The sequence below is a fragment of the Patella vulgata genome, chromosome 4, assembly GCF_932274485.2.
Source record: "Patella vulgata chromosome 4, xgPatVulg1.2, whole genome shotgun sequence".
In the NCBI taxonomy this organism is placed as follows: domain Eukaryota; kingdom Metazoa; phylum Mollusca; class Gastropoda; family Patellidae; genus Patella; species Patella vulgata.
In genome coordinates, this window is record NC_065882.2 from 51,343,821 (window position 1) to 51,570,844 (window position 227,024).

General features: G+C 34.2%; 9 protein-coding genes across 18 annotated transcripts in view; 4 read left to right on the forward strand and 5 right to left on the reverse strand.

The window, feature by feature from the left end:
• The window catches only part of LOC130012395 (sacsin-like), a 6,984-nt gene extending 3,792 nt beyond the window's left edge, over positions 1 to 3,192 (reverse strand). Inside the window, exon 1 of the mRNA XM_056100232.1 lies at positions 673 to 3,192. Within this exon, the coding sequence (XP_055956207.1) occupies positions 673 to 2,981 (2,309 nt within the window). The 5' untranslated portion in view covers positions 2,982 to 3,192. The remainder of the gene's footprint in view (positions 1 to 672) is intronic.
• A 19,744-nt stretch (positions 3,193 to 22,936) lies between these two features.
• On the forward strand, positions 22,937 to 29,271 carry LOC126818414 (cilia- and flagella-associated protein 95). Its single transcript, XM_050545828.2, has 5 exons — positions 22,937 to 23,186; positions 26,428 to 26,533; positions 26,874 to 27,001; positions 27,578 to 27,707; positions 28,553 to 29,271. The coding sequence occupies exons 1-5, from the start codon at positions 23,077 to 23,079 to the stop codon at positions 28,739 to 28,741; spliced, it is 663 nt and encodes a 220-aa protein (XP_050401785.1). The 5' UTR covers positions 22,937 to 23,076; the 3' UTR covers positions 28,742 to 29,271.
• A 3,930-nt stretch (positions 29,272 to 33,201) lies between these two features.
• Positions 33,202 to 102,861, reverse strand: LOC126819409 (laminin subunit alpha). Its single transcript, XM_050547417.2, has 74 exons — positions 102,478 to 102,861; positions 90,302 to 90,538; positions 89,367 to 89,537; positions 88,546 to 88,759; positions 88,115 to 88,233; positions 87,394 to 87,484; positions 87,018 to 87,114; positions 86,384 to 86,562; positions 86,009 to 86,146; positions 85,522 to 85,659; positions 85,063 to 85,197; positions 84,526 to 84,663; positions 84,022 to 84,198; positions 82,938 to 83,096; positions 81,963 to 82,062; positions 80,401 to 80,557; positions 79,952 to 80,221; positions 79,409 to 79,503; positions 78,943 to 79,108; positions 78,294 to 78,454; positions 76,406 to 76,520; positions 76,201 to 76,283; positions 75,846 to 75,990; positions 75,216 to 75,345; positions 74,435 to 74,580; positions 74,151 to 74,266; positions 73,173 to 73,378; positions 72,631 to 72,761; positions 72,248 to 72,318; positions 71,918 to 72,062; positions 71,255 to 71,395; positions 70,460 to 70,612; positions 69,744 to 69,848; positions 69,426 to 69,509; positions 69,022 to 69,143; positions 67,887 to 67,995; positions 67,577 to 67,690; positions 67,241 to 67,359; positions 65,165 to 65,251; positions 64,735 to 64,946; positions 64,057 to 64,157; positions 62,469 to 62,649; positions 62,076 to 62,213; positions 61,481 to 61,632; positions 61,109 to 61,213; positions 60,282 to 60,393; positions 59,728 to 59,898; positions 59,348 to 59,544; positions 58,767 to 58,883; positions 58,104 to 58,261; positions 56,023 to 56,161; positions 55,424 to 55,517; positions 54,548 to 54,664; positions 53,641 to 53,823; positions 52,992 to 53,146; positions 51,801 to 51,971; positions 51,357 to 51,487; positions 50,796 to 50,943; positions 50,115 to 50,239; positions 48,584 to 48,924; positions 47,854 to 47,947; positions 46,294 to 46,411; positions 45,455 to 45,601; positions 44,363 to 44,508; positions 43,676 to 43,861; positions 43,139 to 43,269; positions 42,328 to 42,490; positions 41,470 to 41,659; positions 40,644 to 40,811; positions 39,970 to 40,120; positions 39,078 to 39,208; positions 38,076 to 38,175; positions 35,861 to 35,986; positions 33,202 to 35,574 (listed from the first exon to the last, which is right to left on the reverse strand). The coding sequence occupies exons 1-74, from the start codon at positions 102,859 to 102,861 to the stop codon at positions 35,435 to 35,437; spliced, it is 10,887 nt and encodes a 3,628-aa protein (XP_050403374.1). The 3' UTR covers positions 33,202 to 35,434.
• Positions 102,862 to 104,482: 1,621 nt separating this feature from the next.
• Positions 104,483 to 121,329, reverse strand: LOC126819411 (polyadenylate-binding protein-interacting protein 1). Of its 3 annotated transcripts, XM_050547419.2 has the most exons (10): positions 121,047 to 121,329; positions 120,148 to 120,227; positions 117,921 to 118,019; positions 115,593 to 115,784; positions 114,981 to 115,093; positions 113,711 to 113,819; positions 112,800 to 112,922; positions 112,059 to 112,150; positions 110,753 to 110,888; positions 104,483 to 110,212 (listed from the first exon to the last, which is right to left on the reverse strand). In XM_050547419.2, exons 1-10 carry the CDS (start codon positions 121,201 to 121,203, stop codon positions 109,910 to 109,912), a joined length of 1,404 nt encoding a protein of 467 aa, XP_050403376.1. In that variant the 5' UTR covers positions 121,204 to 121,329; the 3' UTR covers positions 104,483 to 109,909. The 3 variants fall into 3 exon arrangements, with proteins under 3 accessions (XP_050403376.1, XP_050403377.1, XP_050403378.1); XM_050547420.2 differs by lacking the exon at positions 117,921 to 118,019; XM_050547421.1 differs by lacking the exons at positions 117,921 to 118,019; positions 120,148 to 120,227; positions 121,047 to 121,329 and adding an exon at positions 117,686 to 117,783.
• On the forward strand, positions 121,140 to 128,312 carry LOC126819412 (ribosome biogenesis protein BRX1 homolog). The gene is made up of 10 exons (XM_050547422.2): positions 121,140 to 121,239; positions 121,648 to 121,813; positions 123,863 to 124,018; positions 124,277 to 124,347; positions 124,886 to 124,935; positions 125,093 to 125,166; positions 125,428 to 125,478; positions 125,673 to 125,808; positions 126,607 to 126,701; positions 127,736 to 128,312. Exons 2-10 carry the CDS (start codon positions 121,703 to 121,705, stop codon positions 127,886 to 127,888), a joined length of 897 nt encoding a protein of 298 aa, XP_050403379.1. The 5' UTR covers positions 121,140 to 121,239; positions 121,648 to 121,702; the 3' UTR covers positions 127,889 to 128,312.
• Positions 128,313 to 132,913: 4,601 nt separating this feature from the next.
• On the reverse strand, positions 132,914 to 157,477 carry LOC126818384 (probable global transcription activator SNF2L2). Of its 2 annotated transcripts, XM_050545779.2 has the most exons (34): positions 157,362 to 157,477; positions 155,904 to 156,002; positions 154,399 to 154,834; positions 153,734 to 154,201; positions 153,356 to 153,520; positions 151,463 to 151,775; positions 151,026 to 151,152; positions 150,595 to 150,768; positions 150,134 to 150,307; positions 149,723 to 149,905; positions 149,240 to 149,272; positions 147,829 to 147,965; positions 146,519 to 146,579; positions 146,238 to 146,278; positions 144,680 to 144,812; positions 144,305 to 144,468; positions 143,874 to 144,051; positions 143,229 to 143,357; positions 142,918 to 143,031; positions 142,651 to 142,764; positions 142,005 to 142,112; positions 141,519 to 141,652; positions 139,658 to 139,800; positions 138,853 to 139,040; positions 138,334 to 138,564; positions 137,955 to 138,032; positions 137,593 to 137,700; positions 137,179 to 137,289; positions 136,613 to 136,824; positions 135,620 to 135,725; positions 135,337 to 135,438; positions 134,755 to 134,946; positions 134,222 to 134,302; positions 132,914 to 133,384 (listed from the first exon to the last, which is right to left on the reverse strand). In XM_050545779.2, the coding sequence occupies exons 2-34, from the start codon at positions 155,958 to 155,960 to the stop codon at positions 133,379 to 133,381; spliced, it is 5,001 nt and encodes a 1,666-aa protein (XP_050401736.1). In that variant the 5' UTR covers positions 155,961 to 156,002; positions 157,362 to 157,477; the 3' UTR covers positions 132,914 to 133,378. The 2 variants fall into 2 exon arrangements, with proteins under 2 accessions (XP_050401736.1, XP_050401737.1); XM_050545780.2 differs by lacking the exon at positions 149,240 to 149,272.
• Positions 157,478 to 157,753: 276 nt separating this feature from the next.
• Positions 157,754 to 174,603, forward strand: LOC126818390 (spindle and centriole-associated protein 1). Of its 6 annotated transcripts, none has more exons than XM_050545786.2 (18): positions 157,754 to 157,808; positions 159,335 to 159,430; positions 159,913 to 159,960; positions 160,415 to 160,481; positions 160,651 to 160,763; positions 161,964 to 162,035; positions 163,730 to 163,794; positions 164,946 to 165,055; positions 165,407 to 165,580; positions 166,303 to 166,481; positions 166,825 to 166,974; positions 167,193 to 167,285; positions 167,408 to 167,500; positions 168,022 to 168,115; positions 169,764 to 170,033; positions 170,474 to 171,216; positions 171,677 to 171,769; positions 173,056 to 174,603. In XM_050545786.2, exons 2-18 carry the CDS (start codon positions 159,350 to 159,352, stop codon positions 173,137 to 173,139), a joined length of 2,529 nt encoding a protein of 842 aa, XP_050401743.1. In that variant the 5' UTR covers positions 157,754 to 157,808; positions 159,335 to 159,349; the 3' UTR covers positions 173,140 to 174,603. The 6 variants fall into 6 exon arrangements, with proteins under 6 accessions (XP_050401743.1, XP_050401745.1, XP_050401746.1 ...); XM_050545788.2 differs by having other exon boundaries at positions 157,768 to 157,804; XM_050545789.2 differs by lacking the exon at positions 157,754 to 157,808 and adding an exon at positions 157,814 to 157,845.
• A 12-nt stretch (positions 174,604 to 174,615) lies between these two features.
• On the reverse strand, positions 174,616 to 203,313 carry LOC126818385 (uncharacterized). Its single transcript, XM_050545781.2, has 3 exons — positions 203,188 to 203,313; positions 179,071 to 183,400; positions 174,616 to 176,584 (listed from the first exon to the last, which is right to left on the reverse strand). The coding sequence occupies exons 2-3, from the start codon at positions 183,397 to 183,399 to the stop codon at positions 176,579 to 176,581; spliced, it is 4,335 nt and encodes a 1,444-aa protein (XP_050401738.1). The 5' UTR covers position 183,400; positions 203,188 to 203,313; the 3' UTR covers positions 174,616 to 176,578.
• Positions 203,314 to 207,776: 4,463 nt separating this feature from the next.
• Positions 207,777 to 223,224, forward strand: LOC126818394 (snurportin-1). 2 transcript variants are annotated; one of them, XM_050545801.2, is made up of 9 exons: positions 207,777 to 207,917; positions 210,482 to 210,658; positions 210,866 to 211,019; positions 211,590 to 211,694; positions 212,240 to 212,336; positions 212,726 to 212,823; positions 214,404 to 214,481; positions 218,485 to 218,562; positions 220,787 to 223,224. In XM_050545801.2, the coding sequence occupies exons 2-9, from the start codon at positions 210,501 to 210,503 to the stop codon at positions 221,210 to 221,212; spliced, it is 1,194 nt and encodes a 397-aa protein (XP_050401758.1). In that variant the 5' UTR covers positions 207,777 to 207,917; positions 210,482 to 210,500; the 3' UTR covers positions 221,213 to 223,224. The 2 variants fall into 2 exon arrangements, with proteins under 2 accessions (XP_050401758.1, XP_055956046.1); XM_056100071.1 differs by lacking the exon at positions 207,777 to 207,917 and adding an exon at positions 209,352 to 209,492.
• Positions 223,225 to 227,024: the final 3,800 nt, after the last annotated feature.

Sequence of the window (227,024 nt, forward strand, 5' to 3'; positions counted from 1 at the left end):
TTTGATTTGACACCCATGAGCTCTGCTACACTTCGAGAAAATTTTTTATGAAGATGCGTTTGGGTCAGGTCATTTGGTAACCACGGACTGTCATCAAAATAAAGGTCTTTTGTAAATGTAAGCACGCTGTTTTCATCAGGCAGTTTGATGGATCCAAACTCAGGCGTATCTACATTTTGTTGATCACATAATCGTTCAAATTCGTTACACAGTCTATTTACACAGTCAAGTTCATCTGATGAAAGTTTAGCACTTCCTTTTTCTTTGGAAAAAAGCAACAAGGCCCCAGTAAGCATAGACAAAGTTAATTCTATCCGAACACCAAAAATCACAAACAAATCTTTATACCGTTTGTATCTTGGATCTACCTCGAACAAATAGGGTGATAGATTATTCCTCAATTCCATCACCATTTTATCTGCGGTTTTTAATGTCCTTTCATGCAAAACAACTGCCTTATATTCTAATGACTGTTTAATATAATGGATATCTTCTTCATTGTTATCTTCAACCACTTTACACAAATAGTCATAGATATCTCGGAAAACAGTATCTAGAATAATATACCCATTATTCTTCAACCCAGATTCCATGGTATGGTTTGAAATTTTTAACAAGTTTTCTATCACTAGCTTTAGATCAATTTCAGACCCTAAATGTCGCACTCCTAACCATTTCAGTACATCGGTAAATTTACTGTTATATGTATATTTATTTACATCAACGACTGGTTTTATGCATCCTACCAGATGTCGACATTCCGGAAAATATCCGTTTATAGGGGATGTGAATGGCCGTTCTTTATTGTCACCACCGTACCACGGAAGTGTCCAATTATATGGTGGTCTTTGTAATGTCAGGAATTCTAAATTAGAAAGTTCTTTGCGAATTTCATCTGGGCATTTTTGATATCTCTGTTCTGCGTCACGCGTAGACGTCATATATCTTAAGAACTTTTCGGTGCGATTGATCAGCAATTCCGAACGCCCGGAGTGCAAAACAGATCGTATCCTTTTTGGCAAATGCTCCCATTCCAGTTCATCTGTTTTCATTCCTAGGTTCTGTAAAACTTTTAATGTATTATACTTTGTAAATTTATTCTCTTCGGGAAAACATTCTTCTTCCACAGAAAAAAGGTTAGCGAGTTCTCTGTTAGGATGTATTAGTTCAGCAGGTAACTTTCGTTCCCCATTTGGTTTTGTTGGGATGCATTTGTGTAGTGCAATAGCATGGAGTATAACTTTATTACCGCTTAAAATTCCATTCAGAATTATCTCGTCAAGTTCTTCTTTTTGCCAAAAAGCATTCTTTAGATTAGGAAAGACGATCTCCTTGTAAAAATCATCTACGGATACTATTCGTTCATTTATTTGATTTTCACACCCAGAAAGTTTGAAGTTGTTCAACAAGGCTGTCGGCAAATCCACTATTGTAACATCAGCATCAAAATTTGATAACTTTTGTTTTTCTTCAATAACAAAATATCGTAGTGCTCTTAAGGCTATATTTCCAGCATCTTTAATTGTTGTTAATTCTGGACAAAGGATAACAGATTGCTTCAAGGACACAATCCCGTTGTTAGAGGGGAAAACTGCACAGTCACCTTTACAAATAGTAATATAAACTTCCCTGGTTAATATCTTATCATGTTTGGGTTGTGAAAATATAAAAGGCCATAACCTATAATATTCCTCTGGTGACAGACGAGCAGCCATTGTAGTTAACATCCGTATATATGCTTGACTTCCAGCATCTTCTAGTAAAACTGTATTCCATCTATCTTCAACACATTCTGATTCCTTGTCATCTTCATTCCTCCACATCAAATTACGTCTACTGGATTGTACAGCAAACGAAGCATTAATATGGACAGGTAACTTGGACTTAATCGGAAGGGGAAGAAAACAGAATAAATGTGACTCCTTGTAGAAACCTGGAATATTCTGTACCGGTACTTCAGTAAGAGCAGTGGCGGCTACAGGTAGAAGACCCTTGAATTCATTTCTTTCAGCTTCGTGTATTGAAGACCCCTGACCAAAACTCCAGTTGATTATACATGGAACAGTAACGTCTAATTTATCTAGACCGCAAACGCTCTTAGAGCAGTGTGTTATTGACAGGGTGATCTTTATATCCTCGGTACAGTAGGCATCAGGATTTCTTGCTTCAGTTAAAGTCTGAAGAACAGACTGTCCCGAATGGTTTGACGATTTTGATACTTCCATTAATAATTCAGGTTTCCCAGATGAAGAATCCTTTTCTAGGTGATAAAGTTCAATCTTACTCACATGCTGTGTAAAAAGAAGTAAGTTACCAGCTCCGTCTTCTATCTTCTTAATAAACTCTTTCATTTCAGATTTTGAGTAGCTTATATCCTTTATTTCGCTTTTAGAAGCTTCGTCCGAATTTCTGAGTGGTAAGCGAAACAGCGTGCCTTTAAAATGGACTCGGTCTTTGTTCACGATACTACATCCAAAAACGCCTTCAAATGGATAAAACTGACCCTTCATTTTATTCCGCATTAATTGGTTTCCAGGAAAATTCAGATTAATCTTTAATCCACTTTTTCCAAGATGAGATTCGTGTGGGTCGAACACAACGTAGGTTTCACCAGATAGAAAGCTTGGAACATCTGTCAAATTATACACGGAGTTAAACCCTAAACCAAATCTTCCTATCTTCATACTATCGTCTTTCTTCGTAGCTCCTGCTAGTTTGGTAATGTTTCTAAAATCATCTTCAGTAAAGATGGCATCATTATATGCCCAGAAGGCTGGGCCTTGACATGGAATCATGCCTTCATTAAAGAGACACGTTTGAGCTTCTTTTACTATTCTTTCATCATACAATAGTTTAACAGTTGTAGCTCCAGCATCATCCGCATTTTGAATAATCTCTTTCGGTATTGTGAACCCGTCAGTGTAGTCTTTAAGGAGATTATGTAGTCGGGTAGTTAGAGGCTCGGTTTGGCCATAATTCATGTCAAATTGTTCAGCGTTACATAGAACACGATCTGTCAGGACAGGGACTTTAAATATTTCAGCTGTGTCTCTGGAAATTCTTTTATGGATGAAATAAATTGGGTCAATCTCTGCTTGCGTTGATGTTGAAACTAAATCACTCAACCAATCCTCGTTACATACAGTACATTCTTGTGCTGGTTTAAGTTGTAGGACATCATCTGATTTAGTAAATATTGGCAATAGTATTACTTGACTTACATCTTCTTTTGAACTGACCAGAGTATTTACAATCTGGATAACAAGTGACAAATCTTTTGTAACCACTTCTTGAGGTTGATGTTCGTTTACCTTGTCATGCTTGTCTTTAATTTGATGCAATGTTTTTAACAATACCTCATTTGATTGCTCTGATTCACAACCTATCCCCAGAAACCAGTCCTTAAAATCATAAAATGTATCTGGCAAGGAAAACATATACGGCTCAAGGGGAATATCCGATTGTTTTTTATTCAACCAAACATCTTCTGGACACTGAAATTTGCCTTCTGAACCAGTCCAGATCACCCGTTTCTGTGACAATCCTGTAAATATCTTATGTTTGGTGAGAAATCCATAGATGTGTTCTAAAACTGTCATAAATTTTGATTGTTCAGTAACAGATCTTTCAGAATAGTCTTTGGATACAAACAAGAGTTGATCAATAACCGAATCTGCCATCGTCGATATGTTCATAAGGAATTTAGTTAAGCATGCAGGCAAGTCATTTCTGGCAATAAATTGTTTTCCACCAACTAGGTAAACATAATCGTAGTGGATGAGCTCGCATGGTTTTTTCAGTAAATTGTTATGACCTTCGGCTGCAAATTCTAACTTTTCAGGATAACTGTTTGGGCGATTGTCCATAACTGGACACCAGGTAAGAGTACTCAAAAGCTGGGTTGTGTCAACATTCAATCTGTTTTCATCTGTATTTAGATACTCCAACAGAGCTATAGATATATTAGATAAATCTGATTGTCCATTATTCAGATATTGTTCATTGATGAAATTGGCTGTATTCAAGATTTCGTTATCTTTAATATCACATACTCTTCTTAACCCAAGTTTTTTTAGATTTTTTAGATTATCAACATATCTAGTGGAGGGGAATACTGACTTTTTATAATGGAACAAATCTTGAAGAAGCTTGGGTTTTGGATCAAACAACTCCGATGGACGGCAATACTGGCCTGTTAGGTTTTCTATAAATTGAATACTTCTTGCTAACTTCATCTTTAGCTCATCATTTTCAAACGTTTTTATATTTTCAACAAAGAACTCCATAAATTGTAATTTTTCATTCACGGAATAAAATGATCCACTGCTGAGATCCTGAAGAATCTTAGAAATTATTTCTGAAAATGATTTTTGTTTTGCTTCTAACTTTAATGCTACATGCAATGACTCCACCAATTTATCAGAGCACTGGATCATCTTTTCGCGAGGCTTAATTGGAATATGTAGTTCTTTGCTTCCATCAAATATTTCATTCACATCATCCAAGCAAACATCCATTTCCACTCCAGGTGTCAATGAAAATAAATGCAGTCTTCTGAGAAGTTTCTTCGTGTTTGAAATATTTACAATTGTATTTAACTTTACAAGAAGCGCCTTCTTTTCTGAAACGGAGCATCTAGAATTAAAATCCTTAACACTCCTCTTCATAACTTGATCATCTTCTGTTATTCTTCTTAAACAATTCGCCAGCCCCGCTGGTGTTGGATATTCCACAAATGTACCAGCTACAACAGTAGATATATATTCTGGTAATGATTTATATACCTTTATATTCAACTTTTCTAAAGCTCCAATAAGAGGTTCGCGCAGGGAATCATTACCTGTATATGATTCCAATATTGCTATCTCCGATGTTTTTGTGAGTCGCTCTTCAAATGTTTCTGGGTCTTTATATGGTAATAACTCCAAACTTTTAATTTTCTCGATAATTAATTTTTTGTACTTGCCAATGTATGTCCATACCAAATCCAACCATTCTTCTAAAGATTTCGTCAACTTTATTCCTTGCCATTGGTTTTGCTTTATACACAGGTCTATGAGTTGTGAAAAATCATTAGGATCGAATATCTTTATCTGAAATTTACCTGAAAAGGTCAGTAAATTCAATTTTTATAGTAAAAGATTCTCAATTATCCTATATCTTTAGGAGCATTTTTAACAAGATCGTGTTATTCTAAATATAGAATACTGTTCAAAATTAACACTTTAATTTATATTTTATCATGCAAGCTTTCGAAATGTTTTCTTACAAGAATAGAACAATTACCAATGGTTTTGGTATGATCCCCAATACCTACCTATTTCACGAGAACATTGGTTCTGAATCTTTAGATATAAATCGGGTTCCAACTCTAACTTGACGAAATGGGATTCTAGTCCAGGAAACATCTTAATGTCATCAACATGCTCCAAAATATACACCGTTTCAGTATTCCCAGTTGTAAACGTACAGAAATTGCCATCTGCTAATGGTAAAAGCTCTAAATCTTGCAAGCAATTAACATTATTGTCCAAAATATAATGAAGCAGATTTAATTTGACCTTCAAGTTGAGTTGGCTACAAACTTCGGGATGTTGTAAAAGTTGTTCTCTTAAATGTTCAGCAGAAATAAATGTTATTGACCCATGTTTTCGGAATGCATCTAAAATACAAATGGGAGCCCTTGAGAAATTTCTACCACAAAGAAGATACGCATGCTCAACTGAATCTACCATATTTTCGTCTTGAAGTTTCGTAAAGACTGTATTTTGTGGTTCTGCCCATATTCCCCCTTCCCGTTTAGTGAACATGCATGCTGTAGAATACAACTGTTGGAAAATCGGATCAATTATATTTTTCCAATTATCAGTAACATTTCCATTGTTTGGTAAAGTTCTATAAACTACATCTGCTCTCTTGCTTCTTTCTGAACAGGTTAATGGCTGTGATCTGTGATCATCTATAAGCTGTAATATCAGGTTGGTGTAGACTTGTGGTAGAATTTCTTTTACCAGATATTGATTCCAAAGAATCGATTTTTCTGTGTTGCTATTGTTTCTATCTTGTTCAGAAGAGTTCCATCTTACATGGTGGCGGTCTTGGCTCAAAGCAAAGAATCCATTAACATGAACTGGTAAACCTGTTAAACTTTGACCTTCCAATGGTAAAGGTAAGAAACAGAATACGTGTCCTTTTGTGATTGGTTTAGATAAGCATGCTGCGATACTTACATAAGGACTATAAGGCCAATCATCATCTTCAACGAGTTTCCTTAATTCAGCACTGACATGACCACCATGATAATGATTGATAACTAACCACTCATTTTCTGAGGTTTCCATTTTCAGCCAATCAAATCCTTCACATCTCACTTTAGGTCTCAAAATATTTTCAATTGGTTGAGAAGAAAACTGTCCACTGAAGTGTTCTATTTCCTGTACAAAGCGTTTCCTATCTTGTCTTAACATTAATAAATCATCATCATCAAGACAAACTTTAAACAGTTTCCTGGTCTCTGGATGTCTCTCGTAAATTTCTATAATTTCGATCTTCTTTAAGAAAAGAAGAATTGATGGTGCAAGTGATGTGAAACCATGAAAAATGTTACGAATTTTGTCCTCATCATAAATAGTTTTACACAAACTTGACTCAACAGTCCTCAGTGGAAACCAAAATATTGTGCCATTGAAACCATCTTGAAAGACTTCTGGTGAAAATCCAAATATTCCAGACATCAAATCGAGCATTTCCTTCTGACTTTTTTCATCTATTATTTTAAGTTTTTTAGTGACGACAACATCATGTACATTAGCTGCTGGGTTTATTATCATCAGTTTACTTCCACTTAGAATGAGAGGAGTATCTGTGAATATAAAGACACAATTACTACAGTTAAGTATACTGATATCTGTGGACTTTATCCTAACATAGATGTTTAAATATTTATAAAAACGCATACCTGTAATATGAAAGACTGATTTAAATCCAAGTCCAAATCGTCCAACTTTAAGGGGTTCATTTTCTTTCTCGCTACACTGTATAGCAGCTATACCTTTCCAGTCTGTTTTAGTAAATATTCCATCGTTATATACACACAGTGCTGGTCCCTATATCAAAAACACATTTAGATTTATATATTGCTAAATATTCACACTGTTAAACAAAATCGCCGGCGCAGTACATACAAGTTGTCGTATGTGTATACACTTTAAAATTTTCATACTGTTTTTTTGATAAGAATATTTTTGCTGCTAGAGCATTTACTGGATTTTACAATATGAGTAAAGGTAATAACTCTACAAAGGTTTCTTCGTCTCGCTAATCTGAACAAAGCATATAAATTTCCAGCAGATCTGATTCTAGAAATTCGACTGATTTCTTCATCTTAATAATGTATATAAAATTCAAGAGAATCGTGTGATGGTCATTTTTGTGACATGGCGTTCACAATAATAATCCCTCCACCTAAACAATACATACACTTTTCACACTTATCGACTGATAACTTTTGACACTACATGAGTACATCGTTCACAAGATTCTATTACAATATCTCTGGGAGTTTTCAACAAATCATCGAAACAGTATTTCCCGTGGTGTTATAATGTAAACCACGCATATTAATTTATAAAAGATCAGATGATTAATACAGAATGTTCACGAGATATTGTTGCAAAGACAGTCGGGCGGATGTGGGCGTGTGAAAAACTGATCTTACAGAACTTTATATAATTAGCAGCAAAGTATCCCCCACACCTCGCACACCATTCTTTTTCTTTTGGTCTTCTGGAAAGTGGATTTCAAATAATCATCTTTAAAAAGGCTGTAAATTTATACGCCAATATTTTAATTGATTAAATCCATCTTATGATTTTGGGTGATTTCCGAAATTACTCCAGGCATATGTGTTACTCCCATTCATTTGGATTACAAAACATTGCTAACACTCTGTAGCAGGGCCGGATTAAAGGTGGGGGACTGACTGGGCTGCAGCCTGGGCCCCAATATTCAAGGGACCCCACAATTATTTCTAAAACAAATTTTGTACCATAGATAAATATCATGTGTTTCGCCTGAGTTTAACAAGGGAGACATACAAATAAAGTTCAAATTGCTTTTTTGTGAGTGTGACGGACAATGACCAGAATATTCACCCTTTTCACTGTTGATGCAAGGGCACCGGTGACATTTTCAGCCAGGGGACCCATGTGAGCTTCATCAGGCCATGTTCCTAAAGCAACAATTGCTGGATTCACAACATCTGGACGTTGCTTGTATTCTTTACAATTCCCGAACTTAAAATTACGTTATCTGCAAACATGTGAACAGTAACGTCCAATTAGAGTTTGTGACATAGTGACCTCCATGGAAACCTTGACATTGAACGAACTTAGCGACTCGGTTATCACAGGTAGATATTTTAGCTTGAAAGCGCGAGACTTGGTATTCGCGATGATCGAGAAATCTGATAGGCTCCCAAGCTCTGGGAATACCCACTTGAAATAAGTGCCGAAATGACGGCCTTGATAAGATGTACGTAGTTAAAGCGAGACCAAGCCTTCTATTGAATATGCATCAGGCCATGCTCTGCAGGTCAATATTATCATCAAATTATTTTTAGATGGGCCTAAGCTCATTAAAAAAAAAGTGGGCCTAAGCCTATAAAGAAAAAAGAAAAAAGAAAAGATAGGTTGTCAGGCAACGAAACATACGCCCACAGCAGCTATATAGTCCGGGCAGTCAAATCTGATTAAGAGTAACAACTCATTAAGTAATTATCAGAAAACCATTAGAATTTGTTTGGTTTTTATAAAGTTCTGCCCCATGCTAACGTTTAGTATACGAAACTTTTAACATCATGGATTTAGCTGTTCAAGTCATAAAGATTCATTGAAAATCAATATACTTGTTCGTCTCAAGACCTTAAACACTGTGTATCAATCTGAAGTCAATCGGATCATAACTTTAGCCTCTAGAGCGTCGCAAGATTTTTCAAAGTGACGGACGGACGGACGGAAGGGGGCGACAACAATATACGACCACATTTCAATGTGGGCGTATAAAAAGGAAAAAAAGAGAAAGAAAAAAGAGAAAGAAAGTAGTGGGGGGGGGGAAAGAAAGATGATATTCGTTTACTTCTGTGAGTTCGAAGATTCTCGCTATATTCTGTGATGTGCGTCAACAGAACTGGTATGCGTTTATACTGCATAATACAGTATTATGAAATAACATCGCCGTAAAAATGTTTAAAAGCCGTTAATGGGTTTGGAGAAAATATTACAACAGGGGTTATACCGTAGTTTCAATCCCTATTGTCGTGGGTTGTGGATTGATGTTTAAAAGTCTCAATTCATTATTACTTATAAGACATTTTGACATATACATCCCCAACGTTTTCTAAAACCCATACTGATGCGAAACCAAAACATAACAAGACTCATAATTCGGAAACGCAAGAACTTGTAAACATTATACACAACTGTTTCAGATATCTGGCTTCTTGTGATCTTACAATTCCTATTCAGATTTAGCAAGAACCGTGCTTAGTCAAATCGGTAAAAACTCCATATTTGGAATGTTTTCAGAAACAGGATCAATATATCTGCGTAAAATCGATACTCTATTCTCACTAACTGAACAATTACAACCAGTTTGAAAAGAAGCGTTTACAAGAATTGTGAACAGGTTGGCAGGCACACTGACGGGTAGGGATGACGATAAAACATCCTCACGCATAAAATATGAGAACACATAAATAAGTTTAAAGGTCTCCCGTCATTCCGATTCCAACTAAAATGTACCTGTGCTATGAGGCTAAGCAAATTAAATAAATACATTATAGGTCACACACAGTCAATATTACAACATATTCAATAATTAAATATGTGCATAAATAATTTTACCTTCATAGCAAATTGTATTGGATTTTCTTTCCACATTTTTAAAGGTGTTGATGGCTGGTGGTTTTTATTTACAAACATAACTTTGATTCTAGTAGCTCCACCATCTTCGGCGTTTTGTATTAACTCCTGCAATAAATATCCCCTTTTAAAATGTCTTCTGACATAGATGCTCAAACAAACCATATTTTGAAATTATTCTATCAATCAAAGCATTTTCACTATATTCCGGAATCGGAGCAGGGGCTGCTTTCTGAAAATGACATGGGGGCGATGGGGAAGGGGTGGCTATCAATTTCAAGTAGGTAGAATGGTCACTTTTGTTGCTATAATGTTCCCATAATTCTACAAATAAGCTAACAGTGAGGCTGATGTCCCCAGCCAGAATCCAAAAATGCACACTTATCTTTTGAAAAAATATCGAGCAATCAAACTGATTAAAGTAGCCAAGTCTCTAACTCAATATCATCCGAAGTCTTCGACATTGAAACACAAATTATTTTTTAATTAAATCAACATTGATGTTGTGATCTTGCCGGGAAAAGATGGGCTTCTGATATCCAATATTTAAGACAAAATAAACATTTTACCATTGGTACACGAATCGTGTATCATAATGCATTTCAGCGTCATGTGTACACTGTTAGAAATTTATGTAAAATTACAGTAGTACAAGTAGTTTTTGTACCTTAATTATCGGTATATTCTCCACAATATAGTAGTTTTACCAAGTCTGGCGTATTTTTACGGAGTTTCGTGTATGTTTACAGAGTTTCGTGTCTTTTTTTACAATAGACGGTGATGAAATCGAAGACACATTCAAAATCAGTAAAAATACATTCTAACATATGTAATATTTCCAAACTGAACCGAAAATAAACAAGCAAGCATGTAATTTTACAGATCTTACGTTTATTCACAATATTTTGTAAATTTACTTTTAGGTTCGAAATATAAATAAAATTACAGCAGTTCTCACTATAATAGTTAAAAACTAGATAATGTGAAGGAAATATGCTGAAAATTTCTGTCAAATTGCTCCACTCTGAACCGAGATATTAGAGACTGAATGATATAGGCCTATAGCCTCGATCATCATTACTAAACTCAGTACGATAAAAAAAAAAACATACTCTTGATTATCCATTCTTGAATTTAATCATTAATGAGCGTTGAGCCCCAGATCGGACTCAAATCCAGTGAAAATCCAACACATAAGATGGCATCGAGAGTTGATTATGGTCTTTTCATGTTATAAATGTCTATAATAATTTAGATAACATTTCAGGCCTAAAGAAAGACCTGCAATAGGCAGATTTAGCTATTGCATTATGTATGTTTAACTTATTGGTAGTTATCGTATTCGGTAAATTTATTGTCAGACTCTCTTAGCACGCAATTTTAGAGATTTTACGTTTACTCACATTATTTTGTATACTTTCAGGTTAGAAATATAAGTAAATTTACAGCAATTAAATTATTTGTTTTTACCATAAAATGTTCGGAATGCTTACCAAAATGATGTATATTTACCAAGTTTCTTTCTTTTTTACAATAAACTTTGACGAAACCAAAGGCACTTTAAACCCCGGTAAAAATACATGCGTAATATTTCAATATTGAACTGAAAATAGCAAAGCCAGCAGGTAATTTTACAGATTTACGTTTCTCCACATTATTTTGTAAATTTACTTATTGGTAAATTTACTGTCTCCTATTTTATTTTAGTATTCCATAGCAACGAACCATTCCTAATAATTATCTTCTTTAGTATTCATCCTAATTTATTAACCATAATATGGACAGTCACATTTTGTGAAATTTGGTATATTGCATGTTATATATATCTAATTTCCTTTTTTTATACGATCTACAACATGTATTATTATTCATCGTACGTTAATCAGATTGTAAGTATGTTCATAAACGTATAAAAAAATGTTTTGACTTCCTGGCCACAGGTTGTATTATTTCGTAATCAAGTTCACTTGAAGACGGTTAATTAAACCGATAGGCCAGTGTTTCATTGCCTACAGTAGACAGTACCGCAAGCTTACACCTGAAAGCCTGGAACCGCCGCAATCATTCAGCGGCGGTTTCGACTTGTGTTACCTATTGGCTTACAGGATCAGTCTTATGTTTTATTCAATTGAGATTGTATTTATCTTACGGTGAAATTGTTGTATAACTTAAAAAGGGGGGGGGGGGTAAACTGAAGTTAAAATCATAGTGGGTTTTTTTAACATTTGTCTGTAATTTTCCATTTACTGCTTTTAGGTAAATTTACATTTGGAAGTTAAAAAACAAACTTACTGTAACCGTTCATTTACTGTGTTGCGGTGAATTTACAGTCCAAAGTTAAAAAACAAACTCATGTTATTTTCCATTTACTGTTTTTAGATAAATTTACTCACAAAGTCAAATTACAGAAACTCTGTAATATTACAGCTGAAGGTTTATTTACAGTAAATTTACTGGCAACTTTTGCTGCCAGTAATTTTCATGTAAATTTACCAGGTCCCTCATAAACCTATCCGTTACTCGAAATTTTCCTAGAAACTGGGTGATCCAGACTGCACCTGCCTGCGGCCTCGCTTCGTAGGCTCGATCATTTACCGAGGTTTATAAGGGACTGGGTGATACAGACTGCTACAAACAAATCTTATTTCCGGGCTGATGAAGACGAATATCGGCAAGTGACAGCGCTTCAAGTTTGATTTGTAATTAATAACGCTGTTAAATGGCCAATTTAATTACATCGGAAGCTGAATAATGATCAAATAAGGCCTCGTTGGCAATAAAAACGACGGGTAGTGTTAGAACTAGTGAGTATTGTGAGATGTTAGCAGACGAAATGCCTTGAAGACGTGAAAACAAAGATGGCGGCTGAAATACCTTCTTATATACTATAATATATAGCCAAGCAGTAGTAAGAAGTTTTATTTTAATCCCTTCAAGTGCCTGTGATATATTCCACAAGTGATGTCAAACGGTGACGCGACATTCTTGTCTGGAGAACATGCGCAATAAATACTATCAGTGTAGATTGGAATAACAAGACGCTAGAGATTGCCATTCGATTGAGACTTCCGGCGTATTTCGCCGAATATAACTGATTAGAAATTACAGTAAAAAAAGAAACGATTGAATGTAAATCATTTTATATATACATTCATATTACATTATTATATATGTTGCGACCTATTTGTGTCAATTTCTAGATCCCAAATATTTGCGACTAAGCTCCTTTAACTATAAATAGTCTAAGCAGAAAATGTTGACGATCTAATTCAGTCAAGGTTTAGAAGTACCTGGTAGTGGAACTATACGCAAAGTTTCATCACTCTCTATCAGTTATAATCAAAGTTATCTTGTCCCAAAGCATTGAAAATGGAATTGCTTAGCTCTGCTTAGCTTTAGCAGAAATGTTAATCATTGAATTCAGTCAAGACATTCACCTAATGAACATCTATCTATATCAAGTTTAAACATTCTACCTCAATTAAAAGCAGATTTGTTATATTTAAAAGAATTAACCAATGAAATTCCTTATCTCTGTTTAGTCTTAGCGGAAAATGTGTATCACCTGATAGACACCCATACTAAACTTACGCTGTCTGTCTTGTTAGCCCTGCTTGAGAACAGACACAAGCTAGTTGGCCGACATTTTAAGTCCTAAATCGACGATTTTAGTCGAAAACACTAAGTATACTTCGAGAACTGTATTAAGTATTTATTCTGCTTCCATTTAATAAAATTGAAAAAGTTTATTTAGTCTTTGTGTGTATATGACAGATATGAAACGGAGTAGAACCGCATTACAAAACAGTATACTAATTTTTGGATATGGCGGCCATTTAAGGCAGAGATCTAATCTCGAAATATGAAGTAGATGGGTCTCTGTGTGCAGAATGATAGACACCTACACCAAGTTTGAACAATCTACCTCAGTTAGAAGGGGGGTTATTGAGTTCCAAAGTCTCGACCAATCAGACTGAAGTCTGTACTTAGCCTAAGCAGAAGATACAGGTCACAATTCTATGGAATACAATTACTGCTTTTTACTGAGCGACGTTTCGACTAGGCTTCTCTAGTCATTATCAAGCTATGATAAAAAATGAAAATATGACAGGACAATATATACATGTACACCACAATGCTAAGTTAATGATGACAAACCAGGGATGTAACTTAATTACGTGTACCTAATGGTAATCTGATTTAATTTACGCTAATAAGTAATAATACCAATTAACCTAAAAAATTGACTAATTGATTAATGGATAAGTTGTTGTGGAGTATACACAATGATTAGTGGGTTTTAATAATACAAACGTTGCAAGAAAATGAAAATTGATGAAATGTTATCAACGACCCCTTTCACTGAAATAAATACAAATGGTAAAAGAATAGATTGTTGTGGAGTATTTACAACGATTTGATGAGGTTTTGATAATGACAACATCCCACGAAGATGAGATTTGATTTGTGTTGTGACCAAAATAATTGATATGTGGGTGTTGATGCGAGTGATTACACTGATATACGAAAAACCCTTAGAACAATGACTGCACAAATGATCAATAGTCCCCTGAAGGCTGACAATTTAAAATATTGAGTGGTACTTCACTGGATGTTATGGTGATGTAGAAAAGCAGGGTTAGAAACCAGTCAGAATCTTCCTTCCTTTCAACGGCAAAGTCTCCTACCAAATCAAACGGCTACTAATGCAACAACCAGAAATAGATGTAACTTTCACAAAAAGCTACAGCACTAAAGATATATTAAGAGCCAATGGTAAACAAAATCCTACACAACCACCACAACCAAAGGGATGTGTTTATCAAATAGTATGCAATTGTGGGATTGCATACATCGGGGAGACAAAGCGACCATTAAATAAAAGGATAGATGACCACAAGTCGAAAGCAGCAACCAACAACTCAGCTGTAGCTGAACATTTGAACTCCAACCCTCGCCACAGAGTCCAATGGTCCAACGTAAAACCACTATGCAAGAATATAAGCAACAAGAGAGCGCGCCGATTACATGAAGCCATTCATATACGACGACACAAACCAACGATGAACAGAGATCAAGGATTGTTCCTTCCCAGGGCGTATGATATTCTTATCACATAATCAAGGCTAAGCATAATTCTACTTTTTTCTTTTTTATCATATTTAATACTTATCAATATTCCAGTAATAACTTTAAGTTTGTAATAACCATCATAATATGCAAAAATGACAACTAATAATTCCCAACTATTTTTTGCTTTTCAGGCATTTCTGCTTTTCAGGCCTGCGGTTATTGTAATTTAATGCACTCAATATTTCTAACCCTGCTTTTCTACATCACCATAACATCCAGTGAAGTACCACTCAATATTTTAAATTGTCAGCCTTCAGGGGACTATTGATCATTTGTGCAGTCATTGTTCTAAGGGTTTTTCGTATATCAGTGTAATCACTCGCATCAACACCCACATATCAATTATTTTGGTCACAACACAAATCAAATCTCATCTTCGTGGGATGTTGTCATTATCAAAACCTCATCAAATCGTTGTAAATACTCCACAACAATCTATTCTTTTACCATTTGTATTTATTTCAGTGAAAGGGGTCGTTGATAAGATTTCATCAATTTTCATTTTCTTGCAACGTTTGTATTATTAAAACCCACTAATCATTGTGTATACTCCACAACAACTTATCCATTAATCAATTAGTCAATTTTTTAGGTTAATTGGTATTATTACTTATTAGCGTAAATTAAATCAGATTACCATTAGGTACACGTAATTAAGTTACATCCCTGGTTTGTCATCATTAACTTAGCATTGTGGTGTACATGTATATATTGTCCTGTCATATTTTCATTTTTTATCATAGCTTGATAATGACTAGAGAAGCCTAGTCGAAACGTCGCTCAGTAAAAAGCAGTAATTGTATTCCATAGAATTGTGACCTGTATACTCTAGTTCAATTACTAAATGCCATTGAAACAGTTTAAGCAGAAGATGTTTAGTAAAATAAGGAAGCTCAATAAAGAAGTATAAAAGAGAACTTTGATGAAAGAATAAAATGGTTACCTTGAGTATTTGTCCATCTGAATATTGTTCCAGTAATCTCTTCAGCTGATCTATCAGACTTGGTAATCTCATAGCAGAAAATTCTTCATCTGAACTTTCATCCTCTAATGGAAGAAATGGGTGTAATAACATTTAATGTTGGTCAGCACAAGAGTGTAAAGAGTTTCAACTAAATTGTTTGGAGAATAGACAAATTATCTTTTACAATATAAAAGTAAGGTGTTAATCAATGCTGTGTAATGCACTGACTTGTTCTATTTTTCTCGCCTTCTATTTTCATGAGAAATTGGTCTCGAACTAATATCCTCTCATAGTCTCATATAAATAACTCTTAGTTTACGGATCAACCGTAGCAAAGATTTCTGTGTTGAAATAAATTTGGAATGTTTTAGCCCGTTCTATCAGCAATATTGGTTGATATCAACATTATCCTTGAACAGAGACAAATTTCAACTTGGCTTCCGCGTATACTGCTTCGATAAGTTGATGATTTATTTCAAAAGAAGGGGTGCCTTGAAATTTCAAATTTGTATAAAATAAAAAAATAATGTTATGAGGTGAGAGAGAGAGAGAGAGAGAGAGAGAGAGAGGGGGGGGGGGTTATAACGTCCACTCGACGCATTTCTGGATAAACATATGATAACATTTTATTTCAATTCGCTTGCGTGTAAATATCTTTAAAGAAACCGTATTGGACCCAGAGAAAGCGCACGAGGTTAGAAAGCGGTCCTATTCCCTGTCACGTACAGATGTGTGGCATAACAACCACGCCACTTGACGTCACCCGTTATGATTTTTAATCTCTCTCTCTCTCTCTCTCTCTCTCTCTCTCTCTCAAAATAATAATGATATATCAACCCATGATTTCTGTTATACTGCTCAAAACCAATGGTGCTTTTGTTCTTTAATCTGAAAAAAATTAGCACTGTAAATAAAGAGACTGGAGTGTATAATGGCGGTTACGTATCGGCATATTTTGACGCACACGAAAACCATCCATATTTCTGTGCTGTACGTATAAATCTATATTTTACCCACCTCGGTGTCTTTAAAGTACGGAAGGTTGCAGAACGCTGAATATCAATAGGATTTGTCCTCTTATGACACCAGTGCTTCAAACCAATTCAAAAATAGCCTCTATCGTGTTAACAAGATTTTCGGCAAAAGGGGGATAACCCGGGAACGGAAGGTACCAGGATACTTCGCGGAAAATCGAAAGGATTTGTTCTCTCATAACCACAATGCTTTAACACCCCCCCCCCCAAAAAAAAAGAAAATCCCGTTTAAAATACATCCTCTTTAAATTCGGCAAAGGGGGTATAACTCTGGTACAGAAGGTTCCGGAACACTGAATATCGATTGGGTTCGTCCTCTCATGACCCCAATGCTTCATACCTCTCATGACCCCTATGCTTCATACCAAATTTGAAAAGAATCCGTAAAACACGTAAGCCTCTATTGCGCTCACATGGTTTTCGAAACGGGGTATAACTCTAGTACGGAAAGTCACATTTCGGTGAACATCGGTAGAATTGGTCCTGTCATGACCACAATGCTTCACACCTAATTTGCAAAAGATCCGTCAAAATCTGTAGCCTATATCGCGTTCACAAGCCAATTCACATTGCTAAAGGAAGGACAGACGGACGAACGGACTATCGGACAGGATGACCGCCATATACGTCAAAAATACACGTGGGCGTATAAAAAAAGATCAACTAATCAAATCGCATAATAGCCTAACGTAAGGACACAGAAATGGATAACAAAATGAAAAAGATTGATTAATTATAGTGTGCAACAAAGAAATATGGATATTAATGGTCTAGAGGTAACTCCCATTACATGTCCTTTGGAATGACCTTAAATTATGATAGCGATGTTTTATATATAGATAATAACCTAATATTACATTTATTGGTATACACTGTATGTTTAATCTAACCGACATCTTTTGAATGACGTTACAATGCGATGTTTAAATATTATATAAAAAATCTTAAAATTACTTTTCTTAAAACATGCAGTTAACTTTATTTATTTTTTTCTATTTATTTATATGTCGTTTGTGTTATTGCAATACTGAATCAATATCAATAAAAATGATGTGATGTAGATTTAGAGGACAGATACACTTAAAATGATAAACATAAATATAAGATAATAGACAAAGAATCATACACCTTCAAAAGAACTTTGCCATACGCACAACAATTGTCACAATTTTATTGCTTTTTGTCCAACATTTCTATTAATATTTATGAAAATGGATAGTTGAACATATTTTAAAAATTCATAAGGCTACAATTTGAAATCGTAATCAAGTGACCTTAATCTGGGAGGCCATGGCTGGAAATTATAACTGGTAAGTTTCTATTTTTTTACCAAAAGGCTAGGCTGGAAATTATAATTTTTAACCAAATGTTTAGCACTCACGTAGATTAAAATCTACCAAGTGGCTTTAGAGTGAAGTAAAACTTTTCAATTTTCCCTTTCATAAAGGATGGAATAAAACTAAAGAAATCCACACAAGCCACATGCCTGGTTTAAATTTATTCAGTAGTTTAGGTCAAAAATGGGTGACTTTGAATTTGACTGGAGAAAAACTCGGCTAACCCAATGGGAGCCCTTTCCATTGGACGCAATACGAAGCCAGCGACCAACGTGTCTATATCTGTATGGGCGCTACATAAAGCCGAGTGACATTGGTTAGGCGCCCATGACGAGATTGGCGAGGCACCCAACCAATGTCACTTGGTTTTATGGGCGCCTCGCCAATCATGTCGTTATATATGAGGCACCCCCGAAATGGTAAGGTGTCTCATAACGAATCACACGATTAACACCACTACTTGATTGTGATTGATGGGGTGCCCAAAACGGCTTGATCTGTGGGGTGCCTTATCCCGGAGGGGCACCTATAATGATTGGATTGGTGGGGCGCCTTATAACAACAATATGATTGTCGGCCGCACATGATGCATAATGCCGATTAAGATTGGTTAGGCACCCACGACTTGATCAGTTGGGCGCCCAAAACAGCATGATTGGTGGGGTGCCTCATCCCGGAGAGGCGCCCGTAATGCCGAGATTGGAGGGTCGCCCACGACGACATCATGGGCGCCCATAATATAATTGGCGGGGCGCCCATAATGCAGAGTGTGATAGGTTAGGCGTCCACGAATGAATTGGGCGCCCAAAATGGCGTGATAATCTTCAAAATTCAAACAAGTCGCACTCTAACCCGATTGCGAACATTTCGTTTTTCTCATAAATCATTATAGGTACGTTCAAGTCGTATCCCTTCCTTCAAATTTTTATAATGTTCATATCCATTGGACGCAATACAAAGCCAAGGACCAACGTGCCCATATCGTGGGCGCCCAACCAATGTCACTCGGCTTTATGTGGCGCCCACGACGAGATTGGCGGGGCGCCCAACCAATGTCACTTGGTTTCATGGGCGCCTCGCCAATCATGTCGTTATATATGAGGCGCCCCCGAAAGGGTGGGGCGCCTCATAATCACTCACACGATTAACACCACAACGTGATTGATGGGGCGATCAAAACGGCTTGATCTGTGGGATGCCGTATCCCGGAGGGGTGCCTATAATGACATGATTAATGGGGCGCCTGGTGTCTTTAACTTTCGAGAGCTTGCCACGATTTAAAGATAGGTTGCCAGGCAACGAAACATACGCCCACAGCAGCTAAATCGTCCGGGCGGTCGACAAGGGTTGTCGCATATTTATTCCTTTGTAGGTAGTGTGGGGGGGGGGGGGCTTTACAAGACAGTTCCATACAGATCAGATTATAATTTTTTGACGTTTGAGCGTTCACAAGGTTCTACAAACTGAAACAAGGGCCTCAACTCTGGAAGTAGCCTACATAAATTGTTGAAATTTTACAGGCTTTATAGGTTTACTAATCTAAATAATGCATATAAATTTCATACAGTTCGGATTTGTCATCCAAACGTTCACAAGGATCACAAAGTAAAACAAGGGCCATAACTCTAGAAATTATTGACGGAAATTGCTGAAATTTAGTAGACCTCTGTTTCACATATTTAAATGATGCATATAAATTTCAAACATATCGGATGATAACTTTCATCAATCGAGCATTAACAAGGTTGAACAAAGTGAAGTAATTATTGTAAATTGCTGAAATTCAATAGGCTTCGTGGTTTCGCTAATTTAAATAATGCATATAAATTTCACAAAGATCGGATGATAAATTTCGGCGTTAGAGCGTTCACAAGGTTCAATAAAGTGAAACGAGCCATAATTCTAGACGTAATAAATGGAAATTGCTGAAATCCAATAGGATTGTTCTCTTTACTAACTTAAATGGCACATATAAATATCACAAAGTGCAACAAAGCGAAACAAGGGTCATAACTCTAAAAGTAATAAACGGAAATTGCTGAAATGCAATAGAATTCTTCTCTTTACTAATTTAAATGCCGCATGTAAATTTCATACAGATCGGTAGATAAATTTTGGTTTTAGAGCGTTTCCAAGGTGCAACAAAGTGAAACAAGGGCCATAACTCTAGAACTAATTGACAGAAATTCAATAGGCTTCTTCGTTTCACTAATTTAAACAATGCATATAAATTTCAGAAAGATCGGATGAAAACTTTTGGCGTTCGAGCGTTCACAAGGTTCAATAAAGTGAAACAAGGGCCATAACTCTAGAAGTAATAAACGGAAATTACTGAAATTCAACAGGCTTCTTCGTTTCACTAATCTAAATAATGCATATAAATTTCACAAAGACCGGATGATCAATTTTGGCGTAATAGCGTTCACTAGGTTCAACAAAGTGAAACAAGGGCCATAACTCTAGACGTAATGAACAGAAATTATTAAAATTAAATAGACTTCTTCATCTCACTAATGTAAACCACATATATCAATTTTAAAATAATCGGATAATAACTTTTGGGGGTAGAGCGTTCACAAGAAATTGTGGACGTCGGACGCACGGACAGGGGCGACGGCAATATACGTCCACAGTTCCACATGGGCGTATAAAAATGGTTCGTTCAGACATCATAGGACTTATAAAGACGATGGGAGCTAGGAACTAATTAAAATTTTAACTTATCAAGTACTGCCCTGAATGCAGGAAAGGAATAGTGTTTCATCAGGTCAAATTTTGGATATGTTCTGGTACATGCATGTTTGTTAGACTAAAACGTACAATTTATTCATTCGTATTACTTTCTATTAAATATATGTCGTTTCCTGGTAGGCCCTACACGCCATTGAATTCAACCGACACCGCAGGTGACTTGCTAAAGGTAAAGGGTCTGGATTGTCGAGACTACGCAGTAAATAGTTACGGCGTTGCTACATCACAACGAAAATAGCCCTAGTTTTATTATGAAATCTAGTATTTTCCAATAACTGAATCTCCAGTCAATAATGTAGGCCCTGGCTTACACTAATTATCTCATTAAAATAATGTGGTAAAAAAGATATTAAATAATTTTTACAATCATTTACAGATACAAAATATACTTGGCGACAATTGGCAAACCTCGGCAGATACTGTTTGTAGGGTACCGGTACTGGAATCTGCTGAGGTTTGCCAAGAGACTTGGCGACAGAGATGAGATGACATTTCCCAGTATAACATTATACTTTGCAGATATTTCCCAGTATAACATTATATCAGTTAATAATCAATTCATTTTACCTGGGCAAAGATCTCGATATTGGTGTCATCTATCAGTACTGCTGGATTACACTATAATTGTCTTTTCCCGGTATAGTAGCTTGATTTCATTGTAATTTACAAAGTGAAAGTTAACACAGCGCATGTTATTATAGTGAAAGAGTAGTAAGAAGTTTTATTTTAATCCCTTCCAGTGCCTGTGGTTATTACTGCAGCCCAACCACCCAACGATTAGGCATACCATACATTATATCAGTTAATAATCAATTCATTTTACCTGGGCAAAGATCTCGATATTGGTGTCATCTATCAGTAGTGCTCATTCTATTGTCTTGTTCCCAGTATAGTAGCTTGATTTCAATGTAATTTACAAAGTGAAAGTTAACACAGCGCATGTTATTACTACAGCCCAACCCACCCAACGATTAGGTACAACCCCTGACACGACCTTCGAGTACAACTTGTCAGATCTTCATGTAGTGTTGGCCATCGAAAGTACAAAAAAAAAAAAAAAAAAAAATTATAAATCTGTATTTTATTAAAATTGTCTCAATTCTATGTTAAAATCAAGCGTGTTATATCTAACCGCGTAATTACTTGCGTGCAATAACCTGGCCGGGAAAGTTCATTGGGACTTTGACCACGGCGTGGTTTCTCCTTGTCAGTGGTTTGAAAATATAATCATAAAGGTTGAAGATTTTATGTTTGTGCAAATGTAATTTAGTCCCTATTTTGATAATATCTTGTATTTTGAGAACAGTCGGCGGTGAAAAGACACACCTATAATTGCCTTAATCAAAAGAAAAATAAGGAGACAAAATCAGCAACAACAAAGACATCAGAAATCCTTACATTGATCTATTATTTTAAAAAGCATGAATTTAATTAATCCGGCTTCTGTATTCCACGTTGACAGTGACTATCTGCTGGGCGAGAGGGGCTAATGTGCTAAGCGCGAGTGATTCACTTTTCAACAAATGGCTTGCTGACCGCTTAATTGTGGGTTATTCGTGTGAATAGTTGCCATGTAAGCGTATCAATTTATTATCTTTATAACGAAGCATATATTTCAGTTCATTATCAAACTGGTTTAAATTATCAATCTACTCCGTAATAGTTAAATGCAAAATGTAGTTACATTTTAAGAAAACATAGCAAACAAGCTTATGAAATATATAAATTAAGTACTATTTTATCCTGCGGTAGAATTTTTTGTAGGGGTTATTTGGTCACTTCCGCTGTCAATGTAAACAATCAATGACGTATGTTGATAACACGAACGATTAATTTCCATTTTAATACTCGCGTTATTTATGTAGATTTTGAGCTTCATTCTTGGCATAAATGATTTTAATATTTGTTTAACAAGACTGCTGATACATAACTACAAAATGACGAGCACCTGGAGTACAACGGTGCCAGATTTCGTTGAAAGAAAAGGGTCGATGTTTTTGCGTTCAAATCACATGAATTATGCAAGGGCAACCCTCACCTCAAACTGGTAAGTTCACGGTTTAGTCTTATGGCATGGAAATTATTTCAGTGCTTGATATATGTCAAATATTATGAAAAACTATAGTGCTGGCTGAAAAGTTCTAAGTCTGTCTGTGAAAGACCTGTAAAAAGTCGATAGTTTCCATTCATCATTCTACTTTTGCCAACAACACAAGGCCTTAATAAATAATGCCTTTCAGGAAGATATTTTCTTCAGCCACTCTAATGAAAAAAAAAAAGTGGTTCACAGCTGCAATAGGATTTCAAAATTTTTCTTGACGGACATTTTACCGAAAATAAAGGGGCATAACTCTCATCGTTATTTAATCAAACGAATTCATACCACGGCACAATTAAAAATCACATGTCAACAAAGTATTTAAATCCCGTACAAAATAAAAAATAGGTGTACCTCGCTATTTTTCATACTTAATTTCCGTACAATATTAAAATTTATGTCCGTAAAATTCCTACAAAATAAAGCAATTTCGTAAAACATTGAATGAAAACTTGCCGATCCTGCTTCGGCATCAAATTCACAACCGTAATATTCCTTCAAAATTATGTGTCTTCGTTTATACAGCAGCGAATGAATGCATAACTTCCGAAATAAGAATAGTTTGTGATGTCAGAACATCGTTTTCTTCTGTCAACAAAATATTCAAATCCGTGCGTAATAAAAATAGGAACACCTCGCTATTTTTCATATTTAATTCCCTTTATGGTATTCAAATTTATGTCAGTAATATTCCTATAAAATTATGTGTTTTCGTAATACGATAGAATGAGAGCTTGCCGATCCGTACCTGCTTCAAACCCATGCCAGTATTATTCCTCCAAAATTACATGTCTTGGTTTATACGACAGCAAATGAAAGAAAGGCGTTTGAAATAATAATAATAATACTTGTGGTGATGTCAAACACCATTTTCTTCTTCATAAATCAGTATGTTAAAATTACATTGATAGTAAAATCACCCGTAAAAAGGCATAAAGCTAACTTCAGCATATGGCGTACGTGACCCATAGCACATAGCTTCATAGTTATCACTGCCTCCTATGTTAAGCAATTTTAATGCACCAATCGAGATCGTGGGAAAGTGCCACTGTGGATGAGAATTTCTATATGGAGTCTTAAAGGACGTAAAAGATATCGCAGACAAAATGACTGTCCATTGATTTGGGGTGTTACATACTCTTACGATTTGAAATCTATGACTAGTTTATAAATGCTTTTGGTTGATGCTTGCTGTGATTAAAAAATGTCCGACAATGGAAAAACCACGAGGTAAACACATAGATTAAACTTATAACCACTCTTATTGGATTGATGAATAGTCTGACAAAGGGGAAGTAGTGACTTGTGTTAAAAGATTAGATTGATGAATTGTCCGATAAAGGATTAAGTAGTTAATCAAGGTAGATGTATAGACGGTATACACGATAAATACATTGATAATCCAGCCTATTATCATCGATAATCGGGTTGAGTGGTAGTTATACACTCAGTAGACTATATTAATTTTGGAATTTGGAATATTATTCAACATATCTTGATGTTCGATTGGACATATTCCTGGTCGGACAATTTCGGATGTTTGGAAAATAGCGTTGGACATGTCTAGAATATATGAACAAAATCCCATTACTGCAGCTTACGTCATCATTACAAGGTAAATGACGACTGGTTAGTACCTTTTTCATTTTTGGAAACTGGTCTAATCCAAGGTTACAAATCTGGCCAAAAAAATTATCAGGATCTGTTCAAAACGGTGCAGATTGTCACAGGACATCAGGCATCTGACACATTTCTGATCCGCAGTAAAGAGCCTTGGCACCTATCTCACAGAAACTTTTGTCATTTCTAACTCGTTGGCGATAATGTGCTCAACCCTCTCATGACAGATGCCGACGGCACCGGCAATATGTAGAGTGGTCAATTGTCAATTAGCGATCACCATGTCATGCACCCGGGTCATGTTTTCTTGAATGGTTGCTGTTGATGGCCTTCCAGGATTCCACAGCCCACTTCTTTACCATGGAAATGGAAGGGGCATCAACCTCTAAAGTGGAGACCACATCGGCATGTATCTGAGTTGGGGTTAGTCCTTTCTGTTGCAGGTACTTGATGACTGCCCTAAGTCAGTTTTGTCCATTTCTGGTGATTTCAATTAGTAAGTTCACATGATTGTCTGATATGAAGACAATAAAACTACAGTTGCACTTCTATGATTCATTCAATAATTGTACTTGTTGGTGACAAAAGTTTGTTTAAACCCAATTGATTTATCTTTTTCAGGCTTATTTTAGAGCTTTTCAGACTCATGTAAAACTGTAAAGTTATATATATGACTCTAGCATTAATATTATGGCCTTTTGAATCATGGTACCCATTCGCCAGATTTGAAACTACTATCCTATGACATCGATTTTGGTACCCATTTGCCAGAATTGAAACTACTATCTTATGACATCGATTTTGGTGTATCTGTACTGGTTTAATATCTTCTATTTAGACAATATTTTCAAATTTGGGGATTTGGAAGAAATTGTTTTGTAGATTAATAATCCTCCATCAGATTTTCCGAACATGTACTGTCGACTATGTATGGCATGCATTAAGTGCCAAAAGTCATTACTTGTGATAAAAAAATAAATAAAAATATTTCAAATCAATGTAGGAATTTTACTATTAAAGGTCGTTCTTGTCACATGTATAGTGTATTGATATGTGTTACTAGAAAAGACATATTTGAAGCCAAATCTTTGTCGCTTTCATGGAAAATTAGCTTTGAAAATCAGCTCACATCACATACTAAATATTATTAAATATTAGCTAAATTCCCTGTATTTCAAATGGTACCCATGCATATGACTAGGAGCCTTCCATCAGAAATAATTAAAACATATAGGGGCTACCTGTAATAGATGATAATTTTATCATCCACAATTAGCCTTTGACATCTGTCTCCAGTCACTTTGAAAAAACCCCAATAAATCAGTCAGTATGTACTCAAATCTGTTTAGTGATATTATGACTTGGCCTATCCGATGACTTTGGCTTCTGATCTCCATAAACAAACAATTGCTCACTTTGGCTATGTAAGAAGGGGTATGCATTAAGCGGGGTAAGCTTCTTGTACACCTGACACTTGATGGATTCACGTGGCTAATACATGTTTGGTTTACATATATATTTTACAGCACTTAGGTATTAAATTTAATACATATTTTAATTCTGTCTGCAGGCATCAAGCCAGAGAAGCTGAACCTAAAGATTATGATATAAGTCGTGATGCTGTGAGAGATCTTTGTAAGGCAACTTATGGTCGGATTGGTAATATAACAAATGGTGTAAGTATTACCAATGGTGGTAACCACACTGACTTGAGTGGTGTCTGCAAGCTCTGTTGTGGTGCATATATGCTCAGTGGCTTGGGGGAGATATTACTGAAGCAATTGTAATGAACGTTATCTACTTATTAACCATTGCTACAATTTATAGTAGTTATTGGCAAATGTTTTTTTCTGTGGTTTATGCTAATCAACAGCTGGTACAATATCTGGTATTTTTACTTCGTTCTTTTATTAAACCTTTAAATTAAACATTTATCTGAAAGTATGGATATTTCTAAAGTTTTGCCTTTTATTTCTTTTTTGTTATGTTTTAATGAATATGATCTTATTATTCCAGTCATTACCAAAAACAACATATCAAGATCATTCGGAGGAAATCTTTTTACGAAAGAGAGAGTTTGAAGAAAAAGAAACAAGAAAACCTATGATCACCATAGAGAATTTTGCTAATGCAAATATTGATAGGTATTAATAATATTAAAGACTGTAAATTGACATTCTAAAATATTAAATTAAATCGTGTGGTTGCTATCCCAAGCTTGTATATGAAAAGTAGGGTTCCCTTCACACAACCTTGTGAGTTTCATTGGGGCCTGATCCTCTGGTTTCCGCCCCGTACGTGCAAGTTAATTATTGAAATAAATTATAACATCTTAGTCCCATGTTTGTGTCAAGCGAATGTTAAACCCCATTTATCCCTCACTCTCTTTTATCAAGAAATCATGAACCGTTAAACTTAAGAAATTCAAAATTGGCTGATGTAAGAACATCCCACACAACCTTTTCAGAGTGTTAAAAGCTATGTAATGTACACATTGTGTCACATATTTCTTTAGATATTTTGGAAATTAGATAATACAGACACATCATTAATAAAATCAGGATTTAGTCTATTTCAATTGTAACTAATCTCAAGGTGATTCCTACTGTGAGTCCGAAAAAATGGCATCAATTTTACTATTTCAAGTAGGTATTCCGGTTATTCTACTGATGTTTGGTGGAAGATAGATTGTTGGCATTGATCACATTTCTTTTTTTCAGAGAATTAGGATCACCACAAAGTGGATATGGTTCAGTCTTACCACGACACCATCCAGATCATCATAAATATTATTTAGAGAGTACACATGCAGCAGATTATAAACCCCCATATCCTTATATTCCTTCAGATGTAAGTTTATTAAATATTAACCATGTAAACTTTAAAGAGAACTGCATCCATTGCAGATGGTGGAGCCACGGTGGCTTACTGGTTGGACGCTAGCTCGATAACCAGGGAAAATACCTCAGGATTTTCCAACATAGTGTCTGTCCCCTTTTCAGTGGTGAAGGACGGGGTTTAGCAAGGAAGAGAATGGGTGGGATGAAAGACCGAGGTCCAGTTTACACATTGACGTGCCTGTAAAAAGAATAGGTTGTAGCCCTGGTGTCCTGCAAAATTTTCTTCATATCAATTCCTATTTTATTCTTTTAAGTCCCAATATTCAGAGTTTAAAACTAAGCACAATCAAAAATACTTTCATTAAAAACATTTTGGTCCAAAAATTATTCATATCAATACATTCTATAGTCATTTAAAGTTTACGTTGGTTTCTGTAGATTTAATACTGCCATCTTGATTTCTCAATAGACAAAGTCATAATGATTGTACAAGTCGGCCCATTCTTCATGTGTTTCCATGTATAGTCAGAAGTTCTTATTTACATGATAATATGATAGTCTTTACATTAAATTGGCATATGACATTAACATGTTTGTGCCTTTTAGTCAATAAATAAACCAGAATCTCTATCTATTAGGTGAAATATCAATTTTGCATCATTTTTTCTGACAAGCATGGAAAAGAACTTTTTAGATCCTGGTAGGTTAATTACAGGACAGGGAGGTTGTTACCTGTTGTGTTCTAGAAGTGTAATTATACTTCAATCAGGTAATTATTACCTGTTAGCAGTAATATGTTGGTAATATTTTATTTTCAATATTATTTGTCTTGCTAATTGAAATATTTAATTTCAGTCTAAAAAAGAGGAGCAGCCTGATTTGTCAATAGCTTTCAAGAAGTGTCATTCTCAGTTCACAGATACAGGAGATTATCGTAGATGCGGTCGTAATACTTGGCAAGATGAAAGTGGTATTTACAACAATACGCATTTTAAGAGACAAATATTTAAAGTGGCTGACCCTATTCCTGTTCAATTAGAGTAGCTGTTTTTGTTTTGAGAATATTATGAGAAAATATGTCAATTAAACTGTTTTTTGCAACATAATGAAGAATATTTATCATATTTACAGAAAGCAGACGAGCACCATGCATCGTTTTATAAAAGTAATTTATTAGTGTTAAAGGAGCGCAAGCCATCCCAGATATTTGTTAATAAATAAAAAAAGTTAAAAGACTCTTAATATCCCAGTTCCATGTTACTATCTTAAGCTCTGTGACAATTATTTGAAGAAAAACAATTACCAGTTTTCATGTAATTGACCACAAGTTTCCAATAGATTTATATTAGAACAATAATACATAATTTTACACAAGGGACTGGTCCTTTAATATTAAACAGATATTAACAAAGGGATATTTTTAAATTAACATGATTCTCATATCAGAAAATATTTGATTAATTTTATATTAGCATCTTTACTTTTTTATATAAGATTTATGTGATTAATATTTATACATGTATTTAATATATCTCTGGGTTTTATTAAATCATTTGTTAATAATCTGTAATTGTTTTCTTTTGAACCTGATGACAGTCTTTTGTCTGTGGACCATTACGTCTATCCATTAGTATCAGCTATTTCATCTTTAAAATGGTTTCAACAATGCAAAATATTATCACAGCCATTAGTATTAATCAGACTAGTTGAAATTTTATCCTTGTGTCCTCCGTCTCCAAGTATTCTCAGCCTACGCTACATGAAAATATATTTACTTATGTAAGGAGTATATTAATTATATCCCCAAGTTTTATTGTATATGAAAAGCTTAATAGATAAAACATTTAGTATTTGCTATTTATATCATTATACTATTATAGAGAAAATTCCATGTTAATAATAGCAAATTAAATTGCTAATAATTTGACCACAGTGTACAAGAGAATATAATACATATATTTATATAATTAGTGGTTTATCACTTTCAACTAGACAAGTTAATCTATATAGCATAAAGAGAGAAATAAAGATGAGGCTTAAATCTACTACACAGAAACAAGGTAAAAAATGACGATTGAATAAAATTCCTCTATTTTGGATTTCATTTTGCTGGCCATTTTGAATTTCTGCCATCATGGATTCTCGAAATTCATTTTTGAGATCAGAATTGAACCCAGCAACCCCAAAACACATATATAAGACATATTTACAAGCACTGTAACTTTGATATCGTTGACTAAGCAACAAATAACTGTTATAAATGAAAATATACGACACTAATAGATCAAAGTCATCAGTTTATATACATAATGTGTATTAGTTAAAATTGTTAGTAATCAGGCAGTAATCATTAAGTAGGTGTTTTGTCACAAAGGTGTTAAAACTGTGACTATTGAATGATATACACCACTTGGTTAGGTTTGTGTATTCAATAGTGATGGATGTTATAAATAGTCACATTTTTTACAGCTAGTTACACACTTGCTAATTATTGACAACTGTATAATTTCTAACCACCTTCTATACATTCTAAACATTAGTTTAGAATACTGACCACGTGAAGCCATATCCAACTGAAGAAAATAAGAATTAATTAAAATTCTGTATTGTGCTATCTGGGAGATTTAACTGTTCAATTTATCAAAATTCATTGAAAATCAATATACTTGTTCGTCTCAAGACCTTAAACTCTGTTTATCAATCTAAAGTCAATCGGATGATAACTTTGGTCTCTAGATCATCCACATGATTTTTCAAAGTGATCAAGGGCCATAACTCTGGTAGTAATTATCGGAAATCATTAAAGATAGGTTGCCAGGCAACGAATCATACGCCCACAGCAGCTATATCGTCCAGGCAGTCAACAAGAGTTGTCGCATATTTTTACTTTTTTCTGTAATGAAACATTTATAATACATTAAAATCTGATTAAGAGTAACAACTCATTAAGTAATTATCAGAAAACTATTAGAATTTCTTCAGTTTTTATAAAGTTCTGCCCCATGCTAACGTTTAGTATACGAAACTTTTAACATCATGGATTTAGCTGTTCAAGTCATAAAGATTCACTGAAAATCAATATACTTGTTCGTCTCATGACCTTAAACATGGTGTATAAATTTAAAGTCAATCGGATATTAACTTTAGCCTCTAGAGCATCCACAAAAGTTTTCAAAGTGATCAAGGGCCATAACTCTAGTAGTAATTATTGGAAATCACTGAAAATCAATAGGTTTCTTTGTCTTATGACCTTAAACACTGTGTATTAATTTAAAGTTAATTGGATATTAACTTTAGCCTCTAGAGCGTCCACAATTGTCGGACGGGGGCGACGACAATATACAAACACATTTCAATGTAGGCGTGTAAACAGTTAACTGGTTTAGGGACGCTTATGGACCCCTGAAACTACCATACTACTTTCCAGGAATTGATACTGTAAACATGGTATCACATAACCATTTCTGAACCAATATTAGGATGCATTTTCTTAACAACTGTATATATCAACACCACTTAACCCCAGTGAAGATCGATAGCACGTTTTCACCAAAATCCATCATTATTTCAACTCATATAATAATAATTAATATCTATATTTGATAATATTCTGTTCTTTTTGCCAAATTGTCATTTTCATTTAAAATCGTAATTCCCAAGCATGCGATTTCATGCAAATACATGAGTTATGTCCCTTGGTTACAACTTCCAAACTTGCCTGGAAATCGCATTTTGAGGGGGAATTTTGACTCAAAAACGTTGCAATTTTAAATTAAAAATGACAATTTAGCATAATGAACGGTATATTATCAAATATCAATATAAATTATTGTGACACGAGTTAAAATAATGGTGAATTTGGTTACAATTTCCAAACTTTTGAGGGTCATTTTGACACAAAAACGTTACAATTGTAAATTAAAAAATGACAATTTGGCATAAAGAAGGTTATATTATCAAATATCGATACAAATTATTGTGACAAGTTAAAATAATGGTGGATTTGGTTACAACTTCCAAACTTTTGAGGAGCATTTTGACACAAAAACGTTACGATTGTAAATTAAGACAGGTTGCCAGGCAACAAAACATACACCCACAGCAGCTAAATTGTCTGAGTGGTTGACAAGGGTTGTCACATATTTATTCTTTTGTAGGTAATAAGGGGCATTTAATAGTCAATTTCATACAGATGACATTATAATTTTCGTCGTTTGAGGGTTCACAAGGTTCTAAAAACTAAAACAAGGGCCTCAACTACAGAGTAATCTACAGAAATTGTTGAAATTCAACAGGCTTTTTTGTTTTACTAATTCAAATAATGCATATAAATTTCATACAGATCGGAATATAACTTTTGTCATTCGAACGTTCACAAGGTTCAACAAAGTAAAACAAGGGCCATAACTCTAGAAGTAATTGACGGAAATTGCTGACGTTCAATAGGCTTCTTCATTCCACTAATTTAAATAATGCATATGAATTTCATGTAGATTGGGTGATAACTTTTGTCGTTCAAGCGTTCACAAGATTCAACAAAGTGAAACAAGGGCCATAATTCTAGATGTAATTAACGGAAATTTGCTGAAATTCAACAGGCTTTTTCGTTTGACTAATTCAAATAATGCATATAAATTTCATACAGATCGGATGATAACTTTTGTCATTCGAACGTTCACAAGGTCCAACAAAGTAAAACAAGGACCATAACTTTAGAAGTAATTGACGGAAATTGCTGACATTCAAGAGGCTTCTTCATTTCACTAATTTAAATGATGCATATGAAATTCATACAGATTGTTTGATAACTTTTGTCGTGACGGCAATACACGACCACATTTCCATGTGGGCGTATAAAAATGACAATTTGGCATAAAGAACGTTATATCAAATATCGATACAAATTATTGTCTTATAAGTTGAAATAATGGTAGAGAGGAATGGGGTTTAACGTCCACTCGACACAAACTAGGTCGACCTTTAGAGAGGTGGATACGGCTATGTGAGAATTATAACACTTACACACAAAATCTTGAACAGTTGGTAAGTGGTTGCCATAATCCTTGACAAAAAGAAACAGGTCACAGAATACTGAAAGGGTTCATCCTCACATGACCCCAATGTTTCACATGGAACAGAAGGTTGTAGAACACTGAATGATGATAGGGTTTGTCTTCTCATGAAACCCAATACTTCACACCAAATTTGAAAAATACCTGTTTTTAGTGTGGCCTCTATTGCACATTTTTGTACAATCAAGGGCAATAATCCAGGAATTTGCAGTCCGATATGCACCAAAATTGAACCCTTTTCCATGTAGGCATATAATAAAAACTGGATAAATATTCTGACCTAGAAACAAATTTAAACGAAAGTAAGAACAAATAGGGGCGACAGGCTAATATGCCCATCTTTGAATGTGGCTGTATAAATCTTTTTAGGGAGGTATAATAATGGTGTCAGAGAATCACATTTCTTCATTGAATTTCAACAACCAAGGCATATTTATCAGATATATTTGACTAGTGTATGAAAATTAGGACTAATTTATTCTGTTCTGACATTAAAGTACATTTAGTTAAATTAAAAAATTGTACATGACAAGTAGAAAAAATCACAGTTATCAAATAATATTAATATACACTATATATAATTAATGTACTGGTATTATTGCAATTTAAATGATCAATTTTGTAGCACCATGATACATTGATTTTGTATATTTTTTTAATATAAAATGCTGATAAAAAGTATATTATTATAAAAACAAAACATGAACAAATAAATCTTTTAATACAAAATGCTGAAAAAAAGTTTTAAAAACGTAACATGAAACTTATAATGTACCTCAACATGAAAACAGAGTAGGTCTACATCAGCTATTTTACCAGAAATTTCATTAATTTACTTATTACATGTAGAGAAAGGAGACACATGACTACAAGTCTACAACCAAACATGGGCCTATACATTTTGACTGTTTGTTCGCTGGGATTCTGTGAAATATTATCAAAATGTTATTTGATGTAGAAAATAATCATGCATCTTGTCTCTCTAAACTGAACCAAACCTGCAAAATTTAGTGGTCAAAATTTCTGATAAAATGTTAATCAGCAAAAAAGTAGATGAATTTAAGACAAAGAAGTACTCTGGTCCAAAATTTAAGATTTTACATCAAATAAAAAATTTATTAATTAGATTTAAGGGCATATTAAAAGATGGCATATCAAGGGCATATTAAAAGATGGCATGGTAAATAAATAGAGACTGTAATCACTGCATAATAAAACTTTTTTTGTTATTTTGTTTGAAGATATTCATCCAGAGTACCCCTCTAATAGTAACCAGCAGTTTTTCCAAAATTTATTTATACATTTACAAAGAAATATTTAAGTAATAGAATAATATTTTTAATATCTTTATCAATCACTGCGAAATCCAAATCTTGCATATTTATATGATGGATTTTATATTATAATTGTTCTGTTGAATTAGAGATTCATATATGACGCAATGTTTTAGCACAGGACTGGATATTTTGAGTCATTAAGTAGAAATAAATGCACAGAATGTTTTTAACATAGACACATTAACTGTACATGGAAATTAACTGATCGAAATATGAATTTTAATATAATATAATAATTAATGAATTAGAACCACTAAAATTCTGTATTAATATTGAAAATCATTAAATTTTAACCTCCAATTTGTTTCTCTGATAAGTAGTTCAAATCTATTATTATGAGAATCCTGAGACAACTAGATAGGTAGAGGGACTAGAAGTTGTGGTATATAAAATGATAAAATGCAGTACTGAGTATTAAAAGTATTCTAATATAGAAAACACTGAATCTTTAAAACAGCTACATGTACAAATCATTTTCCAAAACATTATTAAAACATGTCTTTCCAAAATATTTTTAAAAACATGAATTTCCAATATAAAATTGAGCAAAATATGTCTTTTGGTATTAAAATAACTGCTTAGAATAAGTTACTGTTACTTTATTTATATTACTGTTATTTTATTTATATTTAGTTTGAAATCTAAGTTGTTCGGTTTCATTATGATTTGTTTGCATTCACTAAAAATCTTAATCGGCCTGAAGCCATCAATCAATACTTGAAACTTGAGCCAATTTAATATATAAGAAAACAGACAGGTTTAAAGGTAAGACAGAAACTGTTAAGACTTCTTCTTGTTACATATTTTGTTATAGTTTGTTAGGTTTCAATCATTTATATAAGTCTTTTTGTCATAAAGTTAACATTTTCTGTCAAACCTTCTTTATCTCTGCAAGTAATACAAGCGAATGTCTAATGATCTGTTGGAAAAATTTCGCACAACATATTTATTTTTATATTCAGCTATATTATAATTCAAAAATATAAACTATATTATACAATATTAAAATCCATAAAAACCTAAAACAGAAAATAAAAAAGTTTAAAAACTTCAAAATATTTTTTGGTATTACCATTTGTTTCTTTTCATAATCATTCACAATTTAACATCAACCATTAGTGTGTCAGTGTCACAATTTCAGAATTGCAAGGTGGTCACATGTTGGCATTTAAGCTTTTGACATAAAACGTGTGACCACTTAAAACCAAATATCCATTTTTAGCCTGACCAGTTAAGGGTTAAAAGTGTCAAAGACATCCTAGTACAACATTTCCTTGTATTTAAAATTGAGAGTCAACATTTCAAGTAAAGATCGAAGAGATTCAGATTTATGATAGGGGACAGGATAGTATCTGGACACTACCCATATTCTTTCCAGATCCGATAAATTCTATCTTTCCATCTATCATCAGATTGCGGATACATCCAACATAGGTATCTTCTGTTTGAATTCCCTTACGTAAACCGCCTGTAAAAAATTTAAGAACAGTTGTAAACAAAAAATACACAAGATTAAGTCATGATTATGAAGATGGGTTCAAACTCACTAAAATATTCACTGAAGTCATTCTTTCTACATTATAAGCCCAGTATAAGGTCTTAATTCTATAGTTCTTTTACTTGAATTCTTACTTTAAATTTTCCCAGAATAACTTCAGGCCTGGGTTTATCCCATAATTTAATTGGAGGATCAACATTAATTTTATGTATATGATTACCACAAGTAATTGCATTCATATATATTTGATACCAACCTTCTGGCAAACCACCAATATAGAATGGATCATTTGTATTGGCTTCTGATGTTCCAGCTTTACCTATAGCAGGTGGCATAGCAATTCCATCCACTTCAAGAGTAGCTACATTCTTAGCTTTAATGGCTGAAAATAAAGAGACAAACAATTAATATAAAACAATCAAGTCATATTTAAAGATACATTATGGGAGATTCGATAACGAGTTGGCAGTTCTCACTATAATAGTTAAAAACATGATAATGTAAAGTCAATTTGCTGAAAATTTCATTCAAATTGATCCACTATGAACCGAGAACTAAGCGATTGAAATTTCTGCCAAGCCTTGATCATCATTACTAAAGTCAGTGCGATAAACAGCATAGTCTCGATTATCCACTTAATCGTTAAATCGTGAAGGAAAGTTATGCAGTAAATCAGCCCATAATCCACTAAAGATCGCAGGCTAGCGATCCTATCTAGAGTTGATTATGGTCTGGATAAGTTAATTAATGTCTAATTAATAATTTAGATAACATTTCAGGCCTAAAGAAAGACCTGCAATAGACAGATTTAGCTCTTGCATAATGTATGTTTAATAATCTAATAGATTCTTTAACAATGTTTGTATATGGCATCTACAAGAAGATTGTGTGCTTCAAGATTATGGTAATTATATATACATAAGCATTCAAGCTGGGGGGGAGGGGGCGGCTGCCCCACTAACTTTTGGGGAATCTGACTTTTCGGGAACATGGGTAAAGTGAAAACAAAAATTATTATTTCACCTAGTTAGCAAAATAAAGTGCCCAAAATCTAATAAACACTAATTTTACTCTCTTTTTAACTGAATACCACGAATTTGTACCGAATTTTTTGGGAAGGGCAAGGTACCGATACCCCACGACGATTGATTGGGATTCAAGTCGGCACCTAAAGTAGCCTATATTGGACCACATTGAAGTTGCTCTATTCACGCACTGGAATAGCAGGAAAACGCATTTGTGGCAGTTATTTTTTCAAAAACTCATTAAGCCTGTACGCCTATGTGTATATATACATCGCTGAAAAGAACTACAGTGCACTCTGTCACATCCAACATCGTACGGGATCGTTACAATATGTCGGATTACGCAGAGTGTCGGAATACCCAGTTTTCTCAAAACCGGAAATATTGTAACTTCGAAAACCGGAAGTATTATTATAATGTAGCTTCGAACATAGAACTTCGAATCACCAGAATGTTATTCCCTTTAAAAATGATAAACCTTTCTGTACATTCAAAATTTTATTACATTAATTTTTATTTCAGTTAACATGCGTAGGCATTTTGAATAGGTCAAGTCTGTCGTTAATTTATCTTCTTCGCCGTCTTCAGTTGATCGCACTCTTGTCTTTGCTAACACGTGTTCATTGATAATGGGCGTACTCGATTGAACATTCCGGAATTGAATTCTCTCAATCCCAAAAATAATGACAATCGAGTGAAAATGGGTACTTCGGGCCACAACGCATGCGTCAACTGGATATATAAATACGCCACCTCCGTCGTCGGGATTGACAGAACTGTGACAGGACTGAATTCCGCGTCACTCGATTGCAATTCTGTCAATTCGGGACGTTCCGGACTGTGACTCGAGCATCCCCAGGTCGTCATCACACGGTTCGAAGAGATCCGTAGGGTGACCAAACTTATAGGTTATTCAGGTTCAATCGGCATGCGCAACGAAAGTTTCCAACAGGTGCTAGCTATATTTTTATGACTGTGAATTGGGGGGAAAATTCGTGGATATTCTTGAATATTTGTCACAACTGTCGTACAAGAGATTAAAATTATCAAAGTAATCAACAAAGACCCACGGTAGCGAGTTTTAATCTCACAGACAATTGATTGGTGATTGCTTGTTAATCTTTTGTGGCTTCACACCTATCCAGTTTTTATCTCACGGATAAGTGTTTGCTTCACACCCACCGATTGAAGACCGGATTATACGGTGTCGATTCAATGGAAATCGTATGACGGGACGGCTGATTCATGTCGTAATCCGGAACGTACAGAGGTCGAATTACTCAGAGATTTTTTTGCTGAAGTAATAAGGAAATAAATCGGGACATGAAAATGGTGTCGGATTTAACAGAGTGCCGGAGTGATCAGAGGTCGGATGTGACAGAGTGCACTGTAGGTAGATCATTGTCATTAATTACAAATAAAAATATATATTAATCATGTCTTTACCTTTAATTGTATGCCAGTTGCCATCACAAAGAGAATTTTCAGCAGGTGGAATAAATTCTGTTGATATGATACCAGCTCCATTATCAGTACTCAGCACAACCTAGAATAATAAATTATATAATCATGAAGACTGTGATTAAAGTAAAATTTCAGTTGTTCATAGTTAAATACCTGTTACCACTGTTCATCATGTATTTTGTACATGGTGAACAGTCCATTTGCTGCTTACACTATTTTGCCTATATCAAATTTTTTTAGGTCTTCAAATTTTGTCTAATGGTTTAGATTGTTTGTACTTGGTTTTATTTTATTTCATTGATCCCTATACCTTAAAGGATTGAATAGTCCCACAAAAATTAAGGTCTTATTCTGTGAAAACAAGCTACCAGAGATAAGGAAACAGAAGACACAACCTAACTACAATTAATACAAATTAAAAAATTGTGTCCTGTATCGCGTCAAGAATTCTTAAATTTGAACATTAAAGTGGAGATAACTTCCTTATGATCCATAGAACAATTCACTGCAAATTTGCCAAATATTTTGTTAAAAACTCAGACCTGTAGAGCATTCACATGAATTGTGGATAAAACAGTGGTAATGACAATATGTCAACAATAAATGTGGGCATGTAAAGATCTTTGAAAATTCATATAACATCGGTGAAGTGTCAAAAGGGTGTATCTAAGAATTTCTAAAGATTAAGAAATAGAACTTTTTGCATTTCAAAATTTCCACAAATCAAGATACATTTGGACACACGATACCCAGAACAGTTCTAATTGGCGTAGAGATACACAGCTTAGATCGAAATGTGCATATTAATTGGGAGAGTTTAAAAATGCAAAAAAGTGTATTTGACTAATTTCCCCGAGATATACCCTTTTGACACTTCACCAACGATAAGGTTTCTTTATCTTAAACATTGTATTAATTTTAAGTTCATGAGATGATAACATTAGCTGTTAGAATATGCTTATAAAATGAATATATTTAATTTACCTTTCCTTCAACAAGTTCTATGGTAAAGAAATCACCACCTTTATTATGTACCGCTACAATAACACCGGACGTTACTCGTGGTTTTATATCCAATGTTATTTCTTTATCTAAACCAACTTTAAAATTATCATCTGAAAATAAATGTCAAACATCAAAATAATTCAGATTAAATGTAGAGAAACTTTTTCTAATTACCTATAATACCTCTTTAAATATATCTAAAATAAACACCTATGTTTGTATCATTTTATCTATATTGAGACGTCTTACAAGATTTGGGAGCTGCAGGTGCTCAGTGAGTAAGACGTTCAGTGTTGGTCGAGATAGTTTACTGCAATTAAATTAAGTTTACTGTAATTAAATTAAGTTTACTGTAATTAAATTAAGTTTACTGTAATTAAATTAAGTTTACTGTAATTAAGTTTACTGTAATTAAATTAAGTTTACTGTAATTAAATTAAGTTTACTGTAATTAAATTAAGTTTACTGTAATTAAATTAGGTTGTGACATATTTTTCAATTTGTCGGTAATGAAAACATTTACAACATACTAAAACTTGATTTAAGGGTAATAACCCATTAAGTAATTATCAGAAATCATGAGAATTTGTTTTCCCCCGTTGACAGACGGATGGGAGCAACGACAATATACGACCACATTTAAATGTGGGCGTATAAAGAGAAGCCAATGATAAATATTTAGGAATAAAAGATAAAGCCTGAAAATAATGACTGAGGACCGACCATTACAAAGATTATCAATATGAACATAGGGATTATCTGATCATCATAATCTAAATTTCAATCACATTTGCTTAATTCAGTTTTGGTGGAGCAAATGCAACTATTCAAATACAGATCCTCTAACTGAATGATATTGGTTTATACTTACATAATTGCACATATGAACTTTCTGGGAAGAATGTTCCAGATTCCATAGTATCTGAACATGGTGATGTGTTAAACTGTTGAGTTGGTGGACCAAAATCTTTTTTATTTAATTGAATATTTCTGATACAACCTATAAAACTTGTGCTTGCCTCCTGCAATCAAAATAAACAAAGACATGACACATGGGCTAACTTTAAAAATATTGTGATCTATATGAGATAAACTAAATATGATCAAAGTAAATTTATATAAATAAATAAAACAACATATCAAAGAATAATTAATAAATCTAAAAATATGTTGTCAGGAATTCCCAGCAGTCCATGAGGCTTGTCACATATTTAGTGTTTAGTAGGTAATGGGAGTATTTAAAAGACAGCTAAAACTGACTAAGTGTAACAGACCATTAAAGATTTATTATGTAAGATTTAGATAAAGAGTTAACAGTTCTTGCTGTAATAATTCAACCAGTAACGTCTTATGTAAACAAAGCACACACCATTCAGCCAATGATTGACGGCGCATGCTGTGACGGCACGTGTTGAAATAACTCTGGAAATTATTTTTAGATATGAGCTCACCAATGTATTACATAAATATACAATTCTAAAAAGATCAGATAAATGTAGTTTGTGTTTCCCAGAGAATAAGAATAACATGCAGAATAAAACTCACCTTAAGATTGCGTAGTGATAATTTTCTTTTGTCATCAGGTATTCCGCCAATGTAAAATGGAGATCTATTAACATTAATAGATCTAGTACCTCCTACTGATTCACCAGAAACAACTTCATCTCCATCGATTGTCAAAGTACCACTTTTCATTCGACGCTCAAACAATACCTATACACAATAATAATATCATTTTAAAAAAGTCTTAATCAATCAATATGCCTAATTTTAATTAACTTTTACCTTTTTTTTCAGTTGTCATGCTGTTAACAAAAAACAAGAGTAGTTTAGACCAACAAGATAGCTGAATTGGAACAAAATAAAGAGAAGGGTATTAAAAATCAAAACGTCCAGGGGAGGTGAATATAAAATGAGAGAAGAAGTAACAAAGTACTTTCAAATTAGATGTGAAACATTGGGGTCATGATCGTGAGAATGAAGCCTATTGATCGGCAGCCCTCAACGACTGTCAGTTCCTGAGTTACCTCTTCTTTTCGGAAGACCTTGTTAATTTGATAGTGTTTATAAAATTTGGTCAACATCAAGTTCCCTTTCAAATAAGTTGCTGTTGAGACATAGCTGCAGTGATTATGTAACTAGGAAACATATAGCACATCTATGAAGTTTGAAACCAAAATTTAAAAGCCCAAGTTTTTGAGGTGTACATTTTCTTGTGCCTTACATTACAACAAAATCGGTTAAAAACTGTAGCCTCTAATGCGTTAAGGAGCCAATTGTTGACAAACAGACTGGTGAACGGACATGGGTGACAGCATAATACTTTCAAACATAAATGTGGATGTATAAATATTATTGAATTTCTACACACCTGATGCCATTGGCCGTCATTATATTTTTTGGCACTTCTGATAACTGCTGATCCAGAACCACAGTTAAAAGTGTACACTACTATTCCATTAAGCATAGAAAGAGATATATGATCTAACTGTTTTTTATCGGCTACATAAAATAGGACACCATTTTGAGCATCAGTCTTGAATTCTAAATAGAACTTGGACCTAAATATTAAAAGAAAAAGAACAACTATTTTGAATCATGGATGTGACTTTAACACAGAGAGAGAGAGAGAGAGAGAGAGAGAGGTTTACTGTCTACTTCTCTGGACTAACATATGGTTCAATTTTATTTCAATACTTTGCTTGCACTTTGGGGTCTATAGCTGTGGGAGGAAACTGAAGAAAACCCGGGAGGTTCGACTGGCGACCACTACTTATCACGTACAAGCAAGGAATAGAAACCACACCACTTGACTCGATATAACCTATGATATAACGTGCACACGTTAAACCATTCCTAAATGGACATTAATCATAATTATATGTTAATAAATATCTCTCATAGAAAAAACAAGCGGTTGCCATGCAAGATATACCCACATTTTGCAAGAGATAGGCATAGAACAAGCTAAAACAGCCATGTTTCGTACAAACAGGGGCCATAATCCAGGATGTTACGGTCCGTCATGTGTCAATATCAAAAGAAAACCAAGGTCTTTGTGCATATAAAAAAACAAATGTAAGTATCTGATTTGTTAACTAGTGTGTCACACTTTTTTAACATTAGAAACAAGCATACGGTGGGCTGTATTAATTTCAATACACATTAATTGTATGTTTAGGGGTAATGAAAAGACCTGACTGAAAAGATTGAAGTATAAGTAGCGTACCTGATTCTAAATCGTAATCGAATATCATATTCAACTCGACTGTCAATTTGAGCCCCAAATCGGATTCCACTGACATTTTCTGCCAGATTTTCTTCTGGTACTAGAGGTAAAGCACACTGAGGAGCTGGTGTTGTTGTTATCATTCTTTCTGTTTCTGGTGTAACTATAATACATAAAGCAAAATATCATTAAGAAACTAATTTATATTAAACATTTTCTATCAATCCATTATATTCGATAGAATCTTTGATTAGCGGTACAGCATAATCATTAGGTCCTGAAATAAAAATATTCTGGCTCTTAGATACTCCTGCATCAGTTAATAGGGCCGCATGAGATGTATTTATTTAAAAAAAATAAAAACAGTCTCATTAACGGCCACATGTTCATATATTTCCCCTGATTACAGAAGTACTGTAACTCCATAAAAAAATTTTGAATGAAACTGGAAGTGTACCGTAAGCTCAGTTATCTAGTATGCAACTCTTGACAGTCATAATAAATTATACTGGATAATCATACATTACTATAAGATTGTTGAAAGTTGTTAAATTGTGTATAAATTTCATGCAAATTGGATGATAACTTTCGCCACTAGGACATCCACAAGATTTTCCAAAGTGATCTATGGCCCTAACACTTTATGTAGTTAAAAATTGTTTGAAAGTCAATTGAAAGTAAAATTCTTCATCTGATCAACATAAATGCTGTGTATTAATTGCATGTAAGTCAGATGATAACTTCAGTAACAGCGGATGACAGACAAACACAGACAAACAAGGGGAATGACAAAATATGACTACAAACCTACCAGTGGATTCAACAGGTGTCTCTTTAGATGGTTCAATCAGATCTACACGTTTTTCATATTCTGTAAGTGGACAGCTACCTATTGTAGCCCCAACCCGGTCATTTTCAACAATACTTGCAAAATTAACAGAACTGAAGAAAAAAATGTTATTAAAATATAGAATTTGTACATTGGGCTAATGGGGATGCTCGATTGTGAGTCCGGAATTGACAGAACTGAAGTCAAGTGACAAAGATTTCTGTCCTGCCACCGTTTCTGTCCATCCCATCAATTGAGGTGGTTTGAGTAGAACAGTGATGCGTAGCATTAGGGATTGAGAGAATTCAATTTTAGAACATTCAATCAAGTATCTCAATCATTCCTCTAACTTTACATACTAGGTGGCTTTCTAGTTGGAAATTACAATAAATCTTCAGGCACAATTATTTCAATTCATGCTGTTTTATTTAAAGGTTTGCACATGAAAAAAATGCAACTTTGGGAATATCAAATGTATATTTTAGTTATATAAATTTATCTTTTGTCCAAATAACTTACTCCATATTTACAGTGACATCACCAATACAGCCCACAGTTCTTACTAGAGTTGGCGCCATATCATCTTCAATCAAGTAATCTGTAGGTACCCCACCAAAATATAATGGTGTTTCTGTTAATAAATCACTTCTGGGACCATCTGCTGTTGTCTCCAATATCTCATAATCATCAATATTCATAGTTAATCTGAAATCAAACCAAAATCGAACTATGTAAATCGATGTGCAATTGTTCGATCAAACTTGAATTAACAGAGACTTAGGCGATTTTTTTATCAATAAAAACAACAAAAGAAGCACTTATTTAATTCTTATATTAGGATCAGACAATTGTTTGGCCTCTGGAGAGTATAGTATATCTACCATTTCATAAACACACTTGCATGATGTCTTAACACTCGACACAAACACGGTCATTTCGGGACTAACATGGTTTAATTTTATTTCAATAAATCGCTTGCGCATAGGGGTCTTTAGCAGTGGGAGGAAACCGGAGGACCCGGAGAAAACCCATGAGGTTGGACAGGTGACCCTACTCCTTGTCACGTACAACTGGGGATTCGAAACCATGCCAGTTGACTCAATGACAGACTTTATGATACAGCGCGCAGGTGCTTACCATTCAGCCATACAACCCCACCCCCATTTTTATTGAAAATCCATTATTTTAATAGATGTATAAACTCACTTTAAACCATCCTTCATGATAGATATATAATGCCAGTTACCATCAGCATATTTATCATATTTACTCTCTAGTCGTGTTGGTTGGTTACCAGGGTTACTGAATACAACAATTTTACCTTTAACTATAGCTACAGAAAAAGCACTGGACTGAAAACATTAAAATATATATTTATTAAACTTGTATTCTACATATAGATGAGGGGGGGGGGGGAGAATGAAATGGGGTTTAACGTCCTACTGTTCAGCACATACTGGGCTAATGAAGACGGGCATACGCCATGCAGTGTGCTATAAGGGAAATTTTGCCTGGACAGCAGTGCTATGACCTACTCTTTATTCCAACTGTCAAGGAGTTCTTTTACTACACGCCAATGTGTACATAGGACCTTGGTTTTCCGTCAGAACGAATAAATTGTTCCTTGCCAGACCCTCCGTATTTCACCACTGACCAGGGGGAACCATGCCGGAAAATCTTATGAACTTTTTCGGTCAACGCAGGGATTGAACACAGAAACTACAGGTTAGCGAGCCAACGACTTACTGACTGAGCCACTGAAGCATCACACTACATTGTAAATATCTTGTGTCTATAACCAAAGTGATTATATTTTTGTATGTATTAAAGCCTTCAAGATAAGGATTGTCTTCTCAAATAGAAGTTTTCGTTTTCCAAAACATTGACAAATCAAATCGCTCATCTCTGCTTAGCTCAAAGCAATAGAGAGAGAAAAATGGGATTTAACGTCCACCCGACACAAACTAGGTCATTTCGGGACTAACATATGGTTTAATTTTATTTCAATAATTCGCTTGCGCGTTGGGGTCTTTAGCAGTGGAAGGAAATCGGAGGACCCGGAGAAAACCCACGAGGTTGGACAGGCGACCCTAATCCTTGTCACATACAACCGAGGATTCGAAACCATGCCAGTTGACTCAATGACAGGCCTTATGATACAGCACACACCTGCTAACCATTCGGCCATCCAACCCCCCTCAAAGCGATAGAGATAGAGAAATCAATTCAAATGGTCTCTTACTTTATTCAAAATTTAGTAGGATAAATAATATAAATAAAGTATAGAGAGTTTATTACCTGAGTATTATCAGCTGTATAAAGTAATAAACTGTCATTCTGGAAAGTTTTCATTTTAAAAGTGAGATCAAACATTTGTCCAACACTTTCAGCAGATACAGCCACAATACCTGGTCTATTAGCACTAAATGACACCACTCTAGCAATCTATATATTGATAAATAATTTTAACACAAATTTGTATAAAATAGCAAGGAAGATATTTTGGACCTTACAATCCTTTATTAAGTCTTGTAACTCAAATATTTTGGAAAACATAATTATCATGCTACAATATGCAGTGTACAGTATACTCAATCCTCAATAACACAAACCTAATAAATGTTACTCATAATAAATGACACTGGACAATTGGAATGTGACTCATCATGAAATGGTGATCATCCAAATTCTTAATTTTTGTGGATGTTAATTATACTCAAACTGCATGTAGTATGAGAAAGAAATGACTTAAATTCTAATCCATGGGGAGGCGAAATGAAAGGAGCAGCTTTCACATTAAAACTATAAAGTCAGTGCTTATAATGATAACAAGTAAGTGATGTAAGAAAAAGTCGTAATGAATTCCGATACACAGATGAGATAAATGTAGAGCCTTGAAATGTGACATTTGTAAGAAATCGTTGAGTCCTATGATATTTTGACAAAATAAAACGAAAGAAAAATCTCATTTGTGCATCAGATATTTGGGAAGGATTTTCTGGAAACCAGAAAAATTTCCTTTGCATGGCCATGGTATCAGTATTGGCACTGTCAGGTACTGGACAGACAATACCTTAGAGATAGATCTGTTTTGATTGTGATATATTAAGAGAGAGTCAATCTATATCATAAATTACCTGTTCAGGACAACCAACAACAACACCTTTAGCACCACGATTATTATTGAGATCCCATAAAGTTGATTTAAATTGTAAATCTTTAATACATCCTTCAAAACCTTCACTTGTAACATCTCTGATAAAATAAACAATACAAATATAAACAATACAGAAAAAACAAACCAGACGTCTTAGTAATTCATAGAGTACTTCAATCTTCTAGCTAACAATTAGCAATTAGTGTACTATGGACCAGTAAGCGAGTATGACGTTTTCGTAGCCATCATGTAATTGCGACTTGATATCAAAATCGAAGTATGTCAATCGATGTGCAATTGTCCAAGGACAAGCTTGCCAAGTTTAATGGCAGAACTTAGGCTTTTTTCGAAGAGCATTGTCCCCATGAAGAAGAACAACGAGAACAACAAGATAAGTAGTGCACATGTTCCAGTTCCTGATAAAAAGAAAAAAAAAAACAAACATTGGTTTATTGATTTGCTTATAATTAGAATATACAGTAAATGATTGAACTTTGACCAGCTAACTTATAAATCAATATCAATAAATATGTGTTAAGTTGGTTGATCACATATACAGTGGACTCTGTAACATCCGATGTCTGATCACTTCGGGTTGCTGTGACATCCGACATGATTTTCATGTCCCGATTTATTTTCTTATTACTTCAGCCAAAAAATCGCTGGTAAATTCGGATTCTGTATGTTCCGGATTACGACATCAATCAGCCGTCCCGTCACATAATTTACATTGAATCGACACCGTATAATCCGTACTTCAAACGGTGGGTGTGAAGCATCCAATTATCGGTGAGATTAAAACTCAATGGGTGTGAAGCCAGAAAAGATTAACAAGCAATCACCAATCAATTATCGGTGAGATTAAAACTCGCAAGCGCCGGTCTGTGTTGATTACTTTGATAATGTTATAAATTCTTTGTTGATTATTTTACAATTTATAATCTCTTGTAAGAGTGGGCTTGGTATTTGATTTTAGTTACTCATGTCAAATACCACGACATTATATAAAAATTGCCGCGATTGAAGAATCATTATACATTATTGTATTCAAAATGTCTGAACGTCCTGCAAAGCGTGCCCGAACAGATTTGACATAAGATGTAAAGCGGCAACTTATAGCAGATTTCGAGAAAGTTCCACGACCTGCGCAGAAGGAATTAGCCGTTAAGTATTCAATTGGCTGAGCTAGTGTCAGACATATTAAAGCATAAAGATGAATTTAAACAGAAGTTTGCCGATAATTTAAACTGCAGTAAGAAACGATTTTACACCAACTCAAAATTTGAAGACGTCAACACAATGACACATGAGTGGTTTGAAAGTACAGAAAGGTTTATCATTTTTAAAGGGAATAGCATTCTGGTGATTCGAAGCTACAATATAAAAAAACTTCCAGTTTTCGAAGTTACAGTATTTCCGGTTTTGGAGAAAGCTTGGTATTCCGACACGCTGTGTGATCCAAAATATTGTAACGATCCCGTACGATGTCGGATGTGACAGAGTCCACTGTATATAGAAATATTAAGCTTGGAAAACTTACTTGGTAGAAAGTTCAGGTTGATTATAACCTCCTATAAATATTTCATCATTAATAGCTAACTCCTTTAATGTTCCTTTACTCTCACCCCGAGCAACTAAAATACACAAAAGTAACAATCACTTGATGATCTTGTATCCCAGGCCCAAGTCCAACCTCTCCCCTGCACGCGCTGGATATATTTTTTTCCCCAAATTCATCAAAATGAGCTTCATCAAACAAACATTGCAATGTTTTGACTTCACTCCACTCTTATCTTATACATGTATGCATCTAAATCAGCAAAAATCTTGTCTCGGGTTTCTAATCTTATAATATTCTCTGATAATCCTGCAGAACTCATGCAAAACTGGTTACAAGCTCCAGTTTAGGTCCCCGCTACTGAAATTCTTGACAACGTCCCTGCATCCACATTAACTGAGGGAGAGATAAGGCGTTTAACATCTACCCAAGCCAACTAGGTTAACAGACTTGGCTATATAATAAGTCAGCAAACGCCTGTTACAACATTTACAAGATTTTATAAATTGATCAAAGGTCATAAACCTAACAGTAATTATTGGAAATCGTTGAAACTCGACAGGATTCTTCTTCCCATGAACATAAACAAAGTGAATAAATTTGATGAATGAGTGCTGGTTACGACAATATACGCTTAAATTTCTATGTGAGCATATAAACACAACAAAATTCATGTTCACAAATTATTACAAAACAATATTTATTTATTTACCTTCAGACCCGTCCACTAAAAGTAAGCCATCTTTCTCCACTCGGCTTGCTTGAATACTGTGCCAGGCACCATCATTATAACGATCAGGCGACTTCAAGGTAGCACGTCCAAAACCAAGGTCATACTGGAATATTAATTGACCTTCACGTATCTCAACAGAAAGGAAGTCACGTTTAGCATCAGTCATGTAAACAAGAAGACCATTCTCAGCATATGTTTTGAATTTCAGTAAAACATCGACAGATTTAGCTGGTCTGAATCCTAAATCTTTTTGGCTCAATATTACATAGCCTCTTCCATTAAACCTCAATCCATTTGATGTAATAGCCTTGAAAACATCTCTGAAAAAATAGAAAATATTTAAAGATTTCTAGATTTGGAAATGACCAGATACTTAACCAGCGGCTGCCAGGCAGGATACGCCCACATTTTCGAGAGATGGATAGAGAACAAGCTAAAAAGAAAGTGATTTTTCCTACAATCAAGGGCCATAATATAGGAAATTACAATTCGATATGCGCATATATCGAAAGGAACCAAGATCTTTGTGTTATAAACATAAATTTCAAGTTTCAACAAAATCGGATTAAAATTGTGACCTCTATAGGGTCCACAGACTTGATATACCATATTTTTACGCTATTTGAGAACGAAGGGCGGCCATTTTGTCTGTCAGTTTTGGGCCGATTTTCACGAAATTCGAACTCAGCCATCCTTAGGGTGTAACGGTGATATAATAATACGTTTTTTTAAATCGGATAAAAATTATGACCTCTATAAGATCCACAAGCTAAAAACGCGATTTTTCGTACAATCAGGGGCCATAATTCAGAAAGTTACGGTTCGATATGCGCGAATATCGAAAGGATTTAGGCTATTTGAGAACAAACGGTGGCCATTTTGTCTGTCAGTTTTGGGCCGATTTTCACGAAATTCGAACTCAGCCGTCTTTTGGGGTGTATCGGTGATACAATAATACGTTTTTTTAAATCAGATAAAAATTATGACCTCTATAGGGTCCAACAAGCTAAAAACGTGATGTTTTGTACAATCAGGGGCTATAATTCAGGTAGTTACGGTCCGATATCTCGAATATCGAAAGGAGCCGAGATCTTTGGGTTATAAACGTACATTTCAAGTTTCAACAAAATCGGATAAAAATTGTGACCTCTATAGGGTCCACAAGCTAAAAACGTGATTTTTCGTACAATCAGGGGCCATAATCCATGAAGTTTCGATCCGATACATGCCAACATCGAAAGCAGCCGAGATCTTTTGGGGATAAACCTATATTTCAAGTTTCGTCAAAATCGGATAAGAATTGTGACCTGTAGAGAGTCCGGACAGACAGGGCGACAGCATAATACGTCCACATGAAAATGTGGGCGTATAAAAACTATTAATAGGCCGACTTTCTGCAACATTCATATTTGTAAATAAATAATAATTTGGAACTTTTTTCTAAAATTATGAGTTCACATTGAAATTATTTGAGGTTGTATTATCTAATCATTCTAAATTTTTCACTTGCCTTTCAAGGGCTCCCATATAATTATTTTCTCCATTACGGAAATTCCACAAACCAATGGGCTGTTCATCAAATACAACATCTTCTATTACACCATCATAGGGTATACGTAACAAGTTTTCAGGCAGCTATGTAAACAAAAGAAATCATGAAATTAAACCACAAACCAGTCTCATTCAGGCATGTTTCACACACAATTTAGTGATTGATGAAATAGGTTGCCAAGCAACAAAACATACACCCACAGCAGCTAAATCGTCCGAGCAATTGACAAGGGTTGTTACATATTTATATTTTTATAGGTAATGGGTGCATTTACAAGACATTGATATCATTTTTATACAGATCTGATGATAATTTTTGCGGAGCGCTTATAAGGTTCAACCAACTGAACAAGTAAATGGAAATTGTCGAAAATTTGACAGACGGCCGGCCTGGGGGGACAGTTATAAAAAAAACACATTTCAATGTTGGCGTTTACAAATGAGTAATTTTCATGGAGCCATGTGAATTCTTGAGGACAAAGTTGTAAGTAGGCATGAGCTTGGATTTTAGATAATGGGGTAATTTTGTTACTCATTTTAAAATATGTTAATGGATAAAACTAACCACAAAATTTTGTTGACTGTGATAAATCCACTTTAGATAAGAAATTTTTCTTTTTTTAAACTTAAAGAGACTTACTGAAACATCGTCTGGAGCACCACCGACATACATTACAGTAGTCAGGGGATTTAACTCTAATACAGTAAATGTTCCTTCAGACTGCCCGCTAACTTTAGTATCATCTTGTTTATCAGTTCTAATCGTCAAATATCCAGCTTTCCCAATTCTGAAAGTAGGAAATATAAAATTTACGGATCATCATCAGGTAGATTAAGATTTAACCCTCTGAATAATAGATTTATCATTCTAATAATCTATATTTAAACAACAAAATTAAACAATCAAAAGTATCTTTATTAAAAAAATTTGAGAACAAACAGATCAGTTGTTACTTAAGTTTAGGTAATTTGAAGTTACAATGGTTTCCACTGATTTCACAATGAATCAGTTGTTAGTTAAGTTATGATAATTTAAAGTTACCATGGTTTCCATTGATTTCACGCCATCATTATAATAATATTTCTTTCACATAGAAATATTTGGGGTTTTTTAAAATAAAGGTGAATGATCTGGCTTTTTGTTTGATTTCTACAAATTATTGGTTTAAGAATGGTATGAATAAAAGTAAAATACACATACCTCTCAGCTATTACCTGATGCCACATACCATCATCAACTCTCTGTGGACTAACTATTCTAGCAGCACCTGATCCCAGATTATATTTGAACACTATCTGACCATTCAATAATTCTAGAGCAATATAATCATCCTGAAATATATATATTGGTGGGCTTAGAGTTTCAAGATTTTGAGATTCACATGATAATTTTCAATGATTATGTGAGTGAGCAGCTTTGTCTGTATAGGAAATTTTTTTATCCTAATCTTCATTTATTAAGCATATTATCAATTTGTATGTAGGCCATCAGTTTTGTGCCCTGAATGATTTTTCTTAAATTGAATTCAATGTTCTTATTACCTTAGCACTAATTTAAATAATAAAAAATTTCATATTTTATTACATTTCTGTTAATCCTGCTAAGTTTGTTAAGATGAGGAACTGAAAATTAGTTTATACTTACAGGTTCTGGTCTTCTCGATTTCTGATCACCGCCCAAATAAAGCAAAAGACCGTTCAGATTATCTGTACGAAAATAGAAGGAGACCTTACTATAGGAACCAGCTTGTTCAATGCTAGCTGGATTACGTACAGTTAGAGTTGTATTGGACAGGAAACGCAAACCAACTCGAATCTAGAAATAAAATAAAATGGTTACAGAAAATATTCCATTAGAAAAGCAAAAGTTCCACACCTAAACTATCTCTTACAAACAATGAAAGCGGTATTGTGTATCTGATATCATAAAGAATAATGGTATACTTTTTTTATAATTGTAATAACTGTGTATATGTCACTGGACGACCTGTAAGTAATATATGATTCACTAAAGATAGTTGTCGGCACATGATTTAAACTCGTAGCAGAAAATTAAATGAAATGAAATGGGGTTTAACGTCCTACTGTTCTGCTCCTATGCTGGGCTAATGAAAACGGGCATACGCCATACAGTGTGCTATGAGGGAAATTTTGCCCGGGCAGCAGCACTATCGCCTAATCTTATATCGAATTCCAACTGCCAAGGGATCTTTTACGTGCATTCTAATGTATACACGGGACCTCGGTTTTTCATCTCATCCGAAGTCCTAGACAGCTGTCCTTGTCAGGCCCTCCGTCCTGCATCACTGACAAGGAGGAACCACGCCGGAAATCTGGATGAACTTTCTCGGCCAATGCAGGGATCGAACACCCGACCTCCATGTTAGCGAGCCAGCATCTTACCCACTTAGCCACGTGATCCCCTTGTAGCAGAAAAGGATAATCGATATAGTATAGTTGACGATTACACCTATAGGGAATGTTGAACCAAAATCTCCAGCAAATTCTTCAGTACTGAGTGTAAATATCAGACACATCAGAAGTTAATTGTGTAGCGACTCTGTCTACTATTCTCACCTAACCAGATTTAGCTGTGAGTCTGGTTGAGCCAGATTATGTTTTTCATATATAGACAAGTTCTTGCGTAGTGAACACTAACAATAGGTTCATACTGCATTTCTTTCTGCAGTTTAATCTTTTAGCATTTCCGTATAACACCAGTAATTAATTAAATATTACCGACTGGACATTTCAATCTAATACGAATGTAACCCCAGATGGACTTTTACAGTAAACATATAGAAAGGCCTATAATAAGTCAGGTACTACTACTTACCCTATTAGCTTCATCTCTAGCTAGAGCAATTTTCTCCTTAAGTTGTGTTACATTAGCTGAAATAGTTCGTCCAATATCGGTTAATCTACCAGATCGCTCTCCTAAAGATTTGATCAAATTATTCATATCTGGTGACAGATTTCTGATGGTGTTTACTGAAATAAATAGATGAAATTATTCATATTAAAATCTATGTGCATTTCGATTAAACACGAGTTTAGCCGGTTAGGAGAGTAGGGTAATTCCCCTATATCTCAGATTATTTCTAGAACTGTCATCCAACCTATGACATGTTCGTCAAAGCCTAGGCTTGTAATTTAAGTTCAATTTAAAGATGTGCATATCTCTGAAATGGTAACCAGGCCTTGCAAGACTTGTGAGTCCAGATCTCAGGACATTAGGAGAAGCACACAAGATCTCGAGAGATTAAGAGGAGTGTATTAGATCTTATGAGCTTTAGGAGATACACACTGTATTTCAAGAGCTTCGGACGCATACAAATTGAAGTTAATCATAATACTGTTCTGCTCCAACTGGGCTAATGAAGACGTACGGTCGAACCACAATATTTTTTTACAGCACTGGGTGCAAACTGATATAAGATATAGACTGTAGGCCTAAGTGAAACCATACCCAGGTAAAAACTCACATTGATTTCTTGTTTTCAACATATCTCTATCAGCTTTTATAATATCTGTTGGAATTTTTTTGATTTTTCTTTCATCTTCAGGTAGTTGATTAATGATACTAACAATCTGATTCTCAGCATTCTTGCCTTTATTCAACGATTCATCTGCCTGATTAATAGCAACACTTGATCTTCCTAAATCTCCTGAAATCAACATATTATATAAATTTATAGAGTTCATACTAACTCAAGTCTTTAGAGCGGATACCTTAGAGAAGGTTTGAAGGTTTACGACACAGTAACTGTATAAAAGATATCGGCGTGTAATACATCCAAATTTTTCACTTTGTAGTGCCAAAGATCTTGGTTGCAGGTTGATCTTCAATCATTCAATGCCCAAGGACACCTCCTGAGTGTCACGTGCTGACATCAACCATTTGTATTTTATCATACATGATACGGTAATCAAGACAATTAGTCCTTATAAACTAAAAATCAGATCATATTTTTATTGCAAATAGATATTCTCTTCCCATACAAATGCATTAATTCAATTCAAATCGTGTTTATCTTCTAGGAAACTTTCATTTTAGTGTCAAATTGTCAATTACATACTGGGTTTGTTCTACTCTTTGTAGCATTTTTTGCTAAAAGACGTTTTTCTATTGGTACAGTATTGGCAAGTGATTTTTTCTATTTATTTTGAATAAGAAATCATGTAAATGCTTTCTGAAGACTAAATCCAATTAGGTCTTACTGTCATTTATTTTAATGTTATTCACACTACAGTCACTTTGGCGTGGTCCAAAATAACACTTGATAAAGTAGTAGTTAGATCTTCATGCAGCTCAGGGAAGCCCAGGAAATTATTGCTGAGTAAACCTGTTGGATTATAACATATATTTTCATCATTATTTATTGATCTTACCAGATGGTAAATTATCAATAATCTCTTGAACATCTTCTAGATCTTTTTCTACTTTAGTATTCAAGTTCATCAATTCCATTGTTTGATCTTTAGCATCTTGTAAACGAGCAGCCAGTTCTTAAAGGCAATAGTCAAGTTACAAATTAAGAAAATTATTCCATTCCATAAACAATGACAAAGTCAAGTGGACATAAATAAAAAATACAATAAAACTCAATGTGGTGGGTGCACAATCATCGTGAGCACAAACTCCAAAACAAGGTGCTGCCATAGTTTTATCAATTCCAAGCATCAGTGAGTTGTGAGAATCGTCATGCTGGCCAAGTGTGTGCTGTGACCAATGTTTAATGTAGAGCTGATCAGGTGAGTACTCCATTAGCACATGCTTTGTTGCCCAGTGATCCCCTTTGTATGATTGACACTTAGCCCGTCGATTTACGAGAATAGAATTCCAGAATTTTCAAAATAAAATGAAATGGGGTTTAACGTCCTACTCTGACTGGGCTAATGAAGACAGGCATACGCCGTAAAGTGTGCTATGAGGGAAATTTTGTCGGGGCAGCGGTACTATGGCCTACTCTTATATTGAATTCCAACTGACAAGAGATCTTTTACGTACATGCTAATGTATACACGGGACCTCGGTTTCATAACATCCAAATGACCAGACAGCTGTGCTTGTCAGGCCCTCCATCCTGCCCCATTGACAAGGGGAAACCACTCCAGAAAATCTGGATGAACTTTCTTGGCCAATGCAGGGATCAAACATACGACATCCAGGCTAGCGAGCCAGCGTCTTACCCACTTAGCCACCTCTGTGGGCTGTGGCTCCCCTCCAAAATTTTCAAACCAAAAATCAAAGTGTTTCAAACATACCCTTTTCTGTTTTAATGTATTCCTTATTAGCAGACGCCAATAGAGTATCACTGCTTTCTCTAGATTTAGCTGTAGCATCTCCCACACCACTAGACTGAAAGTACAAGTCAAATCACAACCTAGGTGCTTTTCAATACATCCACCAGCAGTAAAGTCTTCTATGCTAACTCTAAAATCATGCAGAGCTTTTATTAAAACTTCGGAACGAGTTCATTATAGTTTCTTTTAAGAGACAAACAGATCGTCATTTTTATTTCTGAGATTACATTATGAACTTTGAGAACTTCGACCCGACGCATTTCTTTTATGCTCATAAAAATGTGTATACTAGTGACCATCTGTTTTTTTTCCATCCCAAATGCACCCAAAATATGATAGAAAAATTCTAAATTTTAATACCATTCTGCCTTGAAAATTTGAAGACAAAAAATCAGAGAATAATGTGAAGTGTGGAGCAATGCTGGATAGAATGAACACAGTGACAATAATATATATATCCACGGCCGTATAATTAATCAAGTGATTTTCAGGTTTCATATTTTTTTTTTTAATTCAGTAAGTAAACGAAACTGAAATCTTAGACTGAAGACTGTTTCTACCTTATCTAATGCTTGTTCAGCTTCATCTACAGCCATAACAGAACCATTCTCAGCATTATTAATAGCATCAACTATATCTGTGTAAGCTTTAGCTGCTTGTAGAGCATTTGCTGCTGTATCTCTAGTATTGGTGTACAAACTGAAATCACATATTATATACTTTCAGGTAAATTGATTGTGTGGGGGAAAGGGCCACCATTACACATCACAGTATATTGGGAGGGTGTATATTTTATACAGTCTGCCTCCATAATTAATTGATATCGTAGATGAGGCAGATCCTTGCTTTAGGCACCCCCATGACTATAATCTTCCTTTAATGACTCCAAGAAAAGAGAACAATTTTAAAAAAGGTATATGGATTTTAATTAAATTTTGTTCTCTTTTTATACGTCTACATTTAAATTTGGTCGTATATTGTGGTCCGTCCGGCGTCCACAATTGCTTTTGGACGCTCTAGAGGCTAAAGTTAATATCCGATTGACTTTAAATTTATACACAGAGTTTAAGGTCATGAGACGAAGAATCCTATTGTTTTTCAGCGATTTCCGATTATTACTGCCAGAGTTATGGCCCTTGATCACTTCACAAAATCTTGTGGACGCTCTAGAGGCCAAAGTTAATATCCGATTGATCTTAAATTTTTACACAGTGTTTAAGGTCATGAGATGAAGAATCCTCTTGTTTTTCAGCGATTTCCGATAATTACTGCCAGAGTTATGGCCCTTGATCACTTCAAAAAATTTTGTGGACGCTCTAGAGGTCAAAGTTAATATCCGATTGACTTTAAATTCATACACAGTGTTTAAGGTCATGCGACAAAGAAGCCTATTGATTTCAGCGATTTCCGATAATTACTGCCAGAGTTATGGCCCTTGATCACTTCAAAAAATCTTGTGGACGCTCTAGAGGTCAAAGTTAATATCCGATTGACTTTAAATTCATACACAGTGTTTAAGGTCATGCGACAAAGAAGCCTATTGATTTTAGCAATTTCCGATAATTACTGCCAGAGTTATGGCCCTTGATCACTTTGAAAATCTTGTGGACGCTATAGAAGCCAAAGTTAATATCCGATTGACTTTAAATTTATACACAGTGTTTAAGGTCATGAGACGGAGAAGCCTATTGATTTTCAGCCATTTCCGATAATTACTGCCAGAGTTATGGCCCTTGATCACTTCAAAAAATCTTGTGGACGCTCTACGGTGCAGGCCAAAGTTAATATCCGATTGGCTTTAAATTCATGAACAGTGTTTAAGGTCATGAGACGAAGAAGCCTATTGATTGTTACTGCCAGTTATGGCCCTTGATCACTTTGAAAAATCTTGTGGACACTATAGAGGCTGAAGTTAATATCCGATTGACTTTAAATTTATACACAGTGTTTAAGGTCATGAGACGAAGAAGCCTATTGATTTTCAGAGTTACGGCCCTTGATCACTTTGAAAAATCTTGTGGACGCTCTAGAGGCCAAAGTTAATATCCGATTGACTTTAAATTTATTCACAGTGTTTAAGGTCATGAGACGAAGAAGCCTATTCATTTTCAGAGTTATGGCCCTTGATCACTTTGAAAAATCTTGTGGACACTATAGAGGTCAAAGTTAATATCCGATTGACTTTAAATTTATACACAGTGTTTACGGTCATGAGACAAAGAAGCCTTTTTATTTTCAGCGATTTGCAATAATTACTGCCAGAGTTATGGCCCCTGATCACTTTGAAAAATCTTGTGGACACTCTAGAGTTCAAAGTTAATATCCGATTGACTTTAAATTTATACACAATGTTTACGGTCATGAGACGAAGAAGCCTTTTGATTTTCAGCGATTTGCAATAATTACTGCCAGAGTTATGGCCCTTGGTCACTTTGAAAAATCTTGTGGACGCTCTAGAGGCCAAAGTTAATATCCGATTGACTTTAAATTTATAATCAGATTTTAGTGTATTATAAATGTTTCATTACCGAAAATTAAAAATATGCGACAACTCTTGTTGACTGCCCGGACGATTTAGCTGCTGTGGGCGTATGTTTCGTTGCCTGGCAACCTATCTTTATAATAAGAATATATATGCTACCTGTCTAGTTGTGCCGATTGGTTAGCTAAATTTTCAGCATGCTGTGTGACATTCCCTAACAATGGCTCTACCATAGAAAGCCCTTGTTCCAAATCTTCAACAAATATACTCAATGCCTCTACTCCAGACTCTAGTCTGGATGATTCTCTATCAATTTCCTGTAAGTAAAATAAAAGATGACAGCTTTATAAACACATCTATGTCAGTGTATTTTATACAAATTAATGACATAAAACTAGAAGTATAGCAGAAGGCTGAAAATAGACAGGGCACGAAAATCATCAAGATAGATTGGACTATGCATCATCGTCCTTTTATACACAGTCTACCAATTTAATAGGGATATCTTCATTAATATACACTGATCGTGGGACCACACTAAACCATATTTTGGTATAGACAATTGTCTTTGCAATATTTAATATAGCGTGGCAACAGAGGCAACTAGAAAATTTAAAGTAGTTGATTGTTATCTATCTATTGTCAGAATATAGAAATATGCTGATCATTTCCTTTCAAGACATTTTTAGACTGTACAGATGTAAATACAAAACACAAATGAAGGAATAGTTCAATTTTAATTAGACAGTTATCAATAATGAATCCTAAGAATAAATATTAAAATAATTCATCTGTGTTTTACAAAACAATAATAATAATTACCAGGAAGATCTCTTGACAGCTGTCCATGGCAACTCTAGCTTGATCCAACAGTTTACGAGACATATCTACTAAATTATTAGAATCATCTCTAGCTGTTAAAATACCTTCTATAGATTTCTGAAAGTATATTGGACAATCTAAACTAAAATCATATGTTCCAGCATTAGCAAGGGTTGTTGTAAATAAAATAACCTTATAAATTAACCAACAAGGTTATTTTATGATTATCCAGTATTTTATCATTAAAAAAGCAATTGAAAAACATGCATTGTACATATTTTAAAGCCATATTGAGTAACTGAAATAAAGCAGTATTTAATATTAGAGTGAAATCTTTATTTTAGTACTTTGTTTATATGAGGTTAGGCTTGTAACTTTCTCTTATTAACGTAAAATCAACGGCACAATTCTTTAGACAACATAGGATGACCTAAAATTACATACACAAAAGTTCAACAGAGTCGTATATTATGTGTAATCCTATCCTATCCTAAAATACTATTACCAAAAGAATGCAGCATAAATTTCCGAGTTTATCAACATGGAGAATAACCCATATTTTTCTACAATAACTAATTTACCTCCAATTTATCAAGGTTGATGTTTCGTAATGTCCTCAATAACTCCATTGATTCACTCGATTCAAATTGAGAGAAACGACTGCTGTTTTGTAAATCATCCAATCTAACATTGACATCATAAACAGCCTCAGCAACCATATTACTTTCATTTAGTTGTTTAATTACCGTTGTCTGTAGATCACGAGCCATCTTTTGCACTAAAAAAAAACAAAACAGTTTTCATTTTAGCATAAATAAAATATTGCAAGTAATTCAGTTCACAAGAAAGCTATGTTAAGATTTATAAACAAACATTAGATTTCATGTGTTAATTTCTTTCGTGAATAACTGACAGATCTAAATCCAATTCATCTGATCAACAATAAAGATAATTTTGTTACCTCGTTCAGCTTCTGCTATTTCAACTTGACAGCTCTGATTCTGTGCATCAAACCCTCTAGCCTCAATTCTAGATAGCGTGGACTCGGCTTCATTTATATAAACATCTACATAAGATACTTGAATACGATCTAACATTCGTCTTAATACTTCATTGATTTCTCCAATAGCCTCTGTTTAAAAAGAATTAAAATAATATAATTCTTCTGCCAAAAAAGATGGATATCAAGAGGGGCTGAGTGGTCTATGGTTTGTCATCCATATTGTTAATTTTAAGAATTTTCTCCAACATCCCCTTAATGCTAATATGCTGACATGCAATGGATGTATTCAAAGAATTACAGTATGTAAGTCAGAAAATGGCCTAATTGTGTTGAAAGTTTTGAAATGACTAGATTTCTTTGATTTGGGCAAAAAACATCAAGTGGCAATTCAATTAATGTCTTCCAATGTGGTTGTCTGTCTCAAATTAAAATTGTAGTTTTGCAGATAAGCCATGATTCAGTGCACAATTTTCAAAAAATAAATCATAATTGTAAACTTTTTTTTTACATACCATCAGCCTCAGCTGAGTTTTTTCTTGTTAACATTTCTAATTCAACAGCTTCATCACGCAAAGATTTGGCATCAGCGTCCACAGCATTGGCTTCTCCTTTCAGTCGTTCAGACTAGATGGAAATAATAGATATATCGATCAATTAGATGGCAACTGTCAGGTAGCTAATGAACGGTTGTAAAGATTTATTTACGAGTTTTGAGGCCAAGATCATGCAGTATTTGAGTGCCTCTAATGGAAAAGTTAAGCAGTATCTAATCAAGGATAACTGCTTTATTTCTCTTAGACAAACATAATAATAACAGAACAGAAAAGCTATAAAAGAGGCCATAATCCAGGATCTTACGGTCCGACATGCATCAATAAAAACAAGGAACCATGACCATTAGGATATAAACCTATATTCCAAGTTTCGTAAATATCGGACAAAAATTGTGACCTTTAGAGTATCCACAAACAAAATGTGAACTGCTACCTGGCGGAGAGGGAGACAACATCATACATCCACATGGAAATGTGGGTGTATAAAAATTCTATATTTTTCGTACAAGTACACCCATGATTCATGAAGATATTTTTTCTTAAACTTATCTGCTTAATTACAGTTTTTTGTCTATTAAGGATGCCCAACTGATATAGCTGGGTAGAACAGGTGAATCAAATTATGTCACAGTTTTGCCAGTTCTGATAAGAGATGTGCACAACAGTGATGATGATATTAATTAATGCTTGATTTGTTTCTCTGTTTTACTCAATTGTCATTGTTTGTTGGATGGAGAGAACTCAATTCCATAATGTTCAATGACAATGCCCTTGGTTCTACTTACCCTATCAAAGGCGTCCATTACTGATTCAGATACTTTTTGTAAACCATCTCTAAGTGGTGGTAGTGCTTCGTCATCAGTTCTTGAGTACAGACTTTTAACTTGTGGCTGAATAATAATAAATAATAAACAATAATAAATAATCATCATAATAAATTAATCTAAAACTCATCTGCGGTAACAATCATAGTTCCAACTATCCTCCTTAAAATCGCAAATTTTGATGAAATACCAGATTGTCCCAAAATCTTCAATATGTTCAATGAGCAGTCCTATTATTTCCAAACATGTCCAATTTGTTAGAATACATAAATCAAACAACAAAATCGCCTAAAAGCCTCTTCTCCAAAACTTAATTCAAAACTTTACAATTACCCTCAACATATGTACTGTATCATTGATTTGATTAATCTTCATGAAGGCACCCACTCCTACTGATACCGAGGCCAATTGTCGTTTAACAATAGTAACATTACGATCAAATACATCCAAATCATCAATCAAAATATGAACACAGTTATCACATTCTAAAAATAGAAAAATAAATAAATGAATATGTAGCAATAATTTCTTGAACAAAGTAGCTCTTCTCCAAATTTTTTTTTTTTCTAAATATTTAACTTTTATCAATTCATCTAAAAAGTTATATACTATCTCAGATTTGTATTGAAAAAGATTTCATTTATAAATATTTCAAAAGAACTAATTAAGTATCTCACATCTTTGATTCAAAAGAATTTGAGTAAGCTGAGTTAGAATCAATGAGTTTGCAGTATGCTAATTAAATATGTACAGATGAGATTGATGTTCATACTTAGGTGTGTGACTGGGAAAATAAAAATATATTCCAAGTTTTATTAAAATGCATTCAAGTTATTGGATTTAACAGAATGTGTTGGAAGAATACAATTTAACAAACTCCTGCTTGTGCTAAAGGTGGGCAGCAATAAATGATTAATGTGTTTCTTACCTTGACAGCCAATTTCTGGTATCAATACCCATCTATCTAAACATCTATCACATAGACTACCTGTTACACCTGGTAAACACTGACATATACCAGATACAGCATCACATGATATAGCTCCACCGTTCATACACGCACATTCTACACAAAAAAAATAGAGTAAAATAAACAGAACATTAAATGGGTCATGTAAGGTAAACTGTGTTGCACTGCCTAATATACAAAGGTCAGACAGATTATAAGAAAAAATTAAATAAACAGAATATAATTTTCATCATCTGAACCAGAATTAAACAAAACAGTCAATTCATCATGTACTCAAGACTTTAAATATATGATATTGATGCAAGCACTACTAAATAATTAGTGAAAATAAGTAGAGGTGTAAACACTTACTCTCACATCCATTGCTTCCATAATTCCAGTAACCATGTTGACATTGATCACATTTTCTACCCAGTACATTAGGTTTACATGTACACTGTCCAGTTAAAATATCACACTGTGGAGTTTCAGATGCTTGACCACATTCACATTGACTACATCCAGCACATTCTTCAAATCCATAGGAATAGGGCTAGAAAAAGAAAGTCATTTCCCCCTTTATGCTCAGCTTTTGGATACTAGATGTTTGACTGGAAATAACTTATATAATAGATAATTAATTGTTTTCAGAGGATTGAAACAATTGAAGTCTCTTATGGATAAGAATAAAATTGGGTTTAATGATACATTTCACATTTTAAAAAAAATATAATATTTGACACAAACATCAGTCTTCACTTTAATCACCATCTTTTATTATAACACACACACACTGAACCATAAACTGTCTTGTTTTGTCACTGTGAGTGTCAAAGGAAATAACTCTAAACTCTACCTCCTAGTAGCTCCAAACAAAAAAGATAGGTTGCCAGGCAACAAAACATACGCACACAGCAGCTACATCGTCCGGGCAGTCAACAAGAGTTGTCGCATATTTTTACTTTTTTCGGTAATGAAACATTTATAATACATTAAAATCTGATTAAGAGTAACAACAACTCATTAAGTAATTATCAGAAAACCATTAGAATTTGTTTGGTTTTTATAAAGTTCTGCCCTATGCTAACGTTTAGTATACGAAACTTTTAACATCATGGATTTAGCTGTTCAAGTCATAAAGATTCATTGAAAATCAATATAATTGTTTGTCTCAAGACCTTAAACACTGTGTATAAATTTAAAGTCAATCGAATATTAACTTTAGCCTCTAGAGCGTCCACAATTGTCGGACGGGGGCGACGACAATATACAAACACATTTCAATGTAGTCAATCGGATATTAACTTTGACCTCTAGAGCGTCCACAAGATTTTTCAAAGTGATCAAGGGCCTTAACTCTGGCAGTAATTATCAGAAATTGCTGATAATCAAGAGGCTTCTTCGTCTCATGACTTTAAACACTGTGTATAGATTTGAAAGTCAATCGAATATTAACTTTGACCTCTAGACCGTCCACAAGATTTTTTGAAGTGATCAAGGGCCATAACTCTGGCAATAATTATCGAAAATCGTTGATAATCAATAGGCTTTTTCGTCTCATGACCTTAAACACTGTGTATAAACTTTGACCTCAAGAGCGTCCACAAGATATTTTGAAGTGATCAAGGGCCATAATTCCGGCAGTAATTATCAAAAATCACTAATAAATCAATAGGCTTCTTCGTCTTATGACCTTAAACACTGTGTATAAATTTAAAGTCAATTGGATATTAACTTTAGCCTATAGAGCGTCCACAAGCAATTGTGGACGCCGGACGGACGGACGGACCGAGAGACGGACGGACCGAGAGACGGACGGACGGACAGGGGTAACAACAATATACGACCACATTTCAATGTGGCCGTATAAAAATGAAAAGATATTCTAATTCCAGTTGGTTTACTTTCCCAAAACATAATTCTCACCAACCACAAGAGTAATAGATAGTTAAATACTTACAGCACATTGGTTACAATCAACACCAACAACATTGGGTTTACAGGAACAAACACCATTTGAATTATCACAATTGTCAGATCCACAATAATCACATGTACAACCTGTAATATAATATCACAACTACTATAATCACATGTGAAACCTGTAATATAATATCACAACTACTATAATCACATGTGAAACCTGTAATATAATATCACAACTACTATAATCACATGTGAAACCTGTAATATAATATCACAACTACTATAATCACATGTGCAATCTGTAATATAAGATCACAACTACCATAATCACATGTACAATCTGTATATAAGATCACAACTACTATAATTACATGTACAACCTGTAATATAATATCACAACTACAATAAACACATGTACAACCTGTGTAATATTATATCACAACTACAATAAATACATGTACAACCTGTCATAAATCATAGATGCAAATTAAGTTTACTCTTTCTAGAACCAAATATGCCACTTTTTTATTTGATGAGAATTCATATAGCTTACAAACATTTTCAAACTTTTATATCTGTATCATAATATCAGTATTAGATAATCAAGTAAAATTTTCTGAATTCAAGAATTATATTTCTTTTCTTTCTATTTCAGAAATAAAGAATTTAGCACGTCATTGCAGCTATATGAGATTGACATAGAATTACTTACGATCACAATCTTTGTTATATACTGCATCACCATAGTACCAATCTCGACATATTTCACATTTCTCTCCCATGGTGTTATTAACACACTGGAGACATTGACCTGTAGTTTGATCACATGCACCCCAGTTAGTTAATTCTATATTACCACTACAATCACATGGCTGACAATAACCACCTTCTGTACGGGGATCACCATAGTAACCTGGAGCACATCTAAAATACATGTGTTAAAGTGAATAATTATCAGTTCAGAATGAATTCATAATGTAAATGTTATCAAGAATAAATTTGTTACAGAGCAAATAATTCTGTTTTACTTTCACAAATGTCAGCCCAATGTTTATCTTTTAGCTGTGAATTTCTAGTTAATTGTTTTGTGTGGTGGGGTCCTCCTGAACATGCACAAATTTAATATTGATATAATTTCTTACCTCTCACAATTATCCCCATAGTAACCATCCCGACATTGACAATTAGATGTTCTACCATCATCAGATATATAACAAGTTGTAGCAAAACTGTAATATATAATTAAAATATGTTAAGTAATAGAGAGAAATGGCTTTTAACATCCACTCAACACAAACTGGTTCATTTCGGGACTAACATATGGTTCAATTTTATTTCAATAATTCACTTGTGCGTAGGGGTCTTTAGCAGTGGGGGAAAACCGGAGGACATGGAGAAAACCCAGTAGGTTAGACAAGCAACCCTGGCCTACTCCTTGTCATGCACAAGCGTGGAACGAAACCATGCCACTTGACTCAATGACAGACCTTATGATCAAACGTGTACGTGTTAACCATTTGGCACTCAACCACCCTGTTAAGTGATAAATCGCATGCTGATCAGATGATTTTGACTAGAATCCACTGGGATTTTTCTTAAAGAAATCTACAAAAGAATTAAAATCTAAAACAGTTTTTATATCCAAAAGGACTATTTAAAGACTAATTCATTGTTCTTAAACAACTCAAGTTATTAACAAACATTAATATATTCAATTTTGTTGGTTTTTGGAAAATAGGTTAATACCAGGGATCTTAATCGGCTGTTTTTTGTCGGCTTTAACCGATTGATCTTTAATCTAGCCGATTGGTAAAACAATGAACCGGCCACTAAGGTATCACAAATCAATCTACTTTCGGCCGATTTACAAAGAATTAATTATCAGGCCGATTGTTAAAACAATGAACCGCCCACTATGGTATCATAAATCAATCTACTTTCGGCCGATTACAAAGAGTTAATTATTACTCAGCGATTAAGAAACCCATCAAAGAGTTAATACCTTCGGCTAATTTCATAAATAAACAACTTAATTGAGGTAATCATGCCAAGTACTTGAACACCTCGCAGAATGACACCAGGAAACGTAAACGAGGTTTAACTGAAGATAGTGATGGCGACGTTGACCTTGAACTTCAAGCATGCAAGTCGTCAATGGAAGTTCAAAAAGCCGGAGATCCTCCCACGTCCAATATAGGTCAACCAAATTATCGTCAAATGAAAGACTGTATTAATCTGACGATCATACCTGCGCAGCAAAGAAAGACGATGACAGAACGAAGAGTTTAATTCCCAAATCTATAGAAATTGTTTCAAACTGGGCGTTAATCCGAAATGCATATTTCATAGCAAAAAGAAACATTGCCATAGAACAATAATTGAACGATTTGACAGAACAGCAGGGACATGAAATGACAAAAAAATTATATCGTGATTTTAATTCTTGTGGTGAATTTATTTCTTTAATATCCAGTGAAATTGAGGAAGAGATCCTCTCAGATATCCGAACTAGTCCTGCTGCATTAAATCCCGACAATTGTATACAGGTAACGCTAAAAATAAACTAATCGGAATCACGACAATTGGCCACGTGACATTTCGCCCGTACAGCATATTTCCGAGTTCCGACTATACACGGAAACCGATTTGTGCTACTTTGTTATTTATATACTTATATACTTTGTTATTTTTATATATATTAACATGTGCTTACGAATAAAATAATTTAAAAAAACATTTGTATGTACTTGTAGTTTTTACTAATTTATTACTTCCATTTAGTTGGATGAAACCAAAAGTAGGAATATGCAATGCAAGTTGCTGAAATAATAATATGACTATAAATGTCGATATTATAGCGATGTATGAATACAAGTATGCAATTACAAAGGTCTTGTTTATACAGAGTTTCAGCTATTATTATCCCAAATACATTATGCAATTAGTGGATTATGCAATTACTGTCGTGAATAGAGTATGCATAAACTAACATGTTTGTTGTTGAAAAGACGACTATCCGTTAGGCCTAACCGTGGCCGGTTCATTTCAAAATGGATTAAGACCCCTGGTTAATACTTTGCAAATAATTCAGATGTTACAAAGGTCTGCTAAATTCTTTGTGGGACTATATTCTGTGATTCCTGTGAATTTCTAGACTAGCTTCATTCTTGCACCACTTTTTTGTTGGAAAACTCATCAAAACAAATTCTGACACTTACTTGTTTGATTGTACAGCTAAAGGACAGGCACACATTTGACACGGACCTGAAGCAGGATCACCATAGTGACCTGCCCAACACATTTCACAATTGGTTCCATAGGTATTGTCTTGACAGTTCTAAATCAAAAGAAACAAAAACATTATCATTCAATCAATTTTCTAGATATTTCCTCCACAGAATGTTAAGACATGCACTTTAATTCTAAATTACTTATTGAATAAACCTTTATAGCAAGTCTAACTAATTTGTTTCCGATCAATGTGATTTTATATTTTTAAAGTTAAATGAAACCTTTATTGGAAATTGATTTATCATGTAACTTTCTATACTTACAAAACATTCTCCTGTGTATGGATCGCATGATTCAGCATGTCCATTACAGTCACATGGTACACAAATACCCAAATATGGTGTACTCAAAGATCGGAAATGACCTGGTGCACACTCCTGTAATAAAATATACAGATTCTAGTCCATCTGGCTTCAATGAATTCGTATCGTGAATCTAGTTCATTAACAAATTTAAGATTTTACATGAAAAAAAAAGATCGGTCATAGCTGGAAAACAGTTTTTGAAATAGTGAAAAAATGTCCTTGAAAATTGTAAATCTGAAAGAAAATAAGTAAAATTGTTGTTACTAACCTCACAAGATGTTCCCTGGTAATTTGGAGGACATTGACATTGTTCAACGTTATTAGCTCGATCACCAGTTCCATCAGCTGCTGCTACTTCTAAAATCACATCTGTTAATCTACAAATATAACATCACATCTGTTAAATATAACATCACATCTGTTAAATATAACATTACAGACAATCTACACTACATATGATATATAATTATCTTCTATCATTATCACCCAAGTAAATCACTTTTATGGGTGACGCTTTATATAAAGAGCGTCATGTAATCATGAGAAGGCAAGAGAGAATTTTTATGCATGACATGCCATTGTAGACAAAACATTTGTGAAAAGAATTCCTTGACAAGAAATAAATGATGGGAAATCTGAATGGGGTTCAATGTCCTACTGTTCTGCTCCGACTGGGTTAATGAAGATGGGCATATGCCATACAGTATGCTATGAGGGAAATTTTGCCAGGGGATCTTTTATGTGCACGCCAATGTATACACAGGTCCTTGTTTTTCTGTCCCATCCGAACAACTAGACAGCTGTCCTTGTCAGGCCCTACGTCCTGCACCACTGACAAGGTAAACCACGGCAGAAAATCTTGATGGATTTTCTCGAATAACACAGGGATCAAAAATGTGACATTCAGGCTAGCGAGCCAGCGTCTTCCTCACTTAGCCATCGTGGCTCACAAATCTGAATGCTGTACGCAGAATTTTTAGGTCAACAATGGCATAAAAAATAAATTAAGCCAGCATGAGAAATGTGTAGAAAGATCTGTTATAAAACCAGAAAGAAAGAAACTGATGTAACAGAGCTGCTATTCAGATGGATCAGAGGTGTACATATCAATTTTGTTTTTGTGGTGGGGGTGGGGGGGTGTTTAGCAAAAATGAGACCAACTGATGCATAGGCCCCTAATATGAGGGGCATCACCCAAAGCCGTGCACCACAGGTGAAAGATTTCTAGGGGGTCCTGAGGTAGGGATATTCAGAAACTCAAATGAAACCATACAAGGGAACAGGGTTGTATTTGGTCGAGATATTGGCATTGTCACCAGTCAATAATTTCTCCTATAACTGATAATTTAGGAGGGTAGTATTCCATATTGTAGTAATAATACAATGATTATAATATATCATACCTTCCTTCATCAATAATTGTATAGTAAGAAGCACGGATATGTATAGCTTGAATATTAACTAATATCAACATAAACTGGGCTTGTGTTACTTCATCTCCACTTGATGAAACAACAAAATTTTGCTAAAAAAAACCCAAGACATGAATTCTAAAAATATAACAAAGCTGTTAGCCACTTCATGAATCAACAAAATGGTGTTGAAAAAAAGACCAAAACACAATTTCTAAAAATAGCCACGAGAATACAAATCCTGCAAAAGGTACTTGTATTGGTCTGAAATATTGCTCCTTTGTGAGCGTTTTAGAACCTGTACAAAAAATTTTCTGGAACTTTATCTGTAATACATAAAATAACTCAACTAAAGAGATTTCAGGCAGGCAGTTACGAAAATACAGTAAACTTACACGAAGTAAAGTGAGTTCCATATCAGTCTGTACATTAGCAGTAGGTTGTATATCTTGATAACTTTCTATAGACATGTTATTACCCTTCAAATATAAATAAAACATCAGAATTAAAACATATATTTGTGCAAACATTTCTGTTCAGTATTTACAAAGATATGATGAATTGAAAATTTGGCACCATTCGGCATATGGTGCATACGATATAAACAAGCCTATGCACATCCAAGTGTTGAATGAAATCTATTGATGTGGCTCTTTTAATCCAATTAAAACTTCAATAATTTATTGTGAATAAATATAAATGTTTGTACTTACGATGATAATGACATCTGGTTTAATAAGACCCAATGACTCTTCTGGGTTTTCACGTGGCAGAGTGAATAATACTGTGTACTTTAATTTACCTCCATGAGATGTTAACTAATAAAATAAATAACATTATATTATGGAAATCTTTTCAAATATTCCATGTAATTATTTTTATGTATAGCTCATGTTAACATTCCCATGTATATCTTATGTTAATTAAAATGTCCAATTATATTTCCATCTATAATCCATGTTATTTCTCCAATGTATATTTTATGTTATAATTCCTATCTATATATCATGTTAATACTCCCATTTCCAATGTATATCTTGTGTTAAAATTCCCACAAATATATTATGTTATTACTCCCATTTATATCTTACGTTATTACTCCCATGTATGTCATGTTATTACTCCCATGTATATGTCATGTTATTACTCCCATGTATGTCTCATGTTATTACTCCCAGGTATGTCTCATGTTATTACTCCCAGGTATGTCTCATGTTATTACTCCCAAGTAAATTTCATGTTATTCCCATGTATATTCCCTTGTATGTTGAAATTCCCATGTTTATTTCAAGTCAATATGTTTACATTTGTATTTGACTTGTAGCTCGATATTTAGAGGTAGAGGATCTTTGCTCCTTCCAGTACATCCAATGCTATTTGTCACTAAAGAGAAGTTGTATGCCATGATAATTTTGTAAATATAACTTACTCTGTTTCCAAGATAAGATGTTGGTGTTACCCAGTATAAGGCTTGGGTAGTATCAGCTATATTATTCTTGGCATTAACAGCTATGGTCTTGCCAGCTTCAATAATTGAACCATTTAAAGTATTAGTAACAGACCAACCTATCATATCCCTGAACTAAAAAAAATAAATTTAGCTTTGTTACAAAAGCATCTCAAGTATTTTCAAATGAGACATGTGAACAATTTCATTCTAAGATCAAAGCAATTGAATTTATAGTACTTTGGGGTCTAGATAAATAAATAAATAGCTATTTGACTTTCATGAAAAATGTTTTGTTTAAAATCTTAATAGGTGATGCCGAAGTACAAAAATTCAAACTGGTGTCATCTAATTCTAAAATAAATTTCTTTCCAGGATATTTCTCAATTTCTACTGATCTACATTTTCTTATTGTTTCTAACTTGTATAGGGGGATGGTCGAGTGGTTAGCACGTACGCGCTGTATCATAAGACCTGTCATTGAGTCAACTGGCGTGGTTTCGAATCCCCGGTTGTACATGACAAGGAGTAGGGTCGCCTGTCTAACCTCGTCGGTTTTCTCCGGGTCCTCCGGTTTCCTCCCACTGCTAAAGACTCTAACGCGCAAGCGAATTGTTGAAATAAAATTAAAGCATATGTTAGTCCCGAAATGACCTAGTTTCTGCGGGGTGGACGTTAAACCCCATTTCTCTCTCTCTAACTCCTATAGTCAATTTCGCTTTCTTAGCATTGTATGCGGAATAAACTGAAAGTCAGATTTAAAATAAATGAACATACATTCTGCCAGAAGAGGCCTGAGCTATCACATCTAGTGGTGGTACCAAAACAGAAACATTTAGTACAGCCAACAGGGTTTCTCTCATCCAGGAAATACGTGTCATCTGCACAAACATCACATCTATCTCCTGCTGCATTTTCCTAAAAGAGAAGAAAGAAAATCAATGTACTTTGTAGGAGGATTGAAATTACTTTAACTGTTTCATGGTTGACGGAATCAAGACAAAGTAAAGGATGGAGTTTCAATACATACTTTGGTGATTCTCAGACTAACACAGTCATTTTAAATATTTCAGTGATAGAATATGCAAACACAGGAGAATTTTGCATACTTTTCCTTGAATCCCCAGTTTTAATACAGAATCTCAGGTTGTTCATCCATCCATATGACTGTTTCCCTAACAAGTGAGATATAGGTATGAAAAATCCTTAAGGTTTCAGTGTCCCCAGTCTGGAATCAAAACCTTGCTTTAAACCTTAATACCAGTGTCCTAACCACTGGTTAAATTCAAAGTTATCACTGAATATTCTGGTAATTAACTTCAAATCAATCTTTTATTTACAGAATTGTGTTATTCTACCTGCAGAACATAATATATATCACTTTATCATAACTAAATCAAATTGTTATTTCTGTTCAGGTGAAAAGCCACTTTATCTTACCTTACAGAAACATTGAGATGTTCTCTGATCACAGATATCGCTAGTAGTACCACGTCTATCACAGTCACACTCACGACACAGTGGAAATATATAGTAGCCAGCAAAACATGTATCACACTTTCTACCTCCAATATTCGCTTGACATCTGAAAAACAGTTTCCTCATTTAGATTTTCTAGTATGTAGAAGATATTAAGAAGCTGTGACAAAATAATTAAAGTTTCAGTATCATTATGATCACCATTTTAACTAGTACTCATTCAATCGAACCCACTGTTGAAGTAAATGATTACAATGCAAATACAGATTAAACAATTATATTCATCTATACCTGCATTGACCTGTATTATCATCACAATTTAGATCTTCAGCAATCACGCCCTGTTGATTACATTCACATTCCTACAATAAAATATTATAGACATTCTTAAACATAAATAAGCCAGAGCCACCTACAGTGTTGGGTAAAATTTTGATAGGTATTTTTTAATCTGACTAAATCCAAGCTGTGAGATTTTCTGTCCTTAATATTTTATTTATTAAACATTATTAATTGTTAGACTACATTTTAATATGGATTAAACAGTGAAAACTTAGATATTCATTTGAAACTTTAAACCCAGCTTGAAACTGAATGTGTAATACAGAAACAGACATTATATCAGTATATATTGTCTGTAGACTACTGAGTGAATTGAAATATTCAGAACTTACTTGACAACCAATGAGAGCATCATAACCGTATGTTTCATCTCTACATCTATCACATCTCTCACCAGTAACTCGAGGTGGACACGTACATTGACCAGTTAAAGGATGACATAAACCAAACGGACAATTACATTCTATAATAAATACATTGCCATAAGACAGTTTGTTCATTGACTCAAAGAAATAAACAGACAGTGGACATAAGATAAATATATGGTTAAAACAAAACAGTGCTGAAAAGGTCTGAGAATGTTCTAAATGCTAAATGTGGGTATGAGACCTTGCAACAAAGATGACAAGAAAATTCAATTAACCGCCGATTCGACATCATTTTGCAGAGAAATTTTTTTAGAAATAAAAGTTTTATCCATGAAACTACCCTATTTAAATAATAAAAGAAACATTTTAATTTGTTTGCCCCTGTAGGTGGATGGCATAATATATTATTTATGCAACAGATGGGCAACTATCGTGTTTTTCAATATCATCCTAGCTCTGAAAATCTAAGATCCTTACTTACTAAATTTACAGAATTACTGACTGACCTTGACATCTAGGGAAACCATGGTAACCAGGCTGACAAGCTGTACACTTTCTGCCAATAACATTAGGTCGACACTGACATTGACCACCAAAAGAATCACAATTAAAACTCAATGAACCATCAAGATTACAATCACATGATAGAGCACCATTATTAAATTCTGTTGTTAAAGTGAAGGCTCCCTCACGACATTCCTTATCTTCAAACCTATAAAATTACTACAACTTTAATAATGCATTTACACCTTTGAGAGTATGGATTGTAATTACACTTCCATCTACAATGAATACAAGATAAGTTTTATTGTCAAGTTGTCTTTTTTTGTTTTCTTTATGCAGTCTCTGATCTCAACCACAACAGTCAAATGGCTCACATTTTACTGATTTACACACAAAATACAGTTAACTGATTTATTACCATCTGAATAAAATCTATTCATGGTGGTTATAAACTTTACAGTCATTGCAGGGAGGAAGAATGGGGGTTATGGGGGCAGGGGCCTAAATTGTGTGACCTAATTAACACTCTGATGACAATTACAGAAACATGCGAGTCATTTTGATCTTAAAGTGACCATGAAACAGAGAGAGAGAGAAATGGAGTTTAACGTCCACTCGACACAAAGTAGGTCATTTCGGGACTAACATATGGTTTAATTTTATTTCAATAATTTGCTTATGCGTAGGGGTTTTTAGCAGTGGGAGGAAACCGAAGGACCCGGAGAAAACCCACGAGGTTGGACAGGCGACCCTACTCCTTGTCACATACAACCGGGGATTCAAAACCACACCAGTTGACTCAATGACAGACTTTATGATACAGTGTGCACATGCTAACAATTCAGCCATCCAACCCCCCGACCATGACAGAAACTAGCAAGATATTTTTTCTTTTGTCATAATGACAATGACAGAAATTTGTGATAATCTACAAGTAAAAGATACAAATTTGATAATTTCATAGGACATTTTTCTTTTACCTCAATTCAAATCCTTCATTAACACATCTTTGGAGGAAGTTAGCAGACTTATCAATAGGATTAAGATCTAAATCAGTTAATCTATAGTTACCAGCTGGTACAAGTAGAACATAATCCTACAAAAAATATAAAAATATTTTAATAAATCAACAAGTTCAGTAAATGTACTGAATATTCACATTTCATCACCATTCCTTTACATCACCAATATTGAAATTGGGAATTAAATTTAAAATCAGAATTCCAGTTTATGTTTTGTTTATTTATCTGTAGACTGTACTTACCAACCAAAGATCAGTATCCTCTGTATTATTAACCACAAGTCTTACATTAGTATCTTTTAATGATAAAATCTCACTAGATACTTCATCAAATCTCACTGTTCCTCGACACCCAGTGACACTCGGACAATACGTAGAGTGGAAAATACCTGAAGTACAAATCATAAACCATTACGAATGGAAAACTTCACAATCGGAACATATGAGAACTGAACAACTGCATTGAATCATTCGTCAATTAATTCCATGTAGATCTGACAATGGGTGACACAATTAAATAGAGTCAAATTAAAATTATATCAACATTTCATTTTTTCTTTTCTTATCTCCAATTCAATTTGACTTAAAGTAATTTTTTTTGACAGAAGACATTCTGTACAATGTATAATATTTCAATAATTCCCTGGCGCGTAGGGGTCTTTAGCAGTGGGAGGAAACCGGAGGACCCAGAGAAAACCCACGAGGTTGGGCAGGCAACCCTACTCCTTGTCACGTACAACCGGGGATTCGAAACCACGTCAGTTGACTCAATGATAGGCCTTATGATACAGCACGCACGTGCTAACCATTCGGCCATCCAACACCCTGGTCAACTCCAGATCAACCTACCAATCAATAATTACATTTGATCAGTTGACTGATCAAGGTTAAAAACATCTTGTTATTATTAAATCTGATTTTAATTAGACCCAATTTTACATAGAACAGTAACAAAAATAAAGTAATTCATTATAGAATAGGAATGAACCAAATTCATTTAGCAGCAATAGTTTTCTATTCTAACCTTTTATTGGCTGTCCACCGACATATACTGTAACTGGTACATCTATTCCTACACTATTAGGTTGATAATATTGTATTAAAAATACATGTTGACTGGGTGTTCGTACAACACCTTCTACTTCTATACTAGGCTGAAATATAAAAACAATCACAATATAAACATACACAATATAGATTAATGTTACAGAGGGAAATGAGCACAATGGTTAGAGAGCTTCATTAGTAACCACATGTTTGCATGATGGAACTTAACTATCAATGAATCATATTACATTCATTAATTAACTGTTAGTGCAGGGTAAATCTAATGCATTGCTGAAATTGTTTATAACGAATCTATATGTCTAGAGACAATGGTAATGAATTGTATGTCATCGAGCGACTCCCAGTGTAGGACGCAAGACGTTAAAATCGTATTACTTTACTTTTAAAACACACTTCATGAAATATTATACAAGGATTGAGAAAATTCTTTTATCATTTTTAATCTTTGTAAATCTTATGTTTCTGTCTGATCACTTTATTTTTTTGCATTTTCATCAAAAAATAATTGATGCTGTTCCTAAAATACCACGAATTAACTATTTAGTTTACATTGTAAGATTTTATTTTCAGTGATAGATATACTTACATCACTCAAGTTGAGTTTAACAAGACCAACATTGTTATCTAACATTCCTGGTGGGAAATCTGTAGCTAGACGATGTTCATTTGGTGCCTGTTCAAACTCTATTCTAACAGCTCCACCGGGATTGGTGTATGTAGATGGTGCACAACTATAAAAGAAATAAAACATTTACTCACAAACTATTTAGTAGCAATGATAAATGATGTTAATGATACTTCGAGCATACTATGGACCAGGAACAAAACATGACATCGAGTCTGAAGTCTGTTAATCCATGTGCAAATGTCACAGGAACAAACAGCAACTAAAAGACAAGCATTTGTCAAGATATAATTAACAGGTTTAGCAAATTACTTACTAGCCATTGACTCGTATACAAATAATTCTTGGTTGAATGAAGCCAGGATTCCAGTCTTCAATAGGAATGGCAGAAACAGACTCCTAAAAAACAATGATAATCCATATTTTATCAGAACAAGCCTTATATATAAAACCAACATTGGATTTTTAAGAAAGCAGAGTTGAAAAGTTAATTGTCAGAAAATGAAACTGTGAATACTTACAACACCAATATTGATATTTTCGTCACCACGTAAAGTTAGAGAAACTCTTCCTGAACTGATATTAAATACACCAACCATACCATCTTCAGTTTTAAATACTTGACGACATAACGTACTGAAAATAAGGAATCCAAAAATATACACATGTGGATGCATAAATCTGTGATTTTTGCAAATTTGGAGTGAAGCAAATTAAGCACGCCCTACTTCCAACAGTAAAGATGGGGTAATTTTCAGTTATTTACAAATTACACAGCATTAAAGTAAAGTCAGACATTTCCTTTGTTTATCTTCCAAGAAATCTTTAAATTTAAACCATGCCAATACAGATACTTGCAAATTACAATATTCTAAAGAACATGTGGGTCTATCAGTCTTCTTCGGTAATTCAATTTAAGATAACTCATAATTTTTTAATTATAATAATAATGACTTAATTTAAGAAGGGTTGAAGATTAGACTCTAATAGCCTTCCTTACATCCTGCCTTTCATAGAAAATATAATACAAAAGATATAGCATGATAAATTAATTAACATACCACAATAATTTACAATAGAGAAGGAAAAAAATATACAAAAGCAGTTAAAAAATTAAATACAGTATATATGCAGGTCATAAGTTTGAATACATAGATATAACATGTATTAACATATATATAAGAGATATATAGAAGAAATGTTATAGAAAAAGAAAAAGAAAAATCAAATAGTTTAAGATATGATATATTTAAAGTAGATTTAAGGTAAAGAAGAAGTTTTTTCCTGGAAAGATTCAAGTTAAAGCTTTAAAAGAGGGTTGCAACGAATTACAGAGTTTGAGTCCTTTATAGTCTATATATTTGGCCTGAGAGTATGGTAATAAGTTATTGTTTATAAGAAGTTTGATAATAAGGTGAGAGGTCAAATCAGTAATCAGGGCTTTAGCAGAATTTTTTAGATAAAAATTCATTGATTAGACTATTAGAGATATTTCAATTTGTCTACTCCAGTGTATACTTTGGCAGTGTGCTTTACATCTAGAATTAATTTTAAAGCCATATTGGATAACAATAATCTGTATGTGGTTGAAAATAGGCATTGTAGAAAGGGATCTGGAATAGAGCTGGAAGATATTTTTTTAATTTGACGTAGTTGATATAGTTTGTGGCTTAATTTTTTAGAAATATACTATATATGATCTTTCCAAGTTAGATTATGATTGAGAAAAAGAAAAACACCCAAAAGTTTCACTGAGGAGACGAATTCTAATTATTCATTACGTAATATAATATTTCAAGTAGCAGAGAGAAAATTTATTTTTTGTTGCGTGATGATCAGCATAATTTTTCCCCATACATTATATTGGCATCTTTGACAGTAGACACAGAAGTGTAGACTGTTATTTCATCAGAGGTCAGTTTTAGAGGATAGGTACGGTATAAAGTTAAATCATTTATAAATATATTAAATAATATGGGTCCCAATATTGATCCTTGGGGTACACCGTGATAAAAAGGTTTATTATTGGATAATTTGCCATTAACAAACATGTACTGACTTCTGTTTTTTAAGTCCGATTCTAAAAAGAGAATTGATTTTCTAGAAAATTTTAAATGTTTACATTTGTCAATAAGAACTAAGTTGAACACTTTTTTTTTTAAAGTCAAAAACTATTGCTCCACAAAGGAGATTATTGTCAATAGAATCATGCATGTTTTCAGTAAAATATGTTAAGGTTGTTTGACAAAGAGCTAGATCACTTATGCAATGTGATCAAGATATAAATATTAAATGAATAAGAATTAAAAAGTGATAAAAAGTGATTCTGTATCAAGGATGGATCTAGAAATTTCTCCCTTAGTAAATCAAAGGCAGTTTTAGAGATAAAATTGAAGCAATATAATTTACCTGAATTGACATTTAAACAAGTTAACTATAGCATTAGTTCTACCATCAATAGACGCTATATCTACTGTTAAATCATGTTGTTGATCATCAGGATTATAATAATTCAATACAAGCACATAATCACCAGGAAATGGTACGCTTAAATCCAGGTAGAAAAATGTCTGAAAATTAAACAAGAATAAAATGAAATGGGGATAACATCCTAGTTTTCTGCTCCATCTAGCGGTGTTATAGCCTACTTCTATTTCAATTTCCAACTGTCAAGGGTTCTTTTATATGCATGCTATAGTACACAGAACGGACCTTAGTTTTTATTCCATCTGAAGGCCTAGATGCTGTTCCTTACCAAGCCCTCTTTCCTGTAGCATTGACTAGGAGAAACCACACCAGAGATACTTTCTCAGTTAAAAGTTAAATCAACCTATGATCTCTAGGGTAACGAGCCAGCCCCTTAAATTACCCAAGTCACCACTTCTTCAAACAAGAATTAAAATGGAATTAAACTTCAGAGGAGATTGACACAGAGGATTGTTAATGGTCAACTCACACAGTTGCATGTTCTAGATGGTGTTGGATCCCCCTGTTCTTTTCTCTACGCATCTTAAATCAGAAAGGTGAGATATTTGGATCAAGATTAATTGTTTTTTACCTGATTAGGTCTGAGATGGCCGAGGTCTGACACACCTAGTTCATTTAGCACTTGTTCATCAGGATAACCTTCAATACTTTCTCTCTGTTGATCAACGACAACATAACCTGCATCTCCACGTATTGTTGGATAACCTTTTAAATCTGGGTAACCATAGTGTAAACATCTATAAATAAACAAAAATACTGCTAAATAACTCTTTATAACATGTCCTATTCAACATTCAAACAAATACTTGTTGAAAACGTTGAGAGACTACTCTTAAAAACGTACCAAATTAAATTAAGTAATTGTTTTCCCATAAGTATTTGTTATAATTTATTACTCTATTTAGTTACTAAATGCCTCTAAAGGATTCTGATTCTGTATTGATTCTACTAATATTATGCAAGCTTCTCTTTATACAATAATGTTCAAAACGGTTACTACCAAATACAGTTAGCTATGAATTATGTCAAAAACTTACGCTTCACCATTAGCAGGAATAGCACATGGTCTAATAACTTTATCTTGTATAACAGTAGCTTCATAGTAAGCTTGTGGTATCAATACAAAGTAATCCTAAAATTCAAGATAGATATATAAATTTCTACAAATTACATATTAATGCATTCATCACTAGCTCAACTATGCAGATATATTTTAAAATTATTATGATTCTAGGATTATAACAACTTGAAATCTATTCATTTATGATTAAAATTATAACCTAAGCATTTATGATTACAAATTACTATAATTTACACATTTATGATTATAAATTACTATAATTTACACATTTATGATTATAAATTACTATAATTTACACATTTATGATTACAAATTATAGTCCATATATTATGAATGCAAATCATAATCATTGTTGTCTTCGTATATATCATTAATATTTTTATAGTCTATAGGCATTCACTGTTTAATGAATCTAATTCTTAAGCGAAAATTTGTGTTTCAATGTATAATTGATTCATTTGGATCACCTTATCAAAATAATATCAATTTTATTACTTACCAAAAACAGAATATCAGGAGATGAAGTCGAAATTGTCCAGCGACCAGGATTCAGTACAAATGTAGCTTCAGATCCAACTGGTCCAACATTGACAAATTCAGGAGTTTGAGTAGAAGCGAAATGAACCTCACTAGTTTGAACTGATTCTCTTGTAGATTCTGGTGTCAGAGTTATTGTTCCTTTGACAGAATTGGCGTTACGATTAACATATCTGTAGATCATTCTAAACAAACTAGGCTTGGTGATTTCAACATCTAGTCGAACTACAGGCTACAAATTAAAGAGTAAAAAATATAGAAAAAAAAAAATTCAAAATATAATTACCTGTAAGAAAAATATCTACACAAAATAATTTTTAGATTGAAATTTACATTGAATATGGTTTATATTTCAAAAATAAACTATATTAGTCATAATTTCTTAACAACTAATTTAATGACATTATTTACCTGTAACTGCGTGAGAATGGCGTAACCTCTCCAAGAATATCGAGGAAATATTCTCTCATCATAACCATATCGTATAGTATTACCCTCTGGTGTAATGCCATCTTCTATTTCATATTTATACTGATGTAGATCAGGGAAGAAATGAGTCTTGATAGGTCTGTAAATAAAATTTATACATTACAAATATAGTAACCACTAGATGGTCTTTGTTTTTAATGGGGCTTTAAATTGAATTACTTTCTAGTTGTCTCAAAATCATATGAGGGATTGAGGAATCCCATTGCATTGTGAAAGTCAAATCTTTAAAAGCAATATCAATCCAAAAATGGTTCAATTCCATTAAGTTCCTACAATGATATGATGAATAGAAAATTTGTTAAAACATTTGGCATCTTTTGCAGTCAAAATAAACGGGATATGGTAAAAAAAAAAACCCAAAAAAACAACAAAAACACCTAAAATCCTTTGATTGTCCTCTTTTTAATCCGATTGAATCCAAGCCAGGTGATTTGCTGCTGCTGCTATTTTGATTTTGTTTTCTTAATCAATCTGAGTACATTTTAGATTGAATTAAGTTGTTGAAAGATAGGTTTCCAAGCAACGAAACATATGCCCACTGCAGCTAAGTCATCCAGCCAGTCAACAAGGGTTGTCGCACATTTTTCCTTTTGTTAGTAAAATTTGATTACGAGTAACGACCCATTAAGTAATTATCAGAAATCATTAGAATTTGTTTCGATTGTCTCATGACCGTAAACACTGTGTATACATTTATATTAACATTAGCCTCTAGTGCGTCCACAAGATATCTCAAGTGATCAAGGGCTGTAACTTTTGCTGAAATTATCGGAACTCATTGAAAATCAATAGGCTTGTTTATCTCTTAACCATAAACACTGTGTATAAATTTAAAGTCAATCTGATATTAACTCTAGCCTCTAGAGCAGCATCCACAAGACTTTTCAAAGTGATCAAGGGCTACAACTTTGGCAGTAATTATCAGAAATTGTTGAAAATCAATAGGCTTCTTCGTCTCATGACCATAAACACTGTGTATAAATTTAATCGGATATTAACTTTAGCCTCTAGAGTGCCCACAAGGTTTTTCAAAGTGATCAAGGTCCATAACTCAGAGAGAGAGAGAGAGAGAGAGAGAGAGAGAGAGGGAGAGGGTTTAACGTCCACTCGACACAAACTAGGTCATTTTGGGACTAACACATGGTTTAATTTTATTTCAATGATTCACTTGAGCGTAGGGGTCTTTAGCAGTGGAAGGAAGCCAGAGGACCCAGAGAAAACCCATGAGGTTGGACAGGCGACCCTACTCCTTGTCACGTACAACCGGAGAATCGAGAAAATCAATAGTGTTTTTCGTCTTATGACCTTAAACACTGTGTATAAATGTGCAGTCAATCGGATATCAACTTTAACCTCTAGAGCCACACCGACGGACGGGGGTGACGGCAATTGATATTGTGGACTAAGCTGTGCAAAAATTTGATGTTTTCAAAAAAATACACAAATGACGCACAGAGGCTTAAATAAAGCAAGTCAATACTTACTGTTCACATTTCATGCCTGTTACTCTTGGTTTACAGATACAATGTCCTGTTACCTTGTTACAAGTTAAACTTAGAGAACCTCCCATATCACATCGACAATCTGGTCAGAAGAATAATTTAATATTAAAACTACATGTAATGGGTATGTATATTTTGGAAGGTGTGTTATTTCTCAACTTCTTTCCCTAAACTTCATTAATAAAATCTGAGCATGAACAATAAGCAGGAATGACACTTATTTGTCTTTGTGAAAACATATTCCTTAACATGCTTGTCATTTTTCGGCAAAATACCAATATTTAACAAAGATGTTTATTTATTTTTTTTTCATCATTTAATATGTACAGTTCATTGTTATTATCAATCATCTTGAATTCATTTATTATCTAAATTTCTATTTCCATTTCAACAATTATTTGACAATCCCTGTTAAAGCATACAGCTTGATCCAGGTTGACATTGGAAAATGGCAAAATCTCAAGCACTGTAATTTTCTTAGACTAAATCACAATCCCAGCTACATCAACAACTAACTCTATCCGATTCCGAGTGATTATCAGCAAATATTTCACTCAAAACATTTGTTGACTGACAAATATTTCTCTTTATGTAAACAATGATATCTTGATAATAAATTTAGAAAATCTGTGCACAAAAATATTAACTGGCACTCTATATCTTTAGTAACTAACAGGGGCATACCCCCTATACTCCCTATTTACGCAACAAAACATCTGTATATTGAGACGTCACAAAACGGAGATCTACGTATTTAGAAGTGAAAGTGTTAAAGATATGTCTTCTATTTCATACCTTTAGATTTGGAAAAGTCTATAATACAAAACTGTAAATGAAAATTGTTATATATCTGTTAACTTTTCAAATAAAAGAAATGTAATCGGGTGTTCTAGAAAAAATTGTTGACCCTGTCCCCTCACACAACACAATAAATATCTAAATATTGCAGCAAATTACCTTGGCAACCAAATGGATTAATAGCCTGTAAGTTGTAGGTACCATCTGCACATTCCTGACAATTCTGTCCAGTAACGTCAGTTTTACAGACACACTGACCAGTGTTGACATCACATATATTATCACCAGATACAGTACCAGGTTTATGACAACGACATTCTAAAATATAAACATAGCATGAAAATATATGACACAGTCAAAAAATCAAAACATAGCTAATTAAACTAGGCATATTCTACATGTAAGTGCAGTGTTATAACCACATCGCCATCACTACCAGTCATTTATGAAAATAATTTGAGTTGTCACAGGTCAAAGTTCAACAGCTAATCCCTATCTCACTGCATCATAACTGTCCATGATTATATACAAGAGCCCCAGGGAAGAAAGATCTAAGTCACTTTTTCAACGAACCCCAGTTAATGGCGCCATCTGGTAGCAAATTGTATAAGCTTTCTGTGGAACAATCAATTTCAGGTAAAAACAATCGAAGTCACATCAAACCAAGGCCCTTCTGAAATGGCCTCCCAGTCAAATACAAGTCCATAGTATTTATTTGACCTTAATTTGGCTGAAAAGTGGAAGTCAGTTGTTGTACTGGTAATTATGATTCGTATTAAACATCAGTTTGAAGTTGTAACTAAACCCACTCGTTGTTCTGTTCGCGTCAAGCATTCTCATCTAATATCTGTTTTGCCTTTTATGCGAAAAGACAAAAATGTGACTTAGATCGTTCTTCCCCTGGACTCTTCATATTGTGTAACTTGTGATATATTGACATTAAAGTATAATTTTACCTTCACATCCTAGAGGATTATTACGATTAAGACTGTAATAACCAGGTTTACATGTATCACAGATACGACCCTGTACACGCTCTTTACATTCACATAGTTGACCTTTAATAACCTCTCCACAACCTCCCAGAGGATAGCCAGGAACCTCCTGTTCGCGTCAAGCATTCTCATCTAATATCTGTTTTGCCTTTTATGCGAAAAGACAAAAATGTGACTTAGATCGTTCTTCCCCTGGACTCTTCATATTGTGTAACTTGTGATATATTGACATTAAAGTATAATTTTACCTTCACATCCTAGAGGATTATTACGATTAAGACTGTAATAACCAGGTTTACATGTATCACAGATACGACCCTGTACACGCTCTTTACATTCACATAGTTGACCTTTAATAACCTCTCCACAACCTCCCAGAGGATAGCCAGGAACCTCCTTGGCACCATCAGGATTACAATTACATTCTAAAATTCAAACATCATTTATAATTACAGGAGTTTCACCTCATGAATTTCTATCAATATATGTATTTCTTATCATGATAATCTCAATTCATTCTCATCATATCAGGACTATACAAGTAAACTTTAGCAGTGGTCTATCAGTTTAGGACATTGTTTTGCTAAGACCTATAATAATATTGTAAAGCAGAATTTAAATTTATGGTATGGTTCACAATATCTATCAAAATATCTACTCTTGCTCTAGACTCTGGTTACATTTTGTTGGGTCTGTTGTACCATGAAACTAAACCTAAAGTGGTTTGATGTTTTCTAATAAATATACTATACCTTCACAGACAGGATAGTTGAAAAATCCTTCCATACATTTTCCACATGTTAAACCTTCAAAATTTTGTCTACATGTACATTGTCCTACTGTCTGATTACATGCTACACCATATGCTCCATAATAATCACAGTTACAGGCTGTAATTCATAAATCCATCAGTTAAGGCATGGCTAATACACAATTAAAATTGAATTTTAAAATATACATTATAAATAAGAACCAACATGTATGGGCAATATTTTGGAATCACTATTACTTTTATGAACTCCGGCGCATTAAGATGCAAACTTTTAAATTATAGGAAAATTTCAAATGTAAACCTACATTTGGTCTATGGAATCAAGTGCAATGCAATATCAGAGAATTTTAACCAAATCATTTTTGAGCTAGCACTTCTGATTGAGTATATTATACCTGGAGTCTTACACACCTCTAATCAAATTTTTGTTGCATTTTCATAGCTAAATAATTCCCATTAAATTTTCTTTCACATAGTTACGATAATACAGGATCAATTTAAAATAAGATAAACTTACGGACACATTCTGGATATCTGTAGAAACCTGGAGAACATCTGTCACAGTTCTGACCACCATAATTCCTATTACATGAACACTGGCCATCTACCTGACATATTGGACTACGTGAACCAGATTCAGCACACTGACATTCTGAAATAAAATCATTTCTCTTTCAAATATTAATGAAAATCTTAAGATTAGCTAAATTTGCTTTGAAATTTGTTAAATTATCGGTCACTCCAAAACAAAAAAGAATCTTATTTCAGTTTGAAAAATTAATTTAAATAAATCATGACTGAAAATAGCCAAGGTACTAACTATAGCCAACTATAAGAAGATAGCAATCTCCGTTTGGCCAACTAAAGATTGCAACTCTGTCAATTTTCAAGAGCCTTACATCACACTTGTAGGCCTATGTCTTTCCAGCAGATCTTTGTACCGCAAAATAATCTCATTTATGTGAAATTAACATACCAACGCAATTGGGGAAACCATAGTAACCAGGAGTACATCTATCACATCTTGATCCAGCATAATTAGCTTTACATAAACATGAACCAGTTGTTTTATCACATACACCTTCTTCTGTACCTGCTACATCACAATCACAATCTATCGAAAAAAATATTCAAAATAGACTACAACATATTGATACAACCAAATACCAACACACTCTCTATCTCTTCTATGATTTTATACACATGGATATACTCTAATAATCGTTGTACAACCTCAATTGGAACTAGTTATTTCAGGGTTTGTGCCACTTCCTGCCATTGATATTCACATTACATAGTTCACTTACCGTCACTGAATCAAAATTGTTTGCGGCAGTTAGAAATATTACATTATGTCATGGATATAAATAACCTAGTATGACCAAGGCTTAACTTTATTCCAAAACAAAGCGAAATATTTCATTTATCGCTTAATTCCCCAAATTGTACTTATGTTTACTTACACTGACAGTTAGGGTAACCATAGAAACCATCAGCACATTGATCACAATCTCGACCACCATAGTTTGTTGAACACCGACATTGTCCAGTCTCTACGTTACATGTTGTGCTAGGAGAACCAACACTATTACATTCACAAGCTGAAAGAAGGTAAACAGGAATAATGTCATTAAATCAATATGATTTTGACCTAAAACATTTGTCTTTACACGATACAGCTGTCAAAAAAATTAAAAAAATAGTTATTAATCTATATTCTTTGACATTACTGAGTCCAAAGTGATCTCAGTCCCAAAATGTCATCTTATGAGCACCAAGTCGAAGATTTCAGCTATAAAGTTAATTGAGGAATTATAGAACAGGTTTTGACTACTTACGCTGGCATTCTGGGAAATTCCAAGAACCAAATGCACACATATCACATTTTTTACCAACATAATTTGGTTTACAAGGACACTGGCCAGCACCTTCAACTGTGCAGATGTCACCATCAGTACCATTAATATTACAATCACATGGTTTACAGGTAGGGTATGCATAGTAACCAACATTACACCTATAATATAAATATTTAATTATACAACACCAGACTTAAATTAATTATGTGTTTGTTTGATGTCACATTTTCAAAACTTGTTACAACTTTAAATTACGGCAGTAACAATTTCTATTTCTGAACTCAAAGGTAAATGTAACCCTCAAGAAGGCGAGATTACCCAGCTTGCAAACAAGTTCTTTTCCAAGAGAAATGACAGGTGAAAAACTTGCATGTCAATCAAGCATTACATATCTTAAAGGGTGTTTTAAACAGCAAATATAGAAATAAAAAAATAGCTATCACAAGGTGTTTTAAAGAATATCTATCACACACTGTTTTAAACAGTAAATATAGAAATAATACCTATCATAAGGTGTTGTAAACAATAAATATAGAAATAAAAATACAGCAAATATAGAAATAAGAATAACTATCACAAGGCATTGTAAACATTAATATAGAAATAAGAATACCTATCACAATTATCTCCAGCAAACTCAATTCTACATAAACATCTACCACTACCTTCTTCACATTCACCAGTTGATATACGTAAATCACACTGACATTCTATAATATACAAATATACATAATCAATATCTACAATAATACTAACACCTATATTTATATATTATCAAAAATTACTTACAAATATATCTATATTACATCAATTATAATATCAACCATACCTATTTAATATTTAGTAGCATATAATAGAAAAGGAGCAAATATTTAATATCATATGTATCTAGTGGTATAAAACATCATGCATTATATCTAAAAAGAAAATAAAAGAAAAGTGGTGATGTATCTAGCATTATCTATAGTATTAAAACAGTTATATCTTACTCTGACAGGCATCTGTAGCATTACGTTCTACATAATATGGTCTATAGTAGGTTGGTACACAGGTTTCACAGTTTATACCCATGGTATTATCCTGTTGAATAAAATAATATTGTTATATTATTAAAGTTGACCATATTCAAATGAATAGCATAGAATCAAAATTATTTCTCAATAATTTTAAGTTGTAATCTCACAATGGTCATCAATCAAACAAAATGTTTTATAATCAAATATGAGTTCAATGTACCTGGCCATGAATAAGATGTTGATGTTTTAGTCATAAAATACAATTTTTACTGGTTTTACAGTAATACTCAAGCAAATCAGTGCAATCTTGTGCAACGTGCAAACTATGTTGTTCTTAGCAGATAAACAAAATATCAGAGTTGGGATGAGAGGGAAAGAGAAAGGAACAGAATGAAGTTGAATGTCTTGTCAACAATTGTCATTTTGAGACTAACATATGGTCATTTTCAATGCTAAAGGAGGACAATTTTCCCTTGACCCTGGCATTTCTGCCTATTTTTTTATGTTCATTCCAATATCCATGAATGTTTGCCTCGGCCAAACAACTAGGTAAAGCTGCCTGTAATGACCTATGACAAGTGGGAAAGAGGCTTGAAAAATCGTGAAACTCCTCTATACCCATGCTGGGTTTGTCCAGCGGTAAAAGCACTGGATTCACAAAAAGAAGGGGGGGTTTGATTTTAACAATACATACCTGACAATTCTGACATACACCACCACCTTCGTAGGTACCATATATGTCTATACTACGTCTCTGTTGAGCTACCTCTTCATCATAGATACATTCTGATGTATGACCATAACACTGACACGCTAAAATAATCAGTTACATACATACAATACGATAACATTCTACATGTCCCATGTTCTGCTAATGATTGACCGGAAACATCAACAGTCGATCTAATGTTGTAATAACTAACTTTTACTGAACATAATTTCAACAGAAACAATAATGGTTTTGGAAAAACAAACAGTAATCAGTTATCTGGAATTATATTTATTGGGACTTGAGCGTTATAAACAGCAGATCTAATGTTACGTAACTGTTAACTAAATTTAAAAAGAAACTAACTGTTCTGGCAAAATAATTGTTTTGATCAGTATTTTATGAGCCAAACTTACGTTCACAAGCAAATGGTTGTTCAGCTAAAGCTCTCCGCCAAGCCTTCTGTACGAAACCGGGACAACACTGTTCACACTGATCACCACATGTATTCTGTTGACATGTACATAATAATTTAGTTGGATCAGTTTTGTCTGGTGTATCACATGTTTCAGCATGACCATTACATACACAACGTCCACCAATAGATATATCCTTAATACTGTAGTAATACTGAAAAAAAATACCACATATGAATAAATGAAATGAAATTAGGACGGATAAGAATAAAGATATCAATTAACTAACAAGTAAAACAAGCCAATTCTAGGTTAGACTGTGTACATAAATCAGCTAATCCACTGCCAAAGTATAAAGGTTTTAACTTCAAATTTACAAATCATTCAGACTTTACTATGACTTACTATGACATAGATTACGACTCACTAGAATGATACATTTGGGAAATAAGTCACCTTTTTTCATGGATTGTTTTTCCTTTATTGTTACTTTGTTTTCATTCATTTTGAGTGAAGCCGGTCACATAACAGGCCCAGGACTGGCCCCTGGATTCATTCACTTGATCTGATATGTGTGTTGTTTACTGTTTGCAATGTCTGTGTATATTGCATGTATTGTCTGCGTTTTGTTTTATGGGTTTATGTTTATGTTTGGTGCAGTCCTCCTGCACTTAATATTACACTGTAATATTGATAATTAGGCAATTGTAGGATTATTTTGAATATTATCGAAATTATTAATAAATGTTATAATCATATTCATACTCCATTTGGGTAAATATAAATATTTATAATTGTGATAAACCATCAATAATACTTACACGTCTGGTAACAGAAGGATCTTCTCTTGCTACAGCCATTAAATGACCTAGTAGAGTTTTTGTTCTGATAAACTGCAATCTAATATTTGTGGCTTTTGTCCAATTTTGTAAATTGTCAGCATAAGAGAAGTTTTTGGCATTAGGTCTTTCATTCACCAATGAGATGACAATCTGAAAATGAAGTTCAATTTTTTAATTTATTGACCAATTTCTAGAGACAGCAAATTAAGTTGGACGAGTAATAAGAAGGGATATTGCCAAATATTACAGCATTTTGCCATGGTTTGAGATCCCATTGCTAAAATTAAATGTATTTGGTATTTGAATTTTTTTATCTTTATTGAAAATGAAATCCATGTTTGTCAGACACAGTGATGGGTTCATGGAGGTAACATGCATATATATATATACAGTATATGAAATAAATAACAGATTCTACTCTCAGGTAAAACCATATAGAAATATGAGTTTTTAGAAAGAAAAAACTAATTTCATTATTAAATGCCTGATGATCCCCCTAGTTGGTGAAAGCGTTAGCTAAGATGAAATTAGTTTTTTCTTTCTAAAAACCTTATACTTATATACACATGTACAGCTTAGCTTATCCAGTCTATACCTATTTTTAAACAATTTTGGCAGAATTAGTGTCAAATTTATACTAATTATTTTTTTTGTCAACGAGGAGTTAGACTTTTTAACCAAATTTACACATTCGTGAGAAATATATCTATTATTTTTAATGTACTTTGGAGTCTGAAATATCTCAAGGACACCAAATTGATTAATGAGCCTTTAGACTTCTTTTCAAATAGTATTATTGTGAGTATGACTTAAAGAATTTACCAGATAAACAAGGTTATATTCAAAATAACTAACATGTCCACTTGCTAATCACAAAACAAAAACTATCTTGTCCCAAACAAAGAAAGACAAACCTCTCCATTTTCTAAAGGTACAACTTTTGAGAATTCTGTAGTACATAAAACTTGATCATCAAACACTATCCGTCTGTTTGCAGGAGTATTGAAGAATTCCAAGCAATCGCTTGGTGTATCAGCAAAATACTGCCATGGTTTATAGGTTTCTCCAAAATCTGTTGATCGAAGTAGTGCCCAAACACCTGGTCTTGGAGAGTTAGCCATTTTGATAAAGACATAAGCCACATGGAATTCCTGAAAGACAATAAATTAAAATCAGGATATATAGTGTACATAGAGCATTTTATTCAATAATTTCAAGCATATCATATAATGTATTTGCATTGTACCAGTTGATCCAAGCATTCTGTTTCAATTAAATTGAATGTTTTACTTTACTAGTATAAAAATCTATTGAACATGTGTGTACCTAATTAATAATTATTCATCTACGTTCACTGTGAAATAGGGCCCTGTTGATGAAGAAATTTCCGGTTTAGATTAATTATAACATTTGCTATACAACTTGATTCATCCTATGCGTACATAGCTTCACATGTAGGTACGCTGTGTGAAATAGACCCCTGTTCATAATCACAGCAATGCTAACCTTGGTCCCTTTCCATACAACTGGGCAATTCTTTGAATACCAATATTTGATACAGTTGGAAAAAATACAATTTACCACCTTTAACCTTTTTTTCAATTTATGAAAAAAGCATGACAGACTTGAGCTGCCTGTTACAAAAGATCCCTGTCTATAATTGTAAGAAATTATTTTTTGTGATGATAAATTTAACTTCTGTTAATTCCACAGACCACAGCTTACTTGCATACCCCTTTTAGCTGTCATTCCATAGCTTATCTGCCATACCTGATAGCCATATGTGAATTACTGATTTTGTCCAGGAGCAAGTAACCCCCAACCCCTGCACCCAATATGCCCCTGCCCTCTCAAAAATTGATTGCTTTATATGAAACAAACAAATTAGCAGAGTGTGTACTTATAAACTTATATAACATTATCCATGTTGATGTTAAATTATGCAACTATGAGCTAACTCATTTACATGTTGCTCACCTGATAAAAATTACAATTTCCAAATAATGTTTGAATTTAATAGTCTTATCTTGATTAAGTTTCTATCATTAGCTTATCTGTAGATATCTAAATGAAAAGCTAAGTGTTGATTTACTTAGAGCTTTAAACATACATTATGCAAGAGCTAAATCTGCCTATTGCCGGTCTTTCTTTGGCCTGAAATGTTATATAAACTATTAATTAGACATTAATCGACTTATCCAAACCATAATCAACTCTTGATGTCATCTTATGTGTCTGATTTTCACTGGATTTGAATATGATCTGCTGCTCAAAGCTCATTGATGATTAAATCCAAAAATGGAGTTTAAAATCCTACTGTTTTGCTCTGAACTGGGCTAATGAAGATGGGCATACGCCATACAGTGTACTGTGAGGGAAATTTTGCCCGGACAGTGGCACTACCGCCTACTCTTATATCGAATTCCAACTGTCAAGGGATCTTTTACGTGCACGCCAATGTGTACACAGGACCTCAGGTTTTCGTCCCATCCAAACGACTAGACAGTTGTCCTTGTCAGCCCCTCCATCCTGCATCACTGACAAGGGGCAACCACGCTGGAAAATCTGGATGCACTTTCTCTGCCAATGCAGGGATCAAACACCCGGCCTCCAGGCTAGCGATACAGCGTCCTACCCACTTAGCCACCGTGACCCCCCCATCTAAATATAGGTTGGCAACAAAACATACGCCCACAGCAGCTATATCGTCCGAGCGGTCGACAAGGGTTGTCACATATTTATTCTTTTGTTGGTAATTAGGGGAATTTAATAGACAATTTCATACAGATGACATTATAATTTTCGTCGTTTGAGGGTTCACAAGGTTCTAAAAACTAAAACAAGGGCCGTAACTCTGGAAGTAATCTACAGAAATTGTTGAAATTCGACAGGCTTTTTCGTTTAACTAATTCAAATAATGCATATAAATTTCATACAGATCGGATGATAACTTTTGTCGCTCTAACGTTCACAAGGTTCATCAAAGTAAAACAAGGGCCATAACTCTAGAAGTAATTGAAGGATATTGCTGACATTCAATAGGCTTCTTTATTTCACTAATTTAAATGATGCAGATGAATTTGATACAGATTAGGTGATAACTTTTGCCGTTCAAGTGTTGACAAGATTTAACAAAGTGAAACAAGGGCCATAACTCTAGATGTAATTAACAGAAATTTGCTGAAACTCAACAGGCTTGTTTGTTTTACTAATCTAAATGATACATATAAATTTCATACAGATCTGATAATAACTTAGAGCATTCACAAGATACAACAAAGTGAAACAAGGGCTATAACTCAGGGCATAATTAACGGAAATTGCTGAAATTCAATAGAATTCTTCGTTGAACTAATTTTAAATAATGCATATCAATTTCAAACAGATCGGATGATAACTGTTGTCATTAGAGCGTTCACAAGATTCAACAAAGTGAAACAAGGGCCATAACTCTACATGTAATAAATGGAAATTGCTGAAATTCAATAGACTTCTTTGTTTTACTAATTTAAATGATGCATATAAATTTCATACAGATCAGGTAATAACTTTTGTGGTTAGAGCATTCACAAGGTACAAAAAAGTGAAACAAGGGATATAACTCACGGCGTAATTAACAGAAACTGCTGAAATTCAATAGGCTTCTTTGTTTCACTAATCGAAATGATGCATATCAATTTCAAACAGATCGGATGATAACTGTTGTCATTAGAGCGTTCACAAGATTCAACAAAGTGAAACACAGGCCATAACTCTAGATGTAATTCAATAGGCTTCTTTGTTTTACTAATTCAAATGATGCATATAAATTTCATATAGATCGGTTGATAACTTTTGTCGTTAGAGCGTTCACAAGGTGCAAAAAAAGTGAAACAAGGGCCATAACTCCAGAAGAAATTAACGGAAGTTCGTGAAATTAAATAGGCTTCTTCATCTCACTAATGCAAACAACATATATCAATTTCAAAACAATCAGATGATAAATGTAGTCTGTAGAGTGTTCACAAGAAATTGTGGACGACGGATGGACGGACGGATGGGGGTGACAGCAATATACGACCACATTTCCATGTGGGCGTATAAAAATGGATAATCAAGACTATGTTTTTTATCGTACCCACTTTAGTAATGATGATCGAGGCTGGGCTTAAAATTCAAAAGCTAATATCTTGGTTCACAATGGAGCAATTTGACAGAAATTTTCAATATATTCTATTTACCTTATTTTATTTTTAACTATTATAGCGAGAACGGACAACTCTTTATCGAATCTCCCAGAATGCCTCTTTAATGTATATTCTAGTTTTTTATGATACTGGTAAATATTTTCTTTAACTTTAAGCTTAGATAAAACTTTATATGCATTAAGTCATACAGCTGCCTATAACATTGTACACAGGCCTAATTTTTAAAAAATCATTTAATATAAAAGTCTGAACATTCCATTCTTCAAATCACAGAAGACTAATCATGCATTGATATTTATTATTGTGCTTTTTTTTACTGCTTTAGTGAAAATTATATCATTTATAAAAAGTTTATATATTTAATTTGTTCAATGTATATAAGTACAGTAGTATTATATAAACTGAGGTCAAAAATCAGACAGTAGCAATTTCCACTGATTGTGTAGGTAAAATATGTAGAAAGTTTAAACAGGAAATAACAAGCCTGTGTTACATTACACTGATTTACAGTAGATTTCCTGACACAAACAACTCAACACTCTGTAAAAATGTGTTCCATAAAGAACAATTAGGTCAGATATTAACCTCAATGAAATTATTTAATGATATTTCTAATGACCAGAAAATTGCCCTATAAGACCACAATATATCCAATAACTTAATTACCGATTGTTATCTGAGTGTACACAGCACTAGTATTGATATTCTACTTAACATGAAATTCATGCATTATGCAGTAATATTTTTGAATATTTGTGTGTGGTGATATTTATAAATTGAATGAATTTTTTAAAGTAATAGATTTAAGGTGTGGTGAAATGGATGCCCCCACCTGCCTCAATTAAATGAAATGAAATGAAATGCAGTTTAACGTCCTACTGTTTTGCTCTGATATGGGCTAATGAAGACGGGCATACGCCATACGGTTTGCTATGAGGGAAATTTTGCCCGGATAGCGGCACTACGGCCTACTCTTATATCGCATTCCAACTGTCAAGGGATCTTTTATGTGCACGGGACCTCAGTTTTGTGTCTCATCCGATTGACTAGACAGCTGTCCTTGTCAGGCCCTCCATCCTGCATCATTGACAAGGGGGAACCACGATGGAAAATCTGGATGAACTTTTTCGGCCAATGCAGGCATCGAACTCCCGACGTCCAGGCTAGCGAGCGCCTCAATTAAATATCAGAGCTTCAGGGGGTTGCTCACATGACTCATTGCTTAGATGACTCTCAAAGACTACTTTGCTACCTTTCAAAATGGTTAAAATATATATCACATAGAAATCAAATTTAAGATCTCTTGATCACACATGATAGAAATAATGAGAAAGAGCCTGTAAAATGAGATGAGTGTTGAAATACTCTTAATGTGCGGTTCATAAGCTCAATGTAGTTAAAGACTACAAGTAGTACCCATGCAATGAATCTTACACCCATAGAAACTTTGGACGAGCAGTTTATATAGGTTGTCACAATTTTATTATTTTACAAGTAGTGGAAGCAGTTACAAGACACCAAAAGCAGATCAAGAGTAACGACACATGAAGTGCATGTAATTATCACAAATAATTCATTATAGAGCCATTGTTGAGATAACTTTCAATTTGTACACACTTTTAAATTTTATGGAATATTCTGAATATAGTATTATTCAAAATTAATTACATTAATTCTCTTGGTAAATATATTTTTTCTTTAAATGATATAAAAATTCACACTCGTAATTGATATATGCATAAAGTAACATGAATGGATTAACAGAGGCCATCTTAGATGAATCTCTGTCATGGTTGTACCTCCAAATCATACATACAATACGAAAACAATCCTTCCAAAGAAGATAAAAGTTTTATTCCATTTCATTTTTGGGATAATATCCAAAAGAGTTTATATGGTTTCAAAATCTTCACTTAAACCATTTTCAGTCACATTACCAGTAGCTTAAATGAATTAGTACTGTCTCCTCTATAGCACTGTAAACATGATGTGTGTCATTTTACAGTAGCTGTTATTTAATACTACTGTTATCACAGCTTTAAACATGTGTAATGTGTACATTAACTGATTAAATATTCTATCAATGCATGGTATTATATACCACTTAAAACACAATAAACACTGATATCCTATAACCCTGTAATAAACATACATGTCAATCATTTCTACCTTCGAACAAGTTACAAAGTCAGCTGATTGTCAACGGAAATTGACAGGTCTGCTCTGCAGGTCCAGCATAAAACTTTATACAGTGCTCACTGTATTAAATGACAATCTGATCATAATACAGATCTATATTTCGTTTCGTTTTTTTATACTTTCGATGACCTACACTACATGAAGATTTGACCAGTTGTACTGGGAGGTCGCATCAGAGGTCATACGAGCGGCTTTTGCTTTTGACCCTATCGCGTCAAACATTTGATTAACCAATCAGCATTAATGTTTCTAGTGGATTACCCACAGTTTCATTGGCTAATCCCTCACACCATCCAGAACACGTCAATGATAACAACTTTTCCAGATCCTAGTGTAGTAAAGACAAGTAAAACGAAATTTTGAACTGTAAAAAACGAAACGAAATAGGATCTGTGTTTTAATCAGATTGTACTAAATGAATAATTTTGATGTAACTTTGTTGTAATCTATTCATCATGTTTTCAGTAAAATAGCAAATACCTTAGAAGAAGCCCCCCCAAAGGCATGGTTGGCCTTGCCATTCTATTAATACGTTATTGAAGACATCATCAACATTAGAAAAGCTGGTGTCTTCATTTGCTTCCATTTTGCTTATTCACAAAGTCACATGTCACAAGACTATTATGTGATGTTATTTCCATGGAAACAAGTTGACACCAGTTGTAAGACCACTCATGTCTACGGCAGCTAGTTGCCGACTTGCCGCTAGTTGAAGCAAGTTGCAGAAAGTTAAACATTGGCCACTAGCTTCAGCTTGGAGTTGTAAGAGGTGCTCAGGTCAACCTTTTTCAATTGCAATCAGTTAATGCCAGATGCTCCCAGAACTTTGGAAGGTCGATATAAGCCCCCCTGAAAGCTACTGGGTAAAACTTAAAAACACTAATAAAGAGGTGCCATCCACTGGTGTAATAATTCTCAAACAAGTGTATTTAACAAATATCCCTTTAATTTCATTATAGAAACAATAAAATTATTAAGTTTCTATTTTTACTTTTTCTAGATAAGTGCTAATATTTTTCATTACAATTATTATCAAATCCAATATCTCTTTACTTAAACATAATGGGACCTGGGGTCTGTTTCACGAAATCTTAACTAAAGATAAAATCAAAATTTTAGCAGATACTTCAATTTTGATTGGCTAAGCACTAAAATCAATCTAATATTATCCAATCAAATTACTAAAATTTGGATTTTATCTTAGTTAAAATTTTGTGAAACAGGCCCCTGTATAATACTGTCTTTGAGTCAGCATCAATGTGCTAAAACCATTAACAGACAAATATAAGACTTTTAACATAAAAAAGAGATTATATAACATGAACCAGCAACTCCAACAATTTCAAATAATATACTGTATCTTTTGTGGTATTTATATACACATCTTTTGAGGATTGCTAACATGAAAATTGTGTTTTAAAACTATTTGGTTCATATATTTCACTGGCAGGACATTAAAGAGAAAAACTTACATGTATATCGCCTATTGCTTTTGTGATGTAGTTTCAGATAATTTTAAATGTTACATGCATCAATATTGCTTTTTTTGTCAAATAATTGTATCTATCTTTAAAATAATTAAGACCAAACACATGCATCATGCAAGTTGAAATATTGAACCTTTTCTAGGGATCCTAACAAAACATTTTGGCTAAATCCCAGAATATGTGTATTTGTGCGGGTTAGTTGTTAGAAAAATGTAGCAGATAGATATTGAAATTACTACAAAGTTTCTATTATTTTTTTCCAATATTTTGCTTGACACTTTATACACAGTTTTATTCAATAAAATACAACCCCAAATAAACAAAACAGTTATCTTTCGACAGCCATTACTTCCTCTCACGAAAAAACCCCCCAAACCCAGTGCTTTCTCTAACATATATCTGTGGTAGGTATTTCAACTATAAACAGCAACATTGACATAAAGCTCAACTCCCTTCATCATCCATACTGACCATAGACTACAGACTTAAAGTTAATCCATATAACAAAAGAGTTGACCAGACTCCTAGGTACACACTGCTAATTTAACTACCCATTAAATGTACAACAAATCTATTTTATTACAATGAAGATCATTTTAGACCAAGACCAAAGATCAACATTAAAAGTTCAATGACAATTCACGCAGAGATAGGTCTATTTTAGACATTCATCAGCAAATATCCAATTTATATTGATAGAAGAGCAGTAATTGAATCCGCTTTTACAAATTTTTATCAAAACTACAATTTATAGCTCTGATGAGGAGAAGATGTCTGCTTTATGTCTACACATGTGTCCTTTTACAGAAGAAGCAAAGATTTTTTCTGAGAATAAAATTAACTAATTCTATGTGGAAAGATCTTAGAACCCTTTATTCTAGTCCCAAGCAATTATGTACTGATCTGTAATATGTACAGAGCCGAATGCTCTTGAACTATTCAAATGTCTTTTAGTTTAGACTAGAAGAACCACAACCAATTTAAATGTACAAACGTCTTTCTCCCTCTATCCCTCCCTATTCAGAGCTGCTAGATCTGCTACTGTCTCTGACATATATACAGAGAATGAAACTCTATAACAATTTGGTATTATCATTTAACTTTCTAAGTTTGCAAATTAATCAGTTTTTAGACTTTTCATGAAGCAGTATAATATTTTAAAATTTGTTTTAATATTTTTTCAAAAACTGTGGTAAAAGCAGACACAATAGTTCAATGTGATGAGTGTATAAAAAGGAAATGAAGTAAGAATAAAATGTAGTTATGGATGATATTTCCTGTGTGTATATATGATATAATAGTTTACAGCTGTTGTATAGCATTTTCCTTCTATTACTTTAACAGTAGTACATGTAGAATACTTGAAAGACCTTGTTGGTACAGCCAAGTATTGAGTTACTTCAAGTGCTTGTCTCTATATTAACACAACAGATTCAGGGGTGAACTACCAATACTAATGGACAACATACAAACTTTACAACAGAAAAGAACCATTGTCCATTTTAATCTCAAGAACATCTGACCACTAAACTAGTCAACAACAGAAATATTTTAAAAGTTTACATTAAAGTGACAAATTTCTCAAAATCCAAATATACTGTACAGTTTTTATTCATCCACATTTCATGTGCAAGTATACTGTCCTCACCCCTCCATCCATCAACTTATCAAAGTTACAGCTGAGTTTCTGAGATTTTTTCCTTAATGAAATTCAAATTCACACATTTAATTTATTTTTCACAGAAAAATTTGAAAGCCATCCTTAAAAAATGCTAGTGGGCATCTATATTCATCGCCTGGCAATGTTACATTTTCAGTTATTTTTTTGAGTTTTTCCCCAAGGACTATATCTTGAAAGAAATACAAACAATTATAGAGATATTATATTTCTTTAAAATGAAATATAACTTTTACTGTTTGACCTGGGAATTAACCCTGCCTCCATCAAGTCGCTAACCTAACAGAATATCCTTATGTCTGACATGATTGTTTGATGATTGCATAAATTAGCAAAGAAAATATTAAGGTTTGGTGTAACATGATACAGTATTTTATTTGTATTATGGGCTATTAACATTATATATGCAAGTATGAAGAATTTTAATTGCCTTATTAAATACTTAGGTCGTCCTCGACACACACAAGCATAAATTCAAAGAATTATGTCTTTAATAACATTAAGATGGACTTAATGGAATACAATAGATAAGAAAGATTTCAATAAAGACCATTATTAACATTTCATACATTATCTCAAACATTTTTTTTTTTACATTAGTTATGATATGGAATGTACATTTATGAATACTCAGCCAACTCGGGTCATTTTGAAACTAATAATGTCATATCAGGGATGGACTGAGAAGGAGTCTGAGAGTATGGTAGGCTCAGAAGCCCCAAAAGAGCCCTTTTTAGTCATGAAATTACATTGTTTTTGATTAATTGGAAATGAAATGAAATCAGTTGACATTATTTATTATTTGCTGGGGAGGTGGATTACTGAAGGTTTTGCCTAATCAAAAGGACACTCATTAATTGATGCTTAAAATTCTAGGTTTTAATGAATCTATATTAACTGGGCCACCTGGGAATCATTATAAATAACATACTGGCACTGTGGTACATTTTTCAGTTTAGCAAGATCATATTATCAGCATAGAATTTCTTGACCATTTCTCTTAGGTCAACATTCTGAAATCAAAATCTTCCTGTTCTCTTTACTTTTGATGTCAGTCAGTTCACATGTGGTATTTATTATCATTGTGGTCAATGGGTGGGCTAATGGTCAAAACTGACCATTACAACATCTGTTGGTCAAACAAGTTCCTTTTCACTCAGTCGGATGTCCTACTTTTGAAACTATTTAAAGTAAGGAAGTAAGACTGTTGGTTTGAAGAACTGCCTTCCTGATGTATTACCATGGCAACCATGTAATCTGATCTGGCTGTAGATATAAAGTTGACAAGATAAGCTCAAAACTCTACAAAATTGTGCCAACTTATTGTAACCTAGTTATGAAAGCCGGTAGCCAAAACTCAGATATAATTTTAAAGTGAAGTCTAAATTTCAGGAAGATCTCATACAAAATGCAATGGTAACTTATACATGCGTGTTTACATGTGCTAATTTGATAGTTTCTCACACAAATCTTAAAGTCAAACTAGAAATTAAAATTTTACTATAGGAAATGGTTCCTGAATTCTGAAGCAGATCCAAATGATACTTTGAACAGGATTGATAGGGGCTGAAAAGTAGAATCAGTAACTATATACTTGATTTCTCATGGCTTAATCAACGCTTATACATGCACTAAGATTATTTAACATTTAATTATGAAAAGAAAATTAAAATACCAACGCTAGATAATTTCCTGGACTGGATTCAATCAGATTTAAAACAGGCCCATCAATATGGTTCTTGGTAAATAAAGATGACAGCCATCTTGTTACATAGGGAGCAGCATAGATCATTGTAATTTTCATTTTATCAAATGCTGAAGAGAATTGAACCATTTTTCGACTGATATTTCTATTAGAGATTCAACTTTCACAATATTGTAGTTTGCAAGGCATTCTATAGCACTAAAAATTTGAAATAACTAGCAATAAACAGATGATGGTGCAAAAATATACTGTATATTTATATATTTTTATTCTCAAATTTGTCTCAACTCTTATTGTGTCTGAAATCAGCTAATCATGTAAATACATGTAATGTAGCCAGAAACAAACACACTGGACATGTGAACATTATACTTTCAACAGACTAGACTTTCTATTTACACAGCCAATAATGTCAATACACAAGAATCACCTTTCATATTTTCGCATTTTGAAGTGACCTATGTCTTTACATCTACAAGCCACAAACTAACACCTTCAATCTGTAAATGTCAAATATGTTTCTACTACTTATTGAATAATCAAATTTCATGTTCTTGTTACAACAAACTATAATTATTTAAAGGAAAACATTTCAATTGGTAAAAGCAAACCAATAGAAAATACATGTATTAAAGTGTAAGAGAAGGCAAGCGACAGAGAGACAGACAGAGAAACCTGGTTTAATGTCCACTTGACAGAAACTAGGTCTTTTCGGGACTAAGGCGGCAAGATAAAACATTATGAATGAACAGGGGCACCAAGAAGGATATACTGGTAGTAAAAAAATGTATCACATCATTTAAAGTGTGATTTATATCTATAATCCTGGTGAGTTATTGAAAAATCTACTTGTAATACACAATATAAATAGTGTTACAGAGTGGAAATAAATAAATCACATCAGAATACTTAACATATTTTGATCATTGAATTAATAGAACCATTATAAGATGCCAAGATAACTAATGTCCTATTTATGTGAAAGTGAAATTGTCTGAGAATGGGAAGGCCGGGGTTTAATCTCATTTTTCATTTATAATTTTTAGTGACACCTGTAAGATGATCATCAATTCCAGTACATTTAATCCATCCATCACTGTGTACTTGGACTGCTTATCTTGAATCATCTAATAAATACTGATAATACAATTTCAATAAACTAGCTACTTATACTGGCCATTACTTATCTTATACATATACTGTAATAACATTATTGTTATTTATAAGTACATTAACCTACCATACCCAATAACGTATCAATCTTTATGTTTGAAATATAACATCATCAGAAAAGATAGAAATAATTTCTTGATATGAAAAATTCCTGAATCAGCAGATTTCAAGAATATACCTTTCAACAATTGTCTGGAAATTGGATGTTCATGTAAATTCATGAATGTCCTTGGTATTGGTTAATAAATTCCTTTTACTTTTGCTTTATTAGATATTATGGTATTAAATACTGTAAATAAATGGAGACTACAGTAAAGTTTTCTATCTTTTCTAGGAAATATACCATACAATATTTACATCTGTTTTCATATGTACATGTACAAATATGCATGCCAGAATACTGGCAGTCACACACCCCCCCCCCCCACCCCCTTCTAAAATAAACGTGTATGTTTGATATTCTTTTCTATTAATCATATCTTTCATCATGTGATTTACACGTTTTTAAAGGAAAGTTTTCAACAATTATTTCTAGGTTGCCGAGTTTGTGTGTTCAACAAATAGTGTATAAAAGGATTCCAAGATAATGCATTGCATAAAGCGGAACAAAATATTCTCAAACAAAAAACTTTCTGAAAGTGTAATAAACTTTTTATATTACCTGTCCCAAGTTGACAGTAAGATTAACTTTATTATATTGGGTTCCTCTTGACAAGGGGGGACTCTGCCACCATCTCTGTGTACCATCAGTAGCATATTCAACTTTATGTGTTAATTCGGGGATTTGGTTATTACAATGATCACACAACTGACCACGGATCAATTCCCGATCGCCTTCATCACGTCGTAAATGGTCACTTGTTGCACCGGTCAATCTACAAAAAAGTTCGGGTCCGGCTACATCTTCCCCACACGTAGCCGATGCAGTAATATTTCTTGTTTGAGCTAAATTAAAATAAGGCGGCGTTAAAACTTGAGCTTTTGTACATAAAATTAAAATAAAACACAAAAGGGCAAAGCCGGGTAGTGAATCCCAACTCGCCATGATTAAAACCTAAAAACTAGAAGTTGACACGGAGCAAGTCGACTTTAAAGACTTGGGTTATACTCATTTCTCGTCTGGGGGTAATGCAGGGTAGAATTTCCATTGCGTAATCAGTGTACAATAGGACGTAATGTTTCAATTTTTGTTTACTTTGTAAAATCAACACAGTTTCTAGTGATTGTTAAAGCCGATTTGAGATAAAACTTTTGATAGCTGGTTCCGTAAACAACATTATTCTTAGTCCACATTTATATATTAGACTTTCCAAATAGGCCAACAGCACGCGCAATCACGTTGATGAAGATAATTCTTGTTTCAAAATTTCAATTTTTACCAAGTTAATATACACTGTTAAAGAACTTTTCTTCCTTGTGGTAAACTGATTCTTAAACTGATATAGCACCTACTGAACTGACAAGAAAAGAAAGTGTTGCCAAGTTTTTCAGATGGTACAAAAAATGGATGTCCACCTGTGTACTACACTGGAGTGCACGTAATTGAATCATTGGCATTTGGAATTAGGTAGAGACTCAATGACTAGGTAGAAATGCTGCCCACTAGGCTAAATACTCCTCCCTGATATTGCACAGGTCCAAAGAACAGAAAACACAATACATTTTAGTCTCAAGTATTCTGCTATCCTATTATTTGGGGTAAACAGTTTAACCCTGAAGGATTAAAGGACAATATTGGTGTCAGTCATTTTCACATAATTATGTGATAGAACTGGTTAAACATGTTCCAAATATAATTTTAACACAGAGATCATTGCTTCGATAGATGCGTTATGAAGCCTCACATAACAACTTTTGGTCTTGGAAGGAATTATTAGTGAGCAGAAATTCGCCTGTGTATGTTATCACTCGTCACATCAGTCAGTTATATAGAAGGATAACTCATTTTTTCCTTTTGCGTTCATCATTTTCCTTTCTTGAAAGCTTCCCAACGCATCTATCTAGCAATGATCTTTGTGTTAAAATTATATTTGGAACATGTTTAGCCAGTTCAGCCCAGTTCTATCACATATGTTATAATGCCCGACAACAATATTGTCCTTTAAAAAAACACTTATATGATCCAACATTCAAATGAAATAAAATTGTGTGTTTAACTTACTGCTGTTCTGCACCAACTGGGTTAATGAAGACAGACATACATCATGCAGTGGTCTATGAGGGAAATTTTGCCAGAACAATGGCACAACAGCCTACTCTTATTTCAAATTCCAGCTGGGTTCTTTTATGTTTATGCCAATGTGTACACATTACACAAACTGTTGTTTTTGATCCCAACCGAACAACTAGACACTGTTTCATGCTAGACTCTCTGTCTTGCACCACTGACACAAGAAAACGCTGGAAAATTTTGTGAAACTTTCTCGACCAATACCGGGATCAAATCATGAACGTCCTTGTTAGTGAGGCAGCGCCTTACTCACTGAGCCACCATGGCTCCCAAACCAACATTCAGGATTCATTGATTCTGTATGAAAGAATTTTTGCTAAAATCTGCTTGGTAAGAATAGGCACTTGGGTAAAATAAACCTTTTCCCAAGCAGTTGGCTGGTGTCAGTTAAAAAAGAAAGTAGCCTACACTATTTTACACAATCAACAAACATCAGTTTCCATGTTTTTGGTATTTTATTATTTATAATACAATTAACAGCAGTATCCAAAATACAGAGGAAAATGTTTTTTTTTATTACATTAATCTTTAATATTGTATATTGATTTTTTTTATTTATTAATTACATAATAACATAAAGGATATTCTTTATGATAATAAGGAACAGTAATTCTTTTTTTATCCATCCATTGTGGTAAATTTTCTTCAGTTTAACCCTTCACCCATTATATTTTCAGCTGGAACAAATAAATCACAACCCAACTTGGACAGCTCATATTGTTTGAAAATCTGCATCAGACAACATGTTGCCAGAGTATTAATTAAATGAATTACACTGGTTGCCTGTTACTTATTGTATAGAGTTAAAAACATTGTGCCAAACCTAGTTATATGATCCTGTCTGGTCAAGCTACTTGTCCATCTTATAACAATATATACCTAATCTTCAATCTGGGTTGAATCACCAGTATGTATCTCCAAAATGTACATCAGTATTAGAAGAAAGGTCGTTTGCATCTGTAGCACCATTTTTATGGAACATCATATCAAAAAGATAGGTTGCCAGGCAACGAAACATACACCCACAGCAGCTAAGGGTTGTCACATATTTTTTTTCTTTTGTCAGAAATGAAAACATTTACAACACACTAAAATATGATTATGAGTAACAACCCATTTAGCTTCTAGTTCTGCTCTATTCTAACATTTAGCATACAAAACATTTAATATCAATTTCCATAATCATTGGAAATCATTGAAATTTGACAGGCTTCTTCATCTTCAAAGTGATCAAGGGCCATAACTTTGGCAGTAATTATCGGAAATCGTTGAAAACTAATAGTTTTCTTCGTCTTGTGACCTTAAACACTGTGCATAAATTTAAAGTCAATCAGATATTAACTTTAGACTCTAGAGCTTCTACATGTAAGATTGTTCAAAGAGGTCAAGGGCCATAATCCTCGCAGTAATTATCGGAAATAGTTGAAAATCAATAGACTTCTTTGTTTCATGACCTTAAACATTGTGTATAAATTTTGCGTCTAGAGCGTCAACAAGATATTTCAAAGTGATCAAGAGCCATAACTCTGACAGTAATTATCGGAAATCAGTGAATCGGATATTAACTATAGCCTTTAGAGTGTCCACAAGATTTTTCAAAGTGATCAAGTCCATAAATCTGGCAGTAATTATCAGCAATCAGTGGAAATCGATAGGCTTCTTCGTCTCATGATCTTAAACACTGTGTATATATTTATAGTCAATCGAATATTAACTTTAACCTTTATAGAGTCCACAAGATTTTTCAGAGTGGTCAAGAGCCATAACTCTGGCAGTAATTATCGGGAATCAGTGAAAATTGATAGGCTTCTTCGTCTAGTTACCTTAAACACTGTGTATAAATTTATAGTGAAATCAGATATTAACTTTAGTCTTAACGGCTTCCGCAAGATTTTTCCAAGTGATCAAGGGCCATAATTCTGCCAGTAATTATCGGAAATTGGTCAAGATTGATAGGCTTCTTCATCTCATGACCTTAAACACTGTGTATAAATTGGATATTAACTTTAGCCTCTAGAGCGTCCACAAGATTTTTCAAAGTGATCAAGGGCCATAACTCTGGCAGTAATTATCGGAAATCGTTGGAAATCAATAGGCTTCTTCGCCTCATGACTGTGTATAAATTTAAAGTCAATCAGATATTAACTTTAGCCTCTAGAGCATACACAAGCAAATGTGGACGCGGAACCAATTGACGGACCAGGCCGACGACAATATACAACCACATTTCAATGTGGGCGTAGAAAAAGAAAAAAACTAGCGAAACTTTTTAAGAACAATCTTAAAACAGATTTTTATAGATTTTAATCATCAAAATTTACTTTATTATTCATTTTAAAGAAGGCATATTAATTCTTGATGTTTTAATTAAGCTTACAATCTTCTGGTTAAAAAACCAAATGGTGCCAGTGAAACCCATCATAGCTGTGTCACAGCCACAGGTCTAGCTATTACTATGATTATTATTATACAAATGAGATCCAATTTTTAGCAAGTATCAAGAAATTTAACATAGTTTGAATTTATTAAAAATTTCGAAAATTAATGACACACATGAAAGAATGAATTGTTTAAAATTGCAACCACCACCAAAAAGATATTTCATATTCTATTTGGAAGAATGTCAAACTAATGGCAAAATAACCTTTTTCTATTGTTTTTTTTTATTTTGACATGTACTCTGAGGTTAAAGTTAATTAAACTAACATTTGGTGTGGCCTGGGAGTTTAAAAAGAATTTGTTTTAATTAACGTTTTACAATATCCCATTCCCCGCAACATACAACAATGGCGAAAAGTGGAAATAATCATCCAACTAATTTATCAAATAAAATATCTTATCAGTTTTTTGCCGATGTTAAAGGAGATGAGCCATCTGTAACAAATGATACCCCTAATTAAAGAATGCATTAGTGATGTCATCAATAATAATAGATCAATCAATATAGCACCCCCAAGATTAAAACTGTCTATTCAGGTTTGCTGGTTATTTTGTGTGTTGAAATAATCTGTAAATCATGTTTCTACCCTTCCCAAATGACAATTGCTAGTTCTGATTCCACAGTCATGTGACATCACAAGTGCAATCTTTAATTTAGTGTAGGCTACCATTCGACTAAAGACATCTGGAAGTTGTTTTTTTTTTAAGTTGATTTTAGTACCGGTAGCTACATAATTATCTTATATAACCGTTTTCTACAATCCAGAAAAAAAGAAAGCCTAACAATAAATAAGACCTTGTGACTTGTATCATTTTTCTTTGAATAACTCAAAGTTTGTGACATCCTTTTGAGCACTTTGTAACAACTACTCATAAGAAATGTTTATTATTACTTCAATTTAAACGATAAGTTTTAGGAACAAGTTGACTTAACAAATCTGAGAAAAATGATACATATATTGTGATTGTAACAAATGAAAGATATGTTTATTAAAAGATGTATTCCTTAAATGAAAATTAGATCATTTATTTCATCCTGAAAACTTAGTTTCATCTGAAAATATACATGTTTCTCATGAAGAACAAACTTTAATTACAGACTTAATAAGCCTTCAATAACATAAAGATGTCTTTCCCTCCCGCCAACCACTATATTTGCATGCACTTTCAAAAACCCCACAAAAATATATTATTTTAGCATCAAATATAGTATCTCAACAATTTAGATTTATTGTCCAATTAACATAATAAATACCTTTGAAGAATATAACTGTATAGAGCACTATTTGTATGTACAACAATATCATTCATAATTTACATTAAATATTATTATACATCAACATTGATTTTATTCTTACTGTTTAAACCTAGCTAAATGTTCATTATCAGTGGCATAAACAGAGGGGCAGACAGCAGAGCTCCCTGCTTCTTGCCATTTTTAGCAGAGATGAAAAGGTATAATCTGCTTTTCCAATTGTAAGTTCAACATATTTCTATTACAAAAGCACTAAGACTAACTAATACATTTCAATCTATTTTTAACTTTGGTAAAATTAGTGGCCAATGTCTACTATTAGTTCACATACAATAAAAAAAATTTTAAAAAAAAGTTTGACATTACCAATATGTTTTTTTTATACTATGGAAGTCGACAGGGATCATTGAGGCTTAGAACTTCATCATTTATACAAGTATTTTCCATACTGCAATTTTCATCATTAAACCATGTTAATAAAAAGAAATGCATGAATGACATAATAAAATCTTACTACATGTATGCTCTGATACAATCAAACAATTTATGTTTTTGAAACATTCTCAAAACAATTTTCCATGAAAAATCACTAGCATGATCAAACACAAGAATAATAAATAATATAATAATCATGTTTAGCACTTTTATATTCAATGAAAATATGAAACAAATGAATTCTTAACTTTTAGAGGAATGAGTTCACTAGTCCACAGGTTCATTCATCCATAAGCCCGCTGTACTACATACTATAAATAGTGGTATCATATGAACCAGCAGAATCTACTGAAGGCCAAGAGACCATTCAACCACCACAATAACATTAACCCTACCCTATGGACTAGTGAGCATTCCCCTGGACATAAATCATATGGTTCTTACAGAACTTGATTTGTTTCCAGATATACAAAACACAGAACAATTTTTTTTGCCAACATATATACATAAAAATACATGTACTCCACCATCATTAGAAATACTTCAGCAGTCTCTCTTACAATTCAGAAAGATATATTCCCTAGCGGTTAATTCTCTTCACCTCTTAAAACATACATATATTTCTGATGAACTGGAAAAATAAAATGTGTGCATTTAGGGGCTGAGGCATGATGATCTCAGCCAGTAATTAGGATGTGCTGAGATAATTCAATATTCTATCAGACACTTTTAGACAGATTACTCATAACAGCTAACAGAAGAATTTTTTTTTCTCTTTTTTTTAACAAAACCTTGGATTACAGTGACACCATTAGGACCTGCCAAGTTAAAGGAATATATCTTTAATATTATTTGAGATAAATAATCTTAAGGCATTGTAATTTAAACACAAAATTAATATCATAAAACATTCACATCAATAATTAATTAATACTTGTAACTTTTTGAAGACGGATTTGATGTTTTATCATGATGACTTTAGGATGATGAAATGACTGCTAAAATATAAATGAATACAGACTATTTGGCAAACAGTTGTATCAAATTGTTTAAAGGAGATTCTATATCCTAACAAAAGATAGATAATGATGACAGCTATTCTAAGCGCCCCTTAAATAAAGAATGCATTAGTGACATCATCAATACCGCCAGTCAATACAGCATTCCCAGACCTACCTTTTCCAATTGACAAATGCTAGGCAGTTCTGGTTCTGCCATTTACATAATGAATGTGTGTGGAAAGTTTTTAAACAAAATTTATTTAAATGCTGTCATTAACTTTCATAATGCCACTAGTTCAATAGACTAAAAAGAGTATCAATGTCGATATGATCAGCAAGTTATACAGCCACCATTAGATTATGTTAAGTTGAGACTAAAAACAGTCCAAATGAGCAAGACTTTCTTACGTCCTTTGTAAGCCCTTTTTTTCTATTATCATTAGTCAAGTAAATTTTGCTACAAAAGTGTAAAGAGATGGATGTCAGTATTTGAAATAATGAAAATTAAATTAGCACTAACATGAAATGAATGAATATAAAATCCTGCATGATTAGCCATTTGTTTACCTGTAAAATGTAAAATGACATTTTTTTGTGATGAAATGAAAAATCTTAACCATTTCCAAAACAATGGCTAGAAGTAGAAATTTTTCATGAGTAATTTAGGTTTTTTTTAAAAAGAATTTTCTGATCTCTCACAGCCATATTTCAATTACACCATGGTTTAAACATATTAACTTGGATTATTTTTAAGATATTGTTCATAAGCCTCCATGACTTCAGGTGTGCATTCTGGGTCATTGTCACCATACTCCTCTGGCAAGTTATATCCATCTCCTGCTAAATTATACCCATCATAAGACCACTCTGGATACTGACCACCATCTCCCATACCATTTTCCTGTGCCCATTGTAAATAATCTAATTCTTCTTCTTCATTTAACATATAGTCTGATTCTTCATCTGCTTCATCTTGATAACCAGCTTCAGCACGAGTAATACGTTGACCTTTTGCATCGAAAAACACCGGTTCACACTAATAAAACAAAAAGAGAAACGTTCATTAAAAAATCAACATAATATTTGTATTCATTCAATATGAAAGGGTCCACACTACCTATTTATTAATATATGCCTGGTCTCCCCAACAACTAAATTGTTTGAGCAGTCCACGGAGGTTGAGGCACTTGGATGATTACTGTAGCCTTTAGAGTGTCAACAAGAATTTTTAGCTTGAAGTGCAATAACAAACAATGAAAGTAATTATGTTAGTCAATAGACGTTGTCTCATGAACATACACATTTTGCCATATAAAAAAATATATTTTGGTTCTCAGATACGCTGTATCACTCGATGAGGACCGCATGACCTGTTCATATTTTCTGGGTCAATGGGAAGTAACAAGACATACTACTTTTAGTTAACAATTAATGTTTTACTTTCGTATTAAGAACCACAATGTATTTGACTGAATAACTTTAACAAATCATCTTTAATTTTTCTGTAGTTTATTTTTTGGATATCTCAAATACAAGATTTAGCACATAATTTAATTTACTTAAACTGAATTTTTACCTCTAAAACATTGTTAGCTAAGTTAAGATCTCCCATACTAGCATCAAGACCGTCTGTTGATGAAGAAGTGGACTCTCCTCTTCCCCAATTATTACTGCGAAGATCAATCACAGACTTTATCATAAACTTAGCATTCCTACAAATATAACATTACATTTTCAAAACTGCAGTTGGGTGGACGGAACAATGCATCTTGACTGACTCTATTTGAGGGTGGTCTCAATCCGCTGTAACTATCATAATATTAATATTGTCACTGGCCACCAGTCTAGGAAAATACTAGTTATCTAATGATGTTGTAGTAATTTTTTCTGTAGAGCAGATATTTAATCTTCTGCAAAATTTCCCAGAATGAATGACATCTCAAACACAACAATTATATTCAGAAAAAAAGAGACAAATTTTGGTCAGTTCATTTGGTTGGAAACACAATATCAACAGTTCTTTCCGAAATATGATAAAAGTGAGAACATAAAAACAGTGAGGCTGATGTCAATCGATGAAATCCCAAAATAAATAGATGACACATATTAATTAATCGCACATTTATTTTTTTCAAAAGTATCAAAAAATCAAACTGAACATTCTAACTCAATTAGAAGGAGAGTTATTGTGTTCCAAAGTATCAACCAATCAAATTGCTTATCTCTGCTTACCCTAGGCAGAAAATTCTCATCTTCGAACTCCATCAAGGCATTCACCTAATAAACACTTACACCAAGTCTGAACTTTCTAGCTCAATTAGAAGGAGAGTTATTGTGTTCAAAAGTCTCGGCCAATCAAGATGCTTATCACTCTGCTTACCATGAGCAGAAAATGCTCATTATCAAACCTAGTCAAGGTATTGATGTAATGAAACTATACACCAAGTTTCATCACTCTCACTTAATGAGAACTAAAGTTATTGTGTGTCCCAAAGCATCAACCAATTAAATTGCCTATCTATGCTTACCCTAAGCAGAAAATGCTCATCATCTTCGAACTCCATCAAGGCATTGACCTAAGTTTGAACTTTCTAGCTCAATTAGAAGGAGAGTTATTGTGTCCCAAAAAGTGTGACAGACAGACGGACGAACCCATTTTAATAGTTTTCTGCTTTCTTCAAAAGGCGGGGGACAATAATATTTGTAAAGTCAGTATAATGTATGCATAAGCTTTCTTGGTCATTAAACTGTGCCATAATTGTTACATAATAGACCAAATATAAAACATAATACAGACTACTCTATTTCAGAAAACTTTCATATTTCCCTCAGAATGTTTGATAAAATCAAACAATTCTCCCTACAAATTCAACATAACTTACTCATGAACATCTGAAACTTGTAACTGTGATAATCTATCAAAAACAGATTGAATTTGTGAATCAGGTATATCTTCTATAGCAGCACCAGCAAGCTGAATAAAAAATAAAAAATACATGAAAGTAGTAGAAGTGCCACTACTGAAAGTTCTGTGGGAAAGAGATTAAAGAGAACAAACTTTGATACGAGTCATACGACTTTCTAAAGCTATCTTCACAAATATAGTTTTCCTGTAAATTAAGTTAATTATGCAATTAGGTCAATTTGGGCATGAAAACTTCAGGCTTGTCACAGGCGTGAATAACAAACATCAAGACCTGGTAATAAGTTGAATTCTGGCATGCCTTTTGACAAGTTATTAATAATGCTTAGACATCATGAATTATGACCGTGAAGCCGGTACACGTGAACTGAAAATGGAATATATTGAGGTGTATCTAGAAATGTTGGGGATTAAATAATAAAAAACATGAGAGGTATCCATGACATTGTCATAGGAACATACATAATCTGGTTTACGGTTAACTCAACGGTGTGGCTTTCTGCACATAAGAAAACTATTTTCCAGAACCTTAATCAGTAATTAAGCTAGAAACGTTAGGGAATAAATAATAAAAAACATGACAAGTATCCATGATATTGACATAGGAACATAATCTAATCACCTGACCGTATTTTTTTTGGGGGGGGGGGGGAAAATCATGTAATATAATATAACAGTCATACACACTGTATACTAGTACCTTGAGCAACTGCACAGCACACTTGATGTTATCTTTGGTGGGATAGGCTAGTAAACTCAACGTAATATCAATCAAACCAGTTCCTAAAACATTAAATTTTTCTACTCTACCTGCTTGTACATTCTGAAAAAAAAAAAATGCTATTCAAGAAAACATATACCGTATCTATCAACTTTTTCAAACATGCTTTTTATCAAATTGATCAGCAGAGCATTTTCACTTGGCCACTACTATCACCAGAAGCAGATTTAAACCGAGTAAGCAGCTTCGTGAGACAAAGTGCCCTCAGATTCAGTCCCAAATTACCTGAATTTATTTTGCGCCTATGGGAAAAAAAGTCGTCAGTTACAGACCTCCACTTCAGGTTGCTCAGTGCTATATAGTCACTTCTCTAAAGTTGACAAAAATCAATAACAATCATAATATGACATTAACTTTATGTCAACTTGAATAAAACTGCTTTTTGTTGAGGTAACGATTGGCAAACAACTATATAGGCAAAACATTCTATGTTCGAGCCAGTATTTCACTGACATTCACTGTGGGGTGGGATTGTGGATGGCGCCCTAGATTTGGAACGGTTTCGTCCCATCCGAAAGGGCTCTTTAGCAGTGGGAGGAAACCAGAGAAAACCCACGAGGTTGAACATATGACCCTACTCCTTCCAGACCTTATGATACACCGCACACGCGCTAACCATTCGACTATCCCACCATCCTTATTATTGACAAGATTTGAGATGACATAAAATATCGACAAAAAGCTTGGGGCGGTCCAAACTGACACAATCTACTTCAAATATTTAAAAATCCACTCAGACTTGTTCAGTCATTTTTTGGTCAACTAACATCCATATTTAGATGACCAAGAACTTAGGCACTGATTTTAACAAAGTAAAGGCCTTCACTCACTTCAACATTAAGAAATAATTCTGACATGAACATTGCTAAACCATACACTCGAGAAGATGTTTGTTGATCTAGTAATAGGGATTCTCGTTTGTCATAATCTACCTTGCATCTGGAAAAGAAACATGTCTAACATTCAAATTGTAAACTTTTATAAACAAAATCGTATATTTTGATACATGTATTCTGTAACTAGGTATGCAGATATCCATCTTTACCAACAATCTATTGTCTTCCATAAAAAATTGACCAGATTTATAACAAGAAATGAATGTGATGAATATCAACATCAAATAAAGTATGGATAAAACAGTGGTATTGTCAAATTTAACACCCCTACAAACAATAAAATAATCAATGGTGATCATTTAGACTACAGTTGTTGATAATATAACAATGGTGTTATCATTAAAGGGTGATTTACTTACATTATTACAATTATTACAATAAATGAAATAAATGAAGTGGAATGGAGTTTCGTCCTACTATTCTGCTCCGACTGAGCTATTAAAGACAGGCATATGCTATGAGGGAAGTTTTACACGCACAGCAGCACTACAGCTTGCTCTTGTATTGAATTAAAACTGCCAAGGACCTCAGTAGGTTGTACATTGCCAGGCACTCCATCTTGCACCACAAAAATCCCAATGAACTTTTTGGGTCAACACAGGTTAAGATTATGAAGCCTCTGTGGCTCAAAGATTACAATATGCCCCTCATTTTAGACAAGAGTAGAGTAATGCATAAATTTCAATAAACAATCATTTTGTGGCTCCTTATTTATTGCCTTAAATTAATCAAATCATGACACCCAAATAAAAAAGAGTTCATATCATTTTAATTGGCATTATGTAAGAGCTAAATCACATGACAAGCCCTTTAATGAACTCTCTAGAACATCAGATGTCTGTGATGTTCAGTTGATTAGACAATGCCCTCCATATCTTTGTTAAATAATATGACTGCCACTCACAAAGACTGCCGATAGAAGAATTGAAAATTGTGACTTTGTTGACTATTGTGACAATGGTACTTGACAATCCTGAATATGACCTGTCATGCGACCAATTTAGGCTGAAATTTTCAATATATTCATTTTTCATTACAGTACCGGTACCTATTGTATTACTATTACATTATATGAAGCTGTTAATTCTCTCTCTCTTAAATCTTATATTCTGCAAGCTTCCCAACCCACACAAATTATTTTAAATGGTTGCTACAAGGCTTGTTCTGTTTTAATCTGTGGCATAGAAATTGCATGACGTCCTACCTTTTTAGAAGTGAAGTTCTAAAATCCTTGAAAACTGGATGATTGTTTAAATGTTTACAGATATGTTGACAGATTCTAGCACCAGTATATCGAAAATTTGGTTCAGCTATACACTGAAATAAAAAAATTGTTATCTGTATTAGAAGATCCATATAGATTTTATGATATAAATGCACAAAGTCTTGCTTTCAGTGCCTAATCACAGGACTCCTGCATAATTTACGATCCAATATTCGATAGAGTTATTCCTTATACAATAATGAACAATCCCACCTAGTTTTAAAATTTTCAATTTAGAACTTTGTCCTGTATCACGTTCATGAGATTTCATATAAGTCCGAAGGTAAATGGAAAGACAATTCTGAAACTCTGATATTTGAATTTCGATAGGATTTTTCATTACACGGTATTAAATAAACAATCCCTGCAAGTTTCAAGAAAAGAACCACAACAAGAACTATGGTTCCGAGTTGGAACCAATGGTAGAGTGTATTAAACATCATTTACAAGTCGTCCAGTGACTAATACAATCACATTCTTGAAGGAAGGCACCATCAGTCTCAGTATACAGTACACAAATCAAGAGAAAATCTATTTGAAGTTTTAATATACCTGATCGTAAAGGGAATTAATGATATTATCTAATATATCTTTACTCTTTACAGGTTGTAAGTATTCATACAAACGATTCATATATTCCTCTACATTTCCTGGTTGTGATGTTAAAATGGTAATGGTCTTATAAAATTCTTCCATTACAGGATTGTAGATATGAGAATCATTTGTGGTAGTTGTATTGTAATTCTGCAACAAAATCAAAGTAAAATTAAAATTACACATTTAAACATTGACAGTATCAATGATGACAGACCTGTGAGTACACGTAATTCCAACTTTAAATAATTGTAAAGGCAATACAATTGTTAATTGTTATAGTTTGTCCTGCCTAAGTATTTTTGAGTCATATCAAGTTGTTATATTTATCAACTCTTATTGATTATATACAAGCGGTTGGCATGCAAGATACACCCACATTTTGCAAGAGATGGACAGACAACAAGCTCAAAAAAAGAAGTGTTTCTTCGTACAATCAAGGGCCATAATTCAGGAAGTTACGATCCGATATGCATGAATATTGAAAGGAACCAAGATCAAAATCGGATCAAAATTGTGTCCTCTCTCTTGAGGGACCAAAACCTTGATATACCATATATTTACAATATTTGCGTACGAGGGGCAGCCATTTATCTGTCAGCTTTGGTCCGATTTTCACTAAATTCGAACTCAGCCATCCTTAGGGTGTAACGGTGATATACTAAAACGTTTTTTTTAAATCGGATAAAAATTATGACCCCTATAGGGTCCACAAGCTAAAAACATGATTTTTTGTACAATCAGGGGCCATAATTCAGGAAGATACGGTCCGATATACGCGAATATCAAAAGGAAATGAGATCTTTGGGTTATAAACTTACATTTCAAGTTTCAACAAAATCGGATAAAAATTTTGACCTCTATAGGGTCCACAACCTTGATATACGCTATTTGAGAACGATGGGCGGTCATTTTGTCAGTCAGTTTTGGTCCGATTTTCACAAAATTCGAACTCAGCCATCCTAAGGGGTGATATACTGAAACGTTTTTTTAAATTGGATAAAAATTATGACCTCTATAGGGCCCACAACTCAGCCAACCTTAGGGTGTAACGGTGATATACTGAAATGTTTTTTTTAAATCGGATAAAAATTATTACCTCTATAGGGTCCAAAAGCTAAAAACGAGATTTTTCGTACAATCAGGGCCCATAATTCAGGAAGTTATGGTCCGATATGCGCGAATATCGAAAGGAACTGAGATCTTTGGGTTATAATTTAAACCAAATCGGATAAAAATTGCGACCTCTACAGTGTTCACAGCTAAAAACATGATTTTTCATACAATCAAGGGCCATAATCCATGAAGTTACAGTCAGATACATGCCAATATCGAAAGGAACCGAGATCTTAGAGTGATAAACCTATATTTCAAGTTTCGTTGAAATCGGATAAAAATTGTGACCTCTAGAGTGTTCACAAACAATTGTGGACGGACGGGGGCGACAACAATATACGTCCACATGAAAATGTGGGTGTATAAAAAGTAGCTAAATTGCCAATATTTGGGACCTAGAAATTGACACAAATGGGCCACAACACATATAATAATGTAATATGAATGTATATAAACTGATTTACATTCAATCATTTTTGTTTGTACTCTTATTTTAATTTCCTATCAGTTCTGTTCGGCGAAATAAGCCAGAAGTCTCAATCGAATGGTAATCTCTAGTGTCTGGTTATTCCAGTCTACACCGATAGTATTTATTGCACATCATGCTCTCCAGATAAGAATATGGCGTGGCCAATTAACATGACTTGTGAAATACATGTATGTCTAGCCTCGTTCTTGGAGTCTCTTTTTTACAAATGACGCTGAAACTCATTCTGGTATACGATTTGTGTACCCATGGTGAAATGTTTATTTTGTCTTAAATATTGGCTATCCGAGGCCATCTTTTCACTGTAAGATCTAAACTTCAATGTTGATTTAAATTGACAAATAATTTGTGTTTTCAATGTCGAAGACTTTGGATAATACTGAGTTAGAGACTTAGCTACTTTAAATATTAATAAATCTATAAAAGCTAATGAAAAGAAAAATTATACCAGATATATTTTGAAACATATCATCAGCAAAGTCGTCCAGTCTATCTTGTCATGAGTTTACAAAATTTCATAACACAGGACGGAAACAGGAAGATAACTCTGAAATTTGAGATCAAATTTTTTTCAATCCCTGTAAATTTTTAAAAAATGTAGTTACAGCATCTACAGAAATGTTGGACAGACTGACGGACAATGTGGCAGAAAATGATCGTAGAAATGAAACAATTTCTACTACCTGATAACCTTGATTGTATGCCGACTGTCTGGGGACGAAAATTGGGGCACTTGCAGAAAGAGATTTATTTGCTTCATTAACTTGTGATAAGCTTGATGTCTAAGATACAATGAAAAAAAAAGCGTAAGTAAAAAAAAATTTACCACATACATTTCTGAAATAAGGATATATATTATATTATATTATATTATATTATATACAGTCTACATGCATTATTTTGCATAACATTAACAACAGAATAATTAATATTTTACTGGGAAGTTTGAGTTATTGTAAATAAAAAGAAATGATTCTTAAATATTCAAAGCAAGCACTAATTTAGGATTCATTAGGGCACATTTTTTTAGCACCAAAGAGAGTAGCCATGGCCTTTTAAACAATCCAAAATTTAAAGGAAAAGGGACATATTTTACACTTTAATATGTAACCACAACTTAAATGACAGTCAGTACCAGTGGCTATAAAGCAGCGTTTAATTGATGCAATCAATCCATACAACCGTCGGATGCAGCATACTGGACGACTGTTTACACGATACAATGGTTCTATTCGTTGTATGGCGATTTTTCATACAATCAGGGGTCATAATCCAGAAAGTTATGGTCTGAAATGCACAAATATCAAAAGGAACCACGATCTTTAGATTATAAACATACTGTAGATTTCAAGTTTCATGAAATTCGAACTCAACCCACATTAGGGTGTAACGGCGATATATTCAAACGTTTTTTTAAATCGGATAATAATTGTGATCTCTAGAGGACCACAAGCTAAAAACATGATTTTTCGTACAATCAGGGGCCATAATTCAGGAAGTTACGATCCAATATGTGCGAATATCGATAGGAATCAAGATCTTTGGGTTACAAACATGCATTTCAAGTTTCATCAAAATCGGATGTAAATTGTGACCTCTAGAATGTCCACAAGCAAAAAATGTTATTTTTCGTACAATCAGGGGCCATTATCAATGAAGTTATGGTCCGATACATGCCAATATTGAAAGGAACCAAGATCTTTGGGGGATAGACCTATTTTTCAAGTTTTGTCAAAATTAGATAAAAATTGTGACCTGTAGAGTGACCACAAGCAAAAAACCGGATTTTTCGTACAATCAGGGGCCATTATACATGAAGTTATGGTCCGATACATGCCAGTATCGAAAGGAACCGAGATCTTTGGGGATAGACGTATTTTCAAGTTTCACCAAAATCAGATAAAAATTGTGACCTGTAGAGTGTTCACAAGCAAATTGTGTATAAACAGACGGACTGGGACGACGGCATAATACGTCGACATGAAAATGTGGGCGTATAATAAAATGGCAGTAAGACAACACTTCCCATCCCCGTCTTCGTGTAGTGGTGATGCCGCGGGTTCCACAAAGACCATGCTTCCTATACAGAGTTATTAGATATTCTAATTCAGTCCAGGATAGGTTTAGATCCATTTAGAGGACATAAAAGTACTTGAAGTGACAGAAGAAGATATCTTTAATCAGGAAGTCTTGTTGCCAAGTCAGATATGACGTCATACCCTATATGATGGTGTCTAATATAACACAATTTGATTGGCTATTGCATCAGACTGTCAGATGAGAATAAAACTGGTCCTATCAATACAACAAGCTGTCCATCCGACGATTTGTCTGAACAGTTGGTCGGATGTGACGGTTGCATCCAACAGTTGTATGGATTGGTTGTATCGTGTGAATGCTGCTTTACAAAATGAACAAATGCATTAAAGAGTCAAGACTGACGCAGCTAACTAAATAAATCTTCAGCTACTAATAGTTATACATTTAGTATCGTTTTATTGTAAGCTTACACATACATTTTTTCTACATTAACATAGAATCCATATATAAATTTTTTCAATAATATATATTTAAATAAACAATGTTTGAAAAGATCAACAGAACAACCAATTAAACAGCACGGACAAACATATAAAAAATACTAAAACCAGAACACATTCAATTCTCCTAGTGACCATCCATACCATATACCACAAGCTTCTCCAACCTCCCTCACTGATAGATCAAGGTGGTACAATAAATCAAAGACAGAACAAACAATAAACAATGAACGTTACAGCACAGACTACTAATTTTAAAGTGAGAGAAAAAAAATGGTGGACAAAGACAGTGCTCAGTCTAAAATTCAAAATGTTATAATTAAAACTGTTAGCTTCAGAATCTTCTTTTGAATAATAGAAATATGCTTACATTTCCAGCTGCATAGCTTTTGGGAATAAATTCCTGTGCTTTAACTGATAATTTTGATGAAATGTTGCTATTGTTGGTATCTGAAATCATAAATGTATTTGTCATCATCATCTGCAAGAGGGCCAAACCAAAATCAACATATGTGCCCAAAAATCAACACTTTTTTGCGAAAGTTTAACATTTGCTGTCTAAATATTTTGTGTAAATTCTACCATTGTTAAACATACATTATACAAGAGCTAAATCTGCCTATTGCAGGTCTTTCTTTAGGCCTGAAATGTTATCTAAATTATTAATTAGACATTAATTAACTTATCCAGACCATAATCAACCCTTGGTGTCATCGCTAGCCTGCGATGCTTATTGTATTAGGTTCAGATTTGATTTAATCATGAAATGGATAATCAAGACTACATGTATGTTTTTTATCGTACTGACTTTAGTAATGATGATTGAGGTTAGGCAGAAAATTCAATAGCTAAAATCTTGGTTTAGAGTGGATCAATTTGTTATCTTTTTTTTAGTGGTCTAAAGAATCGCAGATCAATTAAATAAAACAAAACAACTATCGGACTCAAATAAAAAAACAGCTGTTACAAATATATCACACAAATGTTCAACAGTCTTTTAATTATTCATCCAAGTCCGAAATGTCGCCAGACCGAGTCTGAAAAGTCGTCAAGTAAAGCCCGCCCGATCCGTCGTCAAACTGAGTTTGAAAGATCGTCTGTGTCGGAACCGAAATGACGTGCTACGTACTACTAATAGTATATTAATATGGTTGACACAGAAAATACATGCCCATCATTAATTGTAACACCAAAAGCATAATATGGCATTATTAATAATTCTAACTCATGTTTTTGTCATGATTGGTGATGAAATTAATTAAAATATACCTGATGAAGAACCAACAACACCATTATTTACTACAGTTTGTTGTAATTGTATCACTGTGGATTCTTTTGGTGCTCTGAGTGGAGGTCTTGCAATAGGTGAGACAGTGGCTACGCTGTCGCCCTGGATACTCCCTGTAGCTGAATTTACAGGGTTCATTGCAGGGTTATACAATATGCAGACAACCTATTCAGTGTAAAATATTCTTTTAGACAGTAATTTTAACGATATATATCACAAATTAACAATATTTTTTTCCTTTCCTAAAATAATTACTGCGGTACAGTTGCTTCCCTGATGGGCTGGATGAATAGATAAAAAACAAATAACTGATGATTATATGAGGAACTGAATTATTTGTTCAACATGTTTCTTATGTAAATTAATATATAGTTCAAATCATGATTTTTGTTAGTCAAAATATCACATTATAATCATTAATAATAAACACACTAAACAATAGGCAGTGCATCACGATGCATTTTTTTTTTTAAACATAGGCTTAAAAGTAATTAAATATATAAATGAAACTAGACTGTATTTTTTTTTTGGAGATGACGATATATATTTAATTTTAAAAGGTTTATTTTATTTTTACATTAGTATTATTACATTATGAACGGAAGTATAGTTTAGTTCGGCACAGAAAAATATCAAAATGGCAAAACGTAAACACGAAAATAAAGATCAAGACGAAAGCGCAAAGAAACCAAAGGAAGATATAGTTTTGCCACCCGTCATTAATTCTAATGAACCAGTCCAAAGACAGGTATCTATTATTAACAAAATCCGTTCATGTTTTTCACCAATAAAAGTTTTTGAAGTTTCGATTAGATCCACGCGTGTTGTGAACACGTGGGTTTATTTTGTGATTACCTCCCTTTGTTTATATATTTGATTTTGATTGTTTTAAATGTTAATAGTCACTGTAATACCCTGATGGGGGCCTTAAGCATGGTTACTATATCATATTCAGGAAGGCAGATCTTATTTGATTTCCATTACAATCAAATCATGACTGTTGTGATGGGATGACAATCTGATTAAAACACAGATCTAAGTTATGACTTCTGTCGTTTCATTTTTTTATAATTCAAAATTTCGTTTTACTTGTCTTTACTACGATCTGGAAGATTTGTTATATAACCCACATTCTGATTGATGTGAGGGATTAGCCAAGGAAATGATCTGTTACGGCGAGTTCTTGGCATGCATAGCACGGAACTGTGGGTATCCCAGTAGAAACATTCATTAACACTGATTGGTTGATCAAAAGTCTAATGTCATAGGGTCAAAAGCTGCTCGTACATGTATGACCCCTGATGCAACCTCCCACCTACAACTGGTCAGATCTTGATGTAGTAAAGGCCATAGAAAGTATAAAAATCAAACAAAATATAGATCTGTATTTTAATCAGATTGATGGGATGTCTGTTGTGATGGGATAGAGTATTAGACTTAAAGGACTAACCCTACTGTGTGAACCCTCATATATTCGTTTCAAAGCCGAAAAAATGCTTCTTCAGAGTCCACGGATTCTCCCACAAGCACCGAAGATGCAAAGTGCTTATTCAGGAGGCACATGGGAGGCCTCTCCATGAAAAGTTTGAAAATTATACTGCTTCAATGCTTTTTAAGAAAAATATATTGGACACTTAAGCTTGCTGACTAGAAGTGAGAAAGGTATATATTATGTAGAATCTTTTTCATTGATTTGACCATAAAATAATAGTATTCTACACGAAAACCAAGGTGAAGAAACTCAATCAACTTCTTTTGGAAGACAGACCCGTCATATCTTTGTCGCCTTTAACTAGATTAATAATTATGATTGAAATGTAGTTATTTCCCTTTGAAACGGATTCTGCATCCATTTTATTTCTCATGGTGATTTCTCATGTTCACAGAACACATTGTATTGTGGCTTAATTCATGTTTTTTTACTCTTGGTCAAATATGAGATAATTCTACAATGTATGACGTAATTATGTGGTTGAATTATGGTTACCGATCAGGGCCCAAGCACAGGTTGTAGAGAATACTGTGATAATATCGTCTTGTGGATTTCTTCTCACACGTAACTACCTATAATTACGCGATTATCAATGTTTTAAATCTATCAATTATCTATCCCTAAAAACGTTTTGCCAGCAATATCTATATTTTCTACCAGCCCTAGCTGCCACCCCCTTGTATGAAATGATCTATCCTGATGAGTGACGTAATTAGATTCCATTTTGGTATTTCTCGATATCAAAATTGTGAGGTGTTTAATTTTTAAAGGGATAACATTTTTATGTTTGGCAGGGTACTATATAGTTCCATCTGGCAGCTTGCCCTTGTGAATAATAATGCTTACAGAATGCACAAACAAGAATTTTGATTAAACATTTGTATAGATATATTACATTTGTAATTGCATGTCTAAGTACCGTAAATAGATTGTATTTATTTTTGTGTCATCAGTTTGTACATGAATAATACTTATAATTAGAAAAACAGGTTAAAAAAGAAAGTTCCTCTAAATCACATGGTCTTATATTATGAATGAAACAATTGACAACCTAAGTTTGTAGGCTTTTGCATCATACCAAAATAAAATTTTGTAAATGAAAAAAATATGTTGTCCTGATGATTCTAGGAAAGCATTAGTACCAATTTACTTAAGCCGTAACAAGTATTCATATCCCAGGGGTCAAGTAAATCTATACCACCACCCTATCAGATTCAATACATTATACCCTTTGTAGACCTACATTGCATTGAAAATATGAATTGCAAAAATAACTAATGTGATGTACATTTTGTTTACTTTCAGAAAAAATGGATCAACAAACAGAGAGTGCTTGTTCTTTCTTCAAGAGGAATTGGTTACAGATCACGTCACTTGATGTTAGATCTTAGATCCTTGTTACCTCATTCTAAACCAGAATCAAAGATGGACAATAAAGATAAATTATTTGTTATTAATGAGGTAAATAAATAATAATATACCAGTAACCTTATATTTAAATGTTTTTGTACCCACATTTGCTTTGAATACTATGGCTTTCCTATTCATGAGATTGGTTTGAATTTCTTATGTTATTCCAGCTGTGCTCTCTCTTTATGAAGCCTAGTCTGTAATTGTGTGGTTTGTTGTTCTAAATGTTCCTCATATTGAAAATTCAGTCTTTAAATTATTACATGTTTGTTTTACTGTTATTTGTAAATTTGTAATTTTTCTTTTTAGATGTGTGAAATGAAGAATTGTAATAAATGTATTTATTTTGAAGGTAAAAAGAAAATGGATCTTTATATGTGGTAAGTAACATTATTTTTATATAATATTTACAAGATAGTCTGCATTATATCGTGAATAGCACTTTTAGCATGAACATAAACTTTTTCATTTATTTGTTAAATAGTACCTGGGACTGCATGATTCAACAATAGCATCTTAATGAACTTGACACAGTGTGGTTAGGAAACTATACGAGATAGAAATTAATAATCCATAGGATTCTTTGTGTGAATGAGATAGATAATGCTTATCAATTTCAAAAAGATATATTGGTTTTTGTAACCACTAGTATGCTAACAAGAAATGTGAAAAACATACCAACAAATGGAAACTTCAAAGTAAAGGGACATAACTATTGAAAATCAATAGGCGTTTTTCTTTAATGAGTTAAAGGGCATATGAAATTGATATATTATGTTCCACTTGGTTTCATTGCAGTAAATGCACTTGTAGTCTTGTACAGTTCCTGAATAGATCAAGTAATGAAAAATATTTAATAGACTTTAAATAGAAATATATTTCTTATTGCACTACATAAGATTATGTATTTTTTTACAGGCTTTCTAATGTTCCACGAGGACCATCTGCTAAATTTCTGGTTGAAAATGGTAAGCTCTTTTTGGAATAAATATAAACCAGACTTGGTGGCATTTAAAAATACATGATACAAATTGTTTTAAAAGGTTAGACCTTGTTTCTGATTTATGCTTATTTATGTTTTGGGATTTATGCTAACTTATGTTCATGGATTGTTTTGTTTTTCAGTACACACTATGTCAGAACTAAAGATGACAGGAAATTGTTTGAAGGCTTCTAGACCACTTTTATCTTTTAGTAAGGTAAATATGAAGAGTTCTTTACCATTATATTTCTACACTAGCAAATTTCCATCCTAGCAAAGTGTCTATCTTCATTAGTATAGAAAGAAAGTAGGGCGAAAAACCTGATTTCATTTTTAAGAAGCAGTTGCATATGTCCACCCTCAGTATGTACCACTGAGCTGAAAAGTGAGATGAAGAAATGTTTTCATTATAAATAAGTAATAACATTTGTTAGTTTACTGTTGTAATTTTGAGTTAAACTATATCTGTATTTTATAGGAATTTGAACAGGAAGAACACTGGCAACTGTTAAAGGAATTATTTACGCAGGTCTGTGTTAAAATTTGTCTATATTTTATTTTTGCAGCTTTTTAACCATCTATATAGTAATGAAAGGTCAAAGACAGACAGTTTTGTCATGCATGAGGCAGGGTGTGATCAATATAATAGTATTTCTAAGCTAGAACATGTAACATTAATATTTGTTATTACCTTGATACAAAACTGATTTTTTTTATTATCAGATATTTAGTGTCCCAAATCATCATCCCAAAAGTCAACCATTTTTCGATCATGTGTTCAATTTCTCAATAGTAGACAACAGAATTTGGTTTCGTAATTATCAGATATTAGAAGAAGATGCATCGTTAGCTGAAATAGGTATGTTTTCATTTCTAAAAAAATGTGTTTGTATATTGTTGTCACTGCTATCCGATTGACTTTAAATTTATACACAGTGTTTAAGGTCATGAGAAAAAGAAACCTATTGATTTTCCATTAATTACTGCCAGAGTTATGGCAGATTTGAATGTGTTGTAAATGGTTTCATTACCGACAAAAAAAAAGATAGGTTGTCAGGCAATGAAACTATGCTCAAAGCAGCTAAATTGTCCAAGCAGTTGATAACTTTTGTTGTGAGAGCATTCACAAGGTCCGTTACTGTAGAAGTTATAAATAGAAATTGCTGAAATTCAAAAGGCTTTTTTGTTTTACTAAAATAAATAATGCATGTAAATTTAATACAGATCGGATGATAACTTTAGTCATTCAGAAGGTTCTACAAAGGACCATAACTCTTGAAGGAATTAAGGGAAATTGTTGAAATTAAATAGGATTCTTCATCTCACAAATGTATCAATTTCAAATGATTAGATAAAAAATGTGTTCGCAAGAAAATGTGCACGACAGAAGACGGAAATATACAAGCACATTTCCATGTGGGCATATAACAATATGCAACAACTTTTGTCGACTGTCTGGGGGAATATGTTTTGTTGCCTGGTAACCTATCTTTTTGTTCTGATCTTAGAATTTGACTACTATGTTTGATCATATTTGTATGATCTAAAAAAAAAAAAAATAAATGTTTTTTGCAGCATCTTAACCATCGATTTTTACCAAAAAAAATTAATGCAGGTCTTTTGATAATTTTGTGAATTCCTTTTTATTCCATTCCAGGTCCAAGATTTGTATTAAATCCTATTAGAATATTTGAAGGGAGTTTTGGAGGACCAACATTGTATATTAATCCTTCTTACACTTCACCAAATGAGGTGAGAATCAACCTTAGTTTACAAAAATTAAAATCTTGTTATTAAGATCATCATGTCTTTTATTATACGCCCACATTTCCATGTGGATGTATATTGTCATCGCCCATGTCATCTGTCCGTCCACAATTTTTTGTGGAAACTCTACAGGTCACAAGTTTTATCCGATTTTGATAAAACATAGGGTCATTTCCAAAAGATCTTGGTTACTTTTGAGATTGGCATGTGTCGGACCGTAACTTCATGGATTATGGCCCCTGATTGTATAAAAATTCACGTTTTTAGGTTATGGACACTCTAGAGGTCATAATTTTATTCGATTTTGATGAAACTTGAAATGTATGTTTGTAACCCAAAGATCTCAACTCCTTTGATATTTGCACATAATGGACGGTAACTTCCTGGATTATGGCTCCTGATTGTGCAAAAAATAACGTTTTTAGTTTATGGTCCCTCTAGGTCACTATTTTTATACAATTTAAAAACAACATTCGAATATGTCACTTTTACACCATAATGATGGTTGAGTTCAAATTTCGTAAAAATAGGACCGAAACTGCACGACAAAATGGCTGCTCCTTGAACGCAATTAATAGTGTAAAAGTATGTAATATCAAGGTTGTGGACACGCTAGAGGTCACAATTTTGATCCAATTTTGATGAAACTTAAAATATATGTTTAAATCCCAAAGATCTCAGTTCTTTTCAATCTCAGACAATAACTTCCTGGAATATGGCCCTTGGTTGTACGATAAATCACGTTATATTTTGTAGTTTGTTCTCTATCCATCTCTTCCAAATGTGGGCATATCTTGCATGGCAATTGCTGGTATTTATTTTGTATAATATAATGCAATAACATTGGTGATCGCAAATATTATGTCAATCCTGGTAACACCCTCCTATACTAAGCACTAACAATTATTAATTGTATAATTCATTTCCCTAGATTATATTGGTTATCCTCAAATTAGTTTATTACTACTGAAGAAAATTGAAAGACAGACTAGATAATTTGAATATTTGTTTGTTTTTAGCACCGAAGAATGTTAAGAAGAAGTGTTGCAGCTAAATATCTTATGAAAGTGGAGTCTAAGAAAGGTCATGAATCCAGGAAACCTACGAATTCATCATATGACTTAGATCCAACTGATGATTTCTTTACTGTTACTCCAGAAGATGTTGGTTAAAGTTGAACTAAATCCTGAGAATAGACATATACAAAAATAAACACTCTTTTCACATGTTTATTAAAGACTAAATACAATACAGTGAATAATGGTAGTGTGGGGCAACAAGTGTAAATATGTACAGTGATCTTTGTGTATGGTTTAAAGGTCAAGAGTGAGACAGTAATATTGGACAAATACACATTGGGTAATATATTGATACACCATTCAGACTAACACCCTCACACAGTATCAACATATTACACAATGTCTTGTACATTATCTTCAACATGTGTTAGTCCTTTGATTAACTTAAAATAACTTCTATTGGCACCTTAATTGTCTGTACCATTATTTGAAATAACAATACAACTTCAGAAATAAAAAGGTCATCTGTATTTTAAAAAGTAATAACTATTATTAAATAGTGCAATCATCAGACAAATGTTTTTCTTTTACATACCCTAAAATGACAAGAAACAATGGGAAGTAGTCCAGTGGATATAAACTTGGCCAAAAAGGTGCCAAACTGGTATCTCAATTTCAAAGTAGTTTGAGGCTGTACACACTCAAAATATTGTGTCCCCACATGTGTTTAACACAAATATGAGAGAGAGGGAGAGAAATGGGGTTTAACATCCACTCATACAAACTAGGGCAATTTGGGACTAACATATGGTTCAATCCTATTTCAATAATTCGCTGGCACGTAGGGGTCTTTAGCAGTTTGTGGAGGACCTTGAGAAAACCCACAGCACAAGGTTGGACAGACGACCCTACTCCTTGTCACTTACAAACAGAGAATCGAAACAACGCCACTTGACTCAGTGACAGATCTTGTGATTGCATGTGCACTGTTAAACCACTAGATCACCCAACCCCCACACAAATTATAAATGCAGGTTACTTTGCATAATTGTTAATCCAGGCCTACAAAAAGAGATTAACAAATTGTTTGGCACATTTTATAGCAAATTCCAAATATATTCTAAAAGAAACACCTGATTTAGAAAGCTGTACTACAATTTCTCGTTGACTTGATATAAAATAACTTAAAGATTCAATAGTTCAATGTAGCACTAAAGTATCAAATTTCTCATGGCTTAATACACACTAAATTTACCAGCGCTAGGTCTACCAGCTTGGATTTAAACTAAGTACATTAGGTTTCTCTGCTACCAATAAAGGATTGTGGCACTTTGTTATGCTCGAGCAGCATAGAAGATAGGTTGCCAGGCAACGAAACATACGCCCACAGCAGCTATATCGTCCGGGCAGTCAACAAGAGTTGTCGCATATTTTTACTTTTTTCGGTAATGAAACATTTATAATACATTAAAATCTGACTAAGAGTAACAAGTCATGAAGTAATTATCATAGAATCATTAGAATTTGTTTGGCTTGTAGTATACGAAACTTTTAACATCATAAAGATTCATTGAAAATTAATATACTTGTTCGTCTCAAGACCTTAAACTCTGTGTATCAATCTGAAGTCAATCAGATGATAACTTTAGCCTCTAGAGCGTCACAAGATTTTTCAAAGTGATCAAGGGCCATAACTTATCCGAAACCATTGAAAATCAATATGATTCTTCATCTCACGGCCTCAAACACTGTGTATAAATTTAAAGTCCATCAGATATTAACTTTAGCCTCTAGAGCGTCCACACGATTTTTCAAAGTGATCAAGGGCCATAACTCTGGCAGTAATTATCAGAAATCGCTGAAAATCAATAGGCTTCTTCGTCTCATGACCTTAAACACTGTGTATAAATTTAAAGTCAATCGGATATTAACTTTGACCTCTAGAGCGTCCTCAAGATTATTTGACGTGATCACGGGCCACAATTCTGGCAGTAATTATCGAAAATCGTTGAAAATCAATAGGCTTCTTCGTCTCATGACCTTAAACACTGTGTATAAATTTAAAGTCAATTGGATATTAACTTTGACCTCTAGAGCGTCCACAAGATTTTTTGAAGTGATCAAGGGCCATAACTCTGGCAGTAATTATCGAAAATCGCTGAAAATACACACTGTGTATAAATTTACAGTCAATCGGATATTAACTTTAGCCGGACCGATGGACGGACCGAAGGACGGGGGCGACAACAATATACGACCACATTACAATGTGGGCGTATAAAAAAATGAAATTTCAATTTATCATAACAATTTTTTGACTGAAATTATATTATGAGACTAAACTTTCACAATTTTGTAGTTTGCAAGGGATTCCTATAGCGCTAAATTATGCATTAAGCCTTTAATTGCTATATATTACGACGCATGTTACAGGTACACATTTCACAGATCAGCATGTTTAACGCAATATATACCTGTATTGGTGGAGACCATTACACATTTCTTAAAATATATGGTGGTCTGTGTGTTAGGTAATTGGCAAAATTATTTTCCTGAATAGAGCTATACCAGAGATGCTATTTCAAAATTTTGCACATTAGACATTTTTTGTCGTGGTTGACATAGTCCAGAATTTGGTCACCAGAAGTCATCCAACTTTGCGTCCATAATATTCCTCAATACTTACTCGTCTTCGTTTGTACAATAGAAAACAAATCGAAACATTTGTGATAAGAATAGTTCATGATATCTAACTATCGAGTTTTTCCTGGTATTTTGAAATTACATTGGTAGTTTAATCAGTTGTAAAGATAGGTTGCCAGGCAACGAAACATACGCCCACAGCAACTAAATCGTCCGGGCAGTCAACAAGGGTTGTCGCATATTTTTACTTTTTTCGGTAATGAAACATTTATAATACACTAAAATCTGATTAAGAGCAACAACTCACGAAGTAATTATCAGAAAACTATTAGAATTTGTTTGGTTTTTATAAAGTTCTGCCCCATGCTAACTTTTTGTATGCAAAGCTTTTAATATCATGGATTTAACTGTTTAAGTCATAAAAATTCATTGAAAATCAATATACTTGTTCGTCTCAAGATCTTAAACTCTGTGTATCAATCTGAAGTCAATCGGATTATCACTTTAGCCTTTAGAGCATCACAAGATTTTGCAAAGTGATCAAGGGCCATAACTTTGGCAGTAATTATCGGAAATCGTTGAAAATCAATAGGAATCTTCGTCTCATGACCTCAAACACTGTGTATAAATTTAAACTCAATCGGATATTAACTTTAGCCTCTAGAGCATCCACAAGATTCTTTGAAGTGATCAAGGGCCATAACTCTGGCAGTAATTATCGGAAATCGCTGAAAATCAATAGGCTTCTTCGTCTCATGACCTTAAACACTGTGTATAAATTGAAAGTCAATCGGATATTAACTTTGGCCTCTAGAGCATCCACAAGATTTTTCAAAGTGATCAAGGGCCATAACTCTGGCAGCAAATATTGGAAATCGCTGAAAATCAATAGGCTTCTTCGTCTCATGACCTTAAACACTGTGAATAAATTTAAAGTCAATCGAATATTAACTTTCGCTTCTAGAGCATCCACAAGATTTTTTGAAGTGATCAAGGGCCATAACTCTGGCAGTAATTATCAGAAATTGCTCAAAACCAATAGGCTTCATCATCTTATGACCTTAAACACTGTGTATTAATTTAATGTCAATCGGATGTTATCTTTAGCCTCCAGAGCATCCACAAGATTTTTTGAAGTGATCAAGGGCCATAACTCTGGCAGTAATAATCGGAAATCGTTGAAAATCAATAGATTTCTTCGTCTCATGACCTTAAACAATGTGTATAAATTTAAAGTCAATCGGATATTAACTTTGGCCTTTAGAGCGTCCACAAGATTTTTTGAAGTGATCAAGGGCCATAACTCTGGCAGTAATTATCGGAAATCGCTGAAAATCAAGAGGCTTCTTCGTCTCAAGACCTTAAACACTGTGTATAAATTTAAAGTCAATCAGATATTAACTTTAGCCTCTAGAGCGTCCACAAGCAATTGTGGACGCCGGACGGACGGGGGCGACGACAATATACGACCACATTTCAATGTGGGCGTATAAAAAGGCATTAATTCTCACTATTTATATATTGGCACCTACAAAGGTGAGAGAAAGAGGGTTTAATATCTACTCATCACAAACTAGATCATTTTGGGACCGACAAAAACTTTCCTTTTGGGTATTGGGAACTCAGAGAAAACCCACAAGCTTAGGGGATCAATATCATAACATTTAACTCGATGACATACCATCCCGGTTTACAATCTGCTAACCTACTTCTCTTCAATCAAAGATTCCACTGGATTGAAGAATTAGTGCGACGAGACTACTCTGACGTGGATAAAAAACACAGCACAATGTTACCTTTTTTGAGAAATATTTTGTAAGCTCATTCAGAGGGATAATTGTTGATTGTATTATTATATTTCTTGTGAAGACTACTCTGTTTTTATTGAAAGGGATATTATAATATTGAGTCTAAATGACAGCATCACAAGACATTTGAACAATAAATGAAATGGGTTTAATATCCTACTGTTCTGCTCCGACTGGGCTAATGAAGACGGGCATACGCCATACAGTGTGCTGTGAGGGAAATTTTGCCTGGACAGCGGCACTACGCATTACCCACTTAGCCACCGTGGCTCCCATATTTGAACAATAGATGGATCCCCAACAAGCAAGGGTGACCAAAATTTAAATCCACATTAATTGTTGGCATAGACAAAATCAATCTGATTAAAACACAGATCCTATTTCTTTTCGTCTTTTATAGTTCAAAATTTCGTTTCACTTGTCTTTACTACACTAGCATCTGGAAGAGTTGTTATATAACCCGTGTTCTGGATGATGTGAGGGATTAGCCAATAAAACGGTCTGTTACAGCAAATTTTTGCCGTGAGGTGCACAGAACTGTGGGTAACCCACTAGAAACATCAACGCTGATTGGTTAATCAAATGTCTGATATTACAGGGTCAAAAGTTCCACTACAACCGGTCAGATCTTCATGTAGTGTAGGCCATCGAAAGTATAAAAATACGAAATGAAAAATAGATCTGTATTTTAATCAGATTGAGACCAAATAAAATGACAAAGAATGTAATTATTTTGTTGTTTATTATTAAGCATGGACTTCATAGTGACATTAATAACACCAAACTGAACATTAGCAATAACAATGAACATGACTGAATTCATGAATATATGTTATATTATGACAAAAGCTTGAAATATATAGATGTATGAAAATACATTTTATTCCTTGTGAAATAGTCAATTTAGTTTTGAATCCTGTCTATAAAATCTGTTATTAAAATGAAATTCTATGTGCATGATGTATTGAAAATGGTTCATTTAAACAAGAATTTTATCTAAATTGCAGTATGATATATGCAATATAATTGATACTATAATAAACAACACCTATATTCATTGATGATAAAATGAAAAACATAACAAAGAATTTGATTAGAATACTTTACACTATAATATGATCTACAATACACAAATACTATTTACACAAGTTATCATACATTACTCAAATAACGGAGTCCAGCACCTTTTATATTAACTCTGAAATAATAAAAAAAAATACATGTATCCATAATAGTGATGACACTACATTTTGCATTAAAAAAATAATTGTTCATTTAATCAATAACATGAAAGAAGGCCAAACTATTTTCATTTTCTAGTTTTTGATAAGTATTAAGGGCTAAAGGTGTTATTTAGATTAAGCAGATTATAATTTTAAAGATAGGTTGCCATACAACAAAACACGGCCACAGCAGTTAAGTCGTCAGTACAGTCAACAAGAGGTGTTGCATATTTGTCCTTTTGTCTGTAATGATTAAGAGTAACTACCCATTAAGTAATTATCAGAAATCATTACAATTTGTTTGGCTTCTAGTTCTGCCACATGCTAACAATAAGTATACAAAACATTAAATATCATGAATTTAGCTGTTCAAGTTATCGGAAATTGTTGAAAAACAATAGATTTTGTGGTATCATGACCTTTAACACTGTGCATTAAGCTAAAATTAATTGGATGATAATTCTGTTCTTAAGAGCATCCACAACATCAAGGGCCATAACTCTAGCAACAATTATCAGGTTCGTCGTCTCCGGACCATAAACACTATGTATAAATTTAAAGTCAATCGGATGATAACTTTGGTCTGTAGAGTGTAAACAAGAATATTCAAAGAAGTCAAGGGCTATAACTCTCGGACAGTAATTATCGGACATAAGGGTGATTAAGGGCAATAATAGTGGACGCCGGACCGATGTTCAGACCAACCATTTTTTTCCCTTTTTTGTGTGGAAGCCAGCGACTATGAAATTACACTAGACATCTAATTATGCCAATCAACAGATACTGATTAATCTAGATTAAATATTACTCACACTTTCATCAGAATCATCATCAGATATAACTGGCTTAACTTTTGCTGTTCTAGTTAATCTTTTACGACCACTTCCTTTCTCCTAAAATAACAGTTATTTATAATTAGCAAAATCCATTGTTAAAAGTTTAAAAGATATCTGAATAATACAATTTAATTCTGATAGTTTCTAATGCCAGAACATTAAACATGCATAATCCAGACATTGCTCTACATAATACTATTAATAAATTCATGAATCAATGGACTTGTAAAACAAAGCACTGATAGGGTGTCATGCAGTCAAAATTTGTTCCATTAAAAGTTTAACTTCCCAACTTGAATGTTCACGCTCAAACGACAAGTTCTCAAGTGATTACAGGGTAGACATGGACCACAGGCATAATCTAGAGTATATTACATTATTAGGTTATAAATAGCCATGTGAAATTTCTACAGATCTATTAACTATTAACGGCATAAAAATTCTATTGTTAACAATTCTGAATAACAGTAATATTTAGATTCTGGTGAAATGTATGAAATTATATCTACCTCTGGTTCAGGAGCACTTTTCTTCTTAGAACTTTCACCTTTTTTAGATTTTTTAACTGGTTTTTCTTCTTCCTCCTCTCCATCCTCTTCTTCTGATCCACTTTCATCACTAGACTCTATATTAAACTCTTTCTCTAGTCGCTCTCTAGCATTAGTAAACACAGACTGTAGTACTATAGAGTCTTCATAAATCTGTGGAGAAATAATACAGATTTAATTACATCACTACATCATTCTTCAAATCTCTGTAAATCAAAATCATGGTAGGACATTCACATTCTTATCTTTACTGCTTATGATTGTCACAAATTTTGATTCATTATTTGTTACTAAAGTCGTGAAATTATAGCAAATCAGTAGTGTGTTGCACTGATCACAACAGTATCAAATGCTTGCCGTGCAAAATATGTCCAAATTTTGCAAGAGATGGCCAGAGAACAAGCTAAAAAAAATTTTGTTTCGTACAATCAGAGGCCAATCCAGGAAGTAACGGTCCGATATGTGCCAATATCGACAGGAACTAACCCGTCGGGTTATTAACATACATTTTAAGTTTCATCAAAATTGGACAAAAATACATACCATTGATCCCTCTACATTAAAACTTTGAGCATTCTGACATAATAACATGACATCATCCTCTAAGTCATCTACGGATCTATATTTATGATCCTTTATTCTAGCCTAAAATCAAATTACATACACAATATATTTACCGTATAAATTATAGTTCATTTTATATTCAAAACTACTTTTAATTAAATTTTGTTCAAATGATTATCAAGAAACTTGAACCTGTTCAATTTTCCATAAAAAATTATCGAAATGTATGTAGAAGCTTAGTTACTAATCAATTGATATCTACCTTAATTTTCTTGAAGTCCACCGGTTTACAAATAATTTCATAATATTCTGGAAGTTCTTTCTTCGGTGGAAGAGTTAAAAACATATCACTTAATACTCTACCATCACTGAAACAGATTAACATTGTATACTTCAAAGAAATATTCTTAAATAGAACTCTTTCATACAAATTTACATTTTGTTAACTTAAAGATACATTATGGGAGATAAGATAAAGAGATGGCAGTTCTCGCTATAATAGTTAAAAACTAGATAGTGTAAAGGTAATTTGCTGAATATTTCAGTCAAATTGATCCACTATGAGCCGAGAACGAAGCGGGTTAAATTTTCGCATAGTCTCGGTCATCATTACTAAAATCATTAATATAAACAGCATAGTCTCGATTATCCACTGTTTTGATTTAATTATCAATGGCCGTTAAGCGGCATATAGGAATCTAATCCAGCCAACATCGAAGGCTAGCCTTGACGTCGAGAGTTTATTATGGTCTGGATAAGTTAATTAATGTCTAATTGATAATTTAGATAACATTTCAGGCCTAAAGAAAGACTTGTAATAAGCAGATTTTGCTCTTGCATAATGCATGTTTAATACTTATATTGCTGCTTCTCAGTTGTCAGTATAACATTCTATCTTAATGGAATTGCAAATAATTCTTGCACAATTCTGCCAGTCCCGACGACAGAGGTGGTGAGAGTAGAATGTAATGGAACATAGACGAATTTATTGGTCAAGATATCATCATATTTAGTTTTTGCATGCCTTGCTGCCCATAGGTCGTTTGTTTACACAATTGAAACCTTTTTATGGGATCAAGAAAATACCGGAACATAAAATCAAGTATCCCCCTTATCAGGTAATTCTATATTTCTATGGCTATGTGCACATGAAGAACAATTTTCCATGGAAGTGATCTAATTCAAACTTTCCTGGGATGATGTCAATACAGTATTCTTAGTCTACAAGTGTAAAAAAAAGTTTGTTTCAACTCACTTGTCTTTATACTTGGTAACCACATCAAGTATTTTTTTCATTAATTTAGTAAGCTTAGGTGGATTTGGAGCCATCTTTTCAACAGGAGGTCGACCACGCCGTTTTTTGGGTGTATTTGCATCTTGTACTGGAGAATCACCCTTTCTCTTTCTCGGTTTACGAGGCTTAGGTGGGAGTTCTTCAATTTCTTCTAAATTACCATCTTCTATAGCCTAAAACACCATCATGTTCAAATTACAAAGAACTTTTCAGGGTAAAAAATAGCTTCAAAAGATACATCAGAAACTTTGGTATTGAGTTACAGACATTGGAGGTCATTGGTGAATATATTCTTTTATAGTGTGCCAAAAAATAACAACTTCATAATTGGTTTATATCTAAATCATAAATATTTAACAATATATTTTTCAGGTTCTTTACAATTTATATTTTGAAAGAACAAAGTTAATTTAGTGACTGACTTCAATTCTTAAATACTTTTCTACAATCACATTATTGATGCCTTTACTACGTTATGTATGGGATTTCCTTTCCTAACCATTTTTATAAAAGAATATATTACTTACTCTCATCCATTGTTTTTCTGTAAGAGCATCAGAATAATCTACTTCCTTTCTAGATCTAGAACCACGACCAAACAATTTATCTTCTTCTTCTTCAAACGTCAGTCTGTCAACCTACAATAAAATATCAAAAAATATTTTTAATATCTTTTTTTTTTACCAATTTTCTTATACAAATAAAACTGAGTTTGGATCAATCATAAATGCTTTTCTATCTTTAAAACAGAAACCAGTAACTATTTTTAAATAATAAATCATTTGCAAATAAAACCCCCAAAACACTCTTTCATTTATTGCACAACAAAACATTTTAATAAATTTTGACCGAGAAATGAATTTGAAGATTATCTTAAAATGTCAGTTTAAAACAACTTTAGAAATAATCAGTGAAGATATTTTAATATATATTCTACATACCTCTTGTTCATCTTTAATCATCCATGATGGTAATTCATCTTCTTCTATTAATCTTGGTTTTCGTTTACCATCTCTAACTTCATTTCTTCTTCTATCTATATCCATTTTCTACAACAATATACAATAATATATAACTACTGGTATACAAACATATATAACTACTGGTCTACATATACAATAATATATAACTAGCATCTATGAAAGCTACATGTGCCTAATTTTCCTGATGGTTTGTGTAGTTTAAATGATCAGCTAGGAAATGAAATGGGGTTTAACGTCCTACTGTTCTGCTCCGAACTAAATGATCAGCTAGGCTAAATTTGTCTGGTTCTTTTAAAATGTAAGCAAAAGTAGATCATTACCTGATATATTTCAAACTCTTCTTCTGATCTAGCTATCATTTGATTGACAGTTTCATCATCTGGTACCTCGTCTTCTTCCTGTATACATATAGCAATGTTATAATCAATATGACATTAGTGGGATGCTCGGTCATCAGTTTAGAAAATTTCAAATTGAGATCTATTGACTACACCTTATACAATTTACACAAGTATGTGATCCTGATGACACATGAAAATCAACCTTGTTTTATAAAAAGAACTGTAATTTTAAGACACATATTGTGGTTTGTGTAATACAGAACTAGACTAAGGATGACATATTTGATACCAGTAGAACAATTTCAATGTTGATATAAAAATTAAATATACCAATACGCATTGTATTTAATATTATTACCTCTTCATTTTCTTCGTCTTGTGTAAGTAAAGTAGCAAGGAAATGTCTTCTTTCCATACCAGTAGATTTTTGATCAAACATACCAGCTTGAATAACCTTCTCGTCTACATTTAACTTATATCGAGCTTTAGCTAAGATTCTCTCTTCAACACTATTAACAGTCATTAAACGTAACACTCGTACTTCTTTCTCTTGTCCAATACGATGAGCTCGATCTTGAGCTTGTAAATCCTAGACATCAATGACAAAATATAAAACATTAGATTGTGTTCAACTTATACATTTATTAAGTCTATATATAATCAATGTATAGGTTAATTACTCCCAGGTATTATATTAAGTCTATATATAATCAAAGTATAGGTTAATTTCTCCCAGGTATTATATATTCCAAATCAATCCATTGAAAAGTATAAAACTAGTGCATTCACTTTACTAGGAGCTCATCATATTTGTAAAGAACAATGGAATTATTATATATCTCAATCACTAAAAGAGGTATTATAGAGAGAAGTTTACCTGATGCGGGTTCCAATCAGAATCAAATATAACCACAGTGTCTGCTGATTGGAGATTTAAACCTAAACCACCTGCTCTTGTACTCAGTAAAAAGATGAAGTAGGGAGAATTAGGAGCATTAAATAATTCCAACAGATGGCCCCGATCATCACTTTTTGTCATACCATCTAATCTCAGATAACGGAAACCTGAAATATATTCAAATAAAACAACATTTACATTCCTTTTTATTTGCTCTAAATGAATGCACCACAACATAAGAATAAGTGTAATAGTACTATATGGACCAGGAACTGGGTATGACAGCATCTACCCATCTTGAAACTGTGACATCATATCAAAAATCAAGTGTCAATTAATCAATCCAAGGAATAAGATTGCCAAATTCCATGTCAATCATACTTGAATTGGCAGTCTTTTGAAGAGCGTTATCACCAAAGGACAGTAGCTTCGTGACCAGTTCCTGGTCCAAAAATTCACATATGAGGTAGCAGAAAGGCTTGCACTCTACTGATATAACAGAATATGTAGCTCAACTGCCCATCAAATCAAAGATTAAACAATACATGCATTTAGTGCCTGCATCTGGTAATATGTTCACTGAATGACTGTCTTCTTTATTGTTCAATGTCTTTAATTTTTATCAGCAAAAATTTACTATGATATTATATAATTGAGAATATGAAGTATTCTATGCAGTTAAATTAATCATCCATATCATATCAGGTTATAAATGCCACCTGCAATTGTGCTTTCTTAACAATTCACAGTATTTCAAAGTAAAACATTCAAATGAAAGACTTACCTCGGCTAACAAAGAAATCTTCTAAAATACTCATCAATGCTGTCATCTGACAAAAGATTAACACTCTGTGATCCTCTGATCGTAACTTGGGTAAAACTCTGTCTAGTAGTTCAAACTTTCCTGAAGCTCGGTAAATTTCTGGTCTAAAAATGTAGACAATAAATTCGTAAGTCAAAAACAATACTGAGAACTATAAAGATACGATCACATAAGTTAAATAGAGTTGCATTTTTTTTTTAAATTTGAGACAGTTAATGTGATGTCTTTAGTAACATATTTTCTAAACATGTGCCAACAAGCTTTACCAAACTATACTATTCAAAAAAAGTAGGGGATATTTGATTTTGGGGGCATAATACTAAAATATGCAAATGACTACGAAAAAAGTCACTATAGAACCTAACAGAAGAAACATTTCCAGTTGCATGTGACGCCCAAACGCACCAATAGCTACCGCATGGAATGCAGGTGATGCTTGGAATCATCATGGGGGTCCAACCCAAGATTTGCACGACTCTGACTTTGAATGTTACAGTCATTGTGGCATTGAATTCCAGGGTGGAAACATCAGTTTAATTGTTTTAGTGACCAGAAAACAAATTTTGATATGCGTCGGCTTACCCAAAATGAAAGGTTACGTGCCCTTGGCATGCTACAGATCGGCACAACACAGGCGGTTGTGGCGCGAACGATGAATGTTTCTCAGTTTGTCATAAGCAGGCTATGGTCCAGATACCGTGATACACAATCTGTACAGGACAGACCACGCTCAGGTCGACCAAGGGCGACAACTCAAGCCCAGGATAGATTTATCCGTACCTTGGCCTTGAGAAATCGTGTCATCACAGCAAATCAGATCAGCGCTCGTCTTCAAACAGACACTGGTGTGAGAGTGAGTGGCCAGACGATTCGGAATCGACTGCATAGGGGTCACCTTCGCGCCCGACGTCCTCGCGTGATCCCTTGTTTGAGAGATCATCACATTCAGGCAAGACGTCGTTGGTGTAGGGATCGTCAACACTGGGATAATCGACGCTGGAGCAATGTGATGTTTTCAGATGAGTCAAGGTTCATTGTTGATTTTTTGCACAGACGTAGGAGGGTGTGGCGTCGTCGAAACGAGCGCTTCCAAGACGTTAACGTCATCAGACATGATCGATTTGGGGGTGGTTCTGTTATGGTGTGGGGAGGCATCACTGTTGCTGGAAGAACGGCTTTACATGTTGTTGCAGGGCGTGTTACAGGCCAGTACTACCGGGACAACATCTTGGCAGTCCATGTTGTGCCATTCGCACGATGTCATGGCCGCCGTTTCATCTTCCAGGATGACAACGCAAGATGTCACAGGGCCAGGATCGTTACAGGTTACCTCCAACAACAGAACATCACCACATTACCTTGGCCAGCACTGAGTCCCGACCTCTCCCCCATCGAGCATGTCTGGGACATGCTTGGACAGAGGTTACGTCAACGTCAACAACGTCCTGCCAATGTCCAAGAACTTGCTGCTGCGTTGCAACAGGAATGGGACAATCTGGACCAAAATGACCTTAGACGTCTCATTAGGAGTATGCCACGTCGGATCAATGCTTGTTTGGCAAACAGAGGAGGATTTACCCGTTACTGACTTGGTTGTGATGCTGTGGTAACTTTGCTGTTTGACCCCGGGTATCATTTTACCCTTATAATGGTCAGTCTGTGCCTTACTTAGTCTAACGATCATTTGGAATAAATCGATGAATGTGAACTTCATTTCATTTTGTCATTTGTTTCTTCGTCAGTTTCATTAGGTGACTTTAATAACACTTAAAAATCAAATATCCCCTACTTTTTTTGAATAGTATATATCAATGAAACCTACCCATTTATAATGCCTCCCTGAATACCATAATGTTCAGCTAATGCTTCTTCAATATGTTGAAATATAAAAGGATGATTACAGATCTTTCTCAACTGCATGATGGTATTCATGAGTGTTTTAGTACCACCTTTACCCTGTAATAAACAAATAGTGTATACTTTCGCATTTAATAACAATGATGGTCCCAGTTTAAGAAACAAACCAACAGTGAGACTGATGTTCACCACCTTTTATCATACAATAGATAAATTACACTCATTAATTACTTGTACGTTTCATCAATTAAACTGCTTATCTTTGCTTTGCTCAAGCAGAAAATGCTCAACTCTCCTCCATAGCATTGAACATAACTTGAAAAAATGTTTTAATATTCTATATTAAGTCATAAAAGGACTGCAGCATTGTGATAACAAAGGTGGATAATGTCCATACTGTCCGATCATAAAATTCTTTCATAAACGGAATCAATTATAATAGAACCAGTACCTTTTTATCTTTCTCCGAGCCATCTGTTAAAAGAACACCTTTATGTTGCATGTGTTTATACAGTGTTCTTTGAAGAGCGGACATCTCACATTTTATCACATATTCCACCTAAAATAAGAGCAAAATATATACGATAATCAGTATTTATGTAGAAAGTTGACACATATATCAACCTTTGTATTAGAACCAAGAAAACACTGTATTTTCAGTGTAATTTTTGGTGCTGATTTGGTTAATTATATTTTCTATACAAAGCAGGGAACAAATTGCAGAATATTCCTGTACAAATTCCAACTGCATCAATACATATCCCAAAGTCAAGGAATAGAAATCTTACGACTAACATCAAATAAATCAAGCCAACAGTGGGGCTGGTGTCCCCTGCCTCAATCCCTTTATCACTTATATCAGTCAAGATATTGATATAATGGAACTGTACACCAAGTTTCTGTGTAGAAAATGCTCATCAAACTCATACAGACATTCACCCAATGAACAACTACACCAGGTTTGGACATTCTAGTACAATATTAGAAGCAGATTTATTGTGTAACAAATAGTGTGACAAACAGGTTAATGGACTGAACAAACTCGTTTTAATCTTCCATTGTTTTATTTGAAAGGCTGATGACAATAATTTCAATACCTTGTCTGGCAACTGTGATTCTACTTCTTTTTTCAATCTTCTCAATAAAAATGGACGTAGTACTTTATGAAGACGTCGAATAATCAAAAGAGTTTCTTCTTGATTTAGTTCAACCTAAATATAGTATGAGCAACAATTAACAAAACAATTATCTTAAATACAATTTTCTAACTTTGGCCATCAATAATATCTGAGTACTGTACTAATAACATTAATTAACCATTTATAAAGAACCCAGCTGTATTGAAAATAGATAATCCATCTTACCTTTTCTAAAGTAGAGGCAAAAGGTGCATTAAACCACTGTTCAAATGTTCCTACTGATTTAAATATAGAGGGTAGCAGGAAATTTAACAATGCCCATAATTCTGGTAGTTTGTTCTGTAAAATGAAACAATGAGTAAATTAAAATCAAATATGATTACTTTGTAGTTTTCATTATGCTTATTAATTAGTAATTGAGAAATTATTTAATCACTTGATCTACTGATATTTTTTGTGAAAATGCCATTTGGAATTGGAAGCTTTATTACAGATGCTGCTGTTTATTTATCTATTTTATACAGAGAATAACTTACCTGTAAAGGTGTTCCTGTTAATAGCAGTCTATGTGGAGCTTCATAATATGTATTTAATACACATGTTAATTTACAATGATGATTCTTCATTCTATGACCTTCATCTATGATCATATATTTCCAACGGAACTAAATTAAAACAAATTAATAAATCTTTAGAAATATATTGACAAAAGCATTTTATTAATAAAAGAAATTTGTACTTTTAATCCTTTATTACTACTCTCCATCATTTTTGAAATGTCTTTTCAAAGAATTCAAGGTCAATAACAGTTTCACTTAGAGTGAAATGTGGCTTAATGTCCTATTTTTCTTCACCAAATGGACTAATGAGCCATTCAGTATTCTATAAGGGTACATTTTGCCCAGATGGCAGTATTTCTATTGACTCGTTATCGAATTCTGTAAAGGGTTCGGTTCTTTGACATACATGACACATAGTACACAGGAGGATCTCATTATTTTTGTCTCATCCAAACGAATAGAACATCTTTGTCCTGAACCACTAACAAGGGTAAATCAGGCTGGAAAATAAAGTGGAACATTCTTGGCCAATACCAGGATTCAGTCAGGGCTATACTCAATGAGCCACCATGGTTCCCAGGTACTGTGGATTTATATGTATCAGGTATCAAAACTACTAACCTTGGACAAAACTGATTTATCTTTAATGATGTATTCATAAGTGGTCAAGAGAACATTAAATTTTCCTGACTTTAATTGTGGTGCTAACAGTCTTCTTGTTTGTGGACAGCCTTTATAAGCTATTTTCACCACCGATGGAGCCCATCGATCAAATTCCATAAGCCAATTAGATAACGTTCTAAAATAAAACAAAACATGCTATCATATTCCTTTTCTTGACAAATATTAAAAATCAAAGAGTGCAGTTCTGTGATGCACCTTTTAAACTGTGTTGGACCATGGGTAGTAACAATCAGTTATGCCAAAAAGCAGAGCACTGAGTACCACATCGACTATGGAATATCATTATAACTTTTGGATAAATTTCTATTGCTAGATTCTGTATAATTCTTTTGTTAGGTTTATACATTAGTAAAAAGTAATCAACTTACGATAATGGTACAATAATCAGGAAAGGTCCGTTGACACGTTTTTTTTCAATCATGTACGTAATAAGACCTATAGTCTGAATAGTTTTACCAAGACCCATCTCATCAGCCAAAATACCATTTAAATTATTATTATACAAAGATACACACCACTCTAAACCTTGAACCTGAAGAAAGTCAAAAATATTTCAAAATTATCAATAAAGTCAAAGACAGTGCTTACATATCTGTCTTTCTGAGATGCTCTTTTAACCTTGTGTTCAGGAATGGTGTAACACAAGGGATATAAAACTTTAACAGGGGAAATTCAAAATAAATGAATAAGGAAATTTTGATTGAGATACTGTTTTCAGGATTAGAACTGAATTATTTTTTTACCTGATACTCTTTAAGTTTACCGTAAACCATTATAGAAGCTTGCTGTGTAATTTTTTCACGTATAGTATGGGCTATACCATAATAATTGAGAGATTCACTGTCCACAGTATATTCATCATCATCTCTTGCTGGTCTATAATCAAATATCAAAATAAAATCTTTAAATAATAATAACCATTTAATTGATATCTAACATGTTATAAATAAAGAAATTAAAATGCTTTTGGATGTGTGCTTCTGCAAGGGTTCTTAAAGGCATTTCTCATTTTATAGTACAGTGCACTCTGTCACATCCGACATCGTACGGGATCGTTACAATATGTCGGATTACGCAGAGTGTCGGAATACCCAGTTTTCTCAAAACCGGAAAAATTGTAACTTTGAAAACCGGAAGTATTATTATAATGTAGCTTCGAAAATAGAACTTCAATCACCTGAATGTTATTCCCTTTGAAAATGACAAACCTTTCTGTATATTCAAAATTTTATTACATTACTTTTTATTTCATTTAACATGCGTAGGAATTTTGAATAGGTCAAGTCTGTTGTTAATTTATCTTCTTCGCCGTCTTCAGTTGATCGCACTCTTGTCTTTGCTATCACGTGTTCATTGATAATGGGCGTACTCGATTGAATGTTCCGGAATTGAATTCTCCCAATCCCAAAAATATTGACAATAGAGTGAAAATGGGTACTTCGTGCTACAACGCATGCGTCTACTGGATATATAAATATCTCATCCAACCATGCAGCAGAAACCTGTTTGTCATGCTTAATTACGTCACAAATCTACTCACACCTCGTCGGACTGACAGAACTGTGACAGGACTGAATTCCGCGTCACTCGATTGCAATTCTGTCAATTTGGAACGTTCCGGATAGTGAATTGAATCGAGCATCGTCACACGGTTCGAAGAGATCCGTAGGGTGAACAAACTCTGTCAATTTGGGACGTTCCGGATTGTGAATCGAATCGAGCATCGTCACACGGTTCGAAGAGATCTGTAAGGTGAACAAACTTATAGGTTATTCAGGTTCAATCGGCATGCGCAACGAATGTTTCCAACAGGTGCTAGGAATACTTTTACGACTGTGAATTGGGGGGAAAATTCGTGGATATTCTTGAGTATTTGTCACAACTGTCGTACAAGAGATTAAAATTATCAAAGTAATCAACAAAGAACCACAGTAGCGAGTTTTAATCTCACAGATAATTGATTGGTGATTGCTTGTTAATCTTTTGTGGCTTCACACCCATCCAGTTTTAATCTCACGGATAATTGATCGGTAAGTGTTTGCTTCTCACCCACCGATTGAAGGCTGGATTATACGGTGTCGATTTAATGGAAATCGTATGATGGGATGGCTGATTGATGTCATACCCAGAGATTCTTTGGCTGAAGTAATAAGGAAATAAATCGGGACATGAAAATGGTGTCGGATGTAACAGAGTGCCGGAGTGATCAGAGGTCAGATGTGACAGAGTGCACTGTATGTTAATTTGAACCTGGCCTACAATTAGGACATGTTGTTATGTAAATATGATTATTATACTTACGTTACAATGTTTGGTGTTTTATGTTCTTCTTCTGGTTCACTCTAAAAATAAAAACAAGCATTGCAGAAGAAATATTTGTTAATTGCTGGTAATTAAACTTACTTAAAGTAATAAATTATCTAATTATATAAAGATTGTTCAACCGATTTTAATTCTAATACAAATCAGATCACACTATTTTGTGTATTGAAACCACAAGGAGGACAAGATTATACTAAACTTTCCTTCAAACACTGCAACTATAATGCTGTATTATTTTGATAAAGAATATATTAAATTACCTCTTCTTCTTCTTCATCTTCCTCATCATCATCATCATCCTCATCTTTCTGTACTTCATAACTATAGAAAACAAATTCATAGTCAAATTAAAAACTGTTGCAGCCCTACAGGAATTAGCTTATCCATATGAATTTGAAGAATATTAAATCATTATGTTAATAAGGGGTTATTCTTGGTGTAACATTGATACTGTAAACAAGTGCCTAAATTCTAGATTAAAACAAGATTATTTTTGTCTAAATCTGTAATAAAATTTACACAGTTTTATTACAAATTCAACAGATTGCTGAAATGTATTGTCATACCATGAAGTTATTCTACCTCAGATTCCAATCCAAGCAAAATACAAGCCAACAGTGAGGCTGATGTCCCCCGCCGAAACCCCAAAATAAATAATAGATGACACATTAATAATCGCACATTTATTTTTTTCAAAAGTATCAAAAAATCAAACTGATTATCAACTATCCTCTAAGTTTCATCACTCTCTATCAGATAGAATCAAAGTTATCTTGTCTCAAAGCATTGAACAATGAAATTGGTTAGCTCTGGTTAGCTTTAGCTCGAAATGTTAATCATTGAACTCAGTAATGAACATCTACATGAACATCAAGTTTAAACATTCTACCTCAATTAAAAGCAGAGTTGTTATGTTCCAAAATCTTGACCAATCAAATTGCTTATCACTCCTTCACCTAAGCATAAGCAGAAAATTCTCATCATCAAACTTAGTCAAGGTAATGATATAATGAATCTATGCTCAGAGTTTCATCACTCTCACTTAATTATAACCAAGGTTATCGTGCCCCAAAGCATCAACCAATCAGATTGCTTATCTCTGCTTACCGTAAACATACAATGTTTATCATCGATCTCCATCAAGGTATTGACCTAATGAACACCTACACCAAGTTTAAACATTCTACTTCAATTAGGAGGAGAGTTATTGTGTTCCAAAGTCTCGACCAATCAAATTGCTCATCGGTCTGCTTACCCTGAGCAGAAAATACTCCTTATCGATCTTAGTCAAGGTATTGATGTAATGAAACTATACATCAAGTTTCATCACTCTCACCAAGTTTGAACATTCTAGCTCAATTAGAAGGATAGTTACTGAGTCCCAATAAGTGTGACGGACAGACAGACGGACGAACCCATTTTAATAGTCCCCTGCTTTCTTTGAAAGGTGGGGGACAATAACAGACTTTGATTCGCAAGCTTTGACAGTCACAACAGGCAGTCAAATTCACAAGGCAACTAATTTTTAAATTGTCAGTCAATACTTTCAACATAAAGTGTATGGTCATACCCAGGATTCTGAGCCATCCATTCTTGTATATCTCTAGCAAATGGTGCATCATCCCCAGATATAATATGACCAGTAGCAGTATGTACTACTGTTAAACGCTTCTCTGGATTACTCATATTAGATAGTTCATCAATAGGCTGAAAATAGACATTAATAAACACTATATAAAACTATGTATAACACACACACACACAGAGAATCAACTAGTGTATTTCGGACAAATCAATTAACAATCAGAGAATAGTATTGGTCATTATACATATTTTAATTTTTCAAATGACCAATTTAGAAATTATCAAAACAATAATCATCATACTTTATTTTCAAAGATTCAAGTCGGTACATGTACAGTTAAAAATATAAAATCAATATGTAGTCGTTTGTATAATTAAAGTCAATACAGAATGTGATGAACAGTTAAAATTTGTTCCCTAGATAATATGAAGCTTGAGACTTCAATTCTAGTTACCCCCTTTAATAAAGCTAGATAAAGCATAAGCTTATGCCTTTTCTTTCCAATACACACAAAAAAACACTAACAAAGCATTAAATAATATCTAGCACTCTAAACTAGACAAAAATTGTTTAGTTCTAAAATCTGTTTGTATATACTTGAACTAAAAGGTTAAATAGGACATGATAAACAATCCAATATTTCACTCACACAGTTCACACAGTGACGTATGTATTTAGTCATCTTCAATTGAAGGCTTGATCTCGCTTTAACTACATCTTATCAAGTCCTTCACGCAATACCCTGCATATTGCGGCACTAATTTTGATTGGGTACAAGCCCAGCTTGTGAGCCTATCAGATTCCTCGGTCGTAGCGAATGCCAAGTCTCACGCTTTCACACTAAAATATCTAGCTCTGATAATCAAGTTGCAAAGTTCAAGGTTTGTTGAATGTCAAGGTTTCCGTGGAGGTCGCGATGTCACAACTTCTGATTGGACGTTAGTGTTCACGTGTCTGTAGATAACGTAGCTATAAGTTTGGGAATTGTGATGTAAATCTAGCAACGTCCAGATGTTGTAAAACTCGCAGTCTTTATGAAATAGGAATGTTGTGCTAGAATAAGGTGCATACTGTAAACTAGATTACTAAATCTGATTGTGACAAAATCAAATTGTAATAAAATCTCCAGGTTTAAATGATTTCCATGCTAAACAGATCATCATTTAAAATGAAATTTGATCAGTTTGTATCTAAACACAATACACACGCAGGCAACACTGAAATAGCTTTAAAACACATCAAGACTAGAATGAATTAATGAAAGTATGGTATTAAAACTGATTATCTGAAGCTGTAAATTTTTATAAGCAACTAAATGATGTAAAACTACAAAGATTATAAGGCCAACAGAACTAATTTCTGTTGAACAATGCCACAAATAATGTAGCCTACTTACCTCCATAAGTTGGGCTTCTGCCCCAGCTTCAATCTGTAAGGTCAGTTTGGAAATCGTGAATTGTTAAAATGATTCCAGATTTCAAAATTATATTTATCTTATTCTAGGATAGATTTTGGTTGCAGGGTGAATATATTTACATCCCCCTTCCAACACTTTGTGCCATTGAATTTGGTCATCATTTTTAATTTACAATGGATGCAACATGCACCCGAATTGTTCAATACATTCGCCCTAATGTTTGGTAAGGAAAATATTGACCAATGTGATTTCAGTCCTGATCATCAAATATTCAAAAATGCTATTTTGATGTCTGAAACTGGGATGAAGTATGTTTGGTTTATGTCTGTTTTCGCATCTCACTGGATTGCAAGAGGCTAAAGAAATATACACAAATTGCAATGGATTACAATTTAATGCATTTCAAATAATCAACTCTTGTTCCCCAACATAAAAAGATTTCATATTCTTAAAATTATATACCTTAGGAACCTTCTTCTTTTTCTTTCCTCTCATTTCTCGTTTCTTTTTCTTCAAGTCTTCTTTATGTGTTTGGACTAGTTTAGTAATATTAGATATATACTCATCAGTTTGATCTAAGAGATAAGCCAGACGATGATCTTTCTTCTGATCAATCAGCTTTCTATAACCTTCTTCATCTTCAGCCTGACAAAAGTAAAACATAGAAATTTGTAACATTATACAAGAGATCAAATGTACCAAATTCACATCTGCTACTTAAAACAATACTTAAACTAATGTACCGGTAATCAAACTACACAAAAATATTAAGCTTATGAGGATGTAAATATATACTAAGGGACAATAACACCCATCTAAATGTGAAACATGTAGAGTTTATCTCCTATATAGTGCTATAAAACTTTAGCTTACCATAAGTCTGCGCATACGTTCTTTCTCTATTCTTTCTTGTTCTTTCTTCTGTTCTCTTTCAGTATTTGTATGGTAAGTCATTACAGCCTTATTTAATTTACCAATCTTAGCTGTTATATTTCTGTGGAACTCCTTGAAGTCCTTGGCATGCTGTATTACCGCATTCAAATATTCCTATAATATAATTTTATAAACAATAACAATTTGAATACTCCAAATATTTTTGTTATTATGATTTTTAATCTAGAAAAAAAAACACACCTGGCAGAGCATTCCAATTCGTATATTATTTGTTAAAATTCACAATTTTACGAATTAATATTCAGAAACACCACCAAAATAAACAGTATTTGTGCTTTTTATTAAGCTTTTTAAAGCAAAACAAAGGGCCTTTGAACTTCCTGATCTATTGGTTTTCTTGTTCCTGCAAGCCTGAAACTGATTAAATTTTAAAATATTACCTGGTGTTTTTGTCTGCGTTTTCTTTCATATTCAACCTTCTGTTGTTTCTCAAGTTTTTCTGTAACACGTGCTTCACGTAACGACTGCCTCTTGTTTCGCTTATAAGCTTTAGTATTAAGGGCTGTCTCTAATGTTGTATCTCTTCGCATGCATGACACAACTTCAGCTCGCAACTGTAAAAGGTATCAAATAATTTATAAACAACAATAATACACTATTTTCTTTCAAAATGTATTCAACAATAAGAGACTGGTGCCATTTAATTATGGTTAAAAAGGGGGCAGGAAATGTTTTAAACAGTTTTTAAGACTTAGATATATGTTGTATAACTCAATCTATTTTATCAGCTGAAGATCTCGGGTAAAACTTTCTACATTAAAAGAATGAAGTTATGATCAATATCTTACACTAAAATAAAAAGGCTACTTACAGTTCGTTGATAATTTAATAGACGCAGAGCTCTCAATTCAATCATAGCATTGACTTTCAAATCTTCCGACATTGTAGCTGGTAGGTTGGATAACTCTTGAATTCTTTGACTTATTCGAGCAGCAACCCTAAAAGATAAAGATGGTGTAATATCATTTCCAGATAATCTGTTGCTCAACTTCAGCTCTGCTCTGGATTTCATTCAGCTGTTGTTATGACAGGGTAAAACAGGGTCCTCCAAATTGCCTTTGGTAAAAAAAAACCTACTATGGTGATACTTTTTTTTTATTATATGGCGAAATAAATATCAGTGCACAGGAGCTAAGTCACATAATAAGTCTATAAAGCTATATGGAATAGATTTTGCTAAAAGTTCCATCAAACATTAAACTTTGGCAAAAGTGTGCAATTCACCTCAAATAGTAAAATTAGAATTACCTATTTTCTCTTTCATTTAACAATTCAATAGGGTCTAGCCCCTTAGGTTTTTCAACTGGTGCCACACGATTTTGTTTTTGTTGAAGAGCCATCATAGCTTGTACTGATGGGGGAGGGGCTGGTTGATTTGGTAATGGTTGGGGAGTACTAGTTGTGGGAGGTTTGGGGGTGCTGGAATCACTGTCAGTACTTGGTTGGTGATCACCACCCGGTCCATCCATTGATGTTGGTGGTCTTCCCATGGGTTGCATCTGTTGATGCGGTAGAGCACCTGGAGCCTGATGTTGCATTCTCATTTGTTGATGAACATCTCCTGCAAGTACACAAAGTTCAATATTTAAGCACTGCATCAATAAGTGAATTGAAAGATGTCAAATTGAAATGTCAAAATCTCTGATCATTTGAGAGATGTTTAATCCATTGCTAACTACAATATTATCAAAATTAAATCTCAGTACAAAATGGTTCTACCACATTTACCAACATATGATGAAAATTTGTCAACATTTGGCATCCTACTGTATAACCTTAGCTAAAACTTTTTAATGTACACTTTAGTGTGAATTAAGCCATGAACTATTATATATTGTCCGAAAAATGCAGCTTTCAATACTGCAAACTTCATTAAAGGGGGGGTTTCAAGAGATCAATGTCAAGGGCTCTCTACAATACATGGACCAGGACTATAGATATGAATTTAGTTATAACTTATAATAGGCTACAAGCAGAAAACAGTTTCTAAAAACCCAGAAAGTTTAATCATTTGCACTGTAGCTATAAATAAATATCAAAAATATTAAGAAAATTGTAATACATCTAGCCATTTGTATAATATCATCTTAACCCTTTCACTGCGTATACCCGGTAGTACCGGGTATTATAAAATGTCGGTAAAATGCCCGTACCCGGTATTACCGTGTACTCAGTAAAGCCCTCGCTAAAATTAGTACCGTAACTGCAAGTGCCATCTATTGTATTTTCTATACACTAGAACATATTTCCACGTGTTTCAAAGCGGCAAACCGTAAAATGGCGGAGTGCATTGTGACAACGTAGACGATGCACTCTCGACGAAGTCGTGAATGACGTCTTGCTGACCAACATGTGGACAATTTCGAGGCGGGTGATACACATAATTCGTTTCCAGTTACTTGATAATGATAGTAGTCAGGACAGTGATTGGTATTATGAAGTGTGTGATTTGTTGCGCGACGTTCCGCCCATGGCTAGCTATGTCTCCCGTGCATGATGAACAAGCCCAATGTGAACACGCTAGCCCTGTGTCTGCAGTAGATTCTGACAATAATTCTGATGTTGATAATAATGCTGGCCTGCTGGATCGTAAAATACGTAGGTAATTCCTGATTCCCGAACGTGTAGATCTATTGACTGACTATATTGATAATGATATAGGACTTGGGGATGAAAGTGAAAGTGAAAGTAAAATCAAGGTATTGCAATCCGCACGTGGTCATGGCAGCGGGAGACGTGATGCGCGTGTTCGCGGCGGCATTGCTCATGGCTGCTATTGATATTTTTGTTCATTTTATATATCTTTATCAAAATCCAGTAAAAAAACAATATCTTTTAAGTATTTCATGGAGAAAAATTCGTTTTCGTGTTAGCTTTAGTGTGAAATGAGAAATCCAAAATGGCCGCCATGACGTCACGTGACTACATTATTATGCAAATTTCCAAAATTCTATTTTTTCCTCTTAGCCCAACCTCATGCCCATCCCAACAGACAAAAAGATTTTTCATAAAAGCTTCCATAAGTACTGCTTGGCATTCAGTTCCAACCTCCCTTTTTTCCTCAAAAAAGGGTCTAGCACAGGCAGTGGATTTACGTCTAGCATTGAAAGGGTTAATAAATGACATATCAACAACATGTACCTGTCCTAGGGAATGGTCCAAGTGGTCGTTTACCTTCTACAGCTAATCTCAAGGTTTCTGGAATGGGTTGATTTCTAGATATCAGTTTATATGCCATGATTTGAGCTCTTAATTGATGGAGCTGTGGATTAGCGAATGATGATGTTCTTGGTCCTGGTATGCCACCTGAAAACAGATACAAAATATAGATCTGTCAACTTACCAATACAATCATTTTGGAAAAAAGTAAAAAAATTATAATGCTAGAAAGAACTCCATTAAACAGCTCTTAAAATTCATATTTTACCAATTTTGTGTCAGATTTTAAACTTACTTAGTTACTAATTTGACAGAAAGCATATGTTTTTAATTTTGGTTCTTAAATAGTAAATTATTTACCTTGATTTCCATCAATGGATTGATTAGGCGGACCCATAGCAGCAGTTTGTACATTAGGCATCCCACCACCAGGCATATTATTAACATTTGGTGAAGGACCATTCATTCCCGAATTTGGCATATTCATACCACCTTGAGGCATATTAGAGCCTGGATCACTCATATTACTGGGTTGCATGTTGGGTCCTATTGTTGTATTAGGTCCACCTGTTCCAGGTCCCATGTTCATGACTGGTCCACCCATATTCTGTCCACTCATACCAGAGTTCATTGCCCCTGGAGGCATATTTGGTGGCATGTTAGGGTTATTCATGTTGGAATTCGGCATATTGGGTCCACCTATATTATTAGGTCCTGACATATTTGGTTGCTGACCTTGCATACCCATAGATGGTCCACCTGGCATTCCTTGATTACCGCCCTGGTGACCTTGTGGCATACCTTGCGCTGGAGGACCCCCATGCATTCCTATAAAAAAATATATATAGATATTTGGTCAAATATTTAAATTTCATTTTAGTAATGCTTTAACAATACATGACCTTTTTTGACCAATTGTATAAATATTCCATCAATAATTTAATTTCGTTTCAGTAGTTTTTTTTAACAATACCTGATCCTTTTTGACAAAAACTATTTAAAATTAGAAATCATGTGCTAAATACCTTGTGGTCCACTTGACATTGGTTGCCCCTGTGCTCCAGGGGAGGAACCTGTTCTCATACCAGGAGATGGTACTGCTCTCATTCCTGGAGAAGGTACAGCTCTCATTCCTGGAGATGGAACTCCTGGCATTCCTGGTGATGGACCTGATGGCATACTTGGGCTTGGTCCACCTTGCATTCCTGGAGGAGGTCCAGAAGACATTCCAGAAGCAGGGTTCCCACCCATGTTATGTGATCCTGGCATCCCATGCATTGGTCCACCTGGCATACCTTGCATAGGTCCTCCTGGCATATTCTGTTGTGGATTCATTCCTTGTTGTCCGGGCATTCCAGACAGAGGTCCTCCCATTCCTGGTCTTCCTCTGTTACTTATATTTCCCATGTGAGGATATCTTGAGTCATCCTGCATATTTTTATCATCCATTTTATTCATAGGCTATGGAAAAAAAAGATAATAACATTGATTCAATGTAAGTATACCACAACAGGACACAGTAAAATGCCACTCTACGACCACCTCAGTATTACATACCAACCATCACATTATAAAATATCAAATTTTTCTTCTTTTAATTTTATCAGCTTATTCCTTACAAATTATTCTCAGTTATACCGAATTTTTTAAGAACAAATTAATTGTTTTTAAAAATACCTTCTAGTATACAAAGTGTGTGATTTAATGATATGTTTGGACCAAAAACTTATACAAACTAATTAATTATCAAAAATTGGCTTCAAATAATTCTCAAAACTTTGTATCTGCAAGGAGATACCCCAAGCTATTAACAATCTATTTTTAGAAGCCATGTGTGTCACCTAACTTGATTGAGAGAGGGACCATTTTTCAGGGTGTATTTGTCATCACTTAAACATGCATTATGCAAGAGCAAAATCTGCTTATTACAAGTCTTTCTTTAGGCCTGAAATGTTATCTAAATTATCAATTAGACATTAATTAACTTATCCAGACCACAATAAACTCTCGATGTCAAGGCTAGCCTTCGATGTTGGCTGAATTAGATTCCTATATGCCGCTAACGGCTATTGATAATTAAATCAAGTAAAGTGGATAATCGAGACTATGCTGTTTATATTAATGATTTTAATAATGATGACTATGCAAAAATTTCACCCGCTTCTTTCTCGGCTCATAGTGGATCAATTTGACTGAAATTTTTAGCAAATTACCTTTACACTATCTAGTTTTTAACTATTATAGCGAGAACTGCCACCTCTTATCTTATCTCCCATAATGTATCTTTAACTGTCCATTTACCATACATATTGAGGCCTAAGTAAATTCTTGAATTATTTTCTGCCAACTACTTTTTCCACTTATTTTGCAAGTTTAAACCCCTCAATGTTCCCAAAACCGCCTAACCATTTGACCATAAAATAACCTCTCCCTAAGACAATAAGCTGTCGAGTTGCCAGTTAGTGATACTCTGACATTTTTGTCAGCACGGTTCAGAGAGAGTAAATATTCTTGTACTTTGAAAACTCACTTGTGGGTATTGCTGTTGAGATGTAGAATTCATCATGTTTCCATCTTCGGAAGCCATTGTGGCTTGTTAGTATATAAGAGACAACACCCTATGAAAATTCTGCAAGATAAAAAACAAATAACTAACAACATTCTAGTACTTGATTAATTTGAATATCTTGTTAACATCAACATATAGCTTCCTCTTGCAAACCAAGACAAAATATTTAATGATACAGGTATAAATAATTCAAACACGAAAATTAATATACAATTTTATTTGGTATTAAAGAACGTTCACTATTCGTAAATACAGGCCAAACTATCCCAATCTTATGGCTTCAACTTACTATTTTGTGATATTGCATAAATGTATTTTAGTTGTTCACAATGTATAATGGGAAAACTGACTGACACCTTTTATTTCTTCAGTATTTCTTGTGGCAAAAATTCTGGTGGAGTTTGGCTGTAGTTTTTCATGCTTAGGGAACCTAGAGGAAAGCTTAGTTTATACCTGTGAAATGATATACCAGCCTAAGCTAATCTGTACTGCGTACTCCTACACAGGAATATGACTGCCCTGAAATGACTAGTTAATGTAGCGAGGATCTTATTTCTTTCTCTTTAACGATCTTTTCAGAGAAATTGCTTAAGTCTATCTGAAAGTCAGTGTTTTACTCACTGGAACAACAACCCGTTGCAGTAGTCTAGACGCACAAATCTTTGTTGAAAGGAATTGTACGAACTGTTAAATTATTTGCCCAATTGTGGGTACACAAGGAGAAACCATAAAAGATACATGATCTGACAAGGAATTCAAAAATAAAGTCTGTGACTGTGTCAGCAGAGTTGTTATTGTTTTTACTTTCTTTTTTTTTTTATTAGGCTTTGAGTTAGAGTGCTCAGGCACTGGAACTTTCGCCTCATTTGCATGTTAAAATGCTGACAGGCGACAGCTTTTTTATATGTTATAGTTATCCCTAGCTATGATTACCATATCAAAAGTTGTTTTTTTCAAATTTGAAATTAAATGTGGTTTACTGTTTAAAATGGGTAAAATACCATCCTACTTGATGATCTGATAAGGTCCTGGATTTAAAAAATATAGTCTGTGATTTGTCAGCAGAGTTGTGATCGTCTCATTCGCATAAAACAATAAGCTGAAAGCTTTATATGTTGTGGTTATCCCTCCCTGTGATCGCCATATCAAAAGATTTTTAAAAAATTGAAATCAAATCAAGTTTATTGTTTAAAATTGCTAAAATGAGAGGAACATTAATAACAAATAGAACATATAGTGATATAGCAGCCATTTTTCGACGACCTTGTTTTCACAAGAAAAATTGACTCTTGGTTGAACAAAGAATCCGAATTTCATTAAATTTACACTTTTAAATAAGACTATTAATAAGTGAGATATACAGAATTTGACTCCAGTGTATAGTCTACAGATCCGCGACACTGTAGAATGAATACTTACCGTCTATTAATCCAATAACAATGAGATAATAGCAAACATTTGCCGTTCCCAATTTAGCTTTTTTCTCGCGGAGCTCGATAAACGTTGCGCATTCGTTTCGCGCAGGCGTCTGGTCATCTCGGTCTACCAGTAATTTCACTGAACAGCCCGAACAGCCAAAGTGCAAAAAGACTGAATTGTAGTATACTACAACAGAAATCTTATGTGCTTTTCCTAAACCTGAAAAGAACTGGTTTTTAAAAGAAATATGGCATGTTAATAATATATTTTCCAAACTTATTCCATTTTAGATATCAACCCAAACTTCACAACAAATACAATTTTATTCATACTTTTGTATTTCTGTAAAAAGATAGCATGTCGCCGATGTTTTTTCCTCGACGCCGGAGTAGTCTCCCGTCAAACTAATTCTTCAATCCAGCGGGATCTTTGATTGAAGAGAAGTAGGTTAGCAGATTGTAAACAATATTTTGCTGTTCCAAAAGTAAACAGTCGTGTTATTATTCATGGATTTGGTTACAGGTTCCCATTTTCTTCTGATTTCTATGTCAGTAAATGTAGGTTTTATAAAAAATTAGGAGTCAAATAGAGGCCATACGTGACATTTATATTCTCAAAAAGATAAACAAAATAAATACTATAGACAAGTCTGTACAAGAAAACTCAAACTGACAATCACAATGTGAAGATAGAATACTGACTACCGAGCTAGGGCCATGTGGTATTTCAACTCATAAAATAGTGATTTATATCAATGTATGATATTATAGCCTACTGTTCTTTGTGCCAAATTGGCATTTTTACTTTCAAAATTGTAACAATATGTTAGTCCCGAAATGACCTAGTTTGTGTCCAGTGAAGTCAATTGTGGCACTCATATGAAAGTTGGTTTTGTTTTTCTTTGGCAATTTCGGCACTTGTTATAGAATAGCCTACACATTGTTTAAATGTATTAAAGTATACCTAAAAAAATTAACCCTGCAGCTTCTTGATAGACTGATAAAGAAACTAGGTTAAAAAAAACAACAGCAATTGAAGCTTATAAATAAAATGTAGAAGTGATGATAAGGGTTCTGTTGGCAATTTTAACTCTTAGTTCTTGAGAAATTGCTTGGTAATGGAATCGTCTGAGATCAATTTATATGAATTGGATGTACAATGATTATATGTTGTTGAATAACAAAGTCAAAGAGATTCAGCTAGCAGTCTAGACAAAATATGGGTACGGTAAAGATTTATAAGTCTGCTGCCTACCTTCAAGTCCTAGCTTAGCCTCACATCTTCATTAATTAACATTAATTAACATTCCTATTTATGCACGTCTTTCTTTAATCCTGAAATGTTATCTAAATTATTAATTATACATTAATTAACTTGTCTTAACCAGATCATAACCAACTCTCAATGTCAACGCTAGCCTGTGATATTTACTTGATTAGGATCCGATTTGCTGCCCAGCTTTCATTCATGATTTAATCATGAAATGGATAATCAAGACTATGTTTTTTATCGTACCGACTTTAGTAATGATGATCAAGGCTAGGCAGAAAATTCAATTGCTAAAATCTTGGTTCAGAGTGGATCAATTTGACTGAAATTTTCAGCTAAATCTGCCTAATGCAGGTCTTTCTTTAGGCCTGAAATGTTATCTAAATTATTAATTAGACATTAATTAACTTATCCAGACAATAATCAACTCTCGATGTCAACACTAGTCTGCGATATTTACTGGATTAGGGTCCGATTTGCTGCTCAACTTTCATTCATGATTTAATCATGAAATGAATAATCAAGACTAGCCTAGGCCGAAAATTCAATTGCTAAAATCTTGGTTCAGAGTGGTTAAATTTGACTGAAATTTTCAGCAAATCCCCTTTACATTATCTAGTTTTTAACTATTATTATTATATTTATAGTGAGAACTTCCAGTTCTTTATCTAATCTCCCATAATATATCTTTAAATTAATTTCAGATATATAATTAAGCCATGTCATTCTACAGAGTTGGTTACTCAGGGATAACTACTAAAAAGAAAAAGGCATCTGTTAAAAAGAAACCAAAATGGGATGTAAGTACCTGGTAGTTTATAATAGTAGTAAGCATATTGGGTTAACTTCCATGCTCACATAAAGAGACATTATGTAAGAGCCGAAGCTAAACTTGCATGGCTTCAAATGTTATGTTAATTATTATTTAGACATTCACACAACAAGCCTACAATCAACTCCATAGAACATCAGATGGCTGAGATAATGAGTGGATTTGACAATGCCTGCCATATCTGTGTTAAATGCAAATATGGCAAAAGACTGATGATAAAAGAAACTGACCATTGAAACTTTGTTTATTATCATGGCAATGGTACTTGTCAATTAATATGAACTGCCGATTATGCATATTTCTTGTCAAAACTTTCAGTACATGTAGGCTCTATATTAATTTTTCATTATCTGTTTTTGTGCTATTATAGCAAGAACAGATAGCTCTTTCTGTAAATTTTGCATTTTTACATGTTACAGTACTCAATGTTTCATTTTATGATCTTTGCAGGATACTAACCACGATTTGTCAGCCTATAAAGCAACTGATGAAGAAATAGTAAGTCTCATAAATAAAATATGGTAAAAGATGCTAATTAGTATTCACATTTTTACAATAAGGTTGTTTTGGTTTTTTTTAAAATGTAGAGGGGCTTGTTTCACCAAATTTTATCTAAGATAGAATCCAAATTTTAGTAATTTGATTGGATAATATTAGATTGATTTTAGTGCTTAGCCAATCAAAATTGAAGTATCTACTAAAAATTGGATTTTATCTTAAGTTAAAATTTTGTGAAATAGGCCCCTAGAATTAAATAATAGTTTTAGATATTAACTATTGAATGTCTTCTTATTTTCTCCAGTGAACTTACATGAAGGGCATCAATAAACAAGGTGTTTACAGACTTAGAAAGTTATGTGGAGCACTAATGTTGCTGCTGTTGCATACCAATTTGTTTAAAAGTATCAGTAATACAGATTTATATTTTGTTATTATATTTTTCATTGTACAGATGCAGAGAAAGTTAGCTCATAAATCCAAGAATCATATGGCATTTAAGCTTCAACAGATAAGAAAAGGTAAATGCAATGATGAGCTTTTTTCCAAAATGTATTAAATTCCATGTCAGCTTTGTCTAAAAAAAATCAAATAATTCTCTAAATCTTAAAATATGAGAAAAAAATATTCTTTGAATTCCAGCCTCATAAGTTTCATCATGTTGGTAAAATTGAGGTATTTTTTGTTCAGGTGAGACAAAATGTTCCAGTAATGGCAGTAATGCACCAGTAGGTGGACGGATCACTCAACAGCAAGCTAGACAATTAGCTATTATGAAAGAAATCTTATATGATCAACGTCAGGTAGGCTACGTCCAATTACTGTAATGAACTGCCTCACATGTTTTTGTATCTATATCTACATGTATATGATTCTCGGTATCCCCAGTGGTCTCATTCCGTTCTACTCCACTATACCCTTGGTTCAGCTATGGGGTATTCACATATTCAAATTATCTGCCCTTGATCATAATTTGATTCTACGAACCAATCAAAAATCAACTTACAAACCAGTCTGAGCCTCATTGCTTACGTTCACAACAATATGACGGTCATCAAGGGCAGATAATTTGAGTATGTGTCTCCCCCATGGATGAACCCAGGTGTTAGTGGAGTAGAACGGAATGTGTGGAGTAGAACAGTTGTATCTATATATCTTATAAATTTGTGATTTCTGTCGTAAGTAGGGCTAATGTCGACTTTTCAACTCAAAGCAACTAGTTGCAGTCAGTTGTAAGTGTGCTTATGTCGATCATAGCAGCAACTGAGGACAACTGAATTCGGAGCGCTTATGTCAGAAACGAAACTGATAGCGATTACTACACTGAATGCCTGATTGTTGATTTATTCATCACATGATGATCAAAATGGCGAATAACTTAGAAGGAGCACCCCAAAGGCATGGTCGGTCTTTCTACAATTCTATTAATATATTATTGTCAACATCATCAACATTTAAAAAGTGGGTTTCCTTGTTTGCTTACCGTTGCTTATTTATAAAGTCACATGACACATTTCTCATATCATGTGATGGAAACGAGTTGACACCAGTTGTAAGACCACTCATTGTCTAGTCTACTGAAACTAGTTGCTGCTAGTTGCAGCGAGTTGCAGAAAGTTGAACATGTACAAGTGACTGCAACTAGTTGCTGCTAGTTGCAGCGAGTTGCAGAAAGTTGAACATGCGCAACTGACTGCAACTTGTTGCAGCGAGTTGTAAGAGGCACTCTTTTCAACCTTTTTTAGTTGCATTCAGTTGCTCTCAATTGCTCCCAGTTGTTTTGAGTTACAAGGTCGACATAAGCCCCCCCCCCCCCCTTAGAAGCTGATTCAATGGTTGTAAAGTGTATTGACTATTAAAGGACCATTAGAATAGAAGTAAATTACTACTTCTGCCATGTAGTTGTTCAAAAGTTATCATTTCTTGATCTAAAAGTTGAATCATTTGGGGTAAATATGACTTGTTGTATAACCAAGTAATAAACATTTGATTATTTTTTTTAGCTGAAGAATGTCTTGGATAAAACAGACAGTATGATGGCAGTTGTACAAGATTTATTTGGTGATGATCCTAAGGTAGAGTGTCCCACCAAATCTATCCAAATATATCAACAATTATACTACAATATCATATATATAATTATAACAAGCTTTAACTTATTGTCACTAAATAAACAGTCATGTCATATTTAACAAGTTATAACCATTCAAACATCAATAAAAAAAATACACTGAAAAGATAAACAACAAGTGGACATTACATCTGGGCATTATAGAGTGCAAAATAGGTTACATGCCCTTGGTTTGAGATTAGTCGCTTCAAACAAGTCTATTGACTGTTCTCTGCCTGATTGACAGGCCTGGATATTCAAGACTTATTTTCTATGAAACATTACAGAAAGCTAGATCAAGAAATCTTAATTTAGTTAGGCAACTCAATGATTTGTAAAAGCAAAAGGAAAATACTACAGTGGACTCTGTCAATTACGACATTGTACGGGATCGATACAATATGTCAGAATACTCAATTGCCTCAATACGGGAAGTATTATACGTTTATCTACGCCTCAAACCACTCGTGTGTCACTCTGTTCATGTCTTCAAACTTAGCGTTCAAGTAAAATCTTTTCTTACAGCTGTTTGAATTCATCTTTTCGCTTTAAAATGTTGGATACTGTAGTACAGCCAATTGAATACTTAACGGCTAATTCCTTCTGTGTAGGTCGTGGAACTTTCTCAAAATCAGTGCTATGATGTCAAAGTCAATTCATAACGATCACACATTATGAATTGACTTGAGAAACTCAAATCAAATACCAAGCGCTCTCTTACAAGAGATTATAAAATTATCAAGGTAATCAACAAAGACTGACACATGTTTTATGCTCACAGATAATTGATTGGTGATTACTTGTCGGTGAACACCCACTGATTGAAGGCCAGATTATCCAATGTTAATTGAACGCAAATGTGTGACGGGACCGCTGATTTATATTCAGAATACAGACTACTCAAAACTTTTTTGGTTGAAGTAATAGGGAAATAAATAGGGAGATGAAAATGGTGACGGATTTCACAGAATGCTGTAGTATTCAGATGTCTGAAGTGACTGAGTCCACTGTACTAGTATCCTGAGTGTTGTAGCACCATGGGTCTTTTGTCAGACGTGGAAAGCGACCCTCATACTAATACTGGTTGCCACATCTGGCGTATGACCCATGCATTCCTTTCTTACTTCATATCTTAATAGCCTTGTGATCGTCTAGTATTTAATAAGGCTACTAAGATACGTAGTAAGAAACGATGCATGGGTCTTACGTAGGATGTGGCGCCCGGTTTGGCGTGGTCCACTCTCCACATCTCACAGATGACCCATGGTACTACACAATGTGAGAATCTAATAATTAGCCAAAGATATTAATTAATATAATGCTATCATTAATTTAAAGAGTAAAAATTCTAGCAATGTTGCTACATTGTTTCAGAGATATTAATAAAGCAAATTAAACAGTTGCTGTAACAACCAAAAAGGTTAATAATACTGTTAATGTTATTTTAAATCTTTTACAATAGATCTTTTACAGCTTGAATAGTTGATACGTGTTTAGAAAATGCCAGATCGGATGGCTATTTATAGGCTAATAGAACCTTCTCTGGCTTATGTACGTGCTCAGTATCGTTCTTGTTTCTCAATTTTATTGAGCTATGCTTCTATCAAATAAATTTTGCTCTATTTATTTGGTTTGCTGATTAACTTGATTACATTTCAGAAATATAAGGGGTTTCCTAATATAACAACAGCACCTAATAATATAGCTGCAGGAGATGCAAATAGGTTAGTATATTATATAATATTATTGATGATTAAACATACACATTAAGAATAGTCTTATCAAATTGATTCAAACATGATTAAAATCCACCAATCTTAATGGCTTGATGCATCAACTGCATTTTTACATGGCATGCAAGCATAGATTGATGAAATTTCAATTAATCATTACTTTGTCAATACTGAATAGAATTGAACCATTTTTTGACTGATATTTCCTATTAGAGATTCATCTTCCACAGTATTGTATTTTTAAGGGATTCCTACAGCGCTAAAATGATATCTAAACATTGGTTTTTTTTTATTTTATTGTCTAGACTACTATCTTATAAACACCTTTCAGCCCTTAATTTTGATAGATTTAAATAAAAAAACGACCATTTACTTTGCGGCATAATGAGCCTTTAATTGTAAAATGCCATTTTTATACTCACCCTTCATCAGTTTAATGTCTAGTTTTCTGGATGAGACGAAAAACCGAGGTCCCGTGTACACATTGGCGTGCACGTAAAAGATCCCTTGGCAGTTGGAATTCGATATAAGAGTAGGCCGTAGTGCCGCTGTCCGGGCAAAATTTCCCTCATAGCACACTGTATGGCGTGTGCCCGTCTTCATTAGCCCAGATTAGGAGCAGAACAGTAGGACGTTAAACTCCATTTCATTTCATTTCATCAGTTTAAAGTTATAATGACTGCTGATATTACTTTACATTATTTTAATGTAATTGTCCATGTTTTTCTTAAAGCGGCATAGGTAAGATTAGATAAAGAGCTAACAGTTCTCGCTATTATAGTTCAAAAATAGGTAATGAAAAAAGAATATTCTGAAAATTTCAGTCAAATTACGGCATTCTGAGCCTAGATATCAGCAATACAATTAAAGTCTAGCCTTGATTGTCATTACTACCATTGTTACGATAATAAACAAAGTCTCAATTATCCTATTTGATGGTAACTGTATCGACCACAAAGTGTATTTAAATATACTTATATACATCGCAGCCATCCAATGGCATCGAGAGTTGATTATGGTTTTGGTAAGTTAATTAATGTCTAATTAATAATTTATATAACATTTCAAGCCTAAAGAAAGACCTGCAATAATACCTGTTTTAAGTCAGCTCATGACGTTTGTTTATTGTTTTTGTTATTAAGGACAAGTCAATTGGCACCAGATATGCCAGAAATATACACACGAATAGAAGCCTTGAGTGATTCAGTTATGAACCCTTCAGCATTGAATGATCTGCCAGATTCAGATTCAGGTATTAAAAAATTTCAGATTTTTTCAATATGAATATAATGTGAGAGCTGCATGTAAATCAGAGAGTTTGGATTTGAATTTTAAGGATACTTTTCACTTAGAGAGCCAAGTTGAACCAATGCAATAAACTATCTTAAAGATATGCTGTATGTCAAATGTCAATATTGCTGGTATTTATAATATAAGGCCCATACTTTCCAACAAAAAAGCTAAGTTAGGCAAAAAAATTACAGCAGAGTATAAGTTATGCAACTTAGGGGTCCTTAAAAAAAAGTTTGATGCTTTTAAGAAAATAGTGTATTTCCTGATCCTATATGCTTCAAAATTAAAAAAAATATATATTATCTTATAGATGAAGATGGTAAATCAAACCCTCATCCCATTGTTTACCAACCACAGATGAATTTGCAAAGATTTCAACAATTTATAGCTAATGAAGAGAAGAATCAAACATTTAGTAGCATTGGTGGTCAAGCTCAGTTAAGTCACAATGAGGTTGGTCCTGTCCAAAGTACACAAATACAAGGTAAACACATCTATGCATCACAATTTTGTATATTAACATTTACAGCTATTGATCATTATTAATTGTATCTTTGGACAATATCTAATTTTTCACGGCTAAATTCACTCTAAACTGTACTCTAATTGATTATTTAACATCTACTGAAGTTAACAAAATCAAAGGAGCTTACTCTTTCTAGAACACCAGATACTACTTCTTAGTCTTATTTCAAGAGTTCCCTAAATTTTGTAGTATATTTATGCATTTGAAATGATAACGTTTAGGCTGTAATTGAGCAATAACTATTACCTCTATAATCAAAACAATGTCACTTATTTGTTCCCTGTCAAAATTCCTATCTGGCAAGACCAAATTTGTTGGATGGCCGAATGGTTAGCACATGCGCGCTGTATCATGAGGCGTGTCATTAAGTTAACTGGCGTGATTTTGAATCCCCAGTTGTACGTGACAAGAAGTAGGGTTGCCTGTCCAACCACGTGGGTTTTTGTCCGGGTCCTCTGGTTTCCTCCCACTGCTAAAGACCCCTACGCGCAAGCGAATTATTGAAATAAAATTAAAACCATATGTTAGTCCCGAAATGACCTAGTTTGTGTCGAGTGGACGTTAAACCCCATTTCTCTCTCTCTCTCTGACTAAGTTAATAGACAATATTTGAGACAGTGCTGAAGTTTTATTTTTGAAATTTTATGCGTCAGTTGACGATGTTTTATATACGTTTGTAGGAATGAGTGGATTTGAAACTCCACCTAAAGATGGCAATGAGTCTATAGGTATATTAAGATCACCTAGATCAGCTATAAATGATACAAGTAAAGTAAAGAAGAGTAGAAATCGAGTACCTAGTCAATCAATAGATACAACTACACAATCATCAGCTATGAATTTAACTGATATGAGAAAGGTAATAGAATCAAACCCATAAAAAATTTCTTCATGGATATTATGGAAATTTTGTATATTGTTGTTGCCCCCATTCATTTACCTGGTTACAGGAAGTAGCTCTATTAAAAACATTGAATGAATTCAGAAATGTGGCATAGGCTCATAAATGCTACTAACAATCATAAATGATACTGGATAACCATACATTGCTACAAACAACATGATGAGATAATTGTAGTGCCTCCCTCCTGCATCAGATTTTTGGTAAGGTTTGTCTTAAATAATCCAGGAGAACATTTCTGACATTCTGATTATTACTATGCAAGAAGTTATTCTGTATGATATAATTTTTTGTATTATAGGTTTTAGAAAGTTTAGAAGATGAAATAGAAGAATTTGAAAAACAGACGGGCAGAAGACCACCAGCAGAAAAACAACGTGCAAATACATTTTCTGGTTATACAGTGGCATTAATAGATGCAGTGTCTAAATTAGCTAAATATTTAAGAGAGGTAATTATAATTCATTCATTTGACTGGTTTTAAGAAATGAGAAGTTTAAAATTAAATCCTAATCGCTGTATCAGACATTCAGGAAATAGATTGAATTGATTGTTCCTAAAGGTTAGGTTATTTGGAGTCTAACTGATATTCCGATTTCAGAAAATGACAAGAAACTAAAAAAGCTATGTTTAAAATATACTGTAAGTTATTATCTGTATGAATTTCAGACTGATAGAAGATTACAAGCTGAAATAACTGTTAGAGAACAATTAACACAAGATGTCCATCAGATGAGAAATATTATAGATGCTCTCACATCGGTAGGTATCAATATCATGAAAATAAATTGATCTGATGTTATTTATGTTATCAAATGTCAATTGATGTATATAATATTTGAACCAAGACAATAAATATAAAAGAATGATTTATAAATCAACAGGATATTATAGTATCACAAGAAGAATATGGTAAAACACAGACACAGTTTGAAAGATACAGACAAAAAACGGAACAAGAATTTGCAGTTATTAAGGTTAGTGTTTTGATTTATAGTTTAGATAAACATACATTGTCATCTATGGCTATATTATCATGCTAACCATTTACAATGAATTCCTTATATTTTAAACTTAAAAAATATATATTTACCCTATGGACCAGACAAAAAAGAAATCTTATTTTTGGCAGTCAGTAAAACACAGTATTTGCACTTTAGATCATAAGGTCTATCATTGAGTCAAGAGCCCAAGCCTGTTGACCCTTGTGGGTTTTCTCTGTATCCTTCCACTGTTAATGATCCTTCAGCACATTCGAATTATTGAAAGGAAAGTCTACCATATGTTAGTCTTGAAATGACCTAGTTTGTTTCAAGTGTACATAAAATTCTATTTCTTTTTCTCAACATATTTGCCCATTTAAGTTTTTGGGGAAACTGCACAGAACGTTTCAGAACTAAGTCTGTTTGGCAGTGTAAATAACAGATGAGGTGTGAGTAAAACTGAGTCCGTCCACCATTCTAAATAACAGGCATTTGATACTATTTATATGTTGTAGGCTGCTTTACATGGAATGGGTGTACAGACAATAAATGTTAATAATAGTAGTGGTGAACCACAAACAACAATAACACCACCAAAACATCACCCAGGTATTTATAAATATTACTCATATATAGGGATTAAATATCAGTACAAAATTGTCAACAATAAAACAAAAAATATATGATGGTTTATCCATATCAAGTCAAACCAGCGGCTGCCAGGCAGGATACGCCCACATTTTGCAAGAGATGGATAAAGAACAAGCTAAAAACCAACACGATTTTTTGTACAATCAGGGGCAATAATCCAGAAGTTATGGCCTGAAATATCAAAAGGGACTGAGATCTTTGGGATATAAAGATATGTTTTAAGTTTCATCAAAATTGGATAAAAATTGTGATCTCTAGAGGGTCTACAACCTTCGTATTACACACTTCTACACAATTTGTGTACAAAGAGCGGCCATTTTGTCGGGCAGTTTCATTCGATTTTCCCGAAATTCAAATTCAACCTTCATTATGATGGAATGGTTATGTATTTAAACGTTTTTTAAAATCGGAAAAAAATTGTGACCTCTAGAGAATCCGCAAGATAAAAAGTTGAATTCAGGAACCAAGATCTTAATGTATAACGGTGATATATTCAAGCGTTTTTTTAAATCGGATAATAATTGTTACCTCTAAAGGGACCCCAAGCTAAAGACCTGATTTTTCGTACAATCAGGGGCCATAATTCAGGAAGTTACGATTCGATATGTACGAAAATGGAAAGGAACCAAGATATTTGGGTTATAAACATTCATTTTAATTTTCATCAAAATCAGATGAAAATTGTGACCTCCAGAGGGTCCACAACCCTGATACACAATATTTTGACACTATTTGCGAACTAGGGGCTCGGCTATTTTGTCCTTCCATTTCGGTCCGATTTTTACGAAATTCAAAGTTAAGCATCCTTAGGGTGTAACGGTGATATATTCAAACGTTTTTTTTAAATCAGATAAAAATTGTGACCTCTATAGGGTCCACAAGCTAAAAACGTGATTTTTCGTACAATCAGGGGCCATAATTCAGGAAGTTATGGTCCGATATGCGCGAATATTGAAAGGAACCAAGATCTGTGGGTTATGAACATACATTTCAAGTTTAAACCAAAATGGATAAAAATTGCGACCACTACAGTGTTCACAAGCTAAAAACATGATTTTTCGTACAATCAGGGCCATAATCCATGAAGTTAGTCCAATACATGCCAATAACGAAAGAAATCGAGATCTTAGGGTGATACACCTATATTTCAAGTTTCATAGAAATCGGATTAAAATTGTGACTTGTAGGTAAAGTGTTCACAAACAATTGTGGATGGACGGACAGGGGCGACGACAATATACGTCCACATGAAAATGTTTGCGTATAAAGATATGTATTACATGCTAATAAGAAGGAAAATTCTTCCTCGGGGGATATATATAGGACTAGTATACTGGAAATTATGACTTGTATTTGGTGATAAAACTAAATTGAGCAGACAATGCTGGTTTCATAATTTTATTAAGATGGGGGTTACCATGGCTGCTCTTGGGTCCTGGATACTCAAATAATTATTAGTCAATATATGTTAGCTATAACAATGGTGGGTTATCGCTTTCTAAAAATGTATTATTTCAGTAAATACTGAATCAATTTAGCTATATTTTACTACTAAATTAAATTGAAATAACCAAGAAAATTTATTTTAAAAAAATGTTTATTTCAGATGAACAGTTTAATGAAATGTATCAGTATTTAGAGACATTTAGGAATAATAATAATTTGAGTACTGTACAAGGTCCTGCTATAACATCTCTACCCAATCATACTACTACCACCACCCAGTCTTTACCAAATCCTGCACTAAAATCATCATTACCAGATCATCTACAGGATCATGGCGCTGTTCTTCTATCACCACCAGTAAGGAAAACCAGGGTACATGATCAACAGGAACATAATAATTACCAGGATCATTCGGAATCATTGTTTTCAAGTAAGTCACAGATTTGTAGGTTGTATTGCTATATTATTTATCACTACTTGACAAAAGTATTTCCCCTTGGTAATATATTTTGGCAATATATTTAGCACTAAAATTAAAACATTTATTTGTTACTTATTGGGACCCTTGGAAGTGACATTAAAATTATACCTACAATTTGTTCCGTTTTATTTTTGGTATCTTTATAGGGCATATCAAGTAATGCACAGATTGTGGCATGCCTACTCCTTTCCAAGCCATCCGAATAAACAGAACAAAAATAACATCTCATTTTTATTACGGTCGATTGGACCTGGAACAATTATAAACGATATCTACCCTTTACATTGGTAAATAACTTTCAAGAAAATGAGGATTTGCAGTCTGTTCTACAAATTATTTTGAATCAATTTTTAATAGCAAACATTTCAATTATTTTTCTCTTACTCCAGGGCGACAGACATCATTGATTGACTTACCAGCTCTAGCCAATGGTGTAACGACTGCTTCTGATTATATGCCTCCTGTTGGTGCTACAATAAACGTTCCTCGTCCAATACCACTTTCTAAACCAATCACTTCTCAGACTGTAGAAACTTCCCAAGCACAATACCAACAAGTCAGCATTCAAGCACAAGATCATCTACCTGCTCAAGTATCTGTAAGTGTTGTACGAAATCCTGTTTTACAAGGCGGCATGCCAAAAAATCCACGAGAAGATGACATGAAATCCCAAATTGCAGAACTAAATAAACAACATGAAGAGGCTCAAAAACGTCTTCAGTTGCTTCTCGTTCAGCAACAACAGCAAAAATTATTGAGCGATCAAGATAAAAACCAGCAGAATAGGCTGCATACACAGGACTCACAAGATAGGTCACCATTAAACCATATGAGTCAGTCCATGTTAAATCAACAAAGACAATTGATGCAGCAGCAACAACAAATTGCTCAGTTATTAGAGCGCCAGTCACAGAATTTTGCAAATCAAAGTAATCACAATAGTAATGGTTCTGATAGAAGTGAACTGTCTCAGAATAAGGTCTTACAGCAACAGGAAAATGTTATGCAACATATGCAGCTACAGATGCAGAGAATGCAGCAACAACAAGGATCTATGGGCTTCGATATACACAGACAGATGGTTGATGATGAAAATACTGCTGTTACTCCCCCTAGAGATACTAATACGCAGGTAAATTAATATACGTATCAAGATATTAGTCCTATGATCAAACAAATACCTTGCTAATAAATAGGTTTAGTTTTATCTCAATGTTTATATTTTGTGTATTTGCATAGAATTACACACTGTATATTTCGTTGAAGTTTGGTACACTAAAAATTAAAATCATATTTACCAATTGGTTTATGTTTACATTTTAATGTTTATGTTGTGGCTTAGACACAGATGCAAATCATCGACTTTTTTAGATACAATTTGGCTTTACAAGACTATATGCTGGATAGCATAGTACAAATTAAAATGATAGATCTCAAAATCAGAAATAATATCTCACTAGTTATTTATCAGCTTGTGCATTTATTTACATTTTTGTGCTTATACTGAATGCTTATACGTGTCATTTATCATAATCCTGATAGAGATACAACATACTTTCCAACTTGGTTTTGATTAAAACTTCTATTTTCAGAATGGAGGGCCTTTTTCGCCAGAAATATCCCCCATCTCTCAGTTGTCTGATAATCTCTATGTTCCTTTACAAAACCAACATCCTTCAAGACAGGTAATTATTGCAATGTACATTATTCAGCTGTGAATTGTCTTACATGTATATCGGATAGGAAATTTTTATTTTGACATCCAGATACTTTCACCAAATAATGAGGTGTCCAAAAAAAATATTCAGACAAATGTGACATTGGGAGGGGGGGGGGCTACACTCTTTGATAAAAAGACCAAAGCGGCGTTTACACGATACAACCCATCCATACAACCAATAGATATAGCAGTCACATCCGACCAACTCATCAGACAAATGGTCGGATGAACAGCTTGTTGTATGGATAGGATCAGTTCTATTCTCATCTGACAGTCTGATGCAATGGCCAATCAAATTGTGTAATATTAGACACCATCATATAGGGTATGACGTCATATCTGACTTGGCAACAAGACTTCCTGATTAAAGATATCTTCTTCTGTCACTTCAAGTACTGTTATGTCCTCTAAATGGATCTAAACCTATCCTGCACTGAATTAGAATATCTAATAACTCTGTATAGAGGGCATGGACTTTGTGGCATCAACACTACACAAAGACAGGATGTGAAATGTCGTCTGCTATTTTAATCAGTAACTAAAAAGGAACAAATGTTGCCATACAACGAATAGAACTATTGTATCCAATGTGTTTCTCTCTCTCCGTATGGATTGGTTGTATCGTGTAAAAGCTGCTTAAGGCCTCCACCAATTCATCAATTGACAAACTTCGTTTTTATACGCTCACATTGAAATGAGTTATATTTTTTCGTTGCTCCCGTCCATCCGATTTACTTTAAATTTATACGCAGTGTTTAAGCCCATGATCCGAAGAATCCTATTGATTTCCTATAATTACAGCTAGAGTTATGGCCCATGATTACTTTTGAAAAATCTTGTGGACACTCTTAAAAGGCTAAAGATAATATCGGATAGACTTTAAATTATACAGTGTTTAAGGTCATGAGATGAATTTCCGATAATTACTGTGCGAGTTATGGCCCTTGATCTTGGATGCTCCAAGAGGCTAATGTTAATATCCAATTGACTTTAAATTTATATAGAGTGTTTAAGGTAATGAGACGAAGAGGCCTATTGATTTTCAAAGATTTACTATCTGATTGACTTTAAATTTATACAGTGTTTAAGTTCATGAGACCAAGAGGCCTACAGTCTGTTTCGTTACCTGGCAACCTATCTTTTAGCATGTCACTATTCCAGGATGGCTGCGATGAGATCATACTTGGTTCCTTATCCATATATGACAATATTGTGAGATTATTAATAAATAAAAATTTTTACTTTTTTCAGGCACCAAGAGACATACAGATATCATTACCTACTGTTGATTTTGATTCAACTCTAGGAGATACACCTTCGCCTCTTAAAAGATAAACCTCTGTTATTCACTGCCTGACTCACCACAACTGCTACTGGGAACATCTGTCACCAAATATTAAAATACACATATTGCTATGTATTTTAGTTTGATTATTTATGAATTATTGTTCTATAGAGATGCATTTAGACATTACGACACAGTAATTCAAGTGAACATTTTCATCTTTACTCTAAAGTAGGCTATACTGAAAATATATGTAAATATGTAACTATGGTGTTATTGGTAGTGTCTGTACAGCTTTATTATTACATACAGCATTATATTAAATTTGATTCTGAAGTCCAAGAAATGTTTCATTCACATATTTTTACATTTTAGTTAAAGTTGAATAAGGACTACATGTATTTGTGCATTTTTGAAAAGAATATTTGGTGTAACTCGGTTGGTTAACTGTTTAGAAAATGAGCTTGTGATTTTGAATGAATATTTATTTATATTTATTTTTTTCCAAGAAAGAGTTGCATTTATTTGATATGTGATGTTCTTTTTTCTGTTTTGATTTTAAAAAAAAAAATGTACCACTACTATTTTGTTTTTTCATTTTATGAAAATTAGTCAACAATTTTCATATGATTATGCCATCGCCCCAGTCCGGCTGACAACATTTGTTTGTTGACACTCTACAGGTCATCTGATTATGATAACTTTAAACCCCACCAATGAAAATGCCTTGACATTGGTCATTCTTGATACCGCAGGGAATATGCTAAACATTTTGCAACAAGTATCACGCATTTAGTAAATGAGCTAGTCTAGCTTAGCTTTTGGGGTTTAAGGGACAATCATGGACATCCAGCAGGGATATCCCCACCACTGAAAATGTCTTGCATCGATTATTCTTAAAATGCTAAACATTTTTCAACAAATTTCATACGGTTAGGAAATGAGCGAGTTTTGATATGCTTATAACCTATTGTTACACAGTTCGCCGCTCTTCTGGCAAAGCAACGAATCTGATATATTTAAGTATTGAGAATTATGTGTTTGAAATTTGCGTTCTGTTGTTATATCTGTGGACATCAAATAATAACATTCATTTGTGACTTAATATTTCATACATATACATCAGGACACCGAACGCCATTTACATCAATGTTATTATTTGATGGCTACAGAGATACAACAGAACGCTAATTTCAAACACATAATTCTCAATACTTAAATATATCAGATTCATCGGTTCACCAGAAATGTGACGAGTTAATAACAAGCTGGTCTAGCTTATTTTTGGGGGTCAAATTATTTTGCACACCTACCGCAACAGACTCGGCAGTCATTCGTATTTTGCGATAGTGACCCATAGGAAGCCTAATGGCATAGAAATTGATTAGCGTTTCAGGTTCGTTATTACCCATTGCACAAATTCACAGCAAGTGCTTTGAAAAACCTTTTCCAGATGTATAGACTGCTGACCTAGGATAAACACTGGAATGCTTGATTCCATCCTCTTGTCAATTCAACATAATAGATGTATATTTATTTGTTTAATATAAAAGAATACAAATATTATATTATTATACATCATCTTATGTATATATACATTACAATATTATATAAACAATATACATAGGTTTAATTTTTAAACTATGTACATGATAATAAATGTTATCAATGATATATCAATATATACAGTATATCTTAACTAAACATCGTATTTGCGAGGAAATACCCCAAGTTATAAAAAATCTATTAAAAGAAGACCTGTTTGCGTCACGTGACTTGGCTGTTGCAGTACCTAGCAACCAGTGCGAAGCTGGAGGAGAATCCATTGTATATAATAGACAATGTTGTCTTTAATCAGCCATTTATCATAAATGCCTAAGCAAATTTTCGGACTATCCCCTGCCCACATCTTTTTCCGCAGTTTTTATCTCGGAAACTGTTGTAATTTTAAGTCTCTGATTTTTTCCATGTCCTCTCACCATTAAATTTATCAGCATATACATCAAGCGCTCCCGAATGCCAAGAGCTCAGACAGCCCTTAATCGTCAGGCTGCCAATTAGTGACACCCCCTCATTTTTGTCCTGTGCTTGCTCCATTGGTGTTTTTCAAGGAATCCAGAATTTTTCTAGCAAGATTGGGTGTCTTTACTTTCCATTTATAATAAACTGTCCCGATAAATACTTTTGTGGGAAAGTATATTTAATTGATCCAAATTTCTCAGTATATCTAGGTTTCAGAATCAAAATTTGACATTGTTATTCCAAAAATTATTCAATCAAAATTTTTTTAGCTGTATTATTTCAACCATTCTTCTAAAACAAGACTATTAATATTTTGTTTACAGCTCCACAGGAAGACAATCACATTTTATAAAGTACATAAATTTCCTCTTTTAACTAAATGCCATATTTGTAAAAATATCATTTATCTTAAACTATTAAAGAGGCCCTTGTAAGTTAATTTGGCAGTTGGTACATTTTCTTTATACCTATAGGTAAATATATTAATTACCGGGTATACTGTAATTGAAATGCTAAATAAAATGATTAAAATGCAATTAAATAACTTTTTATAATCTTATTGCACAAACAGTGGAAGAAAGGATATACCAAGGTTATGGATCAATTATTGAAATAAATGTTTTGCCAGCAATGCCAGCCAAAAAAGACTAAAATTAGTGACACTTAAAACTAACGACTCAAAAATATTTCCTGAGATAAATAATACAGAGAAATATAGCAGTGCTCCATGTTTATGAAATCGTCTGGGAGCCATAAAAAGTTCCTGCCAATTTCATAAACGAGAAAAAGGTTCCTGTAAAAAATACCTTAATTATATTGCAGTAGTAATTCTACATTTTGTTGAATTAAGGAGATCCAAATTGTATTTATTCTTTAGTTTTGTTTCATAATCTCTTATGGAAGATACTGCCTTGCGTGTTTGATAACATATGCAGTTTAAAAATAAACAAAGATAGGATGCCAGGCAACGAAACATACGCCCACATTAACTTAAGCCTCTAGAGCGTCCACAAGATATTTCAAAGTGATCAAGGGCTATTTAACTTTGGCAATAATTATTGGAAATCATTGAAAATCAATAGCGTTCTTCATCTCATGAGGATCCATAAGATATTTCAAAGTGATCAAGGACCATATAACTCTGGCAGTAATTATCGGAAAATCATAGGATTCTTCATCTCATGACCTTAAACACTGTGTATAAATTTAAAGTCAATCGGATATTAACTTTAGCCTCCAAAGCATCCACAAGCAATGTGGTCATATAAATACTGAAAGTAGTTTATTAATCTCAATATTTAGGAGAGCGATTTAGCTAATTTGAGGAAAGTTGAGGTGCATCGAGAGGAGCAGGAGTGAAAGAGCACCTTAAATGTGAAGGACTGATACAGTTTATAGCTAGTCTTTTTCTGTGTCTTTTCACCTATGTTTGGCATGCTTAAAATCATCACTTATCCTCTTCCTTTATCATAACTGAAATGAAATCAAAATAGAAACTGAATAAATAATGATTTCTAACTTAGTATAACATTATCGATACAATTACAAAGTCCTGATATAATATAACAAGGGTTGTCACATTTTCATAGATAATGGGAGCATTTACAAGACAGCTGAAGACACTAAAAACTGATCAAGAGTAATTAGAATGGCTTCTAGTTCTTCCTGATGCTAACATTTATTATACAAAACATACAGGCATACCGATATCAGTAACCAGATGATAAAATTAGCTGTTTTGAGTTCTGCAGTAATCATCAGAAGTCGCTTAAAATCAATAGGATTCTTTGTCTCGTGACCTCAAACACTGTGTAATGTATCAATCAATTTAAAGTAACTTTGGATAATAATTGTAGCCTCTAGCTAGACGCGTGTTCAGAGATGGGCTGCACAGAGCATATTGCAACTGTTTTGGCCTCACTCCATTCTAATCCTATACATGCTTGCGCCTAAAGTAGCAGAAATATTGTCCCAGAGCTAATGATCATAAAATTCTTGGGTAATTCCCCAGACCTCATGACAAACCAGACCCTCCTGCTAGCCTCTAGCACTAGATCGTTCAAAAGCAACTGTGGACAAAGGACAGACAAGAATGACGCCAATAATCAAGTACTGCCATAAATGTAGTTGTATGTACATGCAAATATTTAATGACCCATAATTTTTGTATATAAATTTATGAGAGGGCAGAACAGAAACACAAGCAAATACTACTATCTTGTGGTTATAAATCACATAATTTTTATACACCCACATTTTCATGTGGGCATATTATGCCGTTGCCCCTGTCCGTCCGTCCACAATTTGTTTGTGGACACTCTACGGTGTAACGGTGATATATTTGAACAGTTTTTTAAATCAGATAATAATTCTGACCTGGAGAGGGACCACAAGCTAAAACACGATTTTTCGTACAATCAGGGGACATAATTCTGGAAGTTACGATCCGATATGCGCGAATATCGAAAGAAACCAAGATCTTTGGGTTATAAACATGCATTTCAAGTTTCATCAAAATCGGATCAAAATTGTGACCTCTAGAGGGGCCACAACCTTGATATACCAGATGTTTACACTATTTGGGGGGGGGGGGGCATTTTGTCTGACAGTTTTGGTCCGATTTTCAAGAAATTCGAACTCAACCAACAATATGCTGGAACGGTGATATATTTTTACACTATTAGTGAGGAGGGGTGGCCATTTTGTCTGGCAGTTTTAGTCCAATTTTCACGGAATTCGAACTCAAACATCATTATGGTGTAACGATGATATATTCAAACGTTTTTTTAAATTGGATAAAAATTGTTACCTCTAGGTAACCAAGGTCTTAGTGTGTAATGGTGATATATTTACACGTTTTTTTTTTAAATCGGATAAAAATTGTGACCTCTACAGGGACCAGAAGCTTAAAACGCGATTTTTCATACAATCAAGGGCCATAATTCAGGAAGTTACGATTGGATATGCACGAATATCAAAAGGAACCAAGATCTTTGTGATATAAGCATAAATTTAAGATTGCATCAAAATCAGAAAAAAATTGTGGCCTCTAGCGATCTACAACCTTGATATACCGCATATTTACACCATTTGCGTTATACGAGGGACGGCCATTTTGTCCGTCAGTTTTGGTCAGATTTTCACGAAATTCGAACTCAACCATCATTTTGGTGTAACGGTCATATATTCATACGATTTTTTAAATCGAATAATAATTGTGCCCTCTGGAGGGCCCAGAAGCTAAAAACACGATTTTTTTTACAGTCAAGGGCCATAATTCAGAAAGTTACGATCCAATATGTGCAAATATAGAAAGGATCTTTGGGTTGTAAACATCTATTTCAAGTTTCATCAAAATCGGAACAAAATTGTGAGTTCTAGAGGGTCCACAACCTTGATATACCATATTTTTACACTGTTTGCGTAGGAGGGGCGGCCTTTTTGTCCGGCACTTTTGGTCCGATTTTCACGAATTTTGATCTAAACCGTCATTAAGGTGTAACAGTAATATATTCGAACGTTTTTTTAAATCAAAATAAAATTGTGACCTCCATAGGGTCCACAAGCTAAAAAACGTGATTTTTCGTACAATCAGGGGCCATAATTCAGGAAGTTACGGTCAGATACGAAATGAACCAAGATCTTTGGGTTATAAACTTACATTTCAAATTTCATGAAAATCAGATAAAAACTGTGACCTCTATAGGGTCCACAAGCTAAAAACGCGATTTTTTCGCACAATCAGGGGCCATAATCCATGAAGTTACAGTCCGATACATGCCAATATCAAAGGGAATTGAGATCTTAGGGAGATAAACCTATATTTCAAGTTTTGTTGAAATCGGATAAAAATTGTTACCTGTAGAGTGTCCACAAACAATTGCGGATGGACAGGGGCGACGACGACGTTATACATCCACATGTGAAGGATATGGAATGAAAAATAAATCAATGCTTACTCTGTGTATTGTTGTTTTTACAAACTTATTAGTTTTTAACAGTTGTGTATCATCTTTTAATTGTTTGACTGCATCACAAGTCTCTATATGTTTAAAATATTCTTCTGATGATGTTAAGACCGCCTCACAATCAATGCCAACACAAAATAATACAAAACGATGATTTTTCCCTGTTTCCACAGCTTTTAAGTTTATGGTATACAACGGAAATTCTGGATGCTGTTTTACACTATGTGATCGGACAGTTAATGTATTTGACATAGCTTTAAATGAACAGAAAGCACATTTGAAAAATCCACTGGTGTCCAATTCTTCTTTTTCAACATCAGCCTTTTGCGCCTGGGAACCATGACTACCCTTTTCTACCTTATCACTTGCGTCGTGTGTCTTAGAATCATCTTTTGATTTATCATCTGTGGCCGTGGAACTATTTTTACTGTCATCTGACTCCTGAGATTTTTCTGTTGTCTTGTCAGTTTGTGGAGCATGGAATCCCACCGGTTTAACAATCTGCCACTCTTCTTGTTGTTTTGGGGATGATCGGTCTGTGGCTGATTTAGCTGCTTCTGGGTTTTCTTCATTAATATATTCAGATATTTTCTTCAGCACTGTCCTCAGTTCCTCCAATTTAGTAGGTTTAGCTATTCTTTTCTCTTTAAGTCTTTGGACATATTCCTTGGTTACCTGCACAGATGCTTTAACATAATCAGACATCTCAATTGAGCATTTTTCTAAATGACATATATAATCCCCTGTCATACTTCCATAAAAGTCACAAAATCTACGAGGACATATGTAAAGTAAAATATCTAAGGACTGGTGCCAAATGCCTAAAAACTGACCTTGGTGAGAATCAAGGGAATGTAATTTCAGCAATTGGGTATCCTGAGTGGAGTACTCACAATGAACACACCTCTGCATTAAATTATAAGTTTTAGTTGAATTGCTAGTTTGTGTAGTGTGTGAATTAGTTTGTGATACAATATTAATGGCTGGTGAAGTTGGTCCTTGAGTTTTACTAGCTGGTGGTACTATATGTACAACTGGTGATACTAATCCTTGAGTTTTAACGACTAAAACAGAAACTGGTTTAACTATTGGAGAAGCTTCCATGGAAGAAGTTGAAGCTACAGGTGATTTTATTGAAGGTGATTTTATAGGCTCTTCTAAAGTTTTTCGCTTCTTGTGTTTTTCTTCACTTGTTTTTGAGGGATCAAAATCTTCATCCTTATCATCATCATAGTCACTATTATCTTCCTCTCCACCGAATATTTCCTCTAACTGTTCAAAATTTTGAACATCTTTTTGATAATTACTCTTAGTTGTTCTCCTAGTTTGCCTTCGAAATTGTGGCGGATTCTCTTCGACTTCCTCGGAGGTATTTTCAAGCGCCGCAGACAGTTGGGTTTTATCCTTTTCAGCATCTGCTTGAATTTCTTCCATTCCATTTTCAGATTTTTTCAATTTGGCTTTTTTAGCCTTCCTTTTGCTACTTAAGTGAGCTAATAATATGCTCCTCTTCTTACTCTCAGCTTCATCATCATCATCATCATCATCATCATCAGAGCCTCCATTATCTTCATCACTAGTTAATATGGTCCTTATTCTTTTTCTTTTACGGTCACGGCCTTTGCTTTTGGGGGTCACTTTTTTCTCTGGACTAGCTATCTTCTCTTCTTGGACATCATCAATATCACTTGCAGACTCTGATCCTGTATCCTCCATAAATTCTTCTTCCCAATCACTTTCCAGACAACTAGCTTCACTCTCAGGATGTGCACGCATTTTTTTAGTCTGAAAAGTTCTAAGACAATCAGATTCATAATTCTGATTCTCTTGATCCTCAATCTGTTCAATTATTTTAAGATAGTCTGGTAAAAGAACACAATACCTAAAGTCTTTTGAGACTTGAATAGCTTCTTTGTGAGTATTAATTGTGTGTTCAACAACGTCTGCTCGTGAGTAACACTGAAATGCACAATACTGACATGAAAAACGGTGGGCAGATATAACATGATTCACCAGTTTCAACTTATTGTCTGTTTGAAAAACACAAAAGTTACACCAATAATGAGACCTATCAACTGCTTCTTTTACTGTAGTTGAATCTTTAGGCTTCAAAGTTGACGATAATGAACAAATGACTTCATTTTTTTTTACTCGCACCATATCTTTTGTTTTTTTATCGTATATGTTAGACTCAATCAGACTTGAACAAATATGTGCCTGATCTTCAGCCTCTACCCGACACATATTATTTGGACTTAATGGACGAGGAACATCTTTTTTTGTCAATCTAGCCGATGTTTTTTGTGGTACCGGTACTTCTGTAACAACACTTACACTTTTGGGAATATTTATAACTGGAGAAGGAAATTCAGTATTTGTACTTTTTAAAGATTCTATTGCAGATTGCTGAAGTTCTTCTAGAGTATTTAAAAAGCTATCATCAGCTGAAGGAAAAGACTCTGGATTACCTATAACAGTTGTTGAATCCTGTGGTGCAGGTAAACTAGACATTAAAGGCATCCGTTCTGACTGTGCTTCTAAGTGCTTAACTGGTATTGGTTTGACATCTAGTTGTCTGGAAAAATTTTCACCTGCATCAGTCATTGGTACCGCTCCTCTTTGTTCTAACAAAGAAGGTGCAGTGTTGGTTAAATTTAATTGAGACAAAGAAGGAGTAATTTGTGGTTGTTGCTTTACTGACAAATGATTGACTGGTATAGGCTTTACATCACATGTTTTGTCGGTCACTTCAGGTTTTGGATTCACTATTGGATCAAACAAACTATCATATGGTTCTGCAGCTTCATCTGACATTCGTATCAAATCATCAATGCTTCTTTGGAAGGTACTGGACTGAGGATTCTGTGCAACACTTGACGGAATTGATGTTGGAATACTTTGATTGTTTGATGGACCAGAGCAAGAGTTTTGGGGTTTTTTGTCTATTAATCCTGGTTCTCTCTTTATCTTACTAGCAGGAATGGGTACAAGAGGAGGAGGAGGTGGTGTACAATGGGAGGAAGCTTGTACTTGAGGTGAAGGCTGTCTTAAATTTGATATTTGACCAAGCTGTTGTTGATAGACTTGCTGTGTCTGCAACTGTGTTTGCTGCATTACTTGTATTTGTTGACCTGGTCTTATCTGTTGTATTGGTTGTTGACCGCGAAGAGTTGTAAGATTTAGTATGGTTTCGAAAATATCTTCAGTGGACTTATTTTTGAGCGAGTTCATGGATTCTGAATTTTGGAGGGCTTCACTTGCCTGTTGACTCAAAGATCCCATCTTGTTCAAAATTTGCATTTTCAATGATGTATTATTTGAACGTTTTAAAAATTCTATTCTGAATTTTTTATAACATAAAATATCAACCAGAAGACGGTTTTCTGGTGTACCACTCTGTAAATAAACTGAGATATCATTCTTGCTTTCTACCAATTTCTTAAGAAACTGATAGAGATAAATTAAGTTTTGAGGCGTTTTGTTCACTGGTTGTGCAGATGTATGCGACTGAGAAGAAAGTGCATTCTGTGAACTTGAATTACTAACTTGATTACAGCTAATGCTGGTATGATTGGAGTTAATGCTGACTTGATTAGAGCTAAGATGGACTTGATTAGAGCTTGGATGGACTTGATTTGACAACATACTAAAAGTCTTATTTGTGTCCACAGTAGTTCTATTTGTTGGCATTTGACTATTGGTCCAATTCTGAATAGCTGCTATACCAATATTTGAGCTTTTAGGTAACAAATGTATCTGCTGAACATTTGCCATGTTGGATGTATTCGACACAGAGGTTATAGCTAAAGGAATTGACATTGTTTGGCTTTGGCTTGAAATATAATTCATGTTAGATGTTGGCTGTTGACTATTTGGAGCAGTGTACTTTCCATTATGCACAAGACTGTGAGCAGTAGACAGCTGCTGTCGAGCAGTACCAGATGTCAGCTGTTGTCTAACTGTACCAGCAGAAGTCAGCTGTTGTTGAATGGGTTGTGGAACAGTACCAGAATTCTGTATGTTAACAACCTGTTGTCTGGGCAATAACTGGTGATTAATTTGATACTGGACAGATTGATTTTGATTAAGAACATTTCCAGTATTCTGAGCAGGATTTTGAAGCACCAGGAACGGTTGTCTTGTATTTAGAATTTGTCCTTGTCCAAACTGTACTTGATTTACTGGTAGATTATGAATTGTACTTTGAGTCACATTTGGTATATAACGATTATTGGTACTATCTGTAGTTGTTGCTGGACCAATATTAAATTGTTGTATTTTTGGAACAAAGTTTGTCTGTTGTTGATTCCACTGATCCATTCTGAAAATATAATAAATACAGTTAACCATTAGAGACTATAATTTAAAACACAAGCCAACAGTGAGGCTGATGTCCCCCGCCATAATCCCAAAATAAACTGATTAATTGCACATTTATCTTTTTCAAAAGTATTGAGCAATCAAACAGATTATCTATACTAAGTCTAAGCATAAAATGTTCACGGGGGACAAAAATAATATTCCATAAAGTACAGTACTTTAACAAGTTTTCTGAGTAGGTAAACTGTATGCACGTCGATCAGATCAGATCCAACCAATCAGAGCTGTCAATATAGTTAGTACTAAGTTAATGTGCATTAGTTCAGCAAGTTTTCCAGATGGTGAAGATAAGCCAGTTTGGGAAATAATCAGGTGGTTGGCTGAGGGATTGCAATAGCATTCTGATCTCGAGAGTCGATAAACTAGATAAGATTAAAGATGCATTATGTAAAAAATAAATCTGCATATTGCAGATCTTTCGTTTGGCCTCAAATGCTATATAATTATATAAATCATTAATTAGACATTTATTCACATGCAAAATCCATAAGCAACTCTCTAGACAATCGGACGGTTGCGATTTTCAATTGATTAAACATGATAATCGAAACTGTTTATTATCTTAATAGTAGCAATGACAATTGAGACTACACCCTTCTTCAAAGAACCATGACTTTGCTCAGAATGAAGTAATTTGACTGAAATTTTCAATATTTTCCATTTTCATTATATATTTTGTAAATATTATACTAGTTTTCCTTTTGCTTTCATCACTTTCGTTTCTTCAAATCTTCATTACGCATCCATCGAAGCAATGATCTCTGTCTTAAAATTATATTTGGAATATGTCTAACCAGTTCTATCACATATATGTGATAATGGCTGACACAAATGAAATAGGGTTTAACAGTTTAACGTCCTACTGTTCTGCTCCAAACTGGGTCAATGAGACGGGCATATGCCATAGAGTGTGCTATGAGGGAAATTTTGCCTAGACAGCAGCACTAGACCTCAGTTTTTCATCCCATCCGAATGACTAGACAGCTCTGACACAAATATTGTCCTGTAAAAGGAAGAAACAGTAACGAGAATTGAAAACATGTACATTGCACTTTGATAAAATATTTAAAAATCCATCAACTGTTTGTTATAAATGTATTTATTTCAACATACCATACAAAAATAAATGAAATGAAATGATGTTTAACATACTACTGTTCTGATTCAACTGGGCTAAGGAAGACGGGCATACGCCATGCAGGGTGCTATGAGGGAAATTTTGCCCAGACAGCAGTTTCTACGGCCTACTCTTATATCAAATTCCAACTGCCTAGGGATCTTTTATGTGCACGCCAATATGTACATGGGATCCATTTTTTCGTCCCATCCCATTCAGTCACATGATCAGTTGACGTATATAATTTATAAATAACGAAGATTACGAAATACTGTGGACTCAAATTTAAATCTTATTCTTAGAATACACACACTAATTATTGTAGTACAGTGATTTTGAAAATTATTTGAAAAATCATTACAGTACAAAGGTTGTACATGGAATGTCTGACACACTACTTTCATCTTTAGAAAACATCGAGGAGTAATCAGTGCAAAGTTGACAATCTGCGCACCAGTTTGAAAAGTGTAGATTACAATCAGTGCATGCAGTGTCTAATCTGCGCAGACAGAGCATACAACACATCAGAGCAGGTTGCAATCTTAGCTCTTAGATACGATATTGTCGCGCTAAACAGTATTTAGCACTACGCTACAAATACAAATGATACCGCCTAAGAGGCCATACACAAGTACAAATAGGTTCAAACACACAATTGTCAACACATATCATTACAGTTTGTACTGAAATAAGTAATTCTATCACAAATAGTAAAGACTGGGACACTAAAATAGTTACCAAACAGTTTTTCTTTGTGGTAATACATTCTACATTTTCGGAGTGATATTTCTTATATTCTATTATAAGGCAGTATTACTACGCTTTTTTACCATGAATGCCATATATGGTAAGTAACGTATAATCACGTGAGATGGAGTGCGCATGCTATTTAACTTGCTTAAGTTGGATGGCAGTTGGGTTTCATCAAATCATATAATTATGCGGTAAGGCTTCACCTTTATTTCAATGGGAATTGGTTTATTATATGTTAGGCTATGTGCGCAGTACAGTTTCGCGTCAGTTTATGTGGGAATTAAGGGAGCTATAGGCCAGTAACATTTTACTAAAAAATTTGCTCAAAGGAACTGCTTAGAACGATCCACTGACCACTACTGTCTGGACCGAACACGAATTGGCGACCTATTCGGCTAGCCACCTATTCGACCGATCCAGCTGGCCAACCTGTTCGTTGGCAACCTATTCAGAATTATGCCAACAGTCGCCGAAACGCATCTATTTTTATCAACCAATAAAATACAACGTTACGTCTATCAAATGAAAGTAGAATATATTATTTTTTATCCATTCCTTTAGCTCAGAATATAGGTGTAATTTCGCATTATCTCACAAAATTCTGGACATCCAACTAAACATATTCCGAAAGGTAATTAAATATTATTAGTAAAAGTTGGCACAGTCATATTAAAGGGGTGCACTTTTATCCTAAACATAGCCAATTTTTTAAAAATTTTAAAGGAAAAGACCGTTAATATCCCGTGTCAAAATTCGGACCATCGTACAAAATTCTGATGATCCAACTAAATATATTCTAAAAGGGAATTGAATAAGCTTTTTAAATATTATTAGTAAAAGTTGGCACAATCATATTAAAGGGGCGCGCTCTCAACCTGAACATAGCCAATTTTTCAATATTCTAAATGTAAAGATAGACCGGTATTTTTTTCGAAGTCCAAATTCGGATCATCGTACAAAATTCTGAGCATCCAGCTATATACATCTGAAAGATAATTGATTCAGCTTTCCAAATATTATTAGTAAAAGTTGGCACAATCATATTAAAGGGGAACGCTCTCATCCTAAACGTTGTAAATTTTTTAAACATTTTAAAGGGAAAGACCGTTAATATCCCCGAGTCAAAATTCGGACCATCGTACAAAATTCCTAGCACCCAGCTATATATATTCTAAAAGGTGATTAAATAAGCTTTCCAAATATACTTAGTAAAAGTTGGCACAATCATATTAAAAGGGTGCGCTCACATCCTAAACGTCGCCAATTTTTCAATATTTTAAAGTGAAAGAACAGTAATATACCGGGTCAAAATTCGGACCATCGTACAAAATTCTGAGCATCCAGCTATATATATTATGAAAGGTAATTGAATAAGCTTTCCAAATATTATTAGTAAAACTTGGCATAATGATATTAAAGGGGCGCGCCCTCAACCTGAACATAGCCAATTTTTTAATATTCTAAATGTAAGGATAAACCAGTATTTTTTGGGGAAGTCCAAATTCGGATCATCATACAAAATTCTGAGCATCCAGCTATATATATTCTGAAAGATAATTGATTAAGCTTTCCAAATATTATTAGTAAAAGTTGGCACAATTATATTAAAGGGGTGTGCTCTCATCCTAAACATCAGCGCTCACACTGTCGATCGCCATTGCCGCCAATTGCGATAAAAATATAATTTTGGCGATAAAATATTCAATCTGGCGAAATTTTTGACGATAACATTTTCCTGTATGGCGATTCTTTTTTAACCATGGTGATAAATTTTTCTTGCCACAAAACTTTATTTCCACGCCGTGCATACACATTACAGTCTATTGCACATGGCTGAGCCAGTTATCAATCAATTAGGTGCCAATAATAAAGATATCTTGGATTAGTGTTGATTAGTATTTACAGTAAGAGTAGTAATAAACTAATTAAGAGACAAAAGATTTAATTATTTGTCTTCAAATACGAATCGGTGGATATTTTGACGGTTTCTACATATTGAATATTACTCGTTCGATTTGTTTGGGATTATTGAATTATGACGTCTGTTTTATCCTTTTCTTACTCCTGTTGCCCACATCGTTAATAAATGAAGCCAGGTTTGTTGTTACAGTTTATAATTGCGTATATATTCTTTGGGGTGTCAAAAGTCAGTTATCATCAAATGACATGCCATGGGTCGTAGGCGAAAAATTGAACAGCCTTCTTCAAAGTCCGATAGAAGAATGTCAGACTATTTTAGTATGTGACCACCAAAATGCTCCAAGTCTAAAGATGGTACTGACATGATCAGCTCTCGTCCATCTAATATTATTAGATCCTTGAATATTGAAGCGATATCAACTTCTACTATAGGTCTGCATGAAGGCTACGGTACCTCAAAAGTTCGCGACTGAGAAAAATTTCGAAAAAGAAAAATCTTAAAGACTTAAAGTAGCTAAGTCTCTAACTCAATATCATACAAAGTCTTACACGTTGAAAATACGAATTATTTGTCAATTCAAATCAACATTGATGTTGTGATCTTACCAGGAAAAGGCAGGCTTCTGATATCCAATATTTAAGACAAAACCAGCGGCTGCCAGGCAGGATACGCCCACATTTTCGAGAGATGGATAGAGAACAAGCTAAGAAGAAAGTGATTTTTCCTACAATCAAGGGCCATAATTCAGGAAATTACAATTCGATATGCGCAAATATCGAAAGGAACCAAGATCTTTTTGTTATAAACTTACATTTCAAGTTTCAACAAAATCGGAGAAAAATTGTGACTTCTATAGGGTCCACAACCTTGATATACCATATTTTTACGCTATTTGAGAACGAACGGCGGCCATTTTGTCTATCAATTTTGGGCCGATTTTCACGAAATTCGAACTCAGCCATCCTTAGGGTGTAACGGTGATATAATAATATATTTTTTTAAATCGGATAAAAATTATGACCTCTATAGGGTCCACAAGCTAAAAACGCGATTTTTCGTACAATCAGGGGCCATAATTCAGGAAGTTACGGTCTGATATGCGCGAATATCGAAAGGAACCGAGATCTTTGGGTTATAAACTTAAATTTCAAGTTTCAACAAAATCGGATAAAAATTGTGACCTCTATAGGGTCCACAACCTTGATATACCATATTTTTACGCTAATTGAGATCGAACGGCGGCCATTTTGTCTTTCAATTTTGGGGCGATTTTCACAAAATTCAAACTCAACTGTCCTTAGGGTGGAACGGTAATATAATAATACGGTTTTTTAAATCGGATAAAAATTATGACCTCTAATGGATCCACAAGCTAAAAACATGATTTTCGTACAATCAGGGGCCATAATTCAGGAAGTTACGGTCCGATATGGGCAAATATTGAAAGGAACCGAGATCTTTGGGTTATAAACTTACATTTCCAGTTTCAACAAAATCGGATAAAAATTAGGGTCCACAACCTTGATATACCATATTTTTACGCTATTTGAGAACGAAGGGCGGCCATTTTGTCTGTCAATTTTGGGCCGATTTTCATGAAATTTGAACTCATTCATCCTTAGGGTGTAACGGTGATATAATAATACGTTTTTTTTAAATTGGATAAAAATTATTACCTCTATAGGGTCCACAAGCTAAAAACACGATTTTTCGTACAGTCAGGGGCCATAATTCAGGAAGTTACGGTCCAATATGCGCGAATATCGAAAGGAACTGAGATCTTTGGGTTATAAACTTACATTTCAAGTTTCAACAAAATCGGATAAAAATTGTGACCTCTATAGGTTCCACAACCTTGATATACCATATTTTTACGCTATTTGAGAACGAACGGCGGCCATTTTGTCTGTCAATTTTGGGCCGATTTTCACGAAATTCGAACTCGGCCATCCTTAGGGTGTAACGGTGATATAATAAAACGTGTTTTTAAATCGGATAAAAATTATGACCTCTAATGGGTCCACAAGCTAAAAACATGATTTTTCGTACAATCAGGGGCCATAATTCAGGAAGTTACAGTCCGATATGCGCGAATATCGAAAGTAACCGAGATCTTTGGGTTATCAACTTACATTTCAAGTTTCAACAAAATCGGATAAAAATTGTGACCTCTATAGTGTCCACAAGCTAAAAACGTGATTTTTCGTACAAACAGGGGCCATAATCCATGAAGTTTCGATCCGATACATGCCAATATCGAAAGCAGCCGAGATATTTTGGAGATAAACGTATATTTCAAGTTTCGTCAAAATTGGATAAGAATTGTGACCTGTAGAGTGTCAACAAACAATTGTGGACGGACGGACGGACAGGGGCGACGGCATAATACGTCCACATGAAAATGTGGGCGTATAATAAACATTTTACCATTGGTACACGAATCGTGTACCATAGTGCGTTTTAGCGTCATTTGCAACAATAAACATTTTACCATTGGTACACGAATCGTGTACCATAGTGCGTTTTAGCGTCATTTGCAACAAGTGACCAGAAAGAACGAGGCTAGACATATGTAACTGGATAGCCTGCTTAATAGACTGGAATATCCAGACGCTAGAAATTGCTATAGGGTTGAGACACATGCCGTATTTCGCTGGACATAACTGATTTGAAATTAAGAGTCAAAACGGCAACAATTGAATGTAAATCAGTTTATATACAATCAGATTACATTATTATATGCGTTGCGGCCCATTTGAGTCAATTTCTAGGTCCCAAATATTAGCGATTTAGCTCCTTTAAAGAGGCATTATGGGAGATTAGATAAAGAGCTGACAGATCTCACAATAATAGTTAAAAATAGATAACGTGAATAGAATATGCTAGAAATGTCCGTCAAATTGCTCCACTCTGAACTGAGATGTTAGCTTTTGAATTTTAGGCCTAGCCTCGATCATCACTACTTAAGTCGGTACAATAAAAAAAACCATAGTCTCGATTATCCATTTTTGTTTCAGGGCATTATGAAAAGGTAGATCTTTTAAGGATGAATGGAAATTTTCAGATATACAGATATTCATTAAAAATAAATACGCTGTGTAATTTAATGTTACTATAAGTATTGGAAAAGTGGTTAACCTAGATGTTGAAAAAGCTTTTTAAAAAATGGGCTTCTGCAAAGCAGAGAAGAATTTTGTAAATTGTAATGTAATATATATGTATATTGTATGTACTTATGTAAAAAAAAAAAAAAAAAATACTGAAAAAATCTAATAGATATTTAGGTATTCTTTATTTTGGCGGAGAAAATCTATGGCTAATAAATTAAAATGAAAAATTGGCGGAAAAAAATGAAACCCAGATTGAGCACTGCTAAAACATGCCAATTTTTTAAAACATTTTAAAGGGAAAGATCCTTAATATCCCGAGTCGAAATTTGGACCATCGTTCAAAATTCTGAGGAACCAACTAAATATATTCTAAAAGGTAATTCAATAAGCTTTCCAAATATACTTAGTAAAAGTTGGCACAATCATACTAAAGGGGTGCGTGCTCGCCCTAAACGTCGCAAATTTTTCAATATTTTAAAGTGAAAGAACGGTAATATTCCGAGTAAAAATTCGGACCATCAGAATAAATATAGCTGGTTGTTCAGAATTCTGTACGATGGTCAGAATTTTGACTCGGAATATTACCGTTCTTTCACTTTAAAATATTGAAAAATTGGAGACGTTTAGAATGAGAGCGCACCCCTTTAAAATGATTGTGCCAACTTTTACTAATACTATTTGGAATGCTTATTTAATTACCTTTCAGAATATATATAGCTGGATGCTCAGAATTTTGTACGATTGTCCCAATTTTGACTCGGAATATTACCATTCTTTCACTTTAAAATATTGAAAAATTGGTGTCGTTTAGGATGAGAGCGCACCCCTTTAATATGATTGTGACAACTTTTACTAATAATATTGAGAAAGCTAATTCAATTACCTTTCAGAATATATATAGCTGGATGCTCAGAATTTTGTACGATGGTCCGAATTTTGACTCGGAATATTACCATTCTTTCACTTTAAAATATTGAAAAATTGGCGATGTTTAGGATGAGAGCGCACATTTTTAATATGATTGTGCCAGAACAGAGATGGGATTTCGCCTGTATATTCCGGACATGTCCCACGCTATTTTCCAAACGTCCTAAATTGTCCGACCAGGAATATGCCCAATCGGACATCAAGACATGGTGAATAATATTCAAAATTCCAAAATTAATATATAAATTCGCGGACAAATCTTCTGTGGAAGCAGACGTTAAAGCACCAGGTAGTAGTATTAGTCTAAATCGTCCTGTCTAGAATATCATCCTTGGTGGAAGTGGACGTAAAACCTCAGGAACAAATGACGAACGAACATCTAATCGTCACTTGAATTAATAACTGCAATATTAGAACTCTGTTTTGATTTAAAGGTAAGTCTCTTTATTTATTGTATGTAAAATGTTTTAACTTTATTTCGGGAGTCATGATGGCTCAGTGAGGTAAACATTGGCTCGCTAACCTGGAGGTCCCATGTTCGATCCCTGCGTTGAGGAAGAAAGTTGATTGGGATTATCCGGAGTGGTTCCCCCTTGTCAGTGGCGCAAACGAGGGCCTGCCAAGGGATAACGTATAGTCATTCGGATTGGATGAAAAACCTGTGTACACATTGGAGCAAAAGTAAAAGATCCCATGGCAGTTGGAATTCAATATAGGAGTAGGCTGTAGAGCCGGTGTCTGGGCAAATTATAGCTCAAAGCACACTGTATGGCGTATGCCCGTCTTTATTTGCCAAATCGGAGCAAAACTATGGAATGTTCCCCCCGCCCCCTATTTCATTTTATTTATGTTTTTATATTGTATGAATTGTGTAAGTGTAAGAATAAGATTTGATATTGATTAGATAGTTATTATAGCATCGGTATATTTCTACTTTATACCAGCTATTTAAGTAAAATAACCTTTTTTTTAATTTCATTGATTTATATCACAATTCTACTAAGCCAATGGGTATGATTTTAAAATATTTAGTAAATACTTGTTTAGTAAGATAATAGCGATTTAAAATACTCGTCGATTTATGTCAAATATCAAATTAGGAAATGAAATGGGGTTTAAGGTCCGGGACCTCTAGACTAGCGAACCAGCGTCTTACTCACTTAACCACCGCGACTTCCTATCAAATTATTGTATCATGATTTATGTATGTTTTCTCTAGATGAAATCAAATTTAACAATATATTTCATTTGACTTTATATATATATTCGATTTAAGTGAACTGAAAAGTACGAATTTATAATATCAAATTAATACTTGATTCAGTGCAAAAGTTGAAGGATAGTTTATATTTAAAATGATTTCAGACATCAGATATCTCTCATAATGAGAGTTCTATTTATTTTATATTTTGATATTACACCCACCTATAATTGATTATATTTGTTTATTTACACCACCCGTAATATATTTACACTTATATTTTGATATTGACTTGAATAAATTATACTAATAACTACAATATTGGAACTCAATTTTGATTTAAAGGATATACGAAAAAGCAGGTTTATAGTACTATAATTTAAACATTGTTATATTTTTCCCCCAGGATAAAATAGTTTTTAAAGTGTCTGGCTTCGAAAATATTCAACCTGCCTTTGAAGATGAATGGGGAGTATGGGTTGATTTTGAAGATTTCTTTTCTTTACTAAAAGCAAACTGTATGAAAACAGATAACATTAAACTGAAGAAACACAATGTCTTAAGTGCATTTAAAAGAACTGATCAAAACGTGAAGGAAATTGACAAGAAGATTTATGTTAAAAGTGTATCTATATTAAACTATATTTTTTCATATAGTGATCGCATAAATTTCTGCTAGAAACTATCTGTTGAAATAAACAATAAACTTATTGACAACGGTATACAACATAAAAATAATACTTCTTTATACGATTTGTATGTGGAAATTTCATGTAAATTGCAATTGACAAATCTTAGTGTGATTTCTGATGAACTTGATCAAACAGACACAATTACTACTCTTCAAGAACATTACAAAGACAAATTTAATGCAATAGAATGGACAAGAAAATGCCATTTTGAATACCATTATTGTAGAAATTTTAATGGGGGATTATCAGATTATGAATCTGATCTGTCAAATAAATGGATTTATTAGCATATCCAAAATAATCAGAAAGGAATCCGTAGCCTGCATGGAAAGTCGACAAACGCGGAAAATTGCAGCTTCCTCAGAAGAAGAAGTATTTCTACATGCAGAACAACGACATAATCCTCATTTGATAGACTGTAGCATTTTTGAAGAAGTTGGTGACATTGCAAATAGGGTAGTATGTGTAGACTGCAATTCAACTTGCCAGCATCCACCATCTATACATATATATGTAGAATTGAAAACAATAGTTGATGTCGACTACTGTTTGGCTATAACAACAATACAGAGTTGTTTAACTGAACACAAGATTTCATGTTACCACATAATGTTTTTTATGCCAGAAACTGTTAGTGCCTATGTTGATAAGTGGAATAATGTATCAAGATTTGAATTGCGTGATCAAGTGAATCTGAAGAGATTGGAAAATAAAAAATGTCACGAATACATTGAACTTTCCAATATCGAAATCCCCCCAAAACCTGAATCAAAAGATTGTACTAAATGCTTTAGTGACATTTCAATGGATCCTCTGCACTGGAGAACATTTAATTTAGCTACAGAATGGTCTCTGCACACACCTTTGTGTATGCAAATAATACTGACAAGCTTCATTAACCAAGAATGTTTTAATAGAAGCAATGATAAGGACGGCTATCTCAGAACAAAATTGTTTAAGCTTTATGCAGTATATGATTTTTTGATGAATATCCGAAATCGGAAATACTCTGGAGTTCTTCAAGATCAGCATACCCACCAGCTGTCAATGAATTTTGACTCAGCCCAAACTGTATTCTCGGTGACAGCTGAAATGGGTGCTACATCTTGCTTAAAAACGGCAGATAGACAACTGATAAAACATTCAACATCAGATAAATGCTATTATAACACATACCTAAAGCAATATCCTCTGGCATATGAATCAATTCAGGGATTTGGAACATATCCAGTGACTCTACGAAAATCTCTTGTCATACTGAAATTGGACAATCTTGTTAGATTTAGATTAAAATATCACAATGATCCCAATCCTGGTGATAGCAGATCTATGCAAATATGTACGCTACCTATAACGGTTAGTGGAGTTCCAGTTGATAGCATTGAAGTTTTGTCCTGGCATAATCCTAATATATGTAACGAATCAGAAGTTTGTTGTTGCATGAATAATATATACCTTACCAAAGATGATGCTGAAACCAAACTTCTGAATCTTTTACCAGATGAATATGAGATGTATAGTCGATTTGAAAGAATGATAACATGGGGTTTTGCAGAGATTTGGAAATCCATCAGAAAAGGTAATGCAATTTGCTTCTATAAAATAGGTTTATAATTGGCTGATCAGGATAGATTTGTTAGAATCAGAATTGTATCTAAAAAAACATATTTCACTGTTTTAATTGTACATTATCCATTTTGAGGTACCATACCTTTTTTTCCTTCAGATGATTGGTTCCAAAAGAAATAGAAGAGTCGCTTTTAAATTTGACAATTGATAATGAGGTATGATAATAAGAGTCTAGCAAGCTTATATTTCGATTAATACCTATATTTATTTTAATAATCCTTATGTTTAGTCATGCATAGTGCATTGTTACTTGTTGCGAAGAGGCAAATAGTTTAGACAAGCTTATCTCAACCCTTAGTTTGCACCCTTTTGAATAAATTCATTTTAATCTATTCTAAGCTACAGAGCTATAAGAATAATGTCAGATATTTAGAAGGTGCCATTGACAAATTAGTACAGTATTAATTCTAAGTAAACTTATTTTTCAGTCTGAAATAAGTAACGAGGATTCAGAATTAAATTCTTTTATTCATCCCTATGTTGCTGGTAATGATTTCATAGATCTTTCTGATGTGGATGAAACTGACGAAGAAATGAATTTAAATGCTGTTGATAAGGATGAAGAAAATGAAAAAACGTATGATGAAGATAATGTGTTGGATCAAATTTTCTCCAGTTATTGTGATTCTGAACTAATACATTCTGATTCTGTTATACCTAATAACACTGGTAACACATTTGTAAGTGAGAAATATGCATTTAAGCAATATAAACCATACACAATTTAAATGGGCATTTTATTCAACACCCCATAAAAACAGTGATGTGAACTTTGGCCTTGACACCCAAAGGGAGATGGAACACAAAGATGTTTTGAAGAGTTTTAGATCTGGAGGAACATTGTCTTCTATATTGCCACGAATGTCCCTGGTTGATTCATTAAACCCAATTCAAAGTTTTAACAAAGAATTGTCTGACAGAACAAGTGATGATATTCTTGGATTGACATTAAATCAAACTGACTTAAATTATGTTTTAAGAATAACAACTTTAGTTTTACGAAGAGGAGGACTGTCATTGCATAAAGACGACATTGTAAGGAATGTTTATAGTGCTCATGAAACATATATTTCCTCCTCAATATTGGATAAACATACTGAGGAAATCGGCAAATTTCTAATTGTGAAACACATTTCTTCCCTGTCCTTATTTGGACACAGTAAGGATACTCTTCCAGAAATAGACACAGTGGATGGGCCTAAGGAACTGCTGTCTAAGCTTAAAAAATCTAAAAGCGTGACAATAAAAAGAGTGACAGAACAACAACAAAAACCTTTAAAAGAAGATGAGAAAGATGAGCTAAAGAGACTTCGGTTAGTACGACAGGAGATAAATAGAGTCCAATGTTTGAGCTCCAAAATGAACACATGCCAAGCAATTGTCAAGCCAGATTGCTCAAAACCAAAAGTTCAGAAATCTTCTGGGGGGAAAACTGCACTAAAAGCTGCATTTGTTTCCTGTGTTGGTGCATTAGGAAGTGAAAGTTTTGACAGACTTATCCAGTTTGATACCCAAAGGGTTCCAGAATCCATATCACATTTAGTCAAATGTGTCACTGTCGAATTTGCTGGTGTCAAGTTTAGGACCCCCTCAAATCTTACTGGATACCAATACGTCAAGTTTGTCCAGAAAAGTGTTTTCCAAAAAATCTTATTTGATTTTCCAAATGTCCAAAACATAGCAGTATGTGAAGAAAAGTACAATTTCACCCCAGATGATTTCAAGGCTGCAACAAGAACACAGCGAGATTCGGGAAAGAAATATCAAATTAGCCATTTAAAAACAGCAGAAGAAATTCTTACACATATTGACAGGTCGTCAGTTACAGGGAGCATGGAGGGTAAAAAACTGATCAGAAAATATCTTGTGGCCCACATCACCGACCTGAATCTACAGAAAAATGTCACTGTGGATATTGACAGCGAACATCATATGTCAGAGTGTAAATCATACACTACCCCAATAAGATGTTGTTTTTCTGATGAACATGGTTTGGTTTCTGTAGAAAAACTTACAAATATCAAGCAACAGAAAGGTGAAGCAGAAATGGCACAAATTGATTGGCTTTTCGAGTATTCAAAAAGTGTTAGTGATGGTGAGGCTTTTGTTAGTCTTGTTACATCTGGGGATATTGATGCTGTTGTTCTACATCTTTTTGCCATTAGCCTTATGTGGAAGAGGAATGAACATAATAAGCATTTTGTATATACTGTCTATGTATTGCTTCAGAAACCAAATAATTTGTTTGACATTTTCAATATCACAGGCATGCTAGAAATACTGGAAGATGCAACACTTGACTATGACATAGGTGTTAAGCTCGCAGCAGCATTATCTCTAGGTGGTAATGATTACACACCAAAATTCTATGGAATTTCACATTCTCGAATAGTTAATGTGATTTTTCAAGATGAACTATTTAAAAACAGTTTTTTAAATATTAAAAGAAGCCAGGTTGAAATTAAAGTTACAATTAATGCAGACATATACAAAGATATCATAAAGACACTTTATTGCCCAAAATATTTAATTGCAAATCAGTTTTCATTTGACGAAATAAGGCAACTCTCTGTGTCAATTCCGAAGAGAAATGGTACTCAAACTCAAAGAAACCCAAAAGCCTGGATGCCACCCCAATCTACAATTGATCAGTTGTCAAAGAATATCAACTGTTTATTGCAGTATTACTCTACGGCTGGATACCATACTTCATATAATCCAAATTTTATTGAAGATGGGTGTTTGATAAAGACAAAATCTGGTGACATAGAGTATGATTTAGGACCTGATACAAAATTTAAGGAATTAAGTGAAATCTTACCTATTCCATCAGGAGAACTTTTAGACAAAATTGGACGACACAAAAAGAAGGCACAATTATCATCTCAAACAATAACAACCACATCTGCAACAACCTCGTCTACAACATCCTTATCTACAACCTCTAAGCGCAAACCAAATGAAACCCCCCAAAAAGGAAGGCGTCGGAAGACAAGACCACAAACTTCTACTCCAAGGTAAGCAATTTATCCCAATTTTATATCTTCTTGTACTGCAAGCATTATTTGCAGTTTGCTTGCTACGAAAACAGTAGCATGATGCAAAGTAAAATGCCAATTATATTATTACTATTGAGACTGCACTAAAACCAATTTTCTAAACAACTTAATACATAACATGTTTTTTTTTTATTTCAGGAAGAACACCAATACTAGACAAGAGCTGTTATTTTAATATAAGTGCTCATATTCCTCCGATCCTAATTTTTGTATATTGAGTCGCACCTGTCTGTGCACAATTTTTTGAGGACACTCTAAAGGTCACAATTTTCATCCGATATTGACGAAACTTGAAATATAGCGTAAAAGTATGTAACACAAGGTTGTGAACCCTTTAGAGGTAAAGTTAATATACGATTGACTTTAAATTATATCCATGTTTAAGGTCATGAGACGAAGAAGCCTACTGATTTTCACCGAATTCCGATAATTACTGCCAGAGTTACATATATAGCCCTTTATGACTTTGATAAATCTTGTGGAGGGATTAGGGAGGGGCGGGGGGGGGGGGGGGGGGGACGGGTCCCCCATTAGAATCAGAAGGGGGGGCGAATAGGTCTCTGCCCCCCCCCCCATGATTTTGATCACCAGGACAGATTTTCAGGTTTATATCCACATGAATGTCCCATTCTGAAGGCTATCTAACCACTGCCTTGGGTCTCGCTACAGTTATTCATCTTCACGATATCTTCCTCCTTAATTGTAGGTAGTCAATTTTACCATATCGTCATCATATTACCCCTAGTTACAGCTTTCATCGAGATTACACTGGTAAACTGTTCGTAATTATTATTTTGATTTGGTAATGAAAGGTTCCATGGTTCGTCCCCCTCCGCCCCCCCAAAAAAGTTATGACAAATCCACGCCCTTGGTGGACGCGCTAGGGGCTAAAGTAAATATCCGATTGACTTTAAGTATATACATAGTCTTTAAGGTCATCAGACGAAGAAGCCTATTGATTTTCAATGAATTCCGATAATTACTGCCAGATAGTTATCAGCTGATTGATTTTATATTTATACACCGTGTTAACGCCTATATCATGATTATTTCGATTGACTTTAGAGTGATACACATAGTTTAAGGTCTTGAAACGAACAATTATGTTGATTTTTAATGATATTTGATAACTTAAACAGCTAAATATATGATATTAAATGTTTTGTGTAGTAAACGTCAGCATGGGCCAAACAAATTCTAATGATTTCTGATAATTACTTAATGAGTTGTTACCTTAATCAGATTTTAGTGTATTATAAATGTTTCATTACCGACAAATATCTCTGTTCCTTTTGATATTCGCGCATATCAGACCTAATTTCCTGTCTTATGGCCCCCGATTGTACGAGAAATCACGTTTTTATCTTGTCCGCTTATATGTTTATATCCCAAAGTTCTTGAATCCAGTCGATACTTCAGACCGTGTCTGCCTGCATTATGATACCTGATTGTACGAAAAACATTTTTTTAAAGCTTGTTCTCTGTCCATCTCTTGCAAAATGTTGGCGTCTCTTGCATGGCAACGCTGTATATTAAATATGTTTTTGGTAACCTCTCCCTCTATTTAAAAAATCATTAAATGTTCATATTTATGCACCAACATACAAGATATATTTTGGATCCAATTTTCTTAAATAATAATTGATAAGTTTGTAAATTTGTACCCTGTGTTCACATATAATATACATGTACGATGGCTCAATAGGCCGTAAATATTTCGACATTGAGCCCTTTCTATGGAAATAAATATTCATAGGTGAATGTAAAGTGCCACTGGCAAGAGTTATACAAGGATAATGTGCTCAACAACGCTTGTTTTACTTATGAATAGTAATCTCCCCAGGAAAAAAATCCAAAATCATTTAATTGGTTAACATCAAATTGGTCAATATCAAAGTATATGAGTAAAATAGTGTAAGATATTTTATAGCCTGGCTTAGACAAGGTGCTGTACATACATGTATTACATCTCATTATATAAGCTTATTATTATTATTATCTAATTATATCTTATTATTACTTTATGTAATATTTGAATCAATTTTATTTTCATTATATTAATTTGTTATTAAATTTGTTTATTTCTACTTCCAATTTGATTATTTTCTATTATTTCCTTATTTTAGTTCAATTTGAATTGAAAATCTCAAACCCATCTACATGTAGCTTGTACGTTCTAAATATAGAGCAGTGTAATATGACACTTAAACACTGCACCATCTAAATAGATAATAATTGGGCGACAATTTATTATCTTTGAGAAGTTGATGACAAGATTCTCTTCAACAGATCTCTATTATCTTTGAGGTCACATTCCTAAACTTGAAGAAATCTGGCTGATTTCTAGATGGTCCTAGGGGTGTATAACTACCACTCAACCCGATTATCGTTGATAATAGGCTGAATTGATTAGATATTTAAGTGATCAACATATTTATCGTGTTATACCGTCTATACACCTACCTTGATTAGCTACTTAATATGCCTTGATTGGCTGACTTAACCCTTTTCGGACAATTCATCAATCTAATCTTAAACAGAAGTCATTGCTTCCCCTTTGTCGGACTATTCATCAATCCAGTAAGAGTGATTATCATTTTAATCTAAGTGTTTACCTTGTGGTTTTACCATTGTCGAACATTTTAATCCCATTGATGTGAGCCGACAATATGTATAAACTAATCACAGATGTCACATATTGTAAGAGTATATAACACCCCAAATCAATATATTATCTGTTAACTTGTAAATCAATATATCCGTTAATTTGTCTGCGATGTCACTTCGGTGGAAGCGCACGTTAAATAAAGCTATTTCACACACACACGTGGTTATAATACAATAATCGAAAACTAAAGTAGAAATCTCGCGAGATGCGTGAAATTACAAGAGATGTAAATGTGACAATTATCACGTTAACTTAAAACTCAATATATCCGTTAATTTGTCTGCGATATCACTTCAGTGGAAGCGCTAGTAAAATAAAGTTATTTTACACAAACATCCAGACGTGGTTATAATACAATAATCAAAAACTAAAGTAGAAATCTCGCGAGACGTGTGAAACTACAAGAGATGTAAATGTGACTATTATCACGTCGCAGGAAAGGTTCTATTTTAATGGCATATTTTCAGGTTTATGATAATATTTTGAATGGGGTTTATGTTTAAAAAAAGAAATAAACAAGTTGAGAAATGTCAACAAATATTTTGATTGGAATAGTGTACATGTAAGTAGTCAATTGTTTTACATGATAGCGAGTGCTATTATTTAGCAGATGATGTCACTGGCTCGGTATCGTGGAGCGACGGTCACAGCCCCAAAAAAATCTGGTTCACCTGGTTGTCTTTTTTTTTCTACTTCCATCCGTATAGAAGTCAGAACATAGTATAAGACGAATGCCGGACTTTTGCTGAAAAAAGTATCGACTTATACCCCGAAAAATAAGGTAATTTTGGAGGTGATTTTGAACAAAAATATGGGTCGACAGTAGTCGGCACGCTTTCATTCTATCGTATCACAACAACACATAATTTTGGAATATTACTGACATAAATTTGAATACCGTACGGGAATTAAATATGAAAATAACGAGGCTCACCTATTTTTTTCATTACGTACGAATTTGAATATTTTGTTGACATGTGATTTTTAATTGTGGTCTGACATCGCCTGCTTAAATAATAAGAGTTATGCCCCTTTATTTTCGGTATACATGTTCGACAAGAAAAATTTTGAAATCCCATCACTGGATTGTGCCAACTTTAACTAATAATATTTAGAAAGCTTATTCAATCACCTTTCAGAATATATATAGCTGGATGCTCAGAATTTTGTACGATGGTCTGAATTTTGACTCGGAATATTACCATTCTTTCACTTTAAAATATTGAAATATTGGTGTCGTTTAGGATGAGAGCGCATCCCTTTAATATGATTGTGCCAACTTTAACTAATAATATTTAGAAAGCTTATTCAATCACCTTTCAGAATATATATAGCTGGATGCTCAGAATTTTGTACGATGATCTGAATTTGGACTTCAAACAAAATACCCGTTTAACTTGACATTTAGAATAATGAAAAATTGGCTATGTTTAGGTCGAGATCGCACCCCTTTAATATGATTGTGCCAACTTTTACTAATAATATTTGAAAAGCTTATTCAATTACCTTTCAGAATATATATAGCTGGATGCTCAGAATTTTGTACGATAGTCCGAATTTTGACTCGAAATATTACCGTTCTTCACTTTAAAATATTTAAAAATTGGCGACGGTTAGGATGAGAGCGCACCCCTTTAAAATGATTGTGCCAACTTTTACTAATAATATTTGGAAAGCTTATTCAATTACCTTTCAGAATATACAGAGCTGGATGATCAGAATTTTGTACAATGGTCCGAATTTTGACTCGGAATATTACTGTTCTTTCACTTAAAAATAATGAAAATTTGGCTATGTTCAGGTTGAGAGCGCACCCATTTAATATGATTGTGCCAACTTTTACTAATAATATTTAGAAAGCTGATTCAATTACCTTTCAGAATATATTTAGTTGGATCATCAGAATTTTGTACGATGGTCCGAATTTTGACACGGGATATTAACGGATTTCCCTTTAAAATTTTTAAAAAATTGGCCATGTTTAGGATGAGAGTGCACCCCTTTAATATGACTGTGCCAACTTTTACTAATAATATTTGGAAAGCCTATTTAATTACCCTTCGGAATATGTTTAGTTGGATGTTAAGAATTTTGTGAGAAAATGCGAAATTACGCCTCTATTCTGAGCTAAAGGAATGGATAAAAAAAAATATATACTACTTTTATTTGATAGACGTAACGTTGGATTTTATTGGATGATAAAAATAGATGAGTTTGTCGACTGTTGGCATAATTCTGAATAGGTTGCCAACTGGATCGGTCGAATGGGTGGCTAGCCGAATAGGTCGCCAATTTGTGTTCGGTACTGTCTGGAGTAAGACAGAACTTTCATGGAACCATTTCTAATTGTAATCTGACCAAGGGGTGAAGCATGCACTCAACATATCCATTCATATTACATTATTATTAGGCCTATATGCGTTGCGACCCATTTGTGTCCATTTCTAGGTGCCAAAGAATAAGATTTGGCTCCTTTAAGAAGTGACAAGAGCGGTTTGTACACGTCTCATCTGAGCCAAATTGAAAAATGAGGTCTGACTACCCTGACACTTGACACTATATGTGGACAGTAAATTAACGTGTAGCAATTTACTAATTTGAAGCGACATACACCCAACTGACAATATCTCAATGTTTCGGTCTTTACTTACATGCTCACTGAATTTCAATGGAAAAAACATAGATTAAATAAGACAAAACTTCATAATTGTAGTGTCAAGTTCTTAGATTCATCATAAATATTGTACGAGACTAGAGCAATAAAAAAGCCATAAGGGGGCGCTACAAATGGTACACATGGCGGAAATCGTTAGTCTAAGGTTAGCTCTACGAAACCAAACTGGTTCGGAACCTGGCAGATTCGAACAATGGCTGATTCGGACCAAAAGTCTAAGCTGATTCGGACCACATTCGAGACTGATTCGGACCACTACCGGGCTGATGCGGACCATAGATAGATATTGAACCAAGTATAAAGGGATTTTATCTAGGCCATTTCGTGACTATATTATGTGCTTCTATTTCGTCAATTTAATATGTTTATAGGCCTATTCCATTCACTTCGCCTGATTTTATTTACTTACCACTAGGCCTTGTAGATGTTAGTTGACAAAACATAGCATATGTGCTGGTTCTGAGGATGAAGATGAAGATAATGACTGTATTAATAGGGATGATGACAAGAGATTATATTTATGTTATTAATATTATGTAAATTATTACACGTTTTATGCAATTTAAACATGCCATTTTTATTTTGTTTAATACTACAGGGAGACGGATTAATATAAGCTTTATGGCTTGTTCCCAATACTGTTTAATCTAATTTATGTTAATTTCAATAAGTCATACAAATTATAAAACCAATACCAGCAATACAGTAGCATAACCGAAATCTACAATGTTATTGCGAATAAATGATGTAGCCTATAGAGAAGCAATCAAAATATTTAGCTTACCTTGTTCAGAAAATAAAGATAAACAGATTTGTAGACACAATTTTAAAGGCTCAATACCACTCTTGTTGTAACTGAATAATATATCCCAATCTTTATTCTGGTCAACAAATTGTACTATTTTAGAATATTTCAATTAATTGATGATACAAATTTCATCTTAACACATCTTATTTAAAAATTTTGAAAAATTCAACATAATGGTATTGGTTTGAAACGTCTAACGTAAACCTTTTCAAATGAAACTTCGATTTAAAAATATTTTCGAACCCTCTGGACAAGTAAAATAGGATGTAATGGATAATTTACACAACAGGATAGGACACTTAAACATCTAGTACTTAGATAGAGATATTATTTATTTTCCGGAGCTTTCAAGCCAGCAAGAGTGTTATTGTCCCTTTAACACAAGTAAAACGATAGCATTGTGGAAAATGTACTATATTACTAAATCAAAATTACTCAGATCTCATTGCATGACATCCACTAATAGAGAATTTGTGTGATTGGATCTGATTGTTTATTGAATTACTAGGCTTGTCATTAATGAACAATAAATGATGTGATTTATAGGTTCTTGCATATATTGAGTATTATACTGTATAGTGTGATTTAATTAACTTATTTTATATTAGAAGGTCCATGATATTGCTAACAATGTTTTACACATTTGTCAAACAATTTAGTGTATTACTTTCAACACTTGTTTAGATCAGGTAGGTCTCTGTCTTGGCTACTTAATTAGATTACATTTATCAGAATATATAAATATGATGGATAATGAGCTCACAGATGGATCAAAAGATTCTGCAAACGGAGCAACAGGATATGGCATATACCTCCAAAGCAAAGCTGAACATCAGCGAAAGGCTATCAGTACATTGTTCTGTGTACACCGCAGAACTGATGGTTATTAAAGCTGCACTGGAAAAATGTCCGACTCCCTGAGTAGCATCAAATCTATTGCATCAAACTTCCCCAAAAGGTGCGGGCAGATCCACGAAGTTAGGGACCTAATTCAAAAGATTAAAATCAGTGGGAGGGATGTGATCCTGGCATAGATCCCTTCCCACGTCAATATTTTGGGAAACGAGCAAGTCGACAAACTAGCGAAGGAAGGGTTGTCACTAAATGAACTGGACAATTTTGAATACAGCAGTCAGAAATTTGCAAGCATGGCAAAAGAGAAGATCAAAATTGCAAGGGAATCCCGTCTAAAGGAAGAAAACACCCATCGCTATCAAATAGATAGCAGTCTTGTAAACAAGGTGTACGTCAATCATCCCTCAATCGAAGTATGCAAGCTCATCACGAGGCTCAAAACAATAGACGTAGTCAAAGACTTCACCTATACACCAGTCAAATGCCCGTGTAGACATATTGCAACCCCATCACACTATTAATATTGAAATCAATGATTGACATTGATATGGAGAGGTAAAACACTTTGTCTCAATTCTCTCCTTTCCCCAAACCCAGATGATAGGTATTGGACCTCTCGGCTTATCTGGGATTTCATTGAGAAAATTGGTATGACAAATCGGATGTAATGATATGCAAAACTAATCAATTAAAAAACACACAGAGCAGGGCGGTTCGGAAAACTGTCCCCAAGAGGGAAACGTTCTGCCCTGCGCAAAACTAATACAATAAACTAAGCAGGGTGGAGCGCAAAAATGACCCCAGAGAGGGTAACCCAAACCACCTTGGGTATCTTTTATTATACTATATGAAATGTATGTTTAAATTACGATTGATTGCACATCCATGTAACTACTTTAAGTAGTGTATTGTAATTGTATATGAAATTAAAATAAAGTTTATTTTCCAAACTAGTTATATATATAAATGAACCGTATGAAAATACATAGAGATTGCCATAGTGATTTTCTTTTTTTGTTGTTGTATATATTCGATTGTATATTTTGTATAATAGTGACTATGCTATATTAAATTGTATATTACTCTGTATACCATACTAGTGTAATCATATTTTTGTAAATAAATTATTTTAAAGAACAAAAAAAAAATGCCTGCGGAAGTATAACCCGACGATACCCATGGAGGGGTTTAAATGATTATTTGACAGAAAGAAAAGTTATTTCAAATCCGACTGATGGTCATCTTATATAATAATACGGTACACATTTTAAGAATTATTTGATTTCGCACCCTTCAGATGATACTGGATGATTAAAATATTATACAAAGAACATGTCTTTCCTTATTTCAACTTCATTCAGAGCCTCGTTTAACATGGTGACTAGGCGGCGACGCCGCCGCGCACTGGCCAAACTGTGCCGCCTACTGACCCCAAAAGTTGAAGACTGGGCGGCAACATACATACGTTTTGAAAATCGCTGACAAGGTTTTTCCCATGTGCCAATACTATATCATGGTGCGTAGGTTTACAAAATCGTCTTTTTGATTGTTTTATGGGTATATTTCTGTCTGCGGGTCAGCCGCAGCAGTGTTTTGATCTCGATTTTACAGGGTATTAATCAATCCATGGTTTAACAAGATGCCAAAAATAATAGTGTATCAAATCTCCGAAACTATTTTTTAAGTGCTCAGAAATCGAGTCTAAGGGAGTCAATTTTCAAAATTTTCTTGGGGAGTGCTCCCCAGACCCCCCGCGCGGGCTCACACCTGCGGTGTTCGCGCGATTCGCATGTGCGGTGCTCGAGGGTCGGGCTTCGCCCAACATTGCCGCGGACGGTCAAATCCTTAGACGAGGCTCTGACTTCATACTTTACAAATTATCGCAGATACTTTGCATTATATATACTGGTATATATGCCACTATTTGATGATACTTGATTATTGATTGCAGTAATTATACTGATATGCATCTCTTTGATATGGGGTTATTGGTTGCAGTAATTATACTGGTGCAGCTATTTGATTACCATTTGATAATACTGGGTAGTATATGCATGTAATATTGCGTATTGAGACATCGTCAATCACATTTGAAGCACTCTTTCCGTGATTTAGCTCATTGGTGTTGAAATAACCAATCACTAATTACACTATTTGTTGTAATGTTTGTCATATTAAATATATGCAAACATATTTTAAATACTCTCGTCTTTCAAATAATGGCCGGATTCGGCCTTCTCATGGTCCGAATCAGCCAGGAATTCGGTCCGAATTGGTCAAGAATCTGGTCCGAATCAACCAAGAATATGAAGCACTTGTTCCGTGGTTTTTAGCTTTATTGTCATTTTTGTCATATTATTAAATATATGCAAACAATTTAAATACTCTCGTCATTCAAATAATGGCCCGAATGAGCCTTGTCATGCTCCGAATCAGCCAAAAATCTGGGCCGAATCAGCCAAGAATCTGGTCCGAATCAGCCAAGTCCGAATCAGCAATGATCCAAATCAGCCGATTACCAGACGTATTTACCGAGGCCACCTGTAGATTTCATCAAGGTCACGAGATATAAACAGGGCTGGCGCTAACCCTAACCCAAACCTAAGACATCGCCCTACCCTAACCCACAGTCTCGGCCCTAACCCTGTTTATATCTCATATCCCTGGGGAAATCTGCAGATGGCCTCGGTAAATAGATCTGACGAATTAATGCATTATGTCACAATGTTTATCTTTTAATAGACCGTGAAATTTATGATAATTAATACCACAATCTAAACGAATGCCCTAATTTGATGCCAGTAAATTCTGTTCGCATACAGAATGTGCCGAGTTGTCTGTTTACCCTATTGATAAATATATTTAAGTCCCCCCCTAGCGGCAGGTGTGTGGTTGACTGATGGTACTCGATGATCCAGACACCTTATAAAACGTTTCTGAAATGTTTTCTATGGGGTGCAGGAGTTGGTTTTAATTATAACTAGAACCTAGATTTGCTCATGGACATTTGGCATATTATATAAGCTAAGCAAGATTAGAATACGGTATTCATGCAAATGCATTGTTTACACATCTATTTGGTTGTTTTTGTGTATTCCACTGACCTCATGTGTACGGGTATGGAATGAAATGTTAAAAATGAAATGAAATGGGGTTTATTCATTGTCCAACTCTTACTCTACTTTTCTGCTCCGACTGGGCTAATGAAGACGGGCATACGCCATACAGTGTGTGTGCTATGGGGGAAATTTTGCCCGGACAGCGGCAATACGACCTACTCTTATATCGAATTCCAACTGTCAAGGGATCTTTTACGTGCACGCCAATGTGTACACGGGACCTCGTTTTTTTGTCCCATCCAAACGACTAGACAGCTGTCCTTGTCAGACCCTCCGTCCTCCATCACTGACAAGGGGGAAGCACACAGGAAAATCTGGATGAACTTTCCACTTAGCCACCGTGACCCCCCGAATGAATTTTGAGTGTCAGAATTTAGAAAGGTGCACGATTGTCCCCGTCCCATCTACATGTAGTACGAAATATCTGCCCTCACTTGTCACTGTGCCACATGAACCATGGTGGCTATGAGTAAAGACGTTAATTGGCTCGCTATCGATCCTGGAGGTCCCGTGTATGAGTCCGGTGTTGGTTTAAAAAGTTCATCAGGATTTTCCAGAGTGGTTCCCCCTTGTCAGTGGTGTAGAACAGAGGGCCTGGCGAGTGACAATGTATAGTCATTCGGATGGTTGGAAAACTAAGGTCCTTATTACAAGCAATATGAAATTAATGAAACTAACGATCTACCCTACTCCCGGGTGCCTTGAGGTTTTGTATCAAAGAGTAACATCTAACTTGTTGGATTAGATCTACCCTCACTAGTTCAGTTCTGAACATAGGTATCATTGTACTCGCACCTGCTTTACAGCTAAGTTGGAGTTCATACCTTTTAATTTGCTGAAAGGAATTAATTTCTCGCCACATCTCACAAAAGACCAAAAGCTTTGCACACAGCTACATTATTTTGGACAAAATTAAAGGTATTTTGTGTATGTTTTTGAATTGCAAAATTCTACTAGAAAATATTGTTGGGTTATTATAAATTTATGTCAGATGTTGCAAGAAATGATTCCTTTTGGCAATCAATAAAGTATTGCTGTGGAAAATAGAAGGTAAGGACTCCAAAATAGCTGTAGAACAGAGGTGTGGGTAGGGCATTAATTTCAAAATTGCTTGTAAACAGAAACGGACAGGAATGGTCAAAGGACTTTGTCTGTTCAGAGATTGTTTCGAAAAGAACTACCCTGTTACATGCTTTTACCAATTTAATTCAACTACCGTACCATAGGAGGCATTGTTAAAGGCTCAATACCACTCTTGTTGTAACTGAATAATATGTCCCAATCTTTATTCTGGTCAACAAATTGTACTCTTTTACAATATTCCAATTAATTGATGATATAAATTTCATCTTAACACACCTAATTTTAAAAATTGGAAAAATTCAACTAAATGATTTGAAAAGCCTGACGTAAAGCTTTTCAAATGTGACTTGGATATAAAAATATTTATGAACCCTCTGGACAAGTAAAATAGGATTTAATGGATAATTTACACAACAGGTAGGACACTAACACATCTAGAATAAGGTTAGTTTTTATTTTATGGAGCTGTCAAGCCAGCAAGAGTGTTATTGTCCCTTTAATGGCATCAAACCTTGCGACATTACTGTGCTGTAAGGCAGTCTATAAAATTTGTTTTAAAGCTCACTGCTCACACCAATGGGGGTGACTCCACATGATTCATGAAGAAAAGTCAGCTTTTGGACACTATGACTTTGATTCCAGTGAGAGTGATGAAACTTGGTGTTTCATTAGATCAATACCTTCACTACCGGTACCTGTATTTTATTGTCCCCCACTTTTCGAAGAAAGCAGGGGACTATTAAAATGGGTTCGTCTGTCTGTCTGTCTGTCTGTCTGTCCAGCCGTCCGTCCGTCACACTTTTTGGGACACATTCAATAACTCTCCTTCTAATTGGACTAAAATGTTGAAACTTGGTGTAGGTGTTTATGAGGTCAATGCCAGTGTGAAGGTGAGCATTTTCTGCTTATGGTAAGTAGAGATAAGCAATTTGATTGGTTGATGCTTTGGGAAACTTTAGTTCTAATTAAGTGAGAGTGATGAAACTTGGTGTATAGTTTCATTACATCAATACCTTGACTAAGTTCGATGATGAGAATTGTCTGCTTAGGTTAAGGAGCAATAAGCATTTTGATTGGTCAAGACTATGGAACATAACAACTCTGCTCTAATTGAGGTAGAATGTTTAAACTTGATGTAGATGTTCGTCTTGACTGAGTTCAATGATTAACATATCGAGCTAAAGCTAAGCAGAGATAAGCAATTTCCTTGGTCGATGCTTTGGGACAAGATAACTTTGATTCTATCTGATAGAGAGTGATGAAACTTAGTGTCTAGTTGATAATCAGTCTGATTGCTCGATACTTTTGAAAAAAATAGATGTGCGGTTAATTAATATGTGTCATCTATTTATTTGGGGATTTCGGCGGGGGACATCAGCCTCACTGTTGGCTTGTTCTTATTTTAGTACGAGAATAATATTCAAAATGGATGAGTTAACAGCAGCCCTTGCATCAAGTTTTGCAGTCAGCAGTGACCCAAACACAACAGCTGCAGAGCACCCTAGATATGCTTTGTATAAAAATAAATCTTCACAACAGACACAGGAAGACAGACGACAGAAACTTTTAGAAATTCAGAAAAGGTATGTTATGCAACACATTTTGTTTAACAGTAAACATTATTTTTCATCTTGTCAGAAGAAGTATACCACTACTTAAAAGACTTTTCTGCTGTTGCATGTAAAGCTATCTTCATACAGTTTTAGCCCAAGTACAAGTAGTTTCTACTGCTTATTTCGAATCTTCACTTCATTTCATTACCTTTTGGCTTTCATGTAAATTTGTTTCAGTCGGAGATTTGATTTCATGTCACATGCCCGTAATTTAGCAGAAGGCAGTTGGACAGCTCCTGGAGGGTCCGAGGTGACATCTCCAGAAGATGAGGAAGAAGGTATGGATGTGGAAATTGTTCTGAAGAAACCAAGTCGCTCTTTTAAAAATCAGGTCAGTTGAAGAAGATAGCAATGTTTGTGTGACATTGACACTTAACAGCATCGTTACACACGAACTTCATTAATTTGTATAAAAGAATGAATGGGAATGACAATTTTACTGAAATTCCTCCGCAGTATGTGTAGCATTTTACTTTGTCATCATATAAACACAGCAGTTTTCTCTGTTGTTCCAGATTATTACCTATCTGAAGTCTGTTAATGACAACACATATTATTTCCTTTTCACTTATAATGCTATATAATAGTAATGATAATAATATAATAACATGATGTAATGAATTCCACATGACCAAGAGTGGACATTGTTGATGTGTTACATAATATTAGCCATTTTCTAGCGTGTGGGTAAACAATTAATTATCTCCCTTTATCTTTGAGATTTATTTTATTACTCAATGTTTATTTAGTTCCCAAATTCTCAGAAATAAAGTGTTGCATCAAGTTTATGGTCATAATTGTCTATTTGGAAGTGACATCCATGATTTGGTAGCCACCGTCTATCCCTTGAACCAGATGCCTCTCTTATATATAACTGATGTATTTGATTTATTTTAAATAGTTAATGTATTCAGAATGGTTGGTGGAGGTACCAGATGATTTTGGAGAAGAATGGGTAACAGTACTATGTCCAGTAGCCAAAAGATGTCTAGTTGTTGCTTCAAAGGTAATTTATAACAAATTTGAACACAATTTTCAAAGTAAAGCTGTATTCCTTTAATGAGAATACTGATTTCTTATTGATTATACTCTCATAATTGAAATAAATTAGTTAGCCAACTTCATGTCTATCTTGTAGTAATAATGAGTCCTGTATAGTGTACCAAATACATTTATGTCTTTACTCTTTCTGCGATTGTTTGCCAGTAGACATGTAAAATAAAATTGCTACATTTTATATGATGTTAAAGACGCATCAGATCTTTGAACGCCAGGAAAAATTATTTTGACTATACGGTAACATTGAGGACGTTCAAGTAAGATGGCATGCAAAATTTGAAACATACCTAACAATTTTTTGCAGATACAGCTGTTTAAATCTAAATTATAAAGACAAAAGTTCAGCAAAGATTTGTGACAATGCTTTGATCTAAAATTGCCTTTCTTCGATTTTTTAGTCAAGGCTAGGGTTTTCGATATCATGATGTGTGTTCTTTAAAGAGAAGTAATAATTTAAATAGAATACATTACTTGAATCAATTTAATTTTCAGGGAAATACTCGTGCTTATACTAAAGGTGGATATTGTTTACATACATTTCCTTCTTATTTACCAGGTGGTAATCGTAAACAGAGTTGTAAATATTCTGGTAAGTTTTAATATGAAATTTTGTGAAGCATTGGAGGAACTATGTAATGTTTTCAAAGCTTGAAAGAAAAGTGTTCCTAATTGTTAAGATGGTAAGGAAACTGGCATGTACAATAAAATGGCCTTGTCCAAACATAATTTCCCTTATAATTACCATTATGTTGGGACTAAAAAAACATGCCGGATATCCATCTGTGCTTGTAAAGAAACCTAATCTCCAAAATAAATTTAGTGGAGATCAATGTTATTTAAGTAAAATTGTCCTTGTCGCAATGCACATGCCATAATAAATAATAATTGAGAGGGGGGTTTAATCCCCACCCATTCTTGTTTATGTAAGAAATAAAATTTGTAATAATTGAACAATATATTGTTTATATATTTTTACAGATTATACAATATTAGATTGCTTATATAGTGAAACACAAGGTATATATTTTATATTAGATATTATGTGTTGGAGAGGACATCCAGTTTATGACAGTGAAGTGAGTAGCTATTGTACATACTGTTAATTATTTTTCATCTGTCAGTGTTTTAGTAAAGTATGCACTAGTTTTTACCTATAACCTAGGTGTGCACATTATTTTATATTTTGCTGCAGTGAAAAACACTAGCATTAAATTGATATTAGTCCATATAAGAACGATGAATGCTACTTTTTATAAGAAAATCGATAACTGCGATTTTTTTTTCAATTTGAGGTTTACACTATATTTCAAACTGTATCGCAATATTTATTCATTTATTCAATAAATTAGGCTGTATGACGTATAGAAATTACCTATCAGTGTAAAGAAAAATCCCGGTAGAATAATAATATCCAGACTTCGTATCATTGCAAATACTGACATACGACCCAGAAACTTGATAAGACAATATTTTGCATTGGACAAAATACCAGAAGCCATCAAATTTACGCCAATTAAGCATTTGACACTTTCGTCTTCGCGATGCTGGTGGACATTACGAAAAGTATTAAAATTTTTGTTTAACTTTCGACATTATTTTTTTTTTGACTATTATTATGTCCACATCCTGTAGTAATTACACTGTGTGAAGTTGAGATCGAAAAACTACCTGCATCTTACTGATCAAAGGTGTTGGACCATTTCATTTTTTCCGTTAAATACGTAAACGGCAACAGGAAAGTCAATAAAGAAATTTCAGTCTGCCAAAAAAGTCATACCGAATTACGGTATACAGGATTGTATTTATGTATATGTACCCAACTTTTGTTTGACTTGACTTGATTGTCTGTGTGATTGTGTGATTGCATACTTAATTTTGTGTCAGGGATGGTGTATTTTGATTCGTTTTGAGTAAAAAAAAATGCCCAAAATATTGGTTAACTATAGAGTTTATTTTATCTATATATAAACAATATAAATTTGAAACATTATATATATTTTCTTTATTTCAAGCAATATTTTGTTTAATTCCACAGTAAAAGCATGTATCGTGTTTCTGTGTTAAATGAAAATAACTGAATTAAATGTTTCCAGTTGAATTTAATTGGAACAAATAGGCTAGATTAACAATTACACTATTTTACATCTAGACAATCATAAATAATTAGTAATTAGCACCCATCAATTCATCAGCTGCATTTTAGATCCTTTCTTTCATGGAAGATAATTATCTAAAAAGACTGCACTTTCGTCTGTAGACAGAGACTGCTTGTAAATGAACTTGTATTCAGCTTAGCATGCAAGAACAGTCAATTTTAGATATGAAACATAAAAATTATTTAAGTGAATAAACAGATGATGAAATAAAAGTAGAATATTGAAATGCACAGCTCCCTTCCACATCAGATTTTGGCCTATCAAATCATTTATAATTTATATTTCCTATTTAAGTGTTACTGGAGCACTAAATGTTACTTTTTATTGTAATGTATCATACTAGGCAGAGTTTCAATTCCCCCCCCCCCCCCCTTTTCATTTGACAAAATAAAAAAACAAAAATAAGAAGCTCCCTCTCGCATCAAAATCATTTATATTTTATATTTCCTACATAACAGTTAGTGGAGCACATAATTTTGTATTAAAATATATCATTATAGGCAGAGTTTCGGTTTTACTGGCTTCAAAGTAAGATAGAAGAAACCCCAGAAGTGCTCCAAGTTTCTCCATCAAACCCAGTAAGTATACCAGTAGATCATATTCTGTAAAATGTTTTGCCATACACAATAACAAGTCTATGGATCATCATCAGTTGTCCCACGCTTTTCGAAGAAACCAGGCCTCAAGGGACTATTGAAATGGGTCCGTCTGTCAAACTAAACTTGTGTATTTGGGAGACCCAGGAGAGAGCCTTATATTTAAAAGAGTAAATTTCGTTCAGAGATCCCCCCCCACCCACATACCCCCCTTGAGGCTCAGTGGTCAGACACACCGGAACAGGGACACACACTCCCCAACCCCGATCATTTTTCCGCACATGCCTCCTGAGCAGACTGGTAGACAATTTGAGTGCTTGATTCTTTATAAAAGGATAAATATACTATTCAAAAAAAGTAGGGGATATTTGATTTTTAAGTGTTATTAAAGTCACCTAATGAAACTGACGAAGAAACAAATGACAAAATGAAATGAAGTTCACATTCATCGATTTATTCCAAATGATCGTTAGACTAAGTAAGGCACAGACTGACCATTATAAGGGTAAAATGATACCCGGGGTCAAACAGCAAAGTTACCACAGCATCACAACCAAGTCAGTAACGGGTAAATCCTCCTCTGTTTGCCAAACAAGCATTGATCCGACGTGGCATACTCCTAATGAGACGTCTAAGGTCATTTTGGTCCAGATTGTCCCATTCCTGTTGCAACGCAGCAGCAAGTTCTTGGACATTGGCAGGACGTTGTTGACGTTGACGTAACCTCTGTCCAAGCATGTCCCAGACATGCTCGATGGGGGAGAGGTCGGGACTCAGTGCTGGCCAAGGTAATGTGGTGATGTTCTGTTGTTGGAGGTAACCTGTAACGATCCTGGCCCTGTGACATCTTGCGTTGTCATCCTGGAAGATGAAACGGCGGCCATGACGTCATGCGAACGGCACAACATGGACTGCCAAGATGTTGTCCCGGTAGTACTGGCCTGTAACACGCCCTGCAACAACATGTAAAGCCGTTCTTCCAGCAACAGTGATGCCTCCCCACACCATAACAGAACCACCCCCAAATCGATCATGTCTGATGACCACCCCCAAATCGATCATGTCTGATGACGTTAACGTCTTGGAAGCGCTCGTTTCGACAACGCCACACCCTCCTACGTCTGTCCAAAAAATCAACAGTGAACCTTGACTCATCTGAAAACATCACATTGCTCCAGTGTCGATTATCCCAGTGTTGACGATCCCTACACCAACGACGTCTTGCCTGAATGTGATGATCTCTCAAACAAGGGATCACGCGAGGACGTCGGGCGCGAAGGTGACCCCTATGCAGTCGATTCCGAATCGTCTGGCCACTCACTCTCACACCAGTGTCTGTTTGAAGACGAGCGCTGATCTGATTTGCTGTGATGACACGATTTCTCAAGGCCAAGGTACGGATAAATCGATCCTGGGCTTGAGTTGTCGCCCTTGGTCGACCTGAGCGTGGTCTGTCCTGTACAGATTGTGTATCACGGTATCTGGACCATAGCCTGCTTATGACAGACTGAGAAACATTCATCGTCCGCGCCACAACCGCCTGTGTTGTGCCGATCTGTAGCATGCCAAGGGCACGTAACCTTTCATTTTGGGTAAGCCGACGCATATCAAAATTTGTTTTCTGGTCACTAAAACAATTAAACTGATGTTTCCACCCTGGAATTCAATGCCACAATGACTGTAACATTCAAAGTCAGAGTCGTGCAAATCTTGGGTTGGACCCCCATGATGATCCCAAGCATCACATGCATTCCATGCGGTAGCTATTGGTGCGTTTGGGCGTCACATGTAACTGGAAATGTTTCTTCTGTTAGGTTCTATAGTGACTTTTTTCGTAGTCATTTGCATATTTTAGTATTATGCCCCCAAAATCAAATATCCCCCACTTTTTATACGTCCACATTCATAATGTGAACGTATTATGCCGTCGCCCCTGTCTGTGTGTGTGTGTGTGTGTGTGTATGTATGTATGTGTGTGTGTCTGTGGTTCGCCTACAGGGCGCAATTCTTCATGGATTTTCTTCAAACTTGGTATACTTATTCCTTATACCCCAAGGAAGATCCCTATTGTTTTTGGTGCATGCCCGACCCCCCGGGGCAGAGCCACGCCCATTTCTAGTATTTGTTTGTTTGTCGTCTACAGGCCACATTTCTTAACTAATAATCTTGAAACTTTGCATACACATTCTTTGTACCCTAAGGAACATCCCTATCGTTTGGGGTGCATGCCCAACCCCCAGGGGCAGAGCCACGCCCATTTTCTTTTCGTGTGTCTTTGTGTCGCCTACAGGGCGCAATTCTTACTGGATTTTCTTCAAACTTGGTATACTTATTCCTTATACCCCAAGGAAGATCCCTATTGTTTTTGGTGCATGCCCGACCCCCAGGGGCAGAGCCACGCCCATTTCTAGTATTTGTTTGTTTGTCGTCTACAGGCCACATTTCTTAACTTATAATCTTGCATACACATTCTTTGTACCCTAAGGAACATCCCTATCGTTTGGGGTACATGCCCAACCCCCAGGGGCAGAGCCACGCCCATTTCCCATTTTCTTTTCGTGTGTCTTTGTGTCGCCTACAGGGCGCAATTCTTACTGGATTTTCTTCAAACTTGGTATACTTATTCCTTATACCCCAAGGAAGATCCCTATTGTTTTTGGTGCATGCCCGACCCCCAGGGGCAGAGCCACGCCCATTCCTTATATTTATTTATTTGTTTGTCATCTACAGACCGCATTTCTTAACGTATCAACTTTACATATTTATTCCTTATACCCTAAGGATGATCCCTATTGTTTTTAGTGCATGCTCGCCTCCCCGGGGCAGAGCCACGCCCATTTTTGTATTTGTTTGTTTGTCGTCTACAGGCCGCATTTCTTAACGTATCATCTTGAAACTTTGCATACTTATTCTTTGTACCCTCAGGAACATCCCTATCGTTTTGGGTGCATGCCCACCCCCCAGGGGCAAAGCCACGCCCATTTTCTTTTTCTATGTGTGTGTGTCGCCTACAGACCACAATTCTTAATCAATTGTCTTGAAATTTTTTCATATGAATTGCTTATACCCTAACGATGACCCCTATTGTTTTTTTACCCCCAGGGGCAGAGCCACGCCCATTTTCTTTTCTTTTTATGTCTGTGTGTCACCTACAGGCCACAATTCTTAATCAATCGTCTTGAAAATTTTTCATATGAATTGCTTATACCCTAAGTATGATCCCTATTGTTTTTGGTGCATGCCCGACCACCAGGGGTAGAGCCACGCCCATCCCTTATATTTATTTATTTGTTTGTCATCTACAGATCGCATTTCTTATCGTATCACCTTGAAACTTAGCATACATATTCCTTCTATCCTAAGGAACATCCCTATTAGTTGTGGTGAATACCCAACCCCCAGGGGCAGAGCTACGCCCATTTTCTTTTTTTATGTCTGTGTGTCACTTGCAGACCGCATTTCTTAATCGATCATCTTGAAATTTTTTTTAGACTTATTCCTTATAGCCTAAGGCTACGTTTTTACACTTATTCCTTAATCCTAAGGCTGGCCTCTATTATTATTTTTGGTGCATGCTCAACCCCTTGGGACAGAGTCACGCCTAATGTTTGTGTGTCTTGTGTTTTGCCTACAAGCCGCAATTCTTAACCGATCCTTTTGAAATGGGGATACCTATTCTAAACGTCATGCTTTTAGAATAAAGACATCGATTGTTTTAAAATAAAAATTGTGTTCTGTTAATGTGAACGAAACGTTAAACTGATAGCAGTCCTACAACCCAGTTTTATTTCACAGACCCTCAATGCAAACTGGACCATATCAAACAAAACAGGAATGTGGACGTATATTGCTGCGTTAGCGATGCTCTTGTTTTGAATAGTATATGTGCAAGTAATTAAGGAATGTCATATATTTATTTTTGGGTTGAGGCATGGGGGACCTAAACCTCACTGTTGACTTAGTTTTACTTCATTTTCCATTCTAGTTTAAATTTGTGCCATTGCCCAATTTCCCATCTAAACCAGAAGCAATTGGTATAGCAATGACAACAGCTAATTTTGAGGTAAGAAATTTAGAAGAACTACAGATTACCTGCTTTCTTTGGTGTATCCTTGCATAGTATATTGATGACCAAACAGACAAGAATGAAAAAATACCTTCCAAGAAAATTAGCATCACAAAATAATCATGTTTGAAAATAATTATGCCTTAAAAATATGTTAACAAATATGTTTGAATTGAAGGCTTTGTGAGTATGTTCTGATATTCAAGTGGCAAAAGCAATACAAATTCCCTCAAGCAGGCATCGATATTTCCGCGCACATGCGCACGATGTGCGCAGGCACATTTGCTTTAAAAAAATACTTTTTTGCAGGCACATTTTTAAAGATGTAGCCACGCCGGGCGGCGCCTGCGCCCGGCACTATTTTTTGCCGCCCAGCACAAAGAAAAAATCGAAGAAAGCCGCCCAGTCGTATTTAAACCCCTTCGTCCTTCTCTGTACACAAACTCGGCGCTAGAAATTTACCACGGCAATTAAACGGCAAAGCCATGGTAAAAGCTGACGTCCGCAAACCATGTCTGTCACGGCATAATTTATTTTTGTGTGCCGTAGTAGACCCTATCATCCCAAATTAGTTTAAAGAAAGATGTATTGGTATTTTGTTTATTTATACTTAGAAGATGTGTAGGCCTAGGTCTATTCATTTTACAATTATTCTACGGTCTTTATATTTGTTTATTTGCCGTAAATAGGTCACCCAGACCAATTTACGGCACTCCAATGTTAAAGGTTTGAATGTCGTAATTGTCCAACACGTGCCTGCAAATTTATTTTCACGATGTTTCTTATTTTATTTCTTACCTGTATTGACGGTGGATTTGCTACGGCCCGAGAGTAGGACTAGGGGGGCGATGAGAGCTTTCTCAGTTTCTGCCTGACCTGATTCTCATTCCACTGTAATAATAATAATATTCGTGAGACACGTACAACAACTTTACAAACAAGTCAAATAATACAACGTGTTTTAATTATCAATATCTACATGTGGTCATAATTCGTTGTACTCAAATGAAACACAAACACCGTTTTAAGAATCGTTTTAGTTTTTAATCTCAAAGTAATAAAGTAATATTTGAAAAAAAAACCCATCAAAACAACAAATACCAAAAGGTCCACAACTTATCTATCCAGAGAAACAGAGTGGGGCGGGACAATTTTATGCTCGGTCGGGTGGTTTCAAAAAGTTTTTAGATCCCTGTATCATTGATGAAAGTTAAGTTATTTTGGTAAAATTTGAATATATAAATGGAAATTTGATTTGCACTGAACCAAATACAAAAGGCAGCAGATGCTCTGAAAATACACCAAGAAGGGTTTAATTTTCATAAAAGACCACGCCCCCCTCCCAAAAATTTGTTTGCCTCGCTCCGCTCGCCAAATGTATTTTTACACCACTCACCAAATCCTGGCTAAATCCATGTGTTTCAGTATGACCCTGCAGGCACATTTTCAAGTGTGTGCGCAGGCACACTCAACTTTTATAGAGCCCTGCCCTCAAGTGAGCATGGTCTTCATTTTGCTTAGCACTTGCCTGATTATTTTTTGTCCCCCGCCTTTCGAAGAAAGCAGGTGACTATTAAAATGGGTTCAACTGTATGTCTGTCTGTCACACTTTTTGGGACACAATAACTCTCCTTCTAATTGAGCTAGAATGTTCAAACTTAGTGTAGGTGTTCATAAGGTGAATACCTTGATGGAGTTCGATGATGAACATTGTCTGCTTACGGTAAGCAGAGATAAGCAATCTGATTGGTTGATGCTTTTGGGCACAATAACTTTGGTTATAATTAAGTGAGAGTGATGAAACTTCGAGTATAGATTTATTATATCATTACCTCGACTAAGTTCGATAATGAGAATTTTCTGCTTAGGCTAAGGAGAGATAAGCAGTTTGATTGGTCAAGTCTTTGGAACATAACAACTCTGCTTTTAATTGAGGTAGAATGTTTAAACTTGATGTAGATGTTCATTATGTGAATGTCTTGTCTGAGTTCAATGATTAACATTTCGAGCTACAGCTAAGCAGAGCTAAGCAATTCAATCTGATAGAGAGTGATGAAACTTAGTGTATAGTTGATAATCAGTTTGATTGCTTGATACTTTTTAAAAGAAAAATGTGCGATAAATTAATATGTGTCATCTATTTATTTTGTGTTTTCAGTGGGAGACATCATCCTCACTGTTGGCATGTTAATGAATTGTCATGTTTTTTTTTCGTTTTTAGATTGATGGGTTGTTGTTCTTCCACAAAAAATCACACTATATAATCGGTTCCACACCGCTTGTTGTTTGGTTAAAACCTTATATGGTGCCAGAAATAATTGGCATCCCTATTCCTCAACAAATAATGAAAAAAATACCGGCTTCTTATGTCAATTATAAAACACATATTGAAGAAGTTAAAAATACAAAACAAATGAACAAGAATCCACCTTCAATGAGAGACTCCAAAGCGAGTCCAAATAATCCTGCCCCTAAAAAAGAAAGAGTTATTTTGTCAAAAGGTCAGAAAAAATCAAGAAAGAATCAACGACGGAAATCGGCAGGTGATTCTATGGAAGTGGCTAGTGGTGTGCAACAGGAAGCTGTTGAAACTGTTCCTACAGAAATGGGAGACTGTAGAAATAATCCGGTGCCCCCTACTCAGTGATTCTTAATGAGTGATAGAATAGAAAGACTTGTACTCGTCAATGTGCTTTTAAAATCACTTCAAGTGATAAAGTTATTATTCATTACTGTAGAGGTTGTTACATACAGTACATCACATCCTTTTCACTGAACATAGCTGATTAGAAATTACAATAAAAAATTTAAAATTTGAATGTAAATTAGTTTATATAAATTAATATATTGTGCTTTTCAAAAAATTTTCGTTCATTTTAAGGTTCCAAAGTATAGAAGGTTAGCACCTTTAAATAAAAAAATTATCATTTTGTGTTTTAGGCAATAATGGCACACAAATTAAGTAAGATGTGATTCATTAAAAGTTCCTGATTTTTATATCCCCAACTGCAGATTTTTATAGCCGAATTTTCATTATCCTAATATTTTGCCTATCTCTGGTCTGTATGTAGGTATGTTCAGACAGTTATTTCAAATTATGTTGATTGCATCTCAACAAGAATCCACCTTCAATGAGAGACTCCAAAGCGAGTCCAAATAATCCTGCCCCTAAAAAAGAAAGAGTTATTTTGTCTAAAGGTCAGAAAAAATCAAGAAAGAATCAACGACGGAAATCGGCAGGTGATTCTATGGAAGTGGCTAGTGGTGTGCAACAGGAAGCTGTTGAAACTGTTCCTACAGAAATGGGAGACTGTAGAAATAATCGGGTGCCCCCTACTCAGTGATTCTTAATGAGTGATAGAATAGAAAGACTTGTACTCGTCAATGTGCTTTTAAAATCCCTTCAAGTGATAAAGTTATTATTCATTACTGTAGAGGTTGTTACATACAGTACATCACATCCTTTTCACTGAACATAGCTGATTAGAAATTACAATAAAAAATTTAAAATTTGAATGTAAATTAGTTTATATAAATTAATATATTGTGCTTTTCAAAAATTTTTCGTTCATTTTAAGGTTCCAAAGTATAGAAGGTTAGCACCTTTAAATAAAAAAATTATCATTTTGTGTTTTAGGCAATAATGGCACACAAATTAAGTAAGATGTGATTCATTAAAAGTTCCTGATTTTTATATCCCCAACTGCAGATTTTTATAGCCGAATTTTCATTATCCTAATATTTTGCCTATCTCTGGTCTGTATGTAGGTATGTTCAGACAGTTATTTCAAATTATGTTGATTGCATCTCAAGATTATCTGCCAATTATTTATCAATCTGATTACAATAGAGATGTATATTTCGTTTCGTTTTTTTATACTTTCGATGGCCTCTACTACATGAAGATCAGACCAATTGTAGTGGGAGGTCATGTCAGAGGTCACTTTTGACCTTATGATGTCAGACATTTGATTAACCAATCAGCGTTGATGTTTCTGTGTGGTTACCCACAGTTTCGTGCAACTCATGCCAAAAACTTGCCGTAAGAGACCGTTTTATTGGCTAATCCCTCACATCATTCAGAACGCAAGTTATATAACAACTCTTCCAGATCTTAGTGCAGTAAAGACAAGTAAAACAAAATTTAGAACTATAAAAAACGAAACGAAATGGATCTGTTTTAATTAGATTGATTATTTATCATACATTGAACATATTATACATAGATGGTGAATGTACTAATATTATCAGATATATTCCTTAAGAAAAGGGGGGGGTTGGGTGGTCGAATGGTTAGCACGCTCGCGCTGTATCATAAGGCCTGTCATTGAGTCAACTGGCGTGGTTTCGAATCCCCGGTTGTACGTGACAAGGAGTAGGGTCGCCTGTCCAACCTCGTGGGTTTTCTCCAGGTCCTCCGGTTTCCTCCCACTGCTAAAGACCCCTACGCGCAAGCGAATTATTGAAATAAAATTAAACCATATGTTAGTCCCGAAATGACCTAGTTTGTGTCGAGTGGACGTTAAACCCCATTTCTCTCTCTTTCTCTCTCCCTTAAGAAAAGGAATGTAATTGTTAATGTGAAAAAAGTTCAAACAGAACATTATTCATTATGTTAATGATTGTTATCAAAACATTAAATATCATATTTCATTGTCAGTTTTTTTATTATATCAAATAACCTTATCTTTTGTCATATAAAAAGCAAGATTTCTCTCTTGATCAGCTAAACGTGAAAAGTGGAGATGCGGTGTTCATGTCATAGACTAGAAACTATGCATTTTATGGGATCAGACTGCGATTCTTGCTTAATTTTTCAGAGACTGCTTACCTCCTATTTTTTATGGGGTTGTCCGTCATAAGATAAGTTAGGTTTATGGTCCCTGGAAGTGGAGAGTCGGGAAGTGGATGTCTGATCAAATTATCTCTTGAACATTGCATAAATAAAGCAAAGAAAATAGACAGATATCTCGGTCCCCTTAGGTATTTGCGCAGTTCAACCATAACTTCCTGGCTTATGGCCCCTGATTGTACGAAAAAAAAATTTTTTTGTTTTTTTTTAACTTGTTCTCTATCCATCTCTTGCAAAATGTTGGCATATCTTGCCTGGCAACCGCTGGTTTGTCTAGGGTTTAGTAAGACTTGAAGACTGATATGCAGTCATAAGGCCATCTTTAGCATGGATTGTCTTGAAAACTTTGCAGTTGTATATTAAAGATGTACACCTATCATTTAAGATTTTTATACGCCCATATGTATTTTGTCGTTGCCACCATCCGTCCGTCCGTCCACAATTTCTTGTGAACACTCTACAGACCACATTTATCATCTGATTGTTTTGAAATTGATATATGTTGATTATATTAGTGAGATGAAGAAGCCTATTTAATTTCAATAATTTCCGTTAATTTCTTCTTGAGTTATGGAGTTATGGCCCTTGTTTCACTTTATTGCACCTTTTGAATGCTCTAACGACTAAAATTATTATCCAATCTGTATGAAACTGATGGGCAACCTTTAAATTACGTCTAGAGTTATGGCCCTGTTTCACTTTGTTGCGCCTTGGGAACACTCTAACATCAAAAGTTATCTGTCAATCTGTATGAAATTTACAGGCGTCATTTAGATTAGTAAGGAGATGAATCCAATTGAATTTCAGCAATTTTCGTTTATTATGTCTAGAGTTATGGCCCTTGTGTCACTTTATTGAACCGTGTGAACGCTTGAATGCCAAAAGTTATCATCCAATCTTTTTGAAATTTATATGCATTATTGAATTTCAGCAATTTCCGTTTATTACGTCTAGAGTTATGGCCCTTGTTTCACTTTATTGAACCTTGTGAACGCTTGAATGCCAAAAGTTATCATCCGATCTTTCTGAAATTTATATGCATTATTTAAATTAGTGAAACGAAGAAGCCTATTGTATTTCAGCAATTTCCGTTTATTAGGTCTAGAGTTGTGGCCCTTGTTTCACTTTCTTGAACCTTGTGAACGCTCTAACGCCATCTGATCTTTCTGAAATTGATATGCATTATTTAAATTAGTGAAACGAAGAAGCATATTGAATTTCAGAAATTTCCATTTATTAGGTCTAAGAGTTATGGCTCTTGTTTCACTCTATTGAACCTTGTGAATGCCAAAAGTTAGCCAAAAGTTATCATCCGATCTTTGTGAAATTTATATGCATGATTTAAATAAGTGAAACAAAGAAGCCTATTGAATTTCAGCAATTTCCTTTTATTACGTCTAGAGTTATGGCCCTTGTTGCGCCTTGGGAACGCTCTAACATCAAAAGTTATCTGCCAATCTGTTTGAAATTTACATGCCTCATTTAGATTAGTAAAGAGAAGAATCCTATTAAATTTCAGCAATTCCCGTTTTTACTTCTAGAGTTATGGCCCTTGTTTCACTTTGTGAATGCTCTTACCCCTCAAGTTATCTGCCGATCTGTATGAAATTTATGTGTGCCATTTAAGTTAGTAAAAAGAACAATCCTATTGAATTTCAGCAATTTCTGTTTATATAATCTAGAATTATGGCTCATGGCTCGTTTCACTTTATTGAACCTTGGGAAGGTTCTAACGCGGAAAGTTATCATCCAATCTTTGTGAAATTTATATGCATTATTTAAATTAGTGAAACGACGAAGCCTATTGAATTTCAGCAAATTAACAATAATTACTTCTAGAGTTATGGCCCTTGTTTCACTTTGTTCAACCTTGTTAATGCTCGATTAATAGAAGTTTATGGAAGGGGATCGACGCCACATTAAAAGACATGTAAACACGAGTAGAAGTTACTATGTCAGCATATGAAAGTGTTGTTTTGATGATTTTTCCATGTTCGATTTTACAAAATAGAAAAGTATTGTCCACTAACGAAAAAACACATGTACAAATGCGCCTTGTAACGTTTGTATTTTCTACATCTGATCTTTCAACTGTTGTAATTTCTACTAGTGCATAATCGACATATGTAACTTCGACATCGGTATTTTCTTCCAATGTAATTTCTCCACATGTCACATCCATCAAGGCGTGGTTCCGATTTTAGCCGAAGCTTGCGTCATAAAAACAAAACCTCCCTTCAAGTAGTCTCGGTCATCCAGACAATATGGCTCCTCCGCGATAGCTCCCTCGACTAACGCCAACGGGCTTGGATGACCGAGGCTACCCTTCGAGGAAAGTCATTCCTACTACCAGAAAGTTGCATGGGGAGCATCAATAATTTTTAACGGAAGTTAACACTAACATATTGTTTTATGCTAAATTTTAATACAACTTTTAATAGTTTGCTTTCTTTGTTATTTTTATGCATTCAAAATTATGTTAACGACATGAACACCAGAAATGGTGAATTCAAGACACATAAAAATAACAAAGAAAGCAAACTATTAAAAGTTGTATTAAAATTTAGCATAAAACAATATGTTAGTGTTAACTTCCGTTAAAAATTATTGATGCTCTCCATGCAACTTTCTGGTAGTAGGAATGACTTTCCTCGAAGGGTCGCCTCGGTCATCCAAGCCCGTTAGTCGAGGGAGCTATCGCGGAGGAGCCATATTGTCTGGATGACCGAGACTACTTGAAGGGAGGTTTTGTTTTTATGACGCAAGCTTCGGCTAAAATCGGAACCACGCCTTGATGGATGTGACATGTGGAGAAATTACATTGGAAGAAAATACCGATGTCGAAGTTACATATGTCGATTATGCACTAGTAGAAATTACAACAGTTGAAAGATCAGATGTAGAAAATACAAACGTTACAAGGCGCATTTGTACATGTGTTTTTTCGTTAGTGGACAATACTTTTCTATTTTGTAAAATCGAACATGGAAAAATCATCAAAACAACACTTTCATATGCTGACATAGTAACTTCTACTCGTGTTTACATGTCTTTTAATGTGGCGTCGATCCCCTTCCATAGAAGTTATCATCCGATATGTATGAAATTTATATGCATCATTTTAATTTGTGAAACAGGTCTATTGAATTTCAGCAATTTCCGTCAATAATTTCTAGAGTTATATGCCCTTGATTTACTTTGTGAACTTTGTGACAAAAGTGATCATCCGATCTGTATGAAATTATATTCATTATTTAAATTAGTAAAACGAAAAAGCCTGTCAAATTTCAACAATTTCTGTAGACTACTTCCAGAGTTGAGGCCCTTGTTTCATTTTATATAACCTTGTGGACCCTCAAACGACAAAAATTATAATCTGATCTGTATGGAACTGTCTTGTAAAGGCCCCCAATTACCTACAAAGGAATAAATGACAACCCTTTTCGACCGCTCGGACGATTTAGCTGCGGTGGGAGTATGTTTCGTTGCCTGGCAACCTATTTTTGCAGTTGATAAGACATGGAATTTGAATTTATTGCAATTTTTCAAGTGAATTTGCAGTTTCATAGATGTATGACAGTCACACCTTAAAAATGAACTTTATGCA

Coding starts and splice junctions, on each gene's coding strand:
- LOC126819412 (XM_050547422.2), top strand. CDS start 121,703: ATGGCAAAACGTAAACACGAAAATAAAGATCAAGACGAAAGCGCAAAG. Junction 121,814..123,862: donor ATGAACCAGTCCAAAGACAG/GTATCTATTATT, acceptor GTTTACTTTCAG/AAAAAATGGATCAACAAACA. Junction 125,809..126,606: donor TGCATCGTTAGCTGAAATAG/GTATGTTTTCAT, acceptor ATTCCATTCCAG/GTCCAAGATTTGTATTAAAT.
- LOC126818414 (XM_050545828.2), top strand. CDS start 23,077: ATGACGAGCACCTGGAGTACAACGGTGCCAGATTTCGTTGAAAGAAAA. Junction 26,534..26,873: donor TTGGTAATATAACAAATGGT/GTAAGTATTACC, acceptor TTATTATTCCAG/TCATTACCAAAAACAACATA. Junction 27,708..28,552: donor ATCCTTATATTCCTTCAGAT/GTAAGTTTATTA, acceptor ATTTAATTTCAG/TCTAAAAAAGAGGAGCAGCC.
- LOC126818385 (XM_050545781.2), bottom strand. CDS start 183,399: ATGGATCAGTGGAATCAACAACAGACAAACTTTGTTCCAAAAATACAA.
- LOC126819411 (XM_050547419.2), bottom strand. CDS start 121,203: ATGAACCCTGTAAATTCAGCTACAGGGAGTATCCAGGGCGACAGCGTA. Junction 115,094..115,592: donor TTAATTCCCTTTACGATCAG/GTATATTAAAAC, acceptor TTTTTATTTCAG/TGTATAGCTGAACCAAATTT. Junction 112,923..113,710: donor AATTATTTCTTAATGTTGAA/GTGAGTGAAGGC, acceptor TTTTTTTTTCAG/AATGTACAAGCAGGTAGAGT.
- LOC126818394 (XM_056100071.1), top strand. CDS start 209,473: ATGGATAATTTACACAACAG. Junction 214,482..218,484: donor AAGTTTCTCCATCAAACCCA/GTAAGTATACCA, acceptor TTTCCATTCTAG/TTTAAATTTGTGCCATTGCC. Junction 218,563..220,786: donor TGACAACAGCTAATTTTGAG/GTAAGAAATTTA, acceptor TTTCGTTTTTAG/ATTGATGGGTTGTTGTTCTT.
- LOC126818384 (XM_050545779.2), bottom strand. CDS start 155,960: ATGGCTTCCGAAGATGGAAACATGATGAATTCTACATCTCAACAGCAA. Junction 147,966..149,239: donor CAGAAGCCCAACTTATGGAG/GTAAGTAGGCTA, acceptor GTCTATTTTCAG/CCTATTGATGAACTATCTAA. Junction 143,032..143,228: donor TAACAGGAACACCTTTACAG/GTAAGTTATTCT, acceptor TTCATTTTACAG/AACAAACTACCAGAATTATG.
- LOC126818390 (XM_050545786.2), top strand. CDS start 159,350: ATGTCATTCTACAGAGTTGGTTACTCAGGGATAACTACTAAAAAGAAA. Junction 160,482..160,650: donor GCTTCAACAGATAAGAAAAG/GTAAATGCAATG, acceptor TTTTTTGTTCAG/GTGAGACAAAATGTTCCAGT. Junction 165,581..166,302: donor CCAAAGTACACAAATACAAG/GTAAACACATCT, acceptor ATACGTTTGTAG/GAATGAGTGGATTTGAAACT.
- LOC126819409 (XM_050547417.2), bottom strand. CDS start 102,861: ATGGCGAGTTGGGATTCACTACCCGGCTTTGCCCTTTTGTGTTTTATT. Junction 50,240..50,795: donor GTGCTCCAGACGATGTTTCA/GTAAGTCTCTTT, acceptor TTGTTTACATAG/CTGCCTGAAAACTTGTTACG. Junction 42,491..43,138: donor GACACCTGTTGAATCCACTG/GTAGGTTTGTAG, acceptor TATGTATTATAG/TTACACCAGAAACAGAAAGA.